Genomic DNA, 218,672 nt, shown 5'->3' with positions numbered 1-218,672 from the left:
TAGCCGCTCTCCAAACTTCTACAGACACAAAGCCGCCAGAAAGGCCTTCCCAGGACAGGGTTGCCTGAGGGTTCCAATTGGGAATGGAAGGGGCGGCCCCTGGCGGCCAGGATGGGAAGTCCCCGCACAGAGGCCACTGGCCAGTGCATCCGCCTGGCCTTCCCAGTGGCAGGCTCTGATCTGCCCACAATCCCCCCCTTAGTGCTGGTGGGTTCCCGTCTGAACTTGAAATCCAGGAATTCCTCCTCCTGGGCAGCAGAAACCACACGCCCAGCCACACTCCCCTCTTCCTCCAAAGGAAGGCAGCCCCGTCCTGGTCAGGAATTGGTCCTTGCAACTGTTTTTAAAAATCGGGGTAAAATTTGAATCACATAAAACACGATAGTTTAACGATGCATGAGCTCCATTCAGTGATATTGATTGCAGCGACACTGTTGTGGAACCATCACCACCCTCTGGGTCCCAATCATTGCACCCTCCACACAGAAGCTGTGTATGCGCTCCTCAGGATCTCCCCTCCCCAACTGCTGCTATGCTGTTCAGCCTCCTGCCCCAGGCAGTTTGCCTATTCTAAACATTCTTTATTATTGCTTTTCATTTTAGAGAGGGAGGGAGAGAGCAGGACACGGATCTGATAATTACATGGATTGGCTGCCTCCTGCACACCCTCACTGGGGACGGAGGCTCCATGTGCAGGATTGGGAATGGAAAGGGTGACCTGTTGGTGCAGGGAAGATGCTCAACCTGCTGAGCCACCCGGGCCGAGCTGTTTTCTTTACTTTGAACTTGTATTGTTGAGAGTATTACAGACTTCTGCCATTTCCCTTCTCTGCCCTTTCCACACACCTCCCTCCCCAGCCCTGTCTCTCCCCTCTCTATAGCCTATGAATATATGCCTGTAAGTTCTGGATTCATCTCTTCCCGCCCTCCCTCCACCCTCACTCCCAGATCTGTCCTGCTGTTCCCTGCGTCCATGCCTATGGATCTGTTTATTCGTCAGTTTATTCAGTTCATTAGATTCCAGGTGACTGAGATCATGTGATACTTATCTTTCTCCCACTGGCTTGTTTCACTCAGCATGGTACTCTCTAGATCCCTCCGGCTGTCTCAACCGGGAAGAGTTCCTTGTTTTTTTTCTGCTATTGAGTAATCCATGTGCAAATGTACCACAGCTTTCTTATCCACTTGTCCACTGACGGATAGAATAAACGTAGCCCTCAAGCCCTTTGCTCCTCAATCCTCAGCCTCTGAGCCCGGCCTGCCCGGCTCCTGCTGCCCTATGTGCTGCCGCCTCCCCATTCCATCCCCGGAGAGCTGGGCTCTGGATCAGCGGGCAGCCAGCATGGCTGGTCCATGTGGGGCTGGGGTAGCCCCAGGCGTGTCGTCAGCCGGGCAGTGGCCTGTGTACAAGCACCGGCTCCTGGCAGCGAAGGGTCCCTTTCCAGAAAGGGCTCTGGCTTCCCCGGGCCCTGAACACACCCCAGCCCTGGAGAAGGCAGCGCTGCCACCGCCACAAAGGCAGGACCCCTGGGCTTTGTCCCTGGAGCTGCCTCTAGTTCCCAAGGGAGACACGCTTCCCGAGCCACAAGCACCATTCTGCCCTCAGTCACTCTGCTCAGCTCTCTCCCCCTCTGTTTCTCCCTCTGTCTGTCTCTCCCTCTGTCTCACACTCAGCCTTTCTGCATCTCCATTATCTCTGTCTCTCCCTCTGTCTGTCCCGCTTTCTGTCTCTCCCTCTATCTGTCCCCTCTCTGTCTCTCTGCTGTGCCCAGGTCACGGTGCATTTCTGAAGCCAGGCACTTCCTCTTCCTCAGAAAAGCCCCCTCCCCCCACCTGTGCCCACCTGAGCCCCCAGTCCCGCCTCCCAGGGCTGCTGGTGCTGAGTGGGAGGTGTGCCCTCCCTGAGGGCAGAGTCGCCCGCCCTGTGCTGCTCTGGGTCCCCACACCCAGCTCGGACTGCTCCCCAGTGGGCCCTCGGACCCAGGCTCACCAGGTGCCTGCCCAGGCGCACACAGCCCTCTGTCCCGGAAGCCACATGCCCATGCCCTATGACCTCCCTTTGCTGAGGTCCAGAGCTCAGCTGGGGCCAGGCAGGGCCTGGAGGGAAGCAGGCCCACTTCTCTGGGGGAGCCCAGGCCCTTGTAAAGGAGCCCCCATGCGGGGCCCTGTGCACCCAGCTGGGTCCCTGTAGCCCTGGCCTGGCCCCCTGACTATTCCCGGTGACCGGCCCAGGTGCACTGTGGGTACACACACACACACACTGTGGGCACCAGGCACCCGATCAGGAGGTCCTGGGCAAAGCAAACCATCCCAGCACCCGTGCACGTGTGTGTGTGTGCCCACAATTGTATGTCCTTTGCCCTGAGCCTGGCTGGGAACATTAGCTATCCTGGCCAAAGGTATACTGCCTGGAGGAAGGGGCAGAGAGAGGAGGAGGAGAACCAGCCACAGGCAGCTGCCAGCCCAGGTTCCCGGATGTCTCCCGGATTGCTCCCACCCCATAAATACCCACACACAGAGGCAGGATCATCCCGAAGCACGCACACACACCATGGGGCGCCTGGACCTGGCTGTCTTAGGCCTCACCTGCTGCTTGGCAGGAGTGAGCGCAGCAAAGGTAAGCGAGAGCCCAGAGGACACAGCAGGGGTCCTCGGCTCCCCTAACCCGGCCTGGGACTTGGGATAGCACTGAGGAGGAGGGGCAGGCAGGTGGGGCGCTGGCACAGAGAGCCCCCAGAGCCCAGCCCCAGCCCAGCTTCCCTGGCCCTTCCTCTGCCTCCTGCCTTCCTGCTCACACCATGGCCCCACAGCTGACAGCCAGGACGCCATGACCTCCAATGTCAGAGACCACGAGGAAGGGCTGGGCCAGGTGCTCCCAGGGCACTCAGGGCACTTCCGCCAACACAAGAGTCCTCCAGCCCCAGGTCCCTGTGCCTCAGGGCTGACCTGGGCATCTTCCTGGGCATCCAGGGCCCTGGCTCTCCCTCTGCCCTGGGATGGCCCTGGCCCGGCTCAGAAGGGCGCTGGGCCCTGAGCAGCCGCCAGTTTGCCCATCACAGCCCCAGCGTCAGACCAGGAGTGTGGACCTCCTTCTAGTTCAACCCGGAGCCCAGAGCCCGGCCTCTGAGAGGGGGGTGACACCCCCTGCTTGCCAGTGGCCGGGCCCCTCCAGGGGGAGTGGGGAGCCTGGGGCACCTATAGGACCCCTTCCCTCAGGGCCCTGCCAGGGGTGAGGAGCGGGGCTTCCACAGGAACCCACAGCTGCAGGCTGGCCTGACTAGGGGCCCCACCTGGAGGCTGTCTGGACCCCTAGAGCCTGCTGGGGTATCCCCTCCCCCCGCTGTCCCCCCGCCTGCGCCCTGAGCCTGCCCTCTCCCCAGCTGGGCGTGGTGCACACAGAAGGGGGCTTCGTGGAGGGCGTCAACAAGAAGCTCGGCCTCCTGGGCATCGGCGGCCGCTCTGTGGACATCTTCAAGGGCATCCCCTTCGCCGCCCCACCCCAGGCCCTGGAGAAACCACAGCGGCACCCCGGCTGGCAAGGTGGGAGTGGGGGGTTGGTGCTGGGTTGGCCCTGTGCCTGGCGTGGTGATGGGGGTGGGCCCACCATCCTTGTGCTGTTGTATATTTACCTGGCAATTGAGAAAACCTGCAGGAGTACCAGAGGCTCCGGGAAAACCCATTTATTCCCAGACATTTCACAGGGACCGGCTCAGGGAAGTCTGTTTCTCTCCAAATCCTGAGGCTCACCCCCCAATATGGAGGATGCTTTCCTCTATACCCCTTTGGCTTCTTTGTGCCACAAATGGGATCATAGTTCCAGACCTTTAATAGACTTTGCAAAAAGCCCCGTGTGGTGGGGGTACCAGGACCACATCTCAAGCCTGGCCTGGCGCCAGCACTGATAACCTCGTCTGGGGATGGTTTATGGCCTCTCTAAGGTGGGAGTAGTATTTTGGGTAAACAGGTCTTGCAGGACCAGATAATTAAAGGGGCAGTGACTAGATTCAGATTGCAAGCCCCCCCCAAAAAATGTCTCATTTCCCCCATCAACGCCAGCCTCTCTGCTCACTCACAGGGACCCTGAAGGCCAAGGACTTCAAGCAGGAATGCCTGCAACTCACTCTCACCCAGGACAACACCGAGGGCTCCGAGGACTGCCTCTACCTCAACATCTGGGTCCCCCAGGGCCAGGAGGAAGGTGCATCCCCAACCCTTGCCCTCCAGGTCCCCAAACCTGCAGAAAGCGCCCAGACAGCCAGAGGCCCAGCCCTGCCCCACCCCTTGGTGTGGGCTCCAGAGATGAAATCCCTGAAACAAGCACCCAGAGGGGATGGGGGGGAACAGCTGGGGTCACTGGGTCTGCTTCCTGCCTCAGTTTCACAGAACCTGCCTGTCATGATCTGGGTCTTTGGAGGAGCCTTCATCTTTGGATCCGGCCAAGGGTTAAACTTCTTCAGTGACTACCAGTATGAAGGGGAGGAGATCGCCACTCGGGGCAACGTCATCGTGGTCACCTTCAACTACCGCCTTGGGCCGCTGGGCTTCCTCAGCACTGGGGACGCCCACCTGCCAGGTGTGCCGGGGCGTGGGCCGGGGTGAGGGAGCTGGTGGGGGCCCTTCACCACCGCTTTCTCCCAACAACTCCTGAGAGTCTCCCAGAAAGACCCAGAATTCTCCTGGCAGCACAGGAAGCTGGGGATGGACAGTGAGATACAGGAGCCCATCGGCAGGTGTAGCGAGAGAAGAGGCTGCCCGCCAGCCAGGCAGGGACCCAGGGAAACAGAGAGACCAGGGAGCACGGACAGGGACCCAGGGAGAGAGAGAAGATGACACACTGAGGAGGTGACTCAGCGGACTCAGAGCCATAGAACAGACGGACAGCAGAGGGCCAGTGTCAGGGAGAGAGATGAGCAGCCTGGCCCTCCTGCTCCTGGTGCACTGCCTGAACCCACACCCCCTCCTGCACCGCATTCCACAGCCTCCTGGGACCTGCCATGCACCATCCTGGGCTTGTCAGGGGTCCCCACATGGAGGAAGCTCTCCCCACCCCAGTCCCTCATGGGCCCCCACCCGCCCCAGGTAACTACGGCCTCTGGGACCAGCACATGGCCATCGCGTGGGTGAAGAGGAACATTGCGGCCTTCGGGGGGGACCCCGACAACATCACCATCTTTGGGCAATCAGCCGGAAGTGTCAGCGTCTCTCTGCAGGTCTGGGCACATGGGAAGGCAGGTTTACCTCCCAGGGTGTTGTGGGGAGCTGACTTGGGCTGATTGAGATTGAGTGGAGCTGATGGGGCTGGGGGAACTGATGGAAACTGGGGGAGCTGATGGGGGCTGGGGGAGTTGATGGGGTTGGGGAGCTGATGGGGGCTGGGGGAGCTGATGGAAACTGGGGGAGCTGATGGAAACTGGGGGAGCTGATGGGGGATGGGGGAGCTGATGGAAACTGGGGGAGCTGATGGGGCTGGGGGAGCTGATGGGGGATGGGGGAGCTGATGGAAACTGGGGGCGCTGATGGGGGCTGGGGGAGCTTATGGGGGCTGGGCGAGCTGATGGGGGCTGGGGGAACTGATGGAAACTGGGGGCGCTGATGGGGCTGGGGGAGCTGATGGAAACTGGGGGAGCTGATGGGGGCTGGGGAGCTGATGGGGGTTGGGGAGCTGATGGGGACTGGGAAGCTGATGGAAACTGGGGGAGCTGATGGAAACTGGTGGAGCTGATGGGGCTGGGGGAGCTGATGGGGCTGGGCGAGCTGATGGGGCTGGGCAAGCTGATGGGGGGATGGGGGAGCTGTTGGGGCTGGGGGAGCTGATGGGGGATGGGGGATCTGATGGGAGCTGGGGGAGCTGATGGGCTGTGGGGACAGCATGAAGCTGACAGTCTAGCTGTCCCTGCTGAAACCGGGTGGGCAGGAGAGGCGAGCCCATGGTGACAGGACCTCTGTGTGTTGTAGACCCTCTCTCCCTACAACAAGGGCCTCATCCGGCGAGCCATCAGCGAGAGTGGCGTGGCACTGGCCCCCTGGGCCATCCAGAAGGACCCTCTCTCCTGGGCCAAGAGGGTAAAGGGGAGCTGCGGTGGGCGAGGGGAGTGTTACCTTCTTTCCATACCCTGTCCTGGTTCCCATGACCTTCTGTCCTGCACTGGCCTCACCCACCTGTCTCCCCCCAAACCCCCAGGGCGCAAAAGAGGTGGGCTGCCCCCTGGACAATGTCGCCAGGATGGCCAAGTGTCTGAAGGTCACCGACCCCCGGGCCCTGACACTGGCCTATAAGATGCCCCCACCAGTCATGGAGTGTGAGTGGAACTCCACATGAGGAGCTGGCCATGCTCCCCAAGAAGTGAGGAAGTGCCGGGTCTGTGGCCTGGCCCGTCAGCTGCTCACTGGCGCCTGTAGGCAGCTCCATGCCGCCTGGGTCCTCCATGTCTCCGAGGCCCGACAGGCTGTGTCTCGGGAGCCATCCTTCCCTCTGATCCTCCCTGGGTCCTGATCCCTTTGGGAAGCTGCTGCACCTTGTCCCCAACAATGGGCAGAAACAGTCATTTGCACCCACTTTCAGGGACCTCAGGCCCAGTGCTTTCAGCGGGCCGGAGTGGCCCAGGGAGCCTCTGGCAGTGTGCACACAGTCTGGGCTGCCACACTGGGCAGAGGTGGCAACGGGCGGAAGGGCCCAAGAGAGCTGCTCCACACGCTCAGGGCAGCCCAGGACATAGAATATCCAGGCCCATGTCAGGGGGACAGGCTGGGGACCCAGGTCTGAATCAGAGGAGGCAGGGGCTGCCCTGAGCTTAGGGTCTGGCAGAGGAGGCGGGGGGAGCCCGCCAGGTGGAGGGGGGGTCCTGGAAGGGGCTAGAAACTGCTGCTCTCCATTCAGCCTCCTTGTTGGGCCTCCTGCCTGTCATGGATGGAGACTTCATCCCCGACGACCCCATGAACCTTTTTGCCAACGCGGCCGATGTCGACTACATCGCTGGCACCAACAACATGGATGGCCACCTCTTTGCCATCCAAGTCATGCCCGCCATTGACAAGGACAAGCAGACCGTCACGGGGTGAGGAGGGCGCAGGGCCCAGGGCGTGCCTGGGGGCCTCTTGGGGAGGCATCAGCTGAGGGAGGAGGCCATCTGCAGGCCCTGGGGTGGGGGAAGGGGTGGAATTGGGGCCCCTCCCTCTGGCCCAAGGGTCCAGTGCCAGCTTGTTTGTGCAGGGAGGACTTCTACAAGCTGGTCAGCCAAGTCACCATGGCCAAGGGGCCCAGAGGAGCCAACGCCACCTTTGACCTCTACACGGCGTCCTGGGCCCAGGACTCCTCCCAGGAGACCAAGAAGAAGACGGTGGTGGACTTCGTGACTGACGTCCTGTTCCTGATGCCCACGAAGATGGCCGTGGCCCAGCACAGAGCCAACGCCAAGTGAGGGCCAGGGCAGGGGAGGCCCAAGTGGGTCACTTACCTGCCCAGTGAGCCTCCCCGGGGAAGGGCTCAGGGAGGCTTGGGAAAGCCGTGATGGGGTTCCAGCGGTGCCTGCGCCATCTGCCTTGCCCAGGCCTGACGGGCCTTCAGAAGGACCTCCTCACCTCCCAGCTCAGGGGCCTCTACAGAGCCCTCTCAGCCTCAGGCCTCCCCTGGCAGCGCCTGCAGCCTCCCCGCAGCCCCCAGGCTGAAGGGGACAGATGGGGAGGATGGTCTCTGCTGCGGGTTTGGAGTTGGCCAACGTTCAAACTGCGGCCACCTGGTCAACCTCCAGCGAAAACAAAATTAAGTTAGGAATGTTTACATGGAAGGCAGAGATGATACCATCTGATGAGGAGCACACATTCTTCTGCAGGGAAAAGGAGGGAAGATGCCTCCATGGGCTTTGTGGAGGGAAGAGTGAATGCACCTGAAATCCCAGAACCACAACCCCACGGCCTTCCCTTCAGGGTGCAGGGACCCAGGGCCCTCCTGAGTCCGAGTCAGGTGATTTCCCGGCCCCGCCCTGCTCTCCCCATGGCCTCCCTCCAGGGCCCGGCTGGGGGTGGGCAGCCCAGCTGAGCTCCCTGCCAACCTGGGCCATGTCCCTCCCCTCCTCAGGAGTGCCCGGACCTACACCTACCTGTTCTCCCACCCCTCTCGCAATCCATTCTACCCCAACTGGGTGGGCGCCGACCACGCCGATGACCTCCCTTATGTGTTTGGGAAGCCTTTCGACAACCCCCTGATCTACCGGCCCCAAGACAGGACTGTCTCCCGAACCATGATCGCCTACTGGACCAACTTTGCCAGGACTGGGTAAGGCCGGGTGAGGCTGGGCCAGGCCTCCTGCCACCTGGGCCCCACATGCCTGTCCCCTGTCCTACACTTGACCTCCCTGAGCCTCAGTGCCCCCCTCTGTGTGAGGATAGGAGGTACTGGCTGGGCCCTGTCTAGTTTGGCTCAGTGGATAAAGCCTGGGCCAGTGTACTGAAGGGTCTCAGGTTTGATTCCCATCAAGGGCACGTACCTCATTGCAGGCTCGATCCCTGATATTGATTGGGCCTATTGGGGATTTCTCTCTCACATCAATATTTCTCTCCTCTCTCTCTGTCTCTCCCCTCCTTTTTACTCTCCATTGAAATAAATGGAATATCTGGTGCAGGTTAAAAAAAAGGAGAGGGGGAGGGGGAGGGGAGGGGAGGGGAGTACTGGCTGGGCCTCAGGACACGCACATGCCCAGCCTGTGCCCAGGACACAGTGAGGTGCCCTGGTGGTTGGGGTCAGCATGGAGGCCTCCCGTGAGCCCTCAGACCCACACAGCCTTCCTCTCCTGTGCAGGGACCCCAACAAGGGCCCCTTGGCTGTGCCCACCCAGTGGGAGCCCTACACCCAGGAAAATGGCAACTACCTGGAGATTAACAAGAAGATGGACGGCCAATCCCTGAAGCAGCACCTGAGGAGCAGCTACCTGCAGTACTGGACCCAGACCTACCAGGCCCTGCCCACCGTGAGCAGAGACGGGGCTGCCCCCTTCGGATGACCCTAAGGCCATTCCCGTGCCTCCCATGGGCGACTCTTTGGCTCCCCCATAGCCCCCCATTGCTGACTCTGAGGGGGCTCAGATGTGCAGCCATGGGCTTCTAATGTCCTTGCCCAAGAGGCCACAGGTGGGACCCAGGGAGCCCCTCCCGCCCCAGCTCTTCCTGAATAAAGCCGCTTCTTTCTCTGGCAACCCGCTTTGCCCTCATGACCTCAGCCACCACACAATCTCTGCCCATGTTCGGCTCCGGAATTGGGGTGTCCCTCATAAGAGGAGAGAGAGGGTCAGAGAAGGGTCAGCCCTGAGTGGGGAGCAGGCCTGTGGGCAGTTGCCTCTGGACCAGTGGGCCCAGCCTCAGCCTCAATTTCGGGGTGTGGGGAGCGGGCTCTGTGTAACGGGGTCTGGGAATGGCCTGGGAGAGACACTGATTCGCCTCCAGCTGGATCCCAGGCAGAGACAGTAACACATCCCGCTGGGCTCAGAGCAGAGGGCTCCTGGGCTGGGCCTGGATGCCCCCGGCTCAGCCAGGGTTCTGCCCGCTGTTCTGGCAGAGTCTGGAGGGGAGCGGGAGGCAGAGGTGACACGCAGGGCCATGGCCCGCTCAGCAAGGTCTGGGACGGGGCACCGCCTGCACCGATGCTCCCCCATCCTGACCTCACATGGCCCGGGCGGTGGGCACTGTGGACACCCCGTTGTAGACAGTTACTGTGAGAAATGCTCACCTGCCCCAATTCTAATGACACTTGGAGACAGAGTGCGGTGAAAGGAGACCTGAATGTGCTCTCCAGAGCAGGTGTCTGCCGGCTGTACAGGCACCCACGGGGCGGGAACACAGCCCCTTTGTCCGGCTCCTCATTGGCTGAGTACTCTGGGCTCACCTGTTTCCTGGCAAGTCCACTAGGTCCTCCCATTGGACCCTTTAAGAAAATTGGGCTTACCCTTTCTAGTTCCCACCATTCCCCTGTCTCGCTGAGTTCTGAGTCTAAACTGGTGACTGCCTGAGATGGGACCTCAGACCGCACAGCCCTGGTTCCTCTGGGCCAGAGGGGAGCCAGGGGGCAGGAATCAGCACGTTTATCCTGCAAACCCACACTCACCTGGGACTCCTCAGACCACGTGCCCCCCCTACCGCCCCCCCCCCCCCCCCGAGCAACAGGGGCGGTCCAAGGCCTGGTCCCGGGTGAAATGAACCCTGTGAAGAACTGCAGCTGCTGGGTCCCAGGGCCCAGCTGTGGCCTTAAATAAGATGCTTCACAAATCCTTCCCTGTGGCTGGCTCAGCACAGCTCGGGGTGAATGTGATGGGGACAGGGAAGGATTAGAGAAGACAGACAGGAGAATAAAGCTGGGGCCAGGTGGGACACTGCTCTCTGATGGAGAGACAGTGCCACAGCCTGCAAGCCAAGTCTTTATTTTATACTCAGATTCCACCAGGCAAAGTGCTCAAGATGTTTACATTGTTCTCTCAGATTTCAAATCTACTGAATTATATGCACCTGAACTCTATCCAGCTTTGTTTTGGCAGCACTTGCTGCACCGCCACAGCCTACATCTCTTAGCCCAAAGGGGACACAGGTTTGGACCATAAGGTCAGGTTTACATCCATAACCGTTGGCTATAATTGTGCTGTGAGGGTTTTGCCCTCCAAGCTGGGACTTGCACGTGGCTCTGCCATGAGAGGACCTGCCCTCTCATTAGTCCGAGGCTAGAACCTATCCAAACACTGTAGCCGCTCTCCACACTTCTACAGACACAACGCTGCCAGAGAGGCCTTCCCAGGACAGGGTTGCCTGAGGGTTCCAATCGGGAATGGAAGGGGCGGCCCCTGGCGGCCAGGATGGGAAGTCCCCGCATAGAGGCCACTGGCCAGTAACCCGCCTGGCCTTCCCAGTGGCAGGCTCTTTCTATCCACAATCCCCCCCTTAGCGCTGGTGGGTTCCCGTCTGAACTTGAAGTCCAGGAATTCCTCCTCCTGGGCAGCAGAAACCACACGCCCAGCCACACTCCCCTCTTCCTCCAAAGGCAGGCAGCCCCATCCTGGTCAGGAGTTGGTCCCTGCAACTGCTATTTTTTAAGAATTGGGGTAAAGGGGGTGGCCAGAGGTGGGGGGGGGGGGAAGAGATCTAGCAAAGGACTTGTATGTGCACATAGAAGCATGACCAATGGACACAGAGAGTAGGTGGGCAGGGGCATGTGCTGGGGGACAGGGAGTGGCCGGAGAGAGGTCAATGGGGAAAAGGGAGACATGTAATACTTTCAACAATAGAATTTAAATGTTTAAAAAATTGAGTAAAGTATACATAACGTAAAGTACTCCGTTTTAACTTCTAAGGTGACATTAATTGCAGTCACATTACTGTGCAACCATCACACTCCCTATTTCTAATTCTGTTCATCACCCAGAGACTCTGTACCCTTCCACAGCAACTCCCTCCCCCACTCCTGCTAGCCTCTTCTGTTTCCTCTCAATCTGCCTATTCTAGATAATCCTTTTTTATTGATTTTTGTCTTTCTTATATTCTTATTGAATTCAGAGAGGGAGGAGAGATAGAAACATCAACGATGAGAATCACGGATCGGCTGACTCCTACACGCCCCCTACTGGGGATGGAGCCCACAACCCGGGCCTGTGCCCTAACAAAATCGAACCGCGACCCCCTGATTCATGGGTCGATGGTCAACCACTGAGTCATGTTGGCTGGGGTATTGATTTTTTTATTTTACTTTATTTTTTTTTTGAGAGAGAGGCGGGAGTGAGAGAGGGACAGGGGATGAAACCCACCACCCAGGTATATGTCCTCACTGGGAACTGAACCCATGACCTTCCCACCAACTGAGCTACTTGGCCAGGGGTAGACCTCCACTAAAGAAGAAACTCGGTTTGGCTCAGTGGATAGAGCATCTGCCTGCAGACTGAAGGGTCTCAGGTTCGATGCCAGTCAAGGGCATGTACCTTGGTTGTGGGCACATCCCCAGTAGGGGGTGTGCAGGAAGAAGCTGATCAATGTTTCTCTCTCATCGATGTTTCTAGCTCTCTATCCCTCTCCCTTCCTCTCTGTAAAAATCAATAAAAAAAATATATTAAAAAAACAAACATCTTTTCCGAGGACACCCTGTTGCATGGGGACCAGAACGCCCCTCCTTTGTGAGCTGAGGGACATCCCCGTGGATGGTGTTTGGCACAGAAGCGTGCTGTGCTCTTAGGACGCTTTTATTTCTGAAAAGTGCTGAGTCACGCCGCCCGGAGGCCCCCGAGGACGGAGCCTGGCAGCCTCTCAGCCGGCGTCTATGAACGTCTCTCCCCAGAGGGAGGCCGGTCCCCTGGGCCCTGGCAGGTGCCGGGCGGCGGGCGCCGAGCCCCAGGGCGGGAGTCAGAGCGGAGGGCAGCCCGTCCCCGTGGAGACGCACCCCGGCGAGCTTGCAGAGCCCGTGTGGCTGGCTGCGGGTGGCCCCTGGTTCCTGTCCTTTGCCTCTGTGGTCAGCATGTGACCCGGCTGCTGTGCCTGATGAGGGGCGAGCCCCGAATTCGGTGATTCCGGTGGGTCCCCCTCCCGGCGGAATGTTGTCTCCTGGAGAGACGACCCGGAGCTTCTTGCTCCATTTCCTGTCTCCATTTGCCTATTCTAGGTATTTCTTTTCTTTTCCTTTTTTTGTGAATATAATTTTTAATAAACCTTTATTGTTCATATTATTACAAAAGTTCCTCATTTTTTCCCCTCCACCAGGTTCCTACCCCATCCTCTGCCCTTTCCCCACCCCCCATTGTCCTCGTCCATAGGTGCACAGTTTATGTTCAGTCTCTCCCTGCACCCCTCCCACTCCTCTTTTCCCTGAGAATCATCAGTCCACTCCCCTTCCATACCTCTGATTCTATTATATTCACCAGTTAATATTGTTCATCAGGTTTTTTAATTCCCTTGGGTTTTTTTTAATTGGCTTCCAAAGGGGAGTTTAAGGTCTCTTCAATTGATTATTTATTTTTTTAGAGAGGGAGGAGGGAGAGAAGCGTCCATGTGAGGGAGACAGGGGACCACCAGGGTAGTTGTCAGACCCCCCGTCTCTCAGAGGTGGTCCTGGGCCCTGTGAACGCCTGTGCCCTCTCCCGCCAGGGGCCTGAGGGGGCGCTCAACTCGCTGCCCAGGTCCACGATGCCCCACACACCCTGTGGAAGGCGGAAGGGGGGAAACGGGGGAAGGGGTGTCTGTGAGAGCCAGAGACGGCTGCCCATCTGCCTCCTGCAGAGAAGCCCACCGCCCCCACAGCTTCTTGTCTGAACACAGATGGACGACTGCAGGTCGTTTACAAGCACACAGATGTGTCTGGCTGGCCTGGCTCAGGGGTTACAGGTTCGATTCCCAGTCAGGGCACAGGCCCTGAGTTGTGAGTGCAATCCCCAGGGGGGGGGGGCGGGGTGCAGGAGGCAGCTGATCCATGATTTTCTCTCACCATTGATGTTTCTCTCTCCCTCTCCCTCCCTCTCTAAAGTCAATAAAAAAATATATATATATATATTTTTTTTTTTTTTTAAATAAAGGAGCACAGGCAAAAGAACAAAAGCGTCTCTCCCTGGCTATCGTAGAAACAGGGTTTTAATATAATATCCAAGTCTAGCATTTACTATTTACAACAAATAAATATTGCCCCTCCCCCACTGGTAAACATGATTTTTGCCTTTTATACAAATGTTCCACCCCCTCCCTTCCCCCACCCTCCTTCCCCCGCTCCTCCCGTGTGGTCCCCAGAAGCCCAGGTGCAGCGGCAGACGGCACTCGGGCTGGGCCGGGGGCCCGCGGGGCTGGTCCCACTTGCAGGTGCCGAAGCCCCTCCTCTCCGAGGGCTCCCGCACTCCGTGGCCTGACCGCGGGTCTTTGGTGCAGCCTGCGGAAGGCTCGGTGGTGGAGGGGCCGGGCCCCGTGGATGCCACGGCCGGTGTCCGTGGCGCGAAGAGAGCCGCAGTGGTCAGATCCAGTGGATGAGTGGGTGCCCTGGGCTGCCCGTGGGCACCGGTGGCAGTGACCACACCGGGAGGGTGTGAGGGCGGTGTGGCGAGGGCGTGCCCGTGGCGGGCAGTGCTCCTGGGCGGCGTCGGCCAGTCCTCTGGCTCCGGAGAGCGGAAGGCACCTAAGGCGGCGGGCGGTCCGGGCGGCCGGGTCAGCCTGGTGACGGGCAGGCGTCAATCCCGGCAGCAGCGGCTCCGGGGAGGAACCGGAGTCGGGGAGGGTGGCCGGGGCAGGCTGGGCAGACGGTGCCCGCCTGGCCTGGGCCGCTGTCGTCCGTAAGTGCTCGGCGGGCAGCCCCGCGGCCGGCAGCCCGGGGACCAGCTAGAAGATGCCCTTGGCGAGGCGGAGCCCCTTCTGCTTCACGCGGGGCAGCGTGGAGCTGGCGCCGTGCCGGACCTTGGCCCCCTTGGCGAAGGCCCGCCTCTTCAGGACGAAGTCGTAGTTGGCGGCGGAGTTCATGGCGTAGAACACGTTGGCGTTGTCCGGAATCTTCAGCTCTGGCCGGGGAGGGGGGTCAGTATGAGAGACCCCGGGACAGGCTGGCTCAGCACCGAGGCCTCCACACCACCGTGAGGGCCGCCTGGCCCATGGACCTAGCGAGTCCTCCCCACAGAGCGACTGGCTCCACAGCGTCCCTGGAGCAGGGGAGGGTCGCCCCGCTGCCCCCCGCCCGCTGCCTTCGCTGGCCAGGACCTCACGCGGGAACAGGTCCTGTGGACCCCAGACCACCGCCCGAGCCCTGCCCTGCTCAGCTCAGGAGCGTGGGGCCCAGCGAAGGGCAGACCCCTGTGCCGCCGGGGGGGGGGGGGGGGGGCGGGGAGGCGGGCCGGGCACCCCCAAGCCCTGACGCTTGGCTCCTGTTCCCACCGCCCGGCTGGCCCGGAGCCTGCTGGGCCCCATTGCCCGCTGGAACCCGCGCCCGCTGCCCCGTGTGGCTCCCTGGGTCCTGCCCCTGTGTCGGCCTCGCATCTCACATCAGGGAGACGAGGCAGGAAGGAGAGGGGATTCAGAAACCACCTCCCAGGGGCCGTGGGGGCCTGGCTGAGGGTCGGGCTCGTGCGGGGAGAGGGTGAGCAGCTCGGGGCAGAGCCGTGGGGTGTTTATAAGGCGCCCGGCCTGCGGTGGTTGGTGACCGTGCGAGTGGATATAACATACTCCCCATCCCAGCCAGAAAGTGCCCGGCTGGCTGCGGGCTCAGCCGAACGGGGGGGAGTAAGAGGCAGTGAGAAAACAGGGTGTCCAGGCCCGGCCAGGAGCAGGTCGGTGTGTGCGCGAAGCCTCCCCCGCCCCTGCTGGTGGGAGTCCAAGGGGTGGGCCTGGTGCCACTCCCGCCGCCCTGGCCCCCCCTCCTCCCGGCCCCACCCCCTGCTGTGGCCCCTCCTCCCCGGTCCACATACTTCTCTCGTCCGAGATGACCTGCACCAGCTCGTAGTGCTCCGGCTGCTCCTCGTCCAGGTGGTGCTTGTCCATGGCCTTGCGGATGACGGCCGGGGCCTTGTCCTGGCTGGTCACCTGGATGGGGGGGGGGGGGGGGCAGGCGTCAGGGGGCGCGGCCAGGGCCCTCCGAGCCGCCCCACACCGCGCACAGGGCCTCACCGCCTCTGGCCGGGGCCTCGCCACCTCCCCGGGGAGGCCTGGCCATGATGAGGGGTCTTTCCCAGTTGTTCCTGCTCCCCCTCCTCTCACAAGCATGCATACCTCCCCCACACGTCCTGGGAAACTGACTGCCCCTCCACGGCAGTATCCACGTGGCTGAGGCCAGACTGCCCTGGAGGCTGCCTCTGTGGTCAGCACGGGCCAGGCCGACCTGCTGTGTCCACCCCGAGCGCCAGAGCACAGCGGCTTCAGACACAGGTCTGTGGCACGGGGCACCCTAGCCGGTGGTGGGGTGAGGCGGGGACCCCCACAGGTCAGTCCTGCTGGCTTGGTCTTGACCTTCAAATTCTACACAGTGTCTGATCGCTGGCCTTCCCCCTCCCCGCCGGCTACCAGCCGGGCACCAGCCCATCCCCCGGAGACGGTCCTAGGTCTCTGCCCCGCTCTGCTCCAACCTCCGGGGACTCCCGTCTCACCCCCGACACTTCCCTGACCCGCTGACCCTGCGCCCTGCTCCTTCACCTCCGGCCTGCTCGCTGCCCCTCCGTGGGACACCGCCCGGTGCTCCCCGAGACCTGTGCCCTGGCTGTGACCGGACACCTCCTGCCCTCATCCGATCGCCACGCCCGCTCCTTCACTCCTGCCTTCCTGACCCGCCGGAGGGAGGCGGGCGACGGGCGGACGGGCGGACGGGCGCCCGGGCCTGTGCTGCCGGCCGGCGGGAGGCGCGCGGGCCGCTCACCAGGACGCTCTTGTACATGTTGCCGTTGTCCACGTCCAGGCTGACCCGGATGATGCAGCAGTCGCCCACCTGCTGGTTGTAGAGCGGCAGCGAGGCGCTGTGGCTGCTGGCCCCCGAGACGGAGCGCTTGTGGGCGCGGGCGCTGGCCACGGGCGTGGTGGAGGCCGAGGAGGAGGAGGCGCTGCTGGACGCCGAGCTGATGCCGGAGGTCTCCGGGGACGACTGGGAGGCCGACTCCCAGAACTGCGGGGACGGCAGGGTCAGCAGCGGCGCGAGCCCTGGGGGCTGCGAGGGGTCTTCTGGCCCCTTCGGGGGTGAGGGGAGACACTGGGACCGGAAGGCAGGGGCCGTCACCTTCTTCTCCTGGCCGTCGGGGGACTCCGGGACGAAGCTCATGGTGATCTCCTCCACGTCGGAGCTGGAGGAGCCGGCCGAGTGCACGCTGAGTGCGTCGGCGACGTCCCCGCTGCTGAGGTAGGGGCTGCACCGGAGCTGGTCGCAGGACTTGGAGTGCGAGCTGCCGCCCGCGCTCAGCTCCGTGCTGGGGGCCTGGCGGCTGCAAGAAGGGTGCTGGGTCACCGGGGGAGGCCTCCCCTGAGGCACGCTCCATCCCTGCCCCCCACACTCCGCTCCAGGCACCCCCTCTGCTCAGGCCACGTGCCGCCATTTAGCATCAGAGGGCACAGAGGCCCTGTCACAGGGCTGGTGAGTGAGGAACGGGGATCTCCCTTCCAGCTGTCCGCCTCCCGCTGCCCGGGGCCCCCCAGCCCGGGCACCCACTCGCTCCAGCGCTTGACGATGGCCGTACTCTTCCTGGCCTTCAGGGTGTTGCTGGCCGACTCGGAGGGGGGCTCCAGCTCACAGGACAGGCTGTAGCTGCGGGACAGGCGGCGGCTGTGAGCTCCCGGGCCACGCTCCGGCCCCCTCCCAACAGGTGCCAGCGGCTGGAGGGTGGGCACCCAGCCGCCTCGCCGCAGGCCCTGGAGCCCGCGATGCGCCCACCCCCGCCCCCGCCCGCCTCACCTCTCGGCCTCGCTGAGCCGCGCCACGGCCCGGAACCAGGCCCCGAACTGGCCCTCGGGCTCGATGCTGTAGTTGTTGCAGGCGGACTGCAGCAGCTTGATCTGGGCGATCACTTCGAACTCCTGGGGCCGGAGGGGAGGGCCTGAGTGGGTGCAGGGTCACCTCCTCTTCTCTGCCCCCACCCAAGCCCGACCCCATCCTCAGCTGGGTTCCAACAGCCCCTCCCCGGGAACTGTCCTGGACTCTCACTCCTGCTCCCGGCCCCCCTCCTCCCTCCTCCCTCCTCTGTGAGAGGCCCTCCCCTCTGGATCCAGCTCTCCCCGTTAAGATAGCAGGAAGGGGGAGGCCAGGGGCTCTGATTCCCAAAGTGAGGGTGGTGGCTGCTCACCTTCCTCCTCTTCTCGAAGTTGATCAGTCTCCCCTGCAAGGCAGACAGCCAACGCCCATCAGAACGTGTCCATCCCCACGCCCAAGACCACCCGGGCCCCTCTCAGGCTGCACTACCGAGAGCAAACACCAGAGGGCAGGGCATCCCCACAAGCTTGGCCTGGGCTGGGTCCTGGGAGCTGGGCATGGGGAGACCTGACCACCCAGCCCCCCTCTCAGGCTGCACTACCGAGAGCGAACACCAGAGGGCAGGGCGTGCACAGAAGCTTGGGCCCGGGCTGGGTCCTGGGAGCTGGGCAAAGAGGGACCTTCTCGCTCAGCACTCTGAGGACAGACGCAGGGACTAAACCCTCAGACAAGACCCCGCGTGGCTACCACGTGCCTGACCTCGGAGGGGTGGCCTGCTCGCCCACGGGCACGGCTGGCTAACTTCGCCCTGCAGCTCTGAGCCCCTCAGCCAGGTGCTGAGCTGGTTCCCCACGGACACACAGGGGCCAGGGGCTGGGAGTGCAGGGCTGGCTGAGGGGCGCTCTCTCCTCTGAGGGGCGCTCTCCTCGGGCTTCGGGCCCGCCCCGCCCCGCCCCAGCTCACTCACATACAGGTAGTCCTTCATGGCGGTGTCCAGCATCACCAGGTCCGTGAGGAACGTGCCCAGGTAGGGAATGGTGCCCTGGATGACACCCTATGACAGCGAGATGGGAGTGGTAAGTGGGATCCACGCACTCCCCTGGGGGCCCCTCGGCCTCCGCTCCCAGCCCCAACCCCGGGCTCCCGCTCGGAGCAGCCTGGGGACCCTTAGGCGCTGATCCCCCTCCTAGTGCCCACGGACCCTGCACCCTCAGGCGACCTCCCAGGCCTGGCATTTGGCAAGTCCCCAAGATGGCCGGGTCTCTGCCTGCCTGCACCGCCACCCCGAATTGGGCAAGCCCAGCCCTCAGGGCCTCGCTCTGGCGGCTGGACCCCAGCTGGGGAGGGCACGGCCCGTGGAGCAGGTCTCGGGGCGGGTCAGGCACGATGGCACACGCACCGTCTCCTTCGGCCGCTTCTGGGCCCTCTTGGGGTTCATCTCCAGCGTGGCAAACTTGGAGGTGCCCTCCTGCCGGGTTGAGCATGGGGTCAGCGAGGCCTTCTGCCCTTCACCCCCACGTGCACCCAGATCGGTCTAGACTCTAGACACTCAGGCGCACGCCTGGGCAGCCCCCTTGGGACCTGTCGCCTGGGCAGCCCCGGGCCCTCCCCTGGGAAGTGAGCTCAGACAGAGGGGGTGGCAGGGCCCGCCCAGGGACAGGCTGGACTGGCAGGGGAGGGACGCCCACCTCACCTTGACCAGCAGCTCTCTGCTCAGCGAGTAGTTGTTCTCGTCCGAGAAGATCTCCGACAGCTTCTGGAAGACCCGCACGCTGTCCCTGGAGGGGGCGGGAGGGTGAGTGGGATCCCCTTTTCTCGTGGAGCCCAAAGGCCCGAGCTGCCGGCGCGGGTCCCACGGCCTGAAGGGCCCCGTGGGCCTGGGGGGGGGCTCGGGTGGGTCGCCCGGGCCCCGGGCCCGGTTCTACCGAGCGGCTCTGTGGGGACCAGTTTTGACTTTGTGCGGCTCAGTCCAGGGCCTGACGGAGAGGGAAACTGAGTCCTGAGGCAGGACCGCTGGCCTCAGGCTCACGGAGGCGGGCCCAGCCCCCCGGCCCGCCCACCTGGACACCTCCTCCCACGTCTTCTTCAGCCGGTGGATGGAGTTGCTCTGCAGCGCGGAGAGGATGGCGTAGAGGGACGAGAAGTTCTTGAGGACCCGGCACTCCTGGGGGGGAGGGGGGGAGCAGCGTGAGGGGGGCTGGCACCGCCCCTTCTGGGGGAGCCCCCCTCCCAGGGGACCTGCACCCCGTGAAAATCGCTGGGGGGCCTGAGCTCAACCCAGGAAGGAACCTGAGGAGGAAGTGAGGGGGCAGGGGCGGGGGCAGATAAGTCAAGGTCACGGAGGCCCTGACACAGGAGGGCTGGGACGGGGCAGCAGGGGCTCCGTACCCTGGCCACCTCGATCCAGTGCTCCACCACCCGGGCCCGGGCCCGGGCCGCGGTGCTGCGGGCCCCCAGGCAGGTGGTGATGACGCAGTTGGCCACGCTGTTGAACTGGCTGACGGTGGCCCGCACGGTGGGGGCCAGGTGCTCCCTGCCCTTCTTGTCGCGCTGGGACCAGATGGAGCCCAGGCAGTGGTACGGCACCACCTTCTTGAACAGCTCCTGGGGGGCAGGGCGTGTCACTGGGCCGCACCCCCAGGGCAGCACCGGCCCCCCAGTCCCGGCAGGGCCCCCCCAGTCCCGGCAGGGCCCCCCAGTCCCGGCAGGGCCCCCCAGTCCCGGCAGGGCCCTGGTCCGTGCTGGGGCCCTGGAGGCAGAGCCCGTGGGTCTGGCTCCCGGCCCCTGTGGGCACCGGCACACGAGGGACCGGGATGGAACGCTGGCGGGGAGGGTGGCGTCCTCAGCAGCCGCCCTCCCTAACGGCGGGCACCATCCCAAGGGGCACCGGGGAGCCTGAGCCCTCACACCTGTGCCCCCCCCGGCCCAGGTGCTCATCCACGTGGGTCCACCTGGTAAGTGCTGAGGCTGCGAGGCCCCCTGGGCAGATGGGGAAGCTCCTCCCCACCCAACAGCAGGCTCCCCAATTTTCTACTGTCCCCCTTCCTCTGACCCTCAGTCACTCTGTGCAGAGAGGGGGTGGGGTGGGGTCCCAGGGAAACAGAGGCCTTGGGGACAGGAAGCTTGCCCGGGTCACGCAGTTTGCAATGCTGGGGCTGGGGCTAGGCCAGGGCACCAGCTCTGGACCAGGGCACGCCCGTGTGGGCAGCAGATGCCAGGGGAAGGTGCGCCCTCCCGCCCTCCCGCACTCCCCCTGGGCAGAGCTGCTCACCGCGTCCATCAGGGTGAACTGCTCGGCCACCAGGTCGGGAGGAAACGCCAGGAGGTGAGGCCTCTCCTCGCGCAGCCCGTTCTCCGCAGCCACAGGCGAAGGCCAGGGGGGCTCTGGTGCCGGGGCCGGCTCCAGCTCCAGAGTCTGCGACAGAGCCGGCTCCAGCTCCGGGGCGGCTGTGGGAGTGGGTCCCGGGGCTGGCTCTCGCTCTGGAGCTGGCTCGCGGGCAGGCTCAGGCTCTCCAGCCGGCACGAGCTCCTGCTCTGAGGCCAGCACCGGACTGAGCACTAGAGCGGGCGCCGGAGCAGGCGCTGGAGCTAGCGATGGAGCTGGAACTGGAGCTGGCGATGGAGCAGGCGCTGGAGCTAGCGATGGAGCTGGAACTGGAGCTGGCGATGGAGCAGGCGATGGAGCTGGCGATGGAGCTGGAGCTGGCGATGGGGCTGGCTCCTGCTCTGAAGTTGGCACAGGACTGGGCACAGGACTGGCTGCTGGAGCTGGCGCAGGTGAGAAAGCTGTAACAGGAGAGAGGTTCAGCAACACGCCTGATTTCCCACGACAGACACGCCCCTGCCTGCAGGAGAAGCCTCAGCCCAGGCCGTCCTCCCCACCAGCAGCCCAGAGGGTTGTCCGAGGCCAGTCGTTACTCCCGGCCCACCCCACGCCAGCCTCTGGAGGCTCCTCTGTGCCCAGCACTGACCCCGGCCCCTGGCCCCCGGCCCCCCTCTCCTCACCCTCCAGCTCAGCCTCGGCGGGCTCCGCGCTCTCCAGCTGGGCCAGGAGCAGGTGCGCACGGCGCTCCAGGTCCGAGCCCGGCATGTTGAGCTGCACGTAGGCCACCAGCTGCTTGAGGCAGGGGAAGCCCGGCGGCTGGTTGAAGTCCTCCGAGTACTGGTCCAGCCAGGTGCCCAGGATGGAGGAGATGGCACTGGGCGGGGGGCAGCAGCGTCAAAGGCCTGGCTCCCCCTCCACGCGGCCCTCCCATGGCCCATGGGGGTGGACTCTGGGCCCGTCCCTGCCTATCCAGAGACCAGTGCCCCCGCCCCCCTCTTCCCCCGGGCTCCACCGACCGTGCGACCACTTCTCCCGCCCGGAAAGCCTGATCCCCGCCCCGTCTATCTCCAGCGCCCCCCTGGACCGGACGCCCCACAGGCCGGGGGCTGCATGCTCTGTCCCGGGCGTCCGGACAGGGACGGGGCCAGCAGGGTGGGCGGGTGTGAGGAGGATGGTCCTCCCCGGGGGGCTGGCTCCAGGTCCCCAGCCTCCCTCTGCTCCCTGGAGCCCAGGGCCCACCCACAGCTCCCCACTCTTTCCCTCCTGCAGGAGCCCGCAGGCCCAGGCAGCGGGGGCCGGGGTTCTGCCCGCCCGCAGCCTCGGCCCCCAGCGTCCCCCGGGGCGGCCAGGCCCTCGGCCCCGGCCCCGGCGCACTCACTTCCTCAGGCGCTCCTGGGACCCGCCGTCCTCCTGGGCGTAGGGGAGGATGCATCCGTATCTAGAGGAGGCCGTGAGGGCGTCACATCTACCGAACCTGCTGTGACGGCTGCGGTTACCGGCCGCCCCCCGCCCCGGCCCGCAGCCCGAGGGCACGGCTTATCTGCGTTTTGCACCCAATTACGTTCCGTGCCCGGAAAAGTACCCGCACGCAGGAGGGGCTCCACCTACGTGTGTGGGGTGAGTGAACCCCAACGGGCACCTCACAGGTGTCCGAGCGGGCCTGGGGCGGGCACCCCCAGACGGAAGCCGGGACCTCTACTCAAACGAGAGCTGTTTCACCCCAGGGCACGGGGGCAGAAAGCTGCTTTGGCGGGAGAGTTACGTCGGCCCCGAGGGTCCCCACAACCTGGGCGGCTGCTGTGTCCCAGGAGCAGACGGAGGCTCAGAGAGGGCGAGGGTTTTCCCGGAGACACACAGCCGGGAGGGGGGAGCCGGCGGCGGGGGCGGCGCTCACCGCTTGAAGAGCAGGTCCAGGACCTGCTGGGTGGTGGTGAAGGTGCGGTAGGTGCACAGGAAGATGGTGACGTAGGACAGGTCGCTGCCCTGGAAGGCGGGCACCAGGTGCTCCACCAGCTTCTCCAGCGTGCCCGCCTTCACCGCGCGCACCTTGCAGGTCTCGTACAGGCTCAGGGCCGACTCGCTTTCACCCTGGGGCGGGCAGAGGAGGGCCGTGTGGGCCGGGGCGGCGGCCGGGACCCCGGGGGGGTGTGCTCCCACGCGCGCGGGGACTTGGGGCAGGAGGCGGGACGTGAGTGTCCCCCCAGGAAAAGGTTCTCACGTTTAAAAGTCGATCTGAGCCCTGGCCGGTGTGGCTCAGTGGATAGAGCGTCGGCCTGAGGGAGGCAGGCTCGATCCCCAGGAGGCAGCCGATCCATGATTCCCTCTCCTCACTGATGTTTCTCTCCCTCTCCCTCTCCCTTCCCCTCTGAAGTCAGTAAAAATATATTCTAAAAGAATAGAAGTAAAAGCCGCCCTGAGGGGGATGGGAGAGGCAGGGCCTGCAGGTCACCTGCCAGCTGAGTAAGGACAGCGCCTCCGGTGGTGAGCACGTCACCGGGAGCCCCAGCGGTTGGGCCCGGTCCGGAGACAAGGGTGCGGCGCAGGGGGCGCGCGGCGCAGGGGGCGCCCATGGCCCGGGCCCTGAGCGGCTGTGTCACCGTGGTGACCGGCCTCGGCTCCGGCCTGGAGGGGCCACGGGCTGTGCTCGCCGAGAGATCAAGTCACAGGCAAGTGTCCAGAGCGGCCAGCCCCCGCCCCCGCCCCCCGTCCTTTTTGGGGTGAAAACAGCCCTCCCTTCAAAGTGTGGGGGTTTGAGGCTCGGAGGGGTGGGAGGACGGTCGGGACGGCACCACAGGCAGGCAGGGAGCAGCAGCCAAAACGGGAAGCGCGGGCCAGACACACAGACACTCCCCGGCGAGCAGGGAGGGGCGGTGGGAAGTGTCCTTTCCGTGTCACACACGTGTGTGCGAGCAGTGGCTGCACCTGGCTGCGCCGGGGCCGGCCAGGCGGGGGGCCGATCCCTCTGGGAGCTGGTCTGTGGGGTCCCGGGGGGGGGGCGGGGGGTATAGCCTGGGGGGAGGCGGGTGTGGTCCCAGGGCGGCACGTGGAACCCGAGCTGCGCGGCCCCCACACTCACCCCGAGCCGGCGCGGGCCCCTGCCAGCCGCCTGCGGCACCTGCACCTTGCGCAGCGAGATGGAGTAGACGACGCCGTTGACCAGCTCCTCGCCGATCTCCTGCGTGGAGCTCTGCAGAGACAGCGCCACCCACCCCTCAGACCCAGCATGAACAGGAGGACGGCCTGGGGACGGTTCCTCTCCGGACAGCCCCCTCGGTCCCGCCTGCCGGCCGGGCGCTGGGGCGGACAAGGCGAGCCCACCCCTCACGGCCCGCTCCTGTCCGGGGTGCCCCCAAGACACGCCGGGACCGGTCCCCTCACAGGGGGCGCTCGGAGGCCGGGAGAGGGGCAGCCTGTCCGAGCCATGTAGCTGCAGGTGAGCGGCGACCTGGGACCCCATGGCCGGCAGCGGCACCCAGGGGGGCATGCGGCCCTCCCCTCCGCCCCTCGTCCACAGCCTGGCCCCCCAACCCCAGCAGACCCACAGGATGGCGGCTCCTCGGCCGGGCCTGCAGCCAGCATCACGGGGCCGGGCAGGTGCGGGGCCTCCCCAGGCCACGTGCGAGGCCGCTTCCTCCCTGTCTGCGCGCTCAGGCCTCGTGCCTCTTGGGCAACAGAGGACGTCCCGCTCCTCGCCGTCACGTGTTCGGGACGGGGTGAGGACCGGGACAGGGCTGACGCACAGGCGGCCGGCCGGGGCTCCGGGGGACCCACAGCCATGGGGCCGGCTGGGCCAGGAAGAGGGGTCATGGCTGCAGCCGGCCCCCGACAGAGAGGAAGGTCCTTGTTTTCAGAGGCAGCGGCCCCAGCCCTGGCCCTCAGCCAGGCCAGGGCGAGGCCACTGAGTCACGGCCGCCCTGGGCCGCACCGCCCTCTCCCGGCCGGCCGGCCCGGTCCCAGGGAGGGTGCACCTCAGGGGAAAGGGGCCTAGGAGTCAAGGTGCCAACCTCCGAGACTCAGGAGGAGCCAGCGGGAGGTGCCAGCGGGCACCCGGCCATCAGTCACACGGTCAGGGCCAGCAGCGGGACCACGCACAGGTCAGTGCCCCCGGCGAGGGGGGCGTGGACCTCAGAGGAGGCCCCGTGCCAAGCGCTGACTCAGCCTGGGCCGCGGACGGCCTGCCCTGCAGCCGGGCCTGCGGGGGGCGCTGGGCCGGGACCTGCTGCCGGCATCTGGGCATCCCGTATTATAACCGCGGTGCCGGCCCCCTGGTCAGGGCCGGGCCGGGGCCTCTCGCCTCCTGCCCGCCCCGGAGGGCTCTGGGGGGCCCAGGAGCCGTCCTCCGGAAGCCACTTCCTCTGGCGGAGGCCGCCCTCCCGCTCCGGGCAATCGCACCGGCTCCGGAGCCTTCGCCGCCTCCTCCAGGGAGACAGCCAGCCGCTTCCTGGAAGCCAGCAGGGGGCCCTCAGCAGGCTGCCCCCGCAGCATCACTCCCACACCCACCCCCCCACCGCCCACGCCAGCCGGCCAGGAGGGGAATTCCTCTCCTGAAGCAGAAAAACAGAAACAGATGCGCCCATCCTTCCCCACACTCCCCTCCCGGCCTGGAGGAGCCCCGGGGGAGAGGCAGACAGGGCTTCAGGCGCCGTTAGCCCTGCTCTCCTCCCCCAGCCAGGGCCAGGCCGCCCCCACCTCCCCTCCCACAAAGGCCTGTCCCGCTCCTGGCACTCCAGCCACATCTGGCCCAGCTGGGAGCCACATGGTCCTGCCAGTTTGGAGGCCACTGGACTTGAACCCCTCCGGAGCCCACACAGCACCTGGCTCCCGGGCCTCCCTCCAGGCCGGCCAGGCTCACAGCGGGCAGGCCTGGCCTCGGTCTACTAGCGGCTCCGCGCCCTGGGCCTCGCTGCTGGGAGCAGCTGGCTGGGCGGCCTGGGCGTCATGTGATCCCGGAGCCCTTCCCCCACCCCAGGGGCCCCCTCTGCCAGCCGGCCGGGGGGCAGGGCGGGACGCTGAGCACACAGGCTGGGCAGGGGAGTCATGCCCCGCGGAGATGACCCTGTCCTGCCTGTCGCCTCCCGCAGGGACAGCCCAGACCACGGGGCATCTCTGAGCGCGGGCACCGTGTGAGCCGTCTACCGAGAGGCCGGCGCAGGCTCCGGGGGAGTGCAGCCCGGGCCCCGGGGTGGCAGCCTTCTCGGAGGGGCGGGCCGCAGGGCGCTGTCCCCGGGAACTGCAGGCCCAGCCGAACGCTCCAGATAGAACGGGGGGCTCACCGCGGCTTCCGTGCGCACCGGGTCACCACTGTGAGCTGCTGCTTGGGTCCACGAGTCCCCGAGGCAGCCCGCGGCCCTGACCAGCCCCCCCAGGTCCCCAGCACCCAGCCCCTGGCCTCCCCACAGCCCCCCAGCCCCTGGCCTCCACACAGCCCCCCAGCCCCCAGCCCCCCCAGCCCCTGGCCTCCACACAGCCCCCCAGCCCACCAGCCCCAAAGCCCCCAGCACCCACAGCCCCCCAGCACCCAGCACCCCCCAGCCCCTGGCCTCCACACAGCCCCCCAGCCCCCCAGCACCCAGCCCCCCCAGCCCCTGGCCTCCACACAGCCCCCCAGCACCCAGCACCCAGCCCCTGGCCTCCCCACAGCCCCCCAGGCCCCCAGCACCCAGCCCCCCCAGCCCCTGGCCTCCACACAGCCCCCCAGCCCCTGGCCTCCACACAGCCCCCCAGCCCCCCAGCACCCAGCCCCCCCCAGCCCCTGGCCTCCACACAGCCCCCCAGCACCCAGCACCCAGCCCCTGGCCTCCCCACAGCCCCCCCAGCCCCTGGCCTCCACACAGCCCCCCAGCCCCCAGCCCCCCCAGCCCCTGGCCTCCACACAGCCCCCCAGCCCCCCAGCCCCAAAGCCCCCCAGCACCCACAGCCCCCCAGCACCCAGCACCCCCCAGCCCCTGGCCTCCCCGCAGCTCCCCAGTCCCCCAGTACCCACAGCCCCCCAGCACCCACAGCCCCCGCAGCCCCCCAGCACCCAGCACCCCCCAGCCCCTGGCCTCCCCGCAGGCTCTGGTACATGAGGCCCCCTCCGAGCCCTGCAGACCCCAGAGCACGGGCCCCCTGAAGGGCTGACTCCCAGCTCTGCGGGGCCTCCGCCTCGGCCTCAGTGAGCTCGCCTGTGAAATGGGGAGAAGGGCCTCCCTCTAACCTAGGGGTGTCGAACTCAATCAGAGAAGGGGCCAAAATCTAAAATCCAGCCTAAATCGCGGGCCGAATGGTTTACTGAACAGTCATAAACTGTCATTGTGATGGAAACGCAGCGGAGTGCAGTGATGACAGCGCGGTGCGGGCCACATTGCAAGGCCTGGCGGGACGGATTTGGCCCGCGGGCCTTGTGTTTGACACATGTGCTCTAACGGTCACAGCGGCAGCATGAGGCTCGCAGCCCAGACAGTGCCTGGCACCTGGAAGCGCCCAGGAAGCGAGACCTGCTGCTGCGGGACGGCTGGCACCCACACCGCACCCCCCCACCCGCCCCCCGGCCCAGTGAGGCTGAAACGCCGCCCGGGAAACCCGAGGGAGACCTGCCAGGGGCTCCGGAACCCGGAGGGGGCCCAGTCACCCCGAACGTCTGGGGGCTGGAGCCAGCGGGCAGCGTGCTGACTTTTCCGCCTTCTGCCCGAAAGCAGGCGCTCCAGCGGGAGACGGAGCGAGAGGGAACCCCAGGAGTTCAGGGACCAGGCGCATCCACAGCGGTCAGGACCGCAGGCGCCCATTGCACAGAGCGGGAGACTGAGGCCCGGAGGGGGCCACGCAGACAGGGTCCGGGCCGAGGAGAGATCCAGGACGGTTCCAGTCCAAGTCCTGGGTTGTCTCCTAGCCAATGGTCAGCAAACTCATCAGTCCACGGAGCCAAATATCAACAGCACAACGATTGAGATTCCTCTGGAGAGCCACATTTTTTAAACTTAAACTTCTTCTAACGCCGCTTCTTTAAAATAGACTCGCCCAGGCCGTGGTATTTGTGGAAGAGCCACACTCAAGGGGCCAAAGAGCCACATGTGGCTCTCGAGCCGCGGTTTGCCGACCAGGGGCCTAGAGCGTCAGCCCAGGGCCAGGAGGATGAAGATGCCATTCACGTGTGACCCTGCTGGTGCCTCCCGGAGCCCCGCGCGCAGATGACCCGCAGGGGCACAAGGTCAGCCCGGATAAGGGCGGGCCACTCTCACAGTGACACTGCACCCACAGAGGCAGCCTGGGCTGCGACCTCAGAGCCTGGTTTCCAGGGAGCCTTGAAGCTCAGGGATTCCAGAAATTAGAGTTTGGAGGCCGTGCTGAGCCCCAAAGAGGCTGACCCGTCTCTCCAGGAACCCTGACACCAGCCTGAGCCCAGCTCTTTAACTGCCCCCAAGGGGAGGAGAGACCGACCTGCAGGCTGGCCTGCCCCCTCCCATCCCCCTCCTGCCCATCCTGACGGTCAGGGTCAGTGGGCCCCTGGGCCAGGCCTGCGAGGGGACCTGGCTGGTGACGGCTGAGGAGGAAGGAGGGGGGCCCTTGGGGGTGTAGGGAGGGGCTGGCTGAAGGTCCAGTCCCAACAGCAACAGCACTTCCTGGGCGCCAGGCCCTGGGTGTGCACACTCGTCCCATTTAATCCTGCCCACACCTCACTGGATGGACGAGGAAGGAGCGGGCAGGACCTCGCCCAGGCCAGGAGCCAGGAAGTGGCCTGTGACTCTCCTGTCCACGGAGACACACCAGGCCGCGCGCCCTGGTGGCCGCTGCGGTGGCAGCCTCAGAACAGAGTCTGGCCCTGGTCACACGGAAGCGTGAAAGAGACCAGTCGGGGGTGAGAGCCCCAGCATACCCACACCTCTCTCCGAGGGGGCGTCCGGGGCCCCCACAGGCCCGAGGTTCAGCTACAAGGAGCCCGGGCAGGACACACACCTGGCGGCACCGAGGCCGTGCCAGGCGCTGCGGGGACCGCCTGTCAGGCTGCCTGTCTCCCGTGGTCCTCCCCGGAACCCTCAGCAGAGGCCCCGGTACAGGCCCATTGTACAGAAAGGGAAACCGAGGCCCCGGGCACAGAGCAGGGCAGGCTGCGGGCCAAGCAGCACTCCGGCGGATCCCAGCCCTCCTGCCAGAGAACAGCACTGCCCGGGGCGTGACCAGCAGGCTGTGCGGGCGGCCCGCCTTCAGGGAGGGAAGCGCCCGAGCGACGCCCGCACCCGGCTCCCCCCACGCAGCCGGTGCTGGCGCTCCCTGGCTCCCGGCCCGGCCTCCTGCTCTGGCCGCAGGCGTCCACTCCCGGGTCCTCGGAAGCGGGTCGGGGTCTCCATCAGAGCTGTGTGCCTGGGCCGGCCAGGCTGGAGGCCAGGCCTGGGCAGGGGCCACCGTGCCACGCCAGGGAGCTGCCCACCGGCTCCATCAGGGGCCACGGAGGGCGGGTGCTAAATCCATTCCAATGAAGACAGGGCCCGGGACGCCCCACTCCCGGCAGCCGGGCTTCTCCCAGGGCCTCCCTGAGCTCCACACACACAGCCCGCGTGCTCCAGTCTCCCCAGCTGGGCACGCCCTTCTCCTGCAGCCCCGGAGGAGCAGAGCAGAGGGAACCGGGGGGGGGGGTGGGGGGTCCCTGTAAACAGCAGGCAGACACACAGACACAGGTACCTTGGGCCATGCCTCTGGGGCCTCCCGGGTCAAGGCCCCGGCAGCTAACCTGAAGCTCTGCATACAGTGTGGTCAGGAGGCCAGTGACCCTGAGGAGGCAGGGAGGCTGGAAGGAGCCCCCTCCCCCCCTCCCCCGTGTATCTCTACCCCAAGACGGAGAAGCGCCCCCTCATTCCACCCCCCTCCCAAGACACTCTCAGGCCTCGCATGCAGGCCCACTGCCTGGGCCAGAACCCTGCCATCTAATTAACCTCCAGCGCCTCAGTTGTTCTTTCTGCTAAATGGGCTACTGACAGCCCTGATCGCAGGGACACAATGCATGGGGTTGCTCAGCACTGGGCCTCCCAGAGTGCTGGCTCCTCTGCGCTGTTATCTCACACCTTGGGGGGGCTTGCTGAGGGCTTGCATCTTCCTGGAAGCCCCCCCTAAACCCCCCGCAGCGTGCTCTGGCCACAGCACTTGGCCTTCCTCTGACCTCTAAGCATCCCTGCCCCTCACTTGGCCAGGCTCTGGGCTGCCTGGGCCCGGTTCCGTTTTCCCACAGCCCCAACGTCCTCCTGGTGAACTTGACGTTGCCTCGTCGGCGAGCCGTCTCTGACCCCTCTGGTCCCAAGTGCACAGCGGGCGCCCGGGAGAAAACAGCCCAGGTCCAAGTCCCGGCTGCGCCCTTCTCGGCTGTGCGCTGTGCGTATGTCCAGCTCGGGGATCTGGTCCCCGGGACCGTGGGGCTGGCACCTGCCTGGAGGGCCGGAGGGGGCGGTGGCGCCTGCATCCAGAAGGTGCTACAGGCCAGAGAGCGGTTGGACACGGGCCGTGACCTCCCGAGAGCACGGAGCGCGGGCGGAGCTGGGTCAGTGGTGGCTTGGCTTAGGATCAAGATGACGAGAGAGCACGTGCCCAGATGTGCGAGGACAGGACTGGGTGGGGGCCGGTGGGGAAATGGGGGCGGGGGAGGAGGCAGAAACTGCCAGGGGGTTTCCAGAGAGGGAGGACAGGGACCCCAGCAGTGCTGCCTCAGCGCTGGCACACGACAGCGACCAGGAAACCAGCCGGGGGAGCAGGGGGGGGGCTTGGCAGGAGGGACAGGGACTCCCCGCCCCTCCGCCCCTGGTAAATGGCCATTGTGTTCGGCTTCCGGCAGGGAGTCCTCTTCTGCCAGGACCCCGGTTTTCCTGCTCCAGCCAGAACTTCCCCTCAGACTCTCAACAGTGTGGGGCCTGGATCTGGTGCTGAGGCCGGAGGGCCGAGCAGGGGGAGAGGGCGGGCGAGGGGGAGGCGGGGAGGGGAGGCAGAGGGAAGGCCACCCCTGGGCCAGGCTGGGCTCTGACCGGCCTCTCCCTCAGGTCCTCAGGGACGCACACGATCAGAGGGAGGGAGGAGGGGGCAGGGAGCGGCTGAGCAGCTGGCCCCTCCCGGCCCCGAGGGCGCAGGCCAGACCCTCCCGGCACACAAAGCGGCCTGGCTGCCAGATGTAATGCAAGTCAGATGCCGGCGGTGCTGCTGTCAGGCCTCCGTGTCCTGCCGCAGCCGCCAAGAAAGCCAAAGCTCTGGTCCCGGATGAGGGTCCCTGACAGGCCCAGCTCGGGAGGAAGGTCTCCCAGGCTGGGGTCCGCCCCACCCCTGCTCCCAGCTCCCCCCTCGCTGGGCATGGAGACACAATTGGTCCTTGGGTAGATACTGCGGACACAGACACAAGGCCCAGGCTGCAGGGCTGGGGGGAGGGGGTGCAGGACCCCAGGGGACCCTAACCGGCACTGAGGGGGAGGGGCCTCAGGAACCTCACTGTTAAGCCTCTGGCTCGGCCGTGACATGCTGAGCCCCTCGACCCGGGGGCTGGCCTCTGTCCAGCCCGTGCCCAGGCAGAGTGGGTGAGGGCGCGTCCCTGGATCTGCTCCCTCTGCTGCGGGGGCAGGTGCACCGGCAGGCGGGAGGGAGGTACTGCTCCCCGCAACCTGTGTGACCCATGACCCACTGAACCCCGAGACAGGCACAGCTCCCCGTCTCTGAATCCTTCCAAACCTAAGGTGGTGGGGCATTCCCTTTATTTTATTTTTTTTAAATGTGTATTTATTGGTTTTAGAGAGAGAGGAAGAGGGGAAGAGAGACATCATTTGTTGCTCTATTTATGTATGCATTCATTGGCCAGTTCTTACATGTGCCCTGACCAGAGATCGAACCCTCAACCTTGGCACCTGAGCTACGGGCCAGGGCCGGCGCAGGGCACTTCCTAACCAAGCAGCAGTGAGTCTGTCCCCCTCTGGGCATGGAGGGCCTTGTCCCACCTCCCTGCCAGACAGACGGACACCTGGCCCCACGGCCGGCTCCCCCTCCACCGGCCCCCTGAGCAGTCCTGAGCCCGGCTCCACCTCTGGCCCTACAGAGGGGGTCCGCAAGGCCGCCGGGGGCCCGCCGCCCCGGGCAGCCATGCCAGGAGTCTGCCCGCCTGAGCCTAGGCACCTGGGCGGGGAAGCGCACTGCCTGTGCCCGCCGGGCTGGCAGCCAGAGGAAGCGGCCCGGCCCTGCCCGGGAGGTGACAGCCGGGAAGCAGGGCTACCTGGCGGGCACCCCGGCTCCGGGGCAAACGCTGCGGCGGATGAGGGGCAGGGGACCCGGGACGGCCCCCACCGCCACCCCCGCCCATCCCGGCCACCGCGCTGCCCTCGGCTACGGCGGGGGGGGGGGGGGGCCGCAGAGGGACCCCTCGGGCCCCAGGCGCGCCGGCCCCACCCGCCCCCGCGGGCCCGCTCACCCACCTCCAGGCGCGGCAGGTCGGGGTCGAGCTGCGTGAAGCTGTGCAGCACCACCGGGCCGGCGCCGCCCACCTCCAGGCGCACGGCGTCCCACACGCTGCGGCTCCGCCGGGAGCCCGGGAACAGCTCGGCCCCGCCCGCGGGCCCGGCCGCCTCGGCCCACATGCGCTGCACCATGGGCGGCTCGCGGGCGCGGGCGGCCGGCCGGGCCGCGGGACCCGGGGCGGCGGGCGGCGGCGGAGGCCCCGCGGCTCCGCGCTGCTGCTCTGCGCCCGCCGGCCGCTGAGGTCATGCGGGGGGCGGGCCGGCGGGGGCGGGGCCGAGCTGGAGGGCGGGGCCTGCGGGGGGCGGGTCTGCGGCGGGGCGGGGCCTGCTGCGGGGGCGGGGCCCCAGGACATCCCACAGGCACATGCTGGCACCCACCTGCGCCCAGCCTCGGGTACCCATGGGCAGAGGGCCCCGCAGCTCCCACCCTCCGCCCACCGAGCACGGCGGACGGTGGGGTGGGGGTGGAGGTGGAGGAAAACAGTTTGGCAGTCTCCACTGGGACATTAAAAACGATATGCCTGTTGGCTCGGCAACCCCACTCTTAGGCATTCACCCTCAGCTGGCGGTCCGGGCGTGCACAGGGGTTTCTGTGAGCACGTTTACGGGAACTTCGGGTACACCCTGCCCAGCGCAGTCCCGCACCCCGTGCGGACAGACCGGCCCCTGGGCAGCCCGTGCGCCCCGGATGCTGCTCCCCTGCAGACAGGACCCCGCGTCGGTGAGCCCAGCGCTATTCTGGCAGCTCCACTCTCCCCTCTGGCTTCTCTCAATTTCCCAGCCCTCCTAAAACACGTGCATAATCGCCACCTGTGATCGGTGCCGGTTTTGTCTGTTTTTACCAAATGGGTTGGGGCGGAGGTCCCTAGGAGGCGGGTTGGGAAGGCTCCATGACCTGCCCTGGGGAGGGGAGTGGGGGCACATGAGAAGGACGCCCTCAAAGAGCAGCAAAGCTGGGGCGGGACCCTCGGCTGAAGTGTCTCCTCGGCCCTCCTCTCGGCCCGGCTCTCAGAACTTGCCAGCGAACCGCACCCACCGGGGCTCCCGGGATTTCTCTCCCAGGGAGGTGCCGGGAAGCAGGCTCACGGCGGGGGGGCGGGGGGACACCCGGAGGCTGAGCAGCTCATGGCGCAGAGGGGGGCACCCCCGCGCCACCGCTCTGGCTTTGAGGGTGCCCGGCAGGCGGGGAGGTGAGGCGTGGGCAGTTCATCATTACACAGACCCTGGCTTTGGGGCTCCCCCCGCCCCCCGGGGTCCTGGTGAGCCTGTTCACGGCTCAGCTGAGTGCACACGTGCACGCACGCACACACACACACACACACACACACACGTGCCCGGTTCCCAGGGTGGCGGTGTGGCCTAGGCAGGTTCAGGCATGGAGAGCTGGGTCTGAGCCCAGCCCCACCCCTTCTCACCGTGTGACCCCAGCCCCGCAGGCTGAGGGGCGGCACTCTGAGGAAAGGGGGCGTGCCTGGCACAGAGGGGCTGCAGGAGGAACCGGGCGCAAAGCACTGCGGGGCGTGTGCGCCGTGATAAATGGTCACTCCTCTGCTCCTCTGTCTGCTCAGGGCACCGACCCCAGCTGTCCCAGGCTCCCACCCTTTCCCTGGGGGTGCACCCGCCCCAGGTCCCCCAATGCCCCCGTGCGCCCCGCTGCCTGCAGAGACCAGTCCCAGGCGGAGGCCCTGGTCCAGGTGCCGCCGGGAAGAGACCCCGCCAAGCCCCGCCCCGCGTTCTGTTTGGCTTGCAAAGTGTTTTCCCATGTTGGAGCCAGCAGCGGAAGGTCAGGTGGTTTCACGTAAAAACCCACATTTCTGGCTTCTCGGCAACTTGGGACGAGCTGGCCACACGAGGCCGCGTTTCCGTAGAGCAGGAGGCCGGGGGAGCTGGCCACACCGTCGCTCCGGCCGGGGCACGTCTGGGTTTGCCACAGGCCCCGCTGGGCCCCCATCCCTCCTGCCCCCCGAGCAGCCGCCCCAGGGGAGGGGAAAGGTGTGCTCAGGCCAAACCTGGGCCCCGTTCTCTCCCCACGTCCATCCCACCTCGTCCGCTGACACAAGCAGCCAGAGAGGCCGTGAGCCGTGCAGCGCGCCCCACCTGCCCGCAGACAGCCTGGGCAGACCGCCTGCCAGGGAGGCCCCGGCAGCACCCCTGGGTCTCTGGCCAGGCCCAGCCCGGCTCGCTCCGAACTACAGCACCCCCAGGGTTTCCTGCCATGGTCCTGGGCCTGGGGACACTTCCCACCTCCACCCGCCCGGACGGCACCGGACTGGGTGCCGCAGGACTCCCAGGGCGGCTCAGAGCCAGACGGGGCTCCGGGGCGGGCCAGCTGAGCGCAGGCCTGAGCCATCCTCTCCCCCACCTGTGCTGGGCCAGGCCACGGAGGGTGCTGTGCCCACGAGGACCAGAGGCCCGGGGCCGGGCCAGGCCTCGGGGAGGAAGGCACAGGGCATCCCGGAGGCCCGCCTCCCGGGGTCTATATTTAGAGCCAGGACGCGAAGAGGTGTGGCCCCGCCCTGCTCCCCAGGCACTTCCCCGCACACGCGTCACCATTCCTGGCCTGCCGGCCGGGAGGCCCTCTGTGGGCGGCTGAGCACACACCTTGGCAGGAGTGACACACCTGGGCCCGGTCCGGGAGCTCCTGGGGCCGCCCCGCCTCCTCTCCCGCCAGGTTTCTGGGAACCTCCAGGGCCTGCTCTTCCGCCAGGAAGGCGGGGAGCTCCGGCAGGACGCGGAGCCCGGGGGGCTCAGCCGGGAAACGCCACCTCCAGACCCCAGGAGACTTTCCTGGTGGAGGGTGTGGCATCACCACCGCCACCCACCTCTGACCTCGCCCGGCGTGGCTGCCCCAGGACAATCAGAACAAGAGACACCAACGCCCGGAGCCTCGGACAGTGCGAGGCTCGGGGTGCCAGGAGCTCGCTGTGGGCCCTGCTGTCCCCCATTCTCTCCCCCCCACCCCCGCCACCCACAAAGGGGCGCTCACAGCCCTGCCTCTGCCCTCGAGGTTGATGGGGACACTCAGAGCAAACGCACAGCCCGGGGTCACTGACAACTGCCTTACAGAGTGGGAACAGGGCTGCCCTGAGGGCTGTCCCCCGACCCACACCGCCCGGAGGGCTCAGTGCCCCCCACGCCAGCGGGCCCTGACCTGGTCACCGGTCCCACAGGTGACAGCCCGAGGTGGAAGGCAGGGAGGAGAGAGGGAGAGAAGCAGAGGGGACACAGACAGACAGACTGAGACCCTTGCCCCTGAGCCTGACACGGAGAATAACAGACAGGGGCCCGCAGGTCCTGGTCTCAGCCCCAAACCTGCCCCGGGGCGGGGGGGGGGCACTGACCGGGAGGCGCCATACCTGCCTGAGAAGCACCCATCACGCCCGAGGGACCCAGCGTGCCCGGCCTCCCCTCCTCGCTGGTGTCAGCCAGCGGCCCCTGCACTGTGGAGCTGGGACAACCCGGTCCTGACAGCACCGTTCTTCCCGTATGTCTGGGAAACTCTCTCTCAAGAACTGGAGCCGAGGCTTGTGTTCAAGGCCACCCCGCACCTCCCGGCCTCAGTTTCCCCTTCCTGAGCCTCCGTATGTCCATCAGTAAGATGGAGCAACAGCAACAGCAGTGACCCCGCCAGCTGGCTCTCGGGTTCTCAGCAGAGCGGGCGACCAAATGCAGCACCAAAGCCTCTGTAATCGGAGACGCCACCCCCTGCACAGGAGCCGCGGACCCAGGGCCACCCACCCGCCAGGAGAGGCAGCCGGGCCGGAGGGCAGGCACTGGGCACCACAGGGAGCCCCCCTCACACACACACACCCAGGTGGCAGGTGGAGACTCCCCTGTAGCGGCTTCCAGCCAAACTCCTCCAGCCAGTTCCCACGGGGGGGGGGGGGGAGCACCCCGCCTCTCACAGAGGCACCCGTCGCCCTGAAACTCACCTCGGGGGCCGGGGCCGGCAGAGGCGTTGGCCGGGGCGTGGGGCTCGGGACAGGAGGGCTAGGGCGGCGGGCGGCCCACCTCCTGGCAGTCACCACGGAGACGCAGGCGAGGAACACCCAGCCTTTCCTGCCCCTGGGCACGGCGGGCCTGCCTGCCCGGGCCATGGCGGTGCGAGCGGCCTCCTCGCGAAGCCGTCTGCCCGTCCGCCCGTCTGCCCGTCCGCCCGTCGGCCCCAGGGGAGCTGAGCACCTGAGTGCCTGGACCCGGAGTCACCCACATGGCTGTCATACCTGCTCCCGTGACGGGCAGGCCAGGAATTCCCGCGTGGACCGGCCGGGCCAGCCGAGGACGCGGCGGGGCTCCGTCCCGCTCTCGGGGTGCACCCAGCTGTCTCCTCCAGCACCCCAGGCCCTGCCCCCGGCCCCCCGCCTCTGGAGGTCACACCCGGGTCAGAAAGTGGCGGGTACAAGTCACCGAGACCAGAACAGCTCAGCCGGAGGACTGCCCGGTGAGCGAGAACCCGCCGGGCGCGAGGGGGCAGCGCCGAGGGTCCCGCGTGCTCCGGCCCCGCCCCCCACCTCTGCTCAGGGCACCTCCACCGCTGGCACCCGACACGGGACCTCATGCTAAACTGCAGAACCAAACCAGGTGGCAACTGTCCACTGGGCCAAGTAGGGAAGCAAAAAACATAATACTGTCGCCACAATTACCGTTACTTCCAAAAAGCCACACACGCAGCCCGACAGGCGAGCCGTCGGAGGGCAGCAGCAGTTCAACGAACACCTTTAAGAGCACCTCAGGACCTGTCTCCATTGCCCTCCTTTTGCTGCGAGCCCGCCCATTTGACAGATGGAAAGACTGAGGCTGGGGGCAGGGAGAATGCAGAGCTCCGGTCCCCAAACCCAGAGCCAGAGCTGGCTGCTTCCTTACCCTCCTGGGACCCTGGCGGGCAGCCGGCGGGGCGCGCAGGACCACGGGGGCCGCGGGGAGAGGGGCTCCGGCAGAGGCTCCGCAGCCGGCCTGTCGGCACATGGGGGGCGCTGCTGCTGGGGCGTCTGGGGCCCCGCGTGCCGCCCTGCCGCCCGGCCCCGCCAGCACCGGCTCCGGCTCCGGCGCCGTTTCACATCCTCTTCCGGTGGCTTTGCGGGCGCAGGGACACGGCTGAGCAGGCAGCTCGGCCCGTGAGCAGAGACTGGCTTCCCCGTGGGCGTGCAGGTTCCTCTTCTCGCGGAGCCTGTTTCCTGCTGCCCCCCCCACCCCCCGTGGAGGGAGGGGGCACAGAGGGCTTCACACCCCAACGCCGCCCTCACCGCCCTCCACCTGGACCCCCACCGCGAGGCTCGCAGCAGTTGCCTTCACGGAGGAAGGGTTTCCACACACACCCAGGGAGCCCTGGGGTCGGGATCTCTCCAGGGGAGCAGGTGGGCATCAGAGGTGGAGGGCTGGGCGGAGCTGGGGGGCTCCAGGAGGACCCTGAAGCGCCCGCCTCCCTGTGCCTAAAGCCAGAGCACACCACCAGCGGCCCCCAAACCCTCCATCAGCTCTGTCCCACCCGCAGGAGAATCCCAAGTCCCAGCCCCTGACCGCCCTCTGCTCACCTCCACCAGGCACCCTGCACCCCACCCCCACAGCCTGCTGTGCGTGCTGACACTGAACCCTGACCTTCAAGCAACAGCAGGGGTAACCGGGCTCTGAGTCAGCAGCTCTGGACCCTGGCCCAGCGACTTAGCAACTCGGGGCCTCAGTTTCCTTGTGTGTAAAATGGGCACATGGGTGCTGGAGGACCTGACAGGGACTCAGCATGGGCCTGGCTGCTGGTCGGCTCTCGGGGGGCCCCACTCTGATCCTCCCCCGTGGTTCCGTGCCTGCCCGTTCCAGGCACACAGTGAACACCTGGCGGGTGCTGGCGGGCGCTGCCTGAGCCAGTACTGTCGCCGGCTGCGGTCTGTCTGCTCAGCGTGGGCCCTGCAACGGCTCCCAGTGGGTAACTCAGAAACTGTAATCGAAAAGCAGCAAACTGTGCTGGAGGCCACAGGGTGCACAGACCATGCTCAGCTCCCTCCCCGCCCCAAGGCCAGGCGGGCACCAGGCTGGAGGCAGACTCCGGCGGGACCAGGTGAGACAGGGCTCAGCAGAGCTCCGAGGAGCGAGCCAGCCGTGGGCACCTGGGCTGTCCGCAGCCGGCCCTCTCACCCAGCATGGCTGCTGCCCAGCGTGTGCGGCAGCCGGGCCCCTGAGGGTGTACCGTGGGGCGTTTGGGGGCGGTAGGTGCAGTGGGGCCTTCCCTGAGCTGTGGCTCCTCCGCCCAGGGGAGGCCCGGCCGGCGCTGTGGAAGGGGCGACGGGAAACTGGCTGGGACAGCTTCCAGCCGATCTGAGGGAGGGGGAGCGTGCGAGGCGCTGGGGCACGGGCCCCAGGGAACCGGGCTGCCCGCTGTGTGTCCGGCTGTGAATGCCTGTGATCCAACAGCATCACCGGGCCTCCCAGGAGCGGGCCGTGCGAGGAACCACCTCTCCCCCAGGCTCCTGCGCCAGAGGAGGCTTCCCCCAGCCTCCCAGCCTTCACCCCCACATCTCCCTGCCCAGCCGCCAGCACAGGTCGGCCTGACCTCAACCCAGGTCACCGCTATTCCTTTCAGAGCCCGGCCAGCCCAGCGGCCACAGGCAGCGGGTCTGAGTCACAGCCGAGGGGCAGGATGACCAGCTGCAGGCAAGAAGGGCGGGGCCTGCGGAGGGGAGGGGCCTGGAGAGGGCGGGGCCTGTGGACAAACTGCAGCTCGAGAGCCACATGCGGCTCTTTGGCCCCTTGAGTGTGGCTCTTCCACAAAATACCTCGGCCTGGGCGAGTCTCATTTTGAAGAAGTGGCGTTAGAAGACGTTTAAGTTTAAAAAATGTGGCTCTCCAAAGAAATGTCAATGGTTGTCCTGTTGCTATTTGGCTCTGCGGACCAATGAGTTTGCCGACCACTGGCCCAGAGGCCAGGACCCCCGCCACTCTCCTCTCCCTCCCCTCCCCCTGGCTCCTCACCTTCCCCTTCTCCTTCCTGAGCGCTAAGGCCCCTCCTTCCTCCGTCCCTGCTTCCTGAGCCCGTGCCTCTACCTCTGCGACTCTCTCAATAGACTCTCTCTTATCATTTGAGTCTTGGCTCTGAATTCTTAGCCGAACGGTCCGGTCTGACTCTGCCGGGAGAACACCTGGTGCCATGGTCACGGCCCACACCCTCGCCTGCCCCAGGACACCGAGGTCATGTGACCGGCCACCTGTCCACGGGGCTCTGCCTCCACGCCAGGTGGCCACGGGGTATCACGGCTGACCAGCCACACACCAGCCCAGACAGAGCCACACCTGCCCACAGACACGCACCAGCACTCCCTCTGCCCGTGCCCTCGGCGGGGGAGGAGCAGGGCGCAGGGAGGGGGCGGCTGCAGCCCATATCTGGGCGCCTCCCCCTCTCCCAGCTGCTGGGGCAGGCCCTGAGGGGGAAGCTGCTGTTGATAAACAGTTGGCGGCTGTCGCTAGGAGCTGTGACTCAGCCGGAGGGTGACTCCCGTAGAAGCTGTTTACGGCGCCACGTCCGTCCAGGAAGCAGAGGGAGGCTCTGCCTGCAGCCTCCTGACCTGCCGGGGCGGCCCAGCCCCACTCCGACCCCTCGATTCTGGGAACCTGAGGCCCACGATCTAGTGGCTAGATCAGTGGTCGGCAAACTCCTTAGTCCACAGGGCCAAATATCAACAAGACAACGACTGAAATGTCTTTGGAGAGCCAATTTTTTAAAACTTAACTTCTTCTAACCCCACTTCTTCAACATAGACTCGCCCAGGCCGTGGTATTTTGTGGAAGAGCCGCACTCAGGGGGCCAAAGAGCCGCAGGCGGATCACGAGCCGCAGTTTGCCGACCACGGGTCTAATCGCTTAACACGCAGCCCCTGCCAGCCCGGCTCCGGGAGGCAGGGAGGCCCGCGGCGGGGAGGGCCAGCGGAGCAGGAAGAGGGCCTGGGTCTCACCGGCTCAGCTCCCAGGGACCAGGGCGCAGCAGACACCCACCTGCAGCCCATCCCCGGAGCCCAGCCTGGCCAGGCCTTGGTGCTCCTCACGGGGACAAAGCACTCTCTTTTTTCTTTTTTTAAACATATTTCTATTGATTTCAGAGAGGAAGGCAGAGGGAGAGAGAGGGAAACATCAATGATGAATGAGAATCTCCGATGGGCTGCCTCCTGCCCGCCCCCTACTGGGGATCAAGCTCGCAATCCGGGCATGAGCCTGACCAGGAATCAAACCAGGGACTCCCCGAAACCGGTGTGGCTCAGTGGATAGAGCATCGGCCTGTGGACTGAAGGGTCCCAGGTTCGATTCCGGTCAAGGACATGTACCTTGGTTGCGGGCACATCCCCAGTAGGGCATGTGCAGGAGGCAGCTGATGGGTCTGCACTGACTGGCCGGGTGCAAACCCAGCTGATGGTTGTTTCTCTCTCATCGATGTTTCTAACTTCTATCTCTCTCCTTTCCTCTCTGTAAAATATAAATAAAATATATATTAAAAAACAAAACAAAACAAAAAAAAAACACCTGGTCCAAAACCGGTTTGGCTCAGTGGATAGAGAGCATCAGCCTGTGGACTGAAGGGTCCCGGGTTCGATTCCGGTCAAGGGCAAGTGCCTTGGTTGCGGGCACATCCCTGGTGGGGGTTGTGCAGGAGGCAGCTGATTGATGATTCTCTCTCATCGATGTTTCTAACTCTCTATTCCTCTCCCTCTCTGAAAAAAAATCAATAAAATATATATATTTTTTTTTTAATTCTAGTTTAGCACTTCTTTTATTTTTTAATATATTTTTATTGATTTGTTACAGAGAGGAAGGGAGAGAGATAGAGAGCTAGAAACGTCAATGAGAGAGAAACGCCGACCAGCTGCCTCGTGCACACCCCCTACCGGGGATGTGCCCGCAACCAACATACATGCCCCTGACCAGATCGAACCTGGGACCTTTCAGTCCGCAGACCGATGCTCTACCACTGAGCCAAACCGGTTTCGGCAAAATATATATTTTTTTTAAAACAAAAAAACACCTGGACCCGCCAGTGAGGGCGGGACGAAGCACCTTCCATGTGGCCTTTGATAAAGCCACGGTAACAATCCCTGTGAGAAAATCGAGGCCCAGCAGGCAAGTGACATGCGGAGGTGGCAGGGTGGGTCCGGCTGCCCCCTCCTCCCGCCCCCTAGTGCTCTGTACGGGTTCAAGATCACAAGTGGGAGCAGCCTGTCCCCGGTGAGGCCCAGCCCAGGCTCCTCACCTCTCTTCCCCTTCCCTCCCCACCAGCCCGCGCCTAAGCCTGAGCCAGGGGCCCCGTGTTTGCCCTCCCCACCGACCGCCGGAGTGGGCTCCATCTAATTGTCACGACACATGAGCCCGGTGGCAGGTGAACTCCGGACAAAAGCTCGGAGGTGGCACCAAACTCACCCGAAGCCACACGGCAGCCTGGCCCTGAGCTGCTCCCAGCTTCTTCGTGTGTGTTTTTTAAGTTTATCACCTTTTTTAAATTTTTTACTTTTTAACATTTTTTATTGATTCCAGAGAGAAGAGAGAAACATCCAGGATAAGAGAGAGCCACTGATCGGCTGCCTCCTGCACGCCCACACTGGGGAGGGAGCCCGCGGCCTGGACACGTGCCCCGACCGGGAATGGAACCCTGACTCCCTGGTTCCCAGGTCGTCGCTCAACCCGAGCCCCCCGTCACCAGGCTGCTCCCAGCTTCTTTTTTTTTTTTTTTAATATATTTTATTGATTTTTTTACAGAGAGGAAGGGAGAGAGATGAGAGACACATCAATGAGAGAGAGTCATCGATCAGCTGCCTCCTGCACACCCCGCACTGGGAATGTGCCCGCAACCAAGGTACATGCCCTTGACCGGAATCAAACCAGGACCCCTCAGTCCTCAGGCCGACGCTCTATCCACTGAGCCACACCGGTTTTGGCTGCTCTCAGCATTTACATGAGGCCAGGATGCGTCTGTGCTCACGGTGCCCCCCGCTCTGCGGCAGGGGCCCCGCTTCCCGAGGCGGCTGAGAGGGGCCCCAGCCTCAGAGTGACTTGCGGAAGGACAGCTGCCAGGAGGGGGAGGACTGGGGAACCGGGAATGGCCGGGGGACAGGCACAGAGTAACCCCCAGTAACCCCGCCGCTGCCGCCTTTTCCCGGCCACTGAGTCACGCAGGTTGCCAAGAGGCTGAGGATCCGAGAATCCAGGCCCTGCCCCGGCCACTCCCGCTGGCATCATGCCCGGCTGGAGCCGCGCTGCCAAGGCCACGGGCAGCCCCTCCGGGGGCAGCGAGGCCAGCTCCGACCCTGGGCCCGCCCCCGCATCGCACTCCCCAGGAGCCAGAGGCAGATCAGCTGGAGCGGGGCCTCCTGCAAGCCCGCCTGCCCCGGACGGGCCGGGAGCCGGCACGGTGCTTCCCTGGACCAGCCCCTCCGGGCCATGCATGGGGCGACCTCTGCCCCGAAGCCTGGACTATGGGAGCGCGTAGGCCGGGCCGATGAGGGGCGTGGGTGCTGCCGCTGAGGAAGCCACAGGCAGCGAGGGCACTGATAAAATAGCGCACCAGCTGGCAGCGGTTCATGCCGCCCCCGCCACGCCCTGGCTCCACGCTCCCGGAGGGCACCGGCCACACCTGTCCCGCGGCCACACCTCCCCCCAGCGCCCGGGGAGGCTCGGTGCTGCCGGAGACGGGAAACGGGAGGCAGGAGACGCGCTGGCACCGCGCAGGCAGCGAGCACGCTCACCACAGGCCGCACAGCGCCCGGGGGCCCCGCGCGCTTTCAGTCCTTCCCTATTTTTTTTTTAAACGTGATTTGATTGGTTTGAGAGAGAGAGGAAGGGTAAGGGAGACAGGAGCATCCACGATGAGAGAATCACGGACCGGCTGCCTCCTGCACGCCCCACACTGGGGATCGAGCCCACCCCCCGGGCCTGTGCCCCGACCGGGAACCGAACCGTGACCTCTCCCTGCACGAGTCCACGCTCAGCCCCAGCCGCCCGGCCAGGGCTCCTCCCCCTGCTGAAGCGGGAAGGGTGGGAGCTCCCGAGCGCAGGGGCTTGTTCCCCATGTCCCTGGCACGGTCCCTGGCACACAGGGGCGCCCCCGCCAGGGGAACAAGTGGACCCGATCGTCCGGATGGTTCCTCGGCGTCACAGTTCGGACCGGGAAATATGCAGAGTCCAGGGCCGAAGCGTCCCTGTGGGCAGGCCACCGGCAAAGCTTCCTGGGGAGGGGACGGGGCAGGGGAGAAGCCGAGGGGGCGAGGAGGACCAGCGGGCCTCTGCCAGGAAAGCGCCCTCCAGAGAGCACGGCAGAGCGGCCGGGGAAGCAGGCCCAGGCCCGGAGCCGGGCAGGAGGCAGCCAGCTTTGGGGCTGGGGCGGGGGGGGGGGGGGGGGGACCCAGCAGCCTCAGGGTGCCAGTGCGGGAGGCAGCAGGCAGAGCTCAGCTCTGGTTCAACCTGCATCGTCCTCCTTCCTACATGTGTGCGCCCCACACCCTGATTGGGGCACGGGTCTCTGCTCCCGAGTGAGCAGAGGCCGCCTCGGGGTTTGGGCCGGGCTAAGAGGCCCCTCCGGAGAGCACGCAGGGCCTGCCGAGGCTGGGAGGGGGCCTGCCCGCCCACCCTGTGCCCAGCAGAGCCCGTCCCTCGGGCTTCAGGGCCAGGGAAGTTGGGACAAACGGGCCCTTGTAGTGAAGAGGCGGCCGGCCGTGCCAGGGACACTGCGTGCCCGGCGCCACCACCCGCCTGTGGGGGCTCAGGGCCCGGGAAGCCAGGCGGTCCTTTCAGAGGGGCCCCCAGCAGCCTGGCCTCGGAGCGGACCGGGGCTCCAGCTGGCTGCCGGGAGGCGCCGGGCTGCCGCCCGCTGCCCTCTTTCCCACAGCTCCTCCGGAGGACGGCCAGCGGGGGCGGGCGGGGGCAATGCCAGGTTCCCAGGGCCCTGGGGCTGAGTGACCCGGTGAGAGACACTGCCTTTGTCCCACCTCCCGCCAGCTATGGTCCTTCCTCCAAGCCTTGGACTAGGCCGCACGCGCACACACACGTGGCGCACGCTAAGGCGCACGGCACACAGTCGCCCACAGGTGCACCAGCCACCAGAGAAAGGTGGTGCTCCCGACACCCACACCCGCTCCCCGTGCCCGCGCAGGGCTGCACCCCCAGGAGCCCGGGGCCACGATGCCCACTGTCCCGGTTCTGTTCCCTCGGGGCCCGTCCCGTGCCCGCCCCCTGCCAGGGCTGAGGGGGAGGCGGCCGTGCTCTGTGCCGGGATTTTCCGGTCTGAGAGCCTGGGGAGGAAACTCCCCTGAACTGAGGCACCTCGATCGTCTGCCGGGAGGGAGGCGGCCGGGCCAGCTCAGCCCTGCCCTGCCCTGCCCTGCCCTGCCCGACACAGACACTGCCCGTCCAGAGAGCCCGCAGCCACCCCTCTCCGCCACCCAGGCCTCAGGCTCGGTCCACTGCCTCACCCTGGAATCTCACCCTGGGCAACCAGAGGGTCAAAGGGCACCCCGGCCACTTCCGTGCTGGCACAGCCTGCGGGGCTCAGGCCAGGCACCCTGGCCTCGGGGCGCGGGCGTCCAAGTGGGCTCACCTGCCCTGGGCAGGGTGCTCAGCTTCCCTGGGCCCCGGCTCCCCCTGGGAAAACGTGGACTCGGCCCAGGCCCGCGCCCCGCTCCCCAGGAGCAGTCCAGGCTGCCCCCCTCCACGGCTGGCGGCCACAGGGCCGTCCGCCTTCCACGGAGGGGCAGGCACCCCTGCCCCCTGCAGCAGGCCTGCTGGTGACGGGTGCCAGCCGTTCCCGGAACATCTCACACACCTGGGTATCCCTGAGTGCGCGGGCAAGGCGACCAGGCAGGCAGTGAGCAGATAGCCGCCTGGTCCTGCCAGCCCAAGCCACTCAGGGAGCAGCGGGGGGTGGGGACAGCACTTCCAGATTTTAGCATCTCAGTTCCCTCTGGCAGCTGACCACCTCCGGCCCCATCCTGTCACCCGTCACTCAGGCATCCAGGAAACAGCCTCTGTTGCTAGGGGACTGGCCTGGTGCCAGGTGGCTCGCTCAGAGTGGGGCGATGGGGAGCGGGGAGCTGGCTGGGGGTTTCCCCAGGAAGCACGCAGGGGCCGGGGGAGGAGGGGCTGAGAGGGGGCGGATCAGCCAGGAGTTGCCGAGGTCCGCACACGGCCGCCGTCGGAAAGCCCCATGCCCTGAGCCTTCCTGCAGGCAAGTATTTTGGGGTCCTGTAGTTGCTAAGCAACTGCTCTGGGTTGCTGTGGAAACTCTCCCTTCCGGAGCTTGTCCTTTTTAGGGGGATGCCCTCTCCCTGGCGTGGCTGCCCTGGGAGGAGGCTCTGGGCGCATGCACCTTCCCTTCCCCCCCGAAACACCCCCCCCCCAGCTGTGACCGCAGAGAAGACGCTTGAGGTTCAAAGCCAGAGCCTGCCCACCGCCTGCCCCACCGCCTGCCCAGCCTGGGCACGCCGAGAGCAGAGCCAAGGCCTTCATTAGCGCGGGGAGCGCCCGGCAGGGGCTCATTAGCCCTGTTTTCGCCTCCACGCCCACGGCGAACCGCCGCCTGGGGGCCTGCCCAGCCCTGACCGCTGGACGCTCACTGGCACCCAGGCCCACCCCGGCCAGGCTGTCTGCCCCAGCGGCTCGCCCACCAGCCCTGCCACTGCTTAGCAGCGGAGTCCCTTCGCCTTCCCGTGCCCCGTTTTTCCCTCTGCCCTGAGCATGGCGGTGGCACCTGTCTCCAGGCGGCCACACGGCCCCGCCGGGCACAGGAGAGGCTGAGCGGCCGGAGGCTCCCCACGGGGCGCGGCCCACAGCGGGCGCCAGGCTCCGCCAGCCGCCAGGGCCTTCTCCAGAGGCTCTGGCTGTGTTCCGGTGCCCACAGCCCGCGCCCACAGCCCGTGCCCACAGCCCGCTCCGGGCCTCGTGCGCTCTGACAGAGCCGAGCCCTCCGCCGGGCCGCCCAGAGGCCCTCCATCAGGATCTGTCGCTCGAACCAGTGCCCTGAGGTCAAGAGCCAGCGGCATCGGGAGCGGCGCCCAGTGGTCACAGTGAGGGATGCCCCCACTGATACCCACGCTGTGGTGGGGACCCAGGGGCCTCCCTGCTTTGTCCAGGAGGACGGGGGGAACCTCCAGGAGAACGGGGGAATCAAGCAGCAGTGCCCCACTGAGGGGCAGGTCTCTGGGGAAGGACCCCCTCCATCTCCACCTGCCCCACAGGCCACCCATCCCACCCGGGACACACCCCACCCCGCCCTGCCCCACCCCGCGCTAACGGGAGAGCTGCCGGGAAGGGAGGGAGCCAGGACCCCGGACCCTCCGAGAAGGGCCGGCTCACCCTGCCAGGCCCCACCCTAACCCTAACCCCAAACCCTGCCCCACCCCTCTGACCTCCTCCGGAGTATGTCACCCTGAAATGACTGTGCTCCGCTCTGTTGACAGCTGAGTGTCTGTCTCCTGGCAACAGGAAGGTGAGAGCTTATAGTCTCAGCCGCCTGCCGCTCACAGCCTCGCTCACAGCCTCGCGGGGTGGCCCCGGGTCACAGCGCCACCTGCTGGCGCTGCTCCAGGGCGCGCCGGCCGGGGGAGCAGCAGTCTGTCCCTGAGGGCACCCCGGGCTCCCCTTACCCCCACAGCCCCCCGCTGCCCGCAGATGCCAGAGACGCCTCAGACCCAGCGGCTCCGCCTGCCCCCAGGAGGGAATCACTCCTGTCCCTGCTGGGGGCCGAACTGTGCCCCGCCTCCTCCTCCCCAAAGGCAGGCTGGGACCCTGACGCCCGGCACCTGGGACGAAGGCTTTGTTTGGAAACAGGGCCTTGGCAGACGCAACCAGGTTAAGGTGAGGTCACACTGGATTCGGGGGTCCTCACCAAGGTCAAGGGGCTGGTGTCCTCAGAGGACGAGGGGAAAGTGGACACAGACACGGAGGCCAGGTGCAGGGGGAGCAGCTGTGGAGCCGGCCGCCGCGGCAGGAGAAGAGGCAGGAGGTCCCGCCTCCGGAGCCTGCAGAGGCACGCGCTGCCCACACCTGATTTTGGATTCCTGGCCTCCAGAACTGAGAGAGAAGAAACTTCTGGGGGTTTTGTTTTTCTTTTTTCTTTTTTGCAATTGATTTCAGAGAGGAAGGGAGAGGGAGAGAGAGAGAAACATCAGTGATGAGAGAGAATTGTCGATCGACTGCCTCCTGCACGCCCCCCACTGGGGATCGAGCCTGCAACCCCGGCCTGTGCCCTGACCATGACCTTCTGATACACAGGTTGACGCTCAACCACTGAGCCACACCAGCCGGGCACTTCTGTGTTGAGCCACCCGATTGTGGTACTTCGTTAAAGCAGCCCCACTGAGCCCATCTCTGCTCCCCGCCCCCATCATCCTCAGCATTGCACCTCCTCATACCAACCCTGACCACGGACACCTTCTCAGAGTCTCCCACCTGAGCGCCCCCCACCCCCCAAGCCACACCCTGTCCCAGACCTGTGCAGGTCGGCTCCTCTCGTCCTGGGGGTCACAGCATAACTGTCACCTGGAGGCCGTTAGGCCCTCCTAGGGCCCTGCCCTCCCTCCGCACCTGCTCCCTGTCCCCCAGCACTGCGCTTCCCTCCCACAGGGTTTGCCTTTGTGCTCTTGTCCATCTGCCCTTCCAGGCTGAGCTCTGGGAGGGCAGGGGCCAGGCGGGCTCCTGCTCAGGGTGCGTGCTGTGGGGGCGCAGAAACTGAAAAACGAGAGGGTCTCGGCGCCCCTCCCGCCTCTGAGCAGCTCGCACTGTGGACATGGAGACCAGTCATGCAAGGTGCATGCTGTGTCCGACGCAGCTCGATGCCCAGAATGACCCCTGGGCGTCCCTTCCCGGCACCCGCGGCTCCAGTGAGCACAGCCCGCCCCCTGGCGGTCATCCCCAGCACTGCAGCCCCAGGCAAGACAACCAGAAAACAAAACACACACCTTTGTTTGGCCGTAGTCAAGGCAGCGGCTCTCCCTGTCACCCAGGGCAGAGGATCAGGACCTGCGAGCTCAGGGAGCCATGCCTGGGACCCCCGGACCCTCTCTCGTCCTCCTCTCCCCCCCACTATCCTGGTGTCTAGCTCGTTCATGAGGCCGCCTCACCCCACCAGGGCAGTAACCGCGGACCCACTTCCAAATGAAGACCCCGAGGCTCCTGCGAGGGTGGCCTTGTCCGTGGTCCCCAGAGGAGCGGCCCAGGCTCTGCCGTGTTCTGCCACCCAGGTCCCAGGACCCTCCGCCCGGGCTGCTCAGAGGACCTCCAGGGAGGAGGGTGTCCCACGGACTCGGAGCACAGCGGGTCGCGGATGGAGAGCCGGGGCCTGTGGGACCCTGGGTGTCCCACCGTCTGTGCAGCCAGCTTATAGCGAAACAGGCTCAGGCCTGTTCTCCTGGGCCCCCCCAGGGGGAGGGGGTCTCCTCCTAGTTCCAGGAGCCCTCTCCATGGCCCAGGGCACCTTTAGGGCCCCTGGCATCAGCCTGGCACCTCTCCCTCCACAGGTTATGGGCCCGAGAGTGACGCTAGGGGACCAGAGGCGCCTGATGGCCGGGTGCCCCCAGCCTCCCGCTCCCCTGTCACCTGCGCCCTCCTCTGCACACACTCCAGGCCCCACCTGTGAAGTCGCTGCGCGTGCACGCGCCTGTGCCCACGTGGGGATGCCCGGAGGAAGGGCCCCGCGAGGGAGGGGTGCACAGGGGTTCCCCCAGGGCCTTCGGGGACCTCATTCCCCAAGGAAACCCCACGGGAGAGCGGAGAATGGCCCCGGAGGCCGGAGCCCTCCCCGCGCCCCGGGCCTCAGTTTCCCCATTGTGCCCGGAGGGGCTGGACGCGGAACTGCGTAAGCGCGCGGGGCGTGGACGCGGAGCGCGCCCTCCCGCCGGATGGGTGTGGCGGGCGGCGGGCCTCCTCCCCCGCGCCGGGAGGGCGGCGGCCGGCCGGACTCACCTGGCAATCCACCATCATCCTCGGCCGCGGCGGCGCATCGCCGGCCCCGGGGGGCGCCCGGGACCCGCAGCGGCCGCTCGCCTCGGCCCGCGCGCCGCACCGGGGGGCGCCCGGCTGCGGGGCTCATGGCGCGGCCGCCCGTCCCCGCCGCCGGGGAGCCGCCCGCGCCGCGCCCATTGTCTGCGCCCGCGGCCGCTGGGCCCGCCGCTCCGTTCCGCCCGGGCTCCGGCCGCCGGTGGGCGGGTCAGCCAGGCCCCGCCCCGCCCGCCCGCCCAACCCCGCCGCCGCCGCAGGTGCGGGGGGCGGGCCCGCGAGCTGGGGGCGCGCACCGCCTCCCCGGCTCCGGCTCCGGGCTGCGGGCTGCGGGCTCCGGGCTCCGGCTCCGGGCTGCGGGCTGCGGGCTGCGGGCTCCGGGCTGCGGGCTGCGGGCTGCGGGCTGCGGGCTACGGGCTGCGGGCTGCGGGCTGCGGGCTCCGGGCCTGCGATCCGCAGGGCGCGCGCTCGGGCGGGGGACGCGCGTGCCCAGGAGCCCCCTCGCCGCGCGCAGCCACTGGTGCTCGGAGCTCCGCGCCCCCCGCCCTCGTGGCCCGCGGCGGGCTCCCTGCGCCCCCTTAGGACCCCCGAACCCCCCAAACCCAGCCGGGCCGAGTCCGCCGGCGTGGGGCCGTGCAGACACTGGAGGCATCGCATGGACACCCCGCCCTGTCCTGTCGGCCCCGCCTGGCGCCTGCAGAGCTGGCTGGTGGATGGCCGGCCCGGGGACCCGAGTGGGAGTGGACGCCAGTAGGCAGCAAGGTGAGGCTGCCCCTTCCACCTCTCCTGGTCCCCTCCCCCTTCTTCCCGGCAGGACCCAGACCCCTGGCTGGAGGAAGAGGGCTGAAGGGCCGTAGGGGAGAGAGCGCCACCCCAGATGGGCCAGTGCTGAGGGTACGGTTACTGGGGAGCCCCCTGGACCCTCAGTGCTGTCACCCACTTTATGGATGAGCGGTGGTCCTGGTACTGAGGACCTCTCAGCTCTGAGTGACCAGCTGCAGCTGGGAAGGGGGGCTGGAGGGGGGGGTCAGAATCATTGCTCTTTGCATCTCTGAGGCCGTGTCTTCTGTTGGGGCTCCCTGGCCAGGAGGGCAGAGAGCCCAGCTCCGCCCAGCCTGGGCCCACGCCCCTGGGCACTATGGTCCCCACCCAGGGCATGGCCCTTAGAAACCACAGACCGAACCCAACTCCTGGAACCTAGCCCCAGGCCGGGCTCTCCCCTAAAAGGAGCTGAGGGCCGGGCCGGGGTGCTCCTGGAAAGGATGAAGGGGGTGGGGGGAGCAGGGAGCAGGGAGGGCTGGAGACAGGCCCAGCCCCCGTCTGACAAGGTCACATCCGAGCTACAGGTGCCAATCTTGCCAGGACAGATCCGTTTGGGATTTCTGAAGTTTATTTTTTTAATTTTAATATATATTTTTATTGATTTCAGAGATGAAGGGAGGGAGAGACAGAATATCAATGATGAGCTAGAACCATTGGACCAAGCCCACAGCCCAGCATGTGCCCTGACCGGGTATCAAACCACGACTGCCCCGGTCATAGGTCAATGCTCAACCACTGAGCCACACTAGCCGGGTGGTTCTGAAGACGCACTGTAATGAGGGTCAAAATGACAGACAAGGCTGGGCTCGGGCTCCTGTGCGAACACTGCCTCTGGGGTCAGACTGGCCGGGGCTGGGCCCGCAGTGGCGCAAGGCCTGCTCCTTCCACACAGCCTGCTTCAGACCTGCCTCCCGAGGGCAGGGAGACCCACCGGGGACGCACAGGCCGCGGGCCCACCCTGTCCCTGCCTCACTCGGAAGCACCCAGGGCCCTCCACCCAGGCTCTCTCCTCGCTCACCGGGCGCACCACGTGCTGCGGAGCGGGCTCTGGGCTGGCACCAGCGTCTCCGGGGCGGGTGCTCACCCAGATACGGCTGGGGCGCACCCTTCCTGCCCCATTGCTCCTCGCCATGGCCAAGGCGCTCAGAGGCACGGGGGAAGCCTGGTGAGGGCCCGGCCCGTGCTGCCCTTATTAAAACCTCCGACCTCCTGACAGCAGAGGCGGCATGGCAGAGGCGGCATAGCAGAGGCGGCAGTGGCAGAGGCGGCAGTGCCAGGGAGGGGCCGCCACGGGGCGTGGGTGCAGCTGGACCGGAAGCCAGCGAGGGTCCTGGGTGGGGCTGGAGCCCTGCAGCTGGAGGAAAGGGGGCCTGGCCGCCCTTCACAGCCAGCGGGGACAGGTGACCTCGAAGGCAGCAGGCAGCAAAGGGGGCGGAGGGACACAGGGCTGAGCAGGCAGGCACAGAGCCGCACGAAGGCGAGTCTGCTGGGAGCCTCTGGGCCTGCCCTCTTCACCACCCCTCCCGTCCCCCCCTCTTAGGTTTGCTTTCTCAGTGGGCACAGCCCTCACAGTTTTAAAGGCCCTTCCATGTCGCTTTCCAGTTGGATCTCCCTGACAGGGAGGCGGCCGCACAGGACAGGTCTCAGCTAAGGCTTGGGAAGTGAGGCACTGACTGGGGAGAGCTGGGTACTCCCTCAGGCTGCTGGGTGCTCCTCTGGAGTTGAGGGTTCCTCTGGGGTGAGCTGGGTGCTCCCTGGGGCTGCTGGGTGCTCCCTGGGGTGAGCTAGGTGCTTTGCTGGGGCTGCTAAGTGCTCCTCTGGAGTGAGCTGGGTGCTCCACTGGAGCTGGGTGCTCTTTGGGGTGAGCTGGGTGCTCCCTGAGCCTGCTGGGTGCTCCCTGGGCTAAGCTGGGTGCTCTTTGGGGTGAGCTGGGTGCTCTTTGGGGTGAGCTGGATGCTCCCTGAGCTGCTGGGTGCTCCCTGGAGTGAGCTGGGTGCTCCCTGGGGCTGCTGGCTGCCCCGCTGGCCCCCGTCCCCAGCAGCCCCGGCTCTACCGTCAGCTGCGCAGCCATTGGGTGTTCTTGTCGAGCGTGGAGAAGCGGATGAGCTTCAGGTCGGGGGGCCGGGGCTTCCTGTCGTCCCAGATGTACTCGGGGGACAGCACCTTGGTGGGCTTGTGCGAGATGAAGCGGCGGTTCAGGTGGCTCTCCTCCTGCCAGGCCGCCATGACGCCGTTGGCCTTGTCCGCCAGGATGGCCATGTGGCAGCCCCGGGCGAACTCGTACACCCTGTCCACCCGGCCGCCGAAGACCGCCCCGCCGTAGTAGAAGTCGCCCTCGCCGTCCGCCACAAAGGCGGTGGAGACGTGCCTGCGCTCGTAGGGGAACTCGCGGCGGGGCGCGGCGTAGTAGCCGGGGTGGATGGCGGCCACCAGGTCGCCCAGGGTCTCGGGGCCCCAGGGGTTCCGGAACACCATGTCCACGTCCACGCAGAAGAGGTAGTCCACCTCGCGGTGCGCCCGCTGGGCGATGTGCCGGCTGATGGCCTCCATGCGGCGCATGGAGACCTCCTCCCAGCGGGCGTGGCTCTGCACGGGCAGGACGCGGAGCACGCGGCCCGGGCCCAGCGGCACCCGGGGCACCGCGGCGGGCGCGTCGGTGAAGACGTAGTAGCTCACCCGGTAGCCCTGCATGAAGAACTGCTCGGCCGACTCCAGGAAGTGCTGCACGAAGCCCAGGTACCTGGTGCGAGAGCCCGTCATCCCACGGCGTGCTGGCACCGCACGGCGCCGGAGCCGGCCGGGGTGGGCACCCTCCGCTCCCCACCGTGAGCGGCCCCTCACTCTGACCCTAGGGTCCTCGTCTGTCACATGCCACCATCCTAGCCCTGCCCCTGAGCCCCATCACAAGCCCACCTCACGCTCACTGAGCACCTGCCGGCCTTGCCTACGGGCTCCCACCGTCACCCACCGTACAGGCAGAGACGTGGCGTCCGGAGAGAGGAAAGGGACCGAGAGGGAAGCTGCCGGCTGGCGGGAGGAGAGAGGAAGACAGGAGGAACCCAGAGAGCTGGCAGAGAGGGCGGGGCCTGCCCATGGACCCCGTGGTGGTCTAGGGCAGAGGTCGGCAAACCGCGGCTCACGAGCCACAGGCGGCTCTTTGGCCCCTGGAGTGTGGCTCTTCCACAAAATACCATGGCCTGGGTGAGTCTATGTTGAAGAAGTGGCCTTAGAAGAAGTTTAAGTTTAAAAAAATTGGCTCTCGCCGAAACCGGTTTGGCTCAATGGATAGAGCGTCAGCTTGGGGACTGAAAGGTCCCGGGTTCGATTCCGGTCAAGGGCATGTACCTTGGTTGCGGGCACATCCCCAGTAGGGGGTGTGCAAGAGGCAGCTGATCGATGTCTTTCTCTCATCGATGTTTCGAACTCTCTATCTCTCTCCCTTCCTCTCTGTACAAAATCAATAAAATATATATTTTTTTAAAAAATTGGCTCTCAAAAGAAATGTCAGTCGTTGTCCTGTTGCTGTTTGGCTCTGTTGACTAATGAGTTTGCCGACCACTGGCCTAGGGGGTGTCTACTCCTTCACACCTGCCTGACCAGGAGAAGTGGAGAGCGGGGAGGGGTCTCTGACACGGGCTTCTGCTGTCCCCTCTCCGGGGCTGCCCCCTCCCCCTTCCCTGCAGGGCCAGGCCCCCTTCCTCCAGAAGCCCTGTCCCCGGCTCACTCCTCCCCACCTCCCCCTGCACAGCCCCTGGAAGCTCCTGGGGCTCAGAGGGGCCGCCCTGCCCCGCCACTCACTTCCCCACGGCGAACACGGTGAGCCCGACGGTCAGGTTCAGCGGCTGGTAGATGAGCCGCAGGAGCTCCGGGTCGAAGGTTCCCTCGGACACGATGGGAGCCAGCCAGGGCGTGAGCGTCAGCAGCTCGGTGGGCCTGGCGGCAGGGGCGGCCGAGGGCGTGAGACCCTCCCCGTGGGCACCGCGGGCTCTCCTGGGCCCTGCCAGCCACGCCCTGCGACCCCAGGCGGCTTCGTCCCCGTGTCGGGGCCTCAGCGTCCCCAGGTGGAAAACGGTGATAGCTACAAAGCTCTCCCCCCGCCTCCCAGCTGCACCCAGGCCCCAGGCAGCACCTACCTCTGCTCCAGCAGCTTTGGCTGAGGGTACTGCGACCTGCGACCGAGAAGGGCCGTGGTGAGGGCGGCTGCCCCACCCCACCCCGGGCCTCAAAGGGGGGAGGGCAGGCTGCTCACCGGGCCACCGGCTGGAACGGCTTCTCCCCCCGGAACTGCAGCTTCATGTTGCTGTGGGCAGAGGTGAGAGAGCCGTCAGTGCCAGCCGGAGGCAGAACGGAGCTAAGGTTAACCTGGCACCCCCGGGGCACAATCCGGAACCTTCCCCAGGGCTCTGCCCGCTCTGCAGGGGCTGGGCTGCGACCGAGGCGTCTGTCCAGGCTCACCGAGTGGCAGGCTGGTTGGTGTCCAGAAAAATAACTTGGGAGAACCCAAAGACGGGCAAACTGGAGGGGAAAAAATGTAGCCAAACTGCTCGGCCAGGGTGCTGACAGGACCGCAGGCGGCCGAAGGAAGAAGGGGGCTGGGAGAAGAGGAGGGAGCCATGGAGCCTGCAGGAAGGGCCTGGGGGCGATCCGGGGGATATGGGGAGGGCTTGCTCTTAGTTTTTCTATCGATAGCTCCTGGTCCTGCCAGTCGGGGCCCAGGGGCAGTGGGAGGTGGGCAGGGAGGGTGCTCGGGGCCCTTCCAGAAAGCAGCCTGACAAGACAAATAGAAGACAGCCTCACAGGTGACCTTCACCAATCATTCAACGACGGACACCTGCCTTAACAAACCATCCCAACAAGCCCAGGGGATCAAGAACCTCCGCTGCCCTATCCGGTGTGGCTCAGTGGGTAGAGCGTCGGCCTGCAGACTGAAGGGTCCCGGATTCAATTTTGACCAAGAGCAGGTGCCTCAATTGCAAGCCTGATCCCTGGCCCTGCTCAGGGCACACGCAGGAGGCAACCAATTGATGTCTCTCTCACATCAATGTTTCTCTCTCTGTCTCTCCCCCGCCCACTCTCTTTAAAAAAATCAATGGAGCCCTGACTGGTTTGGCTCAGTGAACAGAGCATTGGGCTGTGGACTGAAAGATCCCAGGTTTGATTCTGGTCAAAGGTTTGTACCTTGGTTGCAGACTCGGTCCCCAATAGGGAGCGTGCGGGAGGCAGCTGACAGATATTTCTCTCATCAGTGTTTCTCTCTACCTTCTCCCTTCCTTTCTGTAAAAAGTCAATAAAAATATATTTTTTAAAAAATGAATGGGAAAATCTCCCCAGGTGAGGATTCACAGCAGAAGGGCCTTGAAGAAGGCAAAAGCTTCCCATCCAAAGCCACTCGGGACGCGCTCACTCAGCTCAGGGGGCACCGGGAGCCGGGCCCGGAAATGAACTGGTGGTGACCCCGAAGGCCGGACACAGGCCGGAAAGTAATGCCATTTCTGGGAACAGGATGGACATCTCAAACACATTACCATCACCACTTTCCTGCTTTCTTTCTTTGTGTGTGTGTGTGTGTGTGTGTGTGTGTGTGTGTTCCCTGCGAGTTCCTGGAACTTTTTTTTTTTTAATATATTTTATTGATTTTTTACAGAGAGGAAGGGAGAGAGAGAGTTAGAGAGAAACATCAATCAGCTGCCTCCTGCACACCCTCCTACTGGGGATGTGCCCGCAACCAAGGTACATGCCCTTGACCGGAATCGAACCTGGGACCCTTCAGTCCACAGGCCGACGCTCTATCCAAAAACTTTCCTGTTTTCAATAGTGTCCCGGCCTCGCATCCCCGCAGTAAACCCCACTTGGCCATGGTGGGTGACCTATTTAATCTATTGCCTGATCCGGTCTGTTTATATTTTGTTTAGGATTTTAGGCCTGTGATCCTCTTTCTCTGATGCGTCTTTATCTGGTTTGCAATGAGATAAAATTTGTTATGCTGGCCTCGCAAGGTGAGCTGGGTTTGCTGGGACGGGTGGAGGCAGGTGTCCGTCCTTGGGGTGTTTGGTGAGGTTCGCCGGTGAGGCCGGCGGCGGCCGCAGGGCGTCCGGTTGTCTGTTGGGAGACTGTCTGTTGGGAGGTGCCGTGGACGGCTCCCGTGTCACTGGCTGTCATCGGAGGTCACAGCCGTTCTCAACAGCAAGAAGCCTCTGTGCTTTCAGAACCAGCGAGATGCCCAGTGTGTTCCGTCAGGAAGCGCAGCAATCCACAAGCTGCCGACGGACTTGGAAACGAGCAAAACTCAGCTCAGGGGCACCCAAGAGGGCTTTTCCTGAGTCTTTTCTGTTTTCCGGCTTCCTCATTTACTCTATTCTGTGGCCACAAAGTTCTTAATCTTCACCGGAGACTGTGTGTTTCTTCACTTTACTTTGTTATTATTTATCTTAGTCCTCACCAGGGGATCTATTTTGCATTGGCTTTGAGAGAAAAGGAGGAAGGAGGGGGAGCGGGAGAGGGAGGGGAAGAAGGAGAGAGGCATCGGGCACAAGCCCTGGCGGTTCTGGGATCAAACCTGCAGCCCTGCCGAAACCGGTTTGGCTCAGTGAATAGAGCATCAGCCTGGACTGAAAGGTCCCAGGTTCGATTCCCATCAAGGGCATGTACCTTGGTTGCGGGCACATTCCCGGTGGGGGTGTGCAGGAGGCAGCTGGCCAATGTTTCTCTCTCATCAATGTTTCTAGCTCTCTAACCCTCTCCCTTCCTCTCTGTAAAAAATCAATAAAACATATATTTTTTTAAATTAAAAAAAAATAAACCTGCAGCTTGCCAGAACCAGTTTGGCTCAGTGGTTGTTTCTGACTTTCTGTCCTTCTCCCTTCCTCTCTATTAAAAAAAAAAACAAAAAACCTGCAGCCCTTCCGTGCAAGGGCCCATGCTCTAACCACTGACCCACACCTGCCAGTGCTGTTTTTATTGATTTGAGAGGAAGAGAGAAACGGCCACATGAGGAACATCGATCAGTTGCCTCTCCCACACACCCCGTCGGGGGATCGAACCCCCACGGCCTAGTCATGTGCCCTGACGAACTGCGCCCACCACCTTTTGGGTGCTGGGGAGGACCCTCCAGCCCCCTGAGCCGCCTGGCCACGCTACAGTCGATGTTTCCATGGTAACAAACACGCCTTGTTCATGGACAGCCTGTGCTTCCGGTTTTAAACTTCCCTTTCGTGGTCACGGAGCACGAGGCCGGGCAGACGCCCAGCAATGATGTGAGCTGAGGACCCAAGCCCCTGCAGACAAAGGGACCTTAAACTCCCATCTCCCACTCCGCGCCGCCCACAGCGCCCCAACCCTGCCCGCCCCGTACTCACAAGATCTCCGGGCAGGGGAGGTAGTAGGGGATGTAGGAGAAGGGCAGCCAGCTGTCGGCATATGCCCTGGGAAGGAAAAACACCGTGGGTTCGAGGCCCCCCGAGGCTGGGCCCTCCTGCCGCACCCCGGTGGGAGCCAAGGCCCGGGGGAGCATCTGTGGCCCCCACGGCGCCCTGGTCTGGCTGCCCGCGGGGGACAAAGCCTCCTGGTGGACCAGCATGCAGTCACGAGTCACCCCTGAAGCCACCCATCCCTCCGCCCCCAGCCCTGCACACAGAGGGGGCACGCCCCCGGAACGCACAGGGCGAACTGGGGGCACCAACAGGAGCTCCTGGCCATCGGGGCCGGAAGGACGGTGAGGCAGAGGGAAGGGCAGTGCTAAGGCCAGGGGCCAGTCCCAGGCAAAATCCAGCGCCTCCACAGGTCTTCCTGGGGGTGGGGGCCGGAGAGGTGGGCTTCCCTGGACGGGTCAGGTATGGGGGGCCGAGATGCCCAGAGGGGAGTCTGAGGGTGCGCTGGAGGGCTCCCCAGGCATGCTCACCACAGAGTGCAGAGGACGGTGCCCACCAGCAGGCAGAAGCCCAGGCCCAGGGCCAGTCTGCGGCAGCGCATGGCGGTGCAGCCCCCTCCGGGCACCGGCGGGGGACGGGTGTGCCGGGGCAAATCAGCCCTCCTCTCTCAGAGCCTCTGTCCTGCGGGAACACCTGAAAGAGATGCTCCTTCCTCAGAGACAGCGCCCTCCTCACCCAGAGACAGCGCCCTCCTCACCCAGAGACACTGGCCCTCCTCACCCAGAGACAGCGCCCTCCTCACCCAGAGACACTGCCCCTCCTCACCCAGAGACACTGGCCCTCCTCACCCAGAGACACTGCCCCTCCTCACCCAGAGACAGCGCCCTCCTCACCCAGAGACACTGCCCCTCCTCACCCAGAGACAGCGCCCTCCTCACCCAGAGACACTGCCCCTCCTCACCCAGAGACAGCGCCCCTCCTCACCCAGAGACAGCGCCCTCCTCACCCAGAGACAGCGCCCTCCTCACCCAGAGACACTGCCCCTCCTCACCCAGAGACACTGCCCCTCCTCACCCAGAGACAGCGCCCTCCTCACCCAGAGACAGTGCCCTCCTCACCCAGAGACACTGGCCCTCCTCACCCAGAGACAGCGCCCTCCTCACCCAGAGACACTGGCCCTCCTCACCCAGAGACAGCGCCCTCCTCACCCAGAGACAGTGCCCTCCTCACCCAGAGACACTGCCCCTCCTCACCCAGAGACAGCGCCCCTCCTCACCCAGAGACAGTGCCCTCCTCACCCAGAGACACTGGCCCTCCTCACCCAGAGACAGCGCCCTCCTGTGGCCCTGCGCCCCCTTTCCCTCCAGGGAAGGGGACCCCGGCGGCAGCTCCCAGGAGCTCAGCGCTCAGCTGCGCCTGCAGCTGTGCCTCAGGAGAGGCGCTCGGCCTGGCCCATGACCCCCCAGCCCGGCCTCCCAGGTCTCCCTCAAAACTCCCCCCACGAGGGTGCGAAGAGAGGCCCCAGACCGGGGCGACAGCGGGAGAGCCGGGCGCTTAGGCGGGACTTGGAGAATCCGAGAGCGACAGCGAGGACAGGAGCCGCACAGCCCGCACAGGACGCGGCTCCCGAGGCGGGCGGGCCCAGCGGGAGGCAGCGGGTGCATTCCCCCGGGGGTGAGGCCTGGCCCTGCAGGGGCCGCTCGGCTCTCACTGGCTCAGTTCGGGAGTCACCCCAGCCTCGGGAGCTCCCGGGTGCAGGGGCTGGGTGGGCGGGGAGGAAGGACAACACGCAGCGCCCCTGAGGGTGACGCACAGGGAAGGGTTAGGGTTAGGCTCAGTCGGGGTCACAGCGACCAAGGGCCCCAGGCAGCCGGGCAGGGGGTCCCTGAAGTACAGTAGCAACCAAACTCAGGTAAAAACTGCTGTTTGAATTTTTTTTTTTTTTTTTTTTTTTTTTTTTTTTTTACAAAGAGGGAGAGGGATAGAGAGTTAGAAACATCGGGAGAGAAATATCGATCAGCTATCTCCTGTACATCCCCCACTGGGGATGTGCTCTCAACCAAGGTACATGCCCTTGACCAGAATCGAACCTGGGACCCTTCAGCCCACAGGCCAATGCTCTATCCACTGAGCCAAACCGGTTAGGGCTGCTGTTTGAATTTTAGCCCTGTTACTCGCTTACTTGCCTAAACAATAGGGTGGTTGCCTCACTTCCAGACGGAGACCTGGAGGCTAAGGCGGTTTTCCTGTGCCCGTGGCCCAGGACCACAGGCGACCGATCCCCACGGGCTCAGCAGCTCCAGGAGCAGGAACTGCAGATAACGGTTAGAGGTTGTTTGCTCAGCTCTGCTTCTGCGTTGCTATCGCAGAGAGTTCCGTCCACATTCCAACGTCCAGCAGGATGTGGCTGGGGCGTTCCCAGCATTAGAATTTAGGATTTAGAGCAGAGGGAAATGTCTGTGGTTTAGACCTTTAAAAGGACTGCCTACACCTGCACGGCGTGGTCGCGGCCGTCCTGTCCTGGCCAGTTCAATAAATCCTGCCTGCTTTTTTATATCAATCAGCAGCCTCCGGTGGTCTTATTTTGGCTCCAGGGTTCAACCCCACAACAGTCCGCCCACCCGAGGTCAGAGAAAGGTCCCGGAGCTGGAGTTTCGGTGGCCGCTGGCACCCGCTCCCCCCGCCGCCCTCCGCGGGCCTCGGTTCCCTCCCCTCCTCGGTTCCGCTAGCGGCTCCAGGGGTCCTCAAACTTTTTAAAGTGGGGGCCAGATCACGGTCCCTCAGAGAGCTGGAGGGCGGGACCATATGAACTACTAATTCCTACTGTAACACCTCGGCTGCGCTCACTGCCCAAAAAACCTGGCGGGCCGGAGGCCCGCGGGCCGTAGTTTGAAGACCCCTGCCCCTCTCTCCCTCCGCGCCCAAGACGCCGGGCCGCTCCGTGGACGCAGAGCCAGGCCCGAGCCCAGCCGCCCCAGCGCGGCGCGCGCCCAGGAACCTGGGCCGAGCGGGCACCTCGCCTCCCCCGTCCGGGCCCCGGCGCCGGGCGCGCAGGGCGGGGCGGAGGGGGCACCGCGGTCCCTGCGGGGTGGCACTCACCCCTCGGCCAGGCCGGCGTCGGGGAGGATCAGGGGCTCACCCGGACCCGGAGAGCGGGAGCCAGGGCCTCCGCACGCACCCGCGGTCCGGCGCTGGGGCGAGCGGATGCGCCGGACGGAAGGCCGGCTGCCACGAGCGGGGCCGGACAGGTCAGCGACCCGCTAGTCCCGCCTCCGGAGGCAGCCCCGCTCGCCCCGCCCCCAGCCGCTCGCCCCGCCCCCCGCCGCATCCCGGCGCCCCGCGCGGGGCGCTGGCCCTGCTGTCCACTGTCTGTCTGGTCTGCGCCCCAGGACAGCCCAGCCGGCTCCGGGCGGGAAGCACGGGCAGGGCCAAGCCTGAAAAGCAGAATCGGGGGGACGGGGGCCCCCGAGTGCTGGCCAGGCTGAGCAGCCACAGGGACCCTCCGGCACTCTCAGTCGGAGCTGGAGGAACTTCCGCAGCATGGAGCCTCCACTTTCGAAAAAACGTTTGGCTGCTTCTTCCCAAAGAGGACAAGTTCATACCATAGGATCAAGCCGTGGTGCTCCTTGGGATTTATCTAACGGAGCTGGAAACCTTTACCTGCCGCCCTAGGTGGTTTGGCTCAGTGGATAGCGCATGGGCTTGCGGACTAAAGGGTCCCAGGTTCGACTCTAATGCCCACATGCTCGGGTTTTGGGCTCGATCCCCATGGTGGGGCGTGCAGGAGGCAGGGCAATGATTCTCTCATCATTGTTTCTGTCTCCCTCTCCCTTCCTCTCTAAAACCAGTAAACATGTGTTTAAGAAAACAAAAGCCACCTGCCTGCCCAGGATGTTTACAGAAATTTTATTCATAACTGCCCAGCACGTGGAGGCCATCAAGGCGTCCTTCAGCCCCAGCCTGTTTGGCTCGGCGGATAGGCTGTTAGTTGGCAAGTGGGGTCAAATCTCAGACCCTTCCCAGTTCTCCATGCACCCGGACAGAAGCTGCCCCAGGCCCAGCCAGCATTGGGGTGCGGAGCTGGGGCGGAGGGAGGGCGGGGAAGCTGTGAGACGGGACAAGAATTGGGTTTGGGACTCCAGCAGGTGCTGGGTAACAGTGGGGTGGCCTCCAGGCCAGGTCTCCCCTGGCCAGGCCCTGGCTCTCCGCTCACCTGTGCAGTCCCTGCCTTTTTAAAAAACATGTTTTTACTGATGTCCGAGAGGAAGGGAGAGGGAGCGAGAGAGAAACATCAAGGATGAGAATCACTGATCGGCTGCCTCCTGCACGCCCCCTACAGGGAAGGAGCCCCACGACTCCACTCGGCAGGTGCTCCGACCTGGAATCCGACCTGGAATCCAAGCGGGGCCTCCTGGTTCACAGGTCCAAGTTCAACCACTGAGCCAGACCACCAGCCTGAGCTCTGTCCCTTCTGCAGGCAGGTTCAGGTGGAGGTTCAGGAGTTCCTACAGGAAAGGCACTAAGACAGTGAGTGCGATCAAAGGCCCCAGCCCCTTCCCCCACTACATTCCACAGAGCAGGGACCTGTGCCAGAATCCAGGGAGTGAGGAGTACCCTCCACCTGAGGGCTCCAGGCAGAGCTGGGGGGGCCCTAGCAGGATCGGACCCCTTGCTCCTGGGGAGAGGGGGGGCGATCCCCTCTTCCTCAGGATACAGAGGCCCGGGGGGCTCCAGGCTGGCTGGCTTCCTGCCGGAGGGGACCTAGTCCTCAGGGGGAACCGGGAGCAGGGAGGCGGGAGGGGCTTGGACAGGAAGAGGAGCGTGGAGCCCCAGACTAGGCTCCTGTCCCCCCTGCGTCCCCCTGCGCCTCGAGAGCAGCTGCAGACGGGAGTGAATGCTGATGACGGAACGTGAGTGGAGGCAGGGGAGTGAGGAATACGAACTTGAACCTGATGCCTGACCTCACCGCTGGCCCTGCCTCAGTTTCCTCGTCTGGAAAGGGGGCGGGGTCACTAGCACTTCCTGGGTGTGCCCGGAAGAGTATAGAGAAGCCTCTGGAGCCCTAACGGGTTTGGCTCAGTGGATAGGCCATCAGCCTGCGGACTGAAGGGTCTCAGGTTCGATTCCGGACAAGGGCATGGACCTTGGTTGCAGGAACATCCCCAGTGGGGGGTGCAGGAGGCAGCTGATGGATGTTTCTCTCTCCTTTCCTCTCTAAAAAAAAAAAATCAATAAAATATATATTTTAAAAAAAGAAAAAGAAGCCCCTGGAAAGGCGCCGGATCAGGCCGGTTGGGGAGGGGAGGGGAGGGGGATAGAGGATGGGGGAGGAGAAGAGGGAGGAGGGAGGAGAGGAGGAGGGGGAGGGGGTCCTCCCTCCGACCCCCAGGACGTCCCTTCCTCCCCCGATCTGCCCCGGCGTCGCCTCTCCGGACAGAGGCCTCGCAGGCGGGGCGCAGCCAGTGGGTCCGGGACAGCGAAGGGACCCCGGGGCGGGGCGGGGCTGCCCCTCGGGGCGAGCTGGTGGCGGCCGGTGGAGGCGGGTGCTGGCGGCTGGGACCGGCCGGAGCCCCAGGAGCCAGGGCGGGCCCGGCTCTGCAGGTGGAGCCCGAGGAGGTGCCAGCTCCCGAGGGGGCGGGGCTTGGAGGGGCGCGTCCTCATTGGTGCCTTTGGGATGCCCCGCCCCCAGGGGAGGCCCCGCCCCCACCTGGCGGGCCCGGGGCCCCAGACCGTTCCCCGGACCCTGGGCCTCGGCCGGTCCCCGCTGTCACTCCGCCGGGTCGGCGTCGGAGAGTCCCAGCCCGAGGGGCGCGCGGCGGCGGCCGCCCGGGCCGCGATGGCCGAGCTGCTGCGGACGCCGGCGGGTGAGTGGCGGCCCCAGGGCCCCGGTCCCTGGGCGGGAAGAGTCCTGACGGGAACCGGCACCCCGATCGCTGAGCCCCTGGGCGCCCGGTGCCGCGGCCCCCGGGGCTCCTGGGGCCGCTGGGTGCTCAGACCCAGCCAGCGGGGCGGCTGGCCTGGGGTCCGGTCCAGGCTCGGTGCGGCGGCCTTCAGACAGCGCGTCCGTCCGTCTCCGGGAATCTCCCACCGACCCACACCCCTCTCTTAAAAAAAAAAAAAAGTTTGTTGATTTCAAAGAGGAAGAGAGAGAAACATCAATTATGAGAATAATTGATCTGCTGCCTTCTGCAAGCCGCCACTGTATCAGTATTTCATCCACGTTCATTGCGGAGTAATATTGTATGGGCACACCATTATTTATCCACTCACCACTGGCGGGCATTTCGGGTTTCTACGCTTTAGAATTTGTGTGTGTGTGTGTGTGTGTGTGTGTGTGTGTTTTAGAGAGAAAGGGAGGATAGAGAGATAGAAACGTCAATGATGAGAGAGAATCATTGATCAGCTGCCTCCTCCTCGCCCACAGTGGGGATCAAGTCCCCAACCCTGGCAAGTGCCCTGACCAGGAATAGATCTCCACCCTCCAGATTCACATGTCAATGCTCAGCCACTGAGCCACACCAGCTGGGCTCGCTTCCTTTTCTTCTCTCTATATATTATTGATTTTTTACAGGGAGAGGGATAGAGAGCTAGAAACATCGATGAGAGAAACACCGACCAGCTGCCTCCTGCACACCACCCACAGGGGATGTGCCCACAACCAAGGTACATGCCCTTGACCGGAATCGAACCTGAGACCTCTCAGTCCTCAGGCCGACACTCTATCCACTGAGCCAAACCGGTTTCAGTGGCTTACTTTCTTATGGTGTAGTTGAAGTGCAAAAGTTTTTTAATTTTTTTTATTGTTGCCAAAACCAGTTTGGCTCAGTGGATAGAGCATCGGCCTGCGGACTGAAAGGTCCCGGGTTCGATTCCGGTCAAGGGCATGTACCTTGGTTGCGGGCACATCCCCGGTAGGGGGTGTGCAGAAGGCAGCTAATTGATGATTCTCTCTCATCGATGTTTCTAACTCTCTATCGCTCTCTCTCTCCTTCTCTCAGTAAAAACTCAATAAAATATATGTAAACATTTTTTTTTATTGTTGACACTATTACAGATAGTGTAATAGTGTCCCTCCCCTCCCCCTTTACCCACTTCCACTCAGACCTCCCCCCCCCCCACCCGCCTCTGCTGTCTGTGTCCATTGGTTGAACACGTGTGTTCTTGGGCTAATCTCTTCCCTTTCGCCCAGTCCCCCAGTCCCAGAGCATTCATTGTGATGAGCTCCGATGGAACTTGCTTTCCTGTTCCTTGTGCTTGCGGTGTGGACTGTAAGGACTCTTTGCTGAGCCCAGCGTCACACCACTTAGTCCCCGGTCTCCTGGGCGAGTCCTCCAGCCACGTGTGCTTGGCATCCAAGTTGTCTGAATTGTGGGCAGACAGGCCCGTGCCGGCCCTGTGGACTTTTCTAAAAGTCCCCACCCACCGGCAGCGGCTGGCCTCAGCCTGCCTGTGCCTCTCGCCAAGCCACCCCCGCCCCGCACGCAGCCGCCGCCCCACCGAGCCCGGGGCAGCCCGACCAGGTGGCCCCGGGGCGGCACAGGCAGCGGCTGCCCCCAGAGGCCCAGGACCAGCTTCCTGCGGGATAATCTTCAGGACGGAGTGTGCAGGAATGTGTGTACCTGATCGAGCTCAGACAGGCCAGGGAGAGGAGCCTGAGAGGGAGCGGTTAGGCTAGCGGGCGCCCGGGGCAGGGGTGGGTGCTTGCTGGGCAGGGCGGGAGGGAACCTGTGCTTCTGGCTGGGCTGGGGCTGCGGTTACACACGTGTGCACAGCGTTAAATACTCATCCACTCCGTGCTTAAATGCTTGTTTTATTGGCTATAAAGGATTCCGCAGATAAGCGTGCCTGTGTGTGTTAAAAGCTTTTAAAAGGCGCGGAGACCGGTTTGGCTCAATGGATAGAGCGTCGGCTTGGGGACTGAAGGGTCCCAGGTTCGATTCCGGTCAAGGGCATGTACCTTGGTTGCGGGCATATTCCCAGTAGGGGGTGTGCAAGAGGCAGCTGATCGATGATTCTCTCTCATCGATGTTTCTAACTCTCTATCTCTCTCCCTTCCTCTCTGTACAAAAATCAATAAAAAATATTTAAAAAAAAAAAAAAAAAAAAAAAAAAAAAAAAAAAAAGCTTTTAAAAGGAAACGGGAGCCCTAGCGGGCTTGGCTCGGTCTGAGCCGTCCCAGACTGAAGGGTTCCTGCCAAGGGCACAGGCCTGGGTTGCGGGCTTGATCCCCAGTAGGGGGCGTGCAGGAGGCGGCCGATCAATCATTCTCTCTCCTCGTGGATGTTTCTCTCTCTCCCTGTCTGAAATCAATAAAGAAATATAACTATGTAGATAAATAAAAGGAAACATGAAAAGGTATTTTCAAAGCAGAAAGGAAATTCTCCCCAGCCCCTCCCCCCCCTCCCGGTGTGGGGGCGGGGGGCGGCGGCCATCCTCCTGTGCTCAGCTCAGGCCCCTGGGGTCCTGTCAGTCTGGGGGTCTCTGTGGAAAGAGGCCTGGGGAGGCCGGGCAGCTGGGAGTCGGGGTGCCCTGGGGGTGCTGGGAGGAAGGACTGTGGGCTCCTCGGAAGGAGACGGGACAAACCTAGGGGTGGGACTGCCATTCAGAGGGGCTCCAGTTTCGCTCCAAACTCGCCCTGGGAGGGGCGCTCTCCTGGCGGGGCCGGGCCAGGGTCCCCGGTGCAGCCCACAGACCCCCGGAGCCAGGAGCCGCGTGGCGTGACCGCATTCCCACTGCGTTTTCCAGGAAAACCTCCCTGCCGCTCGCTTCGACCTCTGGCCTTCCTCCTGGTCACCTTCCTCCTGGTCTTTGGGTGAGAAGCGGCCAGGCCCCTGGGTCTGCGGGGCCATCGGATCCCAGGGGCGCCCTGAGCTGTTCCCCCCATCCTGCTCCCCGGTCACAGCTGCAGAGACAGGGCTGACAGCGCCTCACCGCCCAGGGCCCGGCTCCACACTCCCTCCCACGGGGCCGCACCCAGGGGGGCTGTGCTCCCGCACCTCACCAGGGGGGAGTCGGGTGAGGCCGGGACCCTCCCTGTGTGGCTGCGAGGAGGGGAGCCGCGCTGTCAGCCGCTCCCGGACGGACAAGGCCCTGGGACCGGAGTAGGGACCCTGCCAGGAAGCCGTCCCTGGGCAGCCTTGGGCCAGCCACGCCCGGACCCACTCCCGCCGCCCAGGGGCTCCCGTGGGGGCACCTGAGCTTAGGGGACACTGCCCCTCCCCCCTCCCTCCCGTCCTGCCTGAGGGCAGCTGCTCTGGGGAGCTCGGGGGTATGACCTTTGCGTGGGGAAGGTGGACAGGCCGGCCAGGACCTGCTCCTCAGCAAGGGCCTTTGGGGGCTCTTCCACAGCATGGTGGTGGTGAACCTGAGAATCCCGATGCCGGGGACCAGCCCGGAAGGAGAAGGGTGAGTGAGTGAGGGGGGGCCCTGCCCTGACAGCCGCACTGCCCGCCCTGAGGGCCCAGCCCGTCCCCCCCACCCCCCACCCCATGCCCAGAGCAGTGCGGCCACGTTCCTGGCCCTGCAGGGTCACCTGGGCAGGACTGGCTTTAGCTCCGACCGCCCTCTGACCCCCTGCCTCCGGGCCCCTGTGCCCGTGACGGACCTCCCGCTCGCCCGCCGCCTCTGCCCAGCCTCGTCCTCCGGACGAGCCTGCGGTCAGACCCTGGGCCTTCACACCTGCTACCCCTGCCAGGCCCGTCCTCCCCGCCCTTGGCCTCCGCCTGCTCCTCCGCAGCAGCCAGGAGGGGGTGGAGGGGACAGAGGTGGGAGGAGGAGGCAGAGCGGGGGGGGGGGGAGGGTGCAGAGGGGCCGGAGTGCAGGCACCCCGCCACCAGCACCTGCTCGGCCTCAGTCAGCAGCATCTGCTGAGCGCGGGCCCAGCGGCTCCGCAGAGGGGGCCTCCACCTGAGTGCAGGGACACAGGCCAGCGCCAGCCCACTGCCCACAGTGGTGTCTACGATGAAGTCCAAGGCCACCCGCCAGGCCGCCCGCCCCCCTCCACGGGACCCAGCGCTGGTCCCTGCACGGGAGCCGAGTTCTCCCGGTAAAACCTCTGTTCTCATCCGGCAGCGAGGCTGCTAGAGCACCGGCCGGGATGCAAGTTGTGAAACTACCGAGGTACCGTGTCTGCCTGGCCGCCGGCGACACCGGCCGCCAGGCCCTGTGTGTGTGGGGGGGGGGGGGATGCTGGGGACAGGTGGAGGTGGCTGCTTTCTTCCCCGGGGCTGGGTCAGACTGTGCCCCCCGCCCCTGCCGCCCAGGAGACCCACAGGGGCTGCTGCCGGCCTTGACCAGGTGCTGGCATTTGGCTTTGAAGGGGTGACCGCCCGGCTGGCCGGCCTGGGTGCTGTGGGCTTTTATGGAGCGACCTGAGGCAGGGCAGCCACCCTCATTGCTTGGTTTAAAATGTTCACTGTAGCAGGACACACGTGGCCGAGACCTACGTCTGAGCCATCTTTAGTAGACTCGGTGGCGGAGCAGACATTCACACGTTGGCAGCTGCCGCCACCACCACCATGGCCAGGACGTTCCATCTTCCAAGCTGACACTCTGTCCCCAAGGAGCTCCCCTCCCTCCCCTCTTCCAGGCGCTGGGGACCTCACATCACACACGGTGTTTGTCCTTTTGCACCAGCTCATTTCTTTATTAATTTGTCGTACATTTTTAAAATAAAATTACTTTCTATTATATTTGTTATATATATGTATGTATGTATATATATGTGTGTGTGTGTGTGTGTGTGTATATATATATATATATATACTTTTGCAGAGAGGAAATGAGAGGGATAGAGAGTTAGAAACATTGATGAGAGAGAAACATCCATCTTGCTGCCTCCCGCACATGCCCTACTGGGGATGTGCCCGCAGCCAAGGTACATGCCTTTGACCGGAATCCAACCTAGGACCCTTCAGTCCGCAGGCCAATGCTATCCCCTGAGCCACACCGGTTAGGGCTATCTTTATATTTTTGAGTAAAATATATTTTTATTGATTTCAGAGAGGAAGGGAGAGAGAGATGGAAACATCAATGATGAGAGAATCATTGACTGGCTGCCTCCTGCACGCCCCCTCCTGGAGAGAGAACCCGCAACCTGACCAGGAATTGAACCAGTGACCTCCTGCTTCATGGGTCAATGCTCAGCTCCTGAGCCAGCCAGCTGGACCAGACTGGGAGACTTCGCCGGTACAATGGCCACAGGGTCCCCATGGATGGCGCCTGTTAGAATCCCCTTCTCTCTGGGGCTGACACCTGCTCCTAAAGCCTCTCTTGAGGATGTAAACACACTGATTATAGAGAAAGAGAAAGGGAGCGGGAGAGAGAGAAACATTGATGTGAGAGAGAAACATCACTTGGTTGCCTCTCACATGTGCCCCAACCCAGAATCGAACCCACCACCCTTTGGTGCAGGGGACCATGCTCCAGCTGAGCCCCACCCGCCGGGGCAGGCATCGGCTTTGGGTGCATCCGGGCGTGCACGGGGCACTCAATTGACAGGGCCCCCTGTAGGGCGCAGCCACAGCTTTGGGACAGGTTTGAGTCTCGGGCTGATGAGCGCACAGTCCTCCCGGCCACGTGCAAGGCCCAGCGTGGAGGGCGGAGCTCCCAGCACCGTGGTGGCCAGCAGCTGTGGTTGTGAGCGTGAGCCTGTGATCCGAACACGTGGCCCCGCTGCCTGAGCGAGAGGCCGCAGGTGAACAGCTGGGTCAGGTGGTGAGTGGCGTGAAACCCAGAGAAGCTGTGACATCTGACCCGCCCCCACTGCCGCGGGGCAGCGGCTGTGAAATAGACTCATGTGAGCGTCTCTCCATGAGGAGCACGTCCCACCGAGACCAGCTTCGTCCTCGTGTCCTTTCTACGCCTTTCACCCCCCGCTCAGGCTCACCTTGGCCGTGCGGCTGTTGGAGCTGGCGCTGTGACGGCCACGTCCGGGTGCTCCTGTCACCCAGCCAGAGGCCCAGCGGGCCACGTGCGTGTCTGCCGGCGGCTCCTCTGGGCCCGCTCCTTCCTTGGGCACCCCGTCCTCCGCCCCCTCGTCCCCCCAACCCCAGAGGCCCCTTCCAGGGCGTCCGGCCCACAGTGAGCTGAGACGGGACCTGGGACCCACCACTCGGGTCAGAGGGGGGCAAAGGCCCGGGGCCTTTCCTCCCAGGGCCCAGCCACAGGGGGAAGCGACACCCAGAGGCTGAGCCCCCCCCACCCCCCCGAGGTGCGGTGCGGGAGGAGCCTGGGCCCCGGGTCCCGGGAGGAGGCGCAGCCTGGCCCTCAGCAGCCACCCTGCCCGCCAGCCTCTCCCACGGGGTCTCACACTCACGCCGCCCGCTGTGTTTCAGGATGCTGTACCCGCAGCCCAGGGTGCTGACGCCCTCGTGAGTAACCCATCGCACTCCCCCCGCTCCCCTCCCAGCGGGCGGTGCCACCCACGTCGCCCCGGGACTGGCTCTGCCGCTCCATGCCGTCTGGTCGGCCTGGGCTCCGAGCCCGGACCACAGAGTCCGCCCTCCCCTGCGCTGCGCTCCTGTCCTCTGTCTCACAGACAGCGGGGGGGCGGGGGGGGCTGCCACAGGGGCCCTCCGCCGGCCAGTCCGGGCCCGGCCTCAGGCTGCAGGGCGGTAAGGGCTCTGCCCGTTCGCCCGGGGCTGGCACCGGCAGGGTCTTGCAGGTGCCCGGTCCTCGGAAGGACGGTCCGCCCGGGGCGGAGGGCCTGGGCCAGCGGGGTCCCCGGGGGGCGGAGCACAGGCTGAGGGCCCTCGCTCAGCGGCCTGGGCTCCGCTGCAGGAGGAACGACGTCCTCGTCCTGACCCCGTGGCTGGCGCCCGTCATCTGGGAGGGCACCTTCAACATCGCCCTCCTGAACGAGCAGTTCCGGCTGCAGAACCTCACGGTGGGGCTCACCGTGTTCGCCATCAAGAAGTAAGGGGCCAAAACCGGTGTGGCTCAGTGGATAGAGCGTCGGTCTGCGGACTGAAAGGTTCTGGGTTCGATTCCGGTCAGGGGCATGTACGTTGGTTGCAGGCACATCCCCAGTGGGGGATGTGCAAGCGGCAGCTGGTTGATGTTTCTCTCTCATCGACATTTCTAGCTCTCTCCCTTCCTCTCTGTAAAAAAAAAAAAAAAAATTAAAAAAATTAAAAAAAGAAGGGGGCGGGGGTGGGGATGGGGTGGGGGTGGCTTCCTGCTCAGGGGGGCGGCGGGCGGAGCGGCAGGCCCCTCAGGGTCTGTCCTTGTGCCCAGGGCTGATGGGATGGGGCCGGCCAAATGGGGACCTGGGGGGTGAGGGCTCTCCCGGAGCCCAGCATAGGCGGGACCCAGCTCGGCCGCTCCTCACCGAGGCTCCTGCTCCAGCCCCGGAGCCTCAGGCCCTCCTCCCTAAGATGGGGTGCTGCCGGCCCCCCATCTCTGGGAACAGAGGACGAGGGAGGCCAAGGCTTCCCGCTCAGGGGGGTGGGTCCCCTGAGGAGGGTGCACGGGCCCCGCCCCTCCCTGACCCTCTGCCCCTCTCCTGCCCAGGTACGTGGCCTTCCTGAAGCTGTTCCTGGAGACGGCCGAGCAGCACTTCATGGTGGGCCACAGGGTCACCTACTACGTCTTCACCGACCGGCCGGCCGCTGTGCCCCGCGTGGCGCTGGCCGAGGGCCGCCGCCTGGAGGTGCTCCGGGTCCCGGCCGCCGCGCGCTGGCAGGACGTGTCCATGCGCCGCATGCAGATGCTCAGCGACTTCTGTGAGCGGCGCTTCCGGCGGGAGGTGGCCTTCCTGGTGTGCACCGACGTGGACATGCGCTTCAGCGACCACGTGGGCGTGGAGATCCTGTCCCCGCTCTTCGGCGCCCTGCACCCCGGCTTCTACGGGGCGGCCCGCCAGGCCTTCACCTACGAGCGCCGGCCGCAGTCCCGGGCCTTCATCCCCTTGGACCAGGGCGACTTTTACTACCTGGGGGGCCTCTTCGGCGGGTCGGTGTCCGAGGTTCACCGGCTCACCACGGCCTGTCACCGGGCCATGACGGCCGACCGCGCCAACGGCATCGAGGCCGTCTGGCAGGACGAGAGCCACCTGAACCGCTACCTGCTGGACCACAAGCCCACCAAGGTGCTGTCCCCGGAGTACCTGTGGGACGAGCAGCTGCTGGGCCGGCCGGCCGTCCTGAGGAAGCTGAGGTTCGTGGCCGTGCCCAAGGACCACCAGCAGATCCGCAACTGAGGGCGGGAAGGGCTGGGGCCACGCTCCCTCTGGCCCCAGGTTGGAGCCTTGATGGCCCCTGCGCTTCCCTCTTCTGTCCTTGGGGGGAGACTGTGGATGCCTGGCACCGCCCCAACCCCCAAATACAGGCTGTGGGTACCTCCGCCCTGTGCCCACCCCGCTCAGGCATGCAGGAGACAGGCCCGTCCCCTGGGCATCCATCCGCTCCCACTGGGCGCTCCTGGGGCCCTTCAGCTCAGGTGAGGCAGGGGGCCCAGGGAGGGCATGGCCCCCCAAGTGCAGGAAACTCTGGAAAGCTGGTGTTTCAAAAGGGACGAGGGCAAGTGTGCACTCCAACGAGAGGAAGCGAGGCCTGGCACGTCGGGAGAGGAGGGGGAGGGCCCCTGGGAGACAGTGCAAAGGCCGGCAAGGCCCCCGGTGGCACCTCCCGCAGGTGTTCTTGCAGTTTTGCAAACATGTATTTGTGAGCGTCCACCTATGAAGCAAGAGGTCATGATTCGCCAAAACGGGTTCTGCTCAGTGGATAGAGTGTCAGCCTGCGGACTTAGGGATCCCGGGTTCGATTCCCGTCAGGGGCATGTAGCTTGGTTATAGGCACATCCCAGTGGGGGGTGTGCAGGAGGCAGCTGATCAGTGATTCTCTCTCATTGATGTTTCTAACTCTCTATCCCTCTCTCTCCCTCTCTGTAAACAATCAATTAAAAAAAAAAGAGGGCATGGTTCGATTCCCAGTCAGGGTACAGGCCGTGTCGGGTGTGCAGGAGGCAGCCGATCCATGATTCTCATCATTGAGGTTTCTATCCCGCTCTCCCTTTCCCTTCCTCTCTGAAATCAATAAAAAATATTTTTTCAAAAAAGATGTTTTTAAGACTACCCATCAGAGCACTGGTGAACTTGCCAGAAATTGGAAGACCATCCACGGAGAGGGATTGGACCCGGCGATCCTGCTCCGCGCAGACGCGGCAAGCTGAGCGGCTGCTGCCGTGGGTGCAGGTCTCCACGTGCCACCTACAGACCTCAGGGTCCTCTTAGGTGAGACGCGTGGAACCTTTTGCATCCAGGATCCCATCCATTACTAGGGGTGTCGAACTCAATCAGAGAAGGGGCCAAAATCTAAAATCCAGCCTAAATCGCGGGCCGAATGGTTTACTGAACAGTCATAAACTGTCATTGTGATGGAAACGCAGCGGAGTGCAGTGATGACAGCGCGGTGCGGGCCACATTGCAAGGCCTGGCGGGACGGATTTGGCCCGCGGGCCTTGTGTTTGACACGTGTGCATTAGACCATGCACATGTGATTTCAAGAGGCAGACACACGTGTAAAAGAATCTGCGTATAACAGAGACAAACAGAAAGAGAGGCAGAGCCAAGACCTGCTCACTGGATAGAGCTTTGGCCTGCGGACTGAAGGGTCCCAGGTTCGATTCTGGTCAAGGGCATTTACCTTGGTTGTGGGCACATTCCCAGGAGGGAGTGTGCAAGAGGCAGCTGATTGATGTTTCTCTCTCATCGACGTTTCTAACTCTCTATCCCTCTCAATTCCTCTCTGTGTAAAATCAATAAAATATATTAAAACAAAACAAAACAGAGGTGGAGCCTGAGAGATGCCCACAAATCACTTGTGATGGTTGTTGAATGGAGCAGAGACCACCCAAGAGGCAGAGACCCCTACCAGGGAAACAACTCCAACTAGCCAATTGCGGAGTCTAATTACAAACTTTATTACAGATTCGAATCTGGGCTGCCGCCGCCAGGATGGAGCAGGCAGCAAACAGCAGCCCGCAGTTACAAATCCAGCTTTTTATGCACATTTCAAATAAGGGGGTGGAGGTCGTTTCTATATCGCTTAACCTTGTGGTTGCATGCATCGGCCAGATGGCCTAATCTCCCTTCTTGGTTCTTTCTGTTCTTTTAGCCTTGACTAACCCAGACTGTTGACTTGGCCTTCAGGTCCAGGAGGGGGAGGGAGTAGTAACTTTCTACCCTCCAGGCAAGGTCAGTAATTTCCTACTCCTCATTCCCCACTGCTTTTAGTTCCTTTCCTGAGGTCAAATCCTTGGCCTCCTTTTTTTGCAAGCAAGCAAGCAAGCACTGTTCCACAAGCGAGAAGTCTGCGGTTAGCGACGCTTATATCTGGGTTTCATCAGTTAGGGAAATTCTTCTATATTGGGATGCTAAGGCAAGGAGCTTAATGGCTTGGACACGATCCTTTACAAAAGCCAAGAGGCGGTTAATAATGATCGGCCCACATGTTAAGCCTAGAAGAAGTAGAAGAACAGGTCCTGCCAGGGCGGATATCAGGGTCGTCAGCCAAGGTGACCAATTAAATAGCCCTTCAAACCACCCCTGTTGTTCTTCTCTTTCTACTCTCCCATTCCTTTGCACATGTAGCTTTACTTAGCCCCGGACTTTCTCACTGGCTAGCAAAAAAGTTCTTACAGTTACCAAAACCTCCAGTACCACAGTTCCCATTAGTACTGTCCTCACTGAAGTCCAGTTCCCCTCCTGCAGGCATCAAGTCTCCTCCTAGGCCAGGCTAGGGATCTTGCGGGTGAGGCCGCTGGTTGCCAGGATCCAGGTTGTTTTCTGTGCAGGAGCTGGGAGTGGTGTAGCCAGGTCTGGGTGCCGTCTACTTCAACAGCTGTGGGCGTGCTCAGGACAACAGTGTAGCGTCCCTTTCAGGTTGGGGTGAGTCCTTGGACAGTGAACTTCTTTACCCACAGAGTCTCCGGGCTGGAAGGGGTGTACAGGGTCCACGGGGGGCACTGGCAGTGCATCTGGAACAAGCTTATGGGTGGCTTCTGGATAAATTGCAGCGCCTGTAAGGACTTGAGCAGGGAATGGTTATGAATTCTAGCTTTCAGTTTCTTCCTGACCCTGGGAAGGAAGGAGAGGAGGTCTACCATACATGATCTCAAGAAAAATGGGGGGGACCCATCCCCGTAGGAGATACACCTGGCCCATAATAGGGCGAAGGGCAGGGGGTTGGTCCAATTTTCACCCGTTTCCAGGACAAACTTAAACTTTTTAGAGTTCCACTCAGGCCTGTCCTAAGGCTTGAGCTATACTCTGAGATACCTTGCTACAAAGACTGGGCTGTTATCTGATCCTATGACTACTGGCAGCTCGAATCTAGGTATAATCTCCTGGAGTAATTTCTTGACTACTACAGAGGCAGTTTCTATCCTATGCTTCAACCTAATCTGAAAAGGTGTCTGAAATAAGATTCATTTAGTTTTTGAGCTTGCTGGGCAGACTTGGTGACTTTGCCAGCTCAAGCTTCCTTCTTGTAAATAGTTAACTTTAGAATTTGGTCTCTTCTCCCTTCAACAATGGTCCCCTCTGGGGCGGGACTTGCAAATCTCTTATCTCCTTGTCCAAGTTTTTGCAATTACTGTGACTTGTATCTGAAATAGTAAAGACACGTGTTCAGTGTTCTCTGTGTATTGGTCATCTAGGAAGGAAAGTACATTATCTAGCTTTCACTTTTTAAAATGTATTTTTTATTGATTTCAGAGAGAGGGAAGGAAGACAGAAGTATCCGTGAGAAACACTGGCCAGTTGCCTCCTGCATGCCCCCTTCTTGGGTTCCCACACCTGGAATGTGGCCCAACCAGGAACCAAACCATTACCCGGTTCATAATCCACACTCACTGAGCCACACCAGCTGGGCTAGCGTTTTGTTTTTCTTAAATATATTTTGATTTTTCACAGAGAGGAAGGGAGAGGGACAGAGAGTTAGAAACATTGATGAGAGAGAAGCATCAATCAGCTGCCTCCACACCCCGCACTGGGGATGTGCCCACAGCCAAGATATGTGCCCTTGAGCGGAATCGAACCCGTGATCCCACCCCAGTCCGCAGGCCGATGCCCTATCCACTGAGCCAAACCGGTTTTGGTGGTGTTTTGTTTTTTTAATTTCATTGATTTCAGAGGGGAAGGAAGAGAAGGATAGAAATATCGATGGTGAGCGAGAATCATGGATCGCCTGCCTCCTATACACTCCACTCTGGGGATCTAGCAGCCCAGGCTCATCCCCCAACCAGGAATAGAACCGTGAACCCGGTTCACAGGTCAATGCTCCACCACTGAGCCCCGCCGGCCTGGCTGGGCTAGCTTTGACTTGTTCAAGGACAAGCATTTGTGAGTGCAATAAGGAACCCTGAACTGAGGACAGAGCAAGGTCCCTCTGGGGAGGAGAGCCGCGACGGGGTGCCCACTGTCCCTACGGGAACCCCTTTCACGTCCTGCGTGGCTCAGGGTTTGTGTTCTGGAGAAGGGCTGCATGGAAATTAGAGACTAGAAGAAATTTTTAAAAAATTAATTTGGCGATATGGGGGGGGGGGGGCAGCGGGAGCCCACCTCTAGTGGGGGGACGGCTCTAGGCTCTGGCCTTGCCATCCCTTTTATGGAGACTGTGGGACACACCCATGGCCCTTAAGCAGGTGATGGTCGGATTATCCCATCAGGAAGGATTTAGGTGACTATTTGGTGGGGAAGTTGCCTCAGTTACCATTGTCTCAATCAGACAGGGAGTGGTTGGCTCTGCCCTTTCAGAGCTTCAAGGTTGACCGGCCTTTTACATCTTCCCCGTAGTGAGACCGTGATCGGTTTCAGGCAGTCCCAGTCCTTACCTGTGTGTGCACGTGAGTCGCTGTGTTCTGCGCCCAGGGTGCCTGTGTGTGTACGTGTTTGCGTGTGCACTTGTGGGTGTCAGGCGTGGGTGTGTGTGAGGGGGGGCTCTGGGCGTGTGCTCTTCCGGAAGCTCGTTTCCCAGGCGGTGGGCACGGCCAGTGCGCCCTCCTGCCGTGGGCCTTGTCTGTGTCCCCGATCAGGATTCCGGAGCGGAGCTGAAGGGAGCTCTGCGACCTCCCACCTCCCTTATTGAGGACTGGCCGCTAGGGGGAGCTTCTCAGTCCAACGCCAGCACGCCTGTGGGGGTCCCATTGAGCCCTGGGAGCCTGGGGCTGACACCGGAGCGGAGGGAGGAGGAGCAGGGCTGACGAAGGCCCCTCTGTAAGCCAGCCGAGGCTGACAGACCCTGGAGACCCCCTCCCGAGGGACCGAGCTGTGCCCGGCTCACACAGGCTCAGGGAGGGGCCGAGCTTCATGGTAGTGGGTGGGGTAGTGAGACACCCTGAGACAGAGCCTTTCCCGCTGCGAAGCACCCGGGCATCCGACAGCACAGACCCGAGGACAAAGGCCTCTGCCAATGGGTGCCTGCCCTGTCCCCGCCCAGGAGAGGGGCCAAGCGTAAGGTGACCAGACGTCCCGCTTTTGGCAGAAAAGTCCCGATTTTTAACAATTTGTCCCACTGCGTTTTTAAAAAGTCCCGATTTTATCGCGGGACAAATTGTTAAAAATCGGGATGTCTGGTCACCTTAGCCAAGTGGGGCCAAGAGCCCCAGCATTTCACACCGAGGGGGCCCCCTGGGGGCACAGACGTCCTCTGGAGCAAGAGGCAGTTTTCCTGACAATTGGCAACGCCCTGTGCTCGGGCCCCCTCCCCTGCCCCCGTGAACTCAGGCCGCCCTGCTCCCAGTGGCAGTGACAGTGCCTTGGGCCCGATGGGCAGCCAGGCGGCTGCCAAGAGAGTCGGAATCAGGCCTCACTGGCACCTGGGCCTCCTCCCCTGCTCCTGGGCCTCCTCCCCTGCTCCTGGGCTCCTTCCCTGCTCCTGGGCCTCCTCCCCTCCTCCTGGGCCTCCTCCCCTCCTCCTGGGCCTCCTCCCCTGCACCCGGGCCTCCTCCCCTGGCTCCTGGGCCTCCTCCCCTCCTCCTGGGCCTCCTCCCCTCCACCTGGGCCTCCTTCCCTCCTCCCCTCCTCCTGGGCCTCCTCCCCTGCTCCTGGGCCTCCTCCCCTCCTCCTGGGCCTCCTCCCCTCCACCTGGGCCTGCGCACTGAAGGCGCCACTCAGCTCTGGGAGGACTCAGGAAGGGAAGGGACTGGCCTCGAGCAGTGCCCGGGGCCCTGGGACTGTGGTAGGAGCCCATGCCCTCCCTGGGAGCGACTTCATCTGGGCCCCCCTCTGTCAGGGGCCGGGCCCCCTGCCTCACCTGAGCTGAAGGGCCCCAGGAGCGCCCAGTGGGAGCGGATGGATGCCCAGGGGATGGGCCTGTCTCCTGTATGCCTGAGCGAGGTGGGGACAGGGCGGAGGTACCCACAGCCTATATTTGGGGGTTGGGGCGGTGCCAGGCATCCACAGTCTCCCCCCAAGGACAGAAGAGGGAAGCGCGGGGGCCATCAAGGCTCCAATCTGGGGCCAGAGGGAGCGTGGCCCCAGCCCTTCCCGCCCTCAGTTGCGGATCTGCTGGTGGTCCTTGGGCACGGCCACGAACCTCAGCTTCCTCAGGACGGCCGGCCGGCCCAGCAGCTGCTCGTCCCACAGGTACTCCGGGGACAGCACCTTGGTGGGCTTGTGGTCCAGCAGGTAGCGGTTCAGGTGGCTCTCGTCCTGCCAGACGGCCTCGATGCCGTTGGCGCGGTCGGCCGACATGGCCTGGTGACAGGCCGTGGTGAGCCGGTGAACCTCGGACACCGACCCGCCGAAGAGGCCCCCGAGGTAGTAAAAGTCGCCCTGGTCCCAGGGGATGTAAGCTACGTACTTGGGCAGGAGAAGGGCAGAGGGGCAAGGAGGGGCGGGGCCCGTGCACCCTCCTCAGGGGACCCACCCCCCTGAGCGGGAAGCCTTGGCCTCCCTCGTCCTCCGTTCCCAGAGATGGGGGGCCGGCAGCACCCCATCTTAGGGAGGAGGGCCTGAGGCTCCGGGGCTGGAGCAGGAGCCTCGGTGAGGAGCGGCGGAGCTGGGTCCCGCCTATGCTGGACTCCGGGAGAGTCCTCACCCCCCAGGTCCCCATCTCCTGGCCGACCCCATCCCATCAGCCCTGGGCACAAGGACAGACCCTGAGGGGCCTGCCGCTCCACCCGCCGCCCCCCTGAGTAGGAAGCCACCCCCACCCCCGCCCCCTTCTTTTTTAAATTTTTTTTTTAATTGATTTTTTACAGAGAGGAAGGGAGAGAGCTAGAAATGTCGATGAGAGAGAAACATCGACCAGCTGCCTCTTGCATACCCCCTACTGGGGATGTGTCCGCAACCAACGTACATGCCCCTGACCGGAATCGAACCCAGGACCTTTCAGTCCGCAGACTGACGTTCTACCACTGAGCCACACCGGTTTTGGCCCCTTACTTCTTGATGGCGAACACGGTGAGCCCCACCGTGAGGTTCTGCAGCCGGAACTGCTCGTTCAGGAGGGCGATGTTGAAGGTGCCCTCCCAGATGACGGGCGCCAGCCACGGGGTCAGGACGAGGACGTCGTTCCTCCTGCAGCGGAGCCCAGGCCGCTGAGCGAGGGCCCTCAGCCTGCGCCCCGCCCCCCGGGGACCCCGCTGGCCCAGGCCCTCCGCCCCGGGCGGACCGTCCTTCCGAGGACCGGGCACCTGCAAGATCCTGCCGGTGCCAGCCCCGGGCGAACGGGCAGAGCCCTTACCGCCCTGCAGCCTGAGGCCGGGCCCGGACTGGCCGGCGGAGGGCCCCTGTGGCAGCCCCCCCCCCCCCACCCCGCTGTCTGTGAGACAGAGGACAGGAGCGCAGCGCAGGGGAGGAGGGACTCTGTGGTCCGGGCTCGGAGCCCAGGCCGACCAGACGGCATGGAGCGGCAGAGCCAGTCCCGGGGCGACGTGGGTGGCACCGCCCGCTGGGATGTGGGGAGCGGGGGGAGTGCGATGGGTTACTCACGAGGGCGTCAGCACCCTGGGCTGCGGGTACAGTATCCTGAAACACAGCGGGCGGCATGAGTGTGAGACCCCGTGGGAGAGGCTGGCGGGCAGGGTGGCTGCTGAGGGCCAGGCTGCGCCTCCTCCCAGGACCCGGGGCCCAGGCTCCTCCCGCACCGCACCTCCGGGCGGGGGGGGGGAGGGCTCAGCCTCTGGGTGTCGCTTCCCCCTGTGGCTGGGCCCTGGGAGGAAAGGCCCCGAGCCTTTGCCCCCTCTGACCCGAGTGGTGGGTCCCAGGTCCCGTCTCAGCTCACTGTGGGCCGGACGCCCTGGAAGGGGCCTCTGGGGTTGGGGGGACGAGGGGGCGGAGGACGGGGTGCCCAAGGAAGGAGCGGGCCCAGAGGAGCCGCCGGCAGACACGCACGTGGCCCGCTGGGCCTCTGGCTGGGTGACAGGAGCACCCGGACGTGGCCGTCACAGCGCCAGCTCCAACAGCCGCGGCCAAGGTGAGCCCGAGCGGGGGGTGAAAGGCGTAGAAAGGACACGAGGACGAAGCTGGTCTCGGTGGGACGTGCTCCTCATGGAGAGACGCTCACATGAGTCTATTTCACAGCCGCTGCCCCGCGGCACAGTGGGGGCGGGTCAGATGTCACAGCTTCTCTGGGTTTCACTCCACTCACCACCTGACCCAGCTGTTCACCTGCGGCCTCTCGCTCAGGCAGCGGGGCCACGTGTTCGGACCACAGGCTCACGCTCACAACCACAGCTGGTGGCCACCACGGTGCTGGGAGCTCCGCCCTCCACGCTGGGCCTTGCACGTGGCCGGAAGGACTGTGCCCTCGTCAGCCCGAGGCCTGAACCCGTCCCAATGCTGTGGCCGCGCCCCTCACACACAAGACATTTGCAGTCGCAGCTGGAAGATATGGTCGCTCTTAGTTCAGTGATATTGGTATTTTTTGCTTCTATAGCTGAGCAGGACCTTACCCGGTGTGGCTTGTTTTTCCCCTCAATAATTCGAAAGGTCTGACTTTAGCCTGGCAGGTGGTGTGGGTCAGTAGATGAGCACGGACCCACGCACCAAAAGGTCACCGGTTCGATCACCGGACAGGGCACACACCCGGGTTCCAGGTTCCCGCCCCGGTGGGGGCCGTGCAGGAGGCAGCCAATTGTTTTTCTCTTTCTCCCTTCAGTAAGATTTGGAAAACTTTTAGTCATAACTTCATGTAATACCTTTCACCCTTTAGAGTTGGCGAACTGCGACTCTCGAGCCACAGGTGGCTCTTTGGCCCCTTGAGTGTGGCTCTTCCACAAAATACCACGGCCTGGGCGAGTCTATTTTGCAGAAGTGGTGTTGGAAGTTTAAAAAAATGTGGCTCAGAAGAAACTTCAATCGTTCTGTTGATATGGCTGACTAATGAGTTTGCCGATGAATGTTTTAAACAATGTCATCTGTTAATGCCCTATCATGAGTTATAAGCTTGGCTAATTCCTCCTCTGTACTTTTTTTTTAAAATATATTTTATTGATTTTTTTATAGAGAGGGAGAGAGCTAGAAATGTCGATGAGAGAGAAACATCGACCAGCTGTCTCTTGCACATCCCCTACCGGGGATGTGCCCGCAACCAATGTACATGCCTTTGACCGGAATCGAACCTGGGACCTTTCAGTCCGCAGACCGATGCTCTACCACTGAGCCAAACCGGTTTCGGCCTTCCTTTGTACTTCTTTTCCCACCCAACCCAATATAATCAATTTGTGTCTAAAATGTTTACTCTGAATAAACTTACGCCATTACTTGAATTTTCATCTTCAAATGATACCATTTATTCATATCTATAAAGATGAGGAAACCCCCTTTTCTCCTTTCCTTTCTTTTTAAAAAAACATATATTTTTTATTGACTTTAGAGAGGAAAGGAGAGACATCCATGATGAGAATCATGGATTGGCTGCCTCTTGCAAGTCCCCCACTGGGAATCGAGCCTGCTAGGGGCCTGTGCCTTTAACTGGAATTGAACCCAGGCCCCTTCAGTCTGCAGGCCGACGCTCTATCCACTGAGCCACACCAGCCAGGGCGTCCTTTTCTTTCTTTTAAAATGTATTTTTATTCATTTCAGAGAGGGAGAGGGAGAGAAACATCAATGACGAGAATCACTGATTGGCTGCCTCCGGCAGGCCCCACATTGGGGATCGAGCCCACAAACTGGGCAGGTGCCCCGACCGGGAATCGAACCATGATCTCCTGGTTCATACCACTGAGCCATGCCAGCTGGACAACAGTGAACTCACTTTTCAGTCCTCACCGGAGGATATTTTCCCATTGGTTTTTAGAGAGTGGAACAGAGAGGGAAAGACAGAAACGATGTGAGAGGAACACAGATTACATTGATTGGTTGACTCCTGTGCGCAGCCTGACCAGGGGGGAGCCTGAAACTGAAATAAATACACGCTCTTGCCAGAAAGGAACCCGGGACCCTTTAGTCCGATCTATCCACTGAGCCGAGCTGGCTAGGGCGGCTCTTACATTTTTAAAGGGAATTGTGCTACGGCCAGGCCACACTGTCTGCAGGCACCCTTGGGAACGCAAGGGGGTGGGCTCCCAGCAGTTCCTGGCAGGGAGGTCTCCATCCACTGTGAGCACACCCGCGAACTGGCCACCAGACGGCTCGCACCCACCGGCTTTGTCTGCCGGGAACGAACTCCTAAGAGATGTTAAACTCTCCTCCGAGAACGGTGGTCTCCCTGCGGTTGTTGCTCAGCAGCCGGAAGCTGTACAGGCCCAGGTTGGGGCTGCTGGCGGAACCCCCTTTGGCACCGCGAGCCTTCACCCCTCAAGGCGCTTTCCGCCCGAGTCCTGTCCAATGGCACCGCCACCTAGCTTCCCTCAGTCACAGCTCATCGCTGGGGTTTTGTCAAAAGAATTTATCGCCGAAACCAGTCAGCCTGAGGACTGAAAGGTCCGGGGTTCGATTCCGGTCAAGGGCATGTACCTTGGTTGCGGGCACATCCCCAGTAGGAGGTGTGCAGGAGGCAGCTGACCCATGTTTCTCTCTCTCCTTTCCTCTCTGTAAAGAATCAATAAAATATATATAAAAAAAGAATTTATTAACAGCTTCACCGGAATAGAATCCACATTCCCACCAAACCCACCGAGTTTCTCCACTTGCACTCATGCCCCCGCCTGCGGGCTTGGGCTGTTCCACCGCCTTCAGCCCACCTCCCTCCCAGGGCTCTTAACGTGCATACGGTCACCTTACAGGTAAACTCAGCCACCCCACTCCAGTCCCGCCTGGGGCCACCCCTCCGCTCCCCGGGACCCGCCGGCAGCTCCATCTGGGGGGGCCACAGGCGCTGGGCGTTTGTCTCCCAAGTGAGTTTAGACTGAGCGGGCGGCCACCAGGCCTCCTTCCTGCTCCGGGGCCGCGGCAGGGATGGGGGTACCCAGCGCCCCAAGTCCCCGGGCCTCCACACTGCTCTCCTCGGCCTGAACCCCACCCCCGGGGGGTGGGGGAGCTCCCCGGTTTCACAAGAGAAGGCGGGCGCCCACTGGTTCGCCCTCCCCGGGGTCCGGGTCCTGTTCCCAGCGGCGGGGCCCGCACGGGGGCGGGTGCGGACGGGGCGCCCTCAGGCCAGCCCGGCGCGCTCCAGGTCCTGCGGGAGCACGCGGCCCTTCCTGCGGGCCTTGTCCAGGCGCCGCTCGGCCCGGGCCGCCCGCCTCCGGCGCAGGTGCCGGCGGCGCAGCTCCTGCCGCCGCTGCATCGTCCCCACCACGTGCGCCGCGCGCCGCTCCCAGCGCCGCCGCCGCTGCGCCCGCCGCCGCTCCTTGCGCTGCAGCGCGGCCCGCAGCAGCCGCTCGTCGTCGCGGACGCGCACGCCCTCGGCGCGGTGCAGGGCGGAGGCCCAGCGCGCCCGGTCCTCCTGCGCCCGCGCCGCCGCCTCGTCCCGCTCCCGCAGCGCCGCCAGCCGCGCCCGCCGCGCCGCCAGCCGCTCCAGCAGCTGCCGGTAGTTCCTGCCCGTGAGCGGCGCCGGGCCCCGCAGCCTCCGCCGCCGCTGGGCCGGGCCGCCCGCCGCCGCCGCCGCCTCCTCCTCCGCCGCCGCCTCCACCTGCGGGGAGGGCCCGGTCACCGCGGTCACCGCAGCCCCCGCCGCTGCCCCCGCACCGCCCCCGCCGGCCTCATGGCCTCACCTTGTTGAACAGCAGCGCCGCCTGCCCCACCTCCGGGCCCGGTGCCTCGGGGGCCGGCGCCGCAGCCTCCGCGGGCCCCGGGGCCTGGGCCGCCTTCTTCTGGGCCCTCAGCTCCCTCCGCTTCCGCTTCCTCCGGTCCCGCTCCAGCCGCCGCCGCCGCCTTTTCTCCAGCGCCGCGGGGGACAGCTCCTGGGCGCCGCCCTGGAGGGAAAGCCGGTCACTGTCCCCCCACTCCCGGCCCGCCCCGCCCCGCGGGGGCTCAGGCAGGGGCTGGGGAGGAAACCCCCGCGCAGGACAAGGGGACCCCCAGGCAATGACCAGGGAGCTTTACAGACTCCGTTTCCCAAATCCCCCCGTAACCCGCCTCGCAGATGCCGGCCACCCCTGTGCAGTCACCCCAGTCCAGTCCACCCCTGTACAGTCCACCCCTGTGCAGACCCGGGGGCCAAGGCCACCTCGGCACCGGTGTCCGCTCAGACCACGACACTGCTCTGTGACAAGCCCAACAGCCTTCACCCTCCACCCCCTACCCGCCGACCCCCTGGCCAACACGAGGGCCCAGACGCCCGGCAGGAAGGCAGGGCCTGGAGCGGACTGACCTCTAGGAACCGGCTCTGGGCTGGCCCCAGGGCAGTGCGGAAAGTGGGCGCTGCCCCCCACACAGCGAGAGGCCTGGGGGGTCCCCAGCACAAGGGCAGCGGTGGCCCAGTCAGAGTGAGGGCCAGCAGTGCCCTTCAGAGACGCGGAGGCTGGTTCAGGTCCCCTCAGCCCGGCCCGCCTGCCCACGCCGCACCGACATCCCCACCCCCGCAGCGCCACCGGCTGAGTTCAGCAAAGGCGGCAGCGTCCCGGAGGCAAAAGGCAGGCGACGCTGGGGACCGAGGCTCCCGGCAGACAGAGCCCCGTGGGCCCGCAGAGGGGGGCACTGCAGCCGCCACCTGCTCCCCGCACCGCGTTCTCCCGCCTACCTGGCCCCGGGCCTCCTGGATCTTCTCGTGCAGCCGCTGCCGCAGCACGTCCAGCGCGAAGAGGGAGTCAGGCTCCGGGGCGGGGCGGCCTGCAAGGAAGGGACCAGAAGGCTGAGGGAGACTCCCCGCCCCCGGCCCAGCTCCGAGGCCTGAGCCTCACGCACCGCCTCCCATGGTGGCCGCTGATGGACCTTCAAGGCAGTCCCACTCAGTCCCACCACCGCCTCAGCCTGGAGGGGCCCGGCACCCTTGGGGTCAGGACATTCCCGTGTTAGGATAAGACGCTTCCTACAGGCCAAACCCATCTTCCGTTTTTTCAGCTGCTGAGCCTGTGCGCCCCTGAACGTCAGCTTTCACGACGCCCCTTCAGAGGCTTGAGGCAGCGACACCCCTGAAGCCCAGCTGTTCCGGGTCCTCACAGCCTTGCTGGGACCCAGATCCCCGTCACCATTTGGCCTGGAACCACCGTGCACATCCTGGGATCCCATCCCCCCAGAGCCTCTGTGATCTGTCCTCTGAAGGCCCGCCCTTTGGGGAGTCCCCGGTAGTTACCCCAGTGCCTGACGACACCTTTTCTTATGACCAGAGGGGAGCGTGTCTGCGGGGAGCTCCTCACCTGCAGGGACCCCAGGGGAGCCAGAGGCCCTCTCCTGCTTGACTGCCAGGGGCTTCCTGGTCTGGGAAGCTGCCCGGGGCTTCTCCCCCTGGGCCCGGGCCTTGGACTCCACGGCCTGCTCCCCCTGCTCCCGGGGTTTCTTCTGGGCTCGCTTCCTCTTCCTTTTTGGGGGTCCGGCAGCGTCCGAGCCTTGAGTCTTGCCCCCTGGAAAACAAAGCGAGACAGCAAAGCTGACCCCATCTCTGCGGCCCATTCAACAGGCAGGAGGGCTTGCACAGGCTCTGATCCCAGAAGGATGCCCAAGGGAACCAGGATGCAGGGTCCCAGGATCCTATCCGCAGAGCTCAGAACACAAACTCCCTAGACTGGCCACACGAATCAAAACCCTGGTCAACGTGCCACTCGAGACCCGGCGGTGAGACTGCGTGCTGGGTTCACACACAGACTTCGCCTCAAGGGCATTCATCACACCGCCATTCAAGGGAGACCCTGGGGGGCAGAGGCGCTGAAACCCGCGCACCCCAGGCTGACACGCCCGCCCACCAGGGACACGAAACGTCACTTGTATTTCCTTTCAGTGTGTTACATGCTCGTTTCACGCACACACGTGTCTAGCCCCCGCCCCACAAGCTCCTCGAGGTGCAGGCCGCGCAGGGAGGGGCCCCTTCCGAAGGCCTCCCGGCCCCGCGCGGGCTGCGCTTTACCCGGCTTGCGCTGGCGCGGCTCGGGGCTGGGCCGGGAGCAGATCTTCCTGGCCAGGCTCTGCAGATAGGCGTCCTTGGCGAGCAGGGAGGCCATGGCCGGAGGCTCGGGGTGCTGCTCCGGGTCACGCGAGGACAGCGTCCCAGGTCCGGGCCGGTCTCCCTGCGACTCACACCCGGTTCCCCGCCGGCGCGACCCGAACAGCCCAGGTCGCTGCCGCGACGCCGCTCGCCCCGAACACCACGTGCGCAGGCGCCGCCAGTCGAGCGCCGAGTCGCACCACGCGGAGCTCGATTGGACACGCCTGGCTCCACCGAAAGAGGCCGCGGGGCGGGGCGCATTGCATTGTGGGCCGCGGGCGGAGCAGGGCCCGTGGGCGTGGCCTCCGGCGGCAGTAGGCGGCGCGGGCCCCGGTGGAGGCTGGCCGGGCCGCCTCGGCTCGGATAGGACTGCGCGCCACGCGGGGCCGGCGGGTCCCGGCACTCGGGGTGCCGGACGGGGGAGGGAAGGGGGAAGAAGGCACACACTGCGCCCTCATTCTTTGTTTTGTAAGGTCAGGCCTGTTTCTAACTGCCCGGGAAACGGCCAAGAGATTGCAATCTCAACCTTATGTTTGCATTTCCCCAGGCCAATTTGCCAATTTCCCCAGGCCACCTGCGTGTGGTTTCTGCCTATAAAAGCTTGTAACTAACCTCTGTTCAGGGCTCTCAAGCGGCAGTCTTTTTCTGGACTGCTGCTTGTGGGTCCCTGCGCAGCGCTTGGAATAAACCTCCTGCTCTTTGCATCAAGACTCGGGCTCTGCGTTTGATTTGGGGTCGCCGCTCATCCTTTGGACCGGGGGTCTTTCAGGCCTTACAGTTTCAGGGGCGCTGAGTCGATGTGTGCAGGGCGGTCGCGGGGAATGCGCCGGAGGAAGGGCTGGGGCAGGCCGCTCCCTCCCGTCTCCCCCCTCCCGCACTCCTGGTGGTGAAATCTCTCTCGCCTTGAGGTCCAGTGCAAGTTACTTCCCCAGTTAAAACGCTGCGGGAAGAAAAAAAAAGAACGAAAAAATAAAAAAAAATAAAACCCTGCGGGAAGAGGTGGCCTCCATCCTGCCGATGGGGCACAGGCCAAGGGGAGCAACTCCCCAGCCACCCGCTCTGGTGCCTCTGCTTGGCCGCGGTCTCTGGGACCTGAGATGGGTCAGCTGTGTCCCCCCCACTCCTGAGGCGGGATGGTGGGCAGTTCGCTACCTCCTCCACACCCCAGGACGAGGCCTCCCCCATGGAGCATGTCTGACAGGGCCCAGGGCTGCAGCCCCGGCCCCCCTTCCTCAGCTGACCTGGCACAGGGCACTGGGCCTCTGGCTCCATGTGGGATTCCTGCCCTTTGCCCCCCAGCTCAGTGGCCCCGTCATCCCCCCGTCATCTCCTCCCTGACGTGCCAGTGACAACAGACTTGGGTGCAGTGAGGACTAGAAGGGACCAGAGTGCAGGCGTCGGGGTGGCACAACATGCAACACAGGGCAGTGTTTCATTCATTCAGCGCTTTATTCATTCATTCCTGTCAAGGATCTAGATCCCAGGCGGTGCTGGGCTGCGGGAGTATGCAGCCAGGACCCCAGCCACTGGGAGGTCAAGGTGACCAGGCGGTCAGGTGTGAGCACAGAAGAACCAGGCAGAGCCACAGGCGTGCTGTTTTTATTCAGCAGTCTCCACAAAAGGCGAACCACCAGAACGTGTGCAGCAGAACCAGCCAGGCCCCGCCCCAGCTCTGCAGGGACTCGGGGCGAGGCGGCCTGGTGGCTGCCTGGGGCCTGGTGTGGACTTGGCTGGGGCTGGCCACGCAGAGCCCCCTCCCACTTTAAGAGCAGGCTCGGTCCCAGCATCCTGTCTGCCGGCTGTTAGACTTCCTTACACCCAGCAGCCCAGAGGGCAGTGAACAGAGGGGACTCCAGGAAGAGTGGGCCACTCTGGAAACGGGGGGGACTGCTCCCATCCACCCTCCTGGGTGGGCTGTCCCTGCTGGGCCGATGGGATTCCCAAGGAGGCACAGCAGCTCCCCAGCGGGAGCCGAGGCTGGGCGCCAGGCTTTGTTGCTAAGATCCCAGGGGCTGGTGGAGAGCGGAGGCTCAGGCGTGCTCTGTGGGGCCAGGCCCGCTAGCGTGAGAGTGGGCGGTGGTGGCGGCGGCCTGCAGGGGGCCAGCGCTGGGCTCTGGGGAGGCCCGCAGCGGGGCCGTGAGGCCATCGGCAGCGTCTGAGTCGAGGTCCAGCCTCCAGTAAGCTTCGCACAGAGGCAGATCGTTAGCTTCGCAGAGACTGGAGCTTTTCCACCACCAGAGGCCCGGGAGACAGGAGCAGGCAGAGGGGCGCCAGGGAGGGAAAGCGACACAGGAGCAGAGTTAAGAAAACAGACCGGATCCACCTGCCTCTCCCCTCTGGGTGGGCCCTCATTCAAGCAGGTCTGGCTGAGTGGGAGGTACATGGGAACCCCAAAGGGCGGGGGGCTGTCCGGGACCAGCCCATGCAGGTCTGTGTGGCCCCAGCAGGTCCCTCTGCTGATCTGGCAGGTGTCGGTCGCCCTGTCTGAGAATCACCTGGCTGTCCTAGCCCCTGCTGCCACCCCATCTTGTGCGGGGCGTGGCCAGCGTCACTGGTAGTGGCAGGCAGCATCCAGAGCCCGTGGCTCCGGCTCCTACACTTGGCAAGAATCCTGAGGCAGAGACCCCGTCTTATTTCTGGGTCTTCCTTGGCTGGGGCAGAGCCTGGACGGTGACAGGAACAGAGGCCCTGGTGTTCGTCCTGACGCGCCCCCCTCTCCCCGCCATCACGCTGTGGAGGCGGGTGAGGGTGCAGGGGAGAGCACAGCTCACGGGGTCTGGGGGCTGACGGCCCTTCTCCCGACCGCCCTGCCCTCCTGTGGCTGCTCCCTCACTCCACCCTCCGCTTTCAGTCTCAGAAACCTCCCTGGTCACAGAGCAGTGGCCCGAGGACAGCAGAGGGAGAGGCAGACAAATAGAAAGTAACGGGTGGAAAGCGGCCGAGCAAGCGAGGAGCTGGGTGAGCGGGGCTGCGGAGGGTGGAGGGGGCTGAGCACTGGGGGTTCAGGTGGCGCACGCCGGGGGTAAGCAGGGAGGGTACACATCCCTCACGGAGGGAGGAATTTAAATGCTAGAGGGGCCACCGGGCAGGCCCAGGACCCCTGTGGGTGAGCCAGACGCTGACGGGCAGGTGTGGAAGCCTGGCACTCAGGCCCGCTGAGTGACCTGGGCAGGTCTGCTCCTCCTGGCCTCACCCTCCGGAGGCAGGCAGGGTGAATCGCTGCCCTGTGGCCGCTCAGGCCAGACCCTGGCCCGTAGGGATGACGGGCTCCAAACCAGTGACCGGGCCATGTCCCCAGCAGGGTCTGAGCACCCGAGATGGGGACCCACTTGGGAAACTTCTCCGAAGTCTGCTGAGCCGATGGGTCCCAGACACTCTGGAAAAGTCTAGAACCACTCCAGCCAGGCAGTGACATAACGTCCCTTCCCACAGAGGCCACGCTGGGCAGGCCCGTGCAGGTGACATTGAACCCAAGGCCGGGAACCACGCCCCAGACCACAGGGCACGCTGGCTCTGGGCCTCCGTGGCCCCTGCATGGCTCCCCCGGGGCAGCAGGAGCGTTGGGAACCTGCCCGGGAGGGACCGCTCTGGGGGGGCGCCAGGGCCCGGCTGCATGTCTGCGGACGGGCTAATGGGAACTGAGGACAAGGCTCCCCGGCTCGGTTCCCCGCAGTTACACGAGGACTAAGGTTTCCCAAAGGCCTCAGGTCTCAGGATCCCACAGGGGCTGGGTGACGGGCCGCCCACGCTGTATCCCTGCGCACTGCCTGGCTGGCGTGGAGGGGGCTCTGGGGACAAGGCTGAGCCCCCGCTCCTTGGGATTTCCCCCCCTCCTTCCCAGGACCCCGCACCCGCACAGCGTGGGCGCCGGGTGATGCCCACATGGAACCAGCCCCGCCTCAGACAGGCAGGTCCAAAGAGAGGCAGGGGCCCGGGCTGGCGCTGGCCTCCCGAGCCTGGAAGTTCTGAGTTTCGCCCCAGGGCCCAGGGCCCGGTGGGCGGGAAGTGTCTGTTGGTCGCACGCTCTGACCGGTAGGTGTGCTGACACCGGCCCGGGCTCTGCTGGGACCAGGCAGGGTTCGGAAACGAGCCTGGGGCCGCGGCCCGGCCGGTGCAGCCTATCGGTACCTGGACGAGTAGTACTCCTCCTCCAGCTCGTAGAGGTCGATGGAGACCTCGTCTCGCAGCGCGGTGAGCTTGCGGTCGCACTCGTCCTGCAGCGCCCGGAGCTGCTGGTTGCGCTGGTCGATGGCCTCGTTCACCGATGGGAAGTCGTTCAGGATCAGGAACTGCTTGAGGTCGGACACCAGCTTCATCAGGGACTCGCCGGCTCGGACCTGCGGGACGGCCAGAGCAGGCCGGTGAGGGCGCGGCGGCACCGTCTCCCCGGGCGGGATGCCGGCAAGCCATGGCCTCCGTTTCCATCGGCAAAGTGGGGCTACGGCCCTGACCTCAGGGCCACTGTGAGGAGGAGAGCCAGGAGGTAAGCTCCGAGGGCAGGGCCCACAGCGCCCTGCACCCCGACTGCGGCCCCGGGGAGACGGCAGGTGGCACCAGCTCCCACCCCCACCCCGCTGGGCCCCTGGCACGGAGCTGGCGGTGCGATCTCATCACACAGGTTGTGCAAGCACATTCCGCCTCAGAACCCCAGGCTCCCGAGGGCAGCTCCCCGCCAGCTGGGGGCTCCTGTGGGAGCTTTTCCTGTGTTCTCACCCGTGGGCACACACCTACTAAAATGACTGGTGTGCTTGTTCTGTGACGTCAGAAGGGACCACACGCAGGTCCCGTTCGCCTCTGCTCTCATGACGAATCCAGGGAGCTTTCTCGTCAACAGGAAGAGCCGACCCTTCCCAGGCACCGCACAGCCCGCCCCTCACGCTGCACGGACAGCCCTCCTCCCAGGAGACCACACCGGGACCCCGGGCTGGAGCCCGGGCCGGCCCGGCACCTGGTGACTTACGATGTTGGCAGCGCGTACATGCATCTCGTAGTTGTCCTGCTCGCCTTGAGTGGCCCGGGACACCTGCGTCTCGTCCTCGATCTAGGACAGACAGGGACGTCTCTGTTACAGGCCCAGCGGCTGCACAGCACGCTCCAAGGAGAGGACAGATGGGAGCCTGCAGGCTGACTGCGCGCCAGGCGCAGGGAGGGCCTGTCACGCCTTTTGGGGGGTGGAGCCTGGAGCCCTGCTCCGTGCAGACACTGTCACCAGCTCGGGCACTCAGTAAACGGGACAGATAGTAAAGAGAATGATTTTTTTAAAATACCTTGTTATTGATTTCAGAGGGAGAGAGAAACATCCGCCGGTTGCCCCTCACACACCTCACGGGGACCAAACCTCACCACCCGGGCATGTGCCCTGACCATGAATCAAACTGGGGTCCATAGGACGATGCTCCCACTGAGCTGCCCTAGCCAGGGCAATAAGGACCTTTTAAACTGACCGTTTACGGAGCAGTTCCTGGGTGCCAGGCTCCGTGTTCAGCCCTTGACCCTGGCTGACCTGGCTCAAGGGATAGAGCATCGGCCCTCCGACGGAAGAGTCCTGGGTTCAATTCCAGTCAAGGGCATGTACCTCGATTGCAAGCTCAATCCTGAGGCAACCAACCAACGTGTCTCTCATATTAATATTTGTCTCTCTCCCTCCCACTCTCTCTAAAAGTCAATGGAAAAAATACCCTCAGGTGAGGGAAAAATAAAATAAAATAGTGTAAGTTTAAAAAATTCCTCACAGAAGCCTGGACAGCCACCTCTAGATTGCAGGTGGGCAAACCTGAGGCGGGACAGGAAGTGAGCTGCTCAGTGTGTCTCAGACGGTAAACGAGGAGCCAGTCCAGGGTATTAACTGCCCCCATCCACCCATCCACTGCACAGGGCTTCCCAGGGGCATTGCCAGGGTGCGGGCTGGCGTCAGGGCTAGGGGCCAGACCTCCTGGCTCTGCCAGTTATTAGCAGAATGGTCTTGGGCAAGTTACTAAATTCTCTGAGCCTGTTTCCTCCCCTGGAAATGGAGAGGACAATGGCACTTGCTTCAAAAGGTCTTGTGAGGATTAAATGGGACAGTAACCCCCCGGACACAGTCTGACATGCAGAGCACTGAGCGATGCTGGCTCTCACCTTCCTGAGGACTCGAGTCCCCAGATCCGCAAAGGTCATGCAAAGATGCAGCCGACGGAGCCCATCGCTGACGGCTCACCCCCCCATCGAGGGGCCTCCCCAGCTCCCCTTCCCCGTGGCAGTCCTTGGAAGTAGCTGCCATGCCCGGGGTAACCACTCTGCACAGACCAACCCATCCAGTCCTCACCAGGCCCCAGGACTCGGACACCAAAGCACTGAGAAACCAAGTCCCTGCCCAACCTTCGCCGCCCCTGCCGCTGGGGCTGAGCCTGGCAATCCGGATGGGAGTCCCCTACAGCTGCCTCAAGGGGACCTGTGTGTCTGCTGACCTGTCATCGTCCAGCCCCCAACCGCCCCCCTGCAGCTGTATCCCCCTGGCCTGGGTGCTCTGTGACCAAGGGACCAGAGCAGGGCGGTCCTGGGCTCGCTGTCCCTTCCAGCAGGTGCAGACGGCGGCCCCACCCACCTTGGCGGTCTTGATGATCTCGGTGAAGTTGTCCATGATGGACTTGATGTCGTCCTTGAGCCGCTTGTTGTAGGACTGCAGCAGCGTCTCCTTGCTCTGGGGCAGGGCTCTCTGCTGGGCCATGGCGGGGCCTCCGTTCGTTCAGGCAGCACCTGGGGCCGGAGTCTGATGTAGGCAGAGCCATCCCCAGTCGCCCACCCTCCTTGGCCCAGAGAACGTGCAGCTCTCCGGGGATTCCCTTCCTGCCAAACGAACTCGTGCAACCACTCGCACACCGCGCTGCGGGGAGAGCTCATCCCAGGACCCTGGGCAAGCCCGCAACACCCTGTCCGGGTCCAGCCCAGGCTTCTCCCGGGCCGGCCACACACGTCCTCCAGAGGCCTGCAGGAGCGCCCCTGCCCGCCCCATCGCTGCCCGCCTCTTTCCCCAGCGGATCCGACTCAACCCCGTCCGTCCCCCAGGTCTAGGCCAGGCCCCGCAGCCCCCCCACCTTCCGGGGTCTCGTCGGGACCACCCTCCCTCCCTGCGCCCAGCGCTCGGCCAAAGGACCCAAGCCGCGGTCTCGGCGCCATTCTGGGGTTCAGCACGCGGCGGCCCCGCCCCGCCACTCCACCGCCCGCACCTTGTCTGCAGACCTCGGGCCCGGCGGGCACCTGGTCAGGATGGACTCGAGGACGGGCAAGCGCCCCCGCGGGGAAGGGCCGGCTCCCTGGCGCCTCTCAGCAATCGGAGTGTCCCGCCGCCATACCCACGCCCCTTCCGATCTCACAGACCCACCCCTCCTGCTCTAGGCACCGCCCCCTACCGAAGGGTCGGCGGAAGGAGTACTGTCGCTTTAAATTTGAAATCCCGCGGAGGCTCCAGTTCTCGCGATCTCTGGGGTCGCATACATATTTCCCACAATTCCCTCTTCTTTCTCTCTCCTCCCGTCGCCCAAGATGGTGAGTGTTTCTGTGATGCGGCATGCCGGCGCCGGGCCTGGGCTCTATCCACTGCCATCCTCCTCGGGACTCGGTCGCGCGGGGGTCCCTCCACCGCCCGGGGCGAGGAGAGCCCCGCGGGGCCTGGCACAGAGGGCATTGGGCCGGGATAGTCTCCCCGGCGTCCGGGCCGGGGGAGGAGGACCGGGCAAGCGCTGCCAGTGCGGGGCTTGCGTCGGATGCGGCCTGGAGCCTGCCCCGGGGCGGGGCCTTAGCCCAGGGGTTCTGAGTCTGTCTTTGTTTCTGGAGGCGGACTCCTGAGGGGACCGCTGTCCCCGTGTTGGGGGTGCAGCGCTGTGGGACGGGGCAGTCTCGGCTGTCCGCATCCTAAAGCTCTGGCCTCAGCCTTGGGGCAGCGCCGGGCGGCTCGTGCAGATGATGTGAAAGAATATTTGCTATCTGAGCAATGGTGAGGACGTCCCAACCACCAAGATCGCTGATGCACGAGCCGGGGGCCGGGCTCGCCGCCGCGCCGCCTGGGCGTGAGTCGGGGGCCCCGCCCCGCCCCGGGGGGTCCGGCCAGCCCGAGCCCGGCGCCTCCGGAGGAGCTCCTGGGGCGGAGGCTTACCCGGCTTTCTTCTGCCCAGCCGAAGGGGAAGAAGGCCAAGGGGAAGAAGGTGGCTCCGGCCCCTGCTGTCGTGAAGAAGCAGGAGGCCAAGAAGGTGGTCAACCCCCTGTTTGAGAAGAGGCCCAAGAACTTCGGCATTGGTGAGTGAGAAGGGGGGCGGAACGCAGGGCTGCCAGCCAAAAGCGGCCTTACTGGACGGGTGATGCCCTCAGCAGTGGGCGTGGAGGGATGGGGATCCTCCTTTTGCCACTTTGTAGCTGTAAGCTGGGCCCCGTTCCTAACCTGCCCCCTGGGAGGGGTGGCCGTGCAGATGATGTGAGAACGTTTGCTCTGCGACCTGATGACGCTGAACCACCAAGATCGCTGATGCACCTGCTCTGGCAGCCCCAGACGGGAAGCAGGTGAGCGAGCCTTGCTCAGCGCTGGCCTTTGCCTCGCAGGACAGGACATCCAGCCCAAAAGGGACCTCACCCGCTTCGTCAAGTGGCCCCGCTACATTCGGCTGCAGCGGCAAAGGGCTATTCTCTACAAGCGGCTCAAAGTGCCGCCTGCCATTAACCAGTTCACCCAGGCCCTGGACCGCCAAACAGGTAGGTGCTGTGGCTTCAAGCCAGCGCTGAGGGAGTTCCCGCCCAAGGCCATGGTTACTGTCTTGAGTTGGGCAGTTCGCAGTGGACCGGTTTGTTGAAATTCGGCGCTCCCTGTTAGTTTCCAGACCCTGAAGTTGGCGGGACTGCAGGGTTGTGTGCACGGAAGTGCACCTCGCACCTAACTAACCCTTGTGACATGAAGTGAGGACGGGTAACCTTAGCCTACAAGCCTGAGCTGTGGTTTCTCCCCAGCCACTCAGCTGCTGAAGCTGGCCCACAAGTACAGGCCCGAGACCAAGCAGGAAAAGAAGCAGCGGCTGCTGGCCCGGGCCGAGAAAAAAGCTGCCGGCAAAGGGGATGTGCCCACCAAGAGGCCTCCTGTCCTGCGAGCAGGTGATGGGTGTCACCTGCGTGGGGGTGGCGGGCAGGTGTCAGGACTCGGGTGTGGGCTTCTCCATCTGTAGTCACTGAAGAGGAACCCCGAGGCACGCGGGGCCCTGCCTGTAGAGGTGCTTTTGTGAACAGCACCAGGCCCCGCTCATGCAGACTGGCTGTGTTCTAGGGGTGAACACGGTCACCACGCTGGTGGAGAACAAGAAGGCCCAGCTGGTGGTGATAGCGCACGACGTGGACCCCATCGAGGTACGTGGCCTTGTGGGCACTGGCTGCTGAACTGGACAGGGCCTCTGTCAGTCCCTACGGGGAAAGCTTACTTCTGAGCCTGACACTAAGGCCAAAGTGTGCTGACAGGATGACGGGGATCCAGCTTGTCTTCGGCTCTTGCAATGATGTGAATTTCTCACTGAATTCATCCTTGAAGTGCAAACACATGAGCTTTTTAACCCTGAGCAATTGCCACCCAGCTAACTTAAATCCCGCTTCTGGTCAGAATGCACGCTGAGCTAACGCTGTCTTCCAGCTGGTGGTCTTCCTGCCCGCCCTGTGCCGGAAGATGGGGGTCCCCTACTGCATCATCAAGGGGAAGGCCAGGCTGGGCCGCCTCGTCCACAGGAAGACCTGCACCACTGTTGCCTTCACACAGGTTAACTCGTAAGTACACAGCTCCGTCCCAAACTCCCACCTCCGCTCTGCCCCCGCTCACTTCCTCTCTCTGGATTTTATCTTGAGCGCAAATGTTCTAGCTTAAAGGAATAAATACATTTAGCCGAACCTTTGCCAATGATGGTTACGAATTTCTTCACCTGAATAAGCCGTGTGGTCATGTTTTGTCTGAGGCAAAAAAGCTTGCTGTTTGGAGCCAACAAGGCTCCATGTCTGCTCCCTGGGAGGGGCCAGAGTCTGACCCTCATTTCCTGTCTCGTCAGGGAAGACAAGGGAGCTCTGGCTAAGCTGGTGGAGGCCATCCGGACCAACTACAACGACAGATACGATGAGGTGAGTGAGAAGCGCTTTGCGGGAATCAGGCCTTTGGCCAGAGAATAGCCTGGCTCCGCATGAGCCGGGCCAACAACGGGACCGACCGCAGGGCCAGACTAACTCCTGCTCTTGTCCTTGCAGATCCGCCGCCACTGGGGAGGCAACGTGCTGGGTCCAAAGTCGGTGGCTCGCATCGCCAAGCTGGAGAAGGCCAAGGCTAAGGAGCTGGCCACTAAGCTGGGCTAAGTGTGCACTGTTGTTTTCTGTACATAAAAGTAATAAAAATTCTCCTCAGCCAGCGTCTTGGACACTTGGGGTGAAGGTGTTTTATTGTCAGAAGGAAGTATGGGATGGTGGCAGGCCTTGAACTAACTGCTGTGCAAGTTGCTGTGTGTGTGGGTCAATTTACAAAAAGCTGTCGGCACCTGCTGCTCAGCCGTATGCAAAGTCGAACACGAGTTTTCTGATTGACAGGGCAACTAGCTCATTCAGGTAGATGATTTATTTATACCGATAAGTCCAGTTTGTTGAAATATTTATTCAGTGACCCAGGACAGGTTACATCAGTCATCTTGTCACGTGCCCGGAGTCCACCGCAGGAACTTCTTAACCCACAGGTATGACGTGGCCGCACAGAGGCCGTACCTTGGGTTGGAAGGAAGTGTCAGGAGCGGTTCAGAAGGGGGCGGGCAGGGAGCACTGAGGTGGGGGCTCACCAGGTGATGATGTACTGCAGGTGCTCGTTCCGCAGGGTCACTCTGGTCTGCCCTCCTATGGGTCCTCCAGGAACTGTGCTCTCTGCAGAGACAGTGGGTGTCGGCACTGGTCTTTGGCCAGCGGCTTCCTTTGGGCCTTGCTAGCCAGCTCTCAGCTGTGGTTTTGAACTTCGCCAATTTCAAGTCACCTCAACGGGACCTTCCCCCTGTATCTGGCCAGGTGTCATCCCCCCCTCTGCCCAGCACACTAAGGTGCAAACAATAGGAACAGACTACAGCTCTTGGCCTGGCCGGCCACCTACTGAAGTCTGCGTCGATGAAAATGGGCTCTGTGCCTGTGAGCTTGGCCATGGCCTCCAGGTCCCGGTAATACCAGTGGTTCCTTTCTGGGTTGTTCTCTGGAACAAAAGGCTTCCTGGTTTCTGTCAGCCTTACCATCCCAACCAGGTCCACTTCTCCCTGGATCTAAAAAAAAAGGGAGGTGTCCCTCAGGGCACAGCGTGGAGGGGGCTCCCAGAGCCGTGACTCCTGGGGACAGTCCCGCCCCTCACCCCTTACCTGGCCTTTCTTCCGAGTGTCGGGATTCAGCTTCTTCCTGGGCACAAACCCTCTGTTCACCAGGATGCTCAGCCTACATGGAAAGCCGGTTTCAGGCGGGGAAAGGAAATGCTTGGAGAGGATCAGGGGGCTCCTGTGCATTCAGGGAGGGTCTGAACCAGGACAGTGGAGACTGTGCCACTGGGGAGGCCTTCCTCTGCCCGTGTCCTGATGGGTAGGAGCCACCAACCCCTGGGAGGGAAGCCAAGGTTGTCCCTCACCCCTACATCTTCCTCCTGCCACGCCTACAGTGCAGCACGCAGCCAGTGACACCCACCAGGGCATGGCTCAGGCTCCCTCCCCTCTGAAGGCCTGGGTGCAGCAGCCTGTCCCCCTCATCACCCACATCCTCAGGCTGCAGCCCCACCTCCACTCTCCTCTTCTAACCCGGGGAGACGCGGGCAGCGCAGCCTGCTGGAGACCAACGGGCCCATCCCAGTCCCAACCAGGCTGTGGGTGACGGGCCCCAGGGTTTAATCTGTCCACTGACATGTGGGAAGCTGCTCTGCACTGCCCCCTGGAATGCTCTCTTCCCTCCAAGTCTGGCCCAGATGGCACCTTGGGACACCTTCCCTGAGCTGGCTCCCTCCAGAGTTCCTGTCACTGTCCCTTCATGCTGCGCCATCTTTAATGAGGTGGCCACTGGACAGACAGTTCTCACCTCCCTTTCCAGAGCCCACAGGAAGAGGCAGCTTGATGTCCGGGCTACAAAATCAAACTATGGAATCCAACCTTCTAGGTTCTTGGGTTCCCCTGGGTCTTCCAGGCGGGGGGGCCGAGAAGGGAAGATGAGCTGCCCTGACCACGTGCCAGGCTCCCTGGGTCACTCACCCCAGGCCGGCGCAGTGGAAAGGGGTGATGACGTAGGCACCGCTCTGGGCCGAGGAGGAGAGCCGGCCAGCCTCCCGGGCCTCCCGCTCCGGGTCCACCATGGTCCGTGGCATCATGTACAGCTCCTTGGAGTGGTCAAAGTGCCCCCTGACCTTCACCGGCCTGTACTCCAGGTTTTTCAGCTCCATCGGGCTACTCGGGAGAGGGGACAGTGCGGCTGAAGCCCGTTTGACAGGAAGACAAACCCTCTCAGGGCCTCAGGCTGTGGGTGATGAGGGGGACAGCTCGGGTGCTGGGGTGCCCGCTACAGGGACAGCTGACCCCTTGGGTGCCGAGTGGGAACGGATCTGTGCTGCCAACCGGTCCACATTTTCATGAGAAGCCGAAGGGAGACTCCTGCATGGACTTGACCATGTGGCTAAAACCGTTTGCGCCCCTAAATGGAGACCTTGTTGAACATAGCCGTTCCTCTGGGGCAGTGGCATCACTTAGGGCACTTCCAAAATACCACGACGACGTGACAGTGCCCGCTCCCCCTCCAGCTAAGAGTTCCTGCTTCAGGGGCCATCAGCCCTGGGGATCCCTGCAGAGGCTGGAACCCAGGACCACAGGGTTTCCTATCCTATCAGGCAGTTTCCCCAACGGCGACCTTGTCAGCCAGAAGCCCAGCAGGACCGCCCACCTGAGGCCAGGACCCCCGCAGAAGCAGCCCCACTGCTGACCGGTGCCAGCAGCCGCAGGCCCGGCCCCGCACTCACTCTGCGGGCAGAGGGACAGGCTCAGCCATGATTCTGGACTCCAGCTCTGAGATCAGCTTCAGCTTCCACTGGCGACGCTGCACCTGCAGAAACAGCAGGAGCCCAAGCAGATGGCAGCGGGTCAAGGGCTCGGGCCACAAGAGCCAGAGGCCAGTCTCACCTGCCATGTCCCCAGGCCGAAGGCAGTCGCAGGGATGAGCAGCAGGAACCACTGGAGGAAGGAGTCGTCCTCCGCTTTCGTGGCGGGCGCCTCTGCCGCCGAGCTGCCGCGCCTGCTGGGCCTCCAGGCCAGCCCTAGGAGTTACACGCGGGCCTGGGTCGCAGCCCCGGAGAGGGAGAGCGCGGCTACAGCAGGAGGGACGGGCCCAGCCCCGCCCCGTGCAGCGCGGGGCGCGTCCCCGGGTCCCACCGGCGAGTCCTCACCTGCGCGCGAGGGGGCCACGAGGACGCTCCTGCGGGCCGCGCGGGCCGGGGCCTGCGGAGACCGGGGCGCTGAGCTCCCGGGCCCGGGGCGGGCACCCCGCTCCCCCCGCCCGCCGCCCCCCGCCCCGCTCACCGGCCCCGCGCCCGAGGCGCGCAGCAGCTGCCCCAGCAACCGCGCCGCCGCCATCGCCCCGCGAGCCCTTCCGGGGTCGGCCGCGTTTGCTTCCGGGTCACCGCCAGGCCCCGCCCCCGGCCCCGACGCCCGGCTTCCAGGTCCGCCGGCCGCCCCGCCATGAGCGAGCTGCCGCCCGAAGTGCGCGCCCTCCTGCGCGAGCACCCCAGCCTGCGCCTGCAGCCCGGCGGCCGCAAGGTGCGGGCCCCATGGCTACCCTGCCTGCCCCGCAGCCCCTCATCGCCCGCCCCCCGACTGCTCCGGGACCCCCAGGACCACCCCGCCTCCCTCCTGCCCCGCCCCCCTCACCGCCGGTCCCCGGGACCCCTCACCACCCGCCCCCGACTGCCCCGGACCCCCTGAGCGCCCCGGGACCCCCAGGACCACCCCGCCTCCCTCCTGCCCCGCCCCCCCACCGCCGCCCCCCGACTGCCCCGGGACCCCCTGAGCGCCCCGGGACCCCCAGGACCACCCGCCTCCCTCCTGCCCCGCCCCCTCACCGCCGCCCCCCGCAGGTGAAGTGCGCTCTGACGGGCCACGAGCTCCCCTGCCGCCTGCCCGAGCTGCAGGCCTACACCGGCGGCCGGAAGTACCGGCGGGCCCGCGCGCCCCCTGCCTTCGCCTACGCCGACTTCGAGCCGCACATCGTGCCCAGCACCAAGAACCCGTACGTGCGGGCGGGCGCCAGGGGCCCGGGTGGGACAGGTGCAGCCCGCCCCTGGCCGCTGCTCGGGGAGACCCCACGTGCCAGCCCTGTCTGGGGGCGCCCACTGCCTGCGAGTTGGGAGGCGGGCTGCCCGGGGGGCCGGGAGCTGACAGTCCCGGCCGAGTTGGCCCTTTGGTAAAGGCGAGGCTTGCCTGCTCCCCAGAGGATGGGGCCCGGTGCTTCCCAAGGCTCTGCCCAGGCCAGGCTCCCTTTTGCACTTCAGAGGGGAACTGGCTTAGGGGAGCCTGTGGGTGACTGAAATCCTACTGAGTAAGGGGTGATGGCCTGGTGGGCATGCATTAGCTGGGTCCTCAACGCGCGTGCTCACAGCAGAGCAGCCGGGAAGGCTGGCCAGGCCACGTGCCAGGCAGACGTGAGGCCAGGTCCGTCTGGCCCGGTGGCCCCCGCCCAGCAGGTGGACCTGCTCAGGAGCTGTAAGAACCGGGGTGCCCAGACCCTTCCTGGACGCCCCCCTGCGGCCGCGGGGTTCCGAGGTGGCCAGGCTGGAGAGCAGGTCTGGCTCCTGCAAACCGCGCCCTCTGCCCCCTAGGCACCAGCTGTTCTGCAAGCTCACCCTGCGGCACATCAACCGGTCCCCGGAGCACGTGCTGCGGCACACACGGGGCCGCCGCTTCCAGAAGGCCCTGTGTAAATGTAAGTGCGGGGAGGAGGCGCAGCTGCCTGGGCACCCCTCCCCAGGATGGCACCCCTCGAGGGCAGAAGCAGTCTGGGCCATTCGGTGGCCGTGCTCGATGAATGGCGGAGTGGAGAGGGGTGCAAAGCAGGAAGCGGACTCCCAGAACAGTGCTCCTCACTCACTGTGCTCGGCAGGTCCAGTTGGTCTAAAGTAGCGTTAGCTCCGGGCACCCCACGTTACAATGAGGGCGCTGCTGGGGGAGACCTGGGCAGTGACTGTACTGAGTGCTGGGGGCGGGGCGCTGGGCAGCCAGCAAGGCCTGCCTGACTCAGGAGGCCTGGACGGGGGCATGCGGAGCGGGAAGAGGACAGAGGCTGGGCCAGGTCCATGGCCGGGCGGGGGAGGCCCTGAAGGACCCGCCTCCCGTGTGCCACACGCACTAGAGGGTGAGAAGGAGGTGGGGTGGGAGCAGAGGGCCTTGGCGGCCGTGGTCAGGAGCACGTGCCGCTGGATGCAAGAACGGGGTGAAGCAGGGACTGGCATGAGCAGGGCATCTCCATCCCTGTTCCTCTGAGGAGCAGAGGAGAGGGCGTGCCGGTGAATGAAGGGGGGGCGGGGCTCCCCTTGCGTCACCAGGTGTGGCAGGGAGGGTGGAACGTGTGGCCAGATTTTAACACGGGGGTGGGGTTGCCAGAGGAGGAAAAGGGACAGGAGTTCCTGGCGTGAGAAGTGGTAGGTGACAGGCGGCAGGCACCATGAAGTGAAGTTAGGAGCGGGGTCTGACTAGGCTTCGGGGGAATGGAAAGGGAAAAGAGCACTTTGAATGGGAGGAGTGTCAGGGACCAGCGCTCAGTGTGCGAGTCACTGACAGAGTGGCTTTGGCGTCCTCGGAGCCAGCCAAGAAGGGACAGATGGGCCTGGGTACCAAGGAGCCTGGGAAGGTGAGAGGAAGCAGAGACTCTTATCAGATCCAGCCAGGGAGATGAGAGGTGCGCGGGAGACGAGAAGGCAGGACAGCCAGGCAGGGGCAGTCAGGTGGGATCGATGGAAGACACGAGGAGGCCAGAGGCTCTCCTGCTTCCTGTGCAGCATGAGACTGCCCTGGGGGAGTGGGGGGGGGCAAGAGGAGGGTTGTTTTCCACCCCACAAAGCCTGTGCCAGAGCAGAAAGGGGCTGGTCCTCTGGTCATGGGCAGCGGCCCCAGGGCAGGAGGAGCGAGGGGTGGGGGGGGCAGAGAGGACTCGGTGAGAGTCACTACGAGACTTAACCAAGGGTGCAGAGAGCATGGGGAGGAGGCATTGTGTGGGATGAGGGGCCGAGGAGATGCCCTGTGGGGGTTCTGGTCGTGCTGAGCCGGAGCGGGTGGCAGAGATGGAGAGGGGAATGGGTCCTGGAGGTGGCTAGAAGTGGGCAGTGACCCCAGCAGACTCATCCACCCCATGGATGGTGACAGGAGTTGGGGCGAGTGAGGCCAGGCCCCGGGCACCACTGGTCCCGGGAGCTGCCCTGCCCTGGGCAGGCCTGTGCTGATGGGGGGCCGGTGAGTGCAGGATAGTGAGCTCCATCCTTCCATCCTGTCCTGCCCTGTGCTCCGGCCAGAGGTCTGCAGAGGGCGCCATCCCATGAGCCACTGTGCTTCCTCCCGGTGACAGGCTGGCAGTTTCCAGTCAGGTGCCCTGGGCCCCTGCAGCCTGGCGGCCCGGCCGGAGGTGGTGCTCACGCCCAGTAGATCTGTGCCCAGTGGGGTGGGCCCAGGCAGAGGGCGGGAGGCCAGGAGGCCAGGAGAGCCGTGTGCTGAGCTGGCCCCCCTGCAGACGAGGAGTGTCAGAAGCAGGGCGTGGAGTACGTGCCCGCCTGCCTCCTGCACAAGAGGCGGCGGAGGGAAGACCAGGCGGACAGCGACAGGCCGCCCCGCCGGAGACCAGCCTTCTGGGAGCCCGAGTCCAGCGACGGCGATGGCACGGCCCCGAGCGACAGCGACGACAGCATGGCAGACCTGTACCCACGTAGGCGGATGCGCTCCCTGCCCCTCCCCCTCCGCTCCCACCCGACTCCACGTGCCCTAGCCCCCTGCGCAGGCAGTGACCCTCACCGGATCCCTCTTCCTTCCAGCCGAGCTGTTCACCAGGAAGGACCTGGCAGGGGCCGAGCAGGGGGACAGCGCTGACGACGTTCTGACCGATGAGGACGAGAGGCCGAGGCAGCCAAGAGAAGAGGGCGCTGGGGACGGAGAGGGGACGGGCGGGGCCCTCAAGCGCAGGAAGGTGAGTGGCCCACAGGGCTGCTAGCGCGGCAGCAGCATCCTTAGCGAGGGTTCCATTTCCCTAGAAACTAAAGCCGCCCTCTGCGCAGAGAAGGCCCCGCGCTCCTGGCACGTGAGCAGGGAGCCGGGGCTGCACCTGCGGGAGCCTGGCTGCCCGACAGGTGCCCTGAGCCTGTGTGGAAGGGGCGGGACTAGAGGTCAAGGTCTTTGCGTTTGGAGGTTCGCAGCGCCGCCCTGGATGAGCCGGCAGCGAGGGAAACTGGGCGGAGTGTAGGGGTGGTTTCCAGCTGAGCACTCCTCTGTGGACGGGGCGGGCGGGCTGCCTCGCACCCACTCCCCTGGGAACTCACTGGAGCTCTGTCCCCCACAGAAGCAGCCGGGCCCGTCAAAGAAGTTCAAAAGCCGTCACCGCAAGCCCAAGCACGTCCGCTCCTTCAAGCAGGTGGGGTAATAAACGTTCGCCAGGCCCGCACAGCCTTTGCGAGTCCTTGGGGTTTCTACCCCACGTCCCCCAGCTGCCCTGTGTCCTCCCAGCGGGTGGGGGGTCCTGGGGTTTCTCCATCCACTCTGGCTGCCCCAGGAGCAGGGGGGACAGTCCCGTGTGGACAGACATGGCGGAGTGAGTGGGCCTCATGCGGCAGCTGGGAGCCTGGCTCGGCCCGCCCCCCTGGATGGCACCCGAGGGTCACACTGCGTACAACAAATGCCATTGTTTATTTCCATGTTTCCAAAATCAAAACGTTTCCAAACACAACTAAGATATAAAATACAGCATAAAATGAGATCGATACCTATTTCCCACATAAAGCAAAAAGTTGTCAAATTGTTTTGCCAAAACCAATTGGTAGGTTATTTTCTACTCCTCCTACCGGGGCCCAGGTGCTAGCCAGCTCTGGGCGGGGAGGGGGGCGGGAGTGACCACCATCAGTGATCGGGCGGTCGACACAGGTCTCAGCAGTCAGGGAGGAGCCCGACAAGATGCGGCTTGGCTGAGGGTGCCACTCGGGCTGTCACTCGGGTGGGGGCTGCCAGGATGTGTTAAGGGGGGAGGGGGTGTGGACCAAGAGACCACACGGCCCAGTTGAATCAGAGTGTGTAGTGAGCATCTGAGTGGAAGAGATAGGCCCTCCGGCCGGCTTTGTCTGCCACCAGGACGAGCCTCCGCCATGGCTGGGGCCCGGGTGGAGGTGAAATGGTCGCCATCAGGGGTCCAGGCTGCAGAGCCAGATGCGGTGCTAAGAGCCCTGAGGGGCAAAGGCAGCCCCCTCCCCGCAAAGCCTCCGGCACGGAGGCCCTCACCTGGCTCTGGTCTGGAAGGTGACCTGGACCTGCCTCCGGGCTGGCCCTCGGGCCCGCACACCTCGCTGAGGACCAGAGAGCTGAGCCCGAGGCCAGGCTCTCGCTCGCGGTAGGCCTGTCCCCCAAGGACCTGGGGGAGGACAGTGGGAAGCACAGTGTCCCAGTCCCCGGCCTTCGCTGGGACGGGCCTGGCCGAGGTCAGCAGGAAGCGCTCGCCCCCAAGAAGAGAAACACAGTGTAAGGCAACGTTAGAGCTTTAAATACAGGAGTCAGATCCAATCGGTAAGGCATCACAAATCAGTAAGAAGTAATGTGGGCCGCGTGCAGCACAGCAGACAGGCTCTGAGCAAGCAGCAGCCTCGGGGGCCGGGGCCGCGGCCGCCGCCTGGGATCCCTCAGCCGGGGCGCGCCAGGCCGGCGAGGCTGCACGAGGCTGAGTGAGGTAACTGGCTGTCCGCTCCTCCCCGGCAGGCCCCGGGAGCAGCTGGCTGTCTGCTCCTCCCCGGCAGGCCCCGGGAGCAGCTGGCTGTCCGCTCCTCCCCGGCAGGCCACGGGAGCAGCTGGCTGCCGGCTCCCCCGGGCAGGCCACGGGAGCAGCTGACTGTCTGCTCCTCCCCGGCAGGCCACGGGAGCAGCTGGCTGTCCGCTCCTCCGCGGCAGGCCACGGGAGCAGCTGGCTGCCGGCTCCCCCGGGCAGGCCACGGGAGCAGCTGACTGTCTGCTCCTCCGCGGCAGGCCACGGGAGCAGCTGACTGTCTGCTCCTCCCCGGCAGGCCCCGGGAGCAGCTGGCTGCCGGCTCCTCCCCGGCAGGCCACGGGAGCAGCTGGCTGTCTGCTTCTCCCCGGCAGGCCACGGGAGCAGCTGGCTGTCCGCTCCTCCCCGGCAGGCCACGGGAGCAGCTGGCTGTCTGCTTCTCCCCGGCAGGCCACGGGAGCAGCTGGCTGTCTGCTCCTCCCCGGCAGGCCACGGGAGCAGCTGACTGTCTGCTCCTCCCCGGCAGGCCACGGGAGCAGCTGGCTGCCGGCTCCTCCCCGGCAGGCCACGGGAGCAGCTGGCTGCCGGCTCCTCCCCGGCAGGCCACGGGAGCAGCTGGCTGTCTGCTCCTCCCCAGCAGGCCACGGGAGCAGCTGGCTGCCGGCTCCCCCGGGCAGGCCACGGGAGCAGCGAGCCAACCTGCAGGCGTGTGGGTGGGTGCGTGGGTGGGCGAGAGGGTCCCGGCTCTGGGCGGCTTTCCGCAGGGCTCTAAGCTCCGCCCCCGCCCCCCCCCCCCCGGGCCCGGAAGCCCCGGAGACCCACGTGATCTGCACCATTGGCCGGCGTCCTGGTTAAGGACGTTTCCGTGGACGGCCCCTAACACTGCCTCGCGCTTTGGGGGGCTCCTTGGAGCACGTCGCTGTCCTCGGTAACATGCAAGGCAGCGAGCAGCCAGGGCTCTGGTGTGCTGGGCCATCCACAATCACTTCGTTTCAGCTAAAACGTAAACTTTAAAAAAAATAAGAGGGAGACTGCTTTGAATGATACACAGATGTATCTGCTCAGGGTACAGCTGGAAGGCCCCACCACCCACAGGAACCAACCAGGACAGAGGCCGCACCCCACCCGGCTGCTCTCGCCGCGGCCCAGGCCTGGCCATGGGGAGGGAGGAGCCGGCGGCCGCTGGCTGGCCGGGCGGCGGGCGGCGGGCAGAGTAGTCAGCCATCACTCAGGGCTGCAGAGTTCTCTCACATCTGTGCGTCACCCAGGCAGCGGGGAGAGGGTGTGAATGCCGGCCGTTTGTGGATCGACCCCGAACTAGTCCTCGCCGGCCACGGGCCTAGCCAGGCGGGAAGGTCTGTTACCACTCTTTCTTCTTCTCGTCCATGGAGACGCCCCCGGGGCCCAGAGCCACCACCAGCAGCAAGCCTCCGATCACCGACATGGTCTGGAAGAAGTCGTACTTGAGGAAGTCGTGCATGGGCTTGTACACGGGGATGGTCCAGAAGGCGTTGAAATACACGTTGATGGCGAACAGCCAGACGACCAGAGTCAAGGCGGCCAGCTTGGTCTTAAAGCCAATGGCCACCAGAATCATCAGCGCGGTGCCCACCAGGTTCTGGAGGATCTGCAGAGGGGGAGCGAGAGACTCTGTGAGCAAGAAGCACGGCCAGTGCCCGGGCGAAGGGACTGGGGCCGCTCTCAGCCAGGCTGAGAGAGAGTGGTGACAGGTGGGCTGAGACGGTGGGATGGTGACAGGTGGGCTGTGACGGTGGGATGGTGACAGGTGGGGCTGAGACGGTGGGATGGTGACAGGTGGGCTGTGATGGTGGGATGGTGACAGGTGGGCTGAGACGGTGGGATGGTGACAGGTGGGCTGAGACGGTGGGATGGTGACAGGTGGGGCTGAGACGGTGGGATGGTGACAGGTGGGCTGTGACGGTGGGATGGTGACAGGTGGGCTGAGACGGTGGGGTGAGAACGGGGCTGGGGCAGATGGAGCAGTGCCCAGCACAGGCCGAGGTCGCCCAAGCCACTCCAGTGGGAGCCCGGGCCTCACACCTGGGCACCTCGCCAGGCAGGCGCACACTGGGTTACAAAGACCTGCTCTGTCAACTCCCGGGGGCCAAGGACAGAACCTTCTTCAGCTCTGCACACCCAGCACCCGGAGCCATGAGATAAAGGGGAGGGAGGAGAGAAAATGCGAGCCGTGAGGCCGGCACCAGGCCCTCCAGCTGCCCTTGGGGCTGGACCTCATTTGTTGGGGGCAGGATCTGGGCACATAAGAACCTGACAGCTTGTTCTTGAATGGCCTCGAAAGCCTTGCCTTGGTGGCCCTGGGCTCTGCTTGGTCCACACCAGGCGGGGCGGGGCCAGGGGCGGGGGCGAGGCGGGCAGCACTCACTGAGAAGAAGCTGGCGTCGAAGTGCAGGAGGGTCATGAACATCAGCACCAGCAGGACGCGGCCGCCCAGCTGCATGTACTGCTTGGGGGAGCTCTCGCGCATAGTGGGGACGCCGGCGAACATGCTCTTCCCTTCCGAGCGGGACTCCGCCAGGAGCAGCAGCAAGCCCCCGCCCAGGGCCAGGTTCCTGCGGGAGCCGCCACGCAAGCTCAGGCCCAGCCAGGGCGCCAGACCCGCCCGAGACCCCGGCCCTGGCCCCTCTGCAGACCAAGCGGACGAGGCCTGGAGACACACACGTGTCTGTGCATCAGACAGCATGGGCGCCAGCACGCCTGGAACTGCACTGCTGAGCAGCTGGCTCAGTGAGCAGTGCTTCACTGGGACCCCTCCTCCCCCCACTGGGCCAGGAGAGGCAGCGTGTCCTGAGGCCCTGGGTGGCGAAGGCTCTGCCAACATCCACCGCAGTCTAAGCAGCACAGCCTGGACCCCCAGTGACAGCGCCCAGGTGGGGGGAAGGAGCAGGTGACCCTCCACCAGACGCACGTACCTCATCAAAAACTTCAAGTCCCATAAAATGCTGTAGGCGATGGTCTGAGGGGACAGAGGGCAGAGAAAGGTGGTGTCAGCATTGTCAAGCACCTGCTTTTCTACCGAAGAGAGAGCATTAGGCAGGTTTTTAAATCTGAGACACAAAACCGCCGCAGGACACCCAGGACGGCTGAGGGCAAGCTGGGCTCAGGGCCTGTCTAAGCAGAGCTGCCCCGGTGCGCCCCGGAGAGCGGGGTGTGAAAGCCTGCACCCCAGGGGCAGGGGTCTTCTTTACGAAGGAAAGGAAGAGCATGGCCCCGGCGGCTCCCACCTTCTCAGAGCAAACCCAGGCGGGCAGGACTCAATGGGGCAAAGTGGGCACCCAGAGCCCGGCCCCACTCGGCACAGCTGCCAGCCGAGGGCCGCCTGCTTCTCCTGCGTCCGCCTGGAGCCCCTTCTCGGAAAGGAGTTTGGGAGACTCCTCCAAAGGCCTTCCCAGAGGCTCCGCTCCAACCTCAGAAGAAAGGCAAGGCGCCCCCGCCCCCGCCCCCGCCCCCCCATTTCCCTGCAGGGCGGTTCCAGGTGAGACCTCGCGCTTCCATCCCCCCATCCCCCCACCTCTCACCCCGGTTACCTGCAGCGCTATGATTCCGAAGAGCCCAAAGCAGGCGTACTGCACGAAGTTCCTACTCAACACCAGGATGCAGCCAGCTGGAAAGGAGAAGGCGAGCTGAGGGCTCCGAGTGAGGGGACCCGCCCCGGTGGCCGGCCGCCTCAGTGGCCTCAGGTGCAGCGAAGCCCAACTACCCGCCGCGGGCAAAAATGAAGGTGTGGGAGGGGGGAAGGGCGGCACCCCCCGCGGTCAGCTGACCGCCACACAGGCCCTGCGGCACCGCAGGACAGGCGGGAAGCGTGTCCAGGGCGGAGGCTGCCGCCAGGAGCAGAAGCCAGGCCTGAGGCCGACGTGAGCTGCGCTAGGCCTCATCTCCTTTCTCCTCCCCCTCATTCATCCTCTGGACACCGGGGTTCCCCCTGCCGGCTCCTCCCTGCCCAGCTCGCCCACCTCTGCTCTGGGGACACCGACACAGGCTGCCCTTTGTTCAGCAAGCCCCCCAGTCCCCGGGGCCCACCCTACTATCGGCGAGGGAGCCACTTACTGAGCTGTCCGAGCAGGTTGAGGAGCACAAAGGTGGAGGCCACCAGGTAGCCACAGCCCCAGGTGCTGTCAATGTAGTCGCGCTGCTCGCCCCACTGGAACCACATGCGCACGCCGTCCTCCAGGAAGGTGCTGATGAGGCAGAGGCGCGCCACGTGCGGGAGGTACTGCTTCGTGACCCGGAGGAACTGTGGGCAGACGCGGCGTGAGGGCTGCGGCCGTCCGGCCCCAGCCAGGCGCTCAGCACCTGCTCCCGCATGCGTGTGGGCACGCGAGAACCCGCACGAGTTCCAGGCAGCCCTGACCCCATCAGGTGGCACTGACCCTCCCCTAGGACCGCTGTCATCTCAGGAGACCCGTGTACGGCCACGACGGCCATCCCACAGGAACGGCCCAGCACGGCCACCGATCTCAGCAAGGGCATCAGCACGTTAGGGCCGAGGTGGGGGCTCGGGAGGCCCGGCCCGCCTGCCGTCAGAGCGCCTGGGCCTCCCAGACAGAAGCGAGCAGAGTGTGCTCCTGGGAGGAGAGTCCGCTCAGGTGCCAGCCAGGGCGGGCAGAGGGCCTGGGGGGCCGGCGGGAAGCTCAGGGACTCACTGCCCGGCCTCTCCGCAGCAGTGGAGGGAAGCCAGGCTCTGGCCCCGGCGCGCAGTGGGGACCACAGTGCCCCTCCCCTCCCGAGAGCTCAGGCGGGGCCTGGGCAGGTGCGCGCACAGGTGTGGAGAAACCCGAACCTGTGGGGAATTAGGCCAAACAAATTAAAAACACACCAGCAAACAACAACAAAAAAATAAAACAAATAAAACAAATTAAAAACACACCAGCAAACAGGGTGGACAGCTGCCCCAACCCCAATGAGACTCTGTGTAAGTCACCGGCCAATGTCAGAGAAACACATTCATAACTCTCCTGCTCCATGCTAGCCATGCCATTTATTTATTTTAAAAACTTAAATATATATATGTATATATACTGATTTCAGAGAGGAAGGGGGATGGACAGACAGAAACATCAACGATGAAACAGAACCATTGATCGCTGCCTCCAGCACGCCCCCTGCTGGGCGCCACGCCATTTATGACAGCTGACCGGGAGACCAGCACACGTGGCAGCCGAGGTACAACCGTCTCCAGGTGTTCCCGTGCGCTTTCTTCCGACCGTGAGGCAGAGATAGGAAGGGAGAACTGCCAGGGCACCGATAACGCAGGAGCCGGCCGGGAAGATCAGGCCCACCCACCGGAGCGATGTGTCAGCAGGCGAGAGTCTAAAGGGCACCCGGGCCTGGCCCCTCGCGGGTCAGCCACAGCCCTGAGGAGGGAGTAAATGAAGGCGCACACATGAGCATTTAATTTTTGGCATTGTGAAAAGTTGCTTAATAGCTAGAAAGTGCTCAAGCTGTCCATCGCAGTTAACGGCCCCTGGCTGTTCAGTTTGGTTCATCAGCTTCGGTGGGCGGGGGGAGCAGGGGGGAGCAGGGAGGAGCCAGCGGTCACAGGCAGGCAGGTGTCCCTTCTCTTCCCACCTGCTGAGCTGAACCCCGAGCTGTCAATTCCACAGTCTGCCCAGCCTTTCACCACCCGCGGGGCAGTCACAGGACGGAGACAGCCCGGGTCCTCCTGGCCCCACACCCCCAGCTGGTGCTCTGTGACCAGGGCAACCGAGTTACTTGGGTGGGGGTCTGTGCCACCCCCTAAAGGGAGGGCAGCTGGAGTGAAGGTCGCTGGGTTCGCTCGGACGTCAGTGAGCAGAAGAGAGCTTGGTCAAGCAGGGGCCAGCACCCCACGCGGAGAGCAAACACAGGTGGAGGCGCACTTGGTGTAAACACACACCGCGTCAGACCAGGGATTTGGGGACCGTTGACGCCACCCGCCCCCCCATTTCCGCCTCACGGCCCACACGCTTCAGAAATGCCCAGCAACGGCCACGACCGCCCTGAGGAGACAGACCTGGGGGGGGGGGAGCCCTGGCAACCGCACGGCCCCACCTGGCCCCACCTGGATGCGAAGCCGGGGAGAAGCCCAGCGAGGCGGGGCCGGCTCAGGGACTGGGGCCTGGTGGGACCCCCAGGCTGGGAAGTGACCCCAGAAGCAGCACAGGGACCAGCCTGGGCCGTGGTCTGAGTCCCCGGGGCGGGGGTGGGGAGGGGGCAGTGCACAGCCTCCGTGGCGGGTCTGCACTCTTAAATTGGGTGTCTGGGTCCGGAGGATTACAGAGCAGAGCTTCCCTCCAGACAGGTAATCACGCCTGCCTGCCTGCCTGCCTGCCTCCCTCCCCGCAGACGGCTGGGGCTAAGGCTGGGGCTAAGTGGGGCTAAGCGGTTTAGCCGGCGTCTCCTTTCGCTGCCCGCCTCTGAGCCAGGCTGCCACTGGCTTCCCAGCGCGAGGCCGGTGGGAGGGCTCCCGGCGGTGCGGCCTGGCCGACCCAGAGCCCCCAGTACACGGCAGCCCCTGTGACACCTGCTTGGACACGAAGGAAAAGCCGTTTCATAACAGAGACCAGGCCCATTTTGATCCTATTTCCTGCACGTGTTTTGGTCACCAGGGTTCAGACTTGGCCACTGAGCCCACACCACGCCGGCTGGACGGCGTCCCAAAGCCAGTGTCCCCGGGGGAGCAGAGCAGAGCGGGCACAGGCATCGGCGGCACCCAGGCCGAGCTGCCACCTGCCCGTGCTCCGTCCGCCGCTATGGGCCTGCGGGCAGGAGCTACTGGGGGCAGACAGCCAGTCACAGGGTCTCAGACTCACACCCGCCCGTTTTCCCACCTGCACGTCCCTGACACAAGCCAGTTCAGTGACACACGTGCCTGCCCACTGGGACCCCAAACTCCTAGCCAGCTTAGTCTCCCTGAGTGCTGCCGTGGCTTCCTGCCTCACCTGGAGGGACTGGCCCTAAGCTGGAGACGGGCTGGCTTTTTCTACTCACCATCCAGGCGTGACAGAGAGCCTGCCTAACCTGGGGGAGCAGCCCGCCTCCCCTGTCCCCACCAGCGCTCCCTAAGGGGCTCGGTGGCTCCCTTAGTCTCCGAAGACAGGGAGCAGGGCCGAGTGCTCCCCTCTGCCCTCCCCTGACTCCTGGTGGCCCAGGGCACGAAGAAAATGCTCAGAACCCACACCCATGGCACCCTGAGCGGCTAACCCAGAGCCTGACACCGGCTGGGCCGGATCTCACTACCCAATGCCTGACCGAAGGCCAAGGGGCTCTGGGTGACAGCTCCCGGTCCGGCTCTCGCACCGAAGGACAGGTACAAATGCCAGGCCGTGCTAAGGCCGGGACGAGCCAGCAGGCAGAGCTGAGGGCTGCCACTCCTTTCCGGTCGGGGCGTGCGGGGCGTCCTGCGCTGGCAGCGAGGCCCGGGGCAGGCGGACTGGAGTGCTGAGCTCACCGGCTCCTGTGCCCAGCCCCAGCCGCAGAGCTCGCTCAGCACTTCCCCGGCCTGGCCCTGCGAGGCAGACACTGCCCCTGCTGCCCAGGGCCAGGAGCCCGATGCCAGGGGACAGCTCGGGAGGAGCCTGCCAGGGGAGCTAACGGGACGCGTACCCTGCTCGCCTGTGCGGCCCCGCAGGGAAGGTCACCGCGCTGCCCAGCGGCCAGGAGCCCGGACCTGGAGCGAGACACGGACCCAACCTCCAGCCACGTCACTGAGCACCGTACCTCCGTCTCCTCGCGAACACGGAGACACCACGGCCTGCCTCGCACGGCCCCGAGACAACACGGCGACGGGCACGGAGGACTGGCCCCACGCTGGTGCCATTAAAGGGCCGGTACTGCCAGGGGCACACGGGCCTCCGGGGTCCCCCGCTCAGGCCTCTGGTCACATCCTGTCGCTGCCTGTTGGCGCCTGTTCTCTGAGGACAGGGCTGGGAGGAAGCAGAGGTGTCGCACTGTCGCAGTCGGTGGCTGGATTGTTTCCCTGTTCCCTGCAGCATCGATCGCTTTCGCTTCAAGCCCGGACGCCGCCCCTGATTAGCAGGGTCGCCTTACTCGGCGGGTAAGATCTGCGTGGCCAGATCTGCCTCGGAAGCCTGACTTTGCTCTGCACCGCTCTCCGCCCACGTCCTGCGCCCCGCCTGCCGGGGCGGGAGGCTCCTGACTTTGGCTTTGAAGAGCCCAGGCCCTCTGCCCTCCTGCGTGGAGGGCGGGGGCGGCTGGCACAGCCACCGGCCATGGCCACCGCGGCCCAGCGGCCCAGCCTGGTAAACCGACGGCGGGGACGGGCCTGGGAGCAGCTGAATGTGGCAACGGCCGCGAGGGCGCAGGCCTCGCCTCCTTCCCACAGGAACTCAGGCGACCTGACCCGACCCGGGCCCTCCCGGTCCTTCCTGGTCCCAGATCCCGCTTCCTCACAAGCAGACAAGATGCGGGGAAGGAGGTGGAGGAGAGCTCACCCACTGGCAGCGGCGACCGAGACATTTTGTCTAGATCTGGTTGTGAAATGCACTTGCAAAACCAGGGTTTTCCGGCTGAGGAGCCAGTGCTGGGCTCTCAGTCCCCGTGGCCAGTGAAACGATGTCAGTGAAGACGGACTGAAAGGCCTCCGTGGTCCCGGCCGCCCTCGCTCGCTGGCACCCCGTTTGCCAGGGGCCCCGTTTTTAAGCTGTGTCTGCACCCACAAACCACCACCTTCGGAAAAACTACTTCTCCAGGTTGACAGACTCCGCCCCCCAAATTGGTTTTAAATGGCTGGGTCGCAGGAAAATGTGTGACCCCAATTAGGAGGCCCCTGGGGGGACCATGGAAATGGGTTCACTGATCACAAGACACTGGCTGGCTTTGTTTTGTTTTTAAATCACATGCTCAGCCTCCCGGGACCCCCAGATCCCCCAGCCCGATGGCAGGTGCAGCCTGAGCCTCACCCCTGTGAACCCCGAAAGGCCAGCACCCATGGCAAGTGACCAGGGCAAGGACGGCAGCGGGGCGCCCGGATCTGCCGGGACCAGGCTGCCAATCGCACAGTAACGGGCACTTTCATGAGCCGCGGGCCCAGCGCCCAATGCCCCCACCGCCTTCTGCCCGGCAAACGGACCAAGTGGGGGGCGCTGTCTTCTCCCCTCCACACACACACACACACACACACACACACACACACACCCCGGCACCCGATCTGTGCGTCCGGCCGGGCGTTCCGGGGCCCCAGGCCGGCCTCCCGGGCTCAGGGGCCGCTGGGCCCTGGGGGAAGCGGCCAGGTGCCCTCGGGGAGGGACGCGCCGCCCCTCCTCCCGGCAGATAGCGCTCCTCCGTTCGCCGGGCAGAGTCCAGGGAGGGAGCGCGGGGTCAAAGGGACCCCACGGAGCCACGCGTCCGGAGAGCCAAAGGGGGAGGGCTGAGCATTCTGGAGTTGGGGTGCCTACCAGGGCGCCCCCTTTCCTCCGGAGGACCCCTGGCCTCCAGCCTGACCACCCCCGTCCCAGACCCAGCTCCCGGCCGCCCCCTGCGAGCCCCCCGCGCGAGGAGCGTGCGGGCCCCCTTCCCCCCGCCCGCGGCCGGGACGGAGGCCGCTCTGAGCCCCCGGCACCGGGCCGCCTTCTGGGGGGCGGGGGGCGGCGGCCGAAGGCTCACAGCCTCTCCTTCCAGGAAGGCCGGCCGGGTGCGGGGACGGGGCGCCGAGCAGCGGGCCCGAGAACACGCCCGGCCGCGGCGAGGGCCCGGGGCGGGGGTGCCGGGGCGGGGGTCCCGGGCCGGGGTAGGGGTCTCGGGCCGGGGTAGGAGTCCCGGGCTCGGGTGGGGGTCCCGGGCCGGGGCGGGGGTCCCGGGCTGGGGTAGGAGTCCCGGAGGCCGGGGTAGGAGTCCCGGAGGCCGGGGGTCCCGGGCCGGGGCGGGGGTCCCGGAGGCCGGGGCGGGGTCCCGGGCTCGGGTGGGGGTCCCGGGCCGGGGTAGGGGTCCCGGAGGCCGGGGGTCCCGGGCCGGGGCGGGGGTCCCGGAGGCCGGGGCGGGGGTCCCGGGCTGGGGCGGGGGTCCCGGGCTCGGGTGGGGGTCCCGGGCTGGGGTAGGAGTCCCGAAGGCCGGGGTAGGAGTCCCGGAGGCCGGGGGTCCCGGGCCGGGGCGGGGGTCCCGGAGGCCGGGCGGCGCGCCAGGGAGCCGGGCCGCGGTTGGGGGAGGGGGCGCGACCCCGGCGGTGGGTCGGAGGCTGCGGGCGCGGCCCAGGCCTCGGGCGGCCCCGCGGGCTCGGGGCCGGGCGGCGGCGGGGGGCGCGGGGCCGGCAGAGGCCGCGGGAGGGCCGGGGGGAGGCCGCGGGCCGCACCTGGTCGGCGAAGTCCTCGGCCGTGCCCATCAGGTCGTTCTGGCCCATGGCGGCGGCGGGAGGCCCGGCTCACTCGCTCTCTCGCTCGCTCGCTCGGCGTTCGGCCCGTCGGCGCCCGCGCCCGTTGCGGCCTCCACAGGAAGTGCCCGGCCGGCCTCGCTCCCCGTCCGCGGCTCCAGCGGCTGCCACGTAGGCCAAGCCTTAAAGGGGCCGCGCCGCGGGGCCCGCCCCGGCCGCGCCTTAAAGGGGCCTCGGCGCCCGGCCCGCAGTGGCACCGCCCGGCGCGCTCCAAGCTCCACCACCGCACGCGTAGGCCCCGCCCCCGCAACGCCAGACTCCGCCCACCTCGCATCCAACCGGGCGGCCCCTCTAGGCCCCGCCCGTCGCGCTCCAGGCTCCACCCACCGCGCTTGTAGACCCCGCCCACCTCGCACCCAACTGGGCGGCCTCTCCAGGCCCCGCCCTCCGCGCTCCAAGCTCCACCCCCACGAGATTTAAAGCGGCCAGGCCCCGGGAGGGCCTGCTCGCCGAGGGACGCTACGGATAATACCGTTTGGGCCGGGCGGGTCACGTGGCCAAGCAGACACACCCGGGGCTGAGGGTCGTTTCCAGGGTGGGGGCTGGGGTGCGCACTCAGACGCAGTCCCGACTGAGCATGCTCAGTCGAGGGTCTGCCCTCGGGCGCCGGCTAGGGGTGCACCTCTGGCGCCCATCGGAGGGAGGAGAACAGGAGTCATTATGGAAAATTACAAGGTGCCGAGCTGTCCCCTGGCGGGGAGGCTGGGGCGACGAGGGGCCCGCGGTCTGGGACAAGCCCTGGACCTGGACCTCCGGCCACCACCCCAACCCCTGTAACGGTCACAGCCCCAGGGGAGGCAAGGGACGCATTGTCCGGCCAGTGTCTGCCTCTATCTCTTAGGGGACCTCCGAAGGGGATCTCCAGGGTGCGTGCCCTTTGCCTCTGGGCCTGTTGGCCACTGTCTGAAATGAAGGGTGGAATGAAGGACTGCAGCCTTGTCTGTCTGCGTGTCCGCGGTGGAGAACACGCCAGCCTTCTCACCCCTGGGTCCACGCTCAGGCCCATGGAGACAGGACTCCCTCGAACCAGAGTTCGTGATCAGGCGCCCCCAAACCCCTAAAACACCGTCAGTAGTCCCAGTAGGGCAGTGGTTCTCAACCTTCCTAACGCCGTGATCCTTTAATACAGTTCATGTTGTGGTGACCCCCAACCATAGAAGTATTTTCATTGCTACTTCATAATTTTACTTCTGTTATGAATCGTAAGTATCTGATATGCAGGATGTCTTAGGCGACCCCTGTGACACCCAAAGGCTGAGAACCGCTGCAGACGGGGCCTGGGCCGGAGAAAATGTGTAGCGCCTGGAAATGTCTCAAAAGGAAAGCTGCAGAATGCAGGCGAATGCGTGATTCGGTGCTTCCCTGCATGCTGTGTCGGCTGTATGAACCCTTAGGTCTGGTCTTGGTAAAAGCGCCGTTAACCTGAAAATAATTTGTAAGTTAGATTCTCCTCACACTGGGGAGCAGAGGGGCGGGGAGCGAGGACCACAAGGCAGTCAGCCAGGGGTGAAGCACAGGAGTTTCTGGGACCAGAGGCTAAAAAGCAAAGTTTTTCAGGGAGGAATTAAAGTATCGCCTTGAGGGCAATGTTGAAATATGTACACAGATAATAATTTAATTAAAAAATGTTAAATAAAATAAAATATCGCCTTGATCTGAGACACAGATGCGTCTTACCACTCAATTCGCCACCTGAGAGGCCTCAGCACTGCGTCGCTGCAGCGGCATGAACTGCCCGGGACACCGCGCCCCTGGGGTTCCCTGCGCGGGGTTCAGACCACTCACAGGGCTGGGCCACAGAATCCTACACCTTTTCTGGACCCCAAAGGTCCCTGCACCCAGGGTTCCATCCCCCACATCTCTCCTCTGCACCCTGCCCCCTTCCTCCATCCTCTGACAGCTGTGATTCCACCGCCCAGCCTCACCCCCACCCCCCGCCCCCCGCGTGCACGGCGGCCATCGCTGCAGGTCTGGCTGGAGGCACAGGCTCTGGGGGAGACCCTGGAGCTATAGTCTCACCCGGGCCACCTCCGTTGTTAATGCTGGGCCTCAGGTGAGGACCTCGCTCCCTGTGCCTGTTTCCTCCGCTGTGAACGGAGAGAGCCGGGGGGTGGCCTCAGGGAGGGTGCGCAGCACAGTGTCAGCCACAGGCATGATTGCACCAGTTACTTTACTGTCTGGATGCCCAGTTTGGCGGTGGGTGCTGGAAGCGGGGTATCAGAGGCGGGTAGAGAGAGGGAACACCACCCTGTGCTGGCTCTTGCTGCGAACTGGAGACAGCGGTGGGGGGGAGATGGGCTTGGAGCCACTTCCGAGGGCTGCCAGGCCTACCGGGGCCTCCTGTGTCTGCAGGGCGGGCAGAGGTGCCAGCTGTGTCCGGAGGGAGGCTGGGGGGCGCCAGGCGGCTCAGGAGCCGGGCGCACTGCGGGGAGCGGAAAGCTGGGGGCATTTCCTGAAAGCTTCTCTCCTTTCACCGGCAGATTTTGGACGAGCTGAGTCCTGGGGCCTTGGGGGTGAACCTGGTGGTGAGGGAGAAAGAAACCAAAGTCAAGTTCGTGATAAAGCAGGTAAGAGGCCACGCCCCTGGCACGGGGGGGGGGGGCGGGGGTGTCCCCACACATCCGCTCATCACCCCCAGGTTAGAGGACTCTTTCTGATGCCACCCCCACCGCCGGCTCCTCTCTGCCTGCAGCCGCGGGCAGATCTGGTCAGGGGGCCGGACGCGGGGTGGCCGGGGCGCCTCAAGCTTCCCCACACGTGTGACTCACCTCGATGGAAAAGAAATGTCACTTTTACTCCGACAACAACCACAGCCTCACCTACCGCTTGTGCAGTGCGGCATCGTCTCCGCTAGCCTCCCGCGGCCCAGCCCAGCGAAGCAGGAGCCGGCCTGCCCTCCACAGCCGGGGAGGGACTCCGGGAGGCGGGGCCGCCTGCCCACACAGGCGGCTCAGAGCAGGCGCACTCACTGGGCCCAGGCTGAGGGCAGGGCACCAGGCTGGCATGGCTGGCAGTGCGGATGCAGACCCGACGGGGCAGCCCTTTGCATGTCCAACCCGCATCGTCCAGGTGAACCAGGGTCCGGGGGAGAGAGCTGGCACACCCCGGTGGTCCTGGGTGCCGGCCGGGATACCCTGGGATCAGGGCTGCCCCTGCAGGTGGGGAGCCCTCTGCTCTGCCAGCCCCCCCCAACCCCCCATCTGTGGGCAGCACCGAGACCCACTCTACCCGAGGGGCTGGGCCTGGCGTCCTCACCTACTTCCTGCTCCATCGCGGGCAGCCTCATTGTCTCCCAGACCCAGGGGCAGGGCGACCTGCCTTCTGGGCAGTCCAGGAGCTGTTTAAAAAGTCAGTCAGTCTTTCTTTTTAAAAAAGGCCCTAACCCATTTTGCTCAGTGGTTGCAATGTTGGACCGTGGACTGAAGGGTCGTGGGTTCAGTTCCGGTCAAGGGCATGCACCTCAGTTGCAGGCTCAGTCCCGGCGGGTCAAGCACGTGCAGGAGACAACCAATCAGTGTGTCTCTGTCACATCTGGGTTTTCCTCCCTCTGCCCTCCCTGCCACTCTTCCGAACTCTCAGTGGAAAAATCTGTGCTCGGGCGGGGACCCACCACCACAGAGGGTGGAGGGGGGCTGTGAGCTGCGGCCTCTCCCAGCACTGACACTGCACGGGGCGGGGCTGGCATTCCTGCCCGCACAGCCTCCTCCTCCTCTGCGCCCGCCCATGTGGACCGCCCGCCACCCCAGGCTCCCCTCAAGTGCCACAAGTTCACTCCGTACAGTCGACTCTGATAAACAGCTTATGGCTCCGTTACTGGCGGGTCCATGATGTCCCTGGGGTAAATGCCCGGAGGGGGGGATGTCTAGGACAGAAGATGCCACATTTTTAAGGCGTCCGGCCTGTGTGGCACCGCCCGGAGCAGGGAGGCGGGCGGGCGGGCGGCACGCTGGGCCCGAGCAGGTCTCCCGGCGCAGGGAGTGACCTCTGACTGCAGCTTCGTCTGCGCTCACCGGTCACAGAGATCCCACTTTCTGTTTGGTTGTTTGTTGTTAGTACCTGAGTGGTTGGTTTTATAATAGTTAGCTTGTTATTATTGTTGTTAATTCGTTGCTGATGGTATCACACAGGCCCCCCCTTAGGGATCTTTGTGCGTCTTGTGGGCAGACACACACCCCGGGTACGGACCTGCCTGCAGACCTGCTGGTTGCATCTACCTGCCACCAAGCATGTTGCAGACCCGAAGCTGCTGCCCTTCCCGCACCCTCCCTCTCCCCATGCGTTCAGCCGGCCCCAGTGCGGTGATGGCCCGCCTTCCCGGTGCGGTGATGGCCCGCCTTCCCGGTGGTGATGGTGGTGATGATGGTGGTGGTGGTGGTGGTGGTGGTGGAGGAGGTGGAGATGGTGATGGTGATGGTGGTGGAGGTGAAGATGGTGATGTTGTTGTTGTTGGTGGTGGTGGTGGTGGAGATGGTGATGGTGGTGGTGGTGGTGGTGGTGGTGGTGATGGTGGTGGTGGTGGTGATGGTGGTGGAGGTGGAGATGGTGATGGTGATGGTGATGTTAGTGGTGGTGGTGGTGGTGGTGGAGGTGGAGATGGTGATGGTGGTGGTGGTGGTGGTGGTGGTGGTGGTGGTGGAGATGGTGATGGTGTTGGTGGTGGTGATGGTGATGGTGGTGGTGGTGATGGTGGCAGTGTTCATGGTGGTGATAATGGTGATGGCTTACCACGCGCTTACTGAGCCCGTCCTCTGATGCCTCTGCAGGTGGAATGCATTGACGATCATCATGCCAACCAGGCCCTGGATGAGGTAACTCTAGGTGGCGCCCCCTGGAGGACATGATGCAGCACCAGAGGGTGCTTGGTGCCTCCTGTGCAGGCGCTGGGCGGGCAGGAGGGTCAATCCAGAGTTTGCCTCGGGCTGTGCAGCCAGAAGCGCGCCGCCCCCATCATCCCCCAATGGCAGGAGGTGGTCGCCAAAGACTCACTGCTAAACCCAGGAGCAGCCAGGATGTGCAGGGAGGCCCAGGCCCCGTTCTGACAGGAGAGAAAGCACTGAGGCCCCCACCCTCACAGCTCCTCGCGGTCCCTCCTCTCCGTGCCCCGGGTGCCTGCTCCCACACCAGCCTCCACGGGAGCCCTGGCCTGGGCTCAGCCACTGAGGCGGCCAGTCTGCCGCCTGCTGCCTTCCTCCCCAGGCGCTGCCAGCGGGACGGGCACAGGACCAGGGGTGAGGCGGTGTGGGCACATTGGTGACCCCTCCCTTGGCCCCACCACCTTCTCCCGCCGTCCCTGCCTGTGCTCTGTCCTCCCGCCAAGCACTGTGCCTCATGACACCCGGAGGCAGATGCACTGTTACCGCCATTTCCAGGCGAGGCGAGGAGGCTCAGAGAGGTTGTGGCACTGCGCCTCTGTCACACAGCACAGCCTGCAGAGCCGGGACCCACTCCGGACCCTGTGGCTCCCACCCCAGCTCGCTGCTCGCTTGCCTGGTGCCCTGCGTGTTTGTTGGGAAATGGGCCTGGGCAGCCCTGACCGGGAACCAGGGCCCCTGACCCCCCGCCTCTGCCCGCAGCTGATGCCGCTGCTGCAGCTCCGGCATGCCCACGTCTCCATCTACCACGAGATGTTCATCATATGGAACGGCCAGGTGGGCAGCGGCTCCGGAACCGTGGGCCCCGGGGGTCTGTGGCAGCGACCCTACATGCAGCGACCCCTCCCTCGGCACTTACGGGGCCACCCGGGGTTCGCTGGCACCATCTCAGGGCCCCACAGCCTCAGCGGGGACAGGGGCGTTAGCCCAGCTCACAGAAGACACAGAGGCTGAGAGACAAGTGTCCCGCCCGGGCTGTGGCCCAGCCAGCGGGGAGGGAGGCCTCGCTGACTCGTCCCGCAGCCCCAGCCGCCCCCCTGCGTCGCCCCCTGAGGGCGGTGTGCAGGCTGCCCGGCCTCTCGCTGAGTCGCCCCAATCGCGTCCCCACGAGTGTCCCCATTGGGGCTGACAGCCAGGGGTGTGAGCGGGAGTGGAGGGTCCCCCTCGCACTGGCCCCGAGGGAAACCTTGGGGAGCGGTCATCACCCCAAAGCACTTCCCGAGCGCCCCTACTGCGCTTAAGGAGACGCGGAAGAGCAAGAGGACCTTCCACCGCGGGCGGGAAAGCAGGGCCCTGAAGTCCGACCTGCGGCCTCGGGGGCAGGCCCCCTGGAGGAGGAGACGGGGTGAGCCGAGCCTGGGGCGGGCGACGTGCCGGCCCAGCACCCGCGTGAGCGGCCTCCGGAAAGTCCACGTGCGGAGGGAGCCGCGCGGGGTGAGGCGCCCCGCGGTGGGGCTGTGCCGGGCGCCCGGCTGCCGGGCGCTGGGTGGAGCTGCGGCCCCCGCCTAAGGGAGCTGCGTCCCCGCAGACCTCCTCCTTGTTCCTCTGCCTGGTGATGGACTAAAACAAGGGAAGCTTCCAGAAGGTCATCGAGAGGGCGAGGGAGAAGAGGAGCATCATTGACTCGGAGGTGAGACGCCAGCCCGGGCCCGCCCGCCTCGTGACGTCACAGCCCCACGGCCGTGGGCACGGGGGAGGCTGGGGTCTGGCCGTCCCTTTTCTCACGTCCCGCGTGGAGGTGTGTGCCGCTGCCACGCGCACCCACCCGCACCCACCCGCACCCACCCTCACCCACCCGCACCCACCCGCACCCACCCGCACCCACCCGCACGCAGCTGGGTGTGTGCACGGGCCGCACGGCCTCTGGGCCGGGGCCGGGCCACGCCAAGAGGCCCCGGGCGGCTGGAGCCGTGGCCCACCTCCTGCCGGCCCGCAGGCCCCGCAGGCCCCGCCGTGTCCTCCTGCAGCGTGTCCTCATCTGCACCTGGTTTTGCATGCTCATCCCGAGCCGCTGAGCCACAGCCACGCTGTCCCTCCCCGCGGCGGGCGCTGCTGCGTCCGGCCCAGCGCGGGGAGCGTTGGGTTGTTTCCAGGTGGGACCATGGTGACAGCAGCCACGGGCGGTGCTGGGTGCTTTTTCGGGGACCGAGACGTTCGTGCTTCCTGGCCAAGCTCCGGGCGTGGAGTGGTGGGGTTGGAGCAGGTGTGCGCAGCCTCAGCTCACATCCCCGGGCTGCGACCCGCTTGGTGGGCGGGGGTTCACTGGCCCCGTGAGCAGGCCAGCTGCAGTGTGCCAGCCCTCCCCTCATCCTTTTTAAAAAACGTATTTATTTATTTTTACATATGTTTGTATTGATTTCAGAGAGGAAGGGAGAGGGAGAGAGATGGAAACATCAATGGCGAGAGAGAATCATGAAGCGGCTGCCTCCTGCACGTCCCACGTGGGGATCCAGCCTGCAACCCTGCACGTGCCCCGACTGGGAATCGAACCGTGACCTCCTGGTTCAGAGGTTGACGCTCGCCCCTGAGCTGGCTCCTGGAGAGTGACTCTTGCGTTCGTGGTGACGGGTACTTCGTGAGCACCTTCTGCCGCCGGGAACCTGCTGTCTGTGCAGGCGAGGGCGCAGCTGGACCCGCCTCGGTGGTCCCCTCCTGTCTGAGCCCCTCCCGGGCGGCCCAGGCTCCTCAGGCTGGACTCCCGACAGCAGTGAACAGCGTCCCTGGCTGTCAGGAGGCCGCTCGCCTCAGCCCCTTGGGTGCCATGGACACGCCTCTCCCGCCCCAGGGCCGGCGTGCTGTCCCCGGCTGGGACCCCCAGGTGACCGGGCCTCCTTGGGCTCTGAGCACCCCTCTGCTCGGTGGGCCTCCCCACCGTCCACCTCCTCACCCACGGCCTCCGAGGGTGGCCTGGAGGGTCTCAGACCTTCTGTGGGAGGCGGGACCCTTCGAAGCAGAAAATGTCCTCAGAAACCCCGGGAGGAAAGCGGACCCACGTCACCAGGGACAAGGCAGACGGGCGTGCGAGAGGAAGCCGGTCCCGCACAGCCTCTCTCTGATGCCCCGGGGGACCCAGGCTTCCTGGGAACACGGTTTGAGAGACACTGCCCTGGCAGCTAGCTGGATCTTGTTTCTGACACAAACTGCTTCCAGAACGTTCTCTGCCAGGGCTCTTTTCCTTCTACAGACACAGGCACTGAAGACTGGACCCTCTCTGTGGCCCGCAGGGTGGGTGCGGGGCCGGAGTGCAGGCGCAGGGTCCCCGTGGAGACAGGGGTGCAGGGTCTGGGCGCTGGGCGTCGCCCTGGCGCGCATGGTTTATGGTCTCGGGAGCCTGAGGCGGAGCCTCTCGCACAGGCTCTGGGCCTGGCCAGCTCCAGGCCGGTCTCAGGACAAGAGACGGGGTGCAGCGGTCCTGCAGACCCCCAGCTGCTGCAGGGCCCCGGGGCGCGGCCGCCCCTCCAGTCCCGCCTCTCTCTCCGCAGTGGATGCAGAACATGCTGGGCCAGGTGCTGGACGCCCTGGGCTACCTGCACCGGCTGGACATCATCCACAGGTGACCGGCCCGCGTCCCCACGTACCCGCGGAGTCAGCGCCCGAGGCGGAACCCAGGGCGTGGGGTGCGGCCGTGGCCGCAGCTCTCCCTCCAGACGGGCGAGCCCCCCCCCCCCCCCCCCCGCCCGCCCTGTGCTGATTCACCCTCGCCACGCGGCTCCTGAAGTGAGCTGACTTGGCGGCTGGTTCTAAAGTACAAGGAGAGCGAGCAGATAACACACCGGACGGAGATTAGCTGTGGCCTCTGGCCGGGCGGCCGGCTCCGATCCGAGGCCGGAGGGGCTGGGAACGGCTTCAGCGGTCATGTGTCCGGGAGGAGAGGGGCACACGAGGGCTGCGGGGGCGAGGGGCGAGCTCCGGCTCAGTGTCCGTGCCGGAGGCCGTCCCGCGGGCAGCCCCCAGGCAGAGGCAGCCCCCAGGCAGAGGCAGCCCCCAGGCAGCGGCGCAGCTCCCGTGTGGAGGAGCCCAGGACGGCGGTGTCTCCCTGTGCTTGGCTTGGTTTTCTGTTTGTTTTTTTAAAATTTAAAACAGCCGGCTGTATTTTCCGTCTGGAAGACAGTATTTAAAAGTGGCCGCCCAGGGGGCATTCATGGAAGAGGGGGTGTGGGCTGCCTCTGCAGAACCGGGTGGGGCAGGAGGTAAGGTCCAGGGTGCACGCTGGCCCCGGGCGGGTGCAAAGGTGTGCCCTTGGTTTCAGGAACCTCAAGCCCTCCAACATCGCCCTGGTGGGCACCAACCACTGCAAACTGCAGGACCTGAGCTGTGACGCGCTGATGACCCACAAGGCCAAGTGGAACATCCGGGCGGAGGAAGGTGCCCGGGGCCCAGGGGACCGAGGTGGCGGGAGGCCGTGGGGGAGGGGCCGTTCGCCGGAAGCTCCTTGCTCCCGGAGTCCAGAGGGCGGTGCCACTCCGGGCGCCGGAACGAGGTGACATCACACCTGTGCTTGCTCAGGAGGTGCCCACAGGCCCGGCCTGGGCGAGGAGACTGGCGAGCCCCCGCTGCAGGGCTGTACTGAGCAGGCGTCCCTCCGTGCCCAGACACCCAGAAAACGTTAACCTCCATGGAGGGAGAGGGAAGGGGACTGGCAGGCCGAGGTGGGAGCCTGGTGTGGGCCAGGCACTGCTAGGGATGAGTCACTTCACAGAGTCCCAGTGGATCCCAGGCGGTGGCGGAGGAGGGGTAGGCGACACGAGCTCTCCTTCCTCTGAAAGGGCCCAGGCCTCCAGCCCCTAACAGGTCAGGGCCCGAGGGAACGCCACAGGGCACAACTCCCGAGTGCTGGGCTGTCCGGTGCTGCTGCACTGGCCTCCGGTCCTTGGTGCACAGAGGATGGATGGATGGATGGACAGGTGAACTGATGGGTGGGTAGATAGGTGGGTAGTGGACAGGTGGGTGGGTGGGTGGATGGACAGGTAGATGGATGGACAGGTGAATAGACGGATAGGTAGGTGAGTGGGTAGAAAGGTGGACGGGTAGGTGGGTGGATGGATGAATGAAAAAAACAGGTGGATAGATGGACAGAAGAATGGATAGGTGGATAGATGGACAGGTAAACAGGTGAATGGATGGGTGGATGGATGGGTAGATGGACAGGTGAATAGATGGGTGGATAGACAGGTGGATGGATGGGTAGTGAATGAGTGAATGGGTGGGTGGGTGGGTGAGTAGACAGGTGAGTGGATGGGTAGGTGGTAGATAAGTGGATGGGAGGGTAGGTGGGTAGACAGGTGAATGGATGAGTGATGGGTGGGTGGGTAGACAGGTGAATGGGTGGGTGGGTGGATAGGTGAGTGGATGGGTGGGTGGAGAGGTGAGTGGATGGGTGAGTGGATGGGTGGGTGGTGGATGAGTGGATAGACAGGTGAACGGGTGGGTGGTGGATAAGTGGATGGATGGGTGGGTGGGTAGACAGGTGAGTGGATGGATGGTGGATGGTTGGGTGATGGATGAGTGGATGGATAGATGACTGGGTAGACAGGTGAGTGGATGGATGGTGGATGGTTGGGTGATGGATGAGTGGATGGATAGATGGCTGGGTAGACAGGTGAATGGATGGATCGGTGGGGGGTGGGGGTGGGGGTGGATTTATGGATAGACAGCAGGGGCCTTGGAGCCCACCCCTGCTGCTTGGCTGGGGAAGGAAGTTCAGAGAGGCAGCGATGGCTGGGACCTCGCCAGACCTGACCGCTGGCCGGAGGACCCTGCTCAGTTGGCTCCTTGTCGGGGCTCAGGCGTAGGAACAAGGGGACAGCTGGAGCTGTGCCTCCGGTGCTGAGTTTAAAGGGACAGCTGTTTAAAGAGGGAGATTTTAGCCTCGGGACCCTGCAGCCCCGTGGGCCAGCCCCGGACAGAGAGCTGTCCCCCTCAGAGCGGGCGAAGGCCTCATGTCCAGCTGCTCCCCCAGCGAGCACAGGCTCACCCCCGCCCCGCCCCCGCCCGCAGACCCCTGTCAGAAGTCCTGGATGGCCCCCGAGGCCCTGCGCTTCTCCTTCAGCCAGAAGGCCGACATCTGGTCCCTGGGCTGCATCATCCTGGACATGGTCAGCTGCTCCTTCACCGGGGTGAGCCAGCGCGCTGACCCCCGCAGCCCACGATGCCCCACGCCCGCGGCAGGCGCGTGGAGCCGGCCCTGAGTGCCTCCCCCGAGGCCCCACTCCTCCTCCTCCTCCCCCTCCTCCTCCTCCTCCCTTCGCCGCCTCCTGCCCCAGCTGCCACGGGTGGGTGGGGGGGGGAGCACTCCCTGCACTCAGCACTGGCCAGTGGGCAATGACGACGGGATGGTGATATTTAAATCACTGCGGGCCCAGGGTTCTCACTGTCCTACGGATGAGAGCGGCACAGTGGGGTGTCGCTGTGCTCTGGCCCTGCCCCAGGTGAGGGTGCCTGTGGCTCCAGCGGGACCTGGGTCTGCGGGGCCTGAGCACAGGCTGCGTGTCGCCCACGGGCCCGCCCAGCGGGTGCGGCTCAGCTGTGAGCGGGAAGGAGGGACCCCTCTCCCTCTGCCCAGCGAGAGGCCCCTGGCTGCTCTGGGCCTGCGCACCTTCCAGAAGGTCTGGCCCAGCTGGCCTCTGGGCGGCGCTGGAGGTGGCGGCCCAGCCCCCCTGCGCTCCCGGCCCGGCCGGCCGGCCTGACCCTCGGGCGGGCGCGGTGCGTCCCCAGGCCACGGAGGCCATGCTGCTGCGCAAGTCCGTCCGGAGCCTCCCCAGCGCCCTGGGGGCCGCGCTGCGGACCATGGAGGAGAGGCGGGTGCCGCACGCCCGGATCTTCAGCGCCCTCCTGCCCCGGATGCTGCAGGTGGAGCCTGCGGAGCGGATCACCGTCCAGTGAGCGGGGTCGGGGCTGCACTGGGCTCTCCGTTTCTCTCTCCGCTCCCGTCTCTCCCCTCCATGCCCCCGCCTGCCCCCCATGGTCTCCAAACAGACGGCTGGCTTCGCCTCAGGTGAGGGCACAGCCCTGGACAGGAACGGTGCTGGCTCTGGTTTAAAGCCAGAGGGAGAAAGTGAGCCGTGTCGGTGGGCCAGCCTGGGTCACAGCCGCCTTTGCCACCGCAGTAGCCAGATCTGACGTTTGTCTCTGTTGGTGGAGGACGGGGCCCCCCCCCCCCCCGGGCGCAGTGCCAGGACTCAGCCTCCCTGCAGCTGGAGGAGGGGCTGCGGGTGCCAGCTGGGCGCCCGGGACGGAGAGTGCTAACGGGAAGGCGGGCCGGGCCGTCCGGGAGAGCCCGCTCAGCCCGGCGTCCCCCCAGGGAGGTGGCCCAGCTCACCCTGCTGAGCAGCGACTTCAGGCCCACCAGCGTGTCCCTGCTGATGCACCAGCGGGACGTGCCCGCCTTCATCTCCGCCATCCTCTCCGAAGGCTGTGTGGCCCGCATTCTAGGTGACGCGGGGGCCCAGGCGGGAGGGCACCCTGTGTCAGCCCCACCCCCAGCCCCTGGACCGCTCCCCTGTGTCAGCCCCCCCTGCACCCCCCGGACCCCTCCCCTGTGTCAGCCCCACCCCCAGCCCCCGGACGGCTCCCCTGTGTCAGCCCCACCCCCAGCCCCTGGACCGCTCCCCTTGTCAGCCCCACCCCCAGCCCCTGGACCGCTCCCCTTGTCAGCCCCACCCCCAGCCCCTGGACCGCTCCCCTGTGTCAGCCCCCCCTGCACCCCCCGGACCCCTCCCCTGTGTCAGCCCCACCCCCAGCCCCTGGACCGCTCCCCTTGTCAGCCCCACCCCCAGCCCCTGGACCGCTCCCCTGTGTCAGCCCCCCTGCACCCCCCGGACCCCTCCCCTGTGTCAGCCCCCCCCCCCGCCCCTGGACCGCTCCCCTTGTCAGCCCCACCCCCAGCCCCTGGACCGCTCCCGTGTCAGCCCCCCCTGCACCCCCCTGGACCCCTCCCCTGTGTCAGCCCCACCCCCAGCCCCTGGACGGCTCCCCTGCGGCTGGCGTGTAGGAGCCTCCGACAGCCCCTCCACTGGGGCAGGGCGCTTCGCTGGGGTGCTGCCCGTGCACCCCCTCCCAGCTGCCATCGCCCACCGAGCGCCCCCCGCCCCGCCCCGTTCCCCTCGGCCCACTGCGGCGGAATGCCCTCCTGCATCTGCCTCCGCACCCACCCCACGCCCCCAGCTCAGCAGTGTCCTGCGTGGTGGCTGTGGCCAGGCCTCTGGCCCCGCAGGCGGTCCCTGCAGGGAGAAAGCGTGGGGCTCTGTGACTGGGCACTTCAGGACGGTCATCCGGTCACTGGGCCCAGGGCTGCTCCCCCCCACCACACACACACACACACACAGCCTGTGCCGCGCTCTGCCGGTGCTGGCAGGCCGGGGCGCCCTGGGGCTCCCAGCACGGTGACCGGCACCTGTGAGCTCCGCCTGAGGTCTGGAGAGCACCTCCCGTTCCAGGCAGCCCCCGCAGCCCTCGTCCTCTGTGGCTCTGCCTGTGACAGGGACCCGCACTCCGCCCGCCAAGTCTGCCCCATTTCTGGGGACTGGGCGCGGGGGGGGGGGGGCACCCCCAGGCACTAGCTGCCGTCCCCCCGTCTCATGGCACGGCCTTCGAGGCTACGCCAGGCCGGTGAAGCCCCTCACCCACTTGCCAAGGGGCCCGGCGCCTCCCTCCCTCCCTCCCTCCCGAGAAGCAGGCGCCGAGGGGCCCACGCGGTGCCCAGGCGGGGGTGGCTGGGCTCCCTGGGCTCCGTCAGCATGAGCTCAGGGTCTGCAGCCTCCTCGGGCCTCGGCGCTTCCGGGCGGGATTGCTTGTTCGGTCCCAAAGGCAGAGGACTGCGGCCTGGCCTCGCCCGGGAGCAGTGAGGGGTGCTGCCGCCGGGGGCCTGAGCTGGCCCAGGGGGTGCAGGTGCCCCACGCTCTCCTGTCCCCGCAGAGATCATGCAGAACTTCCCCAGCCGGCCGGAGGTCCAGATCAGGGTCCTGGACAGGCTGCTGAGAATGTCCGACGACCAGCTAGGTAGAGACCCCTCTGCTGTCCCCCCCCAAGCTCTCCAGCTCGCAGGCCCCTCACCCCGGAGGCTGTGTCTTCTCATTTTAATTAAACTTTTTAAAAGATATGTATTTTTATTGATTGAGGAAGAGATGGAAGAATGATCAATTGGCTGCCTCCTGCACACCCCCTATGGGGGGCTCAAGCCTGAAAAACAGACATGTGCCCTGACCGGGAATCGAACTGTGGCCTCCTGGTTCACAGGTCGATGCTCAACCACTGGCCATACCAGCCAGGCTTTATTATTGATTTGAGGGGGAGGGTTGGGGGAGAGAAAGAAACATTGATGAGAGAAACATCATCAGTTGCTTCCTGCATGCACCCCAGCAAGGGACTGAACCCACAACCTTGGGTATGGGGCGACGCTGCAGCCAACAGCCACATGGCAGGGCGGGCAGGTCTCGGACCTGCGGGGTCAGGCGGCTGCCGTCTGTGGGGCGGGCGGGGTGGCGTGGCTCCAGGCGTCGCCCGCTGGTAGTGGTAGCTGAAGCGCCCGCGTCCCCCCATCTCTGTGCCGGGCGACGTGGCTGCCGCCGCCACCGCACAGGTCCCAGACAGCACCGCACCCCGGAGAGGCCCGCTCCCAGGTGCCGGCCGTTTTCACAGACGCACCCCCTCCCAAGTGTGCTCCCCACTCTCTCCACCAATTACTATCAATTTCTAAAATTCTGCCCAAAATGCTTTCATACAATCTATCCACTCAACACACCAGTTGGAAAATTTCATTCACTTATTTATACACCCACCCACCCACCGATTTATCCATCAACCATCTGTCCATCCATCCACCCACTCATCTATCCATCTGTTCATCCATCTGTCCATCCACCCATGTCCATCTGTCCACCATCCCTCCCTCCAGAGGCCTGTCCCATGGCTGGGGCATTGGCGATGACAGGCCCGTCCTGCCTGCAATGAGGCGGCAGAGGCCCCATATTGGTGGTTTACCTCTCCCTCCCTCTCCCCCCCCTCTCAGCCAGGCTGCGGCCAGGACAGTCTGAGTCTGGGAGGGAGGGGAGGGAGGATTTGCCCCTTCCCACAGCAGCCTTTCCGGCCGCGGCCATGTCTGGAGACGGCCGGGCGGGGGCCGGGCTGGCAGGCTGAGCCTGCTCCAGGCGCTGGCACTGCCTTTGGTCTGTTTCCCCCTCGACCTTGGGCACCGGAGTTCAGTCCTTGTTACTCCCCCGTCTAGCGGGCGGGCTGCTGCCCTCCTCTCCCCGGCCGGTGCACGGATGTGCCGCACAGGAAAGCCGGGGACCCAGACGCCTCTCAGGGCAGGTCCAGCCAGGGCTGAGCGGGCAGGCTGGTCACAGCGCAGCGCCTCCTGGGGTGAGGGTGGCCGCAGGGAGACCTCAGGGCCACACGGCAAGCACTCGGCACCCGGCCCAGGCGTGATGCCAGCACTGCCTGGTGCCGGTCCTGTCCGTGGCCTCACCCCTGCTCCTCTGCCAAGTGTCCCCTCGCACCCGCCCTGGCAGGTCTGCCGTGGCCCATGAAGGTGGTGGCCGTGCTGGTCACCATCATGAAGAACCACGAGAGGCTCCTGGACATCCAGCTGTGCGCCTGCGCCCTGCTGCTGCGCACCCTGGGCCAAGGTGGGGCACGGGCGCGGGGGCCGGGTCTCAGGACGCTGCGCAGGCTCCCACCCCCGCGGCCTTCAGCCCCTCGCCACAGCCCTCACGGGGACCCACTCTGCCCTCACACACAGCGAGGGGGGACGTGCCTGCCCGCTGCCGCTCCAGCTCTGGGGTAACCTGGCCCTCCCATCGGCCCGCAGCCCTGGCGCAGGACCCGGCCGCCACCGTGCGGAAGGGCGGCTCCATCACCTCCGTCCTGCTGAGCGCCGTGCGGAGCCACCCCGAGGCCCAGCAGCTCCTGGTCATGGCCTACAGCCTCCTCACCATCGTCTGCAGCCAGGGTGGGTCCTGGCGGCTGCCCGGCCTTCGGTCCGTTTTCCTCGCTCGTCCTTCCTCTCGTCCCTCAAACGTGCAGGGCCCTGGCCAGGGCTTCACGCCCAAGTCCGTTTCTCATCAAGCCTTGTTCACCCCCTTCACAGGCTCCGGGCTCCTGGGGCCGCCGGCCAGGCAGGCAGGGCACCCCAGGGCCTCGCAGCCCCTCCGGGTCTGGGCCGCCTCCTGGCGGCTGGGTTCTGGGTGACTGACTGGAGGACCCGCTTGAGGAGGAGCAGGCGCTGTGCACGGGCACACGGGAGCTCATCAGAGCTCGGGCACGCTGAGTGCCAGGCCACGGGGGAGAGTGCCACCTGAGGACGGGCCGCGCTGGGCCCCGGGCAGGGCTGGTCCTTGGAAGGGAAGTCCCCTCGGCCGGGCTGCAGAGGGGAATGGAGGTGGCCTCTGGGCTGGGGGTGGTCTGGGCCCAGGTGGTGATGAGCCCGGGCTCCATGGCCCGCATCCCGGCCCCACAGGGTGCGACTCGGAGGAGCTGCAGAAGGAGGGGCTGTTCACGCACATCCTGGAGCACCTGGACTCCTGCTCCGGCAACAGGGAAGTCTGCATGGCCGGCCTGAGCCTGCTCTGGGTGCTGCTGGTGGACGGTGAGGCCCTCGCCCGCCCCTCACGCCCCTCAGGGCGAGCTGGCCCGTGAGGCCTCCCGAGAGCCCGGAGCAGACCCACGCCCCAACAACCCTGCCGTCAGAACTTGGCTGGGCTGTGGCATCCTGGCCTCACTTTTTTACTTTTTAAACATATTTTTATTCATTTCAGAGGAAGAGGGAGAGAAACATCAATAAGGAGAATCACTGACCAGCTGCCTCCTGCATGCAACACACTGGGATGGAGCCCGCAACCTGGGCCTGTGACCTGGTCCCTAGGTTGGCGCTCAGCCACTGAGCCATCATTTTTGATCCAGGGAAGGAACCGAGGCCCAGCAGCACCTGGGCATAGTTCTGCCCACGGAAACGCTCCTCACATGGAGAGCCCGCTCACACCCAGGGCACAAGTCCCCAAGCAACCCCCAGGGCGCTGAGACCCCCACCTCGGCCACCTGGCCTCTCCCCCCTTTTTGTGTCAGGGTTGGTGGGTGGAGTCAGGGGCCCGTGTCGCAGCCCGGCACCCCATCCTCCCCGTCCTGGTTCCAGCGGACATCACGGACAAGGTGCCCCTGGAGAAGGCCCCGGGCCTCATCGCGGGGCTGCTGGCTGCCTACCCGCAGGACACGGAGATGGCGGAGTCCGGCTGCGCGGTCCTCTGGCTGCTGTCCTTGCTGGGTGAGGGCCCGGGCCGGGGCTGGGTGCCTGTGCCTGGGTGGTGATGACCCCCGCCCCGCCCCCCGCAGGCTGCATAGAGGAGCACCTGCTGGAGGAGGTGGTGGTGCTCTTCCTGCGAAGCCTCCGGCTGTGCCAGGACCGCGTCTTGCTGGTGAACAACGCCTGCCGGGGGCTGGCCAGCCTCGCCAAGGTGTCGGGTGAGCGGCCGCCTGGGCCTGAAGGCGGGGCCTTACTGCTGGGAGGGGGCTGCCAGGACCCTCCCTCTGCGGGAGGCTGAGGTGCCGGGGGCGGGAGGGACTCGGCTCCGCTCACAAGCAGGGCTGTCCCAGCCCGGAGGACAGGACCCCAGTGAGAGAGTCGGGTGAGGGGTGTCTTGGCACCTGCTGGCTGTGTCCCCAGGTCACTGCTCACACAGGCTGACCCCTGACGTGGGGTGCATGGAGCACCCCCATGCCCTCCCCACTAGGAAACAGCCGGGCCCGCCTCACAAGCTTTGCGGGGACACTGCCCTAGGAGCCCTGGCTGCAGGAAGCCAAGGCTGAGGTCCCACGCTCACCCCATTTCCCAGAGGACACGGGGCTTCAGGGAATGAGCCCCATCCTGCCTCCCCGCCCCCTACCCCCCCCCCGTCCTGCCTCCCCGCCCCCTACCCCCCAGAGCTGGCGGCGCTGCGGGTGGTGGTGCCCGAGGAGAAGGGCAGCGGCCTCAGCCTCATCAAGGACACATATGAGCTGTACAAGGACCACCCGGAGGTGGCAGAGAACGTGTGCCTGCTGCTGGTCCACCTGGCCTCCTACCGTGAGCACCCGCCCCCCTGCTCCCGGCTCCCCCTGCGATGTCCCATTCACACGACCGAGTGCCCGCCATGTGCCAGGCTGGCAGGTGCCAGCCCCTGAGCCCCAGGTCGGGTGTCTGTGCTAAGCTTCAGTAGGCTGGGGCCCAGCCAGTCCTGCCAGCCGCCTCGGAATGCCTGAGCTGGGGGTGCGGGCCGGCTCGGCTGGGAGGGGCTCCGGAGGGAGAAGGCCTGGCCTCAGGACCCTCCCTGCCCACAGCGGACACGCTGTGTGAGCTGGTGTCCAGCGGCATCCAGTCCCTGGTCCACGAGATCAAGGATCGCTTCACCTCCAGCCTGGTGAGTGCGGGCAGCGCTCGGGGAACCAGGTTTCCACCCTCCCCCTCTGCCACCACCAGGCCAGGAGCCCCATGGGGCTTCTGCGGGCGGCAGCACCTCCTGCCTGTTCGGCAGCCATCAGCTTTCAAAGGCAAGGACTCAGACACTGCTGTGGAGCTGAGACGGGCCCTCCCCTCCTCCCCCCTCCCAGGAGCTGGTCTCTTACGCGGAGAGGGTGCTGCAGAGCCTGGAGGCGGCCAGGCTGCCCTGCTCTGCCCAGGAGCCTCCCACTGCGGCCCCAGAAGACCAGCACCTCCGGGTCCCGGTGCCCGTGCCGTCCGGCCTGCAGCGCGGGGCACCCGCTGACCGGCCTTTTCCTTAGGGGGGAGGCAGTGCGGGATGCGGCCCGGTACAGCCCTCAGCCCCGCTGGGCCAGCGGCCGTGTCGGATACCGCCCTTCCGGAACATTCTGAGCGAAGACTCAGGCTCCCCAGCCCCACCTCAAGTAAAGCACACTCGGTCCACTCGTGTCCTCGGTGGGCTGGACCTTCTGTACCTGTCGGCGCAGCAAAGCCTCGGGCTTCAGGCACCCGGTGCTGCCCCCGCTGAGACCCTGGTCAGACCGCACGTGGGCTCCGGGCCGGGAGGCACTGCAGTCACAGCCCACGCGGGCGGCCTGAGCCCGGTGTGGCCACAGCGCGGCTCTGACCTGGGGTCAAACTCGGCGGGCAGGCGGGTGGGCGGAGCACGCCACGGGCTCCGGTCCGGGCGGCCACAGGAGACTCCTCGCGAGGCCCGGCTGAGCTGGCTGCCGACCTCCCCATCCCTGCGGCAGAGGGAGGGGCCTCCGTGGAGGAAGGCGGGAACACCTGGCTGCTTCTGCCCTGGGCCGCCTGAACCCGGAGTGTGTGCCACACAGACAGGGACCTGGTGCTGGGTCCCAGCGCCACCTGTCGGCTGAGCCAGGATGCACGGTTTTCCCACCAGAGGAAAGGGTGGCCCTCGGCAGCACGCGCCTCCGCTGCTGCGATCTGTCACCTCTGGGGGACTCCGTCGGTCCTGTGTCTTGGTCACAAGTGCCCGTGGACGGAAACGCTGCCTGCCCCGGGGGTGGTGGGCTCCGCTACGCGTCGTCGGGAGCGGCGGCCGGGGCGGGGCGCCTGTCCTGGACCGCGCGCTCCCACTCCTTCTTCACCGTGACGTAGAGTCTCATTGCTGCCTGGGCATCCTGGATCTAGGTGACACGGACACCCGTGACGGTCCAGCAGGCGACACGCATGGCCCATGACAGCCAACCCCCGTTCCCGAGCTGGGCCAGACCCCGGTGAGTGGAAGAGAGCTGAGGACGAAGGCCCTGTGCCCTGGGAGGAGCCTCGGGCCACAGCCAGCGCCAGGGATGCCCGCGGAGCCCGGTGCCAGGCCCAGGCCCAGGCCGATGACCACAGCGTGGTGGCCGGCGGGTCCCAGGCCTGTCAGAGGGCTGAGGGGGCCGGCTGGCCTGGGCCAAGCCCTAACGAGGGTCTTCCTCTCCAATTACAGCAGTGGTTAGTGCTGTGCTCCGTTAACAGAAACGTTTAGAATCTAACCCCGGTGAGTCCACTGCCAGGTCAGTGTTTATGGAGCAGCAGCCTCCTAAGGTCCCCAGGCCCTGGTGTCTGCTCAGCACTCACCGAGCAGTGCTCCGCCTGCTGCACCCGCACACCCAGGATCCTCTCGGCCAGCAGCTTCAGGGACGGCCTTCCGCTCTGGGGAGAGGCACAGGGTGCTGGGCAGAGGCCTGCAGGCACGCCCACCCGCCAGCCCACAGCCCTCCGAGGCCTGCTGCCCGGGAGTGGCCTGGGGGGTCACCTGCAGCTCCGCCCCCCAGCCCCTCCCTGCACATCCCAGAACCTGCCCGACGCCACGGAAACTCGTTAGGTTACAGGGAAAACCAAACCTCCAGCCCGTCAACCAGCCACCAAGGACCAGAAGCAACGGCTGTGTGCCCAGCAGGCGCCGTACCTGCACCTGCTGCTGGAAAGGCTTGTATTTCTGTGTGTCCCGAACCTTCTTTCTCGGGTGATCAAGGAAGAGGACCTGGAAGGAAAGAGGGACGGTCACTTTTTATTTGTAGCTGCAACTCCTTTCTTTCAAGTGACTTTTTGCAAGGAATTCCCACACAAAGCACACGAATGAAAACAGGGATCAAAGGGAATTTGAACTTCTGGAAGGAAATTCCCACGCTGACCGCAGTGAGCACATCCAGAGACGAGGCCGCGCCAGCGCAGCCCGTCCGCTCCTGCATCTGAGCCGGTGCCGCCGGGACGGCCGCAGCCGGCCAGGCAGCCTCAGGCGGCTCCGGGGGGAGCGAGACTGGCGGGCAGGTGGCTCTGGGCGGGGACGCTGCACCCTGGGCGGAGCACCGGCTAGCTTCCAGCGGTTCAGGGTTTACTCGGAAAGGCAGTGGAGGCCATCGGCCATCACGGAGCGGTCCCTGCACGTCCGAGGACTCCAGGGTTCCGTGGGCCACGGTCTGAACAACCCAGCGAGGCAGGGCCGCCTCCTGTTCCACCCGCCCCACAGCTCTCATGGGGACAGACCCTCCAGAAGCAGAGGCCTGAGGCCACGCCCTCTGGGGCACCAGGAGTGGACTCTGGCGCCTGCCATGTGCCCACCAGAGGCTGAGGAGGTGAGGGGGCCGCCCGGACTGCTTCCCAACAGAAGGGGCCCCGACCTCGCAGGAGCCCTGTTCACCGCGACGGGTGAAAGCTGCAGAGGCGCGGCCCGGCTGTGTCTGCGGGGAAGGTGCTAGAGCGGGGGCAGGGCCTGGCACTAGGTCCGGGCTCACTCTGGAGCGAGAGCTCATGTGGCAGTGCCTGTGAGGCTCCGAGGACACAGGAGCACGCAGGAAGCGTGTCCCAGGCCGTTCCCAGTGCTTCCGACACAGGCAGACCCCAGGATACGGCGGGGCTGCGGCAGCCGCACCTTCAAGTCATTGTGCAGCGAGTGTCCCACGAGGATCCGGCCCCGCAGCATCTCAGCCACTTCCTTCTGAACGACTGCAAACGCTTCCCCTGAAAGCAAGCCAGACGCGTTCCGAGCGGCAGGAAAGCCACCGCTGTCCGGCCAGACCTCAGGGCCGAGTTCAGATCCGGTACGAGGACAGCAGGGAGCCACCCGAAGGCTCACCCCGGGGAGGGGAGATTGGGATCCTTGTTACGGGGAAGGCTCCAGAACAGGGACGAGAGGAGAGTGAGCCTGAGCCTGCCCCGCCCGTCCTCTCCAGCTCATGGCCTGGAGGGACCCACCCTGCTGGAGGTGCTCCGGCCGGATGCCGCTGACCGCCGTCCGGTAGTCGGTCACGGGCTGGGTCGGCCTGATGTACTTGTCGTAGACACACTTGCCAAACTGGTTCACCACGGACACGCGGGCAGCGAGGCTCTCCTCCCCCGCGGGGCCCACGCCCACCATCTCGCAGTCCAGCGCCAAGGCTCTCGTCAGCCTGAAGGGACAGAGGCTCCCATTTCACCCACGGCGGGCCCCCGGGGACCGGCACCGCCAGCGCCCAGCTGTGGCCCCGGGGGCGGAGGGGCCTCCCCCACCCCGAGCACAGCGCGTACCCGCCGAAGGCCTGCTCCTTCTCCAGCGCCGCGCTGCTGCCCCCGGCGCCCAGCTGCCTCCTCGCTATCTCGGCTGCCTCCGGGCCCATGGCCGCCTCGATGTCCACCGGGTCAACGTCATCGAACCAGATGTCTGGTCTAAAAGGCAGAGGGACGGTGAGTGGTGAGTGTGGGCCGTGGAGACACCCCCACAGCTGGCCCCAGTGGCCCCCTGCTCCTGCCGTTCCGCTCACAGGACACTTACCCTCTCACCGTTTTCCTGTTCAGTTAGAAAATACGCTCATTACCCGAAACTTAGGAACCGCAGGTAAACAGAGTGGAAAACAGAAACATCAACCCCCCAGGCCCGAGTGTGACGGCCGCAGCTGAAGAACATTCTCAGTTCCAATGTCCCTTCCCCAGGGACCGCTTGCTGACCTCACTGTGGACCCGCTCCTCCCGGAGCAACCGAGTTACTGAAATAACTTCAGTTTACGGTCTGTCTCCTCACCTGACCTCAGCCTCAGCAGGGAGGGCCCCTGGGCCCGCACAGTGACACAGGCGGCCTCAGACGCTGCCCACACCCCTCAGCAACTGCCACCGGCGACACGCACACGGCCCAGCCACAAGCAGGCCCCCTCCAGCTGAGCCACTCAGGGGCGCCCTGACCCCTGGCCCTCCCGGTGAGTGACATCACGGGTCTGCTGAGTAACCATGGGGCGCTCAGCCATCGTCCCATCTCACAGACCCCCTCCCCGCCCCGACAACACTGATGACCACGGGGAGGCCCTGCCCAACTAGCAAGGTGCAGGGACCGGCTTCGACGTTCATTCATTCCACGGGTCCTCCCCGGAACCACTAAGTGCCCAGCTGTCTGGGCCCGGGCACAGCAGCTGGCCCTGCCCCATTCTGGGTGGGCCTAAGGAGACAGGCTCCAGTGGCCAGGACTTGTCCTGGGCGGTGCACACGACAGGCTGGGCGGCCGAGGAGGCACGGCCAGTCCCAGGGGAGAGACGGCCAGTACTTACTCGGTGGGCGGGGCTGGGGTCAAGGCTGCAGTCACCTCCTTGGCTTTCCGCTTCTTATGCTTGAGGTCCCCTCGTTTTGGAGAAATGTCACCATTTGTCCTCTTGGGTGCTTTCTCAGTGCGCTCTGCTCCGCGGGCCTTCTTGGGGGGCCCTGGCGCCCTCCCGTTGGGCAGCGATGCTGGAGGAACAGAGCCCGTGGGGGCCTCTCTGCCTGCCTGTTCCATCCCCACCTCCTGGTGCTCCGCTTTTCCGTCCTGCTGGGCAACCTGGGGCTGCTTTTTGGAATCCCTCGGAGAAAGAACCAGAGGCTTTCCTGGGGCCTGTGATTTCTGTTTCAACACCTAAAATAAACACACAATTTTAATGTGGACATCACACACAGACTGAAAAAACGTGTGTACGTACACGTGGAAGACAGCAGAGGGGAGGGGAGAATGTGTGAGTGAGGCGCCTGGACCAGCACCTGCCAAGCGCTGCCACTGAGGCCAAAAAGGCCGGGCCAGCCCCCCCTCAGGGCAGGGACTGTGTTAGACTCCCGGTCCCGCCCTCGGGCTGGGACCTGGGTACGGTAACCTCTGCGCCCACGTCCGGTCTGTGAAACAGGGATGGTAACGGAGTCCCTCAGTGTTGGGGGGCTGTTAGGCCAGGACGCGCTGGATCACGTGCGGCGCCTGCACGTCTGCAGAGCTGGGACCCTGCTGCTTACTGGCCTCCGCACGGGCCGCGCTCCCCGCGCGTGAACCTGCCCGCTAAGCGTTCCTCCATCTGCCTCCCGGGCCGCTGCCAGGCCCCACGCGGCGCCCTCGTCTCCCGCCCGCGGGCCGGGCGGGCGCCGCTCACCTCCTGCAGCGCCTTCCAGTTCTGGGAGAAGGCCTCCGGGGCCCTCGGGGGGCGCAGCGCAGCCGCGGGATCGCCCCCCGGTTTCCTGCTGGCTTCTCGCGCCTTGTTTTTCCAGAATCTTTTCTTTTTCTTCTTCTTCTCCCGCGGGAGCTTCCCGGCCAGCCCGGGCTGGGCCGCGGGGGTCAGCCCCGGGGCCCTCGCCATCCCCGCGCCGCCCCGGCTCCGGCACGCGCCCCGGCGCAGGCCCAGCCGGCGGAGGGCTGACAGCGGAGGGAAGCCGGCCTCCGGCACCGGCGACGAACCCGGAAGCGGCCCGCGTTCTCGCGACACGTGCGTCCCCGCCCCCGGAAGTCCGCCCTCTCCCGGCCGGCGGGAAGCCGCGCCCTCGCCTCGCGTTCCGCCCGGAAGGAGCCGGCGGGGCTGTTTCCCGCGGGCACGGGGTCCCCCCAGCGAGCGGCGTTCGGGGCCGCGACGTGGGGTTGGGTCGGGCGAGCCCGGTCTCACGAGGTCCGGGATCGGGGGAGACGCGCCGGCGCCGGAAGGAAACCGGGCCGCGGTCGGGGTGGCGCCCGTTGGGGCGGCGGAGCGGGGCCGCGGCCGCCAGGGGGCGCTGGGCGGCCGGGCGCCGCGGGAAGGGAGACCCGGTCCCAGAGCCCAGGGCTGCAGAGCCTTCACGCCGCCCGGGTCACTCCCAGCGGCGCGGAGGGCCCTGACCGGCTCCACTCCGCGGATAGAACGTGGCCTGTGGCACGAGGGTTCCGGGTTCCATTCCGGTTAAAGGCGCGGACCCCGCTGCTGGCTCCATCCCCGCCCGGCGGGCACGTGCGGGAGGCAGAGTGGATGTCCCTCTCCCATCACAGTTTCTCTCTCTCTCCCAGTCTCTCTAAAAATAAATGGAAAATTTATTCCTCGGTGAGGAATAACAACAACAAAGGCACAAACCAGAGAGAGGGCCAAACGGCCTGCCATCGCCTCACATACCCACTGTGATAAGCAACGGCCCGCACCCCGCCTGGCCCTGCTGTCCTGACAACACGGATCAGGCCTCCCTTCCTCGTCCCGGGAATACAGATAACAGCAGCCAGCTGGTCGGGGCGCTGGCAGCTACAGCGCTGGTGACTGAGGCTGACGCACCCGACAGGGGATGCAGGGCGCCCATGCAGGAGCTGCAGTGTTGGGGGCGTGCTTACGCTGAAACGTGAAGGACGGTAGCCATCACCTCAGGGAGAAACTGCTGTTGGGGTTCTGTGCTTGTGTGTTCGCTAAAACAACAGGAAGTTATTTTGATTTTCTGAACGTACGTTTGCCATCCCAATACTCCATGGGTGGTGGTTTGAATGTCCCATTGATTGTGGTCTCACTGGTCATCAAAGCGCATTCTTCTGGGACCCAGGACAGATCCATTATCCTAACTTGTCTCAGTAGCTACAGATAGTGCATTCCTGTTGACTCAGTGGTCCCGGAATCTGCACAGCACAATTATTCTAAATTGTCCAGATGGTCCGTCCCAGAGGATGTATTTCTGTCCATTCAGTGATTCTTAGATACTTTAGGTAACTAATGTGCTCAGTTTCACTTCTGTAAAAGCTTTGCACGAAAACAGGTTCCTCATTCCAGACCCAGAGATGTAATCGATACTTTGGTGATATAAGGCAAGCTGTTCGGGGCTGCGAGGTCTGGAGCTTTAGCCCCTCGTATGCCGCCGGCCTTTAATAAATGACTCCATAATTCGACCTTTTTTTGAGGCGTCCTTTGTGAGATTCGGGGTACGTCACAACACCACCCACCTGTAACATATACATATATGTAAAATAACATGTACGTAATGTTGTTTATCTGAAATTCAGATTTAACTGGTAACTCAGATGGGTCCTCTAGGGAAGGCCTTTTTGGTGAGGTGACAGTTGAGCTGAAACATGGATGTGAGGCCCGGGGTCAGAGAGACCAGCAAACATTAGGTGTATCGAAGGAGGGAGAGAAGGCTGGTGCGGTTAAAGCGCTGGGAGCAGGGGGGGGGGGCAGGAAGTGGGGAGGGCGGGGAACGGGGGAGGGCTGAGAGGGGCGGAGGGATGGGAGGGGGTGTGGAGGGCAGGGGGGAAATGGTAGAGCCTCAGAGGCCGCAGAAAGGAGTCTGGACAGTGTATCCCAAGGGCAAAGGTTGTTTTAAAGGCAGGAGTGATGCAATGTGAATTGCGGTGTTGGAAGTCGCTGCCGCTCTGGGTGGGGAAGGGGGTGGGAGTGAGGGAGAGGGAAAGCAGAGACCAGGCCCAGGAGGTGCTGGCTTGGGGCCATGTGTCTCCAGGAAGCAGTCACGCAGAGTAGGGGCGCCCACAGCAATGGGGTGCGATGCCTGTGAAAGACAAAGGGGGAAGCAGCTGGGGCCTCGGGCCGCCAGGCGCGAGGACAGCTGAACGAGGACAGCGGTTTGGCCCAGCCGAGGCAGCGGCATCCTCCCGTCCCTGAGGCTCAGGCTGAGGAGAGGGGGCTGCGCCCGCGGGGACTCCCGGAGGCCCCGGTCTGCCAGCCGCTGCTTGGAGGGGAGGGGATGAGGAGGGAAACAGCCTCGGAGTAGTGGCCGGGCAGGTGTGGACGGCCGGGTCTCTGATGCCACTGCCAGGCTCTGGGACTGTCCGTCTGTGCGGGCCCCCAGGCAGCAGCTGGAGGAGGCAGAGAGAGCAGTGTTTGCGGGGCCTGAGTATGCCCCGGGTGAGGGAGGGAGGGAGGGGAGAGGGCCAGGCCATGGAGAGGAGGGTGTGAGCCGAGGAGAGAGGCTGGTGGGAGCCTGCCCGCTGTCCTGGCCACAGCGCAGACCCCTGGGCCAGTGCTTCCTCTCGGGTCTGGGCACCTGGGGCCAGCGCCACCCCAGGGGCAGGGCCGGGGGGGGGGCTCTGACCCAGGCCCAGGTTGCAGCAGGAGGAGCCCTGGACCGGCCCCCATGGCCCCTGCCCTGGGAGGACGCTCCCCAGAGTCAACAGCCTGATGGCCCCGCCCAGCACCCAGCGGGTCTGTCACATTCCTCCCCGACCAGATCCCACGTTGTTGCCCAGATCCCACGTCTCTGGCAGCTGGCTTTGCTGAGGATGCGGCAGCTTCTCCCTCCGGGGCCCTGCGCATGGGGAGTCCTCGCCTCTGCGTGCCTCCTCCTGGGTGGCGGGGGCCTCCCCGGTGTCCAGGTGAAGGGGCAGGGCCCGGGGAGGAGGTGGCTGCCTTGGCAGAGTGGGGTGCTCCTTCAGCTTCGGGGCTCGCGCTGGGTGGAGCTGGGATGGCAGGTGCTCCCTGGAGAAGGAGGGGACACTCGTGCCCAGGTCCCCTCCCTCGATCTTGCCTTGGCCCCGCCTGCTCCCTGGGGTCTCCCTCCCCTCACCGTCCTTCCTCTCCTGCAGGGACTGCTCCAGGCTTCCCAGCCCCCAGAGGTGACTTCCTCCTCAGGCCCTGATGCTGCCTTCCCAGGTACTCGTCCTGGCGCTGCCCTGGCGAGGGCGCTCCCAGGTGTCTCTCTATTTGGGGGGGAGGATAGTTGGTATCTCATATTCGGGGGGGGGAGGGGGCGCTGGGGTTTTGGTGTCTCCATTGAGTTGGGGGCTGGGGTTTGGTGTCTCCATTGAGTTGGGGGCTGGGGTTTTGGTGTCTCCATTGAGTTGGGGTCTGGGGTTTTGGTGTCTCCATTGAGTTGGGGGCTGGGGTTTTGGTATCTATGTTGAGTTGGGGGGCTGGGTTTGGGGGCCCCGCTGGAGGAGGCGGAGGCGCAGCCTGGCCCGCTAATGAGCTTCGTTACTTCCTGTGAAGCCACAGAAGCTGGTCTGGGCGCTCTGGCGGAGCGGGCTCTGACCCCGGGCTCTGCGCAGTGTCTGGGCACAGCCACTCATTGGCTGCCCCTCTCTCCTGGGCCTCCCGGAGCTGCCCGACTTCCCGGAACCCGCGGCCTCTGGCCGTGGATGTAAATATTTATGCTTCTGTGAGAGCAGGGCAGGCACTGGCCCTTCCCGGCCGCAGCCTCCCCCTCCCTGGGCCCTCCGGGGCCTGCTCCTGCCCGAGGAGGGCCCCTGTGACTTTGATCCAAAGCCTGGTGGGGACCGGAGGCCGGGGGCCAGTGGTCATGGGAGAGAGTTCGGGGTGTCCCATTGTGGTCAGAGACACACAGACAGGGGCCTGGGGTCGCTGGGGGTGGGGGGGGGCATTGGGGAGACCCCTGGCTCTGGAGGACCGTGGGGCTGTGTCCTGGGCTCTGCTTGGTGACCCTGTCCGTGTGGGGTTTTGGGGGGACCAAAAGGACACTAACGCCGTACACCGGCTCCTCCCCGGGCCCCACGCTGCTCCCCAGGCCCCGAAACGTGCGGTCGCTGTGGGACCTCAGCCCTTCGGCTCCGCCCGCCCTCCCCCTGTCCTGGCCCAGCAGCTTCTCTCCTGCGGCTGCCCGGGCGCCACGGCTCTGGCCGTCACAGCACCCGCGACGCGAGAGCCCGGGACCGCTCAGCCCCGAGGGGTCAGAGGACACCCGTCCTCAGCCTGTTCGTGGGGGTCGGGGGCCAGGGCGGCCCCAGGAGGCCGGCGGGGCTGTGAGGGGAGGCACAGGGCCGTCACCAGCCCAGCAGGCAGGTGCTCTCATGCCCCCTCCGGTGAGGAAGCTGGGGCCGGGCCTGCCCACTCCCGAAGTGCAGGTGCCAGAGGCAGGACTCCAAGCCCAGGAGCACAGGTGACAGCGAGGCCTGCCCGTGGGCGCCGGGAGCGCTGTCAGGACCGCGAATCAGGCGGTTAACGCCACAAGCCACCGGCTTTCTAGAACCTTCCATCTCAGCCCGCCTGCCCCCCCTGCCAGGCCCCCGGAGACACGCCGCCGAGGGGGCCGTCCTGCACCTGGAGCTGCTGGTGGCCGTGGGCCCCGACGTGCACCAGGCTCACCAGGAGGACACGGAGCGCTACGTGCTGACCAACCTCAACATGGTGCGTGCTCGGGCGGCCGGGCGCGGGGCCACGTGCCCGCAGGTCCTCGGAGCCTCGGCACGGTCCCAGGCCGGGCTGTGGCGTGGCCGCGGCCGGCTCGTCGCTGGTGTGAGATCTGAACTGCACTCTGGTGCAAATCCGGTACAAATCTAGACGGGTGGCAATTTCCCGAATCCCGTTGTTTCTAGTTTTCTGCTCTGCGTCAGTGGTTCTTCCTGAGCGATGAGCGTGGGGGTGGGGTGGGGGTCCCGATCCCGGCCGGCTGCCTCCCTGGCTGCCTCCGAGCCCAAGGCCCGGCACCCCGGGTGCCCCCACCCACACGCTGAGGAGCACCCTCTCCAGCCCGTCCCTGGGGCCGGCTCCCCCGCCCGCGCGGACTCTCCGTCTGTCTGCCCCTCCACAGGCGGCGGAACTGCTCAGGGACCCGTCCCTGGGGGCCCAGTTCCGGGTGCACCTGGTGAAAATGGTCATCCTGACTCGACCCCAGGTGGGTGCTGGCCCGGCGTCCCTGTCCTCTTCACCCCCTCCCTGTCCCCTCCTGCCCCCTCCCTGTCCCCCCCTCGCCCCCTCCCTGTCCTCCCTGCTCCCTCCCTGTCCTCCCCTCCTCCTCCCTGTCCTCCCCTCCCCCTCCCTGTCCTCCCCTTTTCCTCCCTGTCCTCGTCACCCCCTCCCTGTCCCCCCCGCCCCCTCCCTGTCCTCCCCTCCTCCTCCCTGTCCTCGTCACCCCCTCCCTGTCCCCCCCGCTCCTTCCCTGTCCTCCCCTTTTCCTCCCTGTCCTCGTCACCCCCTCCCTGTCCCCCCCGCTCCCTCCCTGTCCTCCCCTCCTCCTCCCTGTCCTCGTCACCCCCTCCCTGTCCTCCCCTCCCCCTCCCTGTCCTCCCCTCCTCCTCCCTGTCCTCCCCTCCCCCTCCCTGTCCTCCCCTCCCCCTCCCTGTCCTCCCCTCCTTCTCCCTCCCCGCTCCCTCCCTGTCCTCCCCGCTCCCTCCCTGTCCTCCCATCCCCCTCCCTGTCCTCCCCTCCCCCTCCCTGTCCTCCCCTCCTTCTCCCTCCCCACCCCCTCTCTGTCCTCCCCATCCCCCTCTGACCTCCCCACCCTCTCCTGGCCCCCGGCGCCTGGGTGCCACCTGCCCGGTGCCCAGCAGGCCCGCCCCTGAGCCGCGGACAGAGACAGGGTGTGGAGGGCTGAGGTGCCTGCCCGGTGGGTCCAGTAAATGGGGGCTCCCCTGCTGCTCCCCAGGACGCCCCTCAGGTCACAGCCAACATCACGGCATCGCTGTTGAGCGTCTGTGCGTGGAGCCGGACAGTCAGCCCCCCGGGGGCCGCGGACCTGGTCCTCTACGTCACCAGGTAGCCGCTCCCGCAGGCCGCCCCTGGGGGCCGCTCCCGCAGGCCGGGCGGGAGGGCGGGCACCCCAGCTGGTGTGCAGAGGCGCTGGGCCCCACGTGTCTCTCTTCCGTTCCCGAGGTTTGACCTGGAGCTGCCTGATGGCAACCGGCAGGTTCGGGGGGTCACCCAGCTGGGGGGCGCCTGCTCGGCCTCCTGGAGCTGCCTCATCACTGAGGACACTGGCTTCGACCTGGGCGTCACCATTGCCCACGAGATCGGGCACAGGTACGCGGCCCCACGCTCAGGCCAAGGGGCTGACCGGGCCCAGGAGGGGAGGCGGGGCTGGCAGGGCCCCGGACGCGGGAAGGAGCCTGTGCCTTTGCCCCGTGGACCAGGGAGGGGGGCAAGGGCTGGGAAATGTGATACTTCATGATTACTGAACAACTAAAGGAAATTTAAAAAACACAAGCAAAATAAACTCAGCAATTAGAAACTGAGGTTTATAGGAAATTCAGGTAAAGAAAAACTAAGCCGCAAAAATTAGCCCACCTCCCACCGCACAGAGAGCATCTGCTCATAGCTGATATTCCACTTCAGTCTTTAATTTACACACAGTTTTCTATTTGCAAAATTAGGATTATACTGCTTATTGATTTGTTACCTGCTTCTCTTCTTTAATCCGCGCCTGAAGATATATTCTTATTGCTTTTTTAGACAGAGAGGAAGGCAGAGAGAGAGAGAGACAGAGAGAAACATTGATGTGAGAGAGAAGCGCCGATGGGTTGCCTCCTGTACACACTTCAACTGGGGCTGGACCTGCAGCCTAGTGTGTGCCCGGACCGGGAATCGAACCCAAAGCCTTCGCACCTACCTGTGGAGCCACCGGAACAGCTGTTCTCTGCTTTTTATGCAACTACACATTTCTCCCTCACCTTCCTCCAGGCCTTTTATTTTTTATTTATTTTTTATTTTTTTAATATACTTTATTGATTTCTTACAGAGAGGAAGAGAAAGGGATAGAGAGTTAGAAACATCCATGAGAAACATTGATCAGCTGCCTCCTACACACCCCCTCCTGGGGATGTGCCTGTAAGGTACATGCCCTTGACCAGCATCAAACCTGGGACCCTTGAGTCTGCAGGCCAGCGCTCTAGCCACTGAGCAACACCGGCTAGGGCTCCCAGGTCTTTTATTTTATTTTATTTTATTTTATTTTATTTTATTTTATTTTATTTTATATTATTATTTTAAAAATATATATTTTATTGATTTTTTACAAAGAAGAGAGGGGGATAGAAAGTCAGAAACATCGATGAGAGAGAAACATCAATCAGCCGCCTCTTGCACACCCCCTACTGGGGGTGTGCACCTTGGTGCATGCCCTTGACCGGAAACGAACCCGGGACCCTTGAGTCCACAGGCCGACGCTCTATCCACTGAGCCACACCGGTCAGGGCTCCAGGCCTTTTAAATGCCTTGGTGTGCGCCATCACTTACGTAACTAGCCCTGCGGGTGCTCAGGTGGTTTCCAGGGTGACCTGCTTGGCATCTGTGGGCAGATCTCTGCTCCTCCCACCTCACCGACCTGGGCAGTGGGTCTTTCCCTGTGACTTCCAGTCCTTCGGTTAGGAAAGGAAGGCTCCCTCGCTGTGAAGCCCAGGTAGCACTGAGACTCCTTCGGTAAAAGATGAGTCTCTAGCTCTGACCGGTGTGGCTCAGTGGACAGAGCGTCGGCCTGGGGACTGAAAGGTCCCAGGTTCGATTCCGGCCAAGGGCATGTACCTTGGCTGCGGGCACATCCCCAGTGGGGGGTGTGCAGGAGGCAGCTGATCGATGTTTCTCTCTCATCGATGTTTCTAACTATCCCTCTCCCTTCCTCTCTGTAAAAATCAATAAAAAAATATATTTTAAAAAAAAAGATGAGTCTCTATTCTCTATCTTCCTTGCTCACCTGCCCCCCTTTAGCCCCTCTGAAGGCTTCTGTGAACCCCCCATCCCCATCTCTGTGGGCGGCCCAGGCCCCCAAAGGGCTGGAACTGGTACTCCCCCCCCCCCCCCAGCAGTTCTGCATCTTCCCCTGCTCCTTCCCCATCACCGTCCCCGCCTCTTGTTTGGAGGGAAAGGCCTTGAAAAGCTGGGAGAGGGAGGGCTGCTCAGGGCCGCACGCCCAGACAGTACTGAATCGTCACACGCACAGTCTGCAGGTGACAGAGCCAGCCCCGACCCAGAACGCCATCTCCTCCCGGACTCGAGCACCGCCGACTGGTTCTCTACGGCCTCTGGTGCTCACCAACCGGCCCGGGCAGGCGTGGGCGGGACACTGAGGCAGGGCGGCCACGGGACTCGCTCACCTCCTGATTAGCTGGTGACAGGGCCGAGGGCCCCCTGGGGGAGGGGCCCCTCCCGCCCCCCAGGCCGCTCTCAGCGCCCCCCTTCTGCCTCCTCGCAGCTTGGGCCTGGAGCACGACGGAGCCCCTGGGAGTGGGAGCGGGTGCGGGCCCAGCGGCCACGTGATGGGGACCGACGGCTCCGCCCCCACCCGAGGGGGCCTCGCGTGGTCCCCCTGCAGCCGCCGGCAGCTGCTGCACCTGCTCAGGTAGCACATCCCGCCATCCTCCGCCGCCCCCTGCACCCACCCCTCCATGCCACCCGTTCCTGTGCCGACTTCTCCCTCATCGCCCCTGTCCCAGCACGCACCCACCTCCCCATCCCCTTCCCTCCCCTCCCTGAGTCCAACTTCCACCTGCCTCCCATGCTCCTGATCCTCCCCCTGCCCCCCTCCCTCCGCTCCCCCTGCCTCCCCCTCTGCTCCTGCCCCTCCCCCTGCCCCCTCTGCCCCCGCCCAGCCTCTACTGCTCTCAGAGCTGAGCCTTGTCCCGGCCTCGCCTCCGCTGCTGGTGGGGAGCAGGGGCTGAGAGCTATGCCCCCACCCGAGCCCCCCCCTCCTCACCCCACCCGGGGCCTGAGCGGGGTCTTGTCACAGCGCAGGACGGGCGCGCTGCGTGTGGGACCAGCCGGGCCCGCAGTCCGGGCCCGCGAGGCGCCCTCCCCAGGCCCACCCTGGTCTGTACTACGGCGCGGACCAGCAGTGCCGCGTGGCCTTCGGCCCCTCCGCCGTGGCCTGCACCTTCGCCCCGGAGGACACGGTGAGTGGCAGGTGCTGTGCCCAGTCTCCTTTCAGGGGCTCCCTGCCCACAGCCTCCCCCACCTCCCCCCGGGGGCTCCCTGCAGCTCCCTCCGCCGGCTCAGGCCTGGTGTGCGCCGTGGGCGCCCTGCACCAGCCGGTCGTAATTTGGGGGCAGGGACTCCTCATTGTGGTTGTGACTGGGCCCACCAGTGGGTAGAGCCGGCCTGGCAGGGCCCCGAGCCCGTGGACGTGGTCGTAAGTAGGCAGGCACCAGCCGCCAGCCCGGTGGACTGGAGGGCCGGCCGGAGGGGGTCCCGCCGAGCCCCAGAGGCGGAGCCGGTGGCAGGAGGCGGGTGCAGGGCGGTCTCCCCAGACAGACTTCCTCCCCACTGCGCCGAGGGCCATGGGCCCAGGCACAGGCCTCGGCGCCTCCTCCACAGGAAACACTGAGAGCGTGTCTGAGCGGTGCAGGCACAAATCCTGGTCACGTGACACGCCAGGACATCGTCTCTGACCTGGGAGTTTGTGATTTTCTTCCGAAGTTAAATGAAATGGAAACATTTTCACGGCCACACGAAGGACGTGGGCACTGTCCCTGGTCCTGACGGACACGTCAGCCCCCCTCCCGCTGCCAGGGCCACGGGTGTGGCTGTCAGTGCCCGCAGCGGGAGGCAGGGAGGCTGGGCCGGACCTGACGGGCCCGGGCCTGTGCTGGCACCTGTCTCCTCAGGATGCCTGCCGGGCGCTCTCCTGCCACACCGACCCCCTGGACCACAGCAGCTGCAGCCGCCTCCTCCTCCCGATGCTGGACGGCACCGAGTGCGGCCTGCAGAAGGTCAGTGCGGAGTGTAGGGGTGCGGAGTGTGGGAGCGTGCGTGAGTGTGGGTGTGCAGGCCCCCTGCAGCCTGGCAGCTCTTATTCCTGCGGCAGGAGGACACAGTGAGCCAGGGCGAGGGCCCTGGAACTGTCCTTGGTGCCCGTGGGGATGGGGGTGACGCCTATGAGTGCGATGCCCGTGGGAGTGGGAGTGTAGGTGGGTGGGGGTGGGGGTGGTACCGTGGGGGTGCCTGTGGGGTGGGGGTGAGGGTGCCCGCGGGGACGGAGATGGCTGTCGTTCCTTGCAGTGGTGTTCCAAGGGTCACTGCCGCAGCCTGGCGGAGCTGGCCCCCACGGGGCCAGTGCACGGGCACTGGTCAGCTTGGGGTCCCCCCAGTCCTTGCTCCCGCTCCTGCGGAGGAGGCGTGGTCACCAGGAGGCGGCAGTGCAACAACCCCAGGTGCAGGATGGAAGGGGGTGGGAGGGGGTGGGAGGAGGTGGAAGGGGAGGAGGGAGGGAAGGAGAGGAGGGGCGTGGGAGGGGGCTGCGCTTGCCCTGTTGGGGGTCTGGGGGTCACCTCTCCCCTCTGTTTCAGACCTGCCTTTGGGGGGCATGCTTGCACCGGTGTGGACCTCCAGGCCGAGATGTGCAACACCCAGGTGGGCGGCTTCCCGGGCAGGGCTGGGGGGGGGGGGTTGAATTGAACCGGAAACCTAGGCCTGTGCCCTGAGGGGAATCACCCCGCCACCTTGCGGGGTGTGGAATGGTGCTCCTCCCGGAGCCACTGGCCAGGGCGGACGGCCCCTGTGTTGGTCACGGCCATCACAGTGGTGTGAAGCGGGTTTGCATGTGTGAGAGCTGCCCTCTTCCTCTCCCGGCGGCCACTGGGGCCGGACCTGCAGGGAGCCCTCGCCTGGCCTGGGGTGGGGGAGGGGGTGTTCGGGCAGCCAAGGGCCGCGTCCCGCTCAGCGGTCCCCTCTGTCAGCCTGTCCCCTCCGCCAGCCGGTGCCCTCCCCCAGCTGGTGCCCTCCCCCAGCCGGTGCCCTCCCCCAGCCGGTCCCCTCCCCCAGCCGATGCCCTCCCCCAGCCGGTGCCCTCCCCCAGCCGGTCCCCTCCCCCAGCCGGTGCCCTCCCCCAGCCGGTGCCCTCCCCCAGCCGGTGCCCTCCTCCAGCCGGTCCCCTCCCCCAGCCGGTGCCCTCCTCCAGCCGGTCCCCTCCCCCAGCCGGTCCCCTCCCCCAGCCGGTGCCCTCCCCCAGCCGGTCCCCTCCCCCAGCCGGTCCCCTCCCCCAGCCGGTGCCCTCCCCCAGCCGGTCCCCTCCGCCAGCCGGTCCCCTCTGTTAGCCTGTCCCCTCCGCCAGCCGGTGCCCTCCCCCAGCCGGTGCCCTCCCCCAGCCGGTCCCCTCCCCCAGCCGGTGCCCTCCCCCAGCCGGTCCCCTCCCCCAGCCGGTGCCCTCCCCCAGCCGGTGCCCTCCCCCAGCCGGTCCCCTCCCCCAGCCGGTGCCCTCCCCCAGCCGGTCCCCTCCCCCAGCCGGTGCCCTCCCCCAGCCGGTGCCCTCCCCCAGCCGGTGCCCTCCCCCAGCCGGCCCACTGGAACCTTTCTCTCCGACGCCTCCCGCAGGCTCTTGGTGGAGCCTCGCTGGGCCTGCCCTGACGCCCGCCTCCAGGCGGTGCCGTGAAGAGCCCAGCCCTGACCTGAGCTTCGGGGCCTGGGCCTGGCGGTGTTCTCTGCCCGCTTCCCTCTGCCCCGTCCCCACACGGGCTCTGGAATTCCCCATCAGCAGAGACAGGCTCCTGCCACCCCCATTACCGAGCGGGAACAGGTGCAGCCAGAAGCCAGGCTCAGATCCTCCATAGGCCCTCACCCTCAGGGTCCTCGCTGTCGCCAGGTGCAAGGGTCCCAGCCCTGGCCCCTGCCCTGTCCCCAACCCTGGCCCCTGACCTGGGGCCTGGCCCTGCCCTGTCCGCAGGCCTGCGAGAACACCCAGCTGGCGTTCATGGCCGAGCAGTGTGCGGAGACCGAGGGGCGGCCTCTGGGCCTCTCCCCAGGCAATGCCACCTCCTACCGCTGGGGCCCAGCCGTGCCTCACAGCCAAGGTGCGCCCGGGGCTGCGGGGAGCGGAGCGGGCGGGAGGCTCCGGCAGTGGCAGCAGCACAGGCTGTGCCTCAGCCAGCGGGCGGGCGGGAGCGTCCCGGCTGGGCCCTGGGAGCCTGCTTCCCGGGTGGTCGCCCTCCTTGCCCCCCCACTGCCCCGCCCCTGCCCCTGCCCCGCCCCACCCCGCCCCTGCGCCAGTGTTCCTGCCCCTCTGCCTTCCCAGGGGACGCTCTGTGCAGGCACACCTGCCGGGCCGCTGGCGAGAGCTTCCTCATGAGGCGCGGGGACGGTTTCCGGGATGGCACCCGCTGTGTGCCCCACGGCCCGCGGCGGGACGGGGCCCTCAGCCTGTGCGTGCTGGGCCGCTGCAGGGTAGGCGGTGCGGGCAGCGGGCGCCCCTCCCTCCCCTGCGGCCCCAGGCCTGTCCCGGCGAGGCCGCCCTGAAGCAGCACGGTCTGGGGGTGAGGAGGGGGCACGGCTGACCTCGGGGTCAGCAGGGCTGGGAGCTGGGCTGGATCTGGGGCGAGCCACGTAAGCTCGTCTCCCGAGGGGCCTCAGGTGCTCTGTGTGCGGCCCCTGTCATGTGACTCGGAGCCCGGGCTGCAGCCCGAACTCCCCTCCGCCCCCTGCACAGACCTTCGGCTGTGACGGCCGGCTGGACTCCGGGCGGGTGCCTGACGTGTGCCGGGTGTGCGGCGGCGACAACAGCACCTGCAGCCCGCACAGCGGCTCCTTCGAGGGCGGAAGAGCCCGAGGTAGGGCCGCCCCCCCCCCCCCCAGAAGCCCCTGCGGCCAGAGCCTCGGCGCCCCTGCCCAGGCTGGGGCAGGCTGGAGGGGACCCCCACGCTGGCTCTGCCTGGAGCCTCCTAGCGGCCACAGCCTCCGCCGCCCTCTGCCGGCTGGGAGTCCGCTGGGGGCTGGCCTCCTGCCACGGAGGCCCGTTGGGGACTGTCCCGGGGCCCCTGGCCCTGATGTTCATAGAGAGGTCAGGCGGTCTGCAAAGCCACTGCTCACGGGTCAGTGGAGGACGGGACCCCAACTCCCTCTGGCAGGATCCATCCCCGCCCCCACCAGGGCAGCCCCCCCAGGTGGCCCCCACCGGCCGGGCTGCCCCCTGAGGCGTGCCTACCTGAGGTGGCGTCACAGGGGCTGGCGCTGCTGAGTGTGTGCCTGGCACCGACGCCCGCCCCCTCGTCGCCTGCGGTGCGGGCGGTGGCTCAGCCCTCGCTCCCTCCCTCCCAGAGTACGTCACGTTCCTGACGCTGACCCCCGGCCTGACCGGCGTGCAGGTCACCAACCACCGGCCGCTCTTCACTCACCTGGGTGAGTGCGGAGGCCAGCTCCTCACTCCCGTCTCCCTGGGCTCTGTGTCCAGCGGAGCCCGCACCTGACCTTTGAACCCGATTGGGGGCCTACAGGGTCCCTGAGCTCCTGAACCTGCTGCAGAGCTTGCGTGGGGGTGCGTGGTGGGAGCAGGCCCGGTGCTCCCCGGGTTCTGGGGGAGACGCGGAGTTGCCATTGCGAGGAAGCCTGGGACAGCCCCCTGTGAGCCTCGAGGGGGCCTGTAGGGATGTCAGGGGCCGCTCCTGGGCTGGGACCCGGAGGAGGCCGTCCCAGGTGTGGCCACGGAGACGGCTCCTATTGGCCTTTCCTAAGCCAGGGCCTCTTCCCTGAGAGGGTGGTGCTCTCCTGGGTGGGGGAGGGCACTATGTGCTGACACCCCCTAACCCCCAGCTGTGAGGATCCGGGGGCGCTACGTGGTGGCGGGGAATTTCAGCATCTCGCCCAGCACCAGCCTCCCCTCCCCGCTGGAGGACCACCGCATCGAGTACAGGGTGAGGCTCACCGAGGACCGGCTGCCCCGCCTGGAGGAGCTCTCCATCCCGGGGCCCACCCAGGACGACGTGGAGATCCAGGTGACCTGGGGGGCGCGGGGCTGGGCCCGGAGGAGCTGGTGCCCCGGCCGGCCACGCGGGCAGTGTCTCACAGGAGGGGTGGTGAGGGGGCTGGAGGAAGGGGACCCCCAGGCAGGAAGGCTAGAGGGCAGGGCAGACCTCCAGGGGCTTCCTGGCCGTGGGAGGAGCCTGGGCTTCCTCCTGGGCATCCCGGGGGCTGAGGGCTCCGCAGTCAGGTCTGGGCCCGCAGGTGGAGGAGCGGGAGGTGGTGGGGGGAGGCGGTCTGGCCAGGGCTGAGACCTGAGGCCTCCGGCTCCCCCCCCCCCCCCCCCCCCCCCTCGCCATGGATGGGATCGCAGCCCTGCCGCCTGGGGGAAAGCCTGTTGGAGAGACTCGCCCCTTCCAGCCGCCCCCTTGGTCTCATCTCTTCTGACCTCACCCCAGGCCGTGCTGGCTCCCCACTGTCGGAGGCCCTGTCTCCCGCCTCTGCTCCATGCCCACCCCTGCTCCACCCAGAGCCTGCGACCCCTTTGAGGCTGCTGTGCTCCCCCACCAGGCACTTCAGGATTCTGTCACCACCTCACCCTCTGAGCTCCTGGAGGCCGGGACAGGTCCCCACTGTGCCGTCCCCAGACCCTGGCGTGGGCACCTCAGTGGCTGCTTGCTGAGCGGGAGGATGTAGGGCCTCCCGGGAGGTGGCGGTGGCAGCGGCCGCCAGGGAGCCCTTGGGTGAAGCCCGTGCGCCGCCTCCTGCAGGTGTACCGGCGCTACGGCGACGAGTATGGCAACGCCACCCGCCCCAGCATCACCTTCACCTACTTCCAGCCGACGCGGCGGGCCTGGGCGTGGGCCGCCGCGCGGGGGGCCTGCTCGGTGAGCTGTGGGGCAGGTGAGGCCCGGGGCAGGGGGGCCCCAGCCTGGCTTGCCCCCCGCCTAGAGGTGGCCTAGCCCCCTGCTCTCCTGCCAGGCCTGCGGTGGGTGACCTACAGCTGTCTGGACCCGGCCAGCAACCAGCGGGCGGAGGCCGCCCAGTGTGCAGGGAGCCCACAGCCGGCAGCCTGGCCGGAGCCCTGCACCCCCGGGCCCTGCCCCCCGTAGTGAGTGCCGCCTGGGCGGGGCGGGGGGCTTCTGTGCGTGCTCTCGCGTGGCCCTGGAGGCCCCCTGGGAGGGCTGCGGGAGAGGACGCTGAGCCGCAGGCAGACCGGCGTCGGGGACCGCCCGGGTGCACCTGTCAGAGGCAGCCACGGAGCGCTGACGGGAAGTACCCGGCCATGCCCGTCGCTGTCGGGGGCCCAGGCAGGTGTGGTTGGTGGGAGCGTGACGCTAGAGGCAAGGCGGTCCCTCCTGGTGCAGGAGTCCTCAGACTCAGTGCAGGTGGGGGCCTGGAGAGCTGGGCGGGGGGCTGGCTGTCCCTGTGCTGTCTGGGCCCCTGAAGGGACACAGGCCCAGCCCAGCCCCGGGCAGAGAGTCAGCTGGACAGATCTGCCTGCCCTGCCTCCCTTCCGCCCCTGAGCCAACCCGGAACCAGCAGGGCCCTACTCTGCCTCTCTTGCTCAGCTGGGCCGCCGGAGACTTCGGCCCCTGCAGCGCCTCCTGCGGGACAGGCCTGCGGGAGCGGGCGGTGCGCTGCCTGCAGGCCCAGGGCCCCCGCCTGCGGACGCTGCCCGCTGCCCGGTGCGGAGCGCTGGCCCCGAAGCCCGCGGTGGTGGAAACCTGCCGCTCCCGGCCCTGCCCCCCCAGGTGAGCGGGGCGGGGCAGGTTCCCCCTGTCCCTGCGCTGAGCTCGTCCCTCTCAATGCCTCCTTCCCAAGGCCCCTAGCCAGGCGCCGCCCTCCGGGTAACAGGCAGTGGCGGCCCAGACTTAGGTAGGAGTGCCAACTCCAGATATCCCCGCCCCAGAGACCTGGGCCCCCCTCTCTGAGCCCCAGGGCCCGGCTCGGGCGGGGCCGTGAGGCTCAAGTGAAAGCAAAGCCATAAATGCCACTTCTCATCGCTGTCCTTACTGCCCTGTCCAGCTGGCAGCGGCCTCATTCTGATTTGCTGCTAACCGGCTGGGTACCCAGGGCCCCGTTCTGTCCCTGTCCCCGGGTCATGTGACCCACGTGTGGCCGGGGTCCGTTTCCCCTCCCGCGTCCACAGCAGACACAGCGAGGACCCCTCTTCCTGCCGAGCCTGGTCCCGCCTCCCCACCCTCCCCCACAACCCCAGGCTGCGCTGCCTCGGAGCAGGGACTCTGACATGTTTCCCTTCCCTGACCCGGTGCAGCCGACACCGCTGGGCAGTGGAGCAGGGGATTGCCTGGCAGAGGCCCCTTCGCCCGCTGTGTCCGCCCGGTGCCCAGCGCAGTGCCTGCAGCCGGCGGCCGGCCCTCAGGGAGAGGCCGGGTTGCTCCTTTGTGGGGCCCTCTTTGGGTTTTTGGGATTTGGGGTCAGGTCCTCCCTGCCCGGTGGCCAGGCTGCGCCACAGCCGATGGCAGGGCGGGGCCCGAGTCTGTCCTGTGCCGCCAGGTCGGGGGTGCCGGACGCGTGCTCAGCGGCCTGTGGCGCGGACCTGGCCGCGCCGAATGCCACGTGTGTGCGGGGGGCAGACGGCCCGGAGGCGCCTGTGACCGCCGGGCCCTGCCCCGCAGACCAGACGCCGGCTGCCCTGGAGCCCTGTGCGGAGGGGGCCTGTCCTCCGGGCGGGGGCCCGGTGAGTGTCCTGGGCTCTGGGTGCTCGTCGGGCTGGGAGATGGGAGCCCTGGTCACCGCTGGCCTCCCGGCCAGAGTGAGAGGCTGACCTGCGGGGCCGCCTGCCGGAGCCCGGCCCCCGGGGAAGCCCCTTCCCGGGCAAGCCGGCTGAGGGGCCCGGCTGTTAGGGTGCTGCACACCGGCGTCCGGGGCTCGAGGCTGTGCTGCTGCGGTCACACAGAGGTGCTGGCCAGCCCAGTCCGCTGGCAGCTCTGGCCGCTCACTGCACTGGGGGCCGCTCACTGCACTGGGGGCTGCTCACCGGGGCTGGGGGCCGCTCACTGCACTGGGGGCCGCTCACTGCACTGGGGGCTGCTCACCGGGGCTGGGGGCCGCTCACTGCAGCTGGGGGCCGCTCACTGCACTGGGGGCCGCTCACTGCACTGGTGGCTGCTCACTGCACTGCGGGCCGCTCACCGGGGCTGGGGGCTGCTCACTGCACTGGGGGCTACTCACTGCAGCTGGGGGCCGCTCACTGCAGCTGGGGGCCGCTCACTGCACTGGGGGCCGCTCACTGCAGCTGGGGGCCGCTCACTGCACTGGGGGCCATTCACTGCACTGGGGGCCGCTCACTGCACTGGGGGCCGCTCACTGCACTGGGGGCCGCTCACTGCACTGGGGGCCGCTCACTGCACTGGGGGCCGCTCACTGCATTGGGGGCCGCTCACTGCACTGGGGGCTGCTCACTGCATTGGGGGCCGCTCACTGCACTGGGGGCCGCTCACTGCACTGGGGGCCGCTCACTGCACTGGGGGCCGCTCACCGGGGCTGGGGGCCGCTCACTGCACTGGGGGCCGCTCACTGCACTGGGGGCTGCTCACCGGGGCTGGGGGCCGCTCACTGCAGCTGGGGGCCGCTCACTGCACTGGGGGCCGCTCACTGCACTGGTGGCTGCTCACTGCACTGGGGGCCGCTCACCGGGGCTGGGGGCTGCTCACTGCACTGGGGGCTGCTCACTGCAGCTGGGGGCCGCTCACTGCACTGGGGGCCGTTCACTGCACTGGGGGCTGCTCACCGGGGCTGGGGGCTGCTCACTGCACTGGGGGCTGCTCACTGCACTGGGGGCCGCTCGCTGCACTGAGGGCTGCTCACTGCACTGGGGGCTGCTCACTGCACTGGGGGCTGCTCACTGCACTGGGGGCCGCTCACCGGGGCTGGGGGCTGCTCACTGCACTGGGGGCTGCTCACTGCACTGGGGGCTGCTCACCGGGGCTGGGGGCTGCTCACTGCACTGGGGGCTGCTCGCTGCAGCTGGGGGCCGCTCACTGGGGGCCGCTCACTGCACTGGTGGCCGCTCACTGCACTGAGGGCTGCTCACTGCACTGGGGGCCGCTCACTGCACTGGGGGCTGCTCACTGCACTGGGGGCTGCTCGCTGCAGCTGGGGGCCGCTCACTGCAGCTGGGGGCTGCTCACTGCACTGGGGGCTGCTCACTGCGACTGGGGACTGCTCACTGCATTGGGGGCCGCTCATTGCATTGGGGGCCGCTCACTGCACTGGGGGCTTCTCACTGCACTGGGGGCTGCTCCCTGCGGCTGGGGGCTGCTCACTGCACTGAGGGCCGCTCACTGCACTGGGGGCCGCTCACTGCTCTGGGGACCACTCACTGTACTGGGGGCCGCTCACTGAGGCTGGGGGCCGCTCACTGCGACTGGGGACTGCTCACTGCATTGGGGGCCGCTCACTGCACTGGGGGCTGCTCACTGCACTGGGAGCTGCTCACTGCACTGGGGGCTGCTCACTGCACTGGGGGCCACTCACTGCACTGAGGGCTGCTCACTGCACTGGGGGCCGCTCACTGCACTGGGGGCCGCTCACTGCACTGGGGGCTGCAGGCCTGTGGCTGCACATCCACTCACTCAGCCCCGCCCACAGTGCCCTCACGCGGATGCAGAGGCCCAGGCGGGTGTGGGGGCATCGGCAGCGCTGGGGGCCTGGAAGCAAGTCTCCCTGGGGAGGGTCAGCAGGGGGCGGGGAGGACAGCCCTGGGTGCTGGTGACCATTCTTCCTCCTGAGGGATCGGGGCAGGTGGGCGTGGAGGGCACAGGTGGGGTGCCCAGACCCGCCAGCTTGGTGCTTGCCCCCTGCAGCGGGAGCCCCCGCCTCGGGGGGAGGAGGCTGCACGCGCACCGGGCGGCCCCGGGCTGGGGGCTCGTGCTGCCCACGTGTGGACGCCCCTGGCGGGGCCCTGCTCCGTCTCCTGCGGCAGAGGTGAGGCCCCTGAGCGCCCACGCTCATTCGCTAGCTCTTGCCTGCCCACATCTGGCTTAGTTCTAAAACGCATTTGGGGGATCCAGAAAATTCCAGCCACGCGAGAAGGTGCCAGTGTACAAGGAGATTGGGCAAAGTGCAGACAGCCTGCAAGAGTTCAGTGATTGTCCAAGAGATAGAGAAGATCGTAAACATATCGGCACGAGAGCCGGTTTCTTCAGGTCCAGAAAGGCTGGGAGAGACGGCCCCACAGTTAGCTCCGAGCTCCTGGTGCCAAAGCAGAACAAATAGAGATACACTGAGCCCATCAGCTCTCACCCGCTCAGCACAACCTCGGTGCTCAGTACCACCTTGGCGCTCAGTACCACCTCAGTGCTCACTCAGTACAACATCAGAGCTCAATGGCACCTGGGTGCTCAGTGCAACCTTGGTGCTCAGTACCACCTCTGCGCTTAGTACCACTTCAGTGCTCAGTACCACCTCAGTGCTCACTCAGTACAACCTCAGTGCTCAGTACCACCTCAGTGCTCAGTGCCATCTGGGCGCTCAGTGCAATCTTGGCGCTCAGCACACCTGGGTGCTCAGTACCACCTCAGCACTCAGTACCACCTCATTGCTCAGTACCACCTCAGCGCTCAGCACAACCTCCGCTTGCTCAGAACGGAGCCAGATTTCTTTGGAGGAAGTTTCCGGTGTGTCCAGGATGAACACAGGAAGGGGTGTTTGTAGAGCGGTTCTCACACCGCCTGTCAGTAAACCTACTATGTGCCGGGCACTTTGTAACTCCCCTCAGAAGTCTGCATACCTACCCCGCAAGTTAGCCATCGGTACATGAGAACCCTAAGGCTCAGAGAGGCCGGGTCCTCTGTCCAAGGTCACAGCTGGTCGGTGGCAGAGCCAGCCTCGGCTCGAGCTCTCCCGAGAGCTGGCTCCTGTGGTCTGGCGGAGCCTCCTCCCGGGCCCCTCTTCCTTCCTCAGGCCAGACGGAGCTGGGCTTTGTGTGCGTGGACGCCGCCCTGGGCACACCTGTCCAGGAGGAGCTGTGTGACCCGGCGGGCAAGCCGGGGGGCCGGCGGGAGGTCTGCCAGGCGGCCCCGTGCCCGGCTCGGTGAGTGGGGGCAGACTGCGCGGGGCAGCAGCTTGCTCCCCTCCTGCCTGGGCTGCGGAGCTCCGGCCTTTCCTCCCGCCGGTGGGAGGCCCGCGCCTGGGCGCCATGCCCTGTGACCTGCGGGGTGGGAGGGGCAGGTGCCGCTGGCCATGCCCTGGGTAAGGCTGGACGGACCGTGGACGCTCTGTCTGGGTGAGGCTGGACTGTGGATGCTCCGTCCCCCGGCCTCACTCGGTGCTGGCCAGCGCCCCGGCCCGGCTGCCTCGGGTTGTGCAGCCCGGAGCCCTGCCCCGCCAGGTGGCCCTTCCCAAGGAGGCGGGTGGTCCGGGGGGCTCCGTGGGGCCGTGGGTAAAGTGCATGCATGGGTCCGGGGCACTGTGGGCACCCGTGGGGGGCGGTTCATTTGGTCACCGCCTGCTCCTTCCTGAGCACCCGCTGCGCCTGGCACTGCTGTGGCACCAGAGGTCCCAGCGGTGAGCCCGACAGTCGGCACCTCTGCCTCCTGAGCAGAGGCTGGGCACGGGCCGCGGGCGATAAGTCAGACAGACGGGACGGCCATGACAGGTGGTCACTGCGCCACGTGGCCACGGCAGCGGGAGGCTGTCCAGGTGGAGAGGCTGGGACTCCCTTTGGACACAGACATCTTAGCAGCCCCTCCCTCCCCCCCCCCCCGCCTTTGGACACATCTGTTTCTGTCCTCCTCTTCCCCTTCTGTAAAATGGGTTCTTCTGACGTTCTGTCCGCGGTGCCAGCCCCTCGGTACAGACGTCGGGTGACCCTCCAGGGAGCGTGCTTCTGCAGGCCCTGCCTGGTGGGGAAAGGAGGGGCCCCGGGCTGCTCGGGTCCTCCCCTGACTCCGCTCTGCCCCAGGTGGCGGTACAAGCTGGCGGCCTGCAGCGTGAGCTGTGGGGGTGGGGTGGCGCGGAGGATCCTGTATTGTGCCCGGGCCCACGGGCAGGACGAGGACCAGGAGATCCTGCCGGACACCCAGTGCCAGGGCCTGCCTCGGCCAGAGCAGCAGGAGGCCTGCAGCCCGGAGCCCTGCCCACCCAGGTCAGCAGCCCTGGGGGTCCAGCCGGCGACCTGAGCTCCGGGGGTGCAGGCGCCAGCCAGGGGCCATGGGGACGAGGGATGGCTCCGTGGCTCAGGACGCAGTCCTCAGAAGGCGGGATCACCTGGCAGGCTGCGCCAGGCGCCAGAGATGGCGACCAGCCGTGCACAGGCGGGTGGGGGAGGCAGATGGGTGGAGCCTGAGGTGTCCCAGTGGGAGCTGAGCACCACAGTCACAGAGGGCAGAGGGTGCTCAGGCTGGGGCGGGGGGCTTGGGGGGGTCCGGGAAGAGCACACACTCGCCACCTCGTCCACAGTCCCGTGGTTCCTCATCACACTTGTGCATTTTACTTTGTTTTAAATACACTTTTATTCATTGTAGAGAGGAAGGGAGGGGAGCGAGAGAAACATCGGTGATGAGAGAGAATCATTGATCGGCTGCCTCCTGCACGCTCCGCACTGGGGATCAACCCGCAACCCCGGCCTGTGCCCTGACCTGGAATCGAACCCTCACCTCCTGGTTCATAGATCGAGGCTCAACCCGAGCCCGCGGCCGGGCGGACCTGTGCATTTTAACGTGGTGCTTTCCCGTGTCGTACAGAAAGGGGCAGGTTTAGTGGCTGCCCTTGTAGTGCCTGGGACCTTTCAGTCCGCAGACTGACGCTCTCTTCACTGAGCAAACCGGTTTCGGATCTGCTTTTTTTTTTTTTTTTTAATATATTTATTGATTTTTTTACAGAGAAGAAGAGAGGGATAGAGAGTTAGAAACACTGATGAGAAACATCAATCAGCTGCCTCCTGCACTCCTCTCCCCCACTGAGGATGTGCCCTCAACCAAGGTACATGCCCTTGACCGAAATCAAACCCCGGACCCTTCAGTCTGCAGGCCGATGCTCTATCCACTGAGCCAAACTGGTTTCGGCTGCTTACTCTTTTTTAAGATATGCTTTTATTGATTGTTTGGAGAGGGAGAAGGAGAGGGAGAGAGAGAGGGTGAGGAACATCCATCAGCTGCCTCCTGCACGCCCCCCACTGGGGCCGGGGCCCTGTCCTGGCCGTGCCATCCGGGGCGTCTCTCCTGCAGGTGGAAAGTCATGTCCCAGGGCCCGTGCTCAGCCAGCTGTGGCCTCGGCACCGCCCCCCGCGCCATAGCCTGCGTGCAGCTGGACCGCGGCCGGGACACGGAGGTGGACGGCGTGGCCTGTGCGGCTCTGGCGCGGCCGCGGGCCAGCATCCCCTGCGTCGCCGCCGACTGCGCTTACCAGTGGCGCCTCAGCCCCTGGACGCAGGTAAGGCTGCACTGGGGCGGGCGTGCGTCCGGTGAGGTCCTCACGGGGGGACCCTGGGACCATCCTCACTGCGACGCCCCGAAAGGGACGGAGAGCAGGCAGGGGGGGGGGATGGCGGGGCGACCGGGCCCCTAGGGAGGAAGACAGCAGGCTGGAGGCGTGGAGGGCAGCGGGCCTCAGAGCCCGAGGCCGCAGACGCAGGAAGGCGAGGGGCAGGCAACTCCATGCCCCAGACAGGCAGGTGCCACCCCGGCCCAGCACCTCGCCAGACAGCGGGAAACAGGGCTGGGCCTCCAGGGCTCACTCATGGTGTAGAGAAGAGGCAAAGCGGAGAGCTGCCTCCAGCCCGTCAGAAGGGCCAGAGCATCGGCCAGGGAGGAGGGCAGGGCGGACGGCTGCAGGGACAGATGGGGGTGGGGCTGGGGGAAGGGGGCAGCCATGTCTCCTGATCCGGCTCTAGGGTCTAGAGACGCAAAGCGGCCTCGAGGGTGGCAGGTGGGGACGTGAGCTTGAATCCCTGCTCTTGCTCCGTGACCCCGCACGGCTCCCTGTGCTGTGCGAAGACTGGTCATGCCTGGCCCCGCCCCCTGTCCTCGTCCCCTCTCCCTGCAGTGCTCCGCCTCCTGCGGGGACGGCGTCCAGCGCAGGCGCGACACCTGCCTGGGACCAGAGGCCCAGGGGCCTGTGCCCACCCACTTCTGCCAGCACCTGCCCAAGCCCGCCACCGTGCGGGGCTGCTGGGCCGGGCCCTGCGCGGGGCCGGGGACGCCCAGCCTGGCGCCCCGCGAGGAAGCCACCGCGCCAGGACCGACCACGGCTGGCCCTGCCGCGGCTTCCCCCGAGGAGCCCCAGCCCCGGGCCCGCCTCCTCTCCCAGGACAGCCCTCGGGGGCCCGGTACGTCCCTCCCGCCTTGCTGTCTGGGCCGCGGCTGCAGGAGGGGTGCAGAGGGTGCACAGCCGGGACCCCTTTCCACACGGCCCGCCTCCCGGAGCATCCCGAATGGCTCTGCGCCCCGACGGTGACATCGGCCCCTGCAGCCACCCCCTCACCCGAGGGGGCTTCCAGCTGGGCCTAGGGGGGCAGCAGCCATCCCCCTCCCCCACACCCCAGCCTCCTTCCCGCAGGGAACACCCAGCCCTGCCTGGGAATGCCCCCAGCAGCTCTGCCTCCTGCCCCCTGTGCAGGTCCCTGTGGCCGGCAGCACCTCCAGCCCACGGGAGCCATCGACCTGCGAGGCGCGGGGCAGGCTGACTGCGCAGTGGCCATCGGGCGGCCCCTGGGGGAGGTGCTGACCCTCCAAGTCCTGGAGAGCTCCCTCAACTGCAGCGCCGGTGGGTCCAGGCCCCGAGGGCCGTGCGCCCCAGGGACTGCTGCCAGCCTGGACGGGGGCAGGGGAGATGGGGGAACGGGGAGCCGGCCTCACCGCCCGCCGCTTCCAGGGGACATGCTGCTGCTCTGGGGCAGGCTCATGTGGAGGAAGGCGTGCAGGAAGCTGTCCGGCCTGACCTTCAGTTCCAAGGCCAACACCCTGGTGGTGACGCAGCGCCGAGGGCGGCAGCAGGGCGGCGTGGTGCTGCGCTACTCCAGCCGGCCGGCCCCCAGGGCCTCGCACAGAGGTAGGCAGGCACCTAACCCTAACCCTAACCCTAACCCCGCCTCCCCCCCCCCACCCCCCCACCCCTCACCCCCCCCCACCCCCTCACCCCCCCCACCCGCCCGCCCAGCGGCTGGCTGGGCTGTGCTGCTGCCAGCAGCGCGGTGGCAGGCAAGGCAGACGAGCCGCACCTTCCTGGACACGCCCACCTCCCCCCCTGTGTGGCCAGGGCCAGCCTGCTGAGTGGTCAGCATGAGTCTCAGGATGTGACCCTTCAGCGAGATGGGCAGATGGGGCTCCAGCCACACCTTCACCCGGTCCCTCAGCCCCCACAGCCCCAATGTGCTGGCCCTCGGGCCCTGCAAGACCCTCTAGGGCCCCCTCCCTGCCAGGCCCTGTGCACACGCCTCATCCCGGAGCTGTGTGTTCCCGTCCGTGTCAGGCTGGCCCCTTCCAGCAGCCCCCGCTGGCTGAAGGCCCTTCCCTAGCCGGTCCCAGAGGTTTCCGCCCGCCCTCCCGCCCCCTCTCACCAGGCCCTGGTGAGAAGAGGGGCGCCAGAGACGTCTTCCTCCAGAGACCTGAGGGGCCTCCCTGCCCTCCACGCTCAGTGTCCCCGGGCGACTGTCCTCCTCCCCTCTCGCCGCTCCTCACTGCCAAGCCGCCCACATGCAGGCGCCGCCCGGGGAGGCCCCAGGGTGCCGGCAGGAGGCCCTGCAGCGGGAGTCCGTCCTGGTGCCAGGCTCGGCGTTCAGCACGTTTGCACGTTTGACTGTGCTGAGTCCCGAAACCGCTCTGCCCTGTGTTTGCCCTCCTCCCCTCCATGTTAAAGCGTGTAAAGCCTCGGCCTGGGGTCCCACAGTGGGGGGTGGGGTTCAGTGGGGGCTTCTGCCGGGGTGTCCAGGCCTTGGCCTCAGTGCCCCCTGTGCCCCTTCCTGCTCACCAGCTGTGAGCTGCGCTGGCCCCTGGCCTCTGGCAGTGGGGTTTCGGGGGCTCCTGCACACTGGGCCACACCCAGTCCCCCTTTCCCCCACAGAATGTGACACGCAGCTCTTTGGCCCCCGGGGAGAGATCGCCAGCCCCCCGGCGAGTTCGGACGGGAGGAGCGTGGGGGGCTGCCGCATCTTCATCGACGTGGCTCCATGGGCCCGCATCGCCATCCACGCCCTGGCCGCTGACTCGGGCACCGAGGCAGCTGAGGGCAGCTACATCTCGGTGAGGCCCCATGCGGGCGACAGGAACGGCTGGCTCTGGCTATGAGCTGGGCAGCTATCCCTGGGGGCGAGGACTGGGGTGCTGGGTTAGAGGACCCCCCGAGTCTACTTCAGACCAAAACCTTCCAAACTCAGTGAAGGAATGGGAGAAAGCTTCCTCCACGTCCTCACCAGCAAACGCCGATGGCGCCCCTCGAGAAAGAAATAGAAAAGGCCCTTCCCATGTGGACAGCCCTTAGCCCAGGGCTGAGGCAGAGCCCTAGAGCTTGGCACGACTTTGCCAGGAGGGCAGGCCTCCCCTCGAGGTTCGTGCATTTGGGAGGATGTCCTCTGCCCAGTATCAGCTCCTCGGATGAGGCGGCCTGACCTGGAACAGAGCAGACCTGGGCCCTGTCCCTCACTGTGAGGGGTGGAGGGGAGGGAGTGGCATGGGCTCAGGCACCCCACTGAGCCTCTGAGCCTGTGCTGGGGTGGGTGATCGTGCCTGCCTCAGAGGGCTGGGGTGAGGGTTAAATGTGACCTGAGCGTAGGTCTTTGTGCAGCGAGGGCTGCCTGAATGCCGGCTGGTTTTCATTTGTGCCCTGCCTGTCCGGCTGCCCCTCCTCCCAGATCCGGGACATCCACAGCCTGAAAACGACGACGTTCCGCGGGCAGCAAGCGCTCTACTGGGAGTCGGAGGGCAGCCAGGCGGAGCTGGAGTTCAGCCAGGGCTTCCTGGAAACCCATGCCCGCCTGCGGGGCCAGTACTGGACACTGCAACCCCGAGCGCCCGAGCCCCGCCCCACCCCGGCCTAGCTGCCCCTCCAGCAGCCCCGCAGGTGCCCGTGGGAGTGCGGGAGGGAAGCTGACATTGAGGAGCTGCTGGCTGCCTGGCCGGCTCCGGGTAGCTTCCCAGCCTGAACCCCTCCGATCGCCAGCGTCACCGTTAGCGCCTCCTCCAACGGGCTCGGCGTCAGGGGCACCCTCTGGGGCAGCCCAGCCCGGCCGGTGCCAATAAAAAGAACCTGTGGTCTGCCGGGCGTTTTCTTCACAAAACCGTCCACACCTGCACACCCGCCCCACGCACGGCGGGATCCCGGCCGCTATCGAGTTGCAAACCCGTTCCTGACCTGATCAAACCTCTCACCACTCCTAACGGTGTTCTCCACCCCGGGGGAGAGGCGATGGGGTGTGCTTCACCCCTGGGCGCTGATACCCGCTCACCTGTTCCTTTTCTGCCAAGTCCCGCCCCTCGGCTGGCCCATTGGGCGGATCTGTCCACCTGGGCGTCCTGCACCGCCCAAGCCACGCCCTCTATGCTAATGAGAGCGAGCCCCGCGGGCAAATCTGTTCACAGCCCCGGAGCCCCCGCCCCTTACGCAAATGAGACCAGCGCGTCGGGCGCTACTGGCCTGGGCCCTGCAAGCCTCGCCCCCTATGCTAATAAGGCCGCCTACCCACAAGGCAGCGCACCGGCCAACGCGGCCGACTCCGGAGCCCTTTGTGAGGGCGGCGGGCCGCCCTGGGTAGCGGCACCATGAGCGGCTCCGGCGGGGCGTCAGCGACGTCCGCGCACTCCGCGCCGCCCGCGCAGGACGAGGGCATGACGTGGTGGTACCGCTGGCTGTGTCGCCTGTCCGGGGTGCTGGGGGCCCTCTGTGAGTTCGCGGTCTGGGCGGGGGGCGGCCCTGCCGCCCACTGCGCACGCGCGCCCGCGGGGCTGGGCCGGGGCGGGGGTCCGCGGGCCGCGCGGGCGGGGGCGTGGCGAGCGGCGCCGGGCGGTTGCTATGGTTACCGGCCGCCGCGGGCTCCTGGGTTCCGGGCTGGGCTGGGGCTCCGGGACGTTCCGGGAGGGAAGCTGGGCGCCGCGCGCGGGGACAGGACGCGGCCAGGCCGGAGGGCGGGGGAACAGTGCGCGCCGCCGGGCTCCGCGGCCGCCCCGCCCGGCCCGGCCCGGCCCGGCCCGGCCCGCGGCCGCCCCACCTGTTGACTTGGGCGAAGGCTGTGAGCGGGGCGGGTGCTTCCTGAGGCCGGCGCTGCGGAGGAGCGAGCTGAGGGAGGCGGCCAGCTCTGCCCGGCCATCCATCTCCCGCCGCCCCCAGCCCGGCGGCACACGCCCCCGGACCTGGCTCCTGGGACAGGCGGCGGATTTAGCTCAAGCCCCCGGAGAGCCTTCCTGGGAAGGCCGTCTGCTCCAGAGTAAAAGAAAGACCTATGGCAGGTCTTCCAACAAACGGCACATACACGCTGTTTGAATGGCCCGCTGTCTTCTTCCTGTTGCCCTCAGCACTGGGTGAGGGGTGGGAGAGGGCACAGCGGGGGTCTGGGAAGGAACCGGAAGCCTGGCACAGAGGCTGGGGTCCGGGCAGAGCAGGCCCCTGTCAGATCTGCCAGGAGGAACATTTCCAGCGCCCGCTTCCAGCCCCACAGCCCTCCCAGCTGGTGGCTGGGGAGTCAGGGGTGCAGGGTTAGGGCTGGGCTGCCCGGCCCTCCCCCAGATCACAGGCGCCCCGGTCCCCTTCCTGCTGTTCAGCCGGGCTGTGGCTCTGTAGAGAGGCCGGGGGGCTTGAGGTCAGGCCTTAAGACTCCATCCCCTCGAGCTGGAGGGGCTGTTTCCCTGGCGGATCAGAGGGGGTGCTCCCTCCTGGCTTCGGGGAGCCTGGTCCTCCCCAAGCCTGGCTGCAGCAGGTGAGATGGGGTGGGAGGAGGGGGGTGGGAGTGGAGGGGGGTGGGTAGGGGGGTGCTTAGCTGACAAGCACAGAGCAGTGTTGTCTTATGGGCACTGTGCTGTGGCTCTGGGCACCCGGCCTGAATGTGTACGGGGAGTGCCCAGACAGGAAGGAGTCTGGGGGCACAGGAGGGCAGCCATTGCAGTGGGCTCGCCTGCCCGGGCCTCCCGCCCTCGCCTGCGTAGGGTTACACGGGAAAACTGGAATTCCAGCCGTGCTGGGCTCAGGTGCACAGGCGCCATGCAACTTTAATGACCTGGCGCTGCTGGCTGCTCCGGGGGCCTCACCAGCATGGCGCCGCTGGGCCCCGGACCTGCCTGGCAGGCTGCCGGCGTTCCTGGTGAAGCTGTGGAGAGAGCAGGGTGCAGAGGGGAGGGGTGGGCAAAGCTCCCCATTGGGGGCATCCGAGAAGCCACTTCCAAGGGTAGAAGAGGATGCACCCCCACATGGCCCCTGGCCGTGCGGGGTGCGGGCCGGGCGTGGGACTGGCTGTGAGCGAGGACACACCCGGCCGTGGCCCTGGCTGGCGTGGATGGAGCTGGGATTGGGACCCAGGCCTGCCTGTCTGCTGCCCTCAGCGGCCGTCTCCCCCGTCCCTCCCCGCCGCCAACCCTGCCGTGTCTCTTGCTTCAAGCGTGCGCCATCTCGGGCCTGTTCAGCTGCATCACCATCCACCCTCTGAACATCGCGGCGGGCGCGTGGATGATGTGAGTAACACGCCTTCCTGCGGGGCTGGGGCCACGGTGCGGACCTGCTCCCCCTCCTCCCCCTCCCCCTCCCCCTCCTCCGCCCCCTCCCCCTCCTCCCCTCCCCTCCTCCCCTCCCCCTCCTCTTCCCCCTTCTCCTCCCTCTTCTCCTCCCCTCCTCCTCTTCCCCTTCTCCTCCCTCTTCTCCTCCCCTCCTCCTCTTCCCCCTTCTCCTCCCTCTCCTCCTCCCCCTCCTCCTCTTCCCCCTTCTCCTCCCTCTCCTCCTCCCCCTCCTCCTCTTCCCCTTCTCCTCCCTCTCCTCCTCCCCCTCCTCCTCTTCCCCCTTCTCCTCCCTCTCCTCCTCCCCCTCCTCCTCTTCCCCCTTCTCCTCCCTTCCTCCTCCCTCTCTTCCCCCTCCACCCCCCCTCCTCCCCCTCCCCTCCTCCTCTTTTTCCTCCTCCTGCTCCATGCCCCTCGCTCGCCTTTCCTGAGCCCAGTCAGGGCCGGGCCTGGAATGCCCACCCCGGCCTGTATTGGGTGTAATGTCTACAACATCAGACTCCTCGGGCTCCAAATCCACGTCCATGGGCCTCCCTCGCCCTGGGAGCCCCGAGGCCGCCCCGGCCCCATGACTACGCGGGAAGGAAGGTTTCTGACGGGTCTCAGTGGGTGCTGGGATCAGGCAGTCCTGCCCCGAGTGGGCGAGCAGTGCTGGCTGCAGAGGGAGCGGGCCAGAGCGGGCGCGGGCCGGGCACTAGAACACCCTGCCAGGTTCCTTGCCTGCTTCCTACAGGTAGCTGGGCCCGCGGGAAGGGCAGGGAGGGGTGAGAACTGGCTGCATCTGACACCCCAGGCACCGAGAGTGGCTGAGCGCTTGCCCACGGAGGGGGGCAGGGCTGGTGGAGGAGGAACGCAGAGGTGGGCAGACCCGCCCTCGGGCTCAGGGTGGTGAGACTGGGCTGTGGTGCTGGAGCCTGGAGTTGTGCCGGCCGAGGCATGGGGACGGGCCCGGGCCCGACGGGACAGGCCTGACGGGAGAGGTCCTGGCCCCCGGGGGAGGGAGAGTTGGCCCCGCACTGTGGAGGGCACGCTGGGAGGCCCGGCCGTGTGGGAGGCTGGGTGAGGGCAGTGCGAGCTGTGGGAGTTTCTGCTCTGGCGGCCGGGGACTTTGGCTGCCTTGAGCCTATGTTTCTGCCAAATAAGGGCACCCAGGGACCTTCCCCAGACCTGGAGGTGGACAGGAGAGTCCAGGGTCTGTGCCTGACCCAGCCACAGAGAACACGACGACAGTGTGCACCCTCAGTGCCCATGGCCGAACGGTCCCAGCCTGACGTGGCTGAAGGCCTGCTGTCCCAGCCGGGACACGGGCTGGAGGCCTGGCTGTCCCAGCCTGGACACGGGCTGGAGGCCTGGCTGTCCCAGCCTGGACACGGGCTGGAGGCCTGGCTGTCTCAGCCTGGACACGGGCTGGAGGCCTGGCTGTCTCAGCCTGGACACGGGCTGGAGGCCTGGCTGTCTCAGCCTGGACACGGGGTGGACGCCTGGCTGTCCCAGCCTGGACACGGGGTGGACGCCTGGCTGTCCCAGCCGGGACATGGGCTGGAGGCCTGGCTGTCTCAGCCTGGACACGGGGTGGAGGCCTGGCTGTCCCAGCCTGGACACGGGCTGGAGGCCTGGCTGTCCCAGCCTGGACACGGGGTGGACGCCTGGCTGTCCCAGCCTGGACACGGGGTGGACGCCTGGCTGTCCAGCCCGGGTGAAGAGAAGACCCTGATTCTTGCTCAGGGGCATTCGTTCAGTTAGGAGCTCAGGGGACGGGGAGGGAAACGTTGGCGGGCCCAGCGGTCACCACGCTCCCTCCCGCCTCCAGCACCAATGCCTTCGTCCTGCTGCTCTGCGAGGCACCCTTCTGCTGCCCGTTCATCGAGTTCGCCAACACGGTGGCCGCGAAGGTGGACCAGCTGCGCTCCTGGCAGAAGGCCGTCTTCTATTGCGGGTGAGGCTGTGGCTGCGGGCCCTGCTCCCGACGCTGCCCGGCGGGGGCCTTGGTGGAGGTTCCACCTGGGGTTCCCCTGGGCATCGTGGTCACCGACAGGAGACCCGCCGCCGGCCGCACGGCTCCGCGTGGTGTGTCCCAGAGGCGGGACCGCGGCAGGCGATCGGGACGTGCGTGCCGGTGTCTGCGCCGCCTTCCCGAGCTGGCCGAGCTGGCCGCAGACCCAGCACACGCTCCAGGCGCTTCAGACACTTCCGGAGGGGCGCTGGCTGCAGCTGTTCCATATGCGGAAGCTTCTAGCACAGTGCCCGCGCCTGCGCTCTCCGCTGCTGCTGGCGGCCGCAGGCAGGCTTTGCTGGCTGGCTGGCCTGTGCGGTGGGCGCGAGGCGTCTGTTCCCAGGGTTCCTTCCCGCCCGGAGCCCCGCTTTGGGACTGAGCTCAGATGGGAGTCCCGTCCCAGCGCCACCTGCCCCGAATCTAAACACGGGGCCACGGACACTGCATCTGCGTCCTTGGCCCTGACCTTCGTTCTGTGAACGTCAGCCGTCATGCGTGTTCGTTAGAGATAATGTGGGAAGTAGGAGGTTGCTGCCCCCAGCCTGCTCCCTGTGGCCATGGTGACGTGTGTCTGTGCCTTCAGACGGTGCGATAAACCTGCTGGTACAGCGACAGCGTTAGGAGCAAACCTGTTCCTGTGCTTTTAGAGTTAAACACGACGACATAAACGTCCGCAGAGTCACCACAGGCTCCCCCAGGTCACCTTTACCTACAGGATTGTTCCTCAGCTGGGCATGCGCTCCTGCTTCTGTGAACGTGGTCTAAATCGACCTTTGACCTTCGCCAAAACTTCCTGTGCTGAAGGTGATGGCCTCAGGACGCATGCCCAGGTGTGGGGTTCCTGGGTCGGGCTGTGCTTGGGTAGAAGGTCTCGGGGGCCTGGGCTGCTTTGCCCAGAGGAGGGTGATGGCTCCTGCACCGTCCCCACGTGGTGTCTGTCCTCTGAGGCGAAGGGTTTCCACGGCTGCGAGGGTCCACTGTACTCTTGGCTGTTGGCATCTCGGTGTTCCCCTTAGTAGGTCCTGTGTGTCTCTGTATTAAACTTCCTCAATCCTTTGCCAGATTACCTGCCAGTGTTTGCCTAGTCTGTTGTTTGCCTTTAATTTTATTTCGACAGATTTCCCCCGGTGGTCTTTCTCTTGTAGTTTCTGTTGTTCCTTTATCACTTAGGTTTTGTAACTACACCTGGCCCCTGAAGAACGCGGGGGTTAGGGTGCCAACCCCATGCAGTCAAACCCCCTCTATAGCCTTTGGCTCCCTGAATACAGAAGTGTTACAGTCTGCTGCTGACTAAAAGAAGCCTCATTGGCAGCATAAACAGTGGGTTGACACACATTTTGAATCTTACAGGCACCATATACTATATTCTCACAATAAGGTAGGCTAGAGAAGAGAAACATTACAGTCCTAAGAAAGATGCCCGGCCGGTGTTGCTCAGTGGTTGAGCATTGGCCCATGAACCAGGAGGTCACGGTTCGATTCCTGGTCAGGACACAGGCCCGGGTTGCAGGCTCCATCCCCAGCGGGGGGCGGGCAGGAGGCAGCTGGTCCATGATTCTCTCTCATCATTGGTATTTCTATCTCCCTCCCTCTCCCTTCCTCTCTGAGGTTAATAAAATGTTAAAAGTCATAGGAAGAAATAAAACGTGTTTAAATGCACTTTCAGCACTCGCACATTTATTGGAGAAGGCTGCGCACGTGTGGGCCTGTGCAGTTCAAACCGTGTCTCCTCTGTGCTTTCCCTGCAGCGGGCGGAGCCGGGGTGCGGGATGGGAGCGTGGGCAGCTCGTCCAGGAAGTGGCAGGACGGCCCGCTGATCCAAGTCCCCAACAATCTCAGCCCCACCATCCGGGGTCAGCCCCGCGGATACTTAAGCCCAAGGGGACACCTGCCGCCAGGTGGCGCCAAGCTGTAGTCAGGACCAGGGAGGACAGAGCCGGTGCTGCCTGACCGCACCCGGCACTGGCAGCGAGGCCCAGGCCTCGTGGATTTCCACCGGGGCTCGGCCTTGTTGCCTGTGCAGGCGTCCTGTGCCGGGGGAGCCCGCATTTCCTGAGAGCTGCTGTCCCAGGCGGCGGGGAGCTCCGCACATGCCCGGCCGCCTCGCTCAGTCACTAAGCCTCTGAGGTTTGACCCCCACCCCACCGAGAGATGGAGCCTCAGGTGAAGCAGGCTGCCCACAGGCACAGAGCCCACAGGCACAGAGGAGCCCACAGGCACAGAGGAGCCCACAGGCACAGAGCCACAGGCACAGAGCCCACAGGCACAGAGCTGTTTGTATGGACGGGAGGGGTGGGCCATCTCAGTGCTGTTGAGCCTTTTGGGGTCCCAGACCTTTGAGGAATCCGATGGCGATACCCAGAATTGGGCAGATGGAGGACTTAGGAGGCCAGTGTGAGCCTCCCTCCCATCTGACCTCTGGGGGCCCCCTGTACCTGGTGGTCAGGGAGGAGCTGGGTGGACGGGGGAGCCTGGAGGTGGTGGCGTGTCCCGTGACCTCTGTGACCTCTGCCTCTCCCTCAGGATGGCCGTCGTCCCCATCATCATCAGCCTGACCCTGACCACTCTGCTGGGCAATGCTGTCGCCTTCGCTACCGGCGTGCTGTATGGACTCTCGGCCCTGGGCAAAAAGTGCGTCCGCCCGTCCCAGCCTGCCCAGGGCGGGGGGGGGGGGGGGGGGTTCTCTCCCCTCCCCCCCAAGCCTCAGGGAGGAGGGACTGGCAGTGGCCCTGGTGTCCAGTTGTGGAAACGGAGGCACAGAGGTGGTCAGTGAGCCGCCAGCATCTCCAGGGTGTGCAGTTCCAGGGAATGATCAGGGTCCGTGAGGCCTCCTGAGGGTCCGCCTGTGGCCGGGATGGTGGACAGGGCTCGTGAGAGCCTCCCCATGCAGGCCCCCCGGCTCCATGGCAGGTGCCATCCCCCCTGGCATCCGGGCAGCCTGCACCCCTGATAGGGGTGACAGGACACGTCTGCCATCAGCACCATGCTCCCGAAACCAGGAGGCTGTGCCTGCAGTCACCGTGGGGTTCCTGGCCGGGAGGGTGTGCCTGGGGCCTGTTCCCGCTGTGATCCTGCCTTGCTGTCTCCCCAGGGGTGACGCCATTTCCTACGCCCGGATTCAGCAGCAGAAGCAGCAGGCTGACGAGGAGAAGCTCACAGAGACCCTGGAGGGGGAGCTGTGACGCGGTCCCGGGGACCTCCCCACCCTCTCGCTCCTCAGGTTCTGCGTGAGCAAGTTCAAGAGGACGGGCCCTGAAGCATTGACCCCGGGGACAGCCTGGAGGAGGAGGCATTGACCCCGGGGGACAGCCTGGAGGAGGAGGCATTGACGCGGGGGACGGCCTGGAGGAGGAGGCATTGACCCCGGGGACAGCCTGGAGGAGGAGGCATTGACCCCGGGGACAGCCTGGAGGAGGAGGCATTGACCCTGGGGACAGCCTGGAGGAGGAGGCATTGACCCCGGGGACAGCCTGGAGGAGGAGGCATTGACCCGGGGGACAGCCTGGAGGAGGAGGCATTGACCCCGGGGACAGCCTGGAGGAGGAGGCATTGACCCTGGGGGACAGCCCGGAGGAGGAGGCATTGACCCCGGGGGACAGCTGGAGGAGGAGCCTTTACCAAGCTCCCATCAGCTTCTCTGCACCTGTCCCCACACTGGAGCCCTGCCTGCCCCTCTTCCCAGTTTGCCGTCTCCTGGCCCTGAGCTGATGCGAGGGCCAGGGCTCTGTGGCCTTGACAAGCAGCAAGGACATGGGACGGCCAGCCTTGGTGAGCCAGGCCATAGGACTTGGGCTCTGCACCACCAGGCCTCCTGGCCCCACGGTGGCCTGGTGTGGCTGGAAACAGGCCTCAGGCGGACGGCTTCCGCCGGCAGAACCATGGGGACCGGGAAGCCTGGAGGAGCCCTGGTCCTGTCTCCAGCAGCCGAGTGAGCCTCCTCTGCTCCCCAGGCAGGGCCTCCGGGGGGCTGGGCCCCTCTGTCCCCCGGCCTTCAGGGCAGAGCAGTGGCGGAGGGCTGTCTGCTGCTGCCCATGGCCCGGCCACGGTGCTCCTGGCTCACGGGAACAGCAGCCTCAGCAGCAGCCGGACAACTGGTGGGACTGGTGCCTCCCCAGTTCCCTTGGCCTCGGACAGACTGCTCCAGGGTGTAGCCCACGGCCTGGCTGAGCCCACGGCCTCCCCTCCCCATCCCCCGGTGCTAAGAAGTGGGCTCCTGCCTTGTGTGCAGGCCTGAGCTTGCCCCACCTTGGTATCCCTGCCGGCCTGCCCAAGCCTTGTGAGAGCTGGGCAGATGGCTGTCCCCACTGCCCCGGGTGCCAGCCCGCCAGGGGGCAAGGCCTGGGCAGGTGGAGAGCTGGAGCCCCAGAGTGGCTCTTTTGGGACCTGTGCCCTGGTCTCCTGCAGGCTCCTTCCACACCCAAACCCTCCTGTGCCCGTGGTCTAGCCCCCTGGCCGCTCTGCCCGCTGGCTTTCAGCTATTGGGCATGTCTGCCGGGGCCTGGCCACTCCGGCAGAGTGGGCAGGTGTGGGGAATGCTCCGTCTGGGGCCCAGCTCCTGCTGCTGCTCCTCCAGGGCCCAGGCCGGGCCTGTTCTGAGCTCCCAGCCCAGGATGGTGCCCGGCTCTTGGCTTCCCAGGGGGCCTTTCAGGGTGTGGCAGTCCTGCCTGGGGACATGCCCGTGGGCCGGTCAGCAGCGTCCCCAGCAGCCCGAGGGGCTGAGCCCAGCGCCCTGCAGGCCAGTGTGGAGGACACATGCCTTCAGGCTCCTCTGGGCCACCCTCAGGCCGGGGCTGGGCCCCAGGCCTCCAGGCTGGTGTGTGTGTGTGTGTGTGTGTGTGTGTGTGTGTGTGTGCTCGCTCCACGTGTGCCGTGAATAAGACCTGTCTACCTCCCAGGAGGAGCAGCGGCTCCTGATCCAGGAAGGGGGTGTGTCACTCCTGCAGCTTCCTGTCGGCACAGGGAGCTCGCCCCCGGGCTGCGTGTGGAAGGGAGCCTGACCTGTGCCCTGCGGGGATCGGGCGGGTGCTGGCGGGCTGGGGGGTTGGGAGATGGGGCAGGGCCTCTGCCCCTCCGTCAAAAAGGCCAGAGCAGCGGGCACTCGCCCCAGGTTCCCAGCGAGTGGCGAGCAGTCCGGGAGCCGGTGGCCTGTGTCCCGGAGAGTCCTGCCTGCAGGAGTCTGTGCAGCGAGAAGGGCCGCCACAGGGCCCACGCGCGCCTCCCGGGGCTGGATCTGCCTTCTGGCCTTTGCTTTCTCTGTTTACCTTGACTTTGGAGCAATAAAGCCTGTGGTGGTTCGTATGCTCGGCTCTGCCTTGACTGAGTGGGAGGGATGCCTGGACACAGGGTGCTCTGACCCGGGAACAGCTGCCCTTTATCCCAACTGGACCGGCTGTGCCTCCAGCTGCTCGCCCGAGCCCCACGGCTGGAAGCGTGGGAGGCTGGCGGCAGGGCCAGCCCCGCACCTCTGCCTCCCTGTGGACGGGGGGGTGGCCATGGGCCCCCCAGGCCCTGGCTGAAATGTGGTCTAACCCCCACCAGAGCTCCTTCGGCTCAGGGTCACAGTCCAGTTTCTTTATTGTTATAAGATGGTGCACGGTTTGCAGACAGGAGCACTCCCCACCCTCGGTTCAGGGCGTCGGGACGTGCGGGTTAGTGTGTGTGCTGGATCCGATCCCTGGCTTGCGGGAGTCTGCTGCGTTGCCCAGGGTGTGCCCAGCCCTCGGGTGCAGGTTCCCGCCTTCCTCCCCAGGCCGAGGTGCTGGGTGGCAGCCAGGTGCTTGGAGCCATTCCTCTGCCTCCAGCTGCCTGTCCTCACCGGCCTCCGTGAGTAAGTAACTCTGCCTGAGGTCGCCCAGTGTGGCCCGAGGCCCCAGGCCCAGACTGGTGCTCCCTGCCTGGACGGGTGCTCCCTGGGTGCGTGCTCCCCTGCGGGGCACAGCTGCCTCCTCTGCTGGCAGGTCCTGGCCGGCGTGGGGGCGGCCACGCTGCCTGTGCTGGCCGAGGGCGGCCGTGCTGCTGGCTGCGGGTCGGTGCTGCCGGCGGTGCTGGCTGGCTGGTGGCAGGTTGCCGCCGCCTCCTGGACTCGGGGTTGAGGTGGGCGGCCCACAGGAAGGCTGGCCGCCAGCGTGCGGCCCTCCCCGGCGGGGCCGACTACTGCAGGAAGGACCTCCTCCCCGTCCGGAAGAAGGACTCGATGTGCTCCAGCGAGCGGCCCTTGGTCTCGGGCACGCAGCAGCCCGTGAACACCAGGTTCAGCAGGCAGATGGCGGCGAAGAAGAAGAAGGGCACCTGCAGGCTGAAGGCGTCCTGGGGCAGAGAGGGGCGGAGAGGGGTGGTCGCACGGGCCCGAGGCCCTCCACCCCCGCATGAGCTCCCTGCTAGCCAGCGCTCCCTCGCCACCGTGGGGGCCTGCACCCGCTCTTTGCTCAGAGATCTGGGGCTCCCCCCTGCCCGCAGCCTGAGCTCTAGGGTAAGGTGACCAGATGTCCCGATTTTTAACAATTTGTCCCACATCCCGCAGCATTTTAAAAAAGTCCATGCGGGACAAATTGTTAAAAATCGGGACACCTGGTCACCTTACTCTAGGGCCTTAGGGGGCAGTGGAGGGCCCAGAGGCCTGCACCCAGCCTTCCTCTGTGCGGGCCTGGGGTGTCCTTCCTGCCCGGGGCTCCCTCAGCCTGCCCTGCCGGCCCTCTGGTCTCCGCCTCGCCAGGTAGCCCCTCCCCACCCAGTGCCGCTCTTACTCTCTCTGCAGCTCAGGCGCCTGCCTGCAGGAAGCTGCACCATAGCCGGGGAGCGTGCGCCTCTCTCCCTGCCCCATGCCCATCTTTGCCTCTGCCAGAGCTGGCATACCCGCCTCCCAGCCGTCTCTCCCATCTGGACCCAGCCCTGCCTGGCCCCGGGTAGCACTGCCAGAGTGCCCCCTCAGACTCTGCCCAGGCGATGGGGCTCAGATGCCCCTGGCACCAGGGCCTGGCATCCTGGGAACCATGTGGGGGGGATAAGCCAGGTGGGTGCCTGTGTGTGGCAGGCAGGATGCTGTGTGTGGCTGCCCAGGGGGCACATGGCTGAGACCCAGCGGCCTTGGAGGATGACAGTGGGCAGGTGTGGCTTCCGGGCGGAGGTCAGCTGACTTCCCAGAACCGCTCCCGCCCGCGGTCCTCCGTCCTGTCCCTTGGCGGTCCCTCCCGCGTGGGCTGCAGCGTGGAGGGCGGGCGGAGAGGCCCCGGCCGCGCCCGGCACTCACCACCACCAGCAGGAAGGACTCGGTGAGGGCGAAGGCGGTCAGCCAGCTGACCAGCACGCAGAGCCCCGAGGCCACACCGCGGGCCCGCAGCGGCAGGATCTCAGACATGAGGAGCCAGGTGATGGGCCCCCAGCCCATGGCGTAGCCTGTGGGGGGGCCGGAGGGCAGCTCAGCCCCACGGAGGCGGGGAGCCTCTTCCCCCCACCCCCCAGCTGCCGAGAGGCCTCCCAGCCGCCCGCCCGACAACCAGGACAGCGGTGCCCTGCCCACGACACAGCCACGCCCGCTCCCCCCCAGGACAGCCCTCCGCCCCGGGCCACACCTACCCGTGATGAAGAGCATGGTGGCCAGCAGGGGCACCAGGGTGAGGAGGCTGGTGGGCGTGGCCAGGGGCTGTGCTGCGCCGCCCACGGGCACGCTCTCCAGGCCCGCGGTGGTGTTGTGGGTCCCGTGCTTGGGGACGAAGCTGATGTACAGCCCCAGCGTCAGGTTGGCAACAAACATGATGGAGGCTGCGGACGGACAGATGGCCCTCGGGGCCAGGACCCTCTGAGGCCCCATCTCGTCCGGCGCCACCACGGCCCAGGGGACTGGTCTCCCACACTGGCAGCTCCCCGTGTTCGGACGTCCACCACCCCACGCGGGAGCCCAGAGGACCTCTGGGGCAGCTGGTGCGTGCCAGGCCCTGTGCCCGGGGTGGGAGGCAGGGGCCACCAGGGCAGGTCCCACCCACGCCCCTGGAGCCGGCCACACGGCTCCCACGCTGAGCGGCACCGCACTCAGGGCGGGGGGCCTCACCCGAGACGAAGAGCAGGACCTTGCGGCCGGCCCGGTCCATGGTGAGGGCCGCGATCATCACCGCAAAGAGCCTCACGGCACCCACAATGGCGGCGTCATCCTGGGGGGGCTGCAGGGAGGAGGCCACGGGGTGAGGACCTGCCTGCTTTCCCCCCCGCCAAGGCACTCAGGGTGCTCAGGCCCCACCCATGGCCCAGCTCCTGGGAGCATCGAGCCGCTGAGCACCCACTGTGTGCCAGCCTTTCTCTGCCCCACCCGGCCAGGGCCCAGGCTGTCACTCATCTCAGGTCTCAGCTCCCTCCGCTAGGGCAGTGGTTGGCAAACTTCGGCTCGCCGCTCTGTTGACTAATGAGTTTGCCTACCACTGGGCTAGGGCAAGGGGCACTTTTCTTTAAAACCCGGGAGCAAACGTTACTCTGAGAACGGGGGTGTGCACCGAATCCGTTACCAGCCCAGAAGGCCTCCACCTGCAGCCCCCCTGCAGCCCCTGCGGGCGCCAGGGGGGGATGGGCGGGCGCTGGGTGGAGGCGGTAGGCACAGGGTGGGTGCGGGCAGGCACCGGGTGGGGCGGGCGGTGCCGGTGGGGGGGCGGGCGCCGGTGGGTGCGGGCGGGCACCTGGTGGGGGCGGGCGGGCGCCGGTGGGGGCGGGCGGGCACCTGGTGGGGGCGGGCGGGTGCCGGTGTGGGCGGGCGGGCACCTGGTGGGGGCGGGCGGGTGCCGGTGGAGGCGGTAGGCACCAGGTGGGGGCAGGGCTCCGGCTCGCTCACCAGCAGGACGGCGGTACTGCTGAAGATGGACTGCAGGTAGACCAGCAAGGGCGTGATGCCCGTCAGCTGCTGCAGGAAGCGCATGAGCACGGCGATGGCCACGGGGCGGTACATGTGGGGCGCCCGGATCTCGGCCCAGGACACGCGACTGCTCTGGAGACACAAGGCGCTGCTCAGGGGCAGGGCCGGCCCCTCCAGCCGTGCCACCTAACGGGACTGCGTGGAGCTGGGGGGGGACAGCCCAGGCGGGGGCAGGCCGGGGGACCCCTGCCCGGAGCCCTGGCTCCTGGGCCACGGCGGGCCAGGGCAGAGGTCTGCGTGGCCGGCCCTCCGGGTCCCGTGTGCGCCGGGTCAGGTGGAGTGGGGAACACGGGAACCCCGTTTTCGGGAAAGCAGTGATGCTCAAAGGCCACACGGCTGTGGTGCCAGAGGAGGGTGGGGGTGCCACCCCGCCCCGCACCTGTCTCCGCACGTTGTCCTGGATCTGCTGGAACTCCCAGCGGATGTCGGCCTGGGCCCCGCGCAGCCAGGCCAGCGCCCGCAGCGCCTCGGCGTCCCGGCCGCGCGACAGCAGGAAGCGCGGCGAGTTGGGCATGAAGCTGAGCAGCAGGACCATGACGACCACGGGCCCCTCGCCGGCCACGGCCAGCCAGCGCCATGGCAGCAGGAGGCCTGGGGGGAGGAGGGGGCGCCGGGGTGGGGCTGGGCGAGGAGCCCCTCCCCTGGGCCCTGAGCACCCTCACCGCCCTCCAGGCCAGTCCCAGCGGCCTCCGGTGGGCGTTCTGCCCCCTCAGCCCAGGCTCTGTGCTCTGGGTCAGGAGGGGCCCAGGGATGGCCTGGCCCCCCGCCCTGGGCCCCGGAGGGTCTCAAGGCCACAGCGGGGCGATGGAGGGGTGGCCTGAGCAAGCAAGCGCCCTGGCCTGCACCCCCTCACCCTCCCCGCCTCAGCCAGCTGCCCTGATGCCCCTTCTGTGTGGATCCCCCATGGAGACGGCTGGCCCAGACCCGCCCCTGCCCAGAGAGGGGCAGGGAGCGGCCTGGGGGGCACTGTGGTGTCTCTCACCCAGCCTGCTGCTCATTTGGGGGCACATCCCTCCCCTCCCCCTCCCCCCCCTCCTGCACAAGGAGGTGCCGAGCGCTTGTCTCACCGAGTGCGTAGAGAGCCATCGACCCGAACACGGCCATGAGCTGGGGTGTGGCCCCCAGGGCCCCGCGGACGCCAGGGGGAGCGATCTCCGACAGGTACACCTGCAGGACGACCCCACCCAGCCTGCGTGAGGACCCGCCTGGTGATCCCTGCAAAGAGGGAGTGGGTTCCCGGTGGGTCTCTTGTGCTGATCATGGCTCACCCATGCCCTCCCTTGGGCCTCAGTTTCCCTAGCTGTCAGGTGGGCAGGAGCACTCAGCTCGGACACGGGGAGTGCGAGGCCTTGGTCTCTGCTCCCCCCGCACCCCCACCCCGCCCCGCCGGGCCGGCCCAGCCCCGGTGGGTATGTGGGCAGCTGCGGGTAAGACTTTAGCCAGGGCAGGGCCTGGGCAGGGACTTCCCTTTCCTCCCAGTTGCTCAACGTGGATTTTCTCCGATTGAGTAACGTGTCCGACTGTCAGGAAACTGGGTAGGAAGTTTAGGGAGTCCGAGGGGGGGAGCTGGGGACGCGGGGACAGGGGCCCCTGAATGAGCTGCAAACACCCCCAGGGACCGGGGCGCCCTGGTCCGGCGGTGCCTGGGGGCCCCGCGGGGCCTGGCCGGCCGGCCTTACCGGGATGCAGGCGGCCGTGAGCCCCCCGGCGAAGCCCGTCAGCGTCCTCCCCAGCAGCAGCATCCAGAAGGCGCGGGCGCCCGCCATGAGCGCGTAGCCGGCCGCCGAGGGCACCGCCGAGAACATGATGCTCAGCTTCCGGCCCAGCAGGTCGTTGAGGACCATGGCGCTGAGGCCGCCCGCCGCGGCGCCCAGGGTGAACACGGACTGGGGAGGAGGCGGGAGGCGTGGTGGGCCCCGCACCCCCTCCCTCGGGGCCCAGGCCCTCAGGGCAGGGAGCTCCCTCGCCGAGGTGTGCAAGCAGCACGTGGACGGCCGTTCGTCAGGGACACCCCCCACCCTGCCCGCGGGGAGGGGCTGCCCAGCCTGGCGGGGCCGTGTCTGATGCTGGAGCAGAAGGGAGGGCCTGGATCCGGAGCCCCTGGGATTTTAAGGTTTCGGGGATCCTGGATTCCCGCTCAGCACAGTGAGGAGGACCCCGGAGGGAGGCGGGTACGCTGCTCCGTCAGGATGGGAGAAGGATGGCAGCCACCTCAGGGGGCAAGCTCTCGGGGCAAGTGCCCAGCACAGCACGCACTGGGTGGCTCCGTACCCAGCGGGCATGCTGTCTTAGGGAATATGTTGTCTGCCCTGTGACAGCCCAGCTCCGTGGGGGTGGGGGCGGGGCGGGGATCTGGGAACCCTCAGCCCACGGGGTGGAGACTTACAGGCGCCTCCCACCTGCCCTTCCCACGCCTTCTCCATCGCCTTTCACTTCCTCCTTTTATTTTAGAGGCACCTCGGGCCTCCCTCCCCCCACCCCCAGCCTGGAGTGTGTGGCAAAGGAGGGGTTCGAAGGCTGAGGGTTGGGGGGGACCCTTGCTGGGATAGAGCTCAGGGGGCCCCTCCACCCCCTGCCCCACCCCTACGAGCTTACCCCGAACCAGGTTGCCTGGGTTTGGGTGAGCCTGAGGCTTGGGTCCGAGGAGTGCTCCAGGGCCGGGATGACGGGGGACGTGTAGACCAGGGCGTAGCCGAAGCTGAAGTTGCCCAGCACGGCGGCGAAGGTGGCCAGGAACACCCACTTGTTCTGCAGGGCGCTGGGGGCAGCGGGGAGGCGGGGCAGAGAGGGTGGGGCTTTGAGTCCCCCCTTCCCAACCGCTGCCTGTGCCGACGAAGTAGAGGCAGCGCTGAGGAGGGCTGGTCCAGGCCCGTCAGACTGGCACCTCCAGGGTCTGGATGCCAGCTCCCCGGGAAGACCCCGCGGCCCGTGGCCGTGGCCGTGGCTGTGGCTGTGGCTGTGGCCGTGGCCGTGGCCGTGGCTGTGGCTGTGGCTGAGCCACGGCCGGGGTCTGCTCTCGGCTTTGCCCCCCAGGCTTGCTGTGTGACCTTCGGCAGGCCCTGGGCCCTCTCTGGGCCTGTCTCCCGGTCTGTGCCAGTGCGGGGCCCGGGCCTGGAGGGCGGGGAGGGAGGGGAGACGCGCCACCAGCACGCTAGGTGGGACCACCTGGGGACACCTGGCCCCTCCGAGGCCCCCGGCGGAAACCAGCCCCGGCCGCAGCCCCCTTCCCCGCAGCTCTCACCCGACCCGCGTCCTCTCCCCGGGCGACGGGGGCGGCTTCTTGGGGAACGTGTCATAGTCCGGGCCCTCGGCGCCCAGCAGCGGCTCCTGCATGGCCCGCGCCGCTGTCACCCCGAGCCAAGCCGGGTCTGGCCGCAGCGGCTGGAGCATCCGGCCGAGCCCGCAGCCCCGCCCCCGCCCGCGATTGGCTGCGGGGCGGCCCGCAGCGCCGGCGCCGGCCAATGGGCGGCCGCGAGGGTGAGGATGCTCGGATGCGGCGCCGCCGGGCTTCCCCGGGCGCGGCCGGGGTGCGGGTGCGGCGCTGGGCCGGGCCCGGCGGCGGGCTTCCCCGGGGCGCGGTCCGCGCTTCGTGCGCCCCTGGAGGCCCTGGGGGGAGGGGGGGTTCGGCCTGAGGATGGGGATCTGCCCCCGGGGAAGCGGCTGGACCTTCGTGCGGCGCCTGGAGGCCGAGCCCCCGCCGGCGCCTCCGTGCCGTGTTGGGGTCCGAGCCGGCAGCGGGGCGCACCCTGCGCCCACCCGGAGCCCAGGAAGCTAGGGCCCACAGCGCGCATTTTAAATGGACCCGTTGTCGAGCATTCGGGTTATTTCCAGAGGTTCCCCATTAAAGGAGTGCTTTAGGAAGTGTGTCCTAGTTCCCTATATCATTAAAGAAACAGCCGGAACCGGTGTGGCTCAGTGGATAGAGCGTCGGCCTGCGGACTGAAGGGTCCCAGGTCCAATTCCAGTCAGGGGCATGTACCTTGGTTGTGGGCACATCCCCACTGGGGGGTGTGCAGGAGGCAGCTGGTCGATGTTTCTCTCTCATCGATGTTTCTAGCTCTCTATCCCTCTCCCTTCCTCTCTGTGAAAAATCAATAAAATATATTTAAAAACGCACACACACACACACACACACACACACACACAAAAACCCAGCCGCGGTATAGGGGAAAGCAGGCAGTCTCTCTCTCGCCCATCCCGCGTGGACACAGTTGTGTGACCCCTTTGCTCAAGCATTTTCTTACCACCCAGGACGCGGGCGTTGGGCCAGGCACGCCCAGTAAGTGGGGCCTTGCCGGTATCGCGCCCAGCCCTCGGAACCGTATGTGGCCACCGCCCAAGTCGAGAACAAGATGCTCTGGTCACCCCAGAGACGCTGACTGTGCCTCCCCGTAATCCCCCACTCCCGAGCCCCCCACTCCCGAGCCCCCCACTCTGAGCTCTGTTGTGGCGGATTAGATTCTGCTACTCTCGAACCCCGTACAAAAGGAGCCCGGCTCTTGTTTCGGCTTTCCCCCCAATTCATTGGCATTATATTTATTTTTAACTATATATATATTTTTGGCCGAAACCGGTGTGGCTCAGTGGATAGAGTGTCGGCCTGCAGACTGAAGGGTCCCAGGTTCGATTCCGGTTAAGGGCATGTACCTTGGTTGTGGGCACATCCCCTGTTGGGGGTGTGTAGGAGGCAGCTGGTCGATGATTCTCTCTCATCGATGTTTCTAGCTCTCTATCCCTCTCTCTTCCTCTCTGTAAAAAAAAATCAATAAAATATATTTTAAAAAAAGTTGAAGCCTTTCAATCATGCATTATTAAAAAAAAAAAAATATATATATATATATATATATATATATATATATATATATATATATATATATATATATAGACTAGTGTCCTGGTGCACAGATTTGTGCACATTGAAAGGAAATTAATTAGAAGAACTATTTTAATATCCCTATTTTCGTCTTGCTAATGAAAAGAAAATAGGATTCCACCGAGTCTCCTATCTTCCTACTCCAGGACTTCTGTGAGGATCAAATGAGATGAGGCAGGGAAAACGCTTCACAGACATTTGGTTAAAGTAAAATGTTTCCACCTGGCTGTAAAGCAGGTCGTGTTCCTGGGCTGAAGAAATTGCAAGCAGGCTGGTTGCTAGGGAGAGGAAGCTGGGCTAGGTGACGTCATTACCCAGTGCCCACAGCCACCGTTTCAGGGCTGGGCTGGGCTGTGGGCCTCATTTTGCGATACGGGGTCTTGGTAGTGTAGGCTGCGATTTGGTGGGGTGTTGCTCTGGGGTGGGGGTGGGGCCTGTGTCCCATTTGGGGTTTGTGGTCTGTCTTGCTATTTCTCTGTCAATGGCCGGGGTGTGTCATGGCAGCTCCTGCGCTGAGTGTCTGCCCCCTGGTGGTCAGTGCATATCACAGCTACAAGTTGGATGGACAGACACAGCCTTTTATATATATAGATTGATTTCAGAGAGAGGAAGGGAGAGGCAGAGAAACATCAATGGTGAGAATCATGCACAGGCTGCCTCCGGCACACACCGCCCCCCCTTCCCCGGAGATTGAGCCCACACCCTGGGCATGTGCCCTGACCGGGAATCAAACCTTGACCCCCTGGGTCATGTTCACGGGCCAACCCTCAGCCACACCCCAGGCCATTTGTTTTCTTGAGAGACATGGACGCACGTTACGTGTGTGGAGGTTGAGGAGTGCTGGCAATGGTGGAACCCAGACCCTGCCCCCCATCGAGATAGAGGACGTTCCATCCACCTAGAAGGCTCCTCTGTCTCCCCTTCCCTCCTCCTCCCCTCCCCACTGGCTGCAGGCTGGCTCTCTCCCTCCTGGAGGCCAGGGGGGAGCCGCAGGCCGAGAGCCCCTTTGCCCGCCTTCCCCTCCTTGCTGCGCTGCTGGGGGCGGTCCCCTCTCTGCACGGTGGAGGCATGCACAGTGTCCGCCGCCCCTGGTGGCAGGGGGCTCAGCCCCAGGCCGGCTGGAGGAGGAAAGCTGGCCTGCCCCCCTCGTCCGTGGCCCGTGCTCCTGGCTCTGGGAGGGAAAGTGGACGAACCTGGGTTTGTCAGGAGCCTCCCGTCCGGCATCAGGGCGGGTCCCCCACATTCACATGGAAAAGCAGCCGTCACAGAGCGCTCTGTCCTGGGGCGGCTGCCCGTAGCAGCGACCATCTCCACGGTCCTGGGCTGTCCTCGCCTGGCCGCCCCACCGGCCTGGCCGCCCCACCGGCCTGCCCATCCCACCGGCCTGCCCATCCCACCGGCCTGCCCGCCCCACCGGCCTGCCCATCCCACCGGCCTGCCCATCCCACCGGCCTGCCCGCCCCACCGGCCTGCCCATCCCACCGGCCTGCCCATCCCACCGGCCTGCCCGCCCCACCGGCCTGCCCATCCCACTGGCCTGCCCGCCCCACCGGCCTACCCGCCCCACCGGCCTGCCCATCCCACCGGCCTGCCCATCCCACCGGCCTGCCCGCCCCACCGGCCTGCCCGCCCCACCGGCCTACCCGCCCCACCGGCCTGGCCGCCCCACCGGCCTGCCCACCCCACCCGCCTGCCCATCCCACCGGCCTGCCCATCCCACCGGCCTGCCCATCCCACCGGCCTGCCCATCCCACCGGCCTACCCGCCCCACCGGCCTGGCCGCCTCCCCTGGGTCTGCTCTGAAGAGCTATGGCCGCGGCTTCTGGGGGGCCAGGGTGTGTATCAGGCTCCGCCTCCCCCCTCCCCTGCGGTGCTCAGGGGTGCGCAGGGGGTGCCGGACGCTCCTTGCCCATTTGAATCCAGGGCCCTCCCATGCCTGTTGCCTCCCACACAGAGCTGGTGTGCTAGTGGGGACGCGTGGCTCTGCCCTGGACACACCCACGAAGGGCCTGGGCCCCTCCTCCCCACCCCGAGCCTCAGCCCTTTCTCCTTCAAGAAAGCGCCCTTCGCTCACCAGGGGACAGGGCGGCTCAGGGGCAGCTCGGGGGACAGGCCCCTCGGGAACGGGGAGCCCAGGCTGGGGGTGAGCATCCTGCAGACCCGGGGCCTGGGGAGGGGCTGGGCTGGGGCCAGCCGCTCCCGGGTTCCCCCATCCCCGCGCCCCTGCTGGTCCGGGGCATGGAGTGGGAGGATGCCCGGTCTGAGCACTGCCTCCGGGCACAGGAGCCCGGGGAGGGCTCTCCGGGGCTCAGGGCGCTGCCCAGCGAGCGGTTCTCAGAGCCTCACGGTTCTCACCCGGAAGATTCCGGAAGCCTGGTGCCCACCCTTGACCCAGCTCCTGCTGCAGAGACCTCTGTTGGAAACTGGCGGAGCTGCATTCCAGGCCCTGGCACTGGGCGAGAGGTGAGCGTGGGCGGGGATGCCCGGGACCGGCCTGCCCCTCGCTCCGGGCCCGGCAGCCCCTTTCAGAGGCGAACACAAGGCTCAGGGAGTCCAGCCCCCCTCCCCGCTCCCCCTTCCCCTTCCCCACACCCCCTTCCCCGCTCTCGTGGCGCCCGAGGGCTTCCCTCCGATGAGGATGGGAGGACAGCAGGGGCAGGGGCTGCCCCTCACCTCCTCCTTCCACAGATGGGCGGGCCAGGGCCCCAGGGGGAGAAGGTGTGCACGGCCCAGCTGCTGGGAGCCCCCGCTGCCGCCGCGCTGCCCGGAGCCGCCCCCCGGGACGCGGCCCCCGGCCCCGAGGCCTCGGACCTGGTGCCCTCCGTGAGCCTGGCCGCGGCCCTGGTGCTGCTCTTCCTGGTGTTCTCGGCCTGGCTGGTGTGGGAGCGGCCCCTCCGCGCCTCCGGCTAAGGTGGGCCTGGGAGGGGGCGCGGGCCAGAGCACGGAGGTGGGGGTGTAGGTGGAAGGAGGGGCTGGCATCCCCCCCACACTCCAGGCCAAACCCAGCGGGCAGCCGCTCACAGCAGCCCCAGCAGGACTCCGGGGACCACGCCGCCCACCGGAGGGCAGGGCCCCGGGAGCGGCCGCTGTCTGCGGGAGGCGGCCGCGCTGCCGGCCTCCTGCCCCGGGGCCTCCGGTGGCAGCTGAGAGGCGGTGCCCACGGGGCTGAGGGCGCTGGCCCACGTGCTGCCAGAGAAGCCAGGGCCCCGGGCACTGGGGAGCGGCGCTGACGAGCTGGGAAGGGAGTTTCGGCTCCGAGAGGGAGAGAGGGGCCCCCGCTCCGCCAGCCAGCTCGGGGAGCTTGGGGGGGCCTTGCAGACGCAGAGACCACAAGGACCGCCAGGACCGCCAGGACCGCCAGGAGGGCGGAAACGGAGACGCCTCGCCCAGCCGTTCGTGCTTCCCGGCGGGCAGCCGTGCCGAGGCCGCACCTCACGGCGAAGGCCCGTCCGCAGCCACAGAGCCACCGCCCCTTCTGCTGCTTCAGTGGCATCTCTCTGGAATGCCAGCGTGCTCCTCCGCCCCAGCCCCCGGAGCCCGGCCCCCCCTGCAGGGCCTCCAGCCCTCGCCGCTGAGCGGACCGGTGACAGCTGGCTGCCTCCACCCTCCTGAGCAGCCGATGCCCGCGGCTTCGCTTTTCTTGTTATCCAGGCCCGGCTGCCCGCCCAGGATCGCCGCCGCCCAGCCCAGCGCCAGGGGCTCCGGGGCACCGCGCCTGCTCCTCCGGAACGGGGCAGCCAGGGCAAGGCCGCCGCCCGAGCCTCATCCCTGTCCCGCAGGTGTGGCTCCCGGCCTCCCGGCACTGTGGACAGCCGCGCTCCAATAAACACCAGGCTCTTCACTGCGGGACGTTCTTACACTGACACCCCGAAGCCGCCACCGCGGGGGAGGCGCCCCCTCACCCCCTCTCCCTCCCTCTGGAGCCAGCAAACCCCAGGAGGAAGCAGCACCCCTCCTCCGCCCCCCCACCCCTGCCAGAGGGCATGCCTGGCCTTGGGCTCCACCCGGTGGCTGAAATCAGAACTGCAATCTGCAGTGCGGTTCCCCTTGGGGTGTCCCTTTTCAGAGGAGGAGGAGGCGACCCGTTATTTAAAGGGGAAACTCTGAGGCTGTGGGTCGGCCCGAACCCCGCTGCTTGTCCAGGGAGAGCCTCTGCCTTCTGTCCCTCCGGCTCCGTGTCTGCCGTCGCCTTTCCAGCTCGGTCCCCGGGAAGGAGGCGGAGGGGGGCGGAGAGCAGCGTGCCCCCTGGACCTTGGCAGATGGGCACATCTCTGCGGGGGGAGGGGCATGGAGACCTTTAGGCTGGACCAGGCTCCGGACTCCACCATCTGCACTGAACAAATACCACCCCCCAACCCCCGGGGCCGGACCCGTGATGGGGAGGGGTGATCCCACCCACATCCTGTCCCCCAGGGCCCAGGGGTGAGGGCCCTTCCTGCATCTCTGGCACCCGGAGCCGGGCGCACCTGTGTCCGGGCTGGGCGGCTGGAGCTGCGGCTCCCTCTCCCGCAGGGACGGCCCGGGGCCTGGGCCCGGACCCGGGGAAAGGCAGCTGGGATGGAGGAGCCGCGGAGGCCTTGGGGGCGGGCTGGCGGTGGGCCCTGCAGGTTAGGGGGGCCTCTCTGAGAAGCGGGGTGGGCGTTTCAGGTGGGGCACTGAGGGCGAGGCCTGGCCGCTGCCCTGTAGCCAGCACGACGGGACGTGGGGACGGACACAGGAGCCTGCTCCTCAGCGGACCCCTCCCTGCTGGCAGGGAGGGCGGCCTGATTCCTGTCCTCTGAGGCTGCCTGGGGGTGGGCGGGCCTGGGGGCTGGGCAGGGCTAGGGGCGAGACCCCCAGGCCCAGAGACCTCGCCCCCGCCGGCCCGGCTCAGCAGCATCCTCTGGGACTGAGTGGTCCAGCAGCTGCTCCTGGGCTCCAGGGACGCACAGCTTTCAGGGCGGACAGCCCTGGCCGGTATGTGAGTGAGGCCTCTGTCCCAGCTGCTCCCTGGACTCCGCCCGCCCGCCCGCCCGCCGGTGCAGGGTCAGGCCGGACCTGGCGGCGCTCAGACGGCCACACAGGGACCCTCCCTCCGCTGTCCTGGCCCCTGTGCCGGCGAGGGCGCCTCGCCATGAGTGACGGAGTCTGCATCTTGTTTGGCGGAGGGCTGAGAATCGGTCACAACTGTTCCAGGGGAGACTGAGGAGCTGTGGGTCCGGGGAGAGGGGGGCGGGGTGCGGGGGCCCCCAAGAGCGCTCTGTGCAGACGCGGGGTCCCCCCGCCTCAGCACTCACGGCCAGCTTCCGCTCCCCGAGAGGATCCGAGGTCTGCGCTCGCCCCGGGCTGAGAGGGGACCGTCCGGCTCCGCTGTGGCTTGTGAGCCGAGAGGGCGTGGCAGGGCCCAGAGGAACAGGAGGGGCTGCGGGGTCCCCCGCACAGCTGGGCTGTGCCCAGAGCCTGGAACCCTAACCCGGCCGCACACCGCCTTTTAAACGCCGGCACCGCAGGGCCTGCCCTGGGCTCGGGCCCTCGGCTGGGAACTAGGGCGCTGCCTGGGGCTCGGGAAGGCCCTCACCCAGCAGCCCGGCCGCAGGCCCAGGTCCAGGAGGGGTGCGTGCGTGTGTGTGTGTGTGTGTGTGTGCGTGTGTTGTGTGAGAGAGAGAGAGAGAGAGAGAGAGAGAGAGAGAGAGAGAGAGACCCCCACCCCCCCACCCCCGCCAGAGTGCACCGCAGGGCAGCTTTTCCAGAAGGAAGTGTGGGCATGGAGGGAGCGTCCGGGGACCTCAGTTATGTGCACCCCACCCCACCCCCACCTCCTGCTGGGCGCAGGGGCGCCTGTCCTGTGGGGCTCATGTCCAACACGGTTTCCCACCAGCTGCTGCCCCCGCGAGGCCACGCCCACTCCACACACGTGCTTGGACACATGGGCTTGTGCACGCATGACTGCACATGCACGCGTGTCCTGTAGGCGGACATGCACACACACAGGCATGTGTGTGTGTACACATGTGAGTATGGACATGCACACACATGCTTGAACAAAGTGACCCTACTTCCTGTCTGGCCGTCTGGTCCCAGCGAGTTCCTTCAGCGTCCTCGGCCCTTCCAGGGGTCACGTGCTTCCCAGGCCCTTGGTGTCCAGCAAGCAGGCCTGCCCCGGGGCTGCGGGGCTGCGGGGGACAAAGGCCACCAGGCCCCGGGCAGGCCGGCTGGCCACGGCCCCGCGGCACCAGGAGCGAGCTGGGGGCGGAGGGGCTCTGGAGGCCCAGGGAGGGGGTGCTGGGCGGGAGACGGGCTTCCCAGCAGGTGTGGCTGGAGCCTGAGCTGGAGCAGGGCATTGAGGGGGGAGCAGTGGGACTGTGAGCCAGAGTGTGCCCCGTCTGGCCTGGTGTGAGGTGACACTTGCGAGGCCATGTGTGTGTCTGTGCACATGTGCATGCATGCGTGTGTCTCTAGCACCGACATGTCAGTGTTCATGCATGTGTGTATGTGTGCACACGTGTATGCGTGTGCTGCCTGTGTGTCCAGTGCCTGTAGGTGAGGGTAGGGCTCACGGAGGTCCCTCCAGGCGGGCCCCTCTTCTTCCCGCCCCTCCCCTTCCCACCAGACTGGCCAGACCAGCAGCCAGGCGCCCTCGGGCCCCTCCCCGACTGTCCCTCCTCCTGCCGCCGGCCAACAGCCCGCACTCAGGCCTGTCCCGGGAGCGCCAGGCGGGCGGCGCCCTCGGAGGCCGGCTTCCTGACATCCCACGCGCTCCTGAAACGAGGGCTCACGTGAAGCAGCCCCAGAGCGGGTGCCACCCCCACCTCCCTGGGCAGCTCCCACAGGACGCTGGGCGCCCTCTCGGGCTCGGGGCGCGGCTGCCGTCCCAGGCGCCCGGGGAGCGAGGCTGCTGCTGCCTTAGGGTCAGGCCCAAGCTGAAGCCACACCTCCTCGGACCCGTCCCAGGTGCCCCATGCCTCAGTTTCCTCATGCCCCCAGACACGCCCCCCCACTGAGGTCGAGGGCACCCCCCCCCCCCGTGTGGGCCCCCTACCTCGCCGCTGCTGGCTGGGCTGCAGGCGCAGACCTGGCCCCAGCCCGGCCCCGGGACGCCGAGCGCAGCCGCTTGGCCGTGGCCCGGCCTCTGGCCTCCACCGGGAGCTGGGAGTCCGGCCTCCGCCCGGCGGCCGGGCGGGGCGGGCCGAGCAGCCGCCTGGCCTCCGGGAAGGGCTGGGCGCGCAGCCCTCCGAGCAGCCCCCGGGGCTCCCGTCCACCCCGAACCGCTGGGGCCGCCCGGAGGGCTGGGGGCTGACAGGCTGGAGAGCGGATAGGGCCCTGACCCGGGAGCCGGACGGACGGGCGTGAGCAGCCGTCAGCGGAGCGATGGCGTCATGGGCGCCGGGGAGACCGTGGTTCCGAAGCCTCTGCCTGGGCCGATCCTGCCGGCCACTGCCCCTGCCCCTGACCTTGGCCTTGGGCACCCTGCCCGGCCCCCCAGCCGGCACTCAGGGAGGACAGCGCCGCCTTGGGGGCTGAAAATAAGCCGTTTGTGCATGGAGCACCGAGCGGCTGCGCCCCCGGCCCTGTCCGCAGAGAACACGGTCCCCGGCTGCTTGGGCGCCGTGTTCGTCTGTACGTGCGAGTTTGTTGACACGCACGAAGGTCGGGGTCGCTTTGAACACGTCAGATGGTGTGAACAGATGGTGTGAACAGCCCCGGATCATTGCTGAGTGCTGCTCAGGTGGTGACAGAGAAACTCAAAACCACCAACGGCCTCAGAAAGCTCTCTCTGGCCTTCACATGCTAAGGGGGAGGGGGGCTGCCTGCAGGGCAGGGCTGGGCCTGCGCCCTCCCAGGGTGGAGACAGGGAGCTAGTGGCTGACAGCCCAGCCCCCGGCCGGGCCCAGGCTGGCAGGCAGCGGGGCTCAGACCAGGGCGGCCCCGGCCACGGGGCCCGTGTGCAGGGCCCAGGCACAGGTGCACCAGGCCCTCGGACCCCGGCGGCGGCTCTGAGCGGGTCCGTGAGAGCCACGGAGGGGGATGGGGGTCCAGACCCTGCACAGCCCCTCCCCCGGCCCCTGCCTCCGCTCCGCAGACGGCACCGGCTCGGAGGTCTCGGCGCAGCTGCCTCTGTCCTCTGCTTGGGCTGGAGGTGGCCTCCGGGCGGGAGGGTCTGGGGGAGGGGGGAGCGGCTGCTTGGCAAGGCCTGGACGGGGCCGGCCAGCTCCGGGACACGCCGTTCCCCGCCCGCCCCCCTCCGGTCCCCTGGCGCAGGGCCTGTGGGGGAGCGGCGTCTGACCCCGAGTTCCAGGCAGGGCCGGGCCGTGTCCTCAGGACACAGCTGTGCCCAGCTGTTCCCCGTGCACAGCTCTCCCCTCCCCGGCAGCTCTGCCGGCCGCGGCCGCCGGCCTGTGCCCCCGGTAACACACGGAGACCCGGATCCGGTGGCTGCAGAGCGGGAGGCAGGGGGGGGCCGCCGCGGCTCCCGGGCCGGGCCGGGCGGAGGGTCCGAGGGGCGCAGGGCTCAGGCTGTGCGTCGGGAGCTGTGGCGGGGTGGGGGGGGGAGCACTCGTATCCCTCCTGTGACCACAGGGTCATGGCGGCTCCCGGAACCCGGCCTCAGCCAGAAGCCCAGCGAGTCCCGTGGGAGCCATCGCCGCGGGCGGAGGCGGGAAACCGCGTGTTCCCACGGCAGCTCGGCCGCTGACCTCCGTCACCGAGCTGCTCGGGGCCTCGGTGCCCCCAGCGAGGGCACTAAGAGGGGTCCCAGCCTGGAGACCCTGCCTGTCTGGGGGCAGGGGGGGGGCCCTGGAGGGAAGAGCCTGTGCCACTTCCTCCCAGCGCCTGTGGGGGCAGGTTTACCGGCACAGCCTCCCCCCAACACCCCTTACCCCTCCACACTCCTCCCCCCTCCCCTTCCCTCCTCCTCCCCTCCCCCATCCACACGTCCCCACCCCAACACCCCTTACCCCTCCACACCCCTTACCCCTCCCCCTCCCTTCCTCCTCCCCCCTTCCCTCCTCCCTCCCCCCCACACTCCCCCACACTAACACCCCTTACCCCTCCTACCCCTTACCCCTCCCCTCCCTCCTCCCCCCCTCCTCCTCTCCTCCTCCCCACTCCCCCACCCCAACGCTCCTCCCCCTTTTCCTCCCCTCCTCCCTCCCCCCCACACTCCCCCACACTAACACCCCTCCCCCTTCTCCTCCCCTCCTCCTCTCCTCCCCCCATCCCACACTCCTCCACCCCAACACCCCTTACCCCTCCACACTTCTCTACCCCTCCCCCTTCTCCTCCCCTCCTCCCCTCCCCCCATCCCACACTCCCCCACACCAACAGCCCTTACCCCTCTATACCCCACACTCCCATACTCCCCTCACACCCCAGTCCCCATCCTCCACCCCCTAACACCCCTATGTCCCCCCAGCTCAGCGAACCGCGGGCCTGGCTCAGAGCTCCCGCGAGTGGCCCCGGCCAGGGGAGGCCCAGAAGGCAGGGTTAGGGCCTGGGCGCCCCATGGAGGCAGGGTCACTCCCGGACAGCGGCAAAGCGCAGAGCTGGAGGCCCCCATGAATCGGGTTCCCAAGGGCTTCCCCTCACCCACAAGGCCCCCCGGAACCTCACGCTGTGGTGCTGGGTGCAAAGGGCTGGCCCCCTGCGGTGAGGCCTCTGCTCTGCCCGCAGTCACCCCCAGACCGCGGTGAGGGGCTCAGGACGCCCCGCTGTCCGGCAGGAGCCGCCCCGAGGCGGAGTGTGTCCTGCGCACTCACAGGTCACGGTTCGATTCCCAGTCAGGACACCTGCCGGGGTTGTGTGCTGGATCCTCTCTCCCTCTCCCCCAAATCAATAATAAAATAAGGTAAAACCAATAAAACATTTTTTTTATAAAGAGAAAGAGAAATAAAATAGCTTACAGGCTCAGTCCCCACCCCGTCATCCCTCCCCCTCCTCCACCCCGCCCCCAACACAAAGACGGGGAGGCCGAGAGCCTACTTTTCGGAGCGCCCATGGAGCACAGCGGGTCACCAGGGCCCTGAGAGCAAAGGCAGATGGAAGCCAGGACCGTGGGGATTGAGCAGGGACAGGTGAGGCGGGCGGAGAGCGCCCTCTAGGGGACAGGGCAGTGAACTGGGGGGAAATCAACGGGGCAGACCGGCGGGCACAGGGACAACAGGCCACGTGGGGCCTCCGTGGGGCGCCGTGGGGGTGGCAGGCTGGAAGTCCCTGAGGCGGGCGAGGGGAGGCTCAGGGTTACTCTGGGACAGACCTGCGTTTGTGTGTTCCACAACGAGGGAGGGGCTCTGGGACTCTAAGACTCGCTCATCCAAAAGGGGGCAGGAAAGGGGAGAAAGAGAGACACCGGAAAGACGCGATAAGGAGGGAGGAACCAGCCCAAACCTACTGGATGCTCGAGTTAAAAGGCAACGCTGAGAAGGACAAAGCCAGCCGTATGCCCTTTTAATTTTTATTTATTTGTTTATTTAAATATGCAAATTTTATTTTATTTTTAAAATACATTTTATTGTTTTTTTTTTTTTTTTTTTTTTTTTTTTTTTTACAGAGAGGAAGGGAGAGGGATAGAGAGTTAGAAACATCAATGAGAGAGAAACATCCATCAGCGGCCTCCTGCACACCCCCTATTGGGGATGTGCCCACAACCAAGGTATATGCCCTTGACCGGAATTGAACCTGGGATCCTTCAGTCCACAGGGTGACGCTCTATCGACTGAGCCGAACCGGTTTTGGCGTTATGCCCTTTTTAAAGAAACATACCTGCCACGTAAAGATATAGAAAGAGAGGAAGGAAAAGTTAATGCCGATACTGAGCCAGAGAAAGCTCCAAACCTGAATGCACACCAGAGACGTACTCTGAGCCCTTGCTGGTTTGGCTCAGTGGATAGAGCGTCTGTCTGCAGAGAAAAGGGTCTCGGGTTCTATTCTGGTCAAGGACACATGCTCAGGGTGGGGGGGCGTGTGTTTCTATATCTCTCCCCCTCTCCCTGCCTCTCTGAAATCCATAAAAAATTACTTTAAAAAAATAAAAGGAAAAAGAAAAATACACTTTAAGTCAAAAAGAGCGACTGGAACTAGTTCATTCCTTAAAGATCAGAACGTCTGATTCGCTGGAAAGACCGGACGGTCTTGCCTCGAATGTGCCGGACAGCGGGGCCCCATGACCCAGGAAGGAACGCTGGGCGGCGTCACACGGAGAAGTGGGGGGTTTGAAACACGCGTGCACACACGCGACTCCCATACCACACGGTCACCTGCATGAAGTTCAACGAGGTTTTGCAACTTGCATTGCGCAGAGAGCGCCCGGGAAGGCACCTGAGCTGACTGCCGGCCGAGTCCCGTGGCGTCAGCAGAGCCACGTCCTGGAGACATTCCGTGCCGGAGGCAGGCGTGTTGTCAGCCTGACCCCTGACCCTTAGCTCAGGCGCCTGGGGGTGGCGGAGGGGGGGAGGGGGCTTCGTTCTCTACGTCCAGCCAGGCGCAAGGAACAGACACAACGTCCAGGCTCGGCCAGGACAGCTTCACCTTTAACCACGATTTCACATAAGGTCCTTTGTCTCGAACTCTAGGAAAACTCCCTGGAATCACGCTGAGTATCATAACCGCGACGCACCGGCTCTGGGTCACGGTCCCTCCGTCAGAGGGCAGCGTCCCGCCCGGCCCCAGCTTTCCCCACGGTCCCTGTGGCTGTCTCTCTTCTCCCTTTCCCCAGCCCCAGCCGCCCCGCCTCAGGAATGGCTCTCCAGCCGTGCGGGTCGCGGTAAAGAGAGGGAACTTACAGCATCGTGGTGTAGCCCTCAGCCCAGCCAGTTTCAGGAGGCCTGCATCGCCCCAACGTCTCTGTGCCCATCGGTAGCCAAGCCCTGCACCCCTCGCAGCTCTTCTTTTTTTAATTTTAAAAAAATATCTTTTATTGATTTTTTACAGAGAGGAAGGGAGAGGGATAGAGAGCTAGAAACGTCGATGAGAGAGAGACATCGACCAGCTGCCTCTTGTACAACCCCCACCGGAGTTGCGCCCGCAACCAAGGTACATGCCCTTGACCGGAATCGAACCCGGGACCTTTCAGTCCGCAGGCTGACGCTCTGTCCACTGAGCCAAACCGGTTTAGGCCCCATGCAGCTCTTTTTAAAAGGCCGCGGGACGCGGGACAAATTGTTAAAAATCGGGACTGTCCCGCCAAAAGCAGGATGTCTGGTCACCTTACTCCCTGGGCAGTCAGACCGGCCCCTCCCCGGGCAGAAGGCAAACCTCGGCTCCTTAGGACACAGCGGAGGCTCAGGGACGAACCACAGGGACTGACCACAGGGCCAGGGAGCGGTCAGGGCCATTGTCTGCCATCGAGAAAGGAGATGCCGTCACGGAGATCACATGGGGCGGGAGGAGGGCGAGCCGGGGTGGACCCCGGAGGCGCTGGCGGCCGCGGACAGCTCCCGCGGGTCAGCGAGGCCAGTCCGCAGGGCGTGGGCCTGCGGCTCCTCACCTGACTCCTGCGCGGTGAGCCACGCGCCCAGGCTGTGAGGGGCCACGTCCGCCGCGGGGCACAGCGGAGGCCTCAGGGGCTGGGAAGGCCCTCGGGGTTCTCGTCTGACGGCCGAGGGGCCTGAGGGGCCTGGAGGGGGAAGGAAGCCGCAACCCACAGGCTGAGAACCGCCAGCAGGGCCACCTAAGACCCTGGGAAAACACAGATATTCCCGAAACCGGTGTGGCTCAGTGGATAGAGCGTCGGCCTGCGAACGGAAAGGTCCCAGGTTCGATCCCGGTCAAGGGCATGTACCTTGGTTGCGGGCATATCCCCAGGACAGGGTGTGCAGGAGGCAGCTGATCGATGTTTCTCTCTCATCAATGTTTCTAACTCTATCCCTCTCTCTCCCTCTCTGTAAAAAGTCAATAAAACATATAAAAACAACACAGCTATTTACATTGTGATTCACAACAGCAGCAGAATTACAGCTAGGAAGTAGCAATGAGGATACTGTTACGGCTGGGGGTCCCCACCACATGAGGAGCCGTATGTATGAAAGGGCCGCGGCGTCAGGAAGCTTGGGAACCGCTGCCCTAGGGTCTCAGGCTCACCAGCGCTTCATTGAGCCTCAGTTTTCCCACCTGTGGAATGGGCGCAGCGAGCTCAGCTGCAGCGCATTGGGGTGAGGGCCCTTCCGGGCTGTGCAGTCCTGCAGGGGCGTGACCAGGCCCTTTGGGGGATGTCAGAGAGACGGGTATGCGGGGGGGGGGGGGGGAGAGGGGCCGCTCGTGGGCACCGCGGGGCCAGGGACAGCCTCGCTGGCCTCTGAGGGCGCCCGGGGTCCCTGCCTCTGTGTCCTGTCCTGATGGGGCTCCTGGAGCTGGCTGGCGGCCTCTGCCCTTCCCTCCCTCCCCTGCGAGTCAGGGCTGCCGGTCTGAGGCCGCAGCTTCCCGGAGCCCGGCCAGGCCGCGGCAGCCGGCACTGATCAGCCGCTGCTCTGAGGTCTGAGGCCGCGGGGGGCGGGGAGGGGCCGCTGCCAAACTCCCTCCAGCGGCGGCCACGGCTCCGATAGCTTGGCCCCGGGGCCGCGCCTGGGGCCTTCCGCCCGCCGAGCTGCCGGGAAAACACCACTGCGGGGGCTCGAGGGGCCCACGTTCTCAGAAGGGAGAGAAGAAAGCGAGGCGGCCGGACACGCAGCTCCTGCGCGCCTCGCCTCTCCCCTCCCCGTGGCCTCCGGCCAGCCGGGCCCTGAACGTGGGTGCTCACAGCTGTCTGCCGGCTGCCTCCCGGCCGGGGCCTCAGCTAACGGGGCTCCCCAGGGGCTGAGGGAGCCGTCTCCGCGGCGCACGTGGGGGATGCGGAATCCCTGTCTCCGCCGGCCGGAGGAGACAGCAGCCGACAATACGGCTGGTTTGCTCGTGCGATGGAGGGTCTGGTCGCCTGCAGCCTCGCTGGGCCAGCAAAGTGCCTGCCGGGGCCGGAGTGAGGGAATATTGTAGCAGCAGGAATTGTAACCCACCCCCCTTTCTATTAAAAAAAAAAAAAACTTTTATTGATTTCAGAGAGAGAGGGGGAGAGAGAGAGGGAGGGAGAGAGAGAGAGAGAGAAACACCAATGATGAGAAGAACCATGGATCAGCTGTCTCAGGCACGCCGCCCCCAAACCAATCAGTCTAATATGCTAATGCTATGCTAGGGCCACTCAGCTGCTCGCTACAATGTGCGCTGACCACCAGGGGGCACATGCTCCAACTGGTAGGTTGGCTTGCTGTTGGGGTCTGGCTGAGACGGGCCAGACACGCCCTGGAGCCCTCCTTCAGTCCCTCCCATGTCTCTCCCTGGCCCGGATCATGCACCGGTGAGGTCCCTCGGCCTGGCCTGTGCCCCCTCGCAATGGGGGATGTCAGAGAGCCGGTTTCGGCCTGATCCCGCAGGCCAAGCCGAGGGACCCCACTGGTACACGAATCCGCATACCGGGCGTCTGGTGTTTGTGTAAGAATCCTAGGAACCACTCCGACCTTCAGTCCTGGAGATCTGCCTATCTTCCACCTAACCCAGGTGACGAAGGCCCGGATGGAGAAGCCCGCGGTGACGCACACGGACCATCACGTGAGCAGTTTCCAGATCCCTGTCAGCATGGACAGTGCTGGCCGGCCTGTGGAGGACTGCCCACCCGCCTCCCTGATTTCCTCTCTCTGCTTCCCTCTCCCTCCTTTGAAAACCTCGGCCTGCAGCGAGGTGCTGGGAGGGCCTCTGCACCGGGACCCCCCGTCTTCTCAGGCGATCGGCACCAGAATGAACCCTTTCCTCCCACCAGCATCTGCCTCCCCAGTCTGGCTGGCCCCTGGTTCCAGGCACACTGTCCCCTCCCCTGTCTCGCTGGGTGGTCCCAGGGGGGTGAGCAGAGATCCCACTTCCAGGGGTGCTGGGAGCGGAAGGTCGCCCAGGGTTGCCTGGCCCCCCATCCTGCTCCTGGGGGGCGGGTCAGCAAGAGGTCAAGGCTCAGGCCTCTGAGGCCACTGACCAGCCAGTGGGCTCTCTCAGCAGCCGTGAGCCTGCCTCCGCCGAGGCCCCATGCGTTCGCGGACGCACACGTCTCCTGAGCGTGGGGAGTGTGCGGGGAGTGCGGTGCAGACCCGGACGCCCCAGCCAGGCGCTGGGCGTTCTGATGGCAACGGGCGGGGTACCAGGCGTCTCCCGGCCCCACTGGACATGACATTGGCGTGTGTGGTGCTTGCTAAGTGCTTCCTATTTCGTTACCTCATTTAATCTTGGCAGCAAGCATGTGAGGGGGGCTTGTTGCAAATGGGGAAACTGAGGCTGAAGGAACTGGGGGGTTTGGGGAGCTTGCCTCTGGCCCTGAAGGAACAACGGAGCCCCCCACCTGCCTGGCCCCCAGGCCCGCGCCTGCACCTGGACACCGGCCCTCCACGCCCGGCCCGGCCTCCCGCTCCCTTTCCTGCCTTTCTTACTGCCCCAAGAGCTGGCCGGTGTGGCCGGCCTCTGGTTCACCTCCCCCGACGCCTGAGTGACCAGTGGGGCTGGGCTGCTGTTCCCAGTCAGGGGTGAGGACACCGGGGTGCGGGTGCGGCCCCGGGGCGGTGCAGGGCGGCGGGCAGGGCCCCCGTGGCAGACGGCCCGTCCTGCGGCCGCCTGGCCCGGCCAGCTTTGTTCACCAGCTGCCCAGCGCCCGGTATCCGGAGTCTTCCCGGGGCCCCTGCCCACTGGGCTGGACCGTGCTGCCCACATACCTGGCCCCGCGCTCCCGGCTCCCGGGCCAAGCCCCGGCGGCTGCGCCCCGCCCGCCCGGCCCCCTAACTGCCGCGGGCAGGAGGCGCGGGCTGCGAGCCTCGTTAGAGGGCAATAAACGTGTTGGGTTTCAGTGGCCGCGGAGGAGAGCAGCAGAGACAGGAAATGTCGGTAGCAGACAGACAAAGGCCGCGGCGCAGACGGCCTCAGACGGAAACACCTCGGCTGCAATCGGAGGATCCTGGCGGGGGCCCAGGCTCCCGCCCCTGCCAGCCTCGCCCGCTGCCGGGAGGCGGAGGGGGCGCTACAATGGGCTGTTTTGTCTCCTCGTTGTGAATGTTTATACTCCTTCGCCGCGCGGGCTGCCGCAGGGGCGGGAGGGCCGCTGGGCACCGGCACTGGCGGCCAGGCCAGGCACCGGCAGCCCGCGCGGCTCTGCAGGGTCCCAGCTGGGCCCAGGCCCAGGCCCGGGGGCGCTATTGCAGGGCCTGGGTGCCCCCTCCCCCGGGTCAGACAGGATCCCTGGGGTGAGGATACTGCCCTGCCCCCCACATGCTGACGGTGTCCAGCTGGGAGGCCACAGCCAGCGCGGGCCCTGGGGCCTCGGCCTGGGTCCCTGACCACGTGCCCCTCCGTGTGTGTCTGCAGCCGTGGCCTCTGTCTGCCGGCACCGGGGAGGGCAGCCCGGCGGAACACAGGAGGGGGTGCCACTGCCTTTCGGGTGCCCGCAGGCACTGTGCCATGGTGTCTCACACCAGGGCGCCCTGGTCATCATCTGAAGTTCAAAACAACCACGCATCAGCCTCGCTGGTGTGGCTCAGTGGTCAGAGCGCCAGCCTGCGGACTGACGGGCCCCGCGTTCTATTCCGGCCAAGGGCACAGGCCCAGCTTATGGCTCCATCCCCAGTGGGGAACGTGCAGGAGGCAGCCCCTCGAGGAGTCTCTCTCATGATGGATGTTCTTCTCTCTCTTCCTGTCTCCCTTCCCCTCCGAAATAAATTTTAAGACATATTTGAAAAACACCCCCCAGCACACACATCTTATATGTCACCTGCAACCCACACGCGTGTGAGTTTAAATCTAATCTCATTGGAAGCAGCACACGTGTGAAGATTCGGCTGCTCCGTGGCACCTGCCAAGCTCCGCTGCCCCGGGGCCTGCAGGGGGCTGTCCTGGACCTGAGCCCCCACGTCTCCCCGTCAGAGCCAGCGCTTGCAGGCGCTGCTCGGGCCGGGCAGGCCGAGGGCCGGCTCAGGCACTCTCTGGCCCCAACCTCTGGTCTCGGGGCCCCCAGGCCCCATCGGGACGGTGGAGGAGGGCGCTCTCCGGAGCGGGAGGGGGCGGATGGCTGCGGAGGTCCCTCTCGGCGCCAGGTGCCATGTGCCCTCGGTCCTGGACGGGAAGACCCCAGGGGATGGCACGGGGGCGTTTCCATCTGGAGGCCCGACATGTCCTTCTGGTGCGGGTTGAGGTATCGGGGTGGCCATTCTGGGTGGCCCCCCTTTCCGGGCCCCCTCCTCCCCGGCCTCCCCTGCTGGCCCGGGCAGAGCCCCGCGCTGTCAGCCTGGAGCGGGGAGCCAGAGGAGCGTGCCTTTGGGATGACTGGCAAGACCCTGGCACGTCCGGCCGCTCCATGGCCAGCGGCCAAGGCCCAGGCCAGCGGCCGCCACGCCGGCCGCGGTGTCCCCGCCTGCAGAGTGGGCTCAGGACCCCGGCCCAGGGGCCCCCGGGGGCCAGCCCTGCGGGAGAGGCGGTCGGTGGGCGGCGGAGAGTGCGCTCCTAATTGTCCTGACTTACAGACCTGGCCGGCGCCCAGACGGCCTCATAAATCAGCGGCCACAGTGAGCGCCGTTGGTGCAGCCGGCTTGGCAGCTCCTCTCCTGCGGGGAGCACCGCCGCTCCAACTTTCCATGTGCTGCCGCGGGCGGAGCTGGGCATGCTCGGGGTGGGGCGGGGGCGGGAGCGGGGAGGCCCGGGGGGGGGGGGGGACGGACGGGCAGGGTCCCGCTGCCTTGCAGATGCCTGTTTCTGGAGCCTCATCCCCTGGCTCCCCCCTCCCCAATGGCCCAGAGCCTCCCCTTGCCTTATAGTCTGGTGTGGTGACTTGTGAGTGTCACCGGGAAGGCTCTTCATGGTGTGTGCATGTCCGTGTGTGCATGCATGTGTACATATGTGTGTATGCACATGCACATGTGTATGCACCCCCCAATCAGACCTGAGGGCCCCTGCTGTGTCCCGGGCCTTCTCCCGGGGATGGGGACCCCCGGGTGGATGGCGCCCAGCGCCGTGTGCAGAGCGGAGGGGCGCCCAGACCTAACGGGCCGCGGGGACAGACAGGTGCTGAGTGGGGCCCGGCGTGGGTGTGCAGGGCCTCTGGGCAGCCAGGAGGCCGGCAGACGGGGCCTGGCCCCGGGTCCCCCCTGCCCGCAGGCCCGGGGCGAGGAGCCAGCCTCGGCCCCGCAGGCGCGCAGAGGTGGCTTTGGACACGACTGTCGCCCGCTGCTCTGGAAACACAAACAGGCGGCCAGGGTAGGTAACTTCCTGCTGACACATGTGCCGCCGGGCGGTGGGCTGGCTGCGGGGGCTCGGTTTGTGAGGTGATGTCTGGGAGGCCGGCTCCCGCCACCCCCCGGGGCCGCCAGACGGGCTCCCTGGGCGGGCCGACCGCCGGCTCTGCCCGGTCCCCACAGGCCCGCCCGCCCACGGGGAGCCGGGCAGAGGCCGGGCGCGGGCCTGGGGACAGACACGGGCACGCACGTGGGCTCCCAGAGATCAACACACGGAGGTGCTTGTTATTGGTGATTGTCATCAGAACAACTTGATAGGAGACCCCACTGGGGGGGCTGGCCCCCCAGGCCCCGGCCTCCGAGGTGGGCCTGCCCGGGCCAGGGGACAAGGAGCAGGGTGTGGGGTGGGGCGGGGCCCGCAATCGGTGAGCGGGAAGGGCGGTGGGAGGACACACGCCCCGGGCGCTGCAGGCGTGATCGCATGATCCCGATGGGCCCTGAGGCCGCCCCAGCAGGAACTCAGGAAGTGGGTTCTCTGGAGGCGCTTGGCACAGAGGCTCCCCAGTTTCTGGGGCCCTCGAACCTGAGGACAGAGTCGCTCCTGGACCCTTGGGCTGGGAGGGACAGCAGGAGGCGCCAGGCGGGAGGCCGGGCGGGGGCTGGGAGCCAGGGCGGAGGCCGAGGTCAGATGCAGGCGCAGCACAGCGTGGAGCAGTCCAGCTTGGCGGGCGGCCCCGGGCTCCCCGCCTTCTTGTTGAGCTTGGGCAGCAGCAGGGTGAAGGACATGGCCAGCGCGCAGTGGTAGAAGCTGTGCACGTAGGTGTAGTCCCAGTCCTGGGGGGGGGTCAGTGTGTGCCTCAGCCCTGTGCCCCTGTACCCCCATGCCCCCTCGGCCCTGTGCCCCCCATGCCCCCTGTGCCCCCCATGCCCCCTGTGCCCCCTCAGCCCTGTGCCCCCTATGCCCCCTGTGCTCCCTCAGCCCTGTGCCCCCCGTGCCCCCTGTGCTCCCTCAGCCCTGTGCCCCCCGTGCCCCCTGTGCCCCCCATGCCCCCTGTGCCTCCTGTGCCCCCTCAGCCCTGTGCCCCCCTTCCCCCTGAGCCCCCCATGCCCCCTGTGCCCCCTCAGCCCTCTGCCCCTGTGCCCGAGCTCCCTCCTCACCAGGCCCCTCCCCGCTGCTCTGCGCCCCTACTGTGTGCCCAGCTGACATAGGCTCCCCTCCCCGCCCCGATCCCTCACGTGTCCCCGGACTCTGCTCACTGTCCTCCCCTCACTGCCAGCCCAGGCCCGTCTCTCCCACCACCAAACCCCAGAGCACGGAGTCTGAGCCGTGAGGCCTCCTGGGCCTTTGGCCTTGCACTGAGGCTCCCCCCCGCGCCCCCCCCCCCCAGGCCGCCTCCGTGCATCTCGGAGCCAGCTCTGCACGGTGCCCGCGGTGCCAGGGTGTGGGAGGCCCGGGCACTGCCTGAGGGGGTCCCGTGAAGCGCCCCCCCGCCCCCGTACCTCGAAGAAGAAGCGCAGCATCAGGGCCAGGGCCCCGAAGCAGAGCCCGGGGCCCACCTGCTGGGCGTAGACGCTCCTGTCGGGGTACAGCCCCCTCTTCTCCTTCATCTGCCGCAGCTGCAGGCACAGGCGCAGCTCAGGGGCGGGGCCGCCCGCACGGCCGCCTGGAGCCCGGGCGCTCGCACCCCGTCGCCCTCCGGCAGGGGCGTGTGTCCCGCTCAGCAGCTGCGGGACCCACAGGACCCACAGCCAGGGACAGGCCGGGAGCCCGGGGCCGTGTGGCCTCCCGCCCCTGCCTGCCACCCCTCCTGCCTGTCCGAGCTGCACCCAGCCCTGATGGCTCCCTGACCCAGCCGGCGGGCGCCCTGAGGGGACAGACACCCAGCTGTTCACAGCCGGTGGGGAGGGGGGGGAGAGGGAGAGACGGGGGACCGAAGCTCTGGGCCCGCCCGCCGTGTGGCTCCGGGGCCTGTGGCCATGGCAGCCTCAGTCAGCGGACACGCAGTCCTGTCTGTCAAACCTGCGCCTTCCTGGGGCCGTGCCCGGAGGAGCCCGCAGGCGTTTTCATGGAAAAAGAGGGGTTCACACCCCAAACGTTGAGACAATGTGAGCCTGAACCCGGGAACCCGCCCTGGGCCGGTGCTCTGAGCACGGACATCCTGGACAGAGGGAGACGGTGGCTGCACCCCTCACCGCACCCCGGGGCCAGGCAGCACCCCACAGCACAGACCCCGCCAGGCAGCACCCACAGCACAGAGCCCACCAGGCAGCACCCACAGCACAGAGCCCACCAGGCAGCACCCACAGCACAGACCCCGCCAGGCAGCACCAGGCCCATCAGCCACGTGGCACTGGCTCAGGGCGGGTCTTGCCACCGAGGGTTCCAGTCCAGTTTGGTGAAACGAAGCCCAGTGTCCCGTTTTCCAGAATTTTCCACAAACTGTGAGGAATTGGGACCTGCACAGCGTGGGCAGCACGTGGGTGCAGCTACCGTGGCCCTGGGTGAGGGCCCGAGGCCCCAGAGCCCTCATCAGCCAGCCCTGCCCCTGCCTGGGCCCCGCCTGCCCAGCCCAGTCCCAGTCCCGGTCACACCCTCTCCCCAATCCCTCTCCCCGGCTGCTGCTCCCAAACCCGCTCCCGGAGGGAGGGGCAGCCCGGCGCCGGGGCTCATGGGGAGGTGTTGACCCAGGAACCAGGAGGTCAGAGTTCGATTCCCGGTCAGGCCCAGGCCCAGGCTCGGGCCCAATCCCCAGGCAGGGGCGGGCAGGAGGCAGCCGGTCCATGATGCCCCTCTCTCGTCATTGATGTTTCTATCACTTCTATCTCTCTCCTTTCTTCTCTCTCTCAAAAATCAATTTAAAGAAAAAGAAAAGAAAAAAAAAAAAGAAAGAAAAGAAAGGAGGCTGAGCGTGGGAGAAAACTGCCCCTCCTTCCGGAAACGCCGGCCTTGCCCGTCCTCGGTGCACACCGCGGGAAACGGCCTGAAAACACGCCGAGCCCCCCGGGGCGGCCCGGGCCCTCAGACGGGGGCGGGGACGGCTTCGGGCCGGTGAGCCGCAGCCCCCTCCCACGGGGGCGGTGGGAGGACCACGCCCGGAGCACGGAGCCCCCGCTTCCTGCGGAGCCGGTGGTGCCGCATCCCGGCGGCTCCGAGGTCCCGAGGGCTCCTTCCTCCGCGGACGCGTCGGACCCAGCACCTCCTCTGGCCCGCGGGCAGCTTCGGGGATGCTCCCGGCGCGGAGCGGGGAAGGCGAGGCCTGGCCCGGCTACCCTGCGGAGCACGCTCACCGGCTGGGCTCTCGGCGCCTTATTTTTCCGGGACCCAAACGGCCGAGCAGAGCTCTATGCCCGCGGGGGGAGAGGAGCAGGTGTTTGCAGAGCAGGCCCCCAGGCCTCGGTTTACCTTCCTGAGTCTGTGAAATGGGTTGTGGGCTCCGTCTGCACCCCCTGCCCAGCCCCGCCCCGTCCCCCGAGTGCCGCCACCGAATGCCAGGCCTGGGCGCGGCTCCCCGCAGGGCTCAGCCCTTCCCTGCCCCGGGGACCCAGGACCCCATGCGGGTCCTTCCCGCTGCAGGGCCCTCGTCAGCGTGGGCCAGGGGGGCACGTTTCGGTTCCGGCAGGCGGGGGGCCTGGGACCACGGAGGGCCCAGGGAAAAGGGCCTCATGGGGATCAGACCTCCGGTGCCCCGTGAAAGGCCATCGCCTGTGAACGCACGAGCAATCCCATCTTCCTGTCAACCTCGCCCACATCCTCCCTTCGCATTAGAACCAAGCGGAAGGCCCGCCTCCTCCAGGAAGCCTGCCCAGATTCACCCACGCCTTGTCCTCCACTGAGACGGCATCTCCAAGCAGCTACTCTCATCAGGAACAAAAACTAGCAGTCCCCGGTGCCTGAGCCCATCCGAAGCCAGCTGTGTGCCATCTCTGAGCCAGCCTAGGAGGTGGGCCCTGGGCTGTTGCTCTAATGCCCCCTTGACAGATAGGGAAACTGAGGCAGAGAGGCTCTGTAACTTGGCTTAGGTCCGGAGCTAGTGGGTCACAGACATGAGACAAGCCGGGTCTGCGTGGCTGGGGCACCGGGGGGTGGTGGGGGAAGGGGCATTTTCTACGTGTTTTAGCCAAAGCCGTGTCCGGCCCGCCCGCCTGGGGGGAGGGGAGTGGGGACAGCCAGGGAAGGTACGCACCCACTTCACCGCGATGATGAGGACGGCGGTGCCGATGGGGCCGGAGTACACACCGTAGCCCCCGCGGTCCTGGTAGATGCGGACGGCGATGGTCAGGACCCCGAACATCACCAACGTTGACCGCTTGGGCTCGTCGAAGTCGGCCAGGGCTGGAGGGGCCGGGAGAGAGCGGGAGGAAGAGCGGGGTGGCCCCCGGCCCTCCTGGCCACCGCTCTCCCTGGGGCGGCCCTGGGGGCCGGGGTGGGGGTGCTCCCTCCACCAGGGAGACCCTGGGCCCGCCTGGTCACCCAGGGTCTGGCTCCGGCCGTTGCCGGGACCCAGGAGGACAGGGAGCCGGGGACCTGGGGCCGGGCCGGCCGGACGCCGTCTGAGAGACCGAGAGGCCCGCACAGCGCGCTCTGGAACGAGTCCCTCTGCCCACACACCCCGCCGGCACTGTGGGGTGAGGCGGGTCTTGGGGGCAGAGCCTGGCCGGAGCAGGGGTTCTCGGGCCAAGGACGCGGAGGTGGGGCCCCCGGCTGCCCCCTCGGCCAGGCAGGGCCGGCAGGGCCCGCCCTCGGCCAGCGTGTCCCTTTAAAAGGACATGGAAGCGGGAGCGGGGCTGGAACCCAGGAGAGGGCGGGGGTGGGCGGAGGGAGCCGGCCGACCACTCACCCATCAGCGACACCCACATGCTGAGCGCCGTCCCGTAGACGCTGAAGTGCTCCAGGAGGTCCAGCCGCATGAAGCAGAGGATGGACAGGCCGGGCCCCTGGCAGGCGTGGTGGAGCTGGGGAGACCCGGCCGTCAGGGCAGGGCCCGGGGGTCCCCAAGCCCGTCCTGCCAAGCCAGGCCCGTGGCGAAGCAGCGCCCCCTGGCTGTGGGTCCCGGGAAAGCCACAATGGCTCCCCTGTGAGACGGGGCCCCAGGGCTCTGTGCCCCGGACGGGTGCCCCTCAGGCGGAGCGAACGGAGGTCCCCTCTCCCCAGGCTCCCGAGGGCCGGTCCTGGCGCCCTCTGGGCATGAGGCCAGTGCCTTTTTGGGGGTGCCAGTCTACTCTTCAGGAGCTTGGGGGGGTGGGCTCTCTCCCCACAAGTTACCCCTGCTGCCTGGGCTCCCCCACAGGGGATTTCTCAGACCCGAGGGGCATCCAGACCCCGGGGCCTGTGGAGACTCGCTCGGCGGCTCGGCGTCATGAGGGTTCCCGACTCCGCAGGTGTGGGTCCGGCCCAGGTGCGTTTTAAAAAATATATATTTTATTGATTTTTTACAGAGAGGAATAGAAAGTTAGATACATCGATGAGAGAGAATCATCAATCAGCTGCCTCCTGCACATCCTCCACTGGGATGTGCCCGCAACCAAGGTACATGCCTTTGACCGGAATCGAACCCGGGACCTTTCACTCCGCAGGCCGACGCTCTATCCACTGAGCCAAACCGGTTTCAGTGACAGGTGCATTTTATTTTGCCGAGGTTCAGGCTGGTGCTGATGCTGCCGGTGGGGAACCCACTTTGAGAACTACCGGTCTGCAGCTGTCAGCTCCTGTTCCTGGTTCCCAACCTTCCTGACGCCACGGCCCTCTAATACGGCTCCTCTTGTGTGGTGACCCCCAGCCGCAACAGTATTGTCGTTGCTACTTCCTCACTGTAGTTTTGCTGCCGTTGTGAACCATAATGTAAACGTCTGTGTTTCCCGATGGTCTCAGGCGACCCTGCCTTGACCCACAGGCTGAGCACCGCCAGCAGGGTCACCTAACACCATCGGGAAACACAGACGTTCACACTATGATTCGTTAACAGTAGCAAAGTCACAGTTAGGAGGCAGTCACGGAGATAATGTCATGGCTGGGAGAACCACGCATGAGCAGCTGTGTCAGCATGGCGCTGTCAGGAAGCTGTGAAGTGCGGGAGCCGCAGAGACCCCGCGCCCGCGCTGAGCCCGGGGGTCTCACGCTGTCCCCCAGTATCTGGCTTAAGAGCAATTTTTAGAGCAAGTGCCTGATGGGATATTTCAAAGCCTCCACCTTGTTTCTAACAGAAAACAACTCCTTTCGGGCGCACACGTCGCCGTGTAAGTCATATTTCATCCTGTGACATAATTATTTTGACGCGTCCCACGGCTAAACAAGCTGGGCGGCACACTGGGCTGGTGATGGGCCGGCGCGGCGGGAGGGCGGAGGTGGACAGGGAGCTGCGTCCAGAGGCGCCGGGGCGGCTCCGGGGCGGCTCCGGGGCGGGAGCCCGGGTCCCCTGGCGAGGGGAGCAAACCGGGGCCGATTCCGAGCCCTTGCTGGTGGCAGCTGTTGGTGACCCACCATTCCGGCGCCCCGAGGGGGCTGTTACCAGCGGCCTGGTGCCCCCCAGCAGGCCAGACCCCTGCGGCTCTGCCCGGCTCAGGTCCGCTCCGTGCTGAGCTCTGGATGTGCACCCAGAAGAGGCCAGAGGACAGTGAGCAGCGGCGGCCATGACTGTGTGGTGGGGAGAGGAGTTCAGGTGCAGTCTGATCCAAGTGCCCCCTCCCCGTGGGGCCGAGGACGGCGGGGGACACGGCTCCCCATGCCTCTGTAGGCAGAGCCGGGCCCTGTGAGGGACATGGACGTTCTCCGGCCCCTGTTCCTTCTAGAGCTGCGTCTCCTTCAGCCCAGCCCGGCCCCTCCTCTGAGGCGCAGGTCACCGTGGGCCGTTCCAGACTTAATCCTCTGACATTCTGGGCAGGTCTGTGCCGGCCCCGTCAGGAGCAGGATTCCTCTCTGTCTCGTCCTGGCCCTGACCCCAGCCCCCTCCTTTGGTGCTCAGTTAGCGTCTGCCCTGTGAAGGCAGGCCAGGGAGCAGGGGTAGGGATGAGGGTCACAGAGGAGGGCCAGGGGGGCAGGGCCTGGGGGCAGGGTCTGGAGTGGTTTAAGGAGATGAAACCTCCCTTTGTATACATATATACACACATATATGCATATACATATACATATACATATACATATATACACATATATATGCATATACATATATATATTTATTGATTTCAGAGAGGAAGGAAGAGGGAGAGAGAGATAGAAATATCCATGATGAGAGAGAATCATGGATCGGCTGCCTCCTGCACGTCCCCCACTGGGGATCGAGCCCACAACCCGGGCCTGTGCCCTTGACTAGAATCGAACCTGGGACCTTTCAGTCCGCAGGCCGACGCTCTATCCACTGAGCCACACTGGCCAGGGCCTCCCTTCATCTTTGGGTGCAGGGGCAGGCCTGGCCCAGCGAGGGGCTGGCAGGGGTGGGTGCGGCTGGGGGCTGGTGTCAGAGAGCCATCTTTGGGGCCACGCTAACAGGGCCTTGCCTCTGGAGCTTAGACCAGCGGCTGGCTGCTCCCCTCCCCCCACTGCTGTCAAATGGGGACAAGAACACCTGCTCCGGGGTGGGCCCGCGGACTCCGTGTGCGGAGCCCGGTGTCAGGGAGGGTCCCGAGGGGCTGAGGGAGACGCAGTTCCAGAAGGAACAGGAGGAGCCGGGGGAGGTTTAAGGAGATGAAGCCGATCCATGATTCTCTCTCATCATGGATATTTCTATCTCTCTCTCCCTCTTCCTTCCTCTCTGAAATCAATAAATATATATATGTATATGCATATATATGTGTATATATGTATATGTATATGTATATGTATATGCATATATGTGTGTATATATGTATACAAAGGGAGGTTTCATCTCCTTAAACCACTCCAGACCTAGCAGAGCTGGGCCAGGGCCTTCAGAGAGAGAAAGGGCCAGTGTGGCTGGGAGGCCGAGGACATTTGTCACCGGAGGCAGCTGCCCCTGCCATTCTGGGCGGGCCGGGCGCGGCCGGGTGGGGCCGGGCGGGGAGGCAGCTGTGGGGCGGGCACCGCGGAGCGGGGGCGGTGTCCTGGCTGCTCTAACGGGCCTGGGCAGCAAGACAGGGCCCCTCCCCGGCCCCAGACCCTGTGTGTGTCCTGTGGGGGAGCGCCCCCCGCCCGGCCCGGACTCACCGCCCATGTCCACAGCGCCCCCCTTTCTCAGCTCGAACAGACTTCCTGGCGCTCACCCGAGCCCGCGAGAGGAGCAACGGGAAGGCATCGGCCCGAGGGTTCGAGCTCGCCACACCTCGGGCTCAGCCCCGGGGACTCAGGGCGAGTCCCCGCCCTGGGCGCTGGCGCGGCCTCCCTGTAGCCGAGGCCTCTCCCGCCCAGAAGGGGGCCGCTAGGCCCCCAGCCCGCCCGGCACTGCCCAGGAGCACGGGCGGGTGCACGCCAGCTCGTCTCGCCGCGGGCCCCGCGCAGGGCACAAGTCTGCCAGCACACGCGGTGCCCACGGACCTCACACCCAGCTGCCTGCACCCCTGGCCTTGCCCACAGAGGCCTGAGCTAGGGGCCGGGCTGGCCCGGGCGGGAGGCAGTGCCCCCGGGAGACGGGGAGCTGGGCTAGAGGAGGGTCTGAAGGCAGATGGTCAGAAGGCAGAGAGGAGCCGCCCTGCGAGGCCAGCGCGGGGGTGGGGGGTGGGGGGGAGGGGGAGAGGGGCTCAGAGGGGAGCAGACAGGGGAGGCAGGAAGGCGCTGAGACGCAGACAGGTGACAGCGTAGGGGGTGACTGATGAGGTCGGTGGCTGCACGGACAGACAGAGGGCTGATTGGCCGGGTAGATCCGTAGGCAGGTAGACGGACGGACAGACAGACCGGAGCTGGAGGGATGGATCAGAGTGACGTGTGGAGAGTCCGAGGGACAGAGCTGGGGGAGCACCAGGGGGCTCAGGGAGAACGCGCTGTACGGGGATGTCATTCAGAAACGCGGAGGCCAGACAGACAGGCACAGAGAGGAGGGAGAGGCAGACGCGGAGGGAAGACGGGACACAGAGAAGCAGGAAGAGCCGCACCGAGGGGAGGGGGCGGGGGAGACGGGCGGGGGAGGGGGCCCCCAGAGCGAAGGGGCCCCCAGCCTATAAACAGAAGGAGAAGGAGGGCCGCTGAGCGGGCCACTCCCCCGTCCGGAGTCAGGCTCCCTGCGAGGGGCTTGGTCTCACGCGCACCAGTCCCCGCGTGATCTCCTGGCACCCCTGGGGAAACCGAGGCCCAGGGGGCGGAGCGATCCCCCAGCCTCTCTCCTGGACCCGGGCTTCCCTTCCATCTCCAATCACTCTTCTTCAGCAGGAGACAGAGGAACGTGTGTGTCCTGTGGGGGAGCGCCCCCCCTCCCCCCCGCCCCACCGGACTCACCGCCTCGAAGAACGTGGTGAAGAGGTAGACCATGGCCTCCATGTGGAAGCGCCTCTTGGCGGCGATGCTGACGGCGGGCAGGAAGGCCAGGCTGCTGAGGGTGGGCAGCAGCAGCTTGGCCACGAGCGTGCCCATGGCCGGGAGGAGGGCGCTGGCGGGAGGTGGGGGCTCAGGCCTGGTGTTTGGGGTAGGGAGAGCCGGGGAGCCGGGCCGGGAGAGCCAGAGAGCCGGGCCGGTGGCGGGGAGCCGGGCCGGTGGCAGCTGTGGTTTAAATGCCCGGAGGGGGCGGGACCAGCGCACATGTCGGGCAGCACAGAGGGTTCGACAGCTGAGGCCCCACGTGACCCGCACTTGTCTCAGAGGTTTGTCACTTTAGTCTCTGCGAGGCCGGGGCTGCTGATGCAGGGAGACCGTTTGGAGGCGGAGGAGAAAGTGCCCATGTGTCCCACCCCCGTATCCGGGCTTCCCCCTCCCCGGACGGGATCCCAGCCTCTGTCCACGGCCCGAGAGGAGAGAGCACCGCGGCCCCGCCGTCCGCACGCCGAGAGGACCTGCAGATCCGGTGCCCGGGCACCAGCCCAGGGCCTCCTGCTCGCCCGCTCTCCTCCTGCCAGGTTTCCCTGGGCCGGACCGGCGCCGGACGTGTCTGCTGCGGCTGATGGTTCCCACGGAGGCCGGTGCCGGCTGCTCCGCGGTCCGGGGCCGTCCTCCCCGGTTCCCGTCCCTCCTCACAGCGAGGCCTGGGCACCGCCAGGGCGGCCCCCAAACCCCCGGCCGAGGAGCGATGGGCGTGTTGAGCCTCTGGCTGGGTCTCCTGGACTGACGGCCGGATCGATCGATCGATCGATCGCCCGATTTGTCTATTTATCTGTTGTCGGCAAAAGATCCGCTCTGGCCGAAACCGGTTTGGCTCAGTGGATAGAGCGTGGGTCTGTGAACTGAAAGGGCCCAGGTTCGACTCCGGTCAAGGGTGTGTACCTTGGTTGGGGGCACATCCCTGGTAGGGGGTGTGAAGGCGGCAGCTGATCAATGATTCTCTCTCATCGATGTTTCTAACTCTCCATCCCTCTCCTTTCCTCTCTGTAAAAAACCAATAAAAATGTTTGTTAACAAAAGGACGCTCTCACCCTGTGTCTTCCTCTGCACGATGTGGTGACGTGACGGTGTCATGGGACGGAGGCACTGGCTCCAAGCGTGCGGTGAGTGACGGTGGATAATCACACACAGCTGAGGAGTCCCGTGTCCTCGCAGTGGCCGGCGCTAGGCCTTCCTCAGCGGGAGCCTGCCCTGTGCGACACCGGGTCTCTCCCAGGAGCCCCTGAGGTCGCCCACACTGTGTCGGCAACTCCTGCCTGTGGCGGGGCCGGGAGAGCCTGCTGGGCGGACCGGCCACACGTGTGTGTATGTGTATGTGTGTGTGCGTGTGTGTGTGCGCGCACGTGTGTGTGTGTGTGCACGTGTGTATGAGTGTGTGAATGTGTGTGTGTGTGTGACTGTGTGTGTCTGTGTGTGAGTGTGTGACTGTGTGTGTGTGAGTGTGTGTGTGTGTGTGTGTGTGCACGTGTGTATGAGTGTGTGAATGTGTGTGTGTGTGAGTGTGTGTGTGTCCCTGTGGTGTCCTCACCCTCAGGGGACCACCCAGCCTCTCTGCTCCCCGGCTCCCCCGACCCCCCCAGACCCCGCCCCTGCTCCCAGCCAGAACAGCCTGTGGGAAGGCTCCCAGCCCATGGGGCCAGCCCAGGGCCCCCTCACTACCACCCAGCACCACCCAGCACCCACCATGCCGTGGCGCTGTGTGAGGGGTGCTGGGTTGTGATCCCACAGGCGCCCGGCCAGCTCCCTGCCCGCCCCTGGCTGCTAAGGAATGACTGAGGAGAATGAATGAAAGCGGACACACACACACACACACACACACACACACACACACATGTTCCCACTGCTGCCTGGCAGCCTGGAGCCCAGCTCCGCTCCAAATGGGGAAACCAGAGCCTCTGTGTGTGGCTGAGGGAGGCAGGCGACCCCTGTGGCTGCACGGGCACCCTGCTTGACCCTGTCCCCCTCCCCCTCAGCCCTGCCTGCCCCCGCCCCCCCCCGCCCCCTCCCAGCCCCCACCCAGCCCCCACCCAGCCCCCACCCAGCCCCCTCCCAGCCCCCACCCAGCCCCCTCCCAGCCCCCTCCCAGCCCTCACCCAGCCCCCACCCCCGCCCCCTCCCAGCCCCCTCCCAGCCCCCACCCAGCCCCCTCCCAGCCCCCACCCAGCCCCCTCCCAGCCCCCACCCAGCCCCCTCCCAGCCCTCACCCAGCCCCCTCCCAGCCCCCTCCCAGCCCCCTCCCAGCCCCCTCCCAGCCCCCACCCAGCCCCCTCCCAGCCCCCTCCCAGCCCCCTCCCAGCCCCCTCCCAGCCCCCACCCAGCCCCCTCCCAGCCCCCTCCCAGCCCCCACCCAGCCCCCTCCCAGCCCCCTCCCAGCCCCCTCCCAGCCCCCTCCCAGCCCCCACCCAGCCCCCTCCCAGCCCCCACCCAGCCCCCTCCCAGCCCTCACCCAGCCCTCACCCAGCCCCCACCCAGCCCCCTCCCAGCCCCCACCCAGCCCCCACCCAGCCCCCTCCCAGCCCCCTCCCAGCCCCCACCCAGCCCCCACCCAGCCCCCTCCCAGCCCCCACCCAGCCCCCTCCCAGCCCCCTCCCAGCCCCCATCCAGCCCCAGGAGGAGCGGACAACGTGTGGGGAGGACATGGGACTCGATGTGGGAAAGCAGAGCTCTCTGTGTACCTCTCTGAGGCAGGAACTTCTCACAGGTTACATGTGTGAGTGTGTGTGTGTGTGAGTGTGTGTGAGTGTGTGCATGCAGCTGTACACTCACTCCAGGCTGTGAGCTGTGTCTGTGTGTGAGTGTGTGTGTCTGTGTGTGAGTGTGTGTGTCTGTGTGTGAGTGTGTGTGTCTGTGAGTGTATAAGTGTGTGTGTCTGTGTGTGTGTGAGTGTATAAGTGTGTGTGTGTCTGTGTGTGTGTGAGTGTATAAGTGTGTGTGTGTCTGTGTGTGTGTGAGTGTATAAGTGTGTGTGTCTGTGTGTGAGTGTGTGAGTGTATAAGTGTGTGTGTGAGTGTGTCTGTGTATGTGTGTGTAAGTGTGTGTGTGAGTGTGTGTGTGTGAGTGTGTGTGTGAGTGTATGTGTAAGTGTGTGTGTGAGTGTGTCTGTGTGTGTGTAAGTGTGTGTGTGAGTGTGTCTGTCTATGTGTGTGTAAGTGTGTGTGTGAGTGTGTCTGTGTATGTGTGAGTGTGTGAGTGTGAGTGTGTGTGTGTGTGAGTGTGTGTGTGAGTGTGTCTGTGTATGTGTGTGTGTAAGTGTGTGAGTGTGAGTGTGTGTGTGAGTGTGTGTGTGTCTGTGTATGTGTGTGTGTGAGTGTGTGTGTGAGTGTGTCTGTGTATGTGTGTGTGTAAGTGTGTGAGTGTGAGTGTCTGTGTCTGTGTGTGTGTGAGTGTGTGTGTGTGTCTGTGTATGTGTGTGTGTGTGTGAGTCTGTGTGGGGGTGTGTGTGTGTGAGTGTGTCTGTGTATGTGTGAGTGTGAGTGTGTGTGTGTGAGTGTGTGTGTGTGAGTGTGTGTGTGTGTGTCTGTGTATGTGTGTGTGTGTAAGTGTGTGACTGTGAGTGTGTGTGTGAGTGTGTGTGTGTGTCTGTGTATGTGTGTGTGTGTGTGAGTGTGTGTGTGAGTGTGTCTGTGTATGTGTGTGTGTAAGTGTGTGAGTGTGAGTGTCTGTGTCTGTGTGTGTGTGAGTGTGTGTGTGAGTGTGTCTGTGTATGTGTGTGTGTGTGTGACTGTGAGTGTGTGTGTGTGTGTGTGTGTGTGTGAGTGTGTGCATGCAGCTGTACACTCACTCCAGGCTGTGAGCTGTGTGTGTGCCGGGGGAGGAGGCCGGGGCACATGTGTTGGGGTGATTAGGGAGGAGGGGGCGGGGAGACAGGTGGCCGGTCTGGGCGAGCCGCCGCCGGAGCTGGGAGCCGGTGCGGCCTGCAGGGAGGTGGGCGGCCTGTGGCTCCGTCTGAGACCTGGCCGCCTGGAGACAGCCCAGCTGGCGGGGCATGCGTCCAGCGCGGAGCAGGACTGAAATGACCCTCGGTGCTCTCGGGAGCAGGGCGGGGCCTGGCGGGGGGCGGGAGGAGGGGAGAGGCCGACGGCGCTTTGGGGTGTTACTGCCCCTGGAGACACGGGGTGGGGGGCCGGGGCCAGGCTGGGCGGGGAGCCACCAACCTGGGCCGCTCTGCACCGGGGGACGTGTGCTGGCATCCCGGCTCCCGCCCTCCGAGGCCTCGCTGCCCGCTGCCGCCCCCCACACCTGCTCCCGCTTTGGCCAGACCAGACCACAGCCACGCCCGCCCTCGGCCCGGACCCCATGGGCGCCACCCCTGGGTGTGGCCCTCAGCCTCCCTGGCCGCGGGCGCTCCCGCCGGGCCCCGGGTCTTGAAAACCACTCACACACACAGACCCTGATTCAGCGGCCGCACAGCCGCGCCAGGCCCCTTCCTGCTTGTCCCGCTGGGCCTGTCAGCGCAGGCTGGGCCGGGCCGCTGGGTCCCCGTGTCACAGAGGACCGCTCCCCGCCCCGCACCCACGGAACCGGCCTCAGACCGAGCCCTGGCGTCCCCCCCGCCCGCCCCGCCCCGTCCCAGGCCCCGGCACCCCTGCTCTGCCCAGCGGGTGGCGTCAGTCACACTGGGACCCGGGTCGGGGCCCTTGGGGGGCAGCCACAGCGTGGGGGTGGGCAGCGGGGACGTCTCCCCCTCCCTGGCCGGAGAGGCCAGTTTATGGAGGTGCTGAAACGCCTGGAATGCACGGGCTCCGGCCTCCAGGACAGCTGTCTGTCTGTCTGTCTGCCCGGCCCTGGCCGGCCAGCCAGCTGCTGCGTGTGCGTCCTCCCAGTCTGAGCCTGTCCATGGCCCCGGCCACCCCGGAGCACAGCGGCCCGCGGCTCCGCCTGGGGGGCCGCCGAGCCCTGCACCGGGAGGCGGGCACGGGGGAGGGGGTCAGGCCTTTCCTTGGCTCCCAGCCGGCATGCCGCCTGGCCTTGCCCCGTGCCCTGTCTGTGCGTCCGTGTGCCTGCGGCTGGGCGCCTGACAGCGCCCTGTGCTGTCGTCAGCGCCGGCTGAGAACGCAGCTCACGCGCTGCCCGCAGCTCCCGGCACTGTCAGCTGAGCTCGCAGCCAGGGCGCCCGCAGCAGGCGGACGGCTCCGGCCATTCCTGCCCCGGGGCCTGGCCTGCCCTTTGCCGTGAACCTCAGTGTCCTCTCTCCAAACCGGAGCTCGCCCGGCCTGCCTCAGAGCGGGGATGCGTGTGCGGGGAGGGGGGTACGGGGGCGGGGGGAAACGGAAGGTCCTGGCTCAGTGTCTGTTCAGAAACCACTAAGAGCTGGGGGTGGGGGGTGTCTAAAAGGACAGGAACGGCTGAGGGGCCGGGGAGAGGGGCTGGAGCCCAGCCAGTCCACCTCTCCCGTCCTGGCTGCTGGGCTGCCGTGCCCTGGGTCCCTCCCCGGGGGCAGAGGGCGAGGCAGCGCAGACCCGGCTCCTGGGGACCCAGCCTGAGCTTGGTGCCTGGCCTGGCGGCACAGAGTCGGGGCGCCCCCTGGGCAGGAGCCGTCCTCGCTGGCTTCTGTGGGTGTGCTGTGGAGACACCAGACTCCGCCATCCCCGCTGGAGCTCTGCCTGGACGCCAGGCTGGCCGACCACCTGGGCAGGCGATGCTGCCGGATGCCGCCAGGCGCAGCTGGGCCCTCCCCCCTCCCCCGCTGTCCCCACCGGGGGTGGCCTGTCCCTCGCGCCACAGAGAGCGTGGCTGTGCGGGACGGCCACCACCCCACAGCCCGCTGTGCCCCCCCCAAGGCCCCTCTGCACCGGGGAGGTGGGCGATGGGGGGAGGGGTCTGGGCTTGTATGCCCGCGCCCCTCCTCCTCTTCTGTGGCCATGTGCCCGCTGCCCTGTTCCCAGTTCCTCCTCAGACATCCCCCGACCCGGGACGGTGTGTGCCCAGCAGGGGGCTCTGCCGGGGGGGGGGGGGCAGCGGGCACAGCTCATGCTCACCCCCAAAGGATAAGGAGGTGCCCCAGGCGCCGCCCACACCCGCCCTGCATGCTGCCCCCCGCCACCCCCGCGCTGAGATGCAGCGTGAACCAGGGGCAGACCTGCTCTGGGGCGGGGACCGGCCACAGCTCGGCAAAGGCGATGCTGACCCCATCGGCAGCCAAACGAGGTGTGGGCACCCGCGGGCTCCCTGGAGGAGGTGCCCTGGCAGAGGGGTGCAGGAGCTTCCTGTCACCGGGTGCAGCGGGCCAAGAGGCCCTGGGGCACTCAGGACTCCTGCCCCGTAGGCCTGGCTGGGCCCCCGCGAGGGGTTCCCGGGGCCTGAGGCACGCCAGGCCCGGGGGCTGTCTGACCGTCCCTTTGGGGGGCTGACAGCGGCCTCAGAGCCTCTTCCCCCCACATTCCCGGGGCTCCCGGTGTCTCCCCGACACTCCCAGGCCACAGTGAGCCGAAGCAGCGGGAGCTCCCTGCGGGCGTGGAGTTTGGGGCTCCCTGTGGCACTCAGGGGAGCCTGGCCAGCTCCTGGGGCAGGGGGGACACACTCAGGGGGTCACCCAGTGGGGGGGGGGGGGGCAGGCCTGTCTCCCAGACGCTGTCTGCTCGCTGTCGGCTGTAGGGTCCCTCCCAAGGGACCCAGCCACCCTGGTGCCGGTGGGCAGGCTGGCGGGAGGGCTCAGGGCCCTGGCGGGGCTGGAGGGGAAGGGAAGGGGCACAGTCTGAGGGGGGGAGGAGGTGGGAAGGGTGTTCCATCGTGTCTGCACTGCAGCACGCCGACCCCAGGGGGCAGTGTGGACCCCGAGTCAAGTCTTGGATCCACCATCATCCTGGGGCCCCAGAGAAAAGGCCTGCGCCCCAAGGGTTCCAGGGATGGGAACCAGGACCCGACATCCCTCAGACGGAGATGGGGCTGAGGGCTGGGTCCGGGATGCGCCCCTTGCGAGGTGGGCGACCTCGGGTGCTACTCAGTCTTGGAGCCTCAGTTTCTCCGTCTGCAGAGGGGGGACAGCAGGCCGGCCTCAGAGCTGGGACGGGGGAAGAGCCCGGTGCAGGGCAGCGGAGTTGTTGTTCGCACTATTATTACTGGTCGCTCCCCTCCTGGTCATGTCTGCTGGTGGCCAGCCGCAGGCTCGAGCCTTTGGCGGGGGGTGGGGGGCTGCTGAGGAGGCCACCGAAGAGACCACCAGTCCCTCTGGCCGGGAGGACGGGGGAGGAGAGGGCTTTCCCGCTGCGGCCGGGGCCGGTGACGCCTGCAGTGCAGGGCAGGGGTGGTGACAGGCTCAGGTCACCTCCCCGTTTGGGGGCTCTGTGCCCCAGGAGGGCGGCCTCTGGGAGCCTGGCCTCGAGGGCAGCCCCGCCAAGCCTGGGGTCTGCCGAGCTCCCGGGGTGCTGCCCCCTGGGCTCCACGCTCTGGCTCTGCAGGAACTGGGCCTGGGGCTCTGTGCTGCCGCCCAGGGATGCCCAGCGGGCACAGAGTTCCCTGTGCCACCCCGCACGGGCCCCGGGCCATGTGGCCACCTGGTCAGCAGGCCGTGGCCATTTCCGTCCCTTCCTGGGGGCCGCGGGCTGTGCCCTCCTGTGTCTCCCTCGGCCTCTCTGCCTGC

At 65.7% G+C, this 218,672-nt stretch overlaps 17 protein-coding genes, 1 long non-coding RNA gene and 4 other non-coding genes across 44 annotated transcripts; 12 read left to right on the top strand and 10 right to left on the bottom strand.

The window, feature by feature from the left end:
• Nucleotides 1–2,478: 2,478 nt before the first annotated feature.
• LOC118708876 (bile salt-activated lipase-like) lies at nt 2,479–9,048 on the top strand. Its single transcript, XM_036420395.2, is given in 12 exon segments — nt 2,479–2,617; nt 3,381–3,540; nt 4,076–4,198; nt 4,376–4,573; nt 5,080–5,210; nt 5,956–6,063; nt 6,182–6,299; nt 6,878–7,055; nt 7,211–7,414; nt 8,075–8,272; nt 8,795–8,968; nt 8,970–9,048. Coding segments are annotated over 12 exon segments (1,737 nt in total). The 5' UTR covers nt 2,479–2,551.
• Nucleotides 9,049–13,566: 4,518 nt separating this feature from the next.
• Nucleotides 13,567–36,316, bottom strand: RALGDS (ral guanine nucleotide dissociation stimulator). 13 transcript variants are annotated; one of them, XM_045575166.1, is made up of 18 exons: nt 32,105–32,389; nt 23,773–23,883; nt 22,591–22,784; nt 22,075–22,134; nt 21,377–21,570; nt 20,643–21,157; nt 19,760–19,975; nt 19,401–19,535; nt 19,065–19,149; nt 18,771–18,839; nt 18,339–18,425; nt 17,745–17,777; nt 17,357–17,478; nt 16,688–16,889; nt 16,334–16,576; nt 15,393–15,507; nt 14,240–14,492; nt 13,567–14,070 (listed from the first exon to the last, which is right to left on the bottom strand). In XM_045575166.1, the coding sequence occupies exons 1-18, from the start codon at nt 32,276–32,278 to the stop codon at nt 13,603–13,605; spliced, it is 3,276 nt and encodes a 1,091-aa protein (XP_045431122.1). In that variant the 5' UTR covers nt 32,279–32,389; the 3' UTR covers nt 13,567–13,602. The 13 variants fall into 13 exon arrangements, with proteins under 13 accessions (XP_045431122.1, XP_045431123.1, XP_045431128.1 ...); XM_045575174.1 differs by lacking the exons at nt 13,567–14,070; nt 32,105–32,389 and adding exons at nt 17,114–17,209; nt 36,079–36,316 and having other exon boundaries at nt 14,229–14,492; nt 19,432–19,535; nt 22,075–22,170; XM_045575168.1 differs by lacking the exon at nt 13,567–14,070 and adding an exon at nt 17,114–17,209 and having other exon boundaries at nt 14,229–14,492; nt 19,432–19,535; nt 22,075–22,173; nt 32,105–32,387.
• An 11,966-nt stretch (nt 36,317–48,282) lies between these two features.
• On the top strand, nt 48,283–77,219 carry LOC118708900. Its single transcript, XR_004984756.2, has 3 exons — nt 48,283–48,293; nt 53,528–53,543; nt 77,015–77,219. It is a non-coding gene; the product is annotated as an uncharacterized LOC118708900 (long non-coding RNA).
• GBGT1 (globoside alpha-1,3-N-acetylgalactosaminyltransferase 1 (FORS blood group)) lies at nt 50,562–60,530 on the bottom strand. Of its 3 annotated transcripts, XR_006740431.1 has the most exons (8): nt 60,388–60,530; nt 57,819–57,981; nt 57,277–57,342; nt 54,171–54,221; nt 54,055–54,090; nt 53,720–53,854; nt 51,900–52,661; nt 50,562–51,737 (listed from the first exon to the last, which is right to left on the bottom strand). XR_006740431.1 is itself a non-coding variant. In XM_036420414.2 (7 exons), exons 2-7 carry the CDS (start codon nt 57,887–57,889, stop codon nt 51,977–51,979), a joined length of 1,044 nt encoding a protein of 347 aa, XP_036276307.1. In that variant the 5' UTR covers nt 57,890–57,981; nt 60,388–60,530; the 3' UTR covers nt 51,751–51,976. The 3 variants fall into 3 exon arrangements, 2 of the variants coding, with proteins under 2 accessions (XP_036276307.1, XP_045431137.1); XM_036420414.2 differs by lacking the exon at nt 50,562–51,737 and having other exon boundaries at nt 51,751–52,661; XM_045575181.1 differs by lacking the exon at nt 50,562–51,737 and having other exon boundaries at nt 51,751–52,661; nt 60,428–60,451.
• Nucleotides 63,020–71,595, top strand: ABO (ABO, alpha 1-3-N-acetylgalactosaminyltransferase and alpha 1-3-galactosyltransferase). The gene is made up of 7 exons (XM_036420415.2): nt 63,020–63,152; nt 66,034–66,100; nt 66,637–66,693; nt 67,360–67,407; nt 69,624–69,659; nt 70,069–70,203; nt 70,801–71,595. Exons 1-7 carry the CDS (start codon nt 63,125–63,127, stop codon nt 71,486–71,488), a joined length of 1,059 nt encoding a protein of 352 aa, XP_036276308.2. The 5' UTR covers nt 63,020–63,124; the 3' UTR covers nt 71,489–71,595.
• Nucleotides 77,220–77,287: 68 nt separating the features above from the next.
• On the bottom strand, nt 77,288–79,677 carry LOC118708875 (histo-blood group ABO system transferase 2-like; the record flags this gene model as incomplete). The annotated part of the gene is made up of 3 exons (XM_036420393.2): nt 77,288–78,091; nt 78,676–78,811; nt 79,226–79,677. Coding segments are annotated over 3 exons (897 nt in total), but the record flags the coding sequence as incomplete, so codon positions are not given.
• A 2,613-nt stretch (nt 79,678–82,290) lies between these two features.
• SURF6 (surfeit 6) lies at nt 82,291–85,887 on the bottom strand. 2 transcript variants are annotated; one of them, XM_036420428.2, is made up of 5 exons: nt 85,677–85,887; nt 84,970–85,176; nt 84,357–84,442; nt 83,389–83,589; nt 82,291–83,306 (listed from the first exon to the last, which is right to left on the bottom strand). In XM_036420428.2, exons 1-5 carry the CDS (start codon nt 85,768–85,770, stop codon nt 82,827–82,829), a joined length of 1,068 nt encoding a protein of 355 aa, XP_036276321.1. In that variant the 5' UTR covers nt 85,771–85,887; the 3' UTR covers nt 82,291–82,826. The 2 variants fall into 2 exon arrangements, with proteins under 2 accessions (XP_036276321.1, XP_045431136.1); XM_045575180.1 differs by having other exon boundaries at nt 84,357–84,445; nt 84,973–85,176.
• Nucleotides 85,888–87,184: 1,297 nt separating this feature from the next.
• On the bottom strand, nt 87,185–93,086 carry MED22 (mediator complex subunit 22). Of its 3 annotated transcripts, none has more exons than XM_045575182.1 (5): nt 92,960–93,086; nt 92,338–92,489; nt 90,703–90,795; nt 89,883–90,091; nt 87,185–87,977 (listed from the first exon to the last, which is right to left on the bottom strand). In XM_045575182.1, the coding sequence occupies exons 2-5, from the start codon at nt 92,458–92,460 to the stop codon at nt 87,785–87,787; spliced, it is 618 nt and encodes a 205-aa protein (XP_045431138.1). In that variant the 5' UTR covers nt 92,461–92,489; nt 92,960–93,086; the 3' UTR covers nt 87,185–87,784. The 3 variants fall into 3 exon arrangements, with proteins under 3 accessions (XP_045431138.1, XP_036276317.1, XP_045431139.1); XM_036420424.2 differs by having other exon boundaries at nt 90,715–90,795; nt 92,960–93,085; XM_045575183.1 differs by having other exon boundaries at nt 92,973–93,073.
• Nucleotides 93,087–93,180: 94 nt separating this feature from the next.
• RPL7A (ribosomal protein L7a) lies at nt 93,181–96,145 on the top strand. Of its 2 annotated transcripts, none has more exons than XM_036420420.2 (8): nt 93,181–93,278; nt 93,905–94,025; nt 94,326–94,475; nt 94,728–94,868; nt 95,038–95,117; nt 95,395–95,525; nt 95,801–95,870; nt 95,994–96,145. In XM_036420420.2, the coding sequence occupies exons 1-8, from the start codon at nt 93,276–93,278 to the stop codon at nt 96,096–96,098; spliced, it is 801 nt and encodes a 266-aa protein (XP_036276313.1). In that variant the 5' UTR covers nt 93,181–93,275; the 3' UTR covers nt 96,099–96,145. The 2 variants fall into 2 exon arrangements, with proteins under 2 accessions (XP_036276313.1, XP_036276314.1); XM_036420421.2 differs by lacking the exon at nt 93,181–93,278 and adding an exon at nt 93,681–93,726.
• Nucleotides 93,688–93,761, top strand: LOC118708930. The gene has a single exon (XR_004984768.1). It is a non-coding gene; the product is annotated as a small nucleolar RNA SNORD24 (small nucleolar RNA).
• On the top strand, nt 94,191–94,256 carry LOC118708922. Its single transcript, XR_004984760.1, has one exon. It is a non-coding gene; the product is annotated as a small nucleolar RNA SNORD24 (small nucleolar RNA).
• Nucleotides 95,256–95,328, top strand: LOC118708928. Its single transcript, XR_004984766.1, has one exon. It is a non-coding gene; the product is annotated as a small nucleolar RNA SNORD36 (small nucleolar RNA).
• LOC118708929 lies at nt 95,649–95,715 on the top strand. The gene has a single exon (XR_004984767.1). It is a non-coding gene; the product is annotated as a small nucleolar RNA SNORD36 (small nucleolar RNA).
• Nucleotides 96,146–96,377: 232 nt separating the features above from the next.
• Nucleotides 96,378–99,413, bottom strand: LOC118708889 (surfeit locus protein 1). The gene is made up of 9 exons (XM_036420416.2): nt 99,311–99,413; nt 99,178–99,229; nt 98,915–99,048; nt 98,755–98,837; nt 97,997–98,188; nt 97,127–97,199; nt 96,871–97,033; nt 96,569–96,650; nt 96,378–96,497 (listed from the first exon to the last, which is right to left on the bottom strand). The coding sequence occupies exons 1-9, from the start codon at nt 99,362–99,364 to the stop codon at nt 96,428–96,430; spliced, it is 903 nt and encodes a 300-aa protein (XP_036276309.1). The 5' UTR covers nt 99,365–99,413; the 3' UTR covers nt 96,378–96,427.
• Nucleotides 99,414–99,419: 6 nt separating this feature from the next.
• Nucleotides 99,420–103,418, top strand: SURF2 (surfeit 2). Its single transcript, XM_036420422.2, has 6 exons — nt 99,420–99,547; nt 99,865–100,016; nt 100,606–100,709; nt 102,507–102,698; nt 102,805–102,956; nt 103,326–103,418. Exons 1-6 carry the CDS (start codon nt 99,470–99,472, stop codon nt 103,404–103,406), a joined length of 759 nt encoding a protein of 252 aa, XP_036276315.1. The 5' UTR covers nt 99,420–99,469; the 3' UTR covers nt 103,407–103,418.
• Nucleotides 103,419–105,764: 2,346 nt separating this feature from the next.
• On the bottom strand, nt 105,765–115,260 carry SURF4 (surfeit 4). Its single transcript, XM_036420419.2, has 6 exons — nt 115,057–115,260; nt 108,819–109,005; nt 108,296–108,372; nt 107,681–107,724; nt 107,134–107,320; nt 105,765–106,356 (listed from the first exon to the last, which is right to left on the bottom strand). Exons 1-6 carry the CDS (start codon nt 115,102–115,104, stop codon nt 106,090–106,092), a joined length of 810 nt encoding a protein of 269 aa, XP_036276312.1. The 5' UTR covers nt 115,105–115,260; the 3' UTR covers nt 105,765–106,089.
• Nucleotides 115,261–121,559: 6,299 nt separating this feature from the next.
• Nucleotides 121,560–133,890, top strand: STKLD1 (serine/threonine kinase like domain containing 1). Of its 3 annotated transcripts, none has more exons than XR_006740430.1 (14): nt 121,560–121,635; nt 123,488–123,558; nt 124,255–124,370; nt 126,003–126,121; nt 126,720–126,883; nt 127,306–127,436; nt 128,919–129,002; nt 130,514–130,630; nt 130,813–130,953; nt 131,461–131,589; nt 132,133–132,261; nt 132,330–132,458; nt 132,919–133,393; nt 133,584–133,719. XR_006740430.1 is itself a non-coding variant. In XM_045575177.1 (14 exons), exons 2-14 carry the CDS (start codon nt 123,491–123,493, stop codon nt 133,736–133,738), a joined length of 1,893 nt encoding a protein of 630 aa, XP_045431133.1. In that variant the 5' UTR covers nt 121,560–121,635; nt 123,488–123,490; the 3' UTR covers nt 133,739–133,890. The 3 variants fall into 3 exon arrangements, 2 of the variants coding, with proteins under 2 accessions (XP_045431133.1, XP_045431134.1); XM_045575177.1 differs by having other exon boundaries at nt 132,919–133,059; nt 133,314–133,890; XM_045575178.1 differs by lacking the exons at nt 121,560–121,635; nt 124,255–124,370 and having other exon boundaries at nt 123,322–123,558; nt 132,919–133,059; nt 133,314–133,890.
• Nucleotides 133,891–134,381: 491 nt separating this feature from the next.
• REXO4 (REX4 homolog, 3'-5' exonuclease) lies at nt 134,382–140,196 on the bottom strand. Its single transcript, XM_036420392.2, has 9 exons — nt 140,180–140,196; nt 138,819–139,560; nt 137,979–138,319; nt 136,972–137,109; nt 136,660–136,853; nt 136,337–136,425; nt 135,374–135,448; nt 135,043–135,117; nt 134,382–134,606 (listed from the first exon to the last, which is right to left on the bottom strand). The coding sequence occupies exons 1-9, from the start codon at nt 140,194–140,196 to the stop codon at nt 134,496–134,498; spliced, it is 1,782 nt and encodes a 593-aa protein (XP_036276285.2). The 3' UTR covers nt 134,382–134,495.
• Nucleotides 140,197–141,632: 1,436 nt separating this feature from the next.
• Nucleotides 141,633–165,492, top strand: ADAMTS13 (ADAM metallopeptidase with thrombospondin type 1 motif 13). Its single transcript, XM_045575165.1, has 29 exons — nt 141,633–141,991; nt 142,202–142,268; nt 143,635–143,759; nt 144,163–144,246; nt 144,997–145,106; nt 145,224–145,370; nt 147,535–147,681; nt 148,069–148,231; nt 148,943–149,047; nt 149,337–149,488; nt 149,624–149,687; nt 150,997–151,123; nt 151,345–151,493; nt 151,756–151,876; nt 152,364–152,444; nt 152,856–153,037; nt 153,773–153,905; nt 153,984–154,113; nt 154,574–154,756; nt 155,523–155,706; nt 157,835–157,955; nt 158,934–159,063; nt 159,934–160,116; nt 161,198–161,402; nt 162,015–162,297; nt 162,588–162,734; nt 162,843–163,019; nt 164,031–164,209; nt 164,818–165,492. Exons 1-29 carry the CDS (start codon nt 141,899–141,901, stop codon nt 165,001–165,003), a joined length of 4,158 nt encoding a protein of 1,385 aa, XP_045431121.1. The 5' UTR covers nt 141,633–141,898; the 3' UTR covers nt 165,004–165,492.
• Nucleotides 165,493–165,627: 135 nt separating this feature from the next.
• CACFD1 (calcium channel flower domain containing 1) lies at nt 165,628–173,045 on the top strand. 2 transcript variants are annotated; one of them, XM_036420426.2, is made up of 5 exons: nt 165,639–165,845; nt 167,551–167,623; nt 169,473–169,598; nt 172,179–172,286; nt 172,747–173,045. In XM_036420426.2, the coding sequence occupies exons 1-5, from the start codon at nt 165,725–165,727 to the stop codon at nt 172,835–172,837; spliced, it is 519 nt and encodes a 172-aa protein (XP_036276319.1). In that variant the 5' UTR covers nt 165,639–165,724; the 3' UTR covers nt 172,838–173,045. The 2 variants fall into 2 exon arrangements, with proteins under 2 accessions (XP_045431140.1, XP_036276319.1); XM_045575184.1 differs by lacking the exon at nt 169,473–169,598 and having other exon boundaries at nt 165,628–165,845.
• A 2,160-nt stretch (nt 173,046–175,205) lies between these two features.
• Nucleotides 175,206–181,957, bottom strand: SLC2A6 (solute carrier family 2 member 6). 2 transcript variants are annotated; one of them, XM_036420410.2, is made up of 10 exons: nt 181,790–181,951; nt 181,144–181,306; nt 180,228–180,434; nt 179,616–179,715; nt 178,928–179,139; nt 178,468–178,620; nt 177,700–177,808; nt 177,228–177,413; nt 176,902–177,047; nt 175,206–175,961 (listed from the first exon to the last, which is right to left on the bottom strand). In XM_036420410.2, exons 1-10 carry the CDS (start codon nt 181,936–181,938, stop codon nt 175,806–175,808), a joined length of 1,581 nt encoding a protein of 526 aa, XP_036276303.2. In that variant the 5' UTR covers nt 181,939–181,951; the 3' UTR covers nt 175,206–175,805. The 2 variants fall into 2 exon arrangements, with proteins under 2 accessions (XP_036276303.2, XP_036276304.2); XM_036420411.2 differs by lacking the exon at nt 179,616–179,715 and having other exon boundaries at nt 178,468–178,615; nt 181,790–181,957.
• Nucleotides 181,958–201,883: 19,926 nt separating this feature from the next.
• MYMK (myomaker, myoblast fusion factor) lies at nt 201,884–211,637 on the bottom strand. Its single transcript, XM_036420423.2, has 5 exons — nt 210,998–211,637; nt 206,457–206,571; nt 205,803–205,951; nt 203,119–203,235; nt 201,884–202,452 (listed from the first exon to the last, which is right to left on the bottom strand). The coding sequence occupies exons 1-5, from the start codon at nt 211,130–211,132 to the stop codon at nt 202,303–202,305; spliced, it is 666 nt and encodes a 221-aa protein (XP_036276316.1). The 5' UTR covers nt 211,133–211,637; the 3' UTR covers nt 201,884–202,302.
• Nucleotides 211,638–218,672: the final 7,035 nt, after the last annotated feature.

The sequence above is a fragment of the Pipistrellus kuhlii genome, unplaced genomic scaffold (genome assembly GCF_014108245.1).
Source record: "Pipistrellus kuhlii isolate mPipKuh1 unplaced genomic scaffold, mPipKuh1.p scaffold_m20_p_68, whole genome shotgun sequence".
Lineage (NCBI taxonomy): Eukaryota > Metazoa > Chordata > Mammalia > Chiroptera > Vespertilionidae > Pipistrellus > Pipistrellus kuhlii.
Note: the sequence above shows the minus strand (reverse complement) of the source record. Positions and strands in the feature narration are given on the sequence as shown.

Excerpts from the sequence above, each read along its gene's own strand:
- RALGDS (XM_045575166.1), bottom strand. The coding sequence starts at position 32,278 with ATGGTGCAGCGCATGTGGGCCGAGGCGGCCGGGCCCGCGGGCGGGGCC. Across the intron at positions 18,840-19,064 it reads GCAGAGAGCTGCTGGTCAAG|GAGGGCACCTCCAAGTTTGC; the intron begins GTGAGGTGGGCG and ends TCAACCCGGCAG. Across the intron at positions 17,778-18,338 it reads CCATGAAGGACTACCTGTAT|GGGAGACTGATCAACTTCGA; the intron begins GTGAGTGAGCTG and ends TCTGCCTTGCAG.
- GBGT1 (XM_036420414.2), bottom strand. The coding sequence starts at position 57,889 with ATGCGCTGCCGCAGACTGGCCCTGGGCCTGGGCTTCTGCCTGCTGGTG. Across the intron at positions 57,343-57,818 it reads ACCGTCCTCTGCACTCTGTG|GGCATATGCCGACAGCTGGC; the intron begins GTGAGCATGCCT and ends TTTCCTTCCCAG. Across the intron at positions 54,222-57,276 it reads CTCCCCTGCCCGGAGATCTT|CAACATGAAGCTGCAGTTCC; the intron begins GTGAGTACGGGG and ends CTCTGCCCACAG.
- ABO (XM_036420415.2), top strand. The coding sequence starts at position 63,125 with ATGGCCGAGCTGCTGCGGACGCCGGCGG. Across the intron at positions 66,101-66,636 it reads ACCTTCCTCCTGGTCTTTGG|CATGGTGGTGGTGAACCTGA; the intron begins GTGAGAAGCGGC and ends GCTCTTCCACAG. Across the intron at positions 67,408-69,623 it reads CAAGTTGTGAAACTACCGAG|GATGCTGTACCCGCAGCCCA; the intron begins GTACCGTGTCTG and ends GCTGTGTTTCAG.
- SURF6 (XM_036420428.2), bottom strand. The coding sequence starts at position 85,770 with ATGGCCTCCCTGCTCGCCAAGGACGCCTATCTGCAGAGCCTGGCCAGG. Across the intron at positions 84,443-84,969 it reads CCCTGGGGTCCCTGCAGGTG|GCCCCGCCCCGGAGCCTGAC; the intron begins AGGAGCTCCCCG and ends TCCTTGCAGGCC. Across the intron at positions 83,590-84,356 it reads TCCAGGAGGCCCGGGGCCAG|GGCGGCGCCCAGGAGCTGTC; the intron begins GTAGGCGGGAGA and ends CTTTCCCTCCAG.
- MED22 (XM_045575182.1), bottom strand. The coding sequence starts at position 92,460 with ATGGCCCAGCAGAGAGCCCTGCCCCAGAGCAAGGAGACGCTGCTGCAG. Across the intron at positions 90,092-90,702 it reads CCAACATCGTAAGTCACCAG|GTCCGAGCCGGCGAGTCCCT; the intron begins GTGCCGGGCCGG and ends GCCGTCCCGCAG. Across the intron at positions 87,978-89,882 it reads GAGGAGTACTACTCGTCCAG|CTCCAGTCTCTGCGAAGCTA; the intron begins GTACCGATAGGC and ends GTGGTGGAAAAG.
- RPL7A (XM_036420420.2), top strand. Across the intron at positions 95,118-95,394 it reads ACGACGTGGACCCCATCGAG|CTGGTGGTCTTCCTGCCCGC; the intron begins GTACGTGGCCTT and ends GCTGTCTTCCAG. Across the intron at positions 95,526-95,800 it reads GCCTTCACACAGGTTAACTC|GGAAGACAAGGGAGCTCTGG; the intron begins GTAAGTACACAG and ends CTGTCTCGTCAG.
- LOC118708889 (XM_036420416.2), bottom strand. The coding sequence starts at position 99,364 with ATGGCGGCGGCGCGGTTGCTGGGGCAGCTGCTGCGCGCCTCGGGCGCG. Across the intron at positions 98,838-98,914 it reads TCGGCCTGGGGACATGGCAG|GTGCAGCGTCGCCAGTGGAA; the intron begins GTGAGACTGGCC and ends CTGTTTCTGCAG. Across the intron at positions 96,651-96,870 it reads TTTCATCGACGCAGACTTCA|AGAGCACAGTTCCTGGAGGA; the intron begins GTAGGTGGCCGG and ends CTGTCTCTGCAG.
- SURF2 (XM_036420422.2), top strand. The coding sequence starts at position 99,470 with ATGAGCGAGCTGCCGCCCGAAGTGCGCGCCCTCCTGCGCGAGCACCCC. Across the intron at positions 100,710-102,506 it reads CCAGAAGGCCCTGTGTAAAT|ACGAGGAGTGTCAGAAGCAG; the intron begins GTAAGTGCGGGG and ends GCCCCCCTGCAG. Across the intron at positions 102,957-103,325 it reads GGGCCCTCAAGCGCAGGAAG|AAGCAGCCGGGCCCGTCAAA; the intron begins GTGAGTGGCCCA and ends TGTCCCCCACAG.
- SURF4 (XM_036420419.2), bottom strand. The coding sequence starts at position 115,104 with ATGGGCCAGAACGACCTGATGGGCACGGCCGAGGACTTCGCCGACCAG. Across the intron at positions 109,006-115,056 it reads CCGAGGACTTCGCCGACCAG|TTCCTCCGGGTCACGAAGCA; the intron begins GTGCGGCCCGCG and ends GTCTGCCCACAG. Across the intron at positions 108,373-108,818 it reads CAACCTGCTCGGACAGCTCA|CTGGCTGCATCCTGGTGTTG; the intron begins GTAAGTGGCTCC and ends TCTCCTTTCCAG.
- STKLD1 (XM_045575177.1), top strand. The coding sequence starts at position 123,491 with ATGCAGAACATGCTGGGCCAGGTGCTGGACGCCCTGGGCTACCTGCAC. Across the intron at positions 123,559-124,254 it reads CGGCTGGACATCATCCACAG|GAACCTCAAGCCCTCCAACA; the intron begins GTGACCGGCCCG and ends CCTTGGTTTCAG. Across the intron at positions 126,884-127,305 it reads GCGGAGCGGATCACCGTCCA|GGAGGTGGCCCAGCTCACCC; the intron begins GTGAGCGGGGTC and ends GCGTCCCCCCAG.
- REXO4 (XM_036420392.2), bottom strand. Across the intron at positions 138,320-138,818 it reads ACTGGAAGGCGCTGCAGGAG|GTGTTGAAACAGAAATCACA; the intron begins GTGAGCGGCGCC and ends TGTTTATTTTAG. Across the intron at positions 135,118-135,373 it reads CTTTCCAGCAGCAGGTGCAG|AGCGGAAGGCCGTCCCTGAA; the intron begins GTACGGCGCCTG and ends GCCTCTCCCCAG.
- ADAMTS13 (XM_045575165.1), top strand. The coding sequence starts at position 141,899 with ATGCGGCAGCTTCTCCCTCCGGGGCCCTGCGCATGGGGAGTCCTCGCC. Across the intron at positions 149,489-149,623 it reads CGGCAGTGCAACAACCCCAG|ACCTGCCTTTGGGGGGCATG; the intron begins GTGCAGGATGGA and ends CCTCTGTTTCAG. Across the intron at positions 153,906-153,983 it reads CTCGGTGAGCTGTGGGGCAG|GCCTGCGGTGGGTGACCTAC; the intron begins GTGAGGCCCGGG and ends CTCTCCTGCCAG.
- CACFD1 (XM_036420426.2), top strand. The coding sequence starts at position 165,725 with ATGAGCGGCTCCGGCGGGGCGTCAGCGACGTCCGCGCACTCCGCGCCG. Across the intron at positions 165,846-167,550 it reads CGGGGTGCTGGGGGCCCTCT|CGTGCGCCATCTCGGGCCTG; the intron begins GTGAGTTCGCGG and ends TCTTGCTTCAAG. Across the intron at positions 172,287-172,746 it reads CTCTCGGCCCTGGGCAAAAA|GGGTGACGCCATTTCCTACG; the intron begins GTGCGTCCGCCC and ends CTGTCTCCCCAG.
- SLC2A6 (XM_036420410.2), bottom strand. The coding sequence starts at position 181,938 with ATGCTCCAGCCGCTGCGGCCAGACCCGGCTTGGCTCGGGGTGACAGCG. Across the intron at positions 181,307-181,789 it reads GGGGAGAGGACGCGGGTCGG|CGCCCTGCAGAACAAGTGGG; the intron begins GTGAGAGCTGCG and ends CGCTGCCCCCAG. Across the intron at positions 177,048-177,227 it reads CACCATGCTCTTCATCACGG|GCTACGCCATGGGCTGGGGG; the intron begins GTAGGTGTGGCC and ends GCCCCCCCACAG.
- MYMK (XM_036420423.2), bottom strand. The coding sequence starts at position 211,132 with ATGGGCACGCTCGTGGCCAAGCTGCTGCTGCCCACCCTCAGCAGCCTG. Across the intron at positions 206,572-210,997 it reads TCACCACGTTCTTCGAGGCG|CTCCACCACGCCTGCCAGGG; the intron begins GTGAGTCCGGTG and ends GGGTCTCCCCAG. Across the intron at positions 202,453-203,118 it reads TGCTGCGCTTCTTCTTCGAG|GACTGGGACTACACCTACGT; the intron begins GTACGGGGGCGG and ends ACCCCCCCCCAG.